The following is a 212,490-nucleotide window of genomic DNA, read 5'->3' on the forward strand; positions in this document are numbered from 1 at the left end:
CATGATCTCATTGAATGGTGGAGCAGATTCAACAGGCCAAATGGCCTATTTCTGCTCTTATGTCTTATGAAGATAGCAGTCAAGTGGGACTGACTTGAGCAGAATGGGGAGTAAATGAGGGGAGTTTGAAGAAAAGCTCCAGGTTGAATCAGAAGCTAAGGTTACAAAGCATTGGGTTCAGTGTGTGCAAGCAACTAGGGAAAGGAATGAAGTGGAGTCAAGGTATGGCTGCTGAAAAGAAAGCACAGCAATGTAGAGTCAGTAAAACCACTGTACGAGCTGTGCAAGATTACTTAACACACAGGAATAGAATCAAACTGGAGGCAGATGCTGTGAGAAATGGAGCAGATATACAGATTAGGTGGATTAGCTGTGCTAAATTGCCCCTTAGAGTCCAAAGATGCGTAGATTAGGTGAATTGGCCATTGTAAAAGTGCAGGGTTATGGGAACAAGGTGGGTCTGGGTAAGATGCACTTTCAGAGAGTCAGTGCAGGCTCAATGGGCCAAATAACCTCCTTCTTAAAGGTAGGGATTATATGGAACTTATTGGTTACCCATCTCAAATGTCAGACGAGTGCCCCATCACCAAGGTGATGGCTATTGATCTTACAGATCAGAGTGTCCTTGATGCTTTTGTGCAGACTCATCTAAGCCCACCTTGCTGTCTACCCTCCCAACCTCTAACACTCTCTCCAGTACAAATGATGCAGCAACTATGAAAAAATTAATTACACTAGAGGTTCCAGTATAAATCCCTCTATTCATATTCATGGCCGTTCTTTCCAATCTTGCCATCGCTCCTAGCTTCTGTACTACCAAGTTCTCAAACACAACATCATTTGGCCACTTTTCTTGTATCCCTCTCACTGCCCATATCTCACCCGCTCCATTTTCTCCTGAATCTACCCCTTCCAAACACTCTGCCCTATTGTTTATGTCAGTATCATTCACACAGGAAGTTGGTTAGCTCTGTGGGCTGAGTAGCTGGTTTGTGATGCAGAGCAACACCAACAGCGCGGGTTCAATTCCCGTACTCGCTGAGATTATTCATGAAAGGCCCTGCCTTCTCAACCTTGCCGCTCGCCTGAGGTGTGGTGAACCTCGGTTAAATCACCACCAGTCAGCTCTCCTCCTCAAAAGGGAGAGAGCAGCCTATGGTTGTCTGGGACTATGGTGACTTTACATTGACATCGTTTACAGGATATGGCCCTTGCTGGCCAGCACTTCATGCTCATCCATCATTGCCCTGAGAAGGTGGTGGGGGAAGCTCCTTCTTGAATGTAACTGAGTGACTTGCTAGGCCATTCCTGAAGGCAGGTAAGAATTAACCAAATTGCTGTGGGTCTGGAGTCACATGTAGGCCTGACCAGGCAAGGATGGCAGATTTCCTTCCATAAAAGTGCATTAATGAACCAGATGGGTTAGGGGGTGGGAACTATTTAGTTCAGCAACTATTGAACTTCTTAAACCAGTTATGTTAAAAGTCCTTTTGCATACAAGAGAGAGGTGTTCATCCTTTGCAAGTAGCTTTTACACACACACGGTAAATGCTAGAACCAAAAACTTGCACAACACGACCATCTACTGGGTAGCGAAGAGTTGACACTCTTGTCAAAGTTCAATTTTGCAAATACCCAACAGGATGGAGTTATCAGGGCAGCAATAAAAGCAACTAAATGTAATCTACCAGCTTTCAACCCAAATGAGTGGCGTTTTGCTGCAACTGGTAGGCTGGAAGGTTGGTCCAAAGAATGAAACAAGTTAGTTGCAGATCAATCTTCAGCAATGTTATTGAACAAGTTTCAGAATGGTACGAGTTGCCCTGATAAACAGCCAGAGGATGGTACTTGGCTTTCATAGTGTGCTCCATCCAATAGAGCCTCCTTCTGTGCTTCTTCCCGTGACGAATTAAATTAACCGCACAAGTGTCAATAATAATTTGTGTCGATCACCTCTCCATGAACTGCACACAAAGGATCTCATTCATAGACATTTAAAAAAATACCAAAGACTGGATATGCTTTATTTTAACAATTCATTTCAACTTTATTAAAGTTCACCAAAAACCTTCGTACATTATGTTTTAGGAGCTTGAGGAATGTCAAAAATTCCTTCATAGTATCTTGTTGCCCCACTTAGCCATCTTATTATTGAATGGGCCCTTCATAAAACGGTCAGATTTCGTGTATGCCGCAATCTTCTCTAGAGCCTGCAACATAAAAAAAAGACAAATATTTGAGAGCACAATCACAAGTTTCCTTCGGGTGCTCCGGTTTATCTCCTACAGTCCGAAAGACTTGCTGGTTAGGTGCATCGAGGGAGAATTTAGCACGGCCAATGTACCCGAACTAGGAGATTTTCACAGCAACTTCATTGCAGTGTTAATGTAAGCCAACCTGTGACTAAATAAACTTTAAAAGCATGTGTGGGCAACACGGTGGTTAGCACTGCTGCCTCACAGCGCCAAGGAGCCAGGTTCAATTCCGGCCTGGGGTGACCTTGTGTGTGGAGTTTGCACATTCTCCCTCCATCTGCATGGGTTTCCTTCAGGTGCCCCAGTTTCCTCCCACAGTCCAAAGGTGTGTAGGTTAGGGGGGGGGGGATTAGGGGGCTAAAATATGTGGAGTTGCAGGGATAGTGCAGGGGTAACATCAACTGTCAGGGAATCAGTGCATACTTGATGCACTGAATGCCCGCATTCTGCATTGTGGGAACTCTGTAGGATTCACAGTACATTTCATAAAATTCACCTTGCATTATTACCCGGATTATCGCAGATCAATAACCCTCTCAATGTTACCACATTTTCTGTGTACTTAAACATAGAAAGCTGCAGGAGAGAAATCTGCAGCTGCAAAATTAAAGCTAGTGTATATTAATCATTGCAATTATAGAATAATTGCTGAAAAGAAACATGTGGCAGAAACTTTTCCACTTGGAACTTGAAAACCAGTTTTGGTGAACTGATTTTAAAATTATTTTGCCCGGTGTTAAATACATCCATTTTTTAAAAATGTGTGACAGAACTGCGTATTAAAGTTTATTTATTAGTGTCACAAGTAGGCTTACATCAACACTGCAATGAAGTTACTGTGAAAATCCCCTAGTCACCACAATCCGCCACCTGTTCAGGTACACGGAGGGAGAATTTAGCATGGCCAATGCACCTCACCATACAAAACATGAAAAAAAAAAACCAGCCACCTGGCACTCATCAGGACAAACACAAGAATGCCAAATTTCAAGCGATTACAACCATTTTTACAGGAGAAAAGCATGCTAATTGGTTGGCAAATCAACTCTTGATTGGCCATGGAATTTACTGGAGAAAGCAACAGGGATCTATGTACTCCCCAAGCTCGCAGGTAATGGAAAATAAAAAGGCACAACACTTCCATTGCAGAGCAAGGGTCCCTGTGTATTGTTAAATCCCAGTTGCTGTTAATATTAGACAAGTCAGATCCTGACTTGATAGCTCCTAACTTTTTTTAAAAAAAAGAAACCATGGAGGAAAGTTACTGAACAAATTCACAGTAGTCTCTGCCAATAAACATTTAATACAAAGAATAGAATATTTATTGAAACAAGAAAATTGAACTATTTTTCACCAGACAAAAAAAGGTTGGAAAGATCTCAGTACAAGCACAAGATGCTTCAAATATCCACTCTTTCTTTATCCCAGCAATATCTTTGCAGACACACAAACCAGGGAAGTTACCACTAACTCGACACACAGACTTATCGCTTGGGACTGGCCAATTGCAAATGGTCTTCTGGTGAATTCTGAGCATTCACTTGATGCATTTCACCCAACTCGTATCCCGCCCTAAGGCATCCAAAAAAATGAATACTTGTCTCAACAACCGCAGAGCAAAAAAAAAATTAATTCCTTAAACTAAGTCTTCCAGTAGCACCTCCGCTAAACTGATCACTTAACCAAGTCCTATAACTGATTAACATGTTAACTACTGTCCCACCAGCCTCAGTTTTTCTCAAAAGTTTAAAATCCCTATCTTTTCTCTCTCTCTTTCAATTCATATGCTTTTGGTGTCTGTCTCAAGGCACAAGATACTGAAAGCTATGTGGCTACAGATTGAATTCAGTCAGCCAGTCCAACCTAGTTAGGCGATTAAATTCAGATCATCTTGCTGGGTATTTGTCGTAAGCTCTATTCACAGAATTTTAAATTACGTACCAATCAAGTCTTGCTTTAAAAGTCATATTTCTTACCTCAAAATGCTCGACAAAATCCTTCAGGTTTTTAAACTCATCCAGACACTTGGGTTCAAACACACGGTGCTCATCAAAGAGTTCATACATTTGAAAGTCTACAAAAGTGATCTGGTGGGAGAAGTTTAAATAAAAACATTTCATTTTTAAAAATTGCTCACTACAAAAGTTTCGGAATTAAAATCAGGTGGATGGGGATCACTCATCCTTGGTTAGAATCATAGGAGGTTTACAGCATGGAAAACAGGCTCTTCAGCCCAACTTGTCCATGCCGCCCAGTTTTGCATCAAGCTACCCAACATAAATTCATTGCATCCTCTAACTAATCAGGTGTACAACTCTGCCGATTTCCAGAATGCCCAAATTTGTTTCCTTATCCAAAGCTGCACTTGTTTTAATTCATCCGGGTCACAGAATATGGACAGGACCAGACTAGGTCACTTGACCCTTGACTGGACTTCACCCTGTTTTTTTTCCGTCCAGTTTGCTGAGGAATCTGTGTAATAATTTACCAAATGGGCTTGAACACTGCAGCTTGGATTTAAACTGAAGCTTGCCTGGCTTAAATTGATGGTCTTGAAGAAAGTATAATCTAGAATGTATCCTGAACCACCACAGACCTGTTTGCACAATGGACCTTATTTGTCTTGATTCCCAAATGAAAACAGTGAGTGCTTTAACAATTCTGTGACAACAAAGCGTTTGTCTTTTCGCTGGTTGTAGAATTGAACTGTAACAAAGAGGCTGGGTTATTCCCTATTCTCAATGGATGGTTTGATGGTCCTCTTTGCCTTGGGGAGGGGGGAAATACACCATAATAATAGGAGCAGAATTAGGCCATTCGGTCCATCAAGTCTGCTCTGCCTCAGAGTGAAGGGATGACCCTTTAGAACCAAGAGGAGGTGGAATTTCTTCAGCTACAGGGTGGTGAATCTATGGAATTCATTGCCACAATGATCTGGCCTCCGCAGCCTTCTAAGTGTATTTAAGACATCGGTCAGAACATCGAATACAGGAGCTGGGACGTGTTGTTGAAGTTGTGCAAGACATTGCTAAGGCCACACTTGGAATACTGTGTGCAGTTCTGGTCACCCTATTATAGAAAGGATATTATTAAACTAGAAAGAGTGCAGAAAAGATTTACTAGGATGCTACTGGGACTTGATGGATTGAGTTATAAGGAGAGGCTGAATAGACTGGGACTTTTTTCTCTGGAGCGTAGGAGGCCGAGGGGTGACCTTATAGAGGTCTATAAAATAATGAGGGGCATAGATCAGCTAGATAGTTAATATCTTTTCCCAAAGGTAGGGGAGTCTAAAACTAGAGGGCATAGGTTTAAGGTGAGAGGGGAGAGATACAAAAGTGTCCAGAGGGGCAATTTTTTCACACAGAGGGTGGTGAGTGTCTGGAACAAGCTGTCAGAGGTAGCAGTAGAGACGGGTACAATTTTATATTTTAAAAAGCATTTAGACAGTTACATGGCAGTTGGTGACTAGTGGCGTGCCGCAGGGATCAGTGCTGGGGCCTCAACTGTTTACCATATACATAGACGATCTGGAGGAGGGGACTGAGTGTAGGGTGACAAAGTTTGCGGATGACACAAAGATGAGTGGGAAAGTGAATTGCGTGGAGGATGCGGAAAGTCTGCAGAGAGATTTGGATAGGCTAAGTGAGTGGGCAAGGATCTGGCAGATGGAGTATAACATTGACAAGTGTGAGGTTATCCACGTTGGAAGGAATAATAGTAAAATGGACTTATTTAAATGGTGAAAAATTACAACATGCTACTGTGCAGAGGGACCTGGGGGTCCTTGTGCATGAAAATCGCAAAAACTCAGTTTGCAGGTGATCAAGAAGGCAAATGGAATGTTGGCCTTTATCGCAAAGGGGATGGAGTATAAAAGCAGGGAGGTCTTGCTGCAATTGTACAAGGTACTGGTGAGGCCGCAACTGGAGTACTGTGTGCAATTTTGGTCCCCTTGTTTGTGAAAGGATATATTGGCCTTGGAGGGAGTACAGAGAAGGTTCACCAGGTTTTTACCGAAGATGAGGGGGTTAGCTTATGAGGAGAGATTGAGTAGACTGGGCCTGTACTCGTTGGAATTTAGAAGGCTGAGGGGAGATCTTATTGAGACAAAGAAGATAATGAAGGGGCTAGAGAGGGTAGAGGCAGAGAGATTCTTTCCACTTCGAAAGGAAACAAGAACTAGAGGACACAACCTCAAAATAAGGGGGAGTCAGTTTAGGACAGAGTTGAGGAGGAACTTCTTCTCTCAGAGGGTAGTGAATCTCTGGAATTCTCTGCCCATTGAAGCAGTGGAGGCTACCTCGTTAAATATGTTTAAGTCACAGGTAGATAGATTTCTGATCAATAAGGGAATTAAGGGTTATGGGGAGCGGGCGGGTAAGTGGAACTAAACCACCATCAGATCAGCCATGATCTTATTGAATGGCGGAGCAGGCTCGAGGGGCTAGATGGCCTACTCCTGCTCCTATTTCTTATGTACTTATGGGTACAATGGGTATAGAGGGATATAGGCCAAATGGGATTAGTTTTGGGGTTTTTTTTTAAAAAAGGGCGGCATGGACAAGTTGGGCCGAAGGGCCTGTTTCCGTGCCGTAAACTCTATGGCTCTATGACAGAGATAGATAGGTTCGTGATTGGTAAGGGGATCAAAGGTTACGGGGAAAAGGTGGGAGAATCGGGTTGAGAAATTAGTCATGATCGAATGGCACAGCAGACTTGATGGACCGAATGGCCTAATTCTGCTCCTATTATTATGGTGTATTCCCCCCTCCCCAAGGCAAAGAGGACCATCAAACCAAGATTTATCCATTGAGAATAGGGAATAACCCAGCCTCTTTGTTACAGTTCAATTCTACAACTAGTGAAAAGACAAACACTTTTGTCACAGAATTGTAAAAGCACTCGCTGTTTTCATTTAGGAATCAAGGCAAATAAGGTCCATTGTGCAAACAGGTCTGTGGTGGTTCAGGATACATTCTAGATTATACTTTCTTCAAGACCATCAATTTAAGCCAGGCAAGCTTCAGTTTAAATCCAAGCTGCAGTGTTCAAGCCCTTTTGGTAAATTATTACACAGATTCCTCAGCAAACTGGATGAAAAAAAGGGTGCAGTTCAGTCAAGGGCCTGTAGGTGACAAGGATCTGTTCGTGGCTATTTCATTAGCCAGTATAATTTCACTGTCTTCCCTTAATAGTTTTACTGTAGGTGGGGGTAGTGAGCAGAATCATATAATCATGGAATCCCTCCAGTGCAGAAGAGGCCATTTGGCCCATCGAGTATGCACCCACTCTCTGGCAGAGCATCTTACACAGCCCCCCTACCCTACCCCCCGTAACCCTACACATTTCCCATGGCTAATCCATCTGACCTACACATCTTGGGACATTAAGGGGCAATTTAGCATGGCCAATCCACCCAACCTGCACATCTTTTGGACTGTGGGAGGAAATCCGCACAGACACGGGGAGAACATTCACCCGTGGCCAGAATCGAACTCGGGTCCCTTGCGCTGTGAGGCAGCAGTGCTAACCACTGAGCCACAAGCTCATAACCCTCTCTATTCTACACACAGCTATTGAATCCAATACTGTGAACTGCCCAGTTAGTCAACGTGCCAAGAAACATAAATGTTTCAGTTTAAATGTCGTTCAATTTTGGATGTCAGGTGGTGAAAGACAGAACTGGAACCAATACTTTACATACTTAAAACTTTTATTTAATGAACCACACACCTCAATATCCTCCTTCACACAGGAGCACAAGTGAATCCCCAGTTACTGCCCACCCCACCTGAATAAGCCTTCTCATACATTTTCATCTAACCCCAATAGTATATCCTAGTTAAACACAATTAAACACTCAATTAATCTGTGATTAATTCATCTATTCAATGTTTTCAGAGCCCTGAATAAAGGCTTTGTGCTCGAGCAAGCGAGGAACACTGGGGATTACAGAAGAGCTGTAAAGCCCAGAGACAAAATGGATTGTGTGTGGGGCGGGGGGGAGGGGGGGTGCGCGCAATAAGAAAAAAGGTGGCAAGATTTGCATAAGTCTATAGATGATGTTTTAACTGAGGTACACTAAACCCTTCTGTATTTTTCAACCTGGAACCCATGCTGTTGGATTATTCCACGGCATGTTGCCAACACATCGTGTGAGGTGGCAGTCTTTTAAAAATGTACTACACTGGAACCTCTCCAAGCTGAATGCTTAGGACCAAGTCATTTATAGACTTAGGAATTTTCTGGATTATAGAATGACTGACTGCACTGTAGATGCAAATATTTAGCTGAAACATAGAAAACAGTGATAAAACATTATAAAATCCAAATATTCTGCTCTCAAAATAATCCAATAGAATTTTGTCGATATCTGTACTGGATACCTTGGGAACTGCTGAATATATTACCGGATAACTGGTGTTTTTCCGCAAACATTAGTTTCCAGACTGGAGAGGGTGCGGTGCACCATATCTGCACTCGAACATTGCTTCTTAGTTTCGTGAGTGAAGAAGTTCCTCCTCAACTCAGTCCTAAATCTGCTCCCCCTTATTTTGAGGCCATGCCGCCTAGTTTCCGGTGGAAACAACTTCCCTGTTTCTATCTTATCTATTCCCTTCATAAACTATAAGATCTCCCCTCATTTTTCAGGAGTTAAAGGTTAAAAAGAGGTTTTTTTTAATTTAAAAGGTCTATTTTTGCGCATTGTCAAGATGTCATCTGCTTCATAAAAATCATTCTCCCCAAAAATCACAACTCATGAAGAATTTAATTAATTACTGCAAATTAATGCTCAATATATTACCGGATAACTGGTGTTTTTCTGCAAACATTAGTTTCCAGACTGGAGAGGGTGCGGTGCACCATATCTGCACTCGGACATCGCTTCTTAGTTTCGTTGTCAGTGGGACTTCATCTTTCCTCCTCAACACACCCTTCACGTTCCCAAGTGCGGCCATAACCCAACAATCATAAAAAGGACAAGCCAAAAAACACAGCTGGCCCCCACATAGTTAGTGCAACGGCCACCTGGAAACAAACTTACCTTGTCACCTGCAAACCAAGGTTTTTTACCCAGAAACTCGGAGAACTGCTTCAACAGACCCGGCAAGGTTTTCAGGTAGTCAGCCTTCAGCTTTTCCTGCAGCAAGTCAAGACAACGAACGGTTACACTCTCAAACCAGATTATATGATCAACGAATGCGCAGTTGCGCAAGATTCCTTGAAGCACTTTTAGACCAGAATTCTCCAATTTCACACACCCAGCTGCCGGTGGGAATGGAGAATTTGGCGCTCAGCCAAATTCCCATTCACAGCAGCAGGACTGGAGAATCCCAGCCACGGAGGAGGTCAGCGAATCCCAGCCCATAATCCTGCAATTACTGAAAGTTTTGGATAAATCACACTGTGGACAGGATCCAGTAAAGGCACAAAGCTTAAACTGAGCAGTGGCATTGATTCTCCTGGAATCGGGCACATTCGAGCTAAGTCAGTGTGTTAACATAACTAGGAGCAGGAGTAGGCCATCTGGCCCCTCGAGCCTGCTCTACCATTCAATAAGATCATGGCTGATCTTTTTGTGGACTCAGCTCCACTTACCCACCCGCTCACCATAGCCCTTAATTCCTTTACTGTTCAAAAATTTAATCTATCCTTGCCTTAAAAACATTCAAAGTAGCCTCAACTGCTTCACTGGGCAAGGAATTCCATAAATTTACAACCCTTTGAGTGAAGAAGTTCCTCCTCAACTCAGCCCTAAATCTGCTCCCCCTTATTTTGAGGTCATGCCGCCTAGTTTCCGGTGGAAACAACTTCCCTGTTTCTATCTCATCTATTCCCTTCATAAACTATAAGATCTCCCCTCATTTTTCAGGAGTTAAAAGGTTAAAAAGAGTTTTTTTTTAAAATTTAAAAGGTCTATTTTTGCGCATTGTCAAGATGTCATCTGCTTCATAAAAATCATTCTCCCCAAAATCACAACTCATGAAGAATTTGATTAATTATTGCAAATTAATCTGCAGCACCCTTCAACTCAAATATTCAAGCATCAAACACTCGAAATAAAATTTATTTTCATTACCGAACACAGTGGAGCTAATCACCTTGGACACATACGTAGCACAACTCCAAACTCAAGGACAAAAAATTAATTTAAAGCCCATTTGGGAACTGAATGGGGCAGCAGTGACTCACTGGTTAGCACTGCTGCCTCACAGCTCAGGGGCGTGGGTTCAATTTTGGCTTTGGGTGACTGTACAGAGTTCATATGTTCTTCCCCCAGGTGCTCCAGTTTCCGCCCACAGTCTAAAGATGTGCAGGTAGGTTGATTGGCTATGCTAAATTGCCCCCTAGTGTCAAGGGAATTAGCAGGGGAAATACATGGGGTTGCAGAGAGAGAGAGAGAGTGGGACTGTTGTTGGTGCAGACTCGATGGGCCGAATAGCCTCCTTCTGTAGGGATTCTATGATATTGGATTTGTCACATGTATTAGTATATAGTGAAAAGTATTGTTTCTTGCGTGTACGGACAAAGCATACCGTTTATAGAGAAGGAAACGAGAGTTTGCAGAATCTTAGAGAGTTTAAAAGAGTTGGAATGAAGTTTTAGAAGCATAGAACAAGAGTAAAAGATAGAATTAGATGAAGTTATGCTGGGCACAGCTTGCAAGTCGCCGCCTCGCTCCAGCGCCATCTGTGAACATATTGAACAAAGGCTGCATCACCAGGATAGGAACCATTAAAGAACTCAATCTGAGCAGCGCAGTCCACTTGTACGGAACTCTATTTCAACACACAGTCAGCGGTACCAGGTGTAGCAGCCTCGATCTTCAGTCTCAGTTCCACCTCAAATTTTCTTCATCAGTGTAATTAATCTTTTCCAAAAAAAAAATTCTCCAGTCTGCGTTTTTCTGATGAACAAAAATTCTCCAACACCGACATCTTGCCGGGGTTTTTGATCGACAAAAAGGAGAGTCAAGGGGCAGACAGGAAAGTGGAGTGAGGCCACAATCAAACCAGCCAGGATCTTACTGAATGGCAGGGAGCAGACTCAACGGGCCGAATGGCCTGCTCCTAATTCTTGTGAATTCAAATGGAGCTTAGACTTCAAAAGTTTATTCTCCAGATCAGAGTTAAAGCCGGCTGTTTAACAAACACAACTCTCCATCGATCTCAAATGGTTCATTTATTCCATTATCTAGTTTGTCAATTAATCAAAAATGCTGATTAACAGGAGAGTTCCATTCACTGATAGAATGCTTGTAGCATGAACTAAATGTTGTGTTATCCGATACTCGGCTAACTTTGGTTAGCACTGCTGCCTCACAGCGCCAGGGACCCGGGTTCAACTCTGGCCTCAGGTCACTGACTGTCTGTGTGGAGTTTGCACATTAGAAATCATAGAAATCATAGAAATCCTACAGTGCAGAAGGAGGCCATTCGGCCCATCGAGTCTGCACCGACCACAATCCCACCCAGGCCCTACCCCCACATATTTACCCGCTAATCCCTCTAACCTACGCATCCCAGGACACTAAGGGCAATTTTTAGCATGGCCAATCAACCTAACCCACACATCTTTGGACTGTGGGAGGAAACCGGAGCACCCGGAGGAAACCCACGCAGACACGAGGAGAATGTGCAAACTCCACACAGACAGTGACCCGAGCCGGGAATCGAACCTGGGACCCTGGAGCTGTGAAGCAGCAGTGCTAACCACTGTGCTACCGTGCGCCCATTCTCCTGGGTGTCTGCGTGGGTTTCCTCCGGGTGTTCCGGTTTCCTCCCACCCCACTCTCTGGTACTGCTGACTGCATGCTGAACTGTAAAGAACAGGATTCTTCTTCCTTCTGATCTTCAATGGTACATTAAAACGTAAAGTATTGAATCATATTGTATACCAGGTTCCGTCTCCAGAAAGATTTGTAGTTACCTCTGGATCACGAGGGGATAATTCATATCAGGGGACATCAGGAACTCTGGTTAGAATCAGAGAGAGAATCCCTACAGTGCAGAAAGGAGGAGGCCATTTGGCCCATTGAGCCTGCACCAACAACACTCCTACCTTATCCCCGTAACCCCACATATTTACCCTGCTAATCCCACTGACACCTTGGCCATGCTAAATTGGCCCCATCAGCCTAACCACATATCTTTGGAAAGTGGGGGGGGGGGGGGGGGGGGAGGGAGGAAGGAAACCGGAACAGCCGGAGGAAACCCATGCAGACAAGAGGAGAACGTGCAAACTCCACACAGACAGTGACCCAAGGCTGGAATTGAACCCAGGTCCCTGGCGCTGTGAGGCAGCAGTGCTAACCACTGTGCCAACCAAAGTTAGCCAAGCATTCTGTCTGTTAGAGTGTCAGATAACACAATGTTTACTGTAAGTAAGAATTTTTAAAAACAGGGATTCTGTACATTTGCAATAATGTTAACCAGTTTTATAATGATGACGTTTTAGAAAGAAGTCTGATGTATTCTTAATTCAGCTGTGGCAACTGAAAGGGACAACTTGTATATATATAATAAAATAGAGTGATTTGACTATGACATACTGGTCATTGTGGAGTTAGATGAACAAGGGAGATGTGTTACACCACAGTTTCAGATTCACGGAAATCTGAAAAATCTCCTACATCCCCTGTTAAAAGCACCAACTGGAGCGGTTTCAATCGCTACTGAATCTCAATTGCAATGCTCACAGCAAGTCAGTGAGTGGGCTGAACATTCTAGAGTGTAACCAATGCATAATTCTACTGCTAAAAGTACAGCAGTGTCCCTTTAAGAACATAAAAGCCGTAAACTTGTAAAACCAGTGGGCAAGTTCATGCAGTGCAACAAAAGGGAGTTGTGGATCCATTATCAGGTGTTGCTGTAGTCTTTTCCATACTAGGGAATTTTCATGCATCAAGCACAGCAACTGAAGAGTGACCACAAAAAGTGCGCAATGTACCTTCTTCCATCGGAAAAAAATACAAAAATCTGAGGTCACGTACCAACTGACACAAGAACAGCTTCTTCCCTGCTGCCATTAGACAACTTTAGAATGGACTTACCTCACATTAAGTTGATTTTTCTCTACATCCTAGCTATGACTGTAACACCACATTCTGCACTCTCTCCTTTCCTTCTCTATAAAACGGTATGCTTTGTCTGTATAGCGCACAAGAAACAATACTTTTCCCTGTATGCTAATATGCATGACAATATTAAATCAAATATCAAAGTTTAAATGCAAGCGAGTCCCCTGTGGGGCTCAAGGTTAATTATAGAATCTCTATAGTGCAGAAGGAGGCCATTCAGCCCATCGAGCCTGCACCAACAACAATCCCACCCAGGCCCTATCCCCGTAACCCCACGTATTTACCCTGCTAATCCCCCTGATATTAAGGGACAATTTAGCATGGCCAATCCACCAAACCCGCACATCTTTGGAGTGTGGGAGGAAACTGGAGCAACCGGAGGAAACCCACGCAGACACGGGGAGAACGTTCAAATTCCACAGACACTGACCCTTATCATCCTTTTAAATGGTGGTTCTGCAGCATTAGATAACCATCTGATAGAAGATCACCAGCCCAAATCAATGAGCAGTTTTTCTCTCTCTACAGAAGCTGCCAAACCTGCTGACCATTCCAGCATTTGCTGCTTTATTTAAGTTGCATCATCATCTGCAACAAGGGTTTTTTTCCCCCCCATTTATGGGATGTGGGCATCGCTGGCTGGGCCATCCCCACTTGCCCTTGCACTGAGGACATTTAAGGGTCAACCACATTGCTGTGGCTCTGGAGTCACATGTCGGCCCGACGAGGTAAGGACGACAGATTTCCTTCCCTAAAAGGACATTAGTGAACCAGATGGGCTTTTGCAATGATTTTACAATCATTAGACTTTTAAATTCAGATTTCACCATCTGCCATGGTGGGATTCGAATCCGGGTCCCTAGAGAATTACCCTGGATCATTGGATTACTATTCCAATGCCACTATGCCACGGCCACAAGACCACTGTTTGTGGTTAACAGCACCATCATGTGGTGGGACTGGCAATAGCAAGTGTTACCATTCCAGTATCACCTATTCGTTTTTCAAACACACAATGGCTTGTAAAACAGACACGAACATTTAGACAGCCGAAGGCACAGACCCACAGCACAGCAATGAACCTCAGGGACTTAAGAGTCCAGAATTGGAGGAGAGCAGGAATCGCAAAAGTTGTCAGGCTGAGGAAGTGCAAGAAATAAGGAAGAGAGAGGCCGTAGTGGGACTAAAGGTAGATAAGTCCCCTGGCCCTGATGGCTTGCATCCTATGATTCCAAAAGTAGTAACTACAGAGATAGTGGATGTATTGGTTATAATTTTCCAAAAATCTTTGGATTCTGGAGAAGTACCAGAGGATTGGGAAAACTGCCGATGTGAACCCCTATTAAAAAAAAGGAAGCAAAAAGCAGATAACTATCGGCCAATTAGCCTAACATTTATTGTTGGAAAAATGTTGAAATCAATTGTTAAGGAAGTAATAGCGGCACATCTGGAATATCATAATCTAATCAAGTTGTCAGCATGGCTTCGACTCATTTAGAGTTTTTTTTGAGGAAGTCTCAACCAAAGTGAATAGAGGGGAACCAGTAGATGTGCTGCATGTGGCTTCCAGAAGGTACTTGACAAGGTACCTCAAGTCATAAGTCAAGAGCCCATGGTGTTGGGAGTATATGGATGGAGAATTGGCTAATGGACAGGAAACAGTTAGTGGGAATAAGAGGTTCTTTTTCAGGCTGGCCAGTGGGGTTCCACAGGGATCAGTGCTGGGACCACAACTGTTTACAATATATAATCGATGACTTGGAGGAAGGAAGCAAATGTACTGTAGCCAAGATACAGACAACGCAAAAATAGGTGGAAAGAAAAGTTGCATGAGGGATAGAGAGATATTGATAGGTTAAGTAAATGGGCAAAAAGTTGGCAAATGGAGTATAATGTGGGAAAATGTGAAGTTGGTCATTCTGGAAGGGAGAACAAAAGAACAGAGTATTATTTAAATGGAGAAAAACTGCAATACAATGGAACTCGGGGAGTACCTGTGCATGAAGCACAGGAAACTAACACAGGTGCAGCAGGTAATCATGAAGACTAATGCAATATTGGCCTTTATTTCAAGGGGGTTGGAGTATAAGAGCAGGAAAGACTTGCTACAACTGTACAAGGTACTGGTGACACATCTGGAGTACTGTGGAACAGTTTTGGTCCCCTTGTTTAAGGAAAGATATCTCATTGGCAGCATTTCAGAGAAGGTTCACTAGGCTGATCCCCAATATGGAGGATTGGATTGGAATTTAGAAGAATGAAAGATGATCTAATTGAAACATATAGGATTTTTAAGGATTTGACATGCTGAGAGGATGTTTCCCTTCATGGGAGAGTCTAGGACCAGAGGGCATAGTCCCAGAATAAAGAGGTGCCAATTTAAAACTGAGATGAGGAGGAATTTCTTCTCAGAGGGTTGTGAGTCTTTGACACAGAGAGCTGCGGGAACAGAGTCCTTGTTTATACACAAGGCTGATAGATTTTTAATCAGTAAAGGAAAGAAGGGGAAAGGGCAGGAAAGTGGACATGAGGAATGTTGGATCTGCCATGATCCTAATGGTGGAGCAGGCTTGAAGGGCCGCATAGTGACACAGCAGCTAGCACTGCTGCCTCACAGCGCCAGGGACCCGGGTTCAATTCCCGGCTTAGGTCACTGTCTGTGTGGAGTTTGCACGTTCTCCCCGTGTCTGCGTGGGTTCCCTCTGGGTGCTCCGGTTTCCTCCCACAGTCCGAAAGACATGCTGGTTAGGTGCATTGGCCGTGCTAAATTCTCCCTCAGTGTGGCGGCTAGGGGACTTTCACAGTAACTTCATTGCCGTGTTAATGTAAGCCTACTTGTGACTCTAATAAATAAACTTTTAAACGGCCTACTCCTGTTCCCATTTCTTATGGTCTTATGACTATTAACCCATTTTGCGAAAGAACTACTCAATTAATCCCACACCTGTCCCCTTTCCCTATAGTCATACAATTTTTAAATTCAAATTAATAGCCTCCATATGGTAAAAATTACATTACTAATCCTGACTCACCACAAGCTGTTTTTGAATACATCTCCCAACGATACTTCCAAAATTAGGAGTCGGTTACAACCGTAGAGCCACCCAAGAATGCAGAGAAGTGATTGAACGAAACTGAAGATTAAACTTTTCTCTCTCCCATTTGCCAACTTAAGATGGGTGGCACAGTGGTCAGCACTGCTGCCTCAGAGCACCAGGGACCTGGGTTCGATTCCCGTCTTGGGTCACTGTCTGGTGTGGAATCTGCACGTTCTCCCCGTGTCTGTGTGGGTTTCCTCCCACACTCCAAAGATGTGCTGGTTAGGTGCATTGGCCATGCTAAATTCTCCCTCAGTGTACCCGAACAGGCGCCGGAGTGTGGCGACTAGGGGAATTTCACAGTAACTTCATTGCCGTGTTAATGTAAGCCTTACTTGTGACACTAATAAATAAACTTTAAACTTAAGAGGTCTTCAAGAGAGGTAATTCAGAGTTAATATACACCCAGAGACCACAGCACCCTCTGCTGGCAGAAAATAGCAGAGCTAAAACCTGGAATGATTTTTGACCAGTGATTTCTGTGGTGCTATAGGAGTGGTGGGCAACTAATGTAACTCCCATGTTTAGGAAGGGGAGGCAGATTACAGCCAGGGAATTTACAGACCAATCGGCTCCACATCTGTGGCAGGAAAAATATTGAAATCCTTACTAAAAAGGAGATAGGAAAGAAATATAATTATGGACAGGTATAGATTTCAAATTGGAAAATGCTATTTGACCGTCCTCACTGTTACCACCTCACAGAAAAATGAGAGAAAAGAGAGAGAAAGAAAAAAAAAGAGAAAAAATGGAGAGAGAAAAGGGGAGAGAGAGAAAGAGACACACATAATGGTAATGCAATAGATGTAATTTATCTGGATTTGCAAAAGACCTTTGATAAAGTGACCCATAAAACACCGATGAATAAGATCAGGGAATGCAGAGTCGGGGACAAGTGGCAGAGTGGATTGTGAATTGCAATAAAGACAGAAATCGGAGAGAGAGGAGGAGGAGGAGGAGGGAGTAAAGGATAGTTATCCAGAGTGGAACACAGTGGGATGTGGGCTTCTACACTGATCAGTGCTAGAACCACGACTGTTTGCGATTTACATTTCCGCAAATTGGACTGGAAATAAAACAAACGCAATTTCTACATTTGTGGATAGAATCTCTGCAATGCAGGAGGAGGCGGCCGTTTGGCCCATTGAGTCTGCAACAAATTGCCCAATTAGGAGGAGCAATCAACACGGAGGAGGATTACAACAAATTTTTTAAAAAGGAGGATATTAATAAACTTGCAGAATGGACAAAATAATTTGCCAGTGAAGATCAGCACAGATAAATCAGAGACAGCACACTCTGGTAGGAGAAAGAGGGAGTTCACGTTACTTGGAAGGTGCACATCTGGGTGGGGTAGAGGTACAAGAGGAACTCAGAGTACAAATACAGGGACTCGTAAAGTTGCAACCACAGCAAATCAAGCACTGGGTTCTTTTTTAAGCGGGTTAGAATTGAAAAGTAGGGAAGTGATGCTTAGCCTATATTGATCCTTGATCAGACCACACTAAGCGTGCAGTCCCGGCTGTCATATTACAAAGAGGGTCATTTTTCAAGAGAGAAGAGTCTCAGCCTCTCCATCCTTTCCTGATACGAATATCTAGGAATTTCCTCTCAAGGAGGATTGTAGAAATTTATAGATATTCACATCAGGAAAGGTTGGAGAGGAGGAGTCTCTTGAAAAATAAGGGTTATCTAATAAAAGATTTTTTAGAATAAGATTTAGATAGACTGGATATAGAGATAAGAGCTTAACTTAGAGGCCATTGATACAAGAGATAGTCACCAGGGAATCCAATAGGAAATTCAGAAGAAACTTCTTCACCCAAAGAGAGTGGTGAGAATGTGGAACTCGGGGTGGTTGAAGTGAATAGTGTCGATGTATTTGAAGGGAAAACTATAGAGGTTTTTGAGCGAGATAGGAAAAGCAGTTCTGATGATCAATTTAGAAGAGAAAAGATGGGAGGAAGCTCAAATGGAGGATGGGCTGATTACGCAGAATATACATTCGGCCCAATCAAGGCCCAGCTCAGCACAGCAGAAGCGGAGTTAAATACATTCAATAGAACAGTTCAACCTCCTTCCTCACCCTGTACCCCTAATAAAAACAATTAAAGTTTAGCGACCACATGTAGCCAGTTACAGAACTCACAAAATCAGGGTTGTATGAAAGCCGGACAAAGCCCATGCGGAAATCCATCGCCTGGTTCTCCAGCATATCGACCCGGATCTTTTCTTCCTCAGTCTCGCCCTCTACGGGGAGGAATTCAAATACAAAATTTACCCAAGTCAAGGCAGAAAACAACAGAACATAAACTGAACTGCATGCAGCAGGTGGTATGGCGCACGACCAAGTACTTTTCTGAACACAGTACTTCCCCACTCAGTCGGTGTTTGCTTTACATCAACATCACAACATTCATTATGTCATCTGTGCATGGGCATTGTTAGGGCAGCCCAGTGGCAAGCACTGCTGCCTCCCAGCGCCAGGGACCTGGGTTCGATTCTCAGCTTGGGTCATTGTGTGGAGTCTGCGTGTCCTCCCCATGTCTGCGTGGGTTTCTTCCGGGTGCTCCAGTTTCCTCCCACAGTCCAAAGACGTGCGAGTTAGATTGATTGGCCATTATAAATTGATCCTAGTGTCGGGGGGGGGGGGGGGGGGGGGGGGGATTAGCAAGGTAAATATGTAGGGTTACGGGAATTGGGTGGGATTGTGGTCAGTGCAGACTCAATGGGCCGAATGGCCTCCTTCTGCACTGTAGGGATTCTATGATCAAACTTCCAGATGCTCCATAGCGTCAGGATTTACATTTTCAGAGTGTGTTTGGGGTGCGGCGGGCGGGGACACACTCCCTATTACACAGAAGAAAGCATTCTACACAAAATTTAAAAATTGTGAAGAGAACATAAGCATTTTAATAAGAGGTCAAACTTGCTTTGATGGCAGATTATTTGTGCAGAATGCCTGCCATTTTATTTCAGGTGGTATCATCCATTCTAAGACTGAGCCACTTAGCCTGGAGTGACTACAGAATTATTTTCTTGTTTAAAACATGTTTTAGAAGCAAGCTGAAGTGAACAGTAAAGATACGTCACACCTCGAAGCTGGGGGATGTGGGGAAAATGGAGAAGACATTTGCATCTCTCTTACTGTAGTCCTCTTTCATTGCTCGACTTGGCAATATTAAAAAATAGACTGAATGAACAAATTTCTCTGTGAAAATCGCGACAGATTATTTTGAGGAAGGCTGAAAAAAAAAATCAAAAATTATGCAGAATTTATTTTCTATTTATTATTTCAGCTAGGGGTGCACAGTCGTCTGCAGTACTTCAACTAGTAACATGAGGTGAGAAATATCCAGAAGAACCCAATCCCAGCTTGAACACCGATTCCTACGAGAACTCGTGATTCTCTTAAAAGTTGTTTCACTTAATGTTGCAATTACAGCTAATGTAACTAGGACGTCAAGTGAGGAATTACTGCAGTCTTTGCATTGGGAGGGTTAAGAGAGAATTATTCATGAGTTTCTTGGGTCTGTACCAAAGTTATCCCCGGGTGATATTTGTTGAGAATACCATGCCAGCCTTTCTTTTTAAAAATAAACATGCAATTGTTAACAATTACACTGACACTCAGAGCCAAGTAGAAAGGAGTGAGGCCCAGCCAGGTGGAAGCTGCTGGTTGCAACACATGACATTATTGTCCGGGTCTTCAAACATTTTGCTTTTGATTAACTGCAGTGAGACAAAGTTAAGCACATTTGAGCTCGTGAAAGCGGAATTCTGGCCAAAACTTCTTCCACCTCCAATATGGATGCAACAAAATGTGTGTGGTCTGTGTGGTGGTTGGAATTGGGTTAGTTTCTGCAACATTCAACTAATTGTATTTTATTTTCCATGTATCCATAGGGTGTGGGCATTGCTGGCATGGCCAGCATTTATTGCCCATCCCTAGTTGCCCTTGAGAAGGTGATGGCAAGCTGCCTTCCTGAACCACTGCAATCCGCATGGTGTAGGTTCACCCACAGTGCTGTTAGGGAAGGAATTTTGTCCCATCAGCAGCAAAGAACGGCAAGTGGCTAGGTGGGGGATCCGCCAGGCGGTGGTGTTCTCAACTATCCGTTGCCCCTGTCCTTCCAAATGGTGGACGTCGTGGGTTTGGAAGGTGCTGCCCAAGGAACCTTGATGAGTTCCTGCAGTGCATCTTGTAGATGGTAGTGTTGCCACTGTGCGTCAGTAGTGGAGGGAGTAAATGTTTGTGGATGGGGTGCCAATGGAGCAGGTGGGTTGGAATTTTACAACTTTGTTCTGATGAGGCTCATAAAATCCCACCCGAGGCCAAGGGAGAATTCCATTCTGCGAGCCTTACCCGCCCTGGTTCCGGGTATGCATGCCAGTAAAAATCCGGCAGTGGTTTTGTCTTGGATGGTGGCACGCTTCTTGTGTTGTTGGGAGCTCATTCAGCCAAGCAAGTAGTATTCCATCGCACATGCCTTGTCGATGGTGGACAGGCTGGAGCTGGTGGGATAGGTGTGCGGTCCAGAAGGAGAGTTACTCATAGCAGGATTCCTAGCCTTTGACCTGCTCTCATAGCCACAGTATTTATATGGCCAGTCCAAATCTTGTTCAAGTCTTTGATAACCCCCAGAATTTTGATAGCGGGGGAATTCAGCGATGGTAATGCCATGATTCATTTTCTTTCCCTGTTAACTACTTGAGAACAAAAAAAGAGAAAGGAACAGGACAAAACCATACAGTCAATCAAGCCTGGTCCACCATTTGATGCGATCTGGCAGATCTTGGGGAGCAGGCGGAAAGTGGTGTTAAACCCATGTCCCTCGATTCCCGCGACACCAAAAACCTTGCAGTCTTAACTATATTCAATTTAATTTAATTAGTGAACACAAAAGGATCAATTGAGGGGAGGAGATATTTCTTCACCCAGAGTGTGAGGTGAACGTGTGGCATTCACTACCACAGAAAGTAGTTGAGGCCATCTTGGGGCTAAAGGGATGGGGGGAGGGGGGGTGGAAATCAATCAGGATATTTGAATTCGATGATCAATCATGATCAAAATGAATGCAGGAGTAGGCTCAAAAAAGGGCCGAATGGCCTACTCCTGCTTCTAGTTTCTAACCCAGAAAAGGAATTTGGCACCAACAGATGCATTTGCAAAGTAATGTAATGGAACTAATGCATGACTCATTAATGGTTGGTCAACCTGCACTAATTGCTAACTAATTAATAAGAGTGAGATTTTTTTTTTTTTTTAAAAGCTTCATTCAAATCAAAAAACTGTGCAGGTCAAATGAATTGGAAACAAATGGTACCAGCCACATTTTGAAGGAGGAACATACGTCTACACTCTGCAAGATTATTGGTATAAGACATTAAGCTGAATTTTGACCCGTCACTAAGGGAGAGACACATATTCTAGCGGTTGGGTAGAACAAACTTACCAAGTTTGTGCTTCCTCGCAATATAGCGCATTATAGCATTGCTCTGAGTAATTTTAACATCCCCATCAAGCAAGTAAGGAAGCTGAAAAATAAAAGTTTTCACATTATCATAATGTGGAACATGGGTGCAGATAGCTAGCCACAGAAACAGAAGGTCTACACTATTACAAATCAGCATTTTATATAGGGCGTACATTCTGGGATAATTTAGCAGATTTTGTTCATTTTCAAAAATCCATTGACTAATCCGCATTATCGTAACTCCAAAATTGGAAATCAGTTCATCTCAGTTGGTTGGACAGCTGGTTATCAATGCCAACAGCGCGGGTTCAATATCCGTACCAGCTGAGGCTGTTCTTGAAATACCCGCCTTTTCAACCTTGCCCCTTTTTCATAGATATATTCATAGAATCCCCACAGGGTGGGAGGCCATTCGGCCCATTGAGTTTGCACCGATCACCTAGCCCCTATCCCCACAACCCTAGCTAGTCCCCCCTGACACTAAGGGGCAATTTAGCACTGTCAATCCACCTAACCTGCACATCTTTGGAATGTGGGAGGAAGCTGGAGCACCCGGGGGAAATCCACGCAGACACTGGGAGAAGGTGCAAACTCCACATAGATAGTGACCCAAGCCAGGAATCGAACCTGGGTCCCTGACGCTGTGAGGCAGCAGTGCGAACCACAGTGCCACCGTGCCCCTTACCTGAGCTGTGGTGATCCTCAAGTTAAATCACCACCAGTGATCACCTGGGCCAATGGTCACCTGGGACTATCGTGACCTTATCTTAACCTCCAAAATCCAATGTGAAGTAGTATCAAACAACAATTATCCCTTTGACATACAAATACTGTCACTGGAAAGCTGCCCAAAATGTTAATTACCATAAAATTGGCAGGTTCAATAGAGTAGATCTCACTACGAATTAACACATTACTCAAAGGCATCACCTAGTCAGTTATGATGTTTCTGAAAATTTATCACCATCGTCTGCAGTTCACTCATTTGAGGTGAGCAAGATACTACCAACCAGCTGCTATATTACTTCCAATGCATACAGCATTCTCTGGCAGTTCAAGTCCTTGGTAGCAAGATTTGGTTAGTGCATTTTAAACACAAAACGCAGTCTGTAATCGATGATTCCTTGCCAAAAAAAAGCAGAGCATAGAAAAATCAGGTATTCTAAATCAAACAGAATGAGCCTGAGAACTGAATGATGTCCATTCCAGAAAGCTATAAACTTGCAATAGAGATTCAATGATCTTCAAAAGAATTGCCGTAACTTTATTCATAAAATCATAAGATATTAGGAGCAGAATTAGGCCATTCGGCCCATCGAGTCCGCTCCGCCATTCGATCATGGGTTGATATGCTCCTCATCCCCATAACCCTTCATCCCATTACCAATTAAAAATCTGTCTAACTCCTCCTTAAATTTACTCACTGTCCCAGCATCCACCGCACTTTGGGGTAGTGAATTCCACAGATTCACAAGTAGTTTCTCCTCAACTTTGTTTTAAATTTGCTATCCCTTATCCTAAGACTATGACCTCTTGCCCTAGAATGTCCCACCATCCGCTCCACATCTACTTTATCCACACTTTTTATCATCTTGAATACCTCAACTTGATCTCCCCTCATTCTTCTAAATTCCAGAGAATGTCAGCCTAAACTATTCAATCTCTCTTCATACGACAAACCCCCTCATCTCTGGAATCAATCTAGTGAACCTGCTCTGAACTGCCTCCAACACCACTACATCGTCCCTCAAATACAGGGGCCAAAACTGTGCGCAATATTTATTTATTTATTTTTAAATGACGGCATTACCAGTGGGGTTCACCCAAGATGTTAATGAAACAAAAAGGGTGTTCTGTGGAAACCAGCGACATAACAACTGGAACAAGCACAAAAAAAAAATCAAGAAAAATTTACAATTCCCCGCTTTTGTTTTTCCAATCACAATTCTCCCCCCCCCCCCCCCCCCCCGCCCCCCAGTAGGAGTAAAACCCTTTAACTTCTGGATTTGTGTCAATACTTACGTTTGGGAAATCCAGTTCAAGTTTCGGCTTCACATCAAACCAACAGCTTTTGTCGTAATTTGGAGCTTGAAAAAAAAAAGTTAACACATTCAGAAAGCGTCGAGATTTTGTTCATTTATTGCAATATCAAAGTTCCTGAACAAAATCAGCCGAATACCCTAAACCCAGAGAGAAACTAAAATTCTCAAACCAGTAACTCAAACTCGTGTTTAAACTGCATCCGAAAGCAAGAAATAGCATTTGAAAATATTCTCCAATGTCTCTTTTCTCTTCCCCCAGATGAGATAAGTTGGGCAAGAATACTAACTAGTAACATGCTGCACATTCGTTGTAGCAACATATTAACATTTTTATGGTATCAAAAAGTCATTTTAAAATGTCAAGTCAATCAGTTTCTATGTCAATGTTGCAACATTCAGTTCGGAAAGCCTTCGCCAAGACATTTCTGAATGTGTCAGCAAACTAACTAGTTCTGCTTTCTGATGGCAATTGCACAGCAGGGATTTGAAAACAGATACATGGGTGTCGCTGGTTAGGCCAGTATTTATTCCCCATCCCCAACTGCTGCTGAGAAGGTGGTGGTGAGCTGCCTTCTTGAATCATTAGGTGTACTTATAACACTACGTCAGCAAGCATTTAGAAGGCAAATGCCATATTGGCTTTTACTGCAAGGAGACTGGAGGACAAGAATGAGGAAAGCTTCATATAACTGCATTAGATCGCACCTGGGGTACTATGCTCAGTTTGGCTCTCCGTATATAAAAAAAAAGGAAGGAAATTCTTGCCTAGGAGGCTGTAGAATGAAGGTTCACTGGTTTGGTTCTTGGGATGAGAAGGTTGGCCTATGAGGAGAAGCTGACTAAATTGGGATCTATACTCTCTGGAGTGGAGAGCAATGAGATAATCTCACTGGTACGAGATTCCAAAGGGTCTGACAATAGAGGGATATCTAGACTGGGGGGGCAGTGGCAGCTAAGGGGTCGATCATTTAGGACTGAAATGGGGAGTCATTTCTTCACTCATAGAATCATAGAAACCAGACAGTGCAGGAAGAGGCCATTCGGCCCATCGAGTCTGCACCGACCACAATCCCACCCAGGCCCTACCCCCATATCCCTACATATTTTACCCGTTAATCCCTCTAACCTACACATCTCAGGACACTAAGGGGCAATTTTAGCATGGCCAATCAACCTAACCCACACTTCTTTGGACTGTGGGAGGAAACCGGAGCACCCGGAGGAAACCCACGCAGACACGAGGAGAATGTGCAAACTCCACACGGACAGTGACCCGAGCCGGGAATCGAACCCAGGTCCCTGGAGCTGTGAAGCAGCAGTGCTAACCACTGTGCTACCGTGCTGCCCCAAAAGGGGTTGCACACCTTTGGAATTCACTGCTCCATAGCCTTGTGGATACTCCATTGTTGAGTATACACGCAAGGCTGAAACAGACAGACTTTTGGTCTCTCAGGGAATCAGGAAATATGGAGAGCAGGTAAAGTGGAGCTGAAGCTTAAAAATCAGACATGATTGTACCAAGTGTCAGAGCAGTCGTGAGTGGCAATGCAAAGAGGTCATGTTAGACTCAAAACTCCGGCTCTTTCTCCACAGATGCTGCCAGATCTACTGAGTTTTTCCAGAACTCTTTGTTTGAATGGCACATGATCGACCCCTGGTCTTACGTTCTTTGTAAGGCACAGATGTTACTTGCCACTCATCAGCCCAAGGCCTGAAGGGGTTCAGGGCTGGGACATGGACATGTGGCCCCTCTTACAGTTTAAACCTGCAGGGGCAGTTAGCGTTTGCCAAATCATGGAAAAAGGAGAGCAAAGTTCACAAACAACTCAAGCAGGTTCAGTTGGAACATGTCAGGGACTGGCAACCAAGGAGGCATTGTGCAATCCCAAATCCCATCACAGCCCACTTTAATTCAGTGAAACTTGACATTAAACTTCACAGACAAGAGACACAATTACCTTCTCCACATGAATAGAGCTTCTCTTCATATTTTGTTCCAGAATATTCCAAAAGCAAGCGGATTGGCTGTGCCAACTACACAACAAAAATTCAAAATCAGATGGCGTGCAAGACTTGAATCTAAATAACATATACAAATTCAGCAAAAGAAATATTAGAGCTTCTGCCATTCATTTTTTAAACAGCGCTGCTGTCTAAACGTATTTCAGTTATTGGTAATGTGCCAAGACACATTGAGCAATCCAAACTAGTCTTCACATGCATCGCAAAGAACAGTGACAGTGAAGAGGTTTAGAATGGTTACACTGCAGCATTGGATACAGTTTCGAATCCAGTAGTTTCTTGCACCTGTATTTGTGACTGTCATGATTTAAGCAGATTATAATTGCCTCTCAGCTTCGTTAGATCAAGCCCAAGAGGGGATCCGCTTGGATCTTGTTTGTCTCTCTTGTGGGGACGGACCAAGAATTGGATTTTGAATTTGTTTTTTTGGAGCAAGCAAGGAATGGATTTGGGTTTGCCCGGTCCACTCTGGACATTGGCTTTGTAACCTTAAGGATGGAGTAAAAATTTAAGCAGACTATATTTGTGGCGTCAAATCACTTCTCGGCCTTTTGGCCAAGTTCAAGCCCGGAAATGGGGTGCAATGCCTCATCCTGTTTTCTCTCTTTTGGGGACCATAAAATGGATTTTCGATTTGGCTTTTAGGAGAAAGCAAGGAATGGGTTCGGATCCACCCGGTCTAATCTGAGCATTGGCTTTGCAGCTTTAAGAATGGACTAACAAAAAATGTTTTAAGTAGAACTATATTGATTGCGTCAAGTGAACTTATTACATTTCTGGAGCCTCTCCAGATCCATTTTAATAATAGGCACACGCAGTTCAAAACTCTGGGCTTTCCAATGGTGAGGGCAGCAGTGGTAAGAAAAGGGAGAATCAATCCCTTTCAGACAGCAGGTAGAATCTTTGAAAAGTCTCAGTTTACAAATCACACCTGGCGAGATACAAAGATCCCGAACCATATGGCAGAACTGTAGGACAAGTGAGTTCCAGACAAAGGCAGAATTAAGACAGCAAATATTTCTTTACAGGAGGACAAATCCATGCATGTTACTAGGACGAGAGCTGAGATTTTTTTTAAACACACAGAGAAAAAAAATGATTTTACAGAAAAGCCAGGGTTATTTTTTATTCATTTGTAGGACATGGGCATTGCTGGCTGGCCAGCATTTATTGCCCATCCCTAATTGCCAGAGGGCAGTTGAGAGTCAACCACATTGCTGTGGGTTCCGGAGTTACATGTAGGCCAGATCAGGCAAGGATGGCAGATTTCCTTCCCTTAAAAGGACATTAGTCGATTTGGAAAAGACAAAAAAAACAAACATTGCTGAATCAAAACCTACAGTGCTAGGGTGTTTATTTGGACCAGAGATGCCTCTTAACTCCGCAGTGTCTGTGGAGAATGTTTTGCGAGTTGAATACCACTCTTCTTAGTGAGTCACAGACAACTTGAAATGGTAATTCTGTTTTCTCTGTCCCCAGATGCTGCTTGGCCTACAGTGTATTTTTTTCTGGCACTTCCTGTTTTTTTTAAAAAATGCCTCCAAGCAGCATTGGCACAGTTTAAATCATGAATGGAAACTGTAAACTTAACTGTTGACCTACAGGATAAGAATCATGACAAGAGACAGAGGCCGTGTGTGGGGGTGGGGGGGTAAAATAGTCACTGAAGAATTGTCCCAGGGAAAAAGACATCCAATAATCTTTCAAATTTAAAAAAAATATTTTCTCCTTTCCTGTAATTACAACGGAAAGCAAACAAATACTTCCTCAGATTTAACAGCCATTATTACTAGGCTTGTAACCGTTTAGAAAGCGAATTCACAAAGCACACAGAAATAAAACTTTGGTTAGTGCACACATCCTGTTGGCGCTACTCAAGGTTTTTTATCTACATAAATTGCAAAGGTCAAAACATTGTAACAGCAAGCACACAGAGCGCTGCATCTCAATTCAAAAAAAGTTACACATTGAGATGTGTTGGCAATTATAACATTTTGCAGCAAAAGATAAGTCCTAGATCTGAAAGATGGAGAGGAAAATAAGCACGTACAGAACTTGGTCGTACATGAAGCATTAAAAACCACAAAAAGCTGATGCTGTGAACTTAAACAGGAAGCTAAAATATCACTCCAGCAGAGATGATACAGATATTTGGAAAGCTAAAAAGTATTCAATGCATCAAATCTGGAATTGAAAAGTGAAGAGTGGGGCAGGAGGGAAGTGTAAAGGATCCGGAAGAAAAGAAAAGACTTGGAATAAAATAGGGAAAAATAAGAACTTTAGCACGATCAATAAAGGTGAACTGATCTTGTAAAGTGCACATTTAAAATCATTCTTTTGGAATAATGCTTTTGTTGCTGTTAGTGTCGCAAGTAGGCTTACATTAACACTGCAATTAAGCTACTGTGAAAATTCCCTAGTCGCCACACTCCTGTTCAGGTACACTGGGGGAGAATTTAACATGGCCAATGCACCTAACCAGCACGTCTTTCACACTGTGGGTGAAAACCGGAGGAAACCCACACAGACCTGGGAAGAATATGCAGACTCTACACAGTGACCCAAGACTGGAATCGAACCCGGGTCCCTGGCGCTGTGAAGCAGCAGTGCTTACCACTGTGCCATCCATTCTTCTCATTTCAATGCCAACAACTGTTGGATAACTTAAAAATCATACAGCGCAGAGAGACAAGTCTGCACCAACACGTGGGAATCACCTGACCTACCTAATCCCATTTACCAGCATTTGGCCCACAGCCTTGAATATTACAAAGTGCCAATTACTCATCTGGGTTTTTTTTTGAAAAAAGGATGTGAAGCAACCCGCCAAAACCACCCTTCCAGGCACCACCCTCTGGGTAAAGAGATTTTCCTCACAATCCCCCTGAACCTCCTGCCCCTCATGTTGAACTTGTGTACCCTTGTGAGTGACCCTTCAATTAAGAGGAACAGCTGCTCTTTATCCATCCTGTCCATACCCCTCAATCTTGTACACCTCAATTGGATTGCCCCACAGTCTTCTCTGCTCCAATGAAAATAACCCAAGCCTCTTTATAAAACTTAAATGTCCCATCCCAGGCAGCATCCTGGTCAATCTCCTCTGCACCCCCTCCAGTGCGATCACATCCTTCCTATAATGTGGCGACCAGAACTGCACACAGTACTCTAGCTGCGGCCTCACCAAAGTTCCATGCAACTCCAACATGACCTCAACAAACAGAAAATGCTGGAGAAACTCAGCAGGTCTGACAGCATCTGTGGAGAGATAGGTTCTCGATTGATATGGGGGAAAGGCAGGAGAATGTGGATGAGAAAAAAAAACAGCCATGATTGAATGACGGAGCAGACTCGATGGGCTGAGTGGCCTAATTCTGCTCCTATGTCTTACGAGAGAGAATAGAGCCAATGTTTCAAATCTGGATGACCCTTTGTCTCAAAAACATTAGCTCTATTCTCTCTCCACAGATGCTGTCAGACCTGCTGAGATTTTCCTGCATTTTCTCCTTGCGTTTCAGATTCCAGCAACCGCGGTATTTTGCCTTTTTTTTTCATTTTACCAAAACTTTTTAATAAAAATGTCAAATATTACAATAAAAAGCAAACACAAATCTCAATCAGTTCGATGGTAATGCCAACCTACTTGTAAAAGTCCCAGAAGTTTCAGTGATTGCATTGCAACCACCAGCCATTACAAATGGCAAGATTTGGAAAGTCTCTGTTCAGGACACCATCCCCATCACAGCAGGGGTATTTTGCCTTTATCCAACATGGCCTCACTCCTTTTGTAATCCGTACCTCAATTGATAAAGGCAAGTGTTCCAGGTGCCTTTTTCCACCACTCTACTAACATTCTCTTACTTAAAATAAAATGAAATAAACTCATCTTCTGCCCTTCCTATTACAGGATGTGTATATATGGGAGTCTAGGAAATAGCTGAAGGGTTTTTTTTTTAATTCTTCAACGTCACAGATGCATTTTGAACCCAGATTAACAATGAATCTTGCTGGATTGGGCCCTGAGCTTTCTGGCAGCTTCGACAGGAGCTCCACAGGCAGAGAGAAAGTTCCAGAGAGCTGGGGATCTGCCAATTGAAGTTCATTCCCTTCAATTCCCAGGTAGAAACAAACCCCTCACAATGCACACACAATACAAATGGTACAGGGGGGGGGGGGGAGGAAAGAAGATAAATCCAGGAGGAACAGAAAGCAAACAGCCGCGCGCCAAAACTGAACAAAGGCCTCCGACAGGAAGAATCTGCCGGAAAATCTGCAGCAGTTTCCCGGGAATGAGGGAGTTGGGATGGGAATGAGGGAATTGGGTTGGGAATGAGGGAGCAACCTTTCCCCCGCGTCCCGCAAAGCTGCTGCTGCTGTGCTTACCCCGCGGATGTCCCAGTAACCCAGAACCAGCACCATGATTCACAGCAAAGCTTCTTCACCCTCACAGCCCAGCGACTCGGAGCAAACACCGCCCCCTCACAGCCTTATATACCCGCCCCTGCTCACCCAGCACCGCTTCATACACCCGCGCCGCCTCTTGTACTCGCGCTGCTTTGTGCGGCTGCCCCTCGCCCTGTTACACATCCGCCTCACACTGATACCCTGCCCTGGAGAGGACAGCTTTCGTCAGCAGCTTTTATTCAAGACGTGGAGATGTCGGCCTTGGACTGGGGTAGGCACCGTAAGAAGAAGTCTCACAACACCAGGTTAAAGTCCAACAGGTTTATTTGGTATCACGAGCTTTCGGAGCGCTGTCCCTTTATCTGGTGACTCACCAGGTTAAAGTCCAACAGGTTTATTTGGTATCACAAGCGCTGTCCCTTCATCTGGTGAATCACACTATCATTAACACATTCTGATGACCTGATTGAGCCCGATCAATGTTTCTTCTTCAACCATTGGATTAATTTCATCATCATTGAGGCAAATCAGAGTGGATAAATCCCCAGGACCGGACAGGGTATTCCCACGGACCTTGAGGGAAGCTAGTGTTGAACTTGCAGGGGCCCTGGCAGACATATTTAAAATGTCAGTATTCACGGGGGAGGTGCCGGATAATTGGAGGGTGGCTCATGTTGTTCCGGTGTTCAAAAAAGGTTCCAAAAGAAATCCGGGAAATTATAGGCCAGTAAGTTTGACGTCGGTGGTGGGCAAGTTATTGGAAGGTGTGATGAGGGATAGGATCTACAAATATTTGGATAGACAGGGACTTATTAGGGAGAGTCAACATGGCTTTGTGCGTGGTAGGTCATGTTTGACCAATCTATTAGAGTTTTTCGAGGAGGTTACCAGGAAAGTGGATGAAGGGAAGGCGGTGGATGTTGTCTACCTGGATTTCAGCAAGGCCTTTGACAAGGTCCCTCATGGGAGGTTAGTTAGGAAGGTTCAGTCGATAGGTATACATGGGGAGGTAGTAAATTGGATTAGACACTGGCTCAATGGAAGAAGCCAGAGAGTGGTTGTGGAGGATTGCTTCTCTGAGTGGAGGCCTGTGACTAGTGGTGTGCCGCAGGGATCGGCGTTGGGTCCATTGTTGTTTGTCATCTATATCAATGATCTGGATGATAATGTGGTAAATTGGATCAGCAAGTTTGCTGATGATACAAAGATTGGAGGTGTAGTGGACAGTGAGGAAGGTTTTCAAAGCTTGCAGAGGGATTTGGACCAACTAGAAAAATGGGCTAAAAAATGGCAAATGGAATTTAACGCAGACAAGTGTGAGATATTGCACATTGGAAGGACAAACCAAAGTAGAACGTACAGGGTAAATGGTAGGACTCTGAAGAGTGCAGTTGAACAGAGGGATCTGGGAATACAGGTACAGAATTCCCTAAAAGTGACGTCACAGGTGGATAGGGTCGTAAAGAGTGCCTTTGGTACATTGGCCTTTATAAATCGGAGTATCGAGTATAAAAGTTGGAGTGTTATGGTAAGGTTATATAAGGCATTGGTGAGGCCGAATTTGGAGTATTGTGTGCAGTTTTGGTCACCTAGTTACAGGAAGGATGTAAATAAGGTTGAAAGAGTGCAGAGAAGGTTCACAAGGATGTTGCCGGGACTTGAGAAGCTGAGTTACAGAGAGAGATTGAATAGGTTGGGACTTTATTCCCTGGAGCATAGAAGATTGAGGGGAGATTTGATAGAGGTATATAAGATTTTGATGGGTATAGATAGAGTGAATGCAAGCAGGCTTTTTCCGCTGAGGCTAGGGGAGAAAAAAGCCAGAGGGCATGGGTTAAGGGTGAAAGGAGAAAAGTTTAAAGGGAATATTAGGGGGGGCTTCTTCACGCACAGAGTGGTGGGAGTGTGGAATGAGCTGCCGGATAAAGTGGTAAATGCGGGGTCACTTTTAACATTTAAGAAAAACTTGGACGGGTTCATGGATGAGAGGGGTGTGGAGGGATATGGTCCAAGTGCAGGTCAGTGGGACTAGGCAAAAAATGGTTCGGCACAGACAAGAAGGGCCAAAAGGCTGTTTCTGAGCTGTAATTTTCTATGGTTCTATGGTTCATATTGTTATTTATGGGAGCTTGCTATGTGAGATAGGCTGCCAGTGGGAGGCATTGGCCTAGTGGTATTAGCACAAGACTATTAATCCAGAAACTCAGCTGATATTCCAGAAATTCAACCCAGTGATCTGGGGACAAGGATTAAAATCCTGCCACGGCAGGAATTTGAATTTAATTAAAAATATCTGGAATTAAGAATCTGCTGATGACCATAAAACCCATTGTCGATCTTCAGAAAAACCCATCTGGTTTACAAATGACCTTTCGGGAAGGAAATCTGCCGTCCTTACCCGGTCTGGCCTACATGTGACTCCAGAGCCACAGCAATATGGTTGTCTCTCAACTGCCCTCCAAGGGCAACTAGGGATGGGCAATAAATCATAGAATCCATATAGTGCAGGAGGAGGCCATTCAGCCCATTGAGCTGCACTGACAAAAATCCCATTCAGACATTATCCCCATAAGCCCATGTATTTACCCTGCTAGTGCCCCTAACACTAAGGGGCACGGTAGCACGGTAGCACAGTGGTTAGCACTGCTGCTTCACAGCTCCAGGGTCCCGGGTTCGATTCCCGGCTCGGGTCACTGTCTGTGTGGAGTTTGCACATTCTCCTCGTGTCTGCGTGGGTTTCCTCCGGGTGCTCCGGTTTCCTCCCACAGTCCAAAGATGTGCGGGCTAGGTTGATTGGCCAGGTTAAAAAAATTGCCCCTTAGAGTCCTGGGATGCGTAGATTAGCGGGTAAATTAGCGGGTAAAAAAAAAAAGGGGATTAGCGGGTAGGATTGTGGTCGGTGCAGACTCGATGGGCCGAATGGCCTCCTTCTGCACTGTAGGGTTTCTATGATAATTTAGCATGGCCAATCAACCTAACTTGCACATTTTTGGAGTGTGGGAGGAAACCAGAGCACCCGGAGGAAACCCATGCAAACACGGGGAGAACGTGCAAACTCCACACAGTCACCCAAGGCCATAATTGAATCTGGGTCCCTGGTGCTGTGAAGCAGCAGTGCTAACCACTATGCCACCGGGCCACCCTTGCTGGCCAACCAGAAATGCCCATGTCCCATAAATGAATAAAACAAAAATTCTTACATTACTGCTGTAACTACGCTCTAAATAGGCACTTCATTAGTTGTAAAGCACTCTGTAATTGTCTGAGATTGTGACAGGTGCTATCATTTTCAATTGAATTGATCAGATGGGAATTGTATTCATATTTTACTACAAGTTAAAACTTTAAACAGTGAGTTATTATGATGGAGAAGTATTGACTGCAAGCCAAACGTCACTTCATTATTCAACAGATAGAGTGGCTGCAAATTTCTCTGTATTTCATAGTAGACTGGCAACATAGAAACATAGAATATAGAAGCAGGATGAGGCCATTCAGCCTTTCGAGCCTGCTCTGCCATTCATTATGATCATGGCTGATCATCCAACTCAATATCCTGATCCAGTCTTCCCCCCGCATCCCCCCAATATCCTTTGATCCACTTTACCTCAAGCGCTATATTTAACTGCTTCTTGAAAACACTCAGGGTGGAATTTTCCCATCCCGTTCACCACAGGAATCCTAGCGGGCGGAACATGGACCATGCAAAGGTCCGTTGACCTCGGGCAGGATTTTCCAGTCTTGGGGCGAGCGTGGCCGGAAAATCCCACCCACAATGTTTTGGCCCCAACTACTTTCTGTGGTAGCAAATTCCATAGGCTGACCACTCTCTGTTTGAAGAAATTTCTCCTCATCTCTGTCCTGTATTCTTGGACTGTGACCCCTGGTTCTGGACAACTGCACCATCAGGAAACATCCTTCTTGTATCTACCGTGTCTCGTCCTGTTAGAATATTATGGGTTTCTGTGAGATCCCCCTTATTCTTCTGTACTCCAGCAAATACAACCCTAACCAATTCAATCTCTCCTCAGATGTCAGTCCTGCCATCCCAGGAATCAGCCTGGTAAACCTCTGCACAACCTCTAGAGTAAGAACATCCTTCCTCAGACAAGGAGATCAAAATTGCACACAATATTCCAAGTGTGGCCTCACCAAGGCCCTCTATAATTGCTTCTGTACTCAAATCCTCTTGCTATGAAGGCCAACATACCATTTGTCTTCTTTACCGTCTGCTGTACCTGCATGTTTGCCTTCAGTGACTGGTGTGCGAGGACACCCAGGTCTTGTTGCACATTCCCATCTCCTAATTTATGGCCATTCAAATAGTAATCTGCCTTCCCATTTTTGCTACCAAAGTGGATAACCTCACATTTTTCCAAATTATACTGCATCTGCCCACTCTCTCAACTTGTCCAGATCACACTGAAGAATCTCTGCATCTTTCTCACAGCTCACCTTCCCACCCAGCATTGTGTCACCTGCAAATTAAAAGATATTACATTTAGTTCCCTCATCTGAATCATTAATATATATATAGTGAATAGCTAGAACTAGCCACTGCCTCCCATTTGGAAAAATGCCCATTTTGTCCTACTCTTTGTTTCTTGTCTGCCAACCAGTTTTCTATCCATCTCAATACACTACCCCAAATCCCATGTCGCTTTAATTTTACACGCTGATCTCTTATGTGGGACCTTGTCGAAAGCCTTCTGAAAGTCTAAATAAACTACATCCACTGGTTCCCCCTCATCAACTCTACTAGTTACATCCTTGAAGAATTCCAATAGATCTGTCAAGCAACATTTCCCTTGTATAAATCCATGTTGACTCTGTCCAATCCTGCCACTGTTTTCCAAGCGTTTTGCTATAAAATCTTTGATAATGGATTCTAGAATTTTCCCCACTACCAACATCAGACTTACTGGTCTATAATTCCCTGTTTTCTCTCTACCTCCCTTTTCAAATAGTGGGGTTACATTAGATATCCTCCAATCTGTAGGAACTGTTTCAGAGTCTATAGAATCTTGGAAGATGACCAACAATGCATCTTGTATTTACAATGTAAATGATCAGGCCCTGGGGATTTATTGGCCTTCAATTCCATCAGTTTCCCTAACACCATTTCTCTAATAATACTAACCTCCTTCAGTTCCTCCCTCTCACTAAACCCTGTGTTCCCCAACATTTCTGGTATCTTATCTGTGTCCGCCTTTGTGAAGATGGAACCAAAGTTCCCGATTCAGTTGGTCTGCTATTTCTTTGTTCCCCATTATAACTGCCTGTTTCTGACTGAAAGGGACCTACATTTGTCTTCAATCTTTTTCTTCCCACACACCTATAAAAGTGCAATGGTAACTGCAGCACATACTGGGATAGAACCTGTTTTCTGAACCATGGAAATTCTCGGTGCCCTTCCACCACCACAAACCATCTGGGGAGATAGTAGCGTAGTGGTAATGTCACTGGACTAGTAATCCAGAGGCCCAGGCTAATGATCTCAGTGCATGTGTTCAAATCCCACCACATAAGCTAGTGGGATTTAAATTTGATTAATAAAATCTTGTGAATGATGAACGTGAAACTTACCATCGATTGTCATAAAAACCCATCTGGTTCACTCATGCCCCTTTAGAGAAGGAATCTATGGAATCTCTACAGTGCAGAAGGAAGTCATTTGGCCCATCAAGCCTGTGCCAACTACAATCCCACCCGGGTCCTATCCCTGTAACCCCACATACTTGCCATGGCTATTCCCCCTAACCTACACATCTTGGTACACGAAGGGGAAATTTAGCACAGCCAATCCACCTAACCTACACATCTTTGGACACAAAGGGGCAATTTACCATGGCCAACCCACCTAACCTACACATCTTTGGACACTAAGGAGCAATTTACCATGGCCAACCCACCTAACCTACACATCTTTGGACACAAAGGGGCAATTTACCATGGCCAACCCACCTAACCTACACATCTTTGGACACAAAGGGGCAATTTACCATGGCCAACCCACCTAACCTACACATCTTTGGACACTAAGGAGCAATTTACCATGCCAATCCTCTTAATCTGCACATCTTTGGACAGAAATGCATTCACTGCATGCCCGCGACTCGATGCAGGATCGCACTCAGATGATGCGGATTTGTTTCCTCAATCCCCTTCTTCCCTAAGCCGCCACCCTTACCCAGTCTGGCCTACATGTGACTCCAGACCCACAGCTATGTGGTTGCCTTTCAACTCTGAAATGGCCTAGCAAGCCACTCTGTTCAAGGGCAATTAGGGATGGGCAACAAATGTTGGCCTTGTCAGTGACTGCCACATCCCATGAAAAAATAAATTTTAAAGAGCCTTCAGTAATGTCGGGCATCTAATTGGAGGGCATTTAGGGGAACAACACCATAGTAGAAAATGGCTAACAGTGGAATTGTGCGCTAACAAGTGAACCTTAACTAGTACACACATCTTTCAGTGCTCAGAAAGAATTTCTGCTGACTTAGGAAGAGGCATCCTTCACACAGTTCAAGTTGGGCGAGATAAGATGGAAACCAACTTGGGCTAATTCCTTCTTCATGTTTTTAACAGGTTTGTAAAGCTGGAGACTGTAACAATTCTGAGAGTTTCTTTGCTTCAAAACTTTTATCGTTAAATATTTCATTGTATGCATTTAGCACGTTACCCAAAACTATCTGTGCAGGGAGCTTCCAGGGGGTAATTCGATAGAATGATTTACCCAGTTGGTAAAATTCCTCTGAGTCAAACAATGTATCTCTTTTGTTTGCACAGACGTGTACTTTCTGCTTGATATCACATTATTTAATGTTTTATAACATCGAATTCATTCTTGGAATGTGGATATCGCTGCCTAAGCCAGCATTCATTGCCCATCCTTGATCACCCTTGAACTTAGTGGCCTGCTCAACCATTTCAGAGTCAACCACATTGCTGTGACTCAGACCAGACATTGGCCACGGTGGGATTTGAACCGGATCATTACCCTGGGTCTCTGGATTACTATTCCAGTGGCAAAACCACTGTGTCACCACTTCCCCAAGCATATTTCCAGTTAGGGATTAGGGGCCTTGTGTCTTTTCAAACTTCCCATCATTGCCTTTGTGGAGCCATAGCTTTGTTCAGCAAACCTATGATATATCCTATGGCAACCTCTTGACTTTTTATAATACAGCAATCTCCTCTCCTCTCATACCAGGGAACCAGGGAAATTTGGCATGTCAGTTACGACTCTCACCAACTTTTACAGATGCACCATAGAAAACATTCTTTCTCGTTGTATCACAGCTTGGTATGGCTTCTGCTCTGCCCAAGACCGCAATAAACTACAAAAGTCGTGAATGTAGCCCAATCCATCACGCAAACCAGCCACTCATCCATTGACTCTGTCTACACTTCCTGCTACTTCGGCAAAGCAGCCAGCATAATCAAGGACCCCATGCACCCCGGACATTCTCTCTTCCACCTTCTTCCATCGGGCAAAAGATACAAAAGTCTGAGGTCACGTACCAACCGACTCAAGAACAGCTTCTTCGCTGCTGCTGTCAGATTTTTTAATGGACCTACCTTGCATTAAGTTGATCTTTCTCTATACCCAAGCTATGACTGTAACACTACATTCTGCACTCTCTCCTTTCCTTCTCTATGAACTGTATGCTTTGTCTGTATAGCACACAAGAAACAATACTTTTCACTGTATATTAATACATGTAACAATAATAAATCAAATCAAGTCAAATAAACAGATTTATGTTATTGGATTAATAAAACATAGAAATGGAAATGAAAATGTTGATACTGCAAATAAAGGAGGCCCACATCTAGCAACGTATTGTAATTATTTGTACGCCAAAATGTTCATGAATTTTTATTTATTCGTGGGACATGGGCGTCACTGGCTGGCCAGCATTTATTGCCCATCCCTAGTTGCCCTTGAGAAGGTGGTGGTGAGCTGCCTTCTTGAATCACTGCAGTCTATGTGCTGTGGGTTGACTCACAATGCTGTTAGGGAGGGAATTCCAAGATTTTGACCCAGCGACTGCGAAGGAACGGCGATATATTTCCAAGTCAGGATGGTGAGTGGCTTGGAGGGGAACTTGCAGGTGGTGGTGTCCCCATGTATCTGCTGCCCTGGTCTTTCTAGATGGAAGTGGTTGTGGGTTTGGAAGGTGTTGTCTAAGGATCTTTGGTGAATTGCTGCAGTGCATCTTGTAGATAGTACACACTGCTGCTACTGAGCGTCAGTGGTGGAGGGAGTGGGTGTTTGTAGATGTGGTCAAAGCAGCCAATCAAGTGAGCTGCTTTGTCCTGGATGGTGTCAAGCTTCTTGAGTGTTGTCGGAGCTGCACCCATCCAGGCAAGTGGGGAGAATTCCATCACACTTCTGACTTGTGCCTTGTAGATGGTGGCTAGCACTTTGGGGGAGTCAGGAGATGGATTACTCTCAGCAGTATTCCCAGCCTCTGACCTGCTCTTGTAGTCACTGTGTTAATGTGCTGAGTCCAGCTGTGCATCCCTTGTGTTATTTTATACTTAATTTTAATGATTGACTATAACAATTAAGAATATTTGCTTGTTTTTTTGGTATCAATATTACAACTCAGCACTTTCAGCCATGGTGATTTTTCAGTAAACTAATTGTCTGTCTGTCTGTCTATCACTCCAGAGACATAGGCCTGAATTTGTGGGATGTCTGGGTCTTGCTTGATTAGATAGATAGATTTAATAATATATATACATGTCTACTCTGCTCTGTGTAAAAGTCATGTAAAAACATACGACATTTTCACAAGCAGGAGTCTCAGGTTGCTCTGACAGGTTATAATTAATCCGAAATAAAGCTGAGGAAAGAGTGAAAACATGTAATTTTAATCATGTGTCAGAGCTAACACAATTAACAGAAAATGAAGATACTTCAGCGCAAATGATGATGGACCTTTCCATAACCTTGCTTCAGCCTCAGCTGGAGATTTGTGTTCACTTTGGAACACCGCACTTTATCAAGGATGTGAGGGTGTCACAGAGGGTGAATGAAGGATTTATGGAATGGTTCTAGGGATGAGGGATAGATTGGAGAGTCTGATGTTGTTCTCCTTAGAGAAAAAGGACATTCAGACGAGATTGAATAGAAATCATGGAGGGGGTCTAGACGGAGAGGGTAGAGAGAAACTGTTCCCATTGGGAGTGCAAACTGGAGGACACCAATTTAAAGTGATTGACAAAAGAAGCAAAAGAGAAATGATGGAACACCTTTTTAATGCAACGGGCAGCTAGGACCTTGAATGCACTTCCTGGAAGAATGGCGGAGGCAGATTTAATTGTGGCTTTCAAAAGTAAATCAGACAAGCACCTGTAGTGGATAAATTCTGAAGGGTTATGCTGGGGGAGGCAGGGGCAGAGACCGACTGGATAAATTGGCTAAGCATGAGCCTGACAGGCTGAGTGGCCTCCCACTGATCTACAATCAATGTCCGATTTCAATCTGGGGATCTCAGCTCAGCAGGATGCATTGCAGCCTCGAGAATCATAGATAAGATTGGAGCCATGGCAACTGCTTCATATTCACTCCTTCAACTAGTTGGTCATGAAAGCAGAGGCCTGATTGTTTGTTCATGAGAATCAAGGTTTAGGCATCCTAGTGTCTTATGGGTAGCTTGGACTAAACCCTCAAGTTCAAGGATCCAAGGGTCATCCAATGGACTTTATTGCTTGCAAGTTCACCACATAGGTGGCCATCACTTGCTTGCTTTCTATGATTGACCTCTATTTTTAAAAAAAGTTTATTTATTTAGTGTCACAAGTAGGCTTACATTAACACTGCAATGTAGTTACTGTGAAAATCCCCTAGTCACCACACTCCGGCACCTGTTCAGGTACACTGAGGGAGAATTTAGCATGGCTGGAGGAAACCGGAGCACCCGGAGGAAACTCACGCAGACATGGGGAGAATGTGCAAACTCTGCACAGACAGTGACTCAAGCCGGGAATCGAACCCAGATCTCTGAATCACATGTTCCCCAATAACGTATCGAAATTGTTGAAGCTAGACTCTCAAACCTATTAATTAATAAGATAAGGCAGAGGTGAAAATCTCACAATAGGATAGTCACTAATAAATCTAATAAGGAATTCAGGAGGAATTTCTTTACCTAGTGAGTTGGGTTTTTTTTAAAGTGCATCTTCCTGCATACTTTTTCCTCCCCTTTTGGGGAATAGTGGGAAGCTGGTGGAAGGATTCCTGAGTTGATTATCAGCCTGTTAAACTATGTCACCTTACATGACTAGCAAGTCCTGGCATGGGACTTGGACCCAGAACTTCTAGCCCTGAGTCAGCAACTCTACCACTGACCTCCATAGAACCTGGAACCTGCTATAAGGACCTGGGGTGACCAGGATAAGTGTATTTAAGTGGAAAAATACATGATTACATGAAAGAAAAAGCAATCGTCTTGAAGGAGTTAGATGAGGAAGAGTCCAGAGAGACATGTGGAGTATAAGCACTGACGTAGAATTTTGGGCTGAATGGCCTGCTTCTGTGCTGCAACAACAATGTAATAGAATGGTGTCATGTATCCTCTCCCCAATGCACTCACTAAGTTTCACCAATAAATGAATCTTGCTGATCCATGTGGTACTGTTTAATTTAAAATAACTCCTATAATGCATGTTTTGCATGACTTCTAAAATCAATGTGTTCATTTACTTTCAAGGGGAAGGTAATGGCCTAGTGTATTGTTGCTTGACTATTAATCCAGAAACTCAGCTAATGTTCTGGGGACCCGCATTCGAATCCCGCCACGGCAGATGGTGAAATTTGAATTCAATAACAAAAAATCTGGAATTAAGAATCTACTGGTGACCATGAAACCATTGTCGATTGTCGGAAAAACCCATCTGGTTCACTAATGTCCTTTAGGGAAGGAAATCTGCCATCCTTACTTGGTCTGGCCTACGCGTGACTCCAGAGCCACAGCAATGTGGTTGACTCTCAACTGCCCTCAGGCAACCAGGGATGGGCAATAAATGCTGGCCAGTCAGTGACACCCATGTCCCATGAATGAATTAGAGAAAAAATGTGGAGACTCGGGATTTTATTTACACTTTGGACAGCTCGACTGAATTTTCTCGTGGAAAAAACTGATTTTTTTGAGTCTCCAACTATCCTTTTTTTAACTGTTTTTGCACTGTAGGGATTCTATGATGCTTTAACTGGGTGAACATCCACTTGGCAGATTATGTACTGTGCAGTTGTTTTCTTCAGCTGTGTCTCGCTCGAAGTGACCAGTAATGCTAGCCATGTGTTTTGGTTGTTGCTGCGACCACGTTTGCTCAGTTGGACTCTACGTGTTTGAGTGAGGAATTCTGCCTTGGATTTATTCCACAAATAAAGACCTGTCTGAATTGAGGCTCTGGTCAAGTAGCGAAACAACTCTCTGTCATTGGCTCTCAGAATATTGCTCTCAATTTTTATGCCATTGGCTCATTCCAGATTGAATGGGGAATCCGTGTAACATCACTTAGGGTGCTGTCCTGTCCTGTATTGGCGACTGATCAGTTGTCGCGAGAGGTAGAGAGATCACGTTCTTCATTGTCATTATCTAATACTAAGGGAAACACTGATGTTGGAAATGTGAAATTAAAAAATGAAATTGCATTGACCGGAAACATTAACTCTTGCTCGGGCCACAGATGCTGCCAGATATGCTGAGTACTTATGGAATTTTCTGTTTATATATCAAAACCCTCCTCTTCCTCTCTTCATGACACCTATGATGTGATTGATTTGCAGAAGAGGAAATAAGCCTAGGTTAGATGCATAGAATCCAGCGAGCACAAGGTGCCTTTGTGCACCTTGGCTTTGTACTCACTCACCTGCAGCAGGTATTGCCCGGTTGCCATTGTTTTTACCCAAGATGGAGTTGCCTCCCCAGCAACGCTACTTCCTGCTTCTTATACAGGATCAGCTTCTTTGTTTCCAGGCGGACTGTGTCTCCTGGCCCGTTATTCCTGGAACGAGATTGTCATTAACGGCGAGCACCTGAATGATATCTCCCAAGATATCAGAAAACAGCTGGTGTGTGTAGGCAAGTGTTAAAAGGACCCTCCAACAGGAGGGGATGGAGTTGTATGGGAGAAATGCATGAAGGAGGAGTTCCAAACGCAAGTTGCAGGTTGAGGTGAAGCACGATGCATTATGCATGTTGATGTCATTGCATTTAAGAAGTCAGGGTGATTATTGGAGCAATTCCCAATGTGCCCAAGTGAACAAGGTTCCTTACCCACCCTCATCAGGGCAGCCACAATATCTTTCACTCCCCCCATGTACTTTTCCACTGTGTTCCTGATTTACCAACTGTTAAAGAAATAAGACGATTCTGTGAATTGCAGTGGGATCAGCAGCACATATCACCCACTGATGCCTACATGTATTAAAGGTCTTCTTTCAAACAAACAAAATCATATGTAGCTGAGTTAATTGGTTTCAACTGGAGCAGTAGATGCTGCAATTGGATTCAGTGTTTATGTACCAAGGAATGAAATAAATTCAGCAGGGATCATCATCCTTCAAGTCACCCCTGCTGCATTTGTGGATATTGGGTGCAGAAAAAGTCAGGCTCAACTATGATGCTTCCTCCTACTGTTTACTGGGCAGCCAGTGTTCACAGTTTAAGATTACTTTGAATAACTTGGGTTGTTGTAAAGGGGAAATAATAGCACAACACTGTAAGCAAGTGCTTGAAGGTCGAAGTGGCTCAAAGGGCCAAATGGCCTCCTCCTGCTCCTATCTTCCATGTTTCTAACAGTCCTCGCCATTTTCAGGCCCAAAATTACTGGGCCATTCTCTGGTGGCTCCATCCCAAATTCCTGGTCAAAGGAAGTGTGTGGGTGCCCATTTTGCATCCATTTTAAAATTTTCATCCGTTATTTTAAATCCATTAATGGCCTTGTCCCCTGCTCATCTCTGAACCCATCTCCACAACCCTCAGTCCTCTGTACTCCTCCTATTCTGATCCCCAGCTCCTCCCCGATTTTAATCGCTCTACCATTGGCAGCCGTGCATTTAGGTTTCTGGTCTCCAGTCTCAGGAATTCCTTTCTTAATCCTCACTTTCCACTTTTAGGAAAAAACGGTCTTTAGAACCCAACTCTTTGACCAAGCTTTTAGTCAACTGTCCTAATATCTACTTTGGCTCAGTGTCAAATTTTGATTGATAATGTCCCTGTGAAGCGTTTTTATCCACACCACTATGCTAAAGGCACGATATAAAGACAAGTCGCTGACAATAGTATGTTGGAGGTTCACCTTGACTCAATATTAAGTGAGCAGCTGTGCTAGCACAGATGTCCTCAAAACTGCCAGGACTTTTCCAGTTGACACATTGTACACTGATTAACCAATGTTTCTTCTAAAAGCAACACAGAATATGATAAAGTTCCATTGGATTGGATTTATTGAATAAGCAGAACTTTGACGTGCTACTTCAAATCAAGTGACATCTGTGGCTCATATTTTAGCTTGTCCACTAGTAGATACTGTTTCTAACATTGACTTATGAGTATATAATTGGAGGCTGAATGTATTTGCGTATGTACGCACACATGCACAGACTTTATGTTATCCCAATGTAGTTTTGCCAGTTCCTAAAAATTCTCAACTAAATGAAAAGCATCAACTGACACTGATGAAAGGTCACCAGCCAGAAATGTTAACTTTCTTTATCTGCAGATACAGCATGCTTCCAGCATTTTCACTTTTGTAATTATTATTCATTTGTGATTAATGCTGAAACTGTATGTGATAATAGGCTAGAGTCAAATGTTATTTTGCAAGTGCAAGATTGCCAATTCATTAGGGTTATGTAAATACATCTGTCATCCATACATGTGAGCGGACTATGTCAAACGCACTACCTTCACTTTTATGATGTTAGAAAGAATATTTACTATAGGATGAATGATGTAATGATGATGGACAGCACAGTGGTTAGCACTGCTGCCTCATAGCGCCAGGGACCCGGGTTCAATTCCAGAATTCAATTCCTTGGGTGGGTGACTGTGTGGAGTTTGCACATTCTCCCCGTGTCTGTGTGGGTTTCCTCCGGGTGCTACAGTTTCCTCCCAAAGTCCGAAGATATGCAGGTTATGTGGATTGGCCAGGTCAAGTTGCCTCTTCGTGGTTAATGATGTGTAGGTTAGGGGGATTGGCAGGGTAAATATGTGGGGTTACATGTAATGGGCAGATGTGGGCCTAGGTTAGATGCTCTGTCAGAGAGTCGGTGCAGACTCAATGGGCTGAATGACCTTCTGCACTATAGGGATTCTATGATTCTTCTATGATTGAGGACAAAAGTACTAAAATGTAAGGGATGGAAATAATTCACATTGTACTACCAAATGAATATTTGGATTACTTCAGAATTTTATTGAAAAAAGACAAATATGAACTAGGAGCAGAAGTAGACATTCTGTCAAAGCTTTTTATCTTGTACTCATCAGGACAACTGCAAGAATACTAATGTCAAGGGAGCGCAAGATAAAAAGCTTTGACAAAATGTCTTTTTTCAGCAATATTGAAGTAATTCCTCTGTGTCCTTTTCTCTTTAAATGATGTGTGTTAATTTCTGAATATACCATCAACCACCCAGAAAAGCAGCAGGAAATGCATTGACCCAGATTTAGTTTTTTGGTCACATAAAGAAACTTTACTCCCATTACGAAAAATGCACAAGAATAATGGAGTTGTAAAGTCACCCTTAATCGAATTTTTCCATAGAACAGTGGATTAAATTGGCAGTATTGAGATAACTTACAAATGTGTGTGTGTGTGTGTGTGTGTGTGCAATGAATCCAACTTTACAAAAACACAGAATAAAAAATGCAAACATTGGGATCTCTAAAGAGCCATTTGCCATGTCACAACGGCCCAAAGCGCTTCACAGTCGAAGAAGTTTTTTTAAAAAAAATGTGCAGTCACTATCGTAATGTAGGAAACGCAGTGGCCAGTTATCACTGCTCGTGAATTATTTCTCTTGTCATTTTAAAATAGAGTCAACCAATTAGAAATAAACAAAAAAGTGGCTTTGTGATAAATGCACAAAATCCAACGGATAGGAAACTCTCACTCTGTTGTACAATTATACTTCACACTGCATAACGCCAGAACTTTTAAACAATTCTTTAATGCAATACTTAAGCATAATTACATTTTCAGCAGTTTCAATTAACAGAATTAAGCGGTAGCAATACAGTACAAAACTGGCATAAACATACCCAGACAGATGGCATCCAGTAGATCAGACAAATTACAGAATCCTTATTTACCATATTGTTACAGAGCAGCCAAATACTGTCAAAATAAATACATATATTTTTTAAAAATTCATTCATGAATATGGACATTTCTGACAAAGCTGCCATTCTCTAGTGGCCACGAGAATATGATGGTTGTGGTTTTTCTTCGTGAATCACTGTGGTTTGATACAGAGTAGTCTGCTGAGCCAATCTCATCAGAGTTACATATAGGCCAGACAGGGTAAGGAAGGCAAATTTTCTTCCTAAAATGCATCAGCTAGTTGGATTTTTCTTTACATCATTTAAAAAAAAATAATTAAATTAGTTTTGGTATTTGAACTCAGCTCCTGGATTACTAATCCAGTAACAAAAGCACTACACTACTCGAATGTCCTAAAAAATCTTGCATTATCATCAGGCTAATAGTCTGACAGTCATTTGCTGGGATCTGCATCTGTGCAAAATGGTTACCAAAACTCAAATGTTCCAATTAGTGGTCAAGGCAGCTTTACCATTGTTTCAACTGCATCTGGTTTAAAAGTTGGTAATTGATGCATTTTTTTTGTTGTTGCAGAGATCGCAGTAACAACACATACTGTACAGGCATGCACATGTTAAACTTTAGGTCCATAACAGTGGATTTATGCTAGTTTCAAGTCACCATTTTCTGGCTGCAAGCTTGAAATTCTGAGTATGCAATGCACTGGTCAGTAAGGGGAAAATCTAGGCTTTTTTTGCACCTTTTTTGCAAGTCTATCACAATCTATTTCGTAATTGCAATTTTTGTGAACGGGTTTCAATGACCATCAAAAATTTTCTAGATGCATTCCTACTTTTTAGGTGAGATTGGCTTGATGATATGGTAAATCAGACTTTTATAAAATTTGCCTTTCATTCACATTTGGTCTGAACAGTTGATGTAAATCAGCATTTTTCGGCAGTCAAACTAATGGTCAACATCTAGGAACAAGAGGGGGGGATAAAAAAGCAAAATACACAATTGCCTTTAAACCAATTATAAAAAGTAGCAAAATACAGGCCAGAGCATATTGAGGTGGGTCTGTTATGGTTAAAACAGTTGATACACAGCATAATTCTTTCAGGTGTAAATTAGCACTCTCGTGCAGTGCTAATGTTGTGTGGAACAGTAAACAACGAGAAATAAAAATGAGGCCAGTACTTGGTAAATGTAAAAACTAACCATCAGTACTTAACAGAAAGTATTTAAATCAGCACGAGTGTTGGTATTTAACGAGTATTCAAGTCTCCCAACGGTATGACAGAATCTGAGTAAGTCTCTAGAAGTATTAAAAACTGCTGTCAGTACCTGTGACCCAAAAATCACAGCCACACCACAAATTACTTTTGGATTTAAAAAATCCAACAACTGCGATTTTAACAATTGGGTCACGGGCCACAGTGTTGTACCTGGGAAGCTGCATGGAACAACAGTGCAGCTAAAAACAACAAACAAAAACACTTCATCTCCCCTCTTAACCGTCAAGACTTCCATTGCAACCTACAGCAAATCTCATAATATTCAGTATCTAATCATTTACTGTAATGCTCCCAATAGTGGAGAAAGAAGCTGTGTGCAATTTAAACAATACTGCATTCTAAACACTTGATGTCTCTACCTCAGAGACTTCTCACTTCTGCCTCCACCATCATAGCTTCAAAAAAGAGAGATCAAAGACTTACAAACGGCAAATAATTTGATTCTGAATTTCTTTTAGCGTTCCACTGACCAAACAACGTCACACAGAAAGGCAAATCAGAAGTACAACACTCGCACATCTATCACGGCAACAGTGTAACTCCGTAGTGGTAATGTCATCACCGAGCTCATCTACTACAGGCAGCGCTCCACAGAAATTGTGACAACCTGCTGATATGCCCCATTCCTGTGGGCAGTTGCAATGCCTGCTCACATCACAATCACCAAGAGGAAATGTGATAAGGAATAGTGGAGACCCAAACTCGGCAAACCCGACAATAAAAGGCTTACGTAACAGCGGGAAACCAACTGCTTTCTTCTGTGCTGTAACCGTTTCAAGTTTAACATTTATCACAGACAGAAATAAAACCGTAAATCTGGCCTTAGTATACAGAACAGCATTTTGCTAGAATTGTGGCTCCCCTCCTTGCTAGACATAAGGTCACCAATCAAACTAGTTCAACTCACTATTGTAAAAACTAGGTAACAAAATCTGTAACGTTAAAAAAAAAACTTCAATGAATATCAGTTCTAGAAATAACAAGGGTAATTTTAACCTAACTGGTGTGGCAGGAAATTTATAAGATCGGGCAGAATGTAAATTTTACCAACAGCACAATAAACTAAGTAAAATTGGATGAAGTTTAAAACCACCATTACTTATAGATTTAATCGATGGGCGGGATGTGTTAAAATTGCCCGATTCAGGAACCAGGATTTAAAAAATAAATCAGACCCTAAATTCCAAATGGATCCAACTAATCACAATTTAGAGAAGAATTTTAAAAGCTATGGTTTATTTATTGAGTACAAATATATGAATAAGCTATAGTGGGAACAGTACAAGCCAGGCATGTTGTTCACCCGTGAATTGATCCAAGAGGTGGTTTATATTCTGATTTAGTGTTTGTAATAATAGCATTTTTCTACCCAAGAGTAATACTGTGCAAAATCGTCACTACTGCCTCTACGCAATTCACAGTGGAGTATAAATTATGGCTTATCTCCAGTGTAACTAGTCATGTTTACAAAAACATGTAGCAGCCATCTCGGATATTAAGCTGATCTTCAGGTAAACGGTAAAGCAACAAGATATTTACAAAGCAATAAAAACGCAGAAGCCCAATGTCAAACACAGCACAGCAGATAGAAAGACTAAATTAAAGTTAGTATTTATAAAAGTCTTGATAAAAATTCTAACCTCAAGTTAACCTACCAAATTAAACATAGCAACATTTAAAAAAAAGACTGACCATTGATTCCTTTTAAAAAACGTTTTAAAAAGCTACAGCTTCCCCTGCTCTGTGCCCTACCACAATAATTACACTATACTTCTTGCCATCATCTTTAAGCTAGGCATAATATATCATAAATAAGCAAGTTATTTCTCTTATTAGTTCTTTTTCAAGCCCTCAACATCTCGACGTGCTTCACAACCACCTTTAAATTGGAGTCGCTTGGTTTATAAGCAAATGCCACAGGCAATTTGTGAAGCGTTTACAGCAATTAAGATGTTTTTCATGAGGTTGAAATGTGTACAATTTCCTGCTCTCCTTTGAGTGTTTGTATGGGCTTTCACGATCACCCTAAGCAGGTGGGTGACCCTTGCTTTCATGTCTCATCTGGAAGGTGGCGCCTCCAATAATGCAGCACTCCAACGGCATTCAATAATGCAGCACTCTAACCCGCATTGAGCGGTTAGCCTAAGTTGTTGTACTTCTGGAATGGGACTTTCTGACTCAAGAGAGTTCTATTCAGCGAGTCAAGCTAAAATTATGATAATAGCAACATTTATCATTAAGCTTTGAGCCCTGAATTTCCTGAAGGGGTTTGATTACTGATAGAGGTGGTGATAGACAGTGGATTTACTCTGTAACTTTAGATCAACTGACATGAAAGAACCTAGCTGACAAATGTTAAAAAAAAAAAATTCCGAGCACAAATCCTGTCAAACAGGCCTTCTTTCCATCTCAACCAAAACCCCCAGTCTCCACCAGCATGCTGATGGTTCGCATCTCAAATAGGAGTGACACATGTAACTAAAATAACAATTTTAATGTCTAGATTTTTAAATAAGTCATATATTATGTATAACTCCAGAATTAAATTGTAGTTTTGCAGAAAAAAAAACTTAATTTTGAACTTCTAAAATTCTCAAGGCAAACTTGCAATCAATGCAAGTCTATTAATTTGGTTTGCTTGAAACATGTTAAACCGTCTTGAAGCATTAAATTATATTTATAGTGCCTGGATGACCGCCTCTACATTTTGATTGTACAACGGCAGTTAACAGGTACTCTGCATATACATTGCATATGTGCAGCAAAACAGAAATGCCACAATTAATCTGTATTAATTGCACGCAATGTTTTAATTTTTTTTTAAGTTCATGAGCAGGGCACGCACTCCTTGCCCATGAGCCTGTTGTCACAAACTTTGGTCACGCTTTGTTGTCAACATTTTGCTATGTTAAATATAGTTGCAAACTCTCATCACAAGGTAGTTTTGTGGAGATATCCGCCCTCTCTATCCCCATCTTCTGTTCTGACCACAGGAAAAACCATGGGTAATTAACTGGCTTGGATTATTTTATTTAACGAACAAAATGAATGTTTAAGGTATCCACCAATTTACCCAAACTTTTTAAAAGACTGGATTGAGAGATGTGCTGATCTGGGCCACCCAACTGTACATTTTCTAAGTTTTGCAAGTAAGAGGCATGATTCACCATCAAATTAATTACACGAATTTCACAAGGAGCATGGAACAATGCACAGTGAAGTTAAGTAAACTCTCCAAATTAACTATGTGAATGCACAGAACTGTGAAACACAACAGTATTATGTAAAACTGCACTGATTTCAATAAAATGATTCCCATTCCCTGCTAGTGCCACAGATTACTTCTGTTCTCTGACACTCACTCATCTCCCTTCTTTCCCCTCTGAAAGCATTGACTCTCTTACTGGACTTTCGTTCCCCAGGTAGCAGGTGTTCTGTTAGCCTTGGTTAAGTGGGTCATTAGTTATGCTTAATCATTGGGTGTTTGGGGCAATTTGATTGTGGCAGATGATTGGAGAGAATGGTTGGAGCAAAAATAACACTGCCAGGAGGGGTCACTGTATCGTCATCAGGAAAGAATAACTCCCTTTCTGAATCTAAGGGTGCTGCAGCTATAATGCTCATGTCGCTCCATCTCTCCACACTTGGGATTAAATTTGCAACACTTCTAGTCTGTACGGCTCATGAAGCGCTGCTCAGCTGTAGGATTTTTAAAAAAAATTCACAGGATGTCAGCATCACTGGCTAGGTCAGCATTTATTGCCCAATAATGAAATTAAACTTTTGATATAGAGCAATTTTTTTCCACCCTTTTTCTTCTGAACCAGTGAAGGCAATTTTCTTCAAAGCAATGTATTTGCTGTCCACACCTGATAATCTCATTATATGGGATTACCAGACAAATAAAATCAGTGTACAAATATCAGTTTTAATTTGCTCCCTATTCTATTGTGATATACAATATAGGCTTGAATTCAGTCAGAGCTGAAATTGTTCTGTCTGGACTCTGGATGGTAAGTACTGACTGAAACAGAAAGCCAGAGTGTTAGTTTCTTAGCATGGCTGTTTATACCTGCCTGCAGAAGGAACCCACCATTACATCAAAGTATAAGGCATGGGGTTACATGTCTCAGGCTATACACAACCAACTGCTCAACTGATAAGGTCTTGACCAAACAGGATCTGAACTAAATCACAGTGTACATTGACTGGAATATCTAGGAAAACTAGAGATAGGTATAGAACTAAATGCTGAAAATATGATATGCAAACCAAAAAAAAAGTACTGATAAAGGGTTACAGCCAAAATATTAGTCATTTCAAACGTTAATCGCTTTTGTCATGTATTAATTTGCTTTTAATCTAGAAAAGCTCATTTGACTAATCTGTTCTTAAAAACATGATGAGTGCTACGTTTAAAGCATTATTGTACAATATTAGTAATACAGTGAATGAGCTCTGCTAATTATTTCTACTTCTTCCATTTTATTGCCAAACAAGCAGACCTCCTGATGAACGCTCATCATTTTCTAACTAGAAAAGTCTTCTCAACAAAAGACAATGGGGAAGAGTAACACTTAAAGGAAGCACATACTAATCTTCAATATATTAGTAGATATGATTCCAGTGAAAATGACTATAAGGCCTGCATGATGACCTGCAGTACAATAGGCAGCACTTTTTAAAAAAAGAACTTGTAAATAATGTAAAATATATAAAAGAACTAAAATTCTAGTCAGTTGAGCAGTGATTGGAATACACCCTTAAAACTGAGCAGCATAGGCAGAATGAGTTCCAACTTAAAAGGACAGCATTGTCATCATAATGAAATGATGTGCAAACTGCTTCACCATGCCTTTTTCAAATGCGTGTAATTCAGGTTGAGAAAGTATCATTACACTGATCTTCAAAACCTGCAGATATTGAATCAAAGATGATTCAGGCTTTTACAAGAAATCACTCCCAGGATTTAAAACCGGGGCTAAAACCGGGGCTAAAACCGGGGCTAAAACCAAGACTAAAACCAGGATTAAAACCAGGATTAAAACCAGGATTAAAACCAGGATTAAAACCAGGATTAGGCTTGTTTGTTACTCATCAACAAGCCTGTTGGAGGCAGTGCTGAGGTAAGGCATACCCATGCAAGAAGGCAGTGAGAATAAAAGGGAAAGTAAAATCTCATGTAATTTAAGTCTTCCTTCCGTCTCACAGGTTGGTTATATGGCACCATCGCCCAAATTGGGGCTGGTCGACTGTTAATCAACAGTTGGGAATGGCATGGGGCACCTGAAGGGGGCAGTTAAGCTTTTACATTTTTTACAAATGCATCAAATTAGGTGCAGGACAAGTTAATCTTGCAACGTTCAGAAAAAATTCAAGGGCCCCATATAAATTCTGATTAGTGTAGAGCAATTGTTGACTTAGCTCAAATGCAGAAGAAGTGTTTTTTAATAGCTTAGAATCACAGAATATTAAAGATCAGTGGAGCCATCAAGTCCTTGCCAATGCTTTTCTTCTCCCTATCTAAACCACCTAATCTAATCCCACTCTTCTGCTAAACCAAAGCATGGTCATTGTCTATTGCACTGGAGTACAAGTTGCTCTGTGATAAATGCTAGGGGAGGTCTGCGACAATCTGTGAAGACTCTGTTTCTGACCTTTACTGACTTACAAAGATCCACAGTCATTAATCATAAACCAGTACTATAAAAGCATTGTGGGATAACTGATTGAATTGCTGATTGTACACGGAATAATGCTGGACCCACATTGTGTACTGTGCTTTCATCTTGTTGGCTGTCTTACAGTAATACTCAAAAATTTCTCACATCCCCAAACATAAATCTGACTATTGTGCTTTCAAGTAATAAGTCACGCTATAGATGTACTGATGTGAAACTGCTTATTCCCACTATTTACAACCAACAAGTAGAGTTAGCATTACAAGGCTGAAGCAGACAAGAGGTTTCGGCAATAATGTAAAGCACATCACTGAAGTTCAATTAGTTTATAAAATTCTGTTATCCTACACCAAAATAATCACAGTATCCTAACATCATTCACTTTTTTTTACAATAAATTACATTTGTAAAAACTAGTTTTATACCAACAAAAAAAAACAGTCCAAAGGTGTAAAACATTCCTCATGTGATAGCATTCAGACAAACATGCAAACACTAAGGCAACTATTTCATTGTCTGTTAGAGCAGTTTGAGGATATCTATTCAGGGTGCCTGTAATAGAGGCAATAAAAGATTTATGGCATAAGGATGTAACTAATATTGAAGGGTTCTGATACCCTGTACCACAAGAACAAAGCAAAGCATCCACCCACTAAGTATTCACGTAGGTATCGTGTCTTCCAACAGAAGCAATTGTCTTTCTGGCCCTAGCTATTTGTTGCATGCTGGGTTTCCCCCACTTATTTTTTGTCATAAGATCAGATTTTACTAGCAAACAAAACACAGCTTTGCGAAAGAATGGAGTTGTATGTCATACGAGATATGCACACATCGTATATATGCCATTTACGACAAAACTATAGGCCGATGCAAATGTTAAATAAGCTTTATGGTAACAGCTAGATTTTAAAGCAAGTTGCAATTGCACCAAGGTTAAGCCACTACTTTTTGCCACTTGGAAAAGCAGAATATTCCTCCCGAAAAAACTTCTGGCCGCAGACTTTAAGCAATTAGTCTTCCAACACCGGGGAGTTGAACAGCAGACATGAGCAGGGTGTCCATGCACAACTGCTGTCCGAGCTTCACTTTCGCAAGTAGCTGAACCAAAATTACCATCCAAACAAGGCCACAAACAACTTTTACAAAAGGTGTTATTTTGGCATCAGGGATGTAGCTTTCCACTGCCAAATGCAACATGGTCACGATATGCATTCTGGAGGTACTGTAAGTAGATTATAGGATCATTAAACATAATGCACACATCAGCATTTAACAGGAAATTACACAGAGGTGTGGTGGCAGTATTTTACCATGCAGCAATAAGACACTGATTCTCAGCCACTGTTTCACCATGCCAATAATTGTCAATTGCATGAGCAACAAAGATGTTAAGCTAACCTAGTTTAAATATACCTACATCTTCTGGAATTAAGTTGATAGCATTCTTGCCTTGGCAAGGCCATCAGGAAGCAGAACACTAGGCTCAAATGCTGAGTAAAGATACAAACAGCACTTTTTAATCAATGAAGCTTTTTCAGCAACACTAGGCAAATTTTTTCCAGCAGATTTAAAACGGCCTACAGATTGCTGGATCTAATATACAAATTAATGAATGAACATTTAAAATTGGGCTCTACTTTGTGTTACATGTAAGGTGCATTATTTAACAAAACACCGCAAATCAACTAATTCTGTGAACACTATCACATGCAATATGTGCAGGACAACTGATCTAGTACTTGGAAAACATTAAGGTAATGGATATACGAGGCCACAATTTGGCCCTGGATTAGTTACTGTTGTCCACACAGGATCCACAAATCAAATTTAGATTTTTTTTTTTAAATTGGTGAGCTGTGAAGGGGAGGGAGAGGATTCAAGAGGAGGCCAAATTCCAAGTACAATTTAAGAGTATTTCCAAGTCCTCAGGATGTCCCAAATACTTCATAGATTATTTCTGAAGTTTAATCCCTGTCATTTTGTAGGCAAACACCACAGTTAAATTGCTTTTTTCATGGATTCTTGCCATACTCAGAGATAAATTAGCAATTAATCTCATTTTGGTGACGTTGGGTGGGTGAGGATTAAACGCCGATCAAGACACAGGGGAGAACTACCCTGCCCTTCTTTCACGTCCATCTGCTGATGGACAGAAATTAAAATCGGTTTAACATCTCATCCGGAAAAATGGCACCTCTGACAATGCAGCATTCCTTCAATCCTGCATCAAAGGGCCATTCAAAATAATGTGCCCTTAAGCCCTGGAGCGTGATTGAACCCATAACCGTCTGGCTTAGACCCAAGGGCACTAACACTTAGCCTGAAATTATCATCAGGTTGCTGACGCAAAGTAGAAAATAAAAGGATTACTCAGAGTGCTCATGTGGACTCCCCATTCAACAAGAGCATATATAATTTGGATGTTCACTGAACTTGTTTCAGCTCATCAACCCTATTGTATTTCTAAATATCCTAGTCACATCATGCCTATGGGAGTACCTAACATGCTAACTGGCTGCTATGTCTTTTGTTGAATGCAAAATAATGGAAACATCGAAACAGTGCCTGAATTTGTAATGGTCACTAAGATGGGTGGCTGCTAAGGCAAGTTTTACTGTACAACCATAGCACCTCGTGGAATGCAGGGAGGTAGAACCTTTGAGAAAGAAGCCAAATGAATGGACACAGTCATGCGATAAGTAATACGGCATATATGTTACTTCCTCACTGTGGACAAAGCTGACGTTTGGGCTAAAATGTCAGCCAAACGGACAGGCAACTAGAGTTAAATAATTCCCACATGATTGTAAAACAAGTACAATGAAAGGTAGAGTCTGTTGTGCGCGCGCTAAAGGGTAAGGTTTTCAAATTGTTTCCATTTCAGATGCTCCTAGTAACAATAACGTGTATTAATGAGATATAGTGAGGGTAAACACTGCCAGATGCTCTAGCATGCTACAGGTGTCCAGTTTACAATGGTTTTAACAACTCTGGCCTTTCCTTTCATTCACTTAATGTAAAGGCGGCTTATCGTGATTCAGATACTGGCGTCATGTTTATGGAATTATTCTCCAATTGTTCCGCCGTGATCAATGCCTGCGTAATCAAGTTCAGCTCTTCACACAGCGTTTCGTAACGGTAACCAACCCGTATATCCGGAACATTAGTACGACGGATATCGTTGCCCTCAACGCTCTCCTTATGGTAGTGTGGTCCCAACCAGTAACCCTTCACCTGAAATGTGAACAAAAAAAAAGATATTCTTCTAAAGAAACGAATATGGTAAAAACAGCATTAAAACAAAAATGAAAACAGCCAATTTACACAATTTGGATCATTAATAAAACTGCTTTACTCTATCACAGACTGGATTAAGGTCACAGGCTTCGTCCTTGGTTTGGCCAGGATTATTTGGTCTCAGCTGGAACAGTAGTATATTGATTGTCATGTACCTTGGTTGGGAAGAAATATCACAGAAAAAATCCACTAGATTCTCATCCATGAAAATTATCCGGTGCACCCCGTCAATGTTCAACTGACAGTAAAATAGCTTGCCAACACTCATCAGATGGAATTTAAAGTTGAAAGTTTATTTATTAGTCACAAGTAAGGCTTACATCAACACTGCAATGAAGGTACTGTGAAATTTCCCTAGCGGCCACATTCCAGCGCCTGTTCGGGTCAATGCGCCTTACCAGCACGTCTTTCTGTGGGAGGAAACCCATGCAGACACGGGGAGAACGTGCAAACTCCACACAGACAGTGACCCAAGCCGGGAATCGAACCCAGGTCCCTTGCGCTGTGAGGCAGCAGTGCTAACCACTGTGCCACCCACCACCCTGCCATCAATGAGGTGAATTTAGAGTGGTGCAGGGAAGGGGGTCTTTGAACGGACAGGATGATGTGGAATGGGGACTCTGTCATTTTCCCGACTCCCCCCCCCGATCAATCTCAGAGCGGGAAGGGTGGAAGGGCACCTTCCTGCTTGGAGGTCAATTGAGGCCCTTAAGTAGCCACTTAAGGGCCTCATCTTATCATCACGAGCATTCAACCAGACGCAGGCAGGGTTCTTGCCATCTGAGAAGGCTGCCCAGTGAACCCTTATTGGGTTTGCCTACAGTATTCTACAAGTGGAGAATCCCTCATTCACAGGCAGTGTGTGTCCGATTAAGGAAGCTGACAATGGGAAGGGGGCACCCCTCAGAATGCCATTCCCTTGTCTTGCTAACAAACCTCACCCCACTCTGCCCATGCTCACCTCTGTCTGGGGATCCATGGCTGATTCCTCTTCAGGCCCGAACATAATACTGGTAGTGGCCACCGTTCTCTGGAGCAAAAATGGAATTTCTGCCCTGCTGAGACCCAACACTATTCAGGTTATATGCCTGATTACCTTATAATTGCATTGGGCCTCCTGCAAAGAAGCATGGGGTTCTCACCAGTTCTCTAACCGGTGGACAAAAACCCTGTTGCACTCATTAATTCCACCAATTATCTGGATTCACACAAGAACTATGGTCACTTGGGTTGAGCTGCTGTAGCCTTGTGGAACTGTATTTTGGTTGAGCCAGCTTCCACATGAGTAAAGAGCAAGGGCTCATCCTGTGGCTGACATTGGTAGGTTCCCAAAGGTGGGACAGAGTTGGTCCTGAGCACTGTAAAGAACCGCAAGCCTCCTTCTAAACATCGCTTCCCACCAAAAAATCCTTCGACAATGAAAACTACCCCGTACCAGTCATATTTTGGAGAATTTTTAATTGGCTAAAGAATTCCAAGGAGGTAAAGAAAATAATTCTTGAAACAGACATCACTATATAGTCTCATGTACCTTACTCAATGTCCCAAGATTTGACCTATCAAGTGCACATTGTTGTTATAGCTGTGATTATTATTTTAGTTTGTTCGAACAAAATTAAAAAAAACACAAATTTGAATGTTTGTGTCAATCAAAAACCATACTGGAACTAACCATGTAAATTTAGCCCTTGGGCAAATTCAGAGCTGGTCTTTTTAAAGCTGAAATTTCAGCCATAAATGTGATCAGCCAAAGTAGTCGACATGATCCACACTGTCATAATAAGTTCAAAACATTTTTTAAAAATCTGAAGGCATAAAAGTAATCATCTTTATCATTCCAAACCTTTTGTTCCTCCAACACTGAATCTTGCAGTCAAATATTTTTGGAAATCCTGCAATGTTTCCCAGTAATTATCAGTTCTTTACAAACCAAACAGCCACTGTTTGTCTGTAAATTTCAACAAGTCTGAGGAATGCAGAGTAAAAATTGCTGCAGCCAGTTTCGGAACAGTGAGAAAAAATGCAATCGCTTTACAGGAACAGAGTTTCCATGTTATAGAGTCTAACAACCACTTGGGCTCAATTCTTACACCTGCAACTTGGGTCAGATCCCATCAACTTCAAGAATCATAGAATCTACAGTTCAGAAGGAGTCCACTTGGCCCATCGAGCCTGCACCGACAACAATCACATCCAGGCCCTATTCCCGTAACCTCACGTATTTACCCTGCTAGTCCCCCCGACACCAAGGGGCAATTTGGTATGGCCAATCAACCTAAGCCGCACGTCTTTGGACTGTGGGAGGAAACAGGAGTACCCGGAGGAAACCCATGAAGACACAGGAAGAACGTGCAAACTCCATACAGTCACCCAAGGTCGGAGTCGAACCCGAGTCCCTGGCGCCATGAAGCAGCAGGACTAACCACTGGACAACCTTTTTCAGAAAATGATTATTTGGGAAAGCAGGAATCAAATAAATGCTCTGTGGAAATATTGAAAGTAAAACCAGGCACCAAAACTCAATTCTTTGCTTCATAAAAACCTGAAGTTCTATACCTTCCTCCTCCTGCCACTTCGTTGAGTCTCCTGAGCTGGAGACATGATTGAGGCTCTCAAATGAACTTTCCACTTTAAGAAAAACACCCATTGTTAAATGTGTGAGTGAGCTGCCTGATTGGACAGGTAGGAGTGTATGGAAATAAGAGTTCTCAGCTCCTGCCATCCATCTCATTCCTAACATAAAACAGGCCAGTTTTACAACAAGAGGTGGAGTATCTCACTGCCTACACCTTTTACCTAAAACGTCAGGGTGGGAACTGGAAAAACTCATCGACACACTTGTCTAGATTCCCTTACTTTGTGCATTATCAACCTGTGGAACTGTCATATACGGTTTGATGATCATTGGGGAAAATACCCAGGAAGAACTACTAGGGGCGTGACCCAATTACAGGGGTCCAGATGACACACAAGATAAGCTATTACAGCCCAATCTTAGTACAGTCCAATTTCATTGAAAAGTCAGTCGCATTGGGAAAGGACTGGGAGTTAACAGGTTATTTGAAAAACCAGCAGCTGCTTGGCGGATAACTACATATAGGATTTTATTTAAGGAAGTAACCCATTGGTTTGAAACCAAAAGCTGCATAAAGGAAATAAAATTGATACTATTTCAACTGTGTTGGCCCAGTATTTGGAGCAACCCATTCAGTCTGAGTCACAGACTTTAGGGGAGACTGGTGGAATTTAAATCTGATTAATACATCTGGAAATGAAAGGTGGTCTCAGTAGTGGTCACCATGAAACTACATTGATGAACCAGATGGGTTTTTACAACAATCAATGTCTTTTAGGGAAGGAAATCTGCCATCCTTACCTGGCCTACATGTTTATTTATTTTTTTTATTTATTAGTCACAAGTAGGTTTGCATTCACACTGCAATGAAGTTACTGTGAAAATCCCCTAGTCGCCATACTGTGACTCGCAGTAATGTGGTTGACTCTGAAGTGACCTAGCAAGCCACTCAGTTCAAGGGTAATTAGGGTCAGGCAACAAACGCTGGCCTTGCCAGTGACACCCACATCCCATGAAAGAATACAGAAAAAAAAACTAAATTATTTACCCCACAAGAGCTCCAAGCTACATGTAAAGCACTGAATAATAAAGCTTAGCAGTTAGCTACAAGACATTGACATATTTTGCCTCTGAACCCATCGACTGAAAACACTTTGGTCCAATAATATTTCTGCATTTTATGATCCTCACGTCACTTAATATGGCTAGGAATATTCAAAATGGATTAGTGTTGCAGTTGACTCTTTCCGGTTACTCTGCTTAACTTTAAAAAAAATCTGATGTAGGAAAGAAATATTAATTGCATTCAAGGATTTTCAAATGTGTATTTGACTTTCCAACGGGGCTGCACGGTGACACACAGCACCAGGGTTCGATTCCCGGCTTGGGTCACTGCCTGTGTGGAGCTTGCACATTCTCCCCGTGTCTGCGTGGGTTTCCTCTGGGTGCTCCGGTTTCCTCCCACAGTCAAAAGATGTGCGGGTTAGGTGGCTTGGCCATGCTAAATTGCGCCTTAGTGTCAAGGGTGCTAGCTAGGGTAAATGCATGGGGTTATGGGGCATAGGGCCTGGGTGGGATTGTGGTCGGTGCAGACTCAATGGGCCGAATGGCTTCCTTCTGCAATGTAGGATTCTATGATTCTAACTTAATGCATTTTTTCTCACCTTAAAAGGAAACATACTTGGTATAAACAAATGGGACTTGGAATTGAACAGTTTCCTGCAGGAAGCTATTCTCAATTGGGAGTTTCCGTGAACCATTTAATTACTTCCTGAGCAAATTATAAAGTGAATTCAGAAGACATCTGGCATTTAAAACACAGGTGAAGAAACTGAAGTTAGGAACAGCAATTAACAGATCCATGTTATCATAGACGCTAAATCAGTAGTATCTTAAAATGAATTTAACCCCCAATTATTCGGCTACACTGAGTACTGCACTAAAATAACAATTTCATTACAGCCACGTTGTAGGTGGATTACCAGACGCAAAAGATCAGCTGAAACAAATATATTGCAAAGTAAGCAGTTCTGAAATGGAGACAAATATAGAAACATAGAAAATAGGTGCAGGAGTAGGTCATTCAGCCCTTCGAGCCTGCACCACCATTCAATATGATCATGCACTTTCAGTATCCCACTCCTGCTTTCTCTCCATACCCCTTGATCCCTTTAGCCACAAGGGCCACGTCCAGCTCCCTCTTGAACATATCTGATGAACTGGCCCCAACAGTTTCCTATGGTAGAGAATTCCACAGGTTTGCAACTCTCTGAGTGAAGAAGTTCTCCCTCATCTCAGCCCCGAATGGCTTAAACCTTATTCTTAGATTGTGACGCCTAGTTCTGGACTTCCCAACATTGGGAACATTCTTACAGTGTGCCTATTTTCACTGCATAATCTAGTTAGACAGGAGTGTCCAAGACAATGGCGTGCTGTCTATATTTGGATTAGTTCTTTAGAACATGAAGATATATATATTGTATTTTAAAATAACCAGAGTTAGATTGAAGGGTGTCGTGGTGCATTTTCTCTCTATTATGACTCCCCATGAGCTTCATCTCACTTGCCTGTTTGAATGACAACCAGAAGTGACTGGCCTAGCTCAGAGGGACAGATGCTCCAGAAGTCCTCAAGCTCAACACTACAATAACAAACAATGTGGAAGTACTTCTCTCCATGTTCTTCTCGAATTCTGCCCCTCCCCAGTTCAAACAGGAAATGACTCACGTCAGAACCTGTAAATATTTAACATCGTCTGGGATATACTTCTAAACCTCTTGTGACATGGCAGTAATCATAAAATCACAGAATAAACACTTGAGGGAACTAGAGGATCATTGTTTAATTCAATGGTCTTCTTTATGGAACAAGCGACTGACTGCTGAGCCCCAGTTCTCTGTTTCCAGCATCTAATCACAGAATGGAGATTAATGGCTATTGAAAAGCAGTGTGTGCATATCTTTTATAATCAGGAAAGCCAGAAATGCAGAGCACTTTCACCAGCATCTGAATAAAAAGGTAGGTCCCTGTCAATAACCTTTATAGACAAAGACTAACATTGTGTTCTTATTTCAGGAAAATTGTGCATATTTGTCAGCATTAAGTCAGCCTATTGTCCTTTCAACAATTCCATCAATATTTGGTCAAATTTCAGAACTATACCATTCAGTCCTGCAATTAAATGCAGAGAATGACTTTTCCCAGAACAGCAAACCAAAAATGTGATTAGTTATTTCTATCCCCATCCCCTCATGTGTTGCTTAGGGTCTCCACACAATGCCATCCCCGACAGGTACGGAAGTTATCTTCTCCCAAGTCTCAGTCTCCAGCCAGCCATGAGGGTACCTTTGCCTTTTCTGTCTCCACAATTCTCTGTGGACTATCCAACAAGGCATTGTTGCACCAACAACCAGCGCCACCCACGGACTGCACCCCTATTCTCCCGCTGTGACTATAGTGGATTAAAGCACGTGCATTTAGTTAACTCCTTTCACAAGGAATAGGGCAGCACGGTGGCACAGTGATTGGCACTGTTGCCTCACACCTCCAGGGACCCGCGTTCAATTCCAGCCTTGACTGTCTGTGTGGAGTTTGCATATTCTCCCCGTCTCTGCAGGAGTTTCCTCTGGATACTCGGGTTTCCTCCCACAGTCCAAAGATGTGCAGGATAGGTTGATTGGCCATGATAAATTGCCCCTTTGTGTCAGGGTAAATACATGGGGTTACAGGGATAGGGTTTGGGTGGGATTGTTGTCGGTGCAGGCTCGATGACAAGCTTGCAACATCCCATGGAACTTTACAGCCACGTGGGAATCATGGCAGCCAATTTGTGACAATTTTCCACACAAAGTCATGTGATATTTGTTAGGAAAACAAAGTTAGTTTTAAGGGATTTATTTTGTATTGGTAAACAGTAGAAATTAGGTATAATTTTAAGAGGGTTTAACTTAATGTCTCTGTGCCTGCAAGTGTAAAACCTGTAGTTAGATTCATGCTATACAAAAGGTGTGTGCATCGTGCCTAAAGGTGGTTAGGGCATGAAGAGGAAATGAAGGCTGGCTGAAGTAACAGTGGTTGCTTAGCAACGGGGGGGGGGGGGGGGGGGGGGCTTTTAAGGTAGAAAGGTTTCTTTTGAATTTATTTTGCAGTTGGAGACATGACACTGGGGAGTGGACATCTCTCAACTCTGCCAGAAGAAATGGGATAGGACAAGGGAGCTGCAAAGAGGCAGACTCCCAAAGAACCAGATGCAGTCCAGATAACCAGGGAATTGGGACAGAAGCAATGTCTTAAGAAGGCTTAAGTTAAGAGAAGAGAGAGCAATGTACAGTTCATGAGAATTCAAGAAAAAAAACAAAAGTGTCGTGAGTGAAAGAGATGGCTATAGTAACCAGAGCTAAAGTGGGAATGCAAACTTCAAAGGTAAATCAAAAGTTTGATGCCATCAAAATAGAGTCTGGGAATTGATCATTGATACAATTGTGAACAATTTGTATAGCAGTCAAAACAAATAAATCCCAAAAAGTGTTAAAACCTGGGTATATTGTTAAAAGTGACATGGAAGCTTTGTCTAAAAAAGTCATTTGGAAAACCTAGACTGGATTTTGGAATGAAAACCACTCATGGAAATTATTGTGAAAGAAAATTTGAAAGTGTGTTTTTTGGAAGTGGAGTTTGGAAACTCTCATGTGACAATCATCTGGGGGGATTCTGAGGAGAAATCCACAGACATTCACTGGAGGTTCTGAGTGGAGCGTGTATTTGACCACAGCCATCTTGTGTGTTTAAAGGGACATTATGTTACTTAGACTGTTGTAGCTTAAGATATATTTTGCAATCCATGTGAATCTTAAAATCTTTAAAACCTTTTATGCATTTGTTAAGCTAAGGGAGAGGGGTAGTCAAGAAGTATTGTATCATAATCCAATCTTTTCATGTTGAATAAAATGTTTTTTTTTCTTTGGTGTTAAAACTAATTTAGCAGTCTGTTCCTCCTTGTTTTAGTAAAAAAGGGTAAAAGTTATGGCCTTTTGAGTTGGAGCTCCATTCTGCAATCTTCCCATCCAGTTATAACATCAACTGGGATCGTAACATACTGGTGAGTGATGTTGGCTGAGGGATAAATAGTGGGCCAGGGCACCAGGGAAGAATCCCCATGCTCGTCTTCACAAAGTGCCGTGTGATCTTTTACACCTTCCACCTCAGTACTGCATCCCATGTTAGCCTAGATTTTGTGTCCAAGTCTACGAGGTGGAATTTGAATGGACAAGCTTCTGACTTAAGAGGGGAGAGTGCTTAAGCCATGTCTGACACCTGATTCAGCATAACTAAGGTACCTCCACAAAATCCTAACGAGCCTGAATCCAGCAGACTATACCAGTTACCTTGTCAGAGAAGCCGCTCATTAATACACTGTTCCGGGCCAGTTCGCACATGTCACAGGAACTCAACTTCCATACTTGGGCAGCAATGCTATACTCTTCCATCAGTGGCTCCTGTGGAAAACATGAAAAGATTAAGATCATAAGGCGTGCAGCAAATTTCAAATCTACAAAATAGATCAACAATCACCAAAAAAGGCATGATATATCAGCCTTCTGTACTTGTCCTTCTAAAACTGACTAATGTATCCCCAGTGTCAGAACTGAAGACCAATAACAGAAGAGACAAATCCTTTATGTTCTACTTACATTACATCAGGGCAGGTTGCAGACTGGTTTGAGGTACAATCAATATGTATATGGACAAAACATTGCACTTGAGGATTTACATCAAGACTGATATTTATCTACAGTACTGAGCAATAGATTTTGGGTCACTCCATAGAATCTTACAGCGCAGGAGGCGGCCATTCAGCCCATCGAGTCTGCACCGGCCACAATCCCACCCAGGCCCTATCCACATAACCCCATGCATTTACCCTAGCCAGTCCCCCTGACACTAAAGGGCAATTTAGCATGGCCAATCCACCTAACCAGCACATCTTTGGACTGTGGGAGGAAACTGGAGCGCCCGGGGAAAACCCACGCAGACACGAGGAGGATGTACAAACTCCACACAGACAGTGACCCAAGCTGGGAATTGAACCCGGGTCCCTGGTGCTGTGAGGCAGCAGTGCTAACCACTGTGCCACCCAAACTTATACTGGATCAATTCATAGTGGATATAGATATTATACAAACCTTGAACCAAATACGAACAAAGCAATTTTCTAAAACTAGATTTAAACTAATTTGGTTTAATTCCAAATATTTACAGTGGAAATTAGATGAAACTAAATTGAAGTTTCTCAGTGACAATAATCTATAGTGTTAACATGGCTTTAAATCTGTAAATCTAAACTAAAAGCACTCAACAATTCCAGACTTATGCAACTCATGGGAGCTTAGAGCTTCTGATCATGAGTTGATGGAAACAACATGACAGGTCAGTCAGATCTCATTCATTTGGAGTAAATGCATGACCTATTTTCCCAGATCTCAGGCTTTTAAAAATAGACACACTTCCACGGCTTTAAAAGGCTTTGTGATCTATCTCACGCTTTTAATTCTAACTTTTAACCCTGACATTTCTTTAACGCCAATGACCATGGTTCTATTGGTTCGAGTCAATTTGTGGAGGCAGTGGCATAATGGTAATGTTGCTGGACTAGTCATCCTGAGGCCCAGGCTAATGCTCGAAGGATATGGGTTCAAATCCCACCGTGGCAGCTGGTGGAATTTAAATTCAATTAATAAAATCTGGAATTAAAGTTAGTCTCAATAATGGTATCCAAGACACCATTGTTGATTGTTTCATTCGTGAAATCTGGACATGTTCATGTCCCACTGGCAGATCAGAGCCACCAAAGGTGGAGGCACAATGGGATACAGTCAATCAGGAGGGAATTGCTCTGGAAGTCCCTAACACGGATTCTGGATCCCATGAAGTTGCATGGCGTCAGGTCAAACATGGGCAAGAAAAGCCCCTGCTGATTACCATGCCTGCATCACCCCTCCCCCTCAGCTAATCACGAAGCAACATGGATGGCAAGGGTCGGAATATACTAAGGGTGGCACAATGGTTAGCACTGCTGCCTCACAGCACCAGGGACCCGGGTTCAATTCCCGGCTTGGGTCACTGTCGGTGTGGAGTTTGCATGTTCTCTCCGTGTCTGCGTGGTTTTCTCAGGGTGCTCCGGTTTCCTCCCACAGTCCGAAAGACATGCTGGTTTGGTGCATTGTCCGTGCTAAATTCTCCCTCAATGTACCCAAACAGGCGCCGGAGTGTGGCGACCAGGGGATTTTTACAGTAACTTCATTGCAGTGTGAATGTAAGTCTACTTGTGACTAATAGATAAACTTTACTTTTACTTTACGACTCTCCATTAAGGCTGACTCGGTAGCACAACTACTGATTGAGCTGGTTGAGTCCTAAAAGACAGTCTGCTAGCCTGGGTCTGCAGCAGGTGGTGAGGGAACAAACAAGAGGGGAAAACCTACTTGACCTCGGCCACACTGATTATGCCTGTCACATATTCCATGACATTACTGGTGGGAGTGACCACCGCAACGTTCCTGTAGAGTGAGGAAACGCTCCATTGTGTTCTTTAGAACTATCACTACGCTAGATGGGATAGATTTCAAACATCCAGCAACTCAAAGTGGGGATCCATGAAGCGCTGTGGCCTATCAGCATCAGGAGAATTATATTCACTCCCATTCCCATCGACCTGGTATCAAACCTGCTTCAATGAAGAGTGCAGGAGGGCATGCCAGGAGCAACACCTGGCATATCTAAAAAAAAAGGGGTGTCAACTTGATGAAGCTACAACATAAAATTGTACAGTCTCTGTTTACGATTGATTGCCTTACCTTGGTAAAGTGAAATTGCAGAGGATCATCAGTAGAGAGAGACACCATTAGACCTCGGGAGAGATACTCTGGCAGTGGGTTTCTATGATAACTCAGAAAGAGACTATTATTGCTCAGGGGGGACATGGCAATTCCGATCTGATCCAGATAGTACAGATATTGCAGCACTGGAGCCTGCGAATTAGACACAAGCAATGAACATTTCCCAATTCACCAACATTGAGAGATCAAATTCACAGAAAGTTCAACTTTACATTTTCTAAGTGAACGCATTTCTTGAAGAATGCCAGCGCAGGAGAATTAAACTATTCCACTTTGATTATCCAACGTGCGCATCAAGCACAGGGAGGTTCCACAGTAGAGTTCCCCTAACTGTGCCTCAATGATAAAAAAAAAATCACTAATTGTTCCATTTCCCAACCATCCATTTGTCTGGTCTCACTGAAGAGGAATCAGTGGCAAACTGCAGTCAACTTTGGGCTGCAGACCTAAGCTAATGACCAAAAATACCATTTAACATCCAGAGAGTGGACGTGCTCATCCCCCATGTCTCAATTCAAATCTATATCCTGCATTATCCTAAACAACTGTCACCAGTTCCTTCGATCCACTTGTTTCAAATCAGAACAGTGGCAACTTGTGTATTTTTAGTTTTGCATACCGCAGAATCAAACAGAATCAAAATGGAGTTAAAATTAGGTTGCGTCATCTTAGCAATGAACAAGTTAAACACATTTTAGAAATTCATCTGTCCTTTATTTTGAAGAACATTTAAAATAAATAATTAAGGTATCAGATAAGGAATTGTTCATATTGCATTGTGCAAGATCAGCTTATGTTTTACTTTGCTAAATGACTGAAACATCATCGTTTCACCATAAGGGAGGAGAAGGTGAGCGGAGTCCCAGAGGAAATAAATCCAAGGCAAGTAGTCACCCAATTCTCTCCCCAGTCTTGCTCTCCTGGGGGTGTTGACTTCCTCACCATGGCTTTGACAAAGGGTCATCCGGACTCGAAACGTCAGCTCTTTTCTCTCCTCACAGATGCTGCCAGACCTGCTGAGATTTTCCAGCATTTTTTCTTTTGGTTTCAGATTCCAGCATCCGCAGTAATTTGCTTTTATCCTCACCATGGTGCCTTGCTAAAATGGCTGATTTAAAATCCCAAGAGCCCAGATTAATAACTAAGTTGAGACAGATTGTCAGACTAAAAGTGGACTTCACCTTGTACTTACCCAGGCACTGCCTGGTAGGATTTACAGTGCTGAGGCCAACAGGCCTTGGCTACTTTTGCCTTCCCTAATACAGAGGCAATATAACCAGCTATACAAATTTCTAATGCATGGAAAGGCCGAGGCAACAGAAGTTTATTTTCAAGTCTCGAACAGGTGAATGACATAGGGATGCTCCAACACTTTGCTATACACAATCAGGTGAGTTTCTGATCACATGTATACGAGAAGATGCTCAGCAGAGACTGAGGCACGTCACCATATGAAAAGGGGTTTCAGCTGTTAACCTAAGTTTGTAACTTCTATAATATGTCGATTAGCTGTACTTTAGAGTGTAAAACCAAATTTTCCAGTTTAGGTGTCATGGGGGTGATTCAGCCTGCTGTGGTCACATCAGCTGCAGACGTTTCGCGAGATTCACGCTGGGCGCCATGGACTCCCAAGGTAGGTTTTTCAGCATCATCAGCTCTATGCCAGAAATCGGTGCGGAGCTGATCATCATATGGAAATGTAATGGAAATTGGGGCTGGACCATGGAGGCCCGGGAGGCCAGCGATCCGGGGGTTTGCAGGGCTGGCCAGCGATCGCGAAGGCCAGCAATGAGCGGGGGGAGCTACTGCGCATGCGCTGATCTCCTCTCTGACAGATCGGCGTATGTGCAGTGGCCCACTCAGTGCTATGGCGCCAGCCTCTCGGGTGGGAATAGGCCCTGCCCACCGCTTTCCAGAGTGAATCCCGCTGAGGCACTCTGCAGTGCTCAGAATGTCGGAGATTCACTCTAGCAAGTACGCTAAAAAATAAAACGGCGGAAACCACTCCCGTTTTCCCACACATTGGGAACTTAAGAATTTTTTGGGGGGAGAATCCCGGCCCACGTCTTTTCAAAAGACCTTAGATAAATCTCAAGTGGTGCATTTGTTCATACCTTTCGGAGCAGAAGACCATGGGAAATATTCTGAGAAAGCATGAATCCAGATATGAGATGGTGAATAGGACCGGCTTCTCCACAATGTGGCCGTAAAACAAATGTATTGAATCCCCTCTTCCTGGAGAAGCAAATAGCGACAATGATCACAGCTTTGTTCCAACGTACTTCCAACATTCACACATCGAACACATCCCTCATTAAGACTTTGCATTCAATGGTTTCAGATTTGAACTCACAAGAGCATCCAAATTTACAGGGTGGGATTTTCCACGCAATCCGTTGCACGTTTTGCAGTGGTAGAGCCAGCCTGGCATTGGCCGGCGGCAGGATCTTCTGGTCCCGCCGTTGCCAACGGGGTTTCCAGTTGAATGTTGCCGTCATCACCGGAAAGCTGCAGCAGGGGTGCATTGTAGGTGGGGCTGGAAAATCCCGCTGGCATGAAAATTCCGGCCATAGAGTGAGAAAATGCAAGATTGGAGGGGTAGAAGTCACACGTCAGCTATATGAAGTCCTGATTAGAACATAGCTGAATATTGTCAGCAATTGTGGGCACCACACTTTGGGAAAGATACACTGGCCTTGTAGAGAATGCATTATAGATTTACCAGAAAGAAGCCTGGACTTTAAGGGTTGACCTACAAAGAACAACTACACAAACAAGGGAATTTAAAAAAACTAAACAATAGCTTGATTGAATTTTCAAAAGTATTCAAAAGAACAAAGAAAATTACAGCACAGGACAGGCCCTTCGACCCTCCAAGCCTGCACTGGCCATGCTACACGACTTAACTAAAACCCCCGACCCTTCCGGGGACCATATCCCTCTATTCTCATCCTATTCATGTATTTGTCAAGACACTCCTTAAAAGTCACTATCATGTCTGGTTCCACTACCTCCCCCGGCAGCAAGTTCCAGGCACTCACCACCCTCTGTGTAAAAAAACTTGCCTCGCACATCTCCTTTAAACCTTGCCCCTCGCACCTTAAACCTGTGCCCCCCTGGTAATTGACCCTTCCACCCTAGGAAAAAGCTTCTAACTATCCACTCTGTCCATGCCCCTCATAATCTTGTAGACTTCTGTCTGGCGGCCCCTCAACCTCTGTCGTTCCAGTGAGAACAAACCAAGTTTCTCCAACCTCTCCTTGGCAATCCCTTGGTATTCAGGACATCAGGTAGAGAGCAAACTATTCCTGGTGGCTGGGAAGTCTACGATTAGGGAGGCACAATATAAAAGTTGCAATCAAACCTTTTGGAAGTAATATTAGAAAACACTTCTACACATAAAGGGTGGTAAAAGTTTTGAACTCTTTCTGCAAACACAATGAATGCGAGATCAATAGTTAATTTTAAAACTGACATTTATAGTTTTTTGTTGTATTAAGTTATATGGAATTGGGTCGCAGAGCAGCCATGATCTAATTTGAATGGTAAAACAGGCTCAAGGGGCTAAATGGCCTACTCCTGTTCCTATGCTCGAGTCATTGGTATGGAGCAAAAACCACTGGCATTGATCTATTGGGCTGAAATGGCCCTTTTCAAATAATGTGGCCACCTTATTTTTGCCAATTTGCACAGAACACAGCTCCAACTCAAATTAATACTACCGGAACAGGTGACTGATAACTAAGAAACAAATAACATTTTTCCAATAAATTTGAAATGCACAACATGAATATCTACCTCTGAAAATTAAAAGTGCTTGTAAGATTTTTTTCCCCCAAGAAATGTCTATTGATTCACTAAATGGTTACATTTTGAATAATGAAACAGGGGCTCAAACTCTGCATTTTTAACAAATTGAGTATAGTGGAGGGCAACACGGTGGCACAATGGTCAGCACTGCTGCCTCACCAGGGACCCAGGTTCGACTCCAGCCTTGGGCGAGTGTCTGCGTGGAGTTTGCACATTCTCCCCGTGTTTGCATGGGTTTCCTCCGGGTGCTCCGGTTTCCCCCCCCACAGTCCAAAGATGTGCAGGTTAGGTGGACTGGCCATGTAAATTGCCCCCTAGTGTCAGAGGGATTAGCAGGGTAAATACATGGTGTTAAGAGATAGGTCTTGGCAGGATTGCTGTTGGTGTAGGCACAATGGGCCGAATGGCCTCCTTCTGCACTGTAGGATTTCTAGGATTCTAAGAGTCAAGTTTTGATTTCAAGTGAGAGTCTATCAAAAAACACAAGAAAAATCATGGGTAATATACGTCCAAAAAGGCTTCCCTTCCCCGCTACACAAATATCAAAGCATGTTGATTTATTCTTTGGGTGTGGGCTCCAAAGATGTATGGATAGGTTGATTGGCAGTGCAAAATTGCCCCTTAGTGTTAGTGGGATTAGCAGGGTAATACATGGGGTTACAGGAATAAGGCCTAGGTGGGATTGTTGTTGGTGAAGGCTCGATGGGCTGAATGGCCTCATTCGGCACTGAAGGAATTCTATGATTCTATCATGCAAAAAGAGGAAAGTCATTGGATCAGGAAGTGACTGTCAGAGCCAGAACAGTGATATCCATCACCAAGCTTATTTCTTCTGACCCAGAAACCTATTATAAACCGTATGGAGATGTTCTTTAAAGATAATTCCCTTTTACATTCTTGAGATACTTAAAGGTGGTAAGCTACAGAAATAATTTGGAATCAAGCCCATACTTGCGGAGATGATTCAGGACTGTCATGTTCGCATACATGTAGTAAAGGTAATAGGCATATGGTGGGTTATCATCTTCTGTCCAATTCACAGGTAATGGGCTATCTGATTTAAAGATGTGATGCTCTGGTTTGGACTCGTCATCAACACTATCAAAGCCTACAATCTGTAAAAGCAGACAATTTCATTCAGTACATACATTCTTGCAAGTCATTCTCCTTAAAAGCTATTAAAAGATTATGGTAGCATAGGGAGTTCTCCAGCACACAGCAAGACAGTTTTATGTCTGTGAATTTATTCCTTAATTTGCCGATCATAGGCACAGCCACAGGGGAATGCACCAAGCTAATGTCAGTGCTCCATGATGAGGGGAATTTAAAAATTGTAGTGTGTTGCTCTCAGCCACATTGAAACTGTTAATATAGCAGTAGTGAAAGAGTTTGATTCCTGTCCATCTGATAAGGAATAATATACAAGGATAGAGGAATTAAAAATCCAACACTGTAAATTATTTTTTAAAAATCCATTATAGCATCTACAGATGAAGGCGCATGATCCCTCCCAAAAACGGTTAATTCATTCTGCTAAGGGCGCATGTTAATTTCCCCATTAGCTGCTAAGTTCAGTTGAATATTTCCTGAACTTCCTTGAATATTTCTTCAATGTTATGGACAGCATGATGGCACAGTGGGTTAGCACTGCTGCCTCACAGCGCCAGGGACCCGGGTTCAATTCCAGCCTTGGGTGACCGTCCGTGGAGAGTTTGCACGTTCTCCCCGTGTCTGCGTGGATTTCCTCCGGGTGCTCCGGTTTCCTCCCACACTCCAAAGATTGTGTGGGTTAGGTTGATTGGCCATGCTAAATTGCCCCTTAGTGCTGGGTAAATATGTGGGGTTATGGGGCTAGGGCTTGGGTGGGATTGTTGTCGGTGCAGGCTTGATGGACCTCCTTCTGCACTGCTGGGATTCTATGATTCTTCAGAACATCCCATTTGAGTTGCATATTCAATATACTCACGTGTTGAAGGAACAGGTGAAGCTCTGGGTGACTGCGGGGATTAATTGTCGCTTCAAAGATGGGAATAAAAATGTTCTCCAACATGTCTTGGAAGTTGTTGAGCTGTTTCTTCGTGCGGAAGACATCACTGAAAGCAATTGAGTATGAAGTTGAATAACTCATTCCTATAGTTATTCTACAGCACCCATTATCTCAGCAGACCAGAGTGGATTTCCATCAATTCCTGAAAGGTTTACTGAAATGTTTTGCATAATCACATGTTCATTAGTGACTCTAAATTGATTAAAAACAGTCCTTTGTGGTGAAACATATACAGCAATTCTTAAAAGTGGATGATATCCTAGATTATGTTATGAATAGTTTATATAAATTATTAATTGTGGTTTTCTCAATAGGAAGTTGAAATTGATTTGCTCTTCAGGGTTCATCTGGGTTTGCTTTGCATCAAAGCATGCAGACTGTAGTAAGTCACTAAACCAATAAGTCCAAATAAAGACAAGTTTGTTCAACTGAGGACAGAGTTGAATATCAGGTGTGTCCTATAACACTGCTAAAATGTCTTGTTCCCTGCTCACATCCCATTTCACCCCCATCAAGTTTAAGCATTGGCTGAATCAAGATGAAAAATAAGCTGGAGCTTAGGTGACTTGTGACTTTACAGCGCACGATAATACTTACAAAAGCCTTGGCACCTGCACCAGCCAGCACACATTGTTGGAGTAGACTTTGTGTTTCATTGCCCACTTTGCCAGTCGATCCCATTCATCTCGGGAACGTCCATATATAGACAAGCGCAACTCAGCATTCTGGTATTTACTTTCTTCAAGATCTTCCATCACCTCCTGTGAAATACAAAAAAAGAACTGGCAACTGTCTTGTTTCAATGATGAATATTTTTCAAGGCAGGTGCTTTCTTTCTTTCCCTTTTTCCTCGAGTTTTGAGTACAACCCACCACCCCAGACAATCTACTCTCAGGCTGCACTGATACTCGTAAAAATGTTGGCCAAAGTCTTTGGGGTGTTCCCACACAGGTTCTCTAGCAGCGGAGGGCGTGAACAAGATGAAAACCCATTGACAGCGATAGAATCGGAAGAGAGTACTTTGTCATTCTTCATTTAGCACGCAAAATTGAAAAATCATTTTTGCAAAATTGTGTAATGAATAATATGCAAGAAATATTGGTGGATAAACAAGTTATCCCATCCACCTTTGTTTTTTTGTTTAAGCTACACATTTATCACTGTACATCACTGTCATTTCTGTTAAGCATATGCATTGAGGTTTGACACCTCTCTGTTCAGCGGGAATATGGAAAGTTTCCTCACCATCACTTGGAAAATTCATGTCATTTATGACATTAGAGCTGTGCTTTTTATTTCAAATGAAAACATAAGTGGTGGAAGCATTTTGCTGGAGTCAAGCACCTTACACCACAGAATGGCAAGGAAGTGGTTTGTCTTGTGACCATTCATACATTAATTTCTTGATCACAATCACTGTCACAATTGGCACAGTGGTTAGCACTGCTGCCTCACAGCGCCAGGGACCTGGGTTCAATTCCCGGCTTGGGTCACTGTCTGTGCGGAGACTGCACGTTCTCCCTATGTCTGTGTGGGTTTCCTCCGGGTGCTCTGGTTTCCTCCCACATCCAAAAGACGTGCTGGTCAGGTGCATTGGCCATGCTAAATTCTCCCTCAGTGTATCCGAACAGGGGCCGAAGTGTGGCGACTAGGGGGATTTTCACAGTAACTTCATTGCGATGTTAATGGAAGCCTACTTGAGAAGGAAAGTCAATGGTTTGCCCACATCCATCATAAATATCTTAGATGATGTGCACCAAACCAAGAAAGGAAAGCAGTTAATACTTTAATTAACAAGGGAGAAAATGTTAAATTAAACAAGGAAAAGAAAAGCACAATCCACAAAACTTGCACACTAGTCACTGTAACTCTAACCTTTATAATGTGACCAAAATATTTGCCTTCAATGCAATTATCAGTCTTGATGAAAATCTCACGAAGAATCGATTCACCAATTGGGTTGTACTTGGCATTGAACTTATCAAACCGATGAAAAGTGTTTCGATCCTAGAACAGAAAATCAATGTTTAGGAAGTCAAAACTCTGATCTGTTACCAAAAGCAGGACGTAGATATCAATCATCCCCATAACCCCTCCCCACCCGCCCATACAGTTTCCAACCTTAGTTGCATTAGTCAATGCAAATCAACATTTAATCCCATTGTGCCTCCATGGAATGAAAGAAGACAGATAATTAGCAATGGAATAATCATCACTGATTGTTTCCTGTTACTGCCTTGTGGGCAACCCAAAAGTGGCAAGTGAGCTGAAGAAGTGCACAGCTGGGTCAGAAAACAAAAGCAGATAACCAAGGAGTTCAGAAGCAGACAAACTGTGGAATTTAAGTCTGGGGTGTGTGTGTGGTATAGTCCAATGAAACTTCACCACCAGACTGAAGAACTGCCTTTGTATCTTGGGTTTAATTTCATGGCTCTTTGTGTTACGTTCAAAAGATACTGGGTGAGATTTTAACTCACTCAAAATATATTAACTTGCAGACTGGAAAGTACAATTTATTAGTAATATTGGTTGCTGCGCAGAATAAGATGAGCACCAGTAACTAAATAAAAGGTGTTCCAACAGATGACGGTGCTTCACCCAACACAGTTAAAAATGGAAAGTCATTAAAACAATACAAAATAGGTGCGGAGGACACTCACTACAGGTCCTGGGTTCTCGGGTGACACAGAGTACATTGGAAAATGGTGGCTTTAATACACCTGCAAACTTAGGAGGACAATTGGCAATCCTGGGGGGGCAACTTAATTTTCCCAAATTAGCAAAGGATGACCAAGAAGTGGAAAAGTGAGAAAATAAAATAGGAAAATAAATTAGCAAGAAAGATATAAACATTGTAAGCACTTCTACAAGTTTGTAAAAAGGAGGAAAAGAGCATCCATCCTGTCCAGCAGCGCTGAGCCACTCCCAGTATTTCACACTGGCTGCCTGTTAATTGGTTTTCCAGCGTCAAATCGAATTCTGGGGCTGACCACAGCCATAAGCACCTTTTGCACCCACTTCCAGGCCTGCCGAGTGCATGCGCCCAAAAACTTCAAGCCATAGAAATAATAATGTTGATATTTTTTGATGCATGTGTTCTGACGCTAAGGGTTTCTATTTAACGCTTGGAATCCATATTCAGTCACCTCTCCTATTTCTCTTCCAGCTTTTCCCATGTCTCTGTCTGCTTAAGATAGGCATGATGTGGAGATGCCGGTGTTGGACTGGGGTAAACACAGCGAGAGTTTTAACAACACCAGGTTAAAGTCCAACAGGTTTATTTGGTAGCAAATGCCATTAGCTTTCGGAGCCCTGCTCCTTCGTCAGATGGAGTGGATATCTCCGGACCTGCAGGGCTCCGAAAGCTAATGGCATTTGCTACCAAATAAACCTGTTGGACTTTAACCTGGTGTTGTTAAAACTCTTACTCTGCTTAAGATAGGAACATAGGAAATAGGAGCAAGAGTAGGCCATTCGGCCTGTCGAACCTGTCCTGCTCATCAAACGTACCATGACTGATCATCTACCTCTACACCACTTTTTCTTAGTCTCCCCACATCCCCTGAAGGTATTAGTCTCCAGAAATCTATCGATTTCTGTCTTGTACACACTCAATCATTGAGCTTCCACAGCCCTCTGGGGTGGAGAATTCCAATGATTCACCACCACAATGATAAAGAAATTCCTCCGCATCTCAGTCTTAAGTAGCCTGCCCCTTATTCTGAAACTGTGTCGCCCACTTTGTTCCAGACTCACCAGCCAGGGAAAACATCCTTTTTCTACATCTATAAGAATTATAGAATTCTATAAGAATTTCGTATGTTTCAATGAGGTCACCTCTCATAGAGAAGACAGGCCCAGTCTCCTTATTTTCACATAAGCCAATCTTGACATCCCAGGGATTACCCTGGTGAACCTCCACTCCTCTCTACGGCAAGTATATCCTTCCTTAGGTAAGGAGGCCAAGCCACAATCCAGGTGCAGTCTCACCAAGGCTCCATACAATTGCAGCAAGACACCTTTATTCCTGAAATATGGACAAGGCAGGATTTTTAAAAATCTCAACTGCACCCAAGAAATGTTATATTTGTGATTATTTTCTTCCCATTACCAGTGTTTAATATCCAGAAATAAAGGCTGAGAAATTACCAGACATTGTCTGGTAACTTCAGCCCCAACCTCAGTTACTAGTGGAATATACAGCATCTTAACATCTACTGTCAGTCAGGTCCATCTTGGCACCAAGAAAATCTACATATATTACTCTGGCAAAACCTTGCCCCCACAGATTTATTTTTTTTCAACAGTAGCATTTATTAACCTCATACTTTTCAGCAAAGGAGGAAATTCCTCAAATTTATAATGGGGGCATAAAATGGCTTCACCTCATATGTGGAGCTACGATAATAGCCGCCAACATTAGCTGTTGCTCGCTGTTAGCCCTAACAAAGGAGGAAGAATCTGACTGATAGCAGCTTTTACAATGTCAACAATCAGCAGACACTCCAGTAGAACCACTGATCATTCATGCACAAGCTAAACGGCGAGTCAGCCTGAGGTATTTACACAGCTCAATATTTTAGTACTAATTACTTCACAAACAGGGAAGGGAAGCATATCAAAACCGCGAGAGCTGTAGCACATCAATCCCACTGTATAGATTAACTTTTTTTTTTGTCTACACTGAACTTGTTTCATCTCAATTTCTTCACTGTTTTGTTAATTAGATTCCTCTTCCCTGATCCCTTGTACATTTCTTCATGGTTTATTAGTTCCCTCTCCTTTGATCCCTTGTGTTCCCCTGTGCAATCAATGTTCTCCAAATGGATGAGTGTCCCTGTTCCACTGCATTCCTCTTGGCGGCAGATATAATATACACAAGAGCCGTTACTTTTAGAATCCCCCTGAGTGCCCCTTAAAACTCTTCAGTTATAATTGGAATGACAACCCTGTGGGATTTTGTAGCAAAGAGTTTGACATTATGACGATGGGACGACAGCCTTGGGGGGGCAAAATTAGATAATCGCAAGTTAAGAAAAGAGGCAAAATTCACACAGTAGAGGAGATACTGGGATTGCTATCGAGTTCAGTTGAAATGTCATGTGTCTGGCATATTATACAAGACATATACTTTGCAGGACGGAGCATTTAACATGGTAGCACTTGGCATCAGTACTCCAACAAACTGAATCACTGAGCAGAAGTGGGGGTTTTTTGCCCATGTACCTCCACTTCAGAGAGTCTCCAATCTCAGCTGTGTTTACAGAGACAAGTGGAAAGAGAGCACCCACCATCCTCAAAAATCCATCCAAGGCCACCACTATCTCTGTTGCTTCACCGAGCCCCTTAGAAGTACATGAGGGTGTCACAGATTACTACCAAACCAGCTCAGCTGAGAGATGCAATTTTATTTCAGCTATTAGTGCGTTTCTAAGGGATGAAAGAAACACTAAAAATGTTGAATAGCTGGTGCATCATGTGCTTTTAGAAATGCACACCAGTTATCCAACCTGAACTTGAAGCCTTCAAGTTTAAACATTATAAGTAGAAGGGAAAGAATACATAATTTGCTGGTTCTGGGAGAAGGTGAGTTGGAGACAGAGCGAGATGACTCATTATTTCAAAATACTGTTAATTTGAGAAGGAAATGAGTGAGGAATGGCATGTTTGGAGCTCAAAGTGAATTATGTTCATTAACTAAATTGATATTCATAAACAAGTCAAAGGACAGATAGATTGCGAGAGAGATTCGAGGTTAGGTATCAGAGAAATATTTTTTTTCTTGAATTATGTCTACTGGAACAAGAGAAAAATGCCATAACATTAGAGAGCATGCTTAGACAGCCACGGGCATCAAATCACAAAGAACAGTACACAGCACAGGAACAGACCCTTCAGCCCACCAAGTCTGCACTGACATATGATGCCTTTCTAAACTAAAGACCTTTTGCCTCTGCATCTATTTCCTGCCTATTCATGTATCTGTCAAGATGCCTATTAAACTTTGCTATTGTATCTGCTTCTACCACCTCCTCTGGCAGCGCATTCCAAGCACTTACCACCCTCTGTGTAAAAAAACGCACATGAGATGCCTCTCACATCTCCTTTAAATTTTCTCTCTTTTACCTTAAACCTGTGGTCCTTAGCAATTGACATTTCTACACTGGGAAAAAGACTCCGACTATCCATGCCTCTCATAATTTTGTAAACTTCTCTCAGGTCACCTCTCAGCCTCTGACATTCAAATGAAAACAAAATGTCTGTCCAACCTCCCCTCATAGCTAATTCCCTCAAGCCAGGCAACATCCTGGTAAACCTTTTCTGTACCCTCTCCAAAGTCTCCACATCCTTCAGGTAGTGTGAATAGATCATGAGCTTTTAGGGGGAAAAAAATGCACATTGCCAGACCAAATCAAAGGTTTTTACAGATATCTAATGCAATGAGAAATTATACACCAAATAATTCAAGGGCAGAGTTCCAGAGCTAAGTAAATAACCAGCAGGATTATCAGTGCAGCATCCATGTTAAAAATCTATAACGTGGGGGGAAAGGATAATCTAAAGCAAACACCACATCTCTGTATTCACGTATCGACTCTAAATATTGCAGCAGCTTGCTTTACATTTTGTTTTTCTTGCTGTCCTGCTTTGGCCATTAGGGATAGCACCACAGCTGACTTCTGTTTGGTACCAATTATCTTCAGCCCAAAGGAGCATGACACACAAAGATTTGTTGGCACAACAGATTCCAAACTGATAACCAACAGTCAACCTCCTCCTTTCTTCCATGACCTTTCCTTTACAAACTCAATCACTGCGTGCCATTTTTCAACTGCATTACTCATGCTTATTCACTTCCCCAATCACTATGTGGCACTAAGTGAGTGTGCTTCAACATCTAAACTGACTTGTCCCATTGAGCCACAAATCAAGCAGCAATGAAGCAGAGTGGGATGAAGAGGAAAACAATTGGACAAAATAACAAAAAGCAAATGTGGTCAAGGGGCTGAAAATAAAAGGAATTCAAAAACCATTATAACAATGGGACAGGAAGCAGGGAGAAAGGGAGATAAAAATAGAACATGGAACATTACAGCACAGTACTATATAAGCTATATAAGACCCTTGTCAAACCCCACTTGGAGTACTGTGCTCAGTTCTGGTCGCCTCACTATAGGAAGGATGTGGAAAAGATTGAAAGGGTGCAGAGGAGATTTACAAGGATGTTGCCTGGATTGAGTGGCATGCCTTATGAGGATAGGCTGAGGGAGCTCGGTCTTTTCTCCTTGGAGAGACGAAGGATGAGAGGAGACCTAATAGAGGTGCATAAGATGTTGAGAGGCATAGGTCGGGTGGACTCTCAGAGGCTTTTCCCCAAGGGTGGAAATGTCTGCTACGAGAGGACACAGGTTTAAGGTGCTGGGGGGTAGATACAGGGGAGATGTTAGGGGTAAGTTTTTCACACAGAGGATAGTGGGCGAGTGGAATCGGCTGCCGTCAGGGGTGGTGGAGGCGAACTCAATAGGGTCTTTTAAGAGACTCCTGGATGAGTACATGGAGCTTAATAGGATGGAGGGTTATAGGTAGGTCTAGAAGGTAGGGATGTGTTCGGTACAACTTGTGGGCCGAAGGGCCTGTTTGTGCTGTAGATTTTCTATGTTTCTACAGGCCCTTCGGCCCTCGATGTTGCGCCGACCAGTGAAACCAATCTAAAGCTCATCTAACCTACACTATTCCAATATCATCCATATGTTCATCCAATGACCATTTAAATGCCCTTAATGTTGGCGAGTCCACTATTGTTGCAGGGAGGGCATTCCATGTCCTTACTACTCTCCGAGTAAAGAACCTACCTCTGACATCTGTCCTATATCTATCACCCCTCAATTTAAAGCTATGCCCCCTCGTGCTAGCTATCACCATCCGAGGAAAAAGGCTCTCACTATCCACCCTATCTAATCCTCTGATCATCTTGTATGCCTGTATTAAGTCACCTCTTAACTTTCTTCTCTCTAACGAAAACAACCTCAAGTCCCTCAGCCTTTCCTCATAAGACCTTCCCACCATACCAGGCAACATCCTGGTCGGTTAAAGTTTTTTATTCACACCCCATAGATCATAATTATATTGAAGAGAAGAGTTAACATATAGCAATTACTCACCCTCTACACTAACCAGCACAATCAGCTCAAAGATAAATCATGATTCATTACAACTCAAAGCGAACATTTAAGCTACCACTGCTACAGATAGGACGTCTGTTAAAAAACGTACTAAAGATTTTAAAATGCTGAACCATGCCTCGTATTTTAGTCCAGAAGTGGGTGAATATCCAAGATCTTATTGGAAATGTTTTACTCAATGAGGCAGTTAAACAAACAGGCAGTGGAAAAGGAGATAAATGATATTGATGTGTAATATCAGCAGATCATTTCAGTTAGGACAAAAGGGCAACACATATTTTGACAGTAAAATTGGAATTTTCATCTTTTAGCTTACAGGCAATGACATTTTGAACACTGAAATTTCGAAGGAGAAGCAAAGTCTAAGGGTCAATATTCTGAATGCCAAGTACTTACCCTTAGATGTGACATAGGTTTTTTTTGTGAATACTAATCGCACTGATCCATTAATTTGGCTTTTCCACCAAATCTTGTATTCATCACAAATAGAATGAACACACTAGGCTCTGTAGGCCAAAGAGATCCCATTACAGGAGGTCACCTACCTCTTGTATGATTACTCTTAGTATGATTAGCCTTAGTATGAATACTCTTTTCTGAGATCCGCCATGGATGCTCTTTCTTCCCTCCCAACCTCCCACAGTTCCAGCTGGAATTTTTTTCTCCTTGGAGGAGTCACTCCTCAGATAAATTTTAAATATGATTGAAGTAAAAAAAAAACCCAGGAACACATCTCGGGATATGTACTTACTATTCAAAGTACTGAGGCTCGAGTCCCCTCCACTTTTCACAGAGAATCCAAATCCTGCCAGAATTTAAAGAAAAGTATGCCATTTACAATCTAGATGGGGAATTAGCTTTAAACTGCTCATAAGAATTAAAGTTTATCTTAAAGGCTTAGGTGGGCAAATGGATGGTGTGAAGGTACAAAATGAACGTCCCAGGTTCACTCCATGGTCTGTGAGAAGTTAGTAATTTCAACTGGGAAATCTGTTTAATCATTAGTTACATTCCCCATGAGTTAGGGAAGATGAAAAGAAAACAGCCAAGGCTTCCGCTTTAGATGTCTAGCCAGTAAACCCTGTAACAAAGTCTACAGGTGTGAATGTTAACCGCAAGCAGGATCAGGCTTAGCCACGATGCATTTACTATCAAATCAAAGGAGACCATTTGTCATGTGTATGAGTAATTGGAGAACTGTTCCTAGCTTATTCCCCTCAGATGGTGGCTGATATGTTGATCTTGGAAAAGGTTAAGAAGAGAGCTACAAGAGAGATTTCCAGCTTAAAGAACCTTAATTATTCAGACAGGCATAAAGAGCTGGGTCTATTTACTTTACAGCATCACCAACTTAAGAATTGATCTGATAGAGGAGTACAAGATAAAGAAAGGATTGCTTTGCATACCTATAATAAAGCTATTTTGTTTGACAGGTTGTGGAGAACCAAGGATGTGAAGACTATGCAAACGTAAAAACAGGATAGATGTTAGATTCCCGAGAAGGAGCTGTCCCAGGTTTTGCCCAGACAGAGATAGCGTCACAGAGAAGGTCCCCAAGAGATTACATGATGGCAGGCTGAAGGCTCTGCCAAAGGAAGCATCTAGTGATATTCCAGGCATCATATGTGGGATAAGGCTTGACAGACCAGCTGGTCCTATCCTGTCCATTATTCCCAGATGCTTGTGTGTCATTTCACCACTTGGAATGGTACCACAGGGTGTCTGTGCAATCATTTGCCAGCAAGTGTCAGGATCTTTGGGGGAAGAAAATGACAAATGCTCTCCAAAAAACAAACCCTTTGTTTACAGTAACATTACTTAATTTTGGAGCAAAACCACAATCTGATAGGAATTGAAAGATAAAAGAAGGAACACTAACCAAATTAATTTTCTTATGTTCAGACAAAAGAGTTGCATCATACGCCAGAAAAATGCACTCTTCTTAATTGCAACATGCAGTTCAACTTCAGCTCCCCAAATACTTCATCTTGGCAACAAATAAAATAAAGTACTTGCACAGCTGCAGAAATTCAACACGTAATTTAGTTTTAAATGCCTTAGATGTTTTAAAAGTAAGAGTCAGTCATCTTCCTGTACTTGGACAACTGCAGATATTTTGTTTGTTGCTCATTGATTTTCCCTCCCCCTTTCCTTTCAATCCAAGTGGGGAATCACAGGGTGAACACAAGTTCCTATCAAGCCGTGGTACATGTTGGTTTACCAATTAAACCACAGAAGAAAACCTGACTGATCCAGACATGACTATGAACTATAAAAGTGGGACTTAGTATTATTTAAATCCCATTTAAATATATTACAGAAATATTGGGAGAATAAACTAGAAGCAGTGGGTTGTATGTGACCGGCGTGTTTTAGTGCCTCTTGCAAACTAAATTCTGTGCATACCGCGTGCACATCTAATGTGTCCACACTGAGATCGTACGCCGTGAGGTTCATGCTCTCAAAGACATCCTTCAGAGTCTGTCCTTTTCCGTTTTCTATATGAATAATTTCATCTGGGTTCTTCTTCATTGAACGCTTGATAAAACGAAGTAGATGTTTCTGGTTCATGCAGGATGATGCGTGAATGTGGGTATCAACCTGTTGGTTAAGGGAACAGGTTACAAACAAAGCCACAGAAATCCTCACAATTTGCAATTTTTAAAAAATCTAGCTGTTTAGAGCAGACATTTCCGTGACTGAGGAAACTGGAGTCTGGCTAATGCTAATTTTAAACTACAATAGCTGAAAACCTTTAGTTCAGAAAAACACTGCTGCATTTACTGCCAAGGGGAGAATATTGCGATGGTCTTTTTCACTCGTTATTTTGGAATAAGTTGATTCCATTCAAGAACCTTCCCCAATTTTCTATAAAAATGTTCAAATTAAATTGCACAATGGGTGGAATTTTCCCGTCCCACCCACCACGGGAATTGTAGTGGGCGGGGGGGAAAACCACCAGGCAAAGGTCCGTTGACCTCGGGCGGGATTTTCCAGTCTTGGGGCAAGCACAGCCAGAAAATCCCGCCCAATAAATCAAATCTAATAAAAACAAAAAGCCATGCTTATATTGACCAGCTAAATTTTGAAGACTTATCCCCTTCTGTTCTGCACAGATTTTCTATTTGCATATCAGGAACCACAAAAGTAGTCTCTTGAAATGAACTGGGTGAGAGTGATGGTTGTATTGAATCACTGGATTAGATAAAAGGAAAACAGAGACATAATCTGATATGTTATAATCTGATACTCAGCTTTGTGATCCACAGAACTTGGGCTCAGGTTTTTTTCCCTAAAAAGAAAATGGCCTGGATATTATAAATTTAAAATGTAACTAAATTTTAATTGTTCTGAAACCTCGTGTTGCCCCAACCCCAAGAGCACATTGGTGCACAATAAATACTAGGGTTTTTTTTCCAATATAGACAACAGTTCCATTGTTCCTTTATTTAGAACTCTGACACATCTCCCAAGATCCAGTCATTGTCCAGCTGACATTGTCCACAGACAGAGGCATTTTGTTGACCAACATTGCCAATTATTTTTTAAAATTGGGGTTTGGGGGAGGGAAAGCAGGCAATTAACAGCTACTTCAAATATTATTGGGTAGCACTGTGAATCAGGACTCGAAGCCCTCAGGTTTAAATCCAGTGCACACAGAAGTAATCAAAGTTCCTGTCAGCTCACTATGTTGGGTGTAGTGGTGGTAGTGACTAGTCATCCAAAGTCCAGACTAATGCTCTGCAGACATGGGTTTAAATTCCACTACGCTAGCTGGTGGAATTTAAATTCAATTAACTAATAAATCTGGAACTGAAACCATCATAGATTTTGTAAAAGCCCATCTGGTTCACTAATGCCCTTTAGGGAGAAAGTCTGCTGTCCTTACCTGGTCTGGCCTACATGCGATTCCAGACCCACTGTAATCTAGCCTCTGGGCTATTACAGATGAACAATAAATGCTGGCCTTGCCAGCAATGCCCACATCCCGTGAAAGAGTTTTAAAAAATCACTTTAAGTAACGAATGTTAAATGAGGTAAGAGAGAGCTTCAATTCATTTTCAACAAGTGTTGGGCAGCTCGGTGGTACAGTGGTTATCACTGCTGCCTCACAGTGCCAGGGGCCCGGGTTCGATTCCCGGCTTGGGTCACTACCTGTGTGGAGTTTGCACATTTTCTCCGTGTTTGCGTGGGTTTCCTCCGGGTGCTCCGGTTTCCTCCCACAGTCCAAATATGTGCAGGTTAGGTGAATTGGCCATGCTAAATTGTCCCTTAATATCAGGGGAACTAGCTAGGGCAAATGCATGGGGTTATGGGGATAGGGCCTGGGTGGGATTGTGGTCGGTGCAGACTCAATGGGCTGAATGGCCTCCTTCAGCACTGTAGGATTCTATGAAGTGTTGGCCTACAGTATATACTGAACACTAATTAGGTACGAGATGGTGGTTTCTTTTAAGGAAGAAAATCTGCTGTCTTATCTGGTCTGGCCAATATGGTTGACTCTTAACTAGCCTGTGAAATAGCCTAGCCTCTAAGTTCTATTCTTAAGATGTTGGGCCATCGACATCTTAAGGGCAATAAATTGGACACCCATGTGAATAAATTGTAACAAAGACTTGCTTCTCTACCCTTCATCTTCACCACCACCCCCAGTGGTTTAAATTTTTGGCACCGGGCTTTATACTGTCTTTTTCAGGCTACCATTTTGGAGTATTGTTGGTCAACAAAATGCCTCTGCTCATGGAGGAAGGCACAATGTTAGCTGACCGATGACCGAAATCCTGATAAATGTACCTGAGCTATGAATGTAAAAGCAATAAAACGAAATTTCTTATATTGCAGGGAAGAAACTTAATTCTTGAAAGTGTGGCAAATTACGATGATGACATCCTGGGATAGGAGGAACATTACAAAATTCCAGAGTAATAAAACCTCAATTTCATTTCTTTGCATTAGCTAGATTATACCTGATCTAAGAGTGATTCATGCACCTACTGAAATACAACGGCTGGATTTTCTGGCCGTTCTTGCCAGCGGGATCTTCCAATCTCACTGACAGCACAACCCCGCTGCAGGTTTCGCGGTTGCAAGGGAGTGCATAGAATGGGAAACCCCATTGGCAGTAGCATCGGAAGATCTCACCGTTGGCTAATGGTGGGCTGTCTCCGCCACTGCAGGGGGCACAGAAAATCCAGCTCAATGTGTTCCATTTCCCTGCGCAAACATTCTTATATGCATTATATTGGGGATCAAAGGTTATGGGGAGAAAGCAGGATTAAGCTATTGAGTTGGATGATCAGCCATGATCGTGATGAATGGCAGAGCAGGCTCGAAGGGCCAAATGGCCTCCTCCTATCTTCTTTGTTTCTATTAAGTACCAAAAAGAACCCAAGATATTTTTGAACAGTGTGCTATATATTGACCCTGTTTCCACACCACTTCTACAATGCTGCACAGAACACATTGTGAAATTGGATAGGGCAGCTGAGTGGTGGCGCATTTAACTGTTGAGTATTCTTCCCCATCAGTATAGAGTTCATGCTTATTAAGCGATGTTAAATTCAATTATTTTTCTTAATGGTCTACTCCTGATAATTCACTCACTTTTAGCAATAAAAAGTTACTTAACAATCTGAATAAATTATATATCATTAAATTTAGGAAATGTAAATGAAATCACATTGCATGAAGATTAGTTAGTACGAGGCCCAATATTGCTTAACTCATTCAATAATAAAAGAAAGAATGGCTTGCATTTATATACTGCCTTTCATGACTATCAGGCATCTCAAGTCACTTTACAGCTAATGAAGTACTTTTTGAAATGTAGTGGCTGTCATAATGTAGTAAACACAGCAACCAATTAGCGCAGAGAAAACTCCTGCAAACGGCCATGTGATAATAACTTGATCATCGTTTTTTTGCAGCATTGATGGAGAGATAAATATTGATCAGGAATGGAGATAACTCCCCTGCCCCTCTTCAAAAATGGTGTCATGGAATCTTTTACATTGATCCAAGCTGGCAGATAGGGTCACGGTTTAACATTTCATCTGATAGATGGCAACCCTCTGACAGTGCAGTGCTCCCTCTGTACTGCACTTGAGCGCCAGCCTTGATTTTTGGTGTTGTGCCCTGGAGTGGAATTGGAATCAGGCATATTGTGAATCAGAGGTGAGAGTGCTACCAACTGAGCCATGGCTTTCACGCGTTATGACTCAATGGGCCAAATGGCCTCTTTCTCCACTGTAGGAATTCTATGGTTATTCTTACCGCTTGTTTGCTAGATGTACTCCTAGCAACAGTGTGTTCATTTAAATTGCACTGGTGTCAATTATATCTGCACTACTTACAAAACATCCTTGCAAGCAGCAATAAATATAGTCCTAAAGAGATCTTTATTCATAACTAAAACCTCTCTTACAGAAATGACCCTAGATGCAGGTTTTCAGGACACTGCTTGCAGCGCATGACCAACATTGATAGATTATCATGACAGTCAGGCTTTGCTCAATGTCACATCCAGTTTATTTCACAAAGAAGCTGTTATAGTGATGATAAAAGATACCAAGAGGGAAGTCACAAATACTGGAGCGCAGTAGGTGTAAAATACGAGAGTGAGTGAGAGTAAAACGCACGTTCTCAGTCTTCCTACCTTGCGAATATTGTAGAAGTCTCGATGTGGTACTTTCTTCTGAGCAGCCAGCTCCTTCATTTCATTCAATAAAACATGCATCTGGAACTTAGAACTCAGAAACTGCAGCCGTCGATAGCAGAAGGATTTCCTGTTGAGTCAAAAAGAAAATAGTTCTGCTGACTGCTCATCTACTCACATAACCTACAAGAATAAAATCAGTCCTATTGAAGTAACGTACTTGAAATATTTGGTTCCCATTGTAAGTTTCTCATCAAAATAAAATTCTAACTTGTACTATAGAGGTAATGTCGCTCAGCTACACAGAAAAGAAGCAATTACAACAATCACACATTTAATAATTTTGTCAACAAAGCAACACAGTTCAACAGAGACAGTGGTGACGTACAGCTGGGTGTGGTACAACAGAGGCAGTGGTGAGCTAGAACTGAGTGTTGTCAAAAGTAAAGGTCAATGAATACTACAGCACTCAAATTAATTTGTACTTACACTGGTCCATTAATTATTAAGGCCATTAAAACGTTCATATCTGCAGTGAATTCCTGAAGATCTGGGCAAGGTAGGTCCAGTTCTGTTGACCTAAACAAACAGATCTAAGCTCAGACACCAGGTTCATTTACAAATTATTTTGCCATACACATATTTAAAAGTTAGGACACAATTAGCCAACTCCAAGCAGCTGGCTCAATAGGAACACTAGTAGATGCCTGTAGTGCAAACTTTGGCCCTCGTAACTATTGTGGTTTGGTGATGGGGACAAATTTCCCACCAAGGTGACCAACAAAGATAATATTTGTCGCTTTGTGCTTAGATTTGCGTTTCTCCAATCATTATTCCACTATAACTGAGAGGACACAGCTAAATGTTGCTATTGATGCAATCCTACCGTCAACTGATAGGGGAATTACTTGCATGTTACACAGGATCTTTGTGAATAACCTGCTCTTCCTGAGGATGAAATAAATGATAAGCTTTATGCAAATGAAGAAAACACATAGTTGGAACCATCTTGGGGATCTCCAAAATGAAAATATTGTATATTATGGCAAAATAGCAAATAATCCACCGGTCCACAATTATATTGATGCTTGCTGAAACCGGTTAATCTTGATATGGCCACAACCATGCATGAAAGCATGAAATAGTAAGATGTGGATTTTATGCCATTCATTTACCAAGTGTTTGGTTACCAATTTCAGTTAAACCACAAGTCTACAGATGGTGAGACAAAGGCCCCTTTTAATCCATTTTTTTACAGATTGGTTACAAAGGAGACAGGAAAGCAGCCTACTGAAATACCAACTTAGTCGAGGAAATATGTTGTTATGGGTGATATGATGCATCATTTTAATTCCTATTCTTGGTGCTTTGTCCTTCAGGGGTGTTGAGAGAAATTTAAAAGCCAGCCAGTATTTTAAAACATCTCCTCTGCCACACACCTGTTTATTGTCACATTTCAGGCCTGCAATCCAAATAAGTAATAGAGCTTTTACACTTGTGAGGTTGAGCGATAACATAGTCTCCACTTAATAGCCATCAGAAGATAACAGGACATTCATCTTCACTGTGTCTCTTCCACCGAGCACGCAGCACTTCATTTTTATTTGATGAAGCACTGAGGCACAAGGACAGCTTGTCTATTTTTAAAACTGTGGGGATGTGGGTGTCACCGGCAAGGCACCATTTGTGGCCCATCCATGTTAGCCACTGAGAAGGCAGTTGTGGTCCTGCTACTTGAACCACTGTAACTTAGCAATTTGACACAACTGACTTGCCTGCTACAGCACTTCAGAGCGAAAGAGCCATCCAATAGCAAAATCTGAAATATAAACAGAAAATGTTGCAAATGCTTAGCTGGTCAGGCAGCATCTGTGGAGAGAGAAACGGGGATAACTTTACAGGTCACTAACCTGTCACCATGAAAGTTTCTGACGAAATGTTAAGAACCTGAAATGTTAATTCTGTTTTCACTCCACAGACGTTACCTGATCTTCTGAATATTTCTAGCATTTTCTGTTTGTCAAGAACAGGAGTGGAGTCACGTATAGGGCAGGTTAAGTAAGGATAGCAGATTTAGTGGCAATTGGGTTTTTCCACAGTCAGTCAGCTTCAGTCCAGCAACATTGCCATGACACTATCACACTCTACATCATCCTAAAAGGGATGCAAACTCCAAATTAAAAAAATTATAAGTGTCACAATCTAATGAAATATGAAAATAACTCTAAAAGCATCCCACTTCCATAGAATCGTAGAATCCCTACAGGGCAGGGGGCAGCCATTCGGCCTATCGAGTCTGCACCGGCAACAGTCTCACCCAGGCCCTATCCCCATAACACCACACCACTAATCCCTCTAATCTGTACATCCCGGGACACTAAAGGGCAATTTAGCATGACCAATCAATCTAACCCGCATATCTTTGGACTGTGGGAGGAAACCAGAGCACCCAGAGAAAATCCACGTAGACACGGGGAGAATGTGCAAACTCCACACAGACAGTGACCGGTTTCCTCCCACAGTGACCCAAGCCGGGAATCGAACCCAGGTCCCTGAAGCTGTGAGGCAGCAGTGCTAACCACTGTGCCGTCCCTTAAAGTTATGGATCTGAAACATAGCCAATGAAATTTCTGGTCTTGGATGTCAGTAGTGATGGCGTATTACAGTTCACTCGAAGTCAGAATTGCTAGAGCAATATGCACTTTTACGTGCATGGTGTAGTTTGAAGCTATTGATAGTGATGATTAAGGCTCCAACATTGTTTTCATCACACGGTTGACTCCCACTCTCACTACCTGTTTGGCCGCATTATTCCTTGGTCATCAAGCCCCGAGGTAGGACTTGAACCTGGAGCTTCCGACTTAGCAGCATAAAACCTCCCTGGATGTCAGTAAGGGCATATTAATACCTGAAAATATTAGAACTGGCCCAGCAGCCGAAAATTATCCAAGGCATTCAGTATTTACAAAGATTGAAATGACAACAATAGTGCCCTTAACATAATGAAATGTCCCAAGATGCTTCACAGAACATTATAGGACAAAGTATGACATCGAGCCACATAAATAGATATTAGGTCAGATGATCAAAAGCTTAGTCAAAGCAGTAGGCTTCAAGGAGTGCCTTAAGGGAGGAAAATGAGGTGGAGGAGTGTAGGGATGATATTTCACAGCTTGCTGCCAGTGGTGCAGCAATTAAAACTTGGGAATTCACAAGAAGCCAGAACTAGAGGAGTATAGATATCTCAGAGGGTTGTGGCTTTGGAGATTTCAGAGATATGAAGAGGCAAAGCCATGGAGAGATTTGAAATGAATGGTACAAATGTTAAAATCAAGACATTACTTGACCAGCAGCCAATGCAGATGAGTGAGTAAAGGGGTGACTGGGGAGCAGGACTTGGTGCAAGTTAAGACAAAAGACAGCAGAATGATCAAGTTTACAGAGGGTAGAATGTGGGAGACCAGCCAGGAGTGTGTTGGAATATAGGAGTATAGAGGTAATGAAAGCATAAGTGAGAGTTTCAGCAGCAGATGAGCTGAGTAAGGGGTGAATTCAGGTGACGTACGTCAATGGAAACAGACAGTGTTAGAGATGGTACAAATAGGAATTCGGAAGCTCACTTCAGGAGCAAGCATGACACCAAGGTTATAAATGGACTGGTTTAATCTCAGACAGTTGTTCATGAGAGGGATGGAGTCGGTAACTAGGGAATGGAGTTTAAGAGTGAAAACCGAAAACAATGGTTTCAGTCTTCCCAACATTTAATTGGAGGAAATTTCTACTCATTTATTACTGGATAACCAATATAATTAATACTAAAGGAACTAATTAGCATATAACGATTGCAAGAGTTCTATACAATATTATAAGAGTTTTGATTACTTGTCCATAATATTTGATTTAGAGTACACATGGGTGACTCCATCAATCATTTTGCAGCCAAACCCAACATCCTCAGGCATTATACTTGGATCACAGTTTTCATATGGATGCTCCTCAGCAAATGGTGAATGGAAAGATGCATCTGTAAAATAAATCAAGAGATAGTTAAACTCTCAAAACAATTTCTACCTGCATGTGACACAATACAGCACTCTAGGTAACTCTGGACATTGTAAACACGCAAGCGGTGTGCAGATGCAGTTCGGCTACATGAACATGAAAGAGAGGGAGGGAACTTCTGTCTGTGCGCCAATTCCAGCAACTATACTTGTGTTTACGAATAAAGGATTTTTACAGAGCAAGTTGTCCACTCTCCACAATAGACAGCAAAACCAAAAAGCAAAGCAACCAACATATTTAAGAAATCTCCATCTATCAATGTCTCTCCTGACGGTTAACGGTTGCATCCAAAAGATAACTTAATGAACTAATTACTTGAATGGGGTGCCATTAGGAGGAGCATATGATGTGGTTGTATAGAAAACCGTTGTGTTTAATACCTAAAGGTTCTTTCTTCCTAAATATAATCCAATCTTCGGTAAGTCTCACAACAGTGTTAGAAAGGAAGGACTTTTGATCAGGCAGGAGGGGGCGGGTGGGGACCCTACTACTTCTCCTTGATTAAGCCCAAAGTGGGAAGGTTCTGGAACTGCCTTCCTGGATGTCAACTGAGGCTCTTAAATGGATACTAATGCCTGCTCAAGGGCCTCATCCTGCTGCTGCACATCTTCAATCAACGAGGGACTTGCCATACAGGGAAACCAACAACCAAAGCCATGTGGCTTGCATGCAGCCTACAGGGAGAGGGAAGGGCGTTCATTCACACAAAGGCACTCAGTGCCTGATCAAGGGACACAGCAGTGGGTAGTGGGGTGCTCAATAAGAACCATTCTTGCACATTCCCCTAAACCCCTACACCCAACTCTTGTCGGTGACCCCCTCACATGATCCCCCATCCCTCCCTCACTTGCCCTTCTCCAGGGATCAAGCGTGTTACTGGCAACAGCCCTAATGAGGGAAGCATTAAATATCCCCCATGCAACCAGTAGCCTGGCATAGGGGTCCTGTTGCCAATTAGAAATTTAATTCCCTCAAGGCTTCCTGAAATCGAGGCAGCAAAAGTGCCTCCAGTTTTGGTGGCAGATATTGGGCCCTCTGCCATCCTCATTAAATTTGACCCACAGTTTCTCTGCGTATTTAACCAGCAGTAGCAAGCAATGTGGTGTAATTTTTATAGAATAAAGGATGCCACTGGTATGTGGAATATATTCAGCTTGAAATTTATGTCTTGCATCAATCTGTTGAATCTAGAGGAACAGCGTGTGTACCAATTGGAATTTGTAACAATCCCCTTTATACGTTTTCTCCACAGCTGCAGAGATTAAAGGAGGTAAAATTGGCTCTATTGGAGCAATGCAAAACAGGCTCGTAGCGAATCAGCAGTTGATCTTTCACCATGCCCAGTCTTGATTTCCCTCCAAAACTAATTTTAACAATAGTTCAAATTAGAGTCATAGAGGTTTACAGCATAGAAACAGGCCCTTTGGCCCAACTTGTCCATGCCGCCCCTTTTTTTAAACCCCTAAGCTAGTCCCAATTGCCCACGTTTGGCCCATATGCCGCTATACCCATCTTACCCATGTAACTGTCTAAAACGCTTTTTAAAAGACAAAATTGTACCCGCCGCCACTACTACCTCTGGCAGCTTGTTCCAGACACTCACCACCCTCTGTGTGAAAAAATTGCCCCTCTGGACCTTTTTTTTTTAATCTCCCCCCTCTCACCTTAAACCTATGCCCTCTAGTTTTAGACTCCCCCCTACTTTTGGGAAAAGATATTGACTATCTAGCTGATCTATGCCCTCATTATTTTATAGACCTCTATAAGATCACCCCTAAGCCTCCTACACTCCAGAGAAAAAAGTCCCAGTCTATCCAGCCTCTCCTTATAACTCAAACCATCAAGTCCCGGTAGCATCCTAGTAAATCTTTTCTGCACTCTTTCTAGTTTTAATAATATCCTTTCTGTAATAGGGTGACCAGAACGGTACACAGTTGAAATTACTTCAAATTAGTTTTGAAGACTAAAGATGTGGAAACTTGGAAAGGGTCCAGAGGAGATTTACCAGGATGTTGCCTGGTATGGTGGGAAGATCGTATGAGGAAAGGCTGAGGGACTTGAGGTTGTTTTCGTTAGAGAGAAGAAGGTTAAGAGGTGACTTAATAGAGGCATACAAGATGATCAGAGGATTAGATAGGGTGGATAGTGAGAGCCTTTTTCCTTAGATGGTGATGGCTAACAGGAGGGGACGTAGCTTTAAATTGAGGGGTGAGAGATATAGGACAGATGTTAGAGGTAGGTTCTTTACTCAGAGAGTAGTAAGGGCGTGGAATGCCCTGCCTGCAGCAGTAGTGGACTCGTCAACATTAAGAGCATTCAAATGGTTATTGGATAAACATATGGATGATATTGGAATAGTGTAGATTAGAGGGGCTTTAGATTGGTTCCACTGGTCGGCGCAACATCGAGGGCCGAAGGGCCTGTACTGCGCTGTAATGTTCTATGCTAAGACTCATTTCATATTCTCACTGTTGCTTGTACGTGGTTGGAAATTTAAAATCTTGGCAATATTTTCTGAGTTAATGGAAAATAAAAACTGGCATGGTGACCCATTTTGTAGTGTTGGCACAGACCAATTCTACTGCTAAATCTTGGCCTTTCACAGCCTGACAAGTATTGGCACAACTCTTGATTCAACGGATAACATTTCTAAAAAAAAATACCCAGCTTGAACCAACATTCAATGTAATCTCATTAACACAGCACATCCCAGTTCCCTTTATATCAACAAAAAGCATTTCCAGTCTGCCAATCAGACTATTTTTATTTGATTGCCAACAACAATTGCCATCTGTCAGCCGAAGTTTCCAACATAACTGCCTGCTGCTGACAATTTTATGTCTGGTCTCACCTGGTGACATGGGCGCTTCCAGCATTTCTTCATGCAAGTTTGCTTGACACTGCCTGTCCCCCAGCTGCTCCAGAAACCTCTTTGTTGTCTTACAGAAGCTCTGCAAGGACAGAGCCATGTACTTCTCTCGAACAAACAGGCTTTTGATGACACATTTAGCAGCATCCAGAAGGTCTGTGAAAGGGACCTACAATGAATATGTTTAGAAATAATAGAATGTATTATTGTTGAGTGATGTTCGCATTAGAAATTACTAATGGCTTACAGATTCCTAGTAAGAAACGAGATATCAAGAAGACTCAACAGATCTACTTTGCCTTCAGTGCCGCAGTGGTTAGCACTGGTGCCCCACAGCACCAGGAACCTGGGTTCAATTCCGGCTTTGGATGGCTGTGTGGAGTTTCCTCCGGGTGCTCCGATTTCCTCCCAAAAATGTGCATGTTAGGTTGATTGGCCACGCTAAATTTGCCCTTACTGTCCCAAGATACATAGATTAGAGGGATTAGTGGGGTAAACGCGTGGAGTTACAGTGTATGTCTGGGTAAGAGTCAGTGCAGACTCGATGGGCCAAATGGCCTCTTTCTGCACTGCAGGGATTCTATTATTCCATGAAATTCATCTTTCTAAAAAGTTAGCGGGTTATCTAATCACAATGTAGAATCCCATTATCATGGTATTTCCCAGTTTTCTAAATTATTTTGCTTCAGAGCTTGCTTAAATGATTAACACAAAATGAAGGTATTTCCTTGATCATCAGTGTTTTCTGGTGTTCTAAAAGTATTTTCTCTTATTTTACATTTACTTCTGCCACTTTGTATTAGTTATAATCTCCTAAAAAAAACAGACAGAAAACTTGACATTGAAAGTTGCCTCCAAGAGCCATATATGAAAGGCACACAGCAATTTTGCCTTCAATTCTGTCTCCCCCTTGTGAAGGTAATGCCCCATAGTGGAATATGACCGATTACCTAGGGCAGAATACTGGGGCTTCAATGTGTAGCTTCTAGTAGATTGTTAAATATAAGATAGGATGACTTTATAATACATTGTGTTAATTATTTTACTCCTTTTTATTTCATTAAGTATCACGTACCGGCAGAGGATAGGCAAGTGGTCTTTTCCATCGCCTTTGCAATGGTATTCTGTAAACTAATCTCCAACATGTGACCCACACTAGTACACCATGAAATTCTTCCTTGTGGGAAATGCCAACTCCCACCTCCATCAGCCTCCCTAACAGAGCCCATTCCACACTGGGATTCAAGGACCTATGTAATTGTTTTACTGCTAGATGGAGCAGTGTGGTTACAAACCAACATGACTGTCTGACATGGGTATCAACAGTTAAGTGTGCTTGACAAACTTCAATCTGAAGAAGCAACCGAAAGTATATTAGATTGAGCAACAAGATGCCCAGTTTTGAAATATCTTTGAATCTCAGAATCCCTAAAGTGCAGAAGGTGGCCATCTGGTCCATCGCGTAATCATCGACTCTCCAAAACAGCATCTTACCCAGGCCCACCCCATGCCCTATTCCTGTAACTCCACACATTTATCCCGCTTATCCCCCTAACCTACAAATCTTAGGACACTGAGGGGCAATTTAGCATGACCAATTCACCAAACCTGCACATCTTTGGACTGTGGGAGGAGACCAGAGCATCCAGAGGAAACCCACGCAGATGCAAGGAGAACATGCATACTCCACACAGTCACCCAAGGCCGGAATTGAACCCGGGTCCCTGGCGTTGTGAGGCAGCAGTGCTAATCAGTGCCCGATATCCACCCCATTGCATTTTGAAAGACAGCAATCACACCAGGAAGTGCTATAGAATGGTAGGTCACAGGGTGACATCCATGCCTTGCACAAAGATTTACCAATCTCAACTAGTCTGTGAAGTAGAGGTAGAAATGGAGGTAGGCAACCCGCCATGTCCTCTGCAGGTAATGTATGGTGAAGGGAGAGCATTGAAGAACAAGGGGGGTGGAATACCTCAATTAAAATAGTTGTCGAAATTTTGAAAACTCCTCTTAACTGGTTGTGACTAATTAAAAGAAACCCACCATAAAGAACAAAGAAAATTACAGCACAGGAACAGGCCCTTTGGCCCTCCAAGCCTGTACTGACCATGCTGCCCAAATGAATTAAAACCCCCTACCCTTCCAGGGACCATATCCCTCTATTCCCATCCTATTCATGTATTTGTCCAGTCGCCCCTTAAAACTCACTATACCATGTTAAATAAAACGTAGCATGTGACAAACCCTTTCCACAAATCTTTTAATGTGCTGAATGAACAGTCAAGTGTATCTATTCCAGAAGCTATGCTCATCCATCTCCCAAATACCATACATCAGATCTGCCATACCCCACATTTCTCCTCTCCAGATATACGAACTCGCTGGAATTCCTGATCAAAATCGTTCTCCTGCTCCTCAGGATACTTCTCTGTTGTGGCATCAATTTGGTCCTTGTAGTATCTAAGGAAAGCATTCAAAAGGTAGGTCATAAAACACATCGATTATATTAAGTGTGTGGTTGGAACACTTGGGTTCACTGCATGGTTACACGTTGAAGTATTTGCATTCGTTAGAGAAGATTCTTTGTCAAATGTAATCAAACTAATGCAAATCGGGGACCACTTATGCTAAAGCTAGGAATTCACAATCTCTGGAATTTGAAGTGCGAAAGTAATTACAATAATATGGTAGAAGCTTATCAATACCCACACAAACTCCAATCTGAATACCAGCTTGGTGAAACTACTAACTCTCAAAGATCTGCCAATTGCTTAAAACTGCAAGCTTTAGTGTTAAAAGTCAAGGATCAGAATTTTCACAAATGAACATTTCACCAATTTATATTCCTAAGGACCTATAAAAACATTTCAAACCACCACTTCACATTGCCTGCATCTTGGTTTACCTGGCTGAAATATCCTCATATCAGGAATCAACTATGGTGAGCTTTCCCAAATGGCAAGTGGTCCATAGAATTACTACAGCTCATATTCATTAAAGCCCAACTTGCCTGTGTTGGTTATTATATTCCACTAGCTTCTTCCAATCATAATTACCTCTTCTACCCCTGACCCATCTACCTCTTTTTCCCTCCTCCTTCAACAAATGCATCAAGTCCACCCTTAAAATCAGTCGATGTTATCTGCCTCAACCATTCCAGATGACAGTGACTTCCACATTCTTATTACTCTCGATAAAGGAACTCCTTATAATTTCTAAATTTATAGTGTCAGTTAGCGGCTATCTTACATTTATGCTCCTTTGTTATGGACGATACCACAGTTTCACCATGGCTACCCTTTCAAAACTCCTTCATAATGTTGAAGGCCTCAGTAAAACTTCTCCTCTTAGTATCAATCTTTCCCAAACTTCACTTTGTCTATTTTTTCTGATTAAAGTTTCACTTTTTCATTCAACCATGATCTAATTAAGAGGCAGAATAGGCTAGAGGGCTGAAACGTCCTACTCCTTTCCTATTCTAAACATAGCTTCGCAGAATGGTAGACCTCCCAGTTATGAACTGATTAATCAGTACCTCAGAAAATCCAGCAACAGCTGTTCAGATCTGATTACCGTACAGATCCAACTGTGACTAATTGCTACCTGAGCTCATCTTCAAGGCTGAAGAATTTCTTCACATCGTCAGCCTAGAAGAATGCAGTGCTTTTCTACTGCTTTTGCTCTCACTCTCTCTTATACAATAACCAGTTTTGTCTCTATGGTACATTACTTTTACAAGGCAGAACTGAACAAAATTAAGACTAAACTCCCAGTTGTCACAAGACCAATATTTGCTATAATTATTTTTTAACGTTCTAATCTACATAGTTGAAGAACAAAGCTGAAGACCATGTCAAAATTCAAAACATAGTATTGAAAAATACTTGAAACCTCAGAAAAAAATTGGGCAAAGTAAAAAGAAAAATCCAAGGCAGGATATGGATGGTCATTAAAAACAAAATCTCTTGAAAAAATGTTTTAATTGTATCTGTCATTGAAGACTCTTGTTCAATAGATCCTGTATTAGGTCAATGATATGGAGACAGTGCTCAATGATCAGTCTGGTTGGTCACATAAGTGCACAAATAATCCACTTATCGAAACCTGTGAAAGAGCAAAAAAGAAACAGAAAGCAGAGACCATCCAAGACAGTTCTGTAGACACACGACTGGTACCATGCGGAAGAAACACTCCTTTGACGAGTGCAGGAAGACTCACTGTAGATCTGTAGCGCTGTCAATTTTCATGAAGTCCTGTTTGGCTCTGAGTAAAATTTCTGGTTCTAGTCTGAGGACGGCAGGCAGAAGCAAGGCAAAGATACAAGGAGAGAAAGGGGAAATGGAAGAGAGAGAGAGAGAGAAAACAAGCCAGTTAATCGAGATATTAGGAAACATGTTTTCTAACTGCAGTTTATAAGCTATGCCAAAATTCAAAGTATTGACTGCTCCCCCACCCCACCACCGAACCCCTGCAAACTTTTTAAAGTTTGCATGCTCAGTATTTCCAAAGTATCTGCACAACTGTTCTAATCATTTTACTTGTTTGTGTAGACGACAGTACAGATTAAAGTGGTTGCTGACAGATAGGGCAGTTTTTCATCATAGACAAAAATATAGACGGCTTTTCTTCAGATTATCAATTCTTAAACAGTTTGGCCGAGACTTAAAGGCAGCCATACAAAGAAACAAGTGATCAAAACACGATTTTGAACAAAAGTGGGACCTTCAGTTCCACGTCACTCATTACCAATGCTGTGAAAGCACCACCAGTACTGTGAAAACACTGGGGAGCCTTGCAGCAGGAATGCACAGCAACAAGAATACAACTGGCATGAGACAAGAAAACCCTGGTCCTAAATATAAACCCAAGCATTAAGTTCTCTTAAGACAGGAACTTGTATAGCTTAGATTTCAATGCACAAACACTGTTAAAATGTTGCCAGTCTCTGACATGCATTCAGAGCTTACTTCTTGCACCAACAGTAGTACTGGCCACATGCCTTAAGCCTAAATAATCAGAAGGAAACAGTACCCAAGTTACAAAAAAACAGGGTCACAAATGATGGTTCCATAAATATTGTGTTTTGATTAATGGCCAAGTGGTTTTAGGGTAAATTTCAATGACACAAAGATCAGTGCTTTTTCTAAACCATTCATAAGCAGAGCTTTATTTCAATCCTCCATCAACATATTTTCAAATTCTTTTCTCTCGTATCAAAACAGCTGCTCACTGTTATTTTTCCATGCCAATATCATTTATGCTGCTTTGAAGCGCAGCAATACAAGAACATTTGGCATCGTCAGTTTTGTCCTCGGGAGACAGAGCATCGTGATTTTCCTTCTGCTGTCAACCTAGCTTCCCCCCGCCCCCACCTACTGTGACCTGACAGAATCATCCAGCTGAGAGACATTTTTGAGCAACAGGCAGTCCTGAGACTTGAACCCATAACTCTGGCAGGAATACTCTAACTTAGCAATAGAGGGCCATCTGAAGAAGGTCACCTAAAAAGAAATCAAAAAGGTTCCTTCAGTGCTGAGGATACGGTTCCACCCATAGTGGCATTTTATTAGAAAAGGGAGCCTGAAAGATGAATACAAAAATTAAGGGAAAGCATGAAGAGATGGTATAGGTCTAGAGAAGAACCTTACTCCTCCAATTGCAGTTATCTTATTCTTTGTCCAAGGCTTGCTTTCAACCCACAAGGCATTTTTTTAAAAAATTGATTTGGATTTTCAATTTGTTACACTTGTTGTAGCTCATGTTTACCATCTTACTGAGCATGCATTTGGTAAGCAAACAAGCAGCAAGTAGGATGAGTAACATTAAAAAAAAATCAAGTTACTTTCAACACACATCAGCTTGTGCAATAAATATTGAAACAGCAAATGTGATTTTTACTTTCAGTGCTCTCAGCTGGGTATTATTTCCAGTCAAACCTCCACACAGTTTATCACACTGTAGATTTTTTCAACTAATATTCTTGTGCTGAAAAGTGCACAACTTCTATTTTAATCAGTCCGAAAAGTCCAAAAGTACAAGTAAACTAACTCGCTGGCTGTCAATGTGATAAGATAGGAGGTGGTCAGTTTTTGCTCTTCCATTTAATATTAGCATCTGACTGATAAAGGTGTACTTCACATTCACATGGGGCGGCATAGTAGCAAGTACTGCTGCTTCACAGTGCCAGGGACCCGGGTTCAATTCCCGGCTTGGGTCACTTTCTGTGTGGAGTTTGCACATTCTCACTGTGTCTGCATGGGTTTCCTCCGGGTGCTCCGGTTTCCTCCCACATTCTGAAAGGCGTGCTGGTTAGGTGCATTGACCCGAACAGGTGGCGGACTGTGGCGACTAGGGGAATTTCACAGTAACTTCATTGCAGTGTTAATGTAAGCCTTACTTGTGACTAATAAATAAATAAACTTTAAAAAAATTAATAGCCATTACTAAATGAGAACTTGGAAAAATATTCCAAAATCATTCCTTAATGGCTTGATTTTTTTCAAGAGGGAATATGTTAATAGGGTCGAAGTCAGTTGGTGAAGCCAGAACCTTTTTTGAGAGTTTACTGACTTGTTCAGTCTCACAGCTCTCTTCCCATACAACCCAGTGTCCCAGCTATCCCCTATTAAATATGCTCAAAGATGATTAATGCCAACCACCTGTTTCCCTTGACTGTAACAATGTAATTGACAAGACGTTTACACTTTGTGGAAATCCAGTGAAAAATCAAAGTCATTCCAGTGATCCATAAATAAAGGGAAAATGAAAAACAGAATTAATTAGTAGGGCTGTGCCAATTAACTCCAATGACTAACTGGTACAACATATAATGATCAACTAATAGGTGTCAAGCAAAGTGGAATTGGATTTTACACGTATTTCATGCAATTCTTTTGTACCTAATCCACTAACATGTAAGCAGTCATGAAACAACTAAAGAGCAGACGAAGGCACAGTGAAAGATTCCTTCCACTCTGCCCTGTGTTTTAATCCTGATGTCTGAACTATTAAAACATGTATATTTTCCACACCCATCTCCCGTATTATCCAGTTGGCACAAACTGCACAACACTCTTGTTGTTTGTGTTATCTGATGGAGCAAACTAATAAAAAAAAAAGCCTGAAGCCTCAGGTTTTGTACAGTAATTCAGCTTACCTCACATCCTGGCTGATTTGGCGTTCCAAACGTTGCCGTCTCTCCTCCAACTGTTCAATGGGACTCTCCTCTGGAAATTCATAAGGAGCAGTTCTCATGTCACTTTCCGTCAGAGATCGGGTAAACAGCTCCTAAGGCAATAAATATGGGATGGGAAAGAAATTAAAATAATTTTCCATCCACAAACAGGGCCTGTTTGTGAACAGAATTCCCACTCACCTGTAGAAGGGGCTTAAGGCTCCGAAAGCTTGTGGCTTTTGCTACCAAATAAACCTGTTGGACTTTAACCTGGTGTTGTTAAACTTCTTACTGTGTTTACCCCAGTCCAACGCCGGCATCTCCACATGGTGATTACAAAGACAGAGAGGGCCAGTACCATGGAGGATTTGATAACTAGAATGTCAATTTTAAAATTGAGGCACTGCTTAACCAGTTACCAATGTAGGACAGTAAGCACAGGGGAGATGATTTAACAAGGCATGGTACAAGTTAGGATCTAGAAACCCTACAGTGCAGAAGGAGGCCATTCGGCCCATTGAGTCTGCACCGACAACAATCCCACCCAGGCCCTATCCCCGCTTAGTTATTCTGCTAATCCCTCTAACCTATCACATCTTAGGAAACGAAGGATTAATTTAGCCTGTCCAATCAATCTAACCCACACATCTTTGGACTGTGGGAGGAAACCGGAGCACCCGGAGAAAACCCACGCAAACACGGGGAGAATGTGCAAACTCCACACAGACATTGACCCAAGTCGGGAATTGAATCCGGGTCCCTGGCGCTGTGAGGCAGCAGTGCTAACCACTGTGCCACCCATCCCATATGGCCAGCAGGGTTTTGGATGAGTTTAAGTTTATGGAGGATGGGGATTGGAGACCCATGAGTTCTTTGGAATCATCAAATCTGGAGGTAAACAAAGGCTTGGATGAGGATTTCAACAGCAGATGCGTTAGGTCAAGGGTGGAGTTATAGAAGTGGAAACAGGCAACCTTAATGATGTAATTGATACATGAATGGAAGCTCATCTCAGAGTGAAACACCAAGGTTGTGAACAGTCTGGTTCAACCTCAGGCAACTGATGGAAGGATAGAGTTGGTAACTAGGGAATGGAATTTGCGGTAAAGACCAAAGACAACAGCTGGATAAATTAAATTAAGATAAATTAGTTAGATAAATTTCAGCTCATTTATTAGTGGATGTTGGAAAAGTAGTCAGGCAATTACAGATAGTAGAGGGATTGAGAGAGGTAGTGGTGAAGTAGAGCTGGGTGTCATCGGCACGTGGAAACTCGCACTGAACTTTAAGAAGATGTCTCTGTAGCGAAGTATATGGTTGAGAAAAAGGAGGGGACGAAGAACAGATACCTGGGGACTCCAGAGAGAACAGCACAAGAGCAGGGAAAAAGGTCATTGCAGGAGATTCTCCGGCACAGATAAGAATGGAAGACAATGAGGTGCGACGATGCTAGAGAGCTTTCGAGACACGATTGGGTGATCAACTGAATAAAATAATATATTCAAGTAAAAAAGGACGAGAATAGATAATTTACCACTGTTACAATTGGACAGGTTGTGATTTGTGACTTTGATAAGAAACCTTCCAGTATTTTGACATAGGTCGAAACCTGACTGCAGGGATTCACACATGGAGGTTCAGAAAAGATGGGCACAAAACACAAATAGGACGGAGTACTTGGAAATTAAAATATATTTTAAAAACAGATCTAGCTTTTGCTATCGATGGAATAAAAGTCAATCAGAGCGTTAGTCCTGAAAATGTAAACAAAGAGGGCACTCAGTAGACTGCATATATCTGCCACCCTCTGTCAACTTATTTTAGACTTACAGCTCTTGAGGCTTTTCAACCAGGTCTGTAACAAAAAAGCTGAAAAAAACCTTCTCAAGAGCTTTCATCACACAGAGGAGGTTTTACATCCAACAATCTGCTCTGAAAACTGCACATATTTTGATAGCATTGTGAAAAGTTACCCACAGTGGCTGAGACAATTCACAACACTAAAACAACCCACAACATTCTTAAAACAGTCAAACTACTCCAGCTCACAATGCTAACAGATCCCTTAAAAAGATTCCAGGATCAAGATCCACATCTTTGGCAAAAATTAATGAGTTCCTCCTTGGTCTATACCCTGTGCACCAAGTTTTGTTGAAATCTTTCCATTTGCAGTAACATAAAAACATAAGAAATAGAAACAGGAGTAGGCCATCTAGCCACTCAAGCCTGCTCCGCCATTCAATAAGATCATGGCTGATCTGACAGTGGGTTCAGTTCCATTTACCCGCCCGCTCCACATAACCCTTAATTCCCTTAATGGTTAAAAATCTATCTATCTGTGACTTAAACACATTTAACGAGATAGCCTCTACTGTTTCATTGGGCAGAGAATTCCAAAGATTCACTACCCTCTGGGAGAAGAAGTTCCTCCTCAACTCTGTTCTAAATTGACTCCTCCGTATTTTGAGGCTATGCCCCCTAGTTCTTGTTTCCATTGTAAGTGGAAATAACCTCGCTGCTTCTACCCTGTCTAGCCCCTTCATTATATGCCTCCATAAGATATCCCCTCAACCTTCTAAACTCCAATGAGTACAGGCCCAGTCTACTCAATCTCTCCTCATAAGCTAACCCCTCATCTCCGGAATCAACCTGGTGAACCTTCTCTGTACCCCCTCCAAAGCTAATATATCCTTTCTTAAATAAGGGGACCAAAGTTGTACACAGTACTTGAGGTGCGGCCTCACCAGTTCCCTGTACAGTTGCAGCATGACCTCCCTGCTTTTATACTCCATCCCTCTCGCGATAAAGGCCAACATTCCATTTGCCTTCTTGATTACCTGCTGCACCTGCAAACTGAGTTTTTGTGATTCATGCACAAGGACCCCCAGGTCCCTCTGCACAGTAGCATGTTGTAATTTTTCACCATTTAAATAATAGTCCATAACACAAGGCGGCTCCTCGTCGCTATCTCTGTCTGTCACACAGGAGGCCAGGGCTCATTCCTGACAGGGAGCTACAAAGTTTGCCCGACCATAGGGACTTTTTAAGAGCAGCACGGTGACACAGTGGTTAGCACCGCTGCCTCACAGCACCAGGTTCAAATCCCGGCTTGGGTCCCTGCCTGTGTGGAGTTTGCACATTCTCCGTGTCTGCATGAGTTTCCCCCGGGTGCTCCGGTTTCCTCCCACAGTCCAAAGGTGTGCGGGTTGGGTTGATTGGCCATGCTAAATTGACCCTAGTGTCATGCAGATCAGCAGGGCAAGTACGTGAAGTTCTAGGGATAGGACCCGAGTGGGATTGTTGTTGGTGCAAGCTCGATGGGAAGAATGACCTTCTGCACTGTAGGGATTCTGTGATTAGGTTTTGAAATATATTGTTTACAGACAGATTGACAAGAGGTGAAAACATTACCTTTGGCCATCTTCAATGGTGGAGGCAAAAAGCAGCCTGCAATAAAATTAGAGAAGTTTTGGTTGCTGAACGGTATCACTCACCTCTGCGATCTCCTTATACTTTCCATCCATGGATGTGGGGAGATGAATAGGAAAAGATTTGAGTGAGAGTGGGGTTCCAGGAAGTGACTGAGAGCAATGGATTTGCTTCAGAGTCCCTGTCTTGTTGTGCACATCTGTGTAAGCAAGTAAAGAGATTTCGATCAAAGGTTTGAAGTTGTCTCTCACCTCCAAAAAAAATTAAAAGGATATAATTAGAATGAAATATGAATAAAACACAATACATCTCATCATTCATTCATCACATTCAAATTGTCTAGGTAACCACTTCCTCTAGCAGAGCTAATGAAGAATCATAAATTTTAGCGACTTAAAAATAGCCTCCAACAGTCAAATTTCATGTCAGTAGATGACAAATAATTACCATTTACAGATCTCTTTGGACAAAGTGGTGCATCTTTCAGTTGCAAGCTACCCTCTGAATCACAATGTTGTAGATTCAAATCCCACAGGGGTTGTGCACAAAAATCAAAGCTGACGCTCCAGTGCAGCACTGAGGGAGTTATGCATGGTCAGAGGTGCCAGCTTTTGGATGAAATGATAAAGAGAGTACTTGCTTGCCCTCTCAAATAGACTTAAAATGTCTCATAGCATAATTTTGCAGAAGAATTATTCTTGGTGTCTCAGCCAAAGTTTCTCTCTCAATCAACACCATGAAAACAGATGAGCTGATTATTATTGCATTGTTGTTTGTGGGAGCTTGCTGTTCCCAAATAGATTGTATTTCAGTACAACAGTAGTGTCTACGTTTCTTTACCTGTAAAGCACTTTGAGTCATCTGGTGGTCATAAAAGGCACTGTGTAAATAAAAGTCTTTCTTTTGAACATTAAGGTTGAAAAAGGTTCATGCATTATCAACTATTCTAAATGAAAAAGTGAAATATTTTTCATCAAACATGAGCTTAATGATTGACAGAGGTAAACTACTAAGACCAAAGTTCTGCTGAATTGATGTCAATAAATCTCTTAACAAAAAGGGCATCTTATCTTTCCCAGGAATGTTATCTCACTATTCCTCAGCTCACATACAATGGCCTGAATCTGATGCGTCTTATCACACTTTGTTGTCAGAATTTAGGAGCAGAAATGGCATTCGGATTGGAGGCAGGTTGCTAGCGGAGTGCCACAGGGATCAGTGCTTGGTCCTCTGCTCTTTGTGATTTTTATTAATGACTTAGAGGAGGGGGCTGAAGGGTGGATCAGTAAATTTGCTGATGACACCAAGATTGGTGGAGTAGTGGATGAGGTGGAAGGCTGTTGTAGGCTGCAAAGAGACATAGATAGGATGCAAAGCTGGGCTGAAAAATGGCAAATGGAGTTTAACCCTGATAAATGTGAGGTGATTCATTTTGGTAGGACTAATTTAAATGTGGATTACAGGGTCAAAGGTAGGGTTCTGAAGACTGTGGAGGAACAGAGAGATCTTGGGGTCCATATCCACAGATCTCTAAAGGTTGCCACTCAAGTGAATAGAGCTGTGAAGAAGGCCTATAGTGTGTTAGCTTTTATTAACAGGGGGTTGGAGTTTAAGAGCCGTGGGGTTATGCTGCAACTGTACAGGACCTTGGTGAGACCACATTTGGAATATTGTGTGCAGTTCTGGTCACCTCACTATAAGAAGGATGTGGAAGCGCTGGAAAGAGTGCAGAGGAGATTTACCAGGATGCTGCCTGGTTTGGAGGGTAGGTCTTATGAGGAAAGGTTGAGGGAGCTAGGGCTGTTCTCTCTGGAGCGGAGGAGGCTGAGGGGAGACTTAATAGAGGTTTATAAAATGATGACGGGGATAGATAGAGTGAACGTTCAAAGACTATTTCCTCGGGTGGATGGAGCTATTACAAGGGGGCATAACTATAGGGTTCGTGGTGGGAGATTTAGGAAGGATATCAGAGGTAGGTTCTTTATGCAGAGAGTGGTTGGGGTGTGGAATGGACTGCCTGCAGTGATAGTGGAGTCAGACACTTTAGGAACATTTAAGCGGTTATTGGATAGGCACATGGAGCACACCAGGATGATAGGGAGTGGGATAGCTGGATCTTGGTTTCAGATAAAGCTCGGCACATCGTGGGCCGAAGGGCCTGTTCTGTGCTGTACTGTTTTATGTTCTAAATAAACATTCAGGTTTTTAAATAAGATCAGTTGATGAATGCAATGAATAAGATGGGACTTCATGAAAAAATAGATCCATTCAATGTGACAGAAATAGTACCAAAACTGGCCTCATTGCCCCTGCGATAAATGAAGCAGGGAAAAGGTAATCTATTATATCTATTGAATTCTGCTGGTATGCACACATCTGTGGATATGAACACGATCTACCCCGATTTCCTGATCCCAGCACCATCATTATCATGCCAACATTCATTGTCTGGACTTATCCTTGTTAAAGGATGGCTAACTGTTCTACATACAGCACAAATAATCACTCTCTCTCTCTCACTCATCGTCTGGTGGTCATAAAAGGCACTATGTAAATAGATGTCTTTCTTTTGAACATGAAGGTTGAAAAAGATTCATGCATTATCAAGTATTCCAATTGAAAGGCATGGGACTTATTTTTAAAAGCATGACCCACATCTAAGTCCCCAGTGGAGGCAAGAAAACATCATTAGTGAATATTTTCCAAATAGGTTTTATTTATTTCACTGCCAATGTTAATTAATCTCCTGTACAGGAGCAGGGGCTGAAGCCCTGGATTAAAACCGTGATACTGTAAGTTGGTTTCTGATAATTCTTCCACGTCTTACATTCGATCATAACCATGACTAATCAAGAGTATTACAAGTGGAATTGGTGATCAGCTCACCAGCCTATTCATTCTGGTCACCATATGTAACCTCTCTCTCATGAACTTGATCCTACTTGTTGGCTGCAACTGCTGTCAGCAATATTTGCTACTAATTAAGTTAAATGTATTCTTTATGAAATTGCATGCTGCCTTAAGACATTAATTAATCAAAAGGGTTAATAACTGCATTAAAAGAGAGAGTACAGAGGAATTCATGCTGATATGTTCATCACATATCAAAGAGCAGCTTAAACTCTACTCTTTAACTTCACGCGGACTCAATGAATTCTGAGAAATGCATTTACTGATGCGATAAATACCAAACAAGCAATTAAAAATGCCTGTTTGTTTTTATATTACACCGAGTAGAGATCTTCAGCTGCTGTTTGTGATACATAAAAGCTAGAAAATAGTGACTGAAAACGTCTGAGCAAGTAGATATTTTTCTGCTGTTGAGCAACATTGGTGATGCAAATTGTCAAGCGTTTATTTAGTTAACCTTTATGAAAAGATAAAAATTACAAAGCATGCTAACATTTTGAAAATGTGTCATCTTTCCCCAAATATATCCTCCTGCTGCACTAATAGGATATCATGCATAGAGTCTTATAAAGTGGTAGTGGCAGCTTGGGTTCATGCCAGCCAAAGTCCAGACTCAAATTTTAACCACCTCCCTAAAGAATAGCATTCTGTCCAGATAAGTGATCAAGCTTCAGATCAAGCCCAAGATGAGGTGCAATGCCTTTCCTTAATCAGCTTGAATCTTGCATGTTTCTCTTGAGAGGACCATAATTAGGTTCAATTTAAATTGGTTTTTGAGCAAAAAGGGGATAGATTAAGGGCTTGTCCTGTCCACTCTGCACACTGGCTTTGTAACTTTAGGAAAATAATACATTTTTCATATAACTTTTAACACAATAAGAACTCGCCATTCGGAACCATTACAATGGAGGAGGTAGATCAGAATTACTCCTTGAAATGGCTTGATGTAGATTTGTCCATTACTTTAAGATGAATAGGCCAGTTGCCAAAAGAAAAACCCTGGGGACAAAAGTTTCCACATCATGACAAAAGTTTCAGCAGTTTCAGCCAAGGAAAAAACATTCTTCAATTCAATAGATTAAAATATCTGGATAATCAGATAAAAGTATGGTCACAAACATCCCTTGTGGATGCTGAAGCCAGGTCAAGGAGTAGGGAAAATAACATGACCACTGGTCACGACTTTGACATGAAAGTGCATTCACAGCATCCTGCGTTCCTTCAGTTTCAACTGATGGATAGATTACAGAATACTTTAATTTTGTGGAAGCACTCGAGGCTGAATAGAAACTCTCTACAAGGAGGTAAATATTTAAAGGGGGAAAAAAATTGCAGGGACCTGGAGAGAAGGCAGAAAGTGGGTCTAATTGGATAACTCTTTCAAAGAACTGGCACAGGGATGAAATGCTGAATGGCTTCTTTCCATGCTGCACGATAAGGGGTATTTGATGTGCCTGAAAACTTATGTTCAACATTCTCTGAAGCCAAGCCACTGAAAAATCTCCACCCAGATAACTTGTTTGCCCAGTAGTCTATTTACTCATCAGCATTTTGTCCTCCAACATAAATTTACTCTTCATGACCAAAACACATTCATGAAGAAAAATGATTCCCATCAACACTGCAGCCAACCTTTTGAATTGCATTTACACGTGGCTGCAACTGTGAGGAAAAGGTGCCGTGAGGGTAGGAGGGCTGCGAGCCAACAATAAAGACACAAACGTTGCTCTGCTTTCTCTCTCTGCAGACCATCTGCCATTATACTGCTGCAGTGGCACAATTCAGCAGCTGCAATCATTTATTATTGATCCGGCTGGCTATATTTAGCAAGAGAATTCTTGCAAGTCTTCAGCAAAGCTACGTGTCTGAGATCCTGGTGCCATCAAGACAAACTGTCAAGGCACATGAAGCTGAGTTGAGCTACAGCCATGTGTAAATGTCAAAGAAAGTTACAACTAGTACTTACCAGACTAAGTTAATGAACAATTAACCTGCAAAAGCAGCAATTTCATAAAACTCAGGGGGAGACCGAGGAAGAGCTGATGCTTTTGCATGTTTTCAGTAACTTGTGGTGATCCCCAATTCATGGGATATTCCTCGCCAGAAGTTGCTGGGTGATTGGCATCTTAATAATAATAGTGCTATTAAATTTGCCCTTATATTGACAAAATCTGGGCCATTAATTGGATAAGATTGTTCATAAAAGCTTCTGTCATAAATAGCACTGAAATAGATTTGTAAACAGCTGAGATACTTGCCGAAAAGGAACCAGGCTGTCTGACACAGTTTTTTGGAAGATATCTCTTGCAATACATTGTTGATTGTAAAAAAGCTGATGAGAAGTGACTGGACAAACCAAACGAATCAAAGGCACAGGCTGAGACTAGCTCATTCTTTGATAGGCAGACTAATTCTACGGTCTTGGTACAGAAAGACTTCTCATCGTTCAAGCAATATTCCACAGGCATTCAAAGTGCTTCCTACAGACCACCCAATATCATAACCACAAATCATCACCAAGGAGATTTTCAAATGGTTTCATCTGTGCAAATGGCTCAACTCCAAGTCTGCCAAATTCCCCACTTGGAGAAACTGTTCTATTAAAAAAGGAGAGGAAAATGGTTGAGTGACATTGTCAAATTTAGTTTTTGGTACTATTGCGACCATCGGGAAAACAGCACTGGCAAAGGCATGGGATAGGCAGAGCAACCCATTGTCTTGCCTGCACAAAGCGTGCCCACCAACAAGGGAATGAGAGTGATTCATACTTTCACAATCGACATCAAATACAGCATATGAAAAACGTAGCTTTTAAAATAGTTTCATCAAGTAAATTAAAACGAAAAGCCACTCAACCAACAAAATTCGTCCTATCATCTCAGATAAGCTCGCAGTACTTATTAGATTTTGGCTAGTACAACAACTAGATGTTTACTGTAATTATAGGAAAATTGAGAAAATACAATACATTGAATTAAACCAAACTAAACTGAAATGCAATGGGGGTGACGCAGAGTACAGTGAAAAGCCAGCAGCTGTGCCCATGATCTCTGATATATATTTAAACACAAAGCAAAGGGAAGCGAGAAGATACCGTAAGCACAAACTGACAATATGTCATAGATGTCAATTGACAATCCTGTTGGTTCCCTTGCCATTTTCCACATCAAAATGCCTTACTCCCTTATCTAATTGGGATTTCCAAAGTTTTGATTTATAACACTTGTTCCCATTAAATAACAGCTCCTTATTAATAAAATCCTGGTTTTCTGTGTTAAAATGTAGTTTTAAAATTGTGAATAAATTTTCACAATTACTTGGTTCTGGTCGGCGATGTTTGCAATCAACCAGGATGTGCACCATTAAGAAGTGGGGCTGGTGTCATTTTGTAGGGTGTGGAGTGTGTTCCAGTAGGGACTACCAGGATTTCAGGGGAGCATGTAGGGTTTATTCTGAGGGAGATCCATAAGTGACCCAAGCGGTGAAATCCCAGGTTTTAACCTTCCACGGAAAATCTGGATAACCTTCAAACCCTTGAGGATGGACCAGTGAAGATGTGGCCACTTGCTCCATTAGTGGAACAGATAAACTTGTGACTATAGCCACCCAAGTCAGACCATTGCCTACATATCAAATCTCTGGCAATATCACAACCATTCACACTGCATCAGCTGAAGCTGTTGAATGGATCATTAACCTTGGCATCAAATGAGAACTGCTTCCCCAGCCATATGAATAAAAAGAATAGCACAGTATCATACATTCAATCTCAGGGTAGCTAGGGTCTCCTCATTAGAAAATGAAGTCAGGAGTTCTCAAACTTTACATTAAGAACTTAGTCAATTCACTTATACAAGTCTACAATATACCTCTCAAAAATGCTGCACCTCCGAATTGTCTCAGCCTCAGAGATAATTCTGTGTAGTCCATGACAGGACTCTTTCGTGCTGTGACTGAAGCTGTGCACTTTCCCTCTACCCTCCCATTCCATACTCTGACTGGGTACACTCTAGCCTGTGCTCAACTCCTGTCAGTCTGTTCTGAGGGGGACCACATGGAGAGACACAATCTACCAATGTCCCAGTCCCCAATTCTACTACTCTAAAGTACCACCTCCTCAAACACTGCCAGAATCCTCAGAGTAATGCCAAATCCAAAACCCTGCTGATTGCTGCCAACAGATTCTATCCGAGTGTTGCTTATATCACAGGCCCCACCTCATTTCTTAACACTAGCCACAGACTATCTTCCTCCAATGCCTCAAAGTATCAGTTATTCAAATATCAGATATTATCTCAGATGCTACAAGATTCCAGGTACCCTCTCAAATGGCCTTGGATTACTGCTCCTACTAATGTAGTCCATACAACTTGCATGATTGGTGGCACTGAGAAGATCTACTCCTCTACCCGAGTGCAAGCAAACAACAGTCTGCTATCTTTCTATTGCTGTGCCTTAGCACACCAACTCCACTTGGCACCCACAACCTAGCCTTTACTAAGCTTAAAATATAAAATGACAGTATGACAGTCACAGGAAAGGTGGAAAAAAGAGGGTGTAGACAAGAAGAGCACAAGGAGGAAAGGCAGGTGAAAGACAGCATGCTTGTGTGTGAGAGAGAGGGGGAGAGAAAGAGGGAGAAGGGGGGAGAGAGAGGGAGAGAAAGGGGGAGAGAGAGAGAGAGAGAGACTGGGGGGGGGGGAGAGAGAGGGAGAAAAAGAGAACAGGCAATCGAGAAGCATTTGCAAACTTGTTTGAGTCATATCATAAAAATATTTATATATCCTATATTTGTGTTGGCAGGACTGAAACTGTGCATCAATAATTTACTGAAAATTCTCAGTTCAAAAGACTAAATTCCTTTAAGTTATCTCACAAATGTTTCCATGAGCATTGAAAACATTTTCAGCCTGCCTGCCCACAAAATGATCAGATTAATTGCTTTTTCATTATTGGCAACAAGACAGACTTCAGGCACCATCTTACGAGTGTCATCGTCAACCATGTCATACATATCTGGAACTTTCTCTAGCAATCAACCGCTGAATGGAAATCAGCTTTCATTTGGGTCAATATGTTTAATGTTTCGATATTTATCACTTCTACCCATATGAACAGCATCTTGTCTGATTCAGTGAGCAACGCCAGGGGAAATGAACCCACAAAAGGTAAAAGGTGGCAAGTAAGAATAGTACACATCTTGATATAGGCATCCAAACTGTGCAAAGCAAGGCACAGATATTTCTTCTTTGATGCTCGCAGAAGCAATTCCTGACCATAGGCCTACAAAAGTTTCCAGTCTTATTAAAAATAAACATCCAAACCATAAGATACTAAGGACAGCTGTGCTGCAGATAGTAATCCAATACCATATACAATGCTGGGTTTTCTCGAAGATTTCAAGGTCAATTTTACAAGATGATTTTTCCATTTTCAAAATGGAACCAGTAGTTCACTTCAATCGGTTAAGAAACAAGAGAAAAGATAAATCGATTTATTAATGTGGTACTGAAAATACAACACTCAATGCACTTCCTGAAAGAGCGGTGTAAGCAGTGTTAGGGACCAGCCCAGAAGCTCCAAGATATATTATGAGGTTAGCCTAGACCCCAACTTTTACTTTGGCATTGGGGTGAGCATGTCCAGATATGATTCATTCCAGGTACAATTCAACTGATCCACGAGGAAACTTTGTTCAAAACTTTATTTAAGAACAGTTAGAATACAACTTTTACCAATTAAAATACTTAAACAAAGTACAATTCTTAATAGCTATCCATCTCTATTGTTCCAATTTAGCAGTATCCCCCATAGACATAAATCCCTTCTTCAGAACCAGTTAGCACCAAAAGCAGATATGCATATGCGGATGCTAGATTTTCAGCCTTTTAACACCTCTGGACGGAGATCCAGACAACCACCTGTCTTCTGACCCTCACGCAGCAGAATTTCAGAGAAACAAACCTAGTCTCTGGCAGATCCCAGCCTTTAGACTTAAGAGGTACACATATTTCTGCTTTTTTCAAATCTAAACAGCAACTAAGCTTGAGTTCTCTGTGTAAGCCAATTCTACCCAGTCACCTGATATTACTGTCAACTAACACAATCAAGTTCTACTCTGCAAATCCCCAAGGGAAATCACTAAAATCATCAGAACAGCATTAGTTCAGATTAAAACAAACAAACATTCCAGGAGTAATTATGTTGCTGCAGTAACAATAGAGGATACTGATTATGGACCCAGCAGCACCGATAATAAAAAAAATTGCTAAAACAAATTCTGCACAAGAAACATGTCAAATACATTTCTTAAAAGGTACAATATCGTCACAGCAGATACAAAGGTAACTTTAAGAAAAAGGAACAAGATATGAATGAGAGGGAAAGATTTGTCAAGTTATAGGAAAAGAGCAGAGAAAGAAGCAGGATTAAGTCCTTCAAAGAGCCAGCACAAGCACAATAGGACAAATGTTCTTCCTGTGTGGTATCACTCTAGAAGTTGTGCCTGTGGGAAATTAAATATTTCCTTTTATCAAATTAACACACCAGAATATTTTTAACATTCTCAAAGTGGTCAGTCTCTTGCACCTTTTATATCCTCAAGGTATCCCAGGCAGCCCAGTGACAATTCACATCAAGGTTGCCAACTTCAGGAACTAGTATTTGAAGACTTGAGAGTTCAAATTACCTGCAATGAATTAGGCTGACAAATGGGTGTTGCAATTAATGAAACCTCTTCCTTCAATTCAAATTGGTTACTTTCCCGAGTTGAGTAAAAGTCCAGTGGTTTCTTAAATCACAAACAAGCTTTCTCGTATTTACCAAGCACTACAACCAATTGGGGATCACCTCTTCATGCAATCTTTCTATTAACTCTTTCTCACGCAGAGACTGCCAGATCTCCAGTGCACCTGGAAACAATGCCTCTACATGGCTTAATAGGTAAACCGACCACAGACAAATCAGCTTCCTTCTAAAAATGGGGATGTTCTGTCAATCTAGCCAATTTATCTGGGTTACCAAGCTACAGTTTCAGTCAGTACAGATAAAATTTCAAAACACAGGTATGCAGCAAATACTGTAACCAATACAGTCCAGTAACTTGATCACTTTCTGTGAAAATAGGTTATGTTGTCCTGTTAGCCTGGATGACAAATTATCACAAAGATTGGAAAGAAAAGCTTGCAACTATTGAATATTATTTCAGAATCTCCTGATACAGTATGCAATATTCAATAGTACTGTATTTATTCATAATTTCATGACTCATTTTATATAAAAGTGATATTTTCTAACTTTTCCCTCTTCTGATAAGATGGAGCTTCAAAATTAGGAGAATTGTATTCAGATTCTGAGACAGACTTGGATCGGTTCTAACACTGGATAAAAGCAAATTACTGCGGATGCTGAAATCTGAAATCAAAAGAGAAAACGCTGAAAAATCTCAGCAGGTCTGGCAGCACCTGTAAGAAGAGAAAAGAGCTGACGTTTCGAGTCCAGATTACTCTGATTGGATCTGTTATATCATAGAAAACTATTCCCATTACAAAGCGAGCAGTTTTGAAATATTACTCCAATCTCACCAGCAATCTGCTCAGTCTGACAGGATCACAATTTCATCATCATTTACTTAGCCCTGAGCCAATACCTTACGGGTTCCATGCAGCAAATCACTGTTTAGCATCGCAGATGTTCAACAGCCAACTTAAAACATAAACTACAATTTTAAAAGTGAATATTTCAAGCCACAATAATGAATCATAAACTTTGCGTCGGATTGCTAATTTTACGGATTAAATTCACAAATCATAAAAATACCGGGAATGTTGGTGGGCAGGGGAGATATAGCCCAAGGGTGGATGGAAGGGATGTGCAATTTTTAAAGTGGAATTGTTAAAATAATATAAAAAACATACAGGTTTTCAAACGATGTGCAGATGGAAATGATGCTTCATCAGGAAATCCTAATGTCTCCAGATATCCAAGCTAAATTGACAGCGGACTGTTATGTTTCATTTTTTGCCTATATTTTAGTTGTTAATGTGCTTTTTTTGTTGTCTTTGCACCCAAAAATGTTCATTTAGCAGCTGACATGAGTCACAATAAATTAGCTGTGCTCCATATGGATGGCTTGGCTGGAAATATTTTCTTTTCTCAAAACAGGTTACTTTATAAAGAATTAAATGTCAATATGTAAAAAACATATAAATTTACAGACTTAAGGACATTTTCATTCCTAATTCACAGTAGCTCTCATATCTGGACATGAAAATATATTGTGTGGATGTTAGTAATTTGACATGTCATCTGTTGTTTTATAAATTACTTATGTAAAATGAAATGTTAAAAATGTAATGATCAGATTGGAACTACAGACATTCTAAGTGACTGGTGGAATATTGTACTCCAGTCAAAAGTTTCATACAATTAAATGGGACACCCAAAAAAGTTGGCATAATTGTAGAACACTAGCAGAGTAGCTGTAATAAATATTGCTAGAGTGTTAAAGAAAACATAGATTTTCACATCCCCAATCTCAAAAGCAGTTATAAATATCAAGTTTGCTATACATTTTACTGCATGCATGTTATAGTCATTATCTAACAGAATGACCCACCATGAATCAAGTATATACCACATGGTAGCAAGGTGAAAACATTTAACAGTAATAAAATCAGAAACAAGATATTCTATTATATTTGACTGAATTTCAAGAAAGAAAAATAGCAATTTCAGTAAAACAAATTCTAAAAAAGGTATCACTAACTAAATTATATGAACTCTCCAACATTTTATCTTCCAATTATTCATCGAATTCTCCCTCTCTTACAAAGGCAGCAAACCAAGAGGTATTGTTCCTTGTGTAACAGTATCCCTTACCCCAAATACCCACCTATTACATATGGCCCCAGTGAATGTTGGAACATCGTTCAAATAGTAGGGCAGCAGGGGCGGGCGGGCAGGGGGGGGGGGTGAAGAGAGAGAGAGAGAGAGAGAGAGAAGAGAAGAAGCAGATGAGGAAGACCATTAGGACCACAGTAGTTCATCTATCCAGAATCATCTTACAATGTCCCCCAGGGGAGGTGGTGCATAGTCTTTGTCACTGGACACCAGTGATCCAGAGACCAAATTTGAAATTAGAAGTCTAATTGTCGCAAAAAAATCATCCGATTCACTATTGTCCTTCAGGGATGAAAATCTGCCATCCTCATCTGGTCTGGCGTGAGAGTCTAGATCCACAGCAATGTGGTTGATTCTTAAACACCCTGTAAATTGACTTTGGCGAGAGTAAATAAGGGATGGGCAATAAATGCTGGCCCAGCCAGCAACACCCACATCCCATGAATGAATATTAAAAATTGCAGTGTCTAAAATGTTTCCAAAATGCACTGCATTCGATCAAGAAGTCCATTCCAAATGTTGATCACTCTCCACATGAAGAACTACTTCCCAATATCAGTCCTAAAGTTACTTTTTAAGTTTGAACTTATGTTCTCAGTTCCCATTTAATTTAAAAAGTGAGATTTCACATTTTGCTTTTATACTGCTCTAAGTTCTCCTCCCAAATATCTCAATTAACTAAATTATCTCAAATACCTCAGTGGTTGGTAAGTTGATGGAGAGGATCCTGAGAGACAGGATTTATGATCATCTAGAGAAGTTTAGTATGATCAAAAGTAGTCAGCACGGCTTTGTCAAGGGCAGGTCGTGCCTTACGAGCCTGGTTGAGTTCTTTGAAAATGTGACCAAACACATTGATGAAGGAAGAGCGGTGGATGTGGTCTATATGGACTTCAGCAAGGCGTTCGATAAGGTCCCCCATGCAAGACTTCTTGAGAAAGTGAGAGGGCATGGGATCCAAGGGGCTGTTGCCTTGTGGATCCAGAACTGGCTTGCCTGCAGAAGGCAGAGAGTGGCTGTGGAGGGGTCTTTCTCTGCATGGAGGTCAGTGACCAGTGGTGTGCCCCAGGGATCTGTTCTGGGACCCTTGCTGTTTGTCATTTTCATAAATGACCTGGATGAGGAAGTGGAGGGATGGGTTGGTAAGTTTGCTGACGACACCAAGGTAGGTGGTGTTGTGGATAGTTTGGAGGGATGTCAGAAGTTGCAGCGAGACATAGATAGAATGCAAGACTGGGCGGAGAAGTGGCAGATGGACTTCAACCCGGATAAGTGTGTAGTGATCCATTTTGGCAGATCCAATGGGATGAAGCAGCAGTATAATATGAAGGGTACCATTCTTAGCAATGTAGAGGATCAGAAGGACCTTGGGGTCCGGGTCCATAGGACTCTTAAATCGGCCTCGCAGGTGGAGGATGCGGTCAAGAAGGCGTACGGCGTACTAGCCTTCATTAATCGAGGGATTGAGTTTAGGAGTCGGGAGATAATGCTGCAGCTTTATAGGACCCTGGTTAGACCCCACTTGGAGTACTGCGCGCAGTTCTGGTCACCTCATTACAGGAAAGATGTTGAAGCCATTGAAAGGATGCAGAGGAGATTTACAAGGATGTTGCCTGGATTGGGGGGGCATGTCTTATGAGGATAGGTTGAGGGAGCTTGGTCTCTTCTCCCTGGAGAGACGAAGGATGAGAGGTGACCTGATAGAGGTTTACAAGATGTTGAGAGGTCTGGATAGGGTAGACTCTCAGAGGCTATTTCCAAGGGCTGAAATGGTTGCTACGAGAGGACACAGGTTTAAGGTGCTGGGGGGTAGGTACAGAGGAGATGTCAGGGGTAAGTTTTTCACTCAGAGGGTGGTGGGTGAGTGGAATCGGCTGACGTCGGTGGTGGTGGAGGCAAACTCGTTGGGGTCTTTTAAGAGACTTCTGGATGAGTACATGGGATTTAATGGGATTGAGGGCTATAGATAGGCCTAGAGGTAGGGATATGATCAGCGCAACTTGTGGGCTGAAGGGCCTGTTTGTGCTGTGGCTTTCTATGTTCTATCTCACCTGCTTCCTAAATTCAAAAGTCTATCTTTTTCTCTTAAATCAGACATCAGAGGTCAACCTCTTGGCTCCTCCCTGCATTGATTGCAGCTTAAAGATCATGACGACTATTATGTCCCATGACTAGATTTGTCAGTGATTCAAAATATTTTAAAATGAGAAAGCAGACAGCTGCTTTTTTGTTTGCTATATAGGAGACAAAACATAACCAAGGTATCCCAGCATAATTTCAAGGCCCTTAGCTATAACAATTTTCCCCCATCTTATCAGGCTGCACCTACTTCTAGCTCTCCACCAGCACATCAGGAATGAACCATTTTGAGATGCAGATGAGCAGCCCAGTGATGAATCTCTTTGCATCAAGGTTGACAAGCAGGAACTTTAGTATTTGAGGAATTGAGAGTTAATCCGCAATTAAAAATTGTAGCTCAGCAATAGGGACTCAGTATTCAAAACGTGGTCCAATCAAGGCCTCCTTGGCAGTTGGATGGCTTGCTCTGGCTTCTGTTCTACCATGTCATTCAACATTCTACTGGCGTTGTTCATTGCCTCTCTGCATTTGTTGCTTAGCAGACTGTCAAGATTTGGATCTCTTTCTGCTTCATTCTTAGCTATGACAACACTATTCATGGGAGCAAGCAAAATGCTTCTTTTTCCATCCTTAGTGGAATGTTACTTGCCTTGAATATATTTTATTCTGCTGTTGATCTGCCTTGATCAATTTCTTTAGTGTCACAAATGGAGTTACATTAATACTGCAATGAAGTTACTATGAAATCCCCTAGTCGCCACACTTGGTGCCTGTTCGGGTATACTGAGGGAGAGTTTGGCATGGCAATACACCTAACCAGCAAGTCTTTCAGACTGAGAGATGAAACCAGAGCACCCGGAGGAAACCCACACAGATATGGGGAGAACATGTAGACTCTGCACAGACAATGACCCAAGCCGGGAATTGAATCCAGGTCCCTGGCGCTGTGAGGCAGCAGTGCTAACCACTGTGCCACACACTCCAGAATTTCTGAGCCACTTCTTCAGGTACACTGCCCTTTTAGTCAGTAAAACCGAAGGCAAATGTTCTGAAGACCGTTGTGGCTAATATGCCAACATGACGAGATTGGTTTGCGATTCAAAACATTTTAAAACAGCCCAGTGTGAAGAAAGCAGACAGCTGCTTTTTTTTAAATTTACTCACCAGGAGCAAAAACATAACAAAACATATCAGCCACCAGATTGCTGGGCAATATGTCCACAGTTATTTATTTTAATGGCCTAAAACTAATCACCCTGCGCTGAAGAGTAATCCCCAGGATCTGGACCGCTTCTATTTTTTTCCATAGATCAGTTACAGCCCAGAGTTTGTACAATATTGTCATGAGATTAAAAATATAGACCAGCGTTTGTAGGCTGGAAAAATAAAGATCAGCACAAGCCAAAACACAATAGCACCACACCAAATAACTTCCATTTTACGAACTAAAGAACAACAATAACTTCAAACTTATAAACATCATGTGATAAAAGTGTGTGTTCAGGATTGTGCAAATTCAGGTGTATTTTCAAGGAAGGAGGCACTAAGCTTTACAAAAGATAACAAAAATGACTCGCTGTTTTGTATTTTGTCTGTCACTTGAACTGATCACTGCATTCACACAAGAGCAGAAATATTACTAAGGTGAATTTAAAATGATAGCTGCTGCAATAAGACTATGTATGCTAAGGTTATCGCACTTACGTTACCTGGAACTGGTAGCCAGGTGCTCAAAGGGGAAGAGTTTTATCCCAATAGGTAGCACTATTTCACCAAAACCATTCATGCCAACCTTTTGAAGAACCAAATGTGATAAAACATTTGAACTTTTGCCACAAATAACCTTTAATTGAATGGAATATAACAAGAAAGATTGATAAGAGTTCCACAATGATTCAAGACAAGTGTCCCTAAACACAACTTGGTACAAGGGGAAAAAAAATTATATCTCTTCACACTTGTATGAAAACATGTCAACATTGAGTTGAATCCCCCCAGTAGAATCTCACATTGTGTAAATCAGGAATAGAACATGTAGGCCACAATCAATTTAAATCACTGTTTGCTGTTGATACCCCGATCCTCTACGTGGTTGAAGTGATTTCAAGATTTACTTTTAAACATTTGTACAAAGTACCACCCATCAGTTAACGTTTTGTACTATCTCCCAATAACCTAAAAAGATCAGCAAGCTACACAATTTCAAGTGTTATCGGTTCATTTGAATCCTGCCATTTTTCTACTTGCTCCTATCTACCCATTACGCTACTTTGTATGAATTATGATTCAATTACACAACATGCTGCTTGGAAAGTCAAAACCAAGTCCATATGAAGTGGGACGAGAGGTCAATGGATAATTGGGGTACGGCACGACAACATAATTAAATCCCCATTTTAAGATTTAAACTCTGTGTCTGTATTTTTATCTACCAGTTGGTTTTATATCTTATTTATTTGATATCACATGATATTGGATACAGGGAATTAAAACCAAGTATCATCTTCAGGTGAAGCACGATTATAAAATGGGAGATCATTTGCTAATGAGATGCAGAAATAATTCAGCCTACATTTTAAAGTCATACATTTGGGCCTTATTTTTATGTAAAGCTTCACTATGATAATACTTATAGCTAAATAGCATTGTTAAATCAATTTGAAGACAATATACTTGATTGGAGCATAATAGTTCCTCTCCAGTAGAAAAATGAGTGACTGTACATCAGCCACTTCAAAGAGGCTGTAATTATAAAGTGGCAGCTTTAGGTAGTTAGGTTTCATTGTGAATGTGGGCAAGGAATTTATAACTGAGAAAAATACAAGTGTGTTGCAACAGGAAATAAGGTTTTGTAGATGGGAAGATAACAGATCAAGTATTTTTAAATGCATTAACAAACATGTTCACTTTCAAACAGAAAAAAAGCATTTGGAATGAATTGAGGTGTTTCTGTTGTATCTTATTAAGATCACTTTTCACTCGACGCATCAAATGTTTTGGACTGGTACAATACTACAGTCAGTCAAAGCTTAAACTTACAAACGTTCTTCAATGATGAAACCTGTGAAAAACCTTCAATATAGTTCAATAATCAGAGTCTGTTTAACAGTTTAAAACAACCCATTGAAAACCATTGACAGCAGAATTCTCTCCATTTAAATGACTGTGAACCCATCAAAAGGGACCAATTTGTCCACGAAAATACACTGATTATATAAGTGTAGAAGGCAAAGAATACAGGCTCAAGTGTAATACTCTGATCCTCAGCTAGCCAAGAACACGGTTCAGAGCAAACAGAGGCCAGTGAAATGATGCACCTTCTCAGTTCAACGTCCTCCTCTGCAGCAAATGCAGCAGTGGCTACCATGTGGCACAGAGCTCCATTTGGACATCAGGCAATGCTCAATAGAGTAAGCCACGATGGCAAAAGCAATCATCTTATGAGGCAGAAGGCTGCCCAATTTAGTGAATGACTAACATCTTACTATCATAAGTAAAACATCCCACAAGGGTTGTTAATTTGGTAGAAATCAACAAGTTATGCAACCCCTCCATTGTGTATCCTGCACAGCAGCCCAAAGTTCGCCATCCTCAGTGAGCTTGTAGGGCTGAGTCATTGAGGATATTCAGGGGACGAGAGGGGCAAATTTATAATCTACTGGGTAGTCAAGGCAGATGATGGAAAGCTGACAAGAAAGTAGATTTGAGCCCACGATCTTATTGAATGGTGGGGCAGATTCAAGGGGCCATATGGCCTTTTCCTGCTCTGATTTGTTTGTATTCTTATGTTTCCAACCAATAGAATAGCAAAATACTTAAAATACTGAATGTTAAATTCCACTGTTTTCACACACTTTCATTTTGAGCTCGTCTGGAATTGTGCACCATTTTAGTTATGAAGCAAGGGAAAAAAGTCATCGGGTACAATTTTTCCTGCTCAATAAAAGTAACAGAGTTAATGGGAAGGGTTACCATTGACAAAGACTGTATAAATGAATTAAAGAAACAAGTAATGTGGTTTTATGTTGGAACTGTAATTTGGCTCCTAGAATTTTATGTTGCTAAATCTGGCTCCTTATTACAATGATCTTACGGGGCTCCAAAAGACCTGTACCTGCAAGTCTGCCACCAGGATAAGGAAGCAAATTCAGCAATGTTAAGCATAGAATCCCTACAGTGCAGAAAAGGGCCATTCAGTCCAAAGAGTCTGCATTGTCAACAATCCCACCCAGGCCCCATCCCTGTAACCCTTTAATTCCCCTGACACTAAGGAGCAATTTAGCACGGCCAATCCACCTAATGTGCACATCTTTGGAGTGCGGGAGGAAACCCAGGCAGACACGGGGAGAATGTGCAAACTCCACACGGTCACCCGAGACCAGAATTGAACCCGGGGTCCCTGGTGTTGTGAGGCAGCAGTTCTAACTACTGTGCTGCCCAAGGTCTGTGGAGATGCTGGGGTACTATCTCAAAAGTCTGCATTAATTTAACTAATCATAATAGAACTATAGAAAGCAGCTAGGATTGGGTTTCCAGTTAGGGAAGGAATATGATCATCGGGCACATAGGTAGAAAAGATCAATGAAAAAGGAACTGTTTGAGCCCTTTCCTGATCATGAACATTTTTATCCTAATAAAACCCATGGATTGATACCATTAACAGATGTCCCAGAACTACACAGTGTGCAAGACTCAGCTGGCTGCAGCCGCATAATGTGAAGCACCATTATAATGATTACAACATTGATTGTTGTCCTGTTAAATAATTATCCAATGGCGACCCTTGAACACCAATTTTCAAAAATAATACCGATGATGAAAGGTTGCACACCCAATTATTTAACCTACCTACTTGCAGAAACTGATCAACTGTGCACCTTCAACAGGTTATTTAATTTCCAACATTGACAACTTTTCTTCAGCTCCCTTGGCTTCTGAATTTTAATACATAGATTGCCTGGGGATGTACTGCAGACCAATGTTCTGCAAAGGTTTATCAAAGCCACATCATTGTATTTCATAATAAGACTTGTAAATTTATAGCAACTTTAATTTTTACGTTGGAATGTGCACCTGTGGTTAACACCATGTTGTGTCACTTGGGCTCACTGCTGTGGGCAAGTGTTGCAACGAGAAGATCCGCAAAGCAGTGTGCAACATTCAGGAATCACTTTTGAAAAGGAGATACGGGGAAAAGAAGAAATGTGCTGTTCCTCACAATGTGCAACATTTGCTAACCCAACCAAAAACTTAAACTAAGCTGCTTCTGCGATAATTAATGCACAAACTACACCTTTAGAAACCAACTCAGATGGACAAGCAGACGTTACTGATGGTCAAATGCATTTAAAATAGCACACAAAGAGTCACACGCATTTCCATTATCACAGTATTATTTAAATTTCAAATTAGCAACCACATTTCTAAACTCCAAGTCCAAAATCACACTGCAAAGCGAATGCTTCAACTGACAAAGGGACTCAAAAATGTCAATGCACCAATGTTAATTTCTACTCTGAATGTTTGACCGCAGATATACCTGTAAATATGGGCGATACATTTTTCTGTATACCTCTCAACAAATCCTAAATTGAAAGAGAAAAATGAAGGAGGAAAAAAGGTCAGCTCACTCCAATTATGCATTCACAACAATGTAAGGTTTGTATTGTTCACCAAAAACCATAAGCGGGCATGATTGCAAACTTAATCTCCTGTCAAGCTGGAGCTGGCTGTCTTAATTTCCATCCACGTGTTCTCACCAACAGCACAAAAAGTTAATTCGATGCAACTTCAGAAATTAGAACCTTAAGTCCTCTCTCTCTCCCCTCTGCCCTGCCCCGCCCCCCCCCCCCCCCCCCCCCCCCCCCCAAACTCCTCATTTTCCCCAGTATATATTTGAGAATTTCAGAGGTTGGTCTTCCTCTTTGCAGCATAGAGGAGACTAATCGATCCCCTGAGTTGTTATTGAGTGTCAAAGGGTGCTGTGCCATCTGATGCATAACACATCAGGGCAAATGACCTACTGTGACTGAATGAAAACAGTTCTGCACATCAAGTTAATATGGTGCACAATTCAAGACAAAATTAATCTTAATTTATGTAAAAAGAAAGCACTTTTAATTACTTTCACCAGATTATTCTAGGATGGAGGGGAACTAATACTCACTCAACATTTGCAATAATACATTTCTAAACATCTGTAACATTTTAGGAAAAGGGAGAATCAGAGCACTGTGAAATGGATGGTCCCTTATGCACATCCCATGCCTTCGGGACTATATATTCTTCCAGACTGAGATTCTGAGTTCAACAGTTTCAGATCATAACCAGGGTCCCATTTTGTGAGACAGGAGGTGCTAGGAATCTCTGGACTCACTTTTTGGTTTCTTTACTTGTCCCCTTTTTGTATTGTAGGATTATCCTCATCATTTAATCCATTTGATCACAGACGTGCCTCTTCCTCTCCTCCCACCCCTTTCTCTGCCCCTTATGTACTTGTGAAAAACCACTACCCCTCCAAATTTTAATTCTGACAAAAGGCCATTGTTCTGCAGCGTTAACTACCTCTCTCCCCATGAGTGCTGCTTGGCTGTTGGTGAGTATTTCTAGAAGATTCAGTTGCTATTTTTTCCCCCCACACTGAGTAGTGCAAAAAATAGTTTGGTTTGAATATGCTTGCTAACGAATACCTTGAAAAAATTAATACGCACACTTGAACTTCAAATTCTTTACAATGGCTTGTCTACCACATAATGACACTATGAGTAACACTGTGAGTTTATACATGAATTTGATACAAAGAACCACATATTCAAATGTGCTTTTTAACAGAAATACAGAAAACTAACCAAAAGAATTGCAAACCCACATTTGAAATGTGCTCAATTTTGTACCAATTTTGAGTCACGAGTGCTAATTTGGGAATCCTCCACAAATATCAGGGAGGCCCCTATTTAGCCATCAGTTACTGAAACTTTAGTCAACATAGGTATTAGGTAAAAATTCTTACGAGTGTCAGCAGTCCGTCATTTTCACAAAAGACTAGATCGATGCAGCATTTTGCATAGGTTACGCCAGCTGACTGCAGAAGAAATGACAGACTCTGCCCTTAGATGCCCGTTTAGAAGCCGTATCTTTGCAAAATGGACTGGCTTTCGGAGCTGAGTCACAAATTAGACTAAGAGAGAATGGAAGGCGCAACTACAGATCCTTCTTCAGACAAGCGGACAACTACAGCAAATGCAACCTTCAAAACAAATGCTGCAATCGCCGCTAACATCATTGCGTAACCTGGTCAAAAACGCTGGCAGCAGGAAATACGGGGGGAATTTAGTTACATTGCTACTTACCTTCATGGTTAATACATTGCAGCACGCGGAGAGGAAGTAGCAGTTTGACTAAAAGAGGATCCTGGTCCCTTTGAGGGGCAGGGTAAAATTACACTGAAATAACATGCCAGCTCAGCATTACCAGGCACTAAAACAAAAATCCTGAAATTATTAATTTTAATTAATTTCGGCCACAACAGAAAATTGCAACTTCCTAAAAAAAACATAACTGCGTCGAGCAATTGCTACTTACCAGGCAATTGAAAGCAGAGGAAGAGAGATGGGGGAGGGGGGAGATTTGCAAGGCTAGATTTTCAACTGACTCGCCTCGTCTACCCGGCTTGCCAAGAGCAAATACAGAGACAAGACAGGGCCGCAGAGATACATGGGGATGTCTGCCGCAGCCCAGAGGGAGAGCTCGGGCTTCTTTTCCCCCGGCTAAACCGAATGCGTTCTGTCCACTGCCAAGCTCATTCAATCGCCCGCAAGCCTCAGCGCCGAAACATCTTTAAATAGCCCCGTTTGACAGCCCCTGCCACCGCCAGCTGGAGGAGGAGGAGGAGGGGTTAACAAATGCAAATCCCTCTCAAGGCAAGTCCGAAGCACAGAACGGGACCCGGACCGGAACAGATCCGGTGACAAGTTAGGAAGTAATACCCTTAAACTTGACAGCACCTTCGGCCACCAACCATCTCTGTAGTGAGTGGTCAGAATAATAATCTCTTCCCTTTTCACCCCGGCTTCTCAAGCTAATGTTCTCCCCTTTCACTGCTGTGTCTGGCAGGAGTGCTGATTACATAGTTGAGTGTCAGTAGATCAAAGGCAGACGAGGATAAAACAAGGCACCTGGTGATGTGCTTCTCCAAGCCCCCCCGCCCCAAGTACTTTTCGATACATTCTCCATCCCCCGTCCTCCTCAATCTCCAACATCTTACACATTCTTAACCCTTGCCATCTCCAACTGCAATGCTGAGCTTTGCATCTACAATGCACCTTCTGCAGCAGCAGCCAGAGTTTCAGTGGCACACTTGAACAGAAATGAGCCGAGTTGCTCAACTCTCTAAGCATCCAGGGCCCAACTCTTCACAAGTGCCAACACGGCAGATCAGAAACATGAAAAGCATACATACGGCTGTCTACCGAGCTCACCAACAAAGAACTTGCGGCTACAGCACTGCTCACCACTATGGCCACCAAAAAAGAGAAAATGCTGGAAAATCTCAGCAGGCCTGGCAGCATCTGTAAGGAGAGGAAAGAGCTGACGTTTCGAGTCCAGATGACCCTATGGCCACCAATCTCGATGTGAAAGTAACGATTGCTCATCAGGACTTCATTCAGCCTGTTCTTTCTGATATAACCTACAATACTTTAAACCCCTGGAAGGATCTAACATCAGTATGTTTTTATTTGTTTCATCAGAGTTCCTACCATTCAAGCTATTGTCTTCCACCAGAGAACACTTAGCCCATCACCTAAGCATCTGAACAATAATCTATATTTTTCTTTGGTTATTTTAAAGCAGCAACTCCCTTCAGTTGCTGTGTCATATGTTTAAATTTATTTATTAGTGTCACAAGTAGGCTTACATTAACACTGCAATGAAGTTACTGTGAAAATCCTCTAGTTGCCACACTCTGGAGCCTGTTCGGGTACACTGAGGGAGAATTCAGTATGGCCGATGCACCTAACCAGCACGTCTTTTGGACTGTGGGAGGAAACCGGAGCACCCAGAGGAAACCCACGCAGTCATGGCGAGAACATGCAGACTCTGCACAGATAGTGACCCAGGCTGGGAATCGAACCCGGGTCCCTGGTGCTGTGAGGCAGCAATGTTAACCACTGTGCCACCCCTATGTTAAACTGCACAAAGATTTACATGGGAACAGGGGGAATCAACCTTCTGTTTTAAGTTTTGTAGCACCTTCACTTAATGTTACATTCTTCACAGAAGCATGGGCACCAATAGAGTTGACCAATTTTTATTCAGAAGCCATAACAAATTTGCACGTTGTATTTTAAAATCATGGTTTTCTTCAAAATACATCAACATAACATTTTCTGTGCCCTGAAGGTGGTGACTCCTTGGTGAATCCATGGGTGGAAGTGGCCTTCTGGCACTTAAAAGTGGTTATTCCTCAGGTATAAGACTCAACCATGAAATGGAGGCAGACGATCAAAGTTGAAGAGTAGTTCCAAAATGAAATTCTGATGAGGAGTGGGAACCCTGATCATTTTAGCCATTTGCTGAACTAGAACTCTAAGATCAGCTGATTCAGGGCCAGGAATAGAACCTCGTTCATATGATAAAGGAGCAGAATTAGGCCATTTGGCCCATCGAATCTGCTCCGCCATTCGATCGCGGCTGATATGCTCCTCATCCCCATTTTCCTGCCTTCTCCCCATAACCTTTCAACCCATTACCAATTTAAAAATCTGTTTAACTCCTCCTTAAATTTACTCACTGTCCCAGCATCCACTGCACTTTGGGGTAGCGAATTCCACAGATTCACAACCCTTTGGGAGAAGTAGTTTCTCCTCAGCTCTGTTTTAAATTTGCTATCCCTTATCCTAAGACTATGACCTCTTGTCCTAGAATGCTCTATAAGAGGAAGCATCCACTCCGTATCTACTTTATCCATACCGTTTATCATCTTATGTACCTCAATTTGATCTCCCCATAACCTGTAACTTTCTTGTCTGCATGCTTTAGCTATTCATGGGTTTAACCCATCTGGAAAAATGATGACTTTTAAAAAGCTAGGTGGAATATGGAGCTCGAAGCACATTTCACCCACATTCAAACTCAACACAGTTAGGAAGTTAAAGAAAATAGATCTATGGAACTCTACAAGTTCTGTTTTCAACCCAACAAACAAAGTTTTATTTTTGGCTCATTTCCTTTCACAGTTGTATGGAGTGTCTGATTAATTTTCCTGTGAAAATATTCCAGATAGTAGCTGCCTATCTGCACAGAAATAAGAGTTAATACTCTGCATACTGTATATTGCAACCTGTTTTTGGTAGTGGGATAAATAGAATAGTCTTGGTATGCTGAACAATGGAACCTTCACTGGCCCTTAGAAGTATTTTTCTGAAAGGATGCAATTATCCGTTCTATGGCTGCCTCCAATACATCCTAATCCTGATAATACCCTATTATATAAAATTAGCTATAGGGAAACTAATGTCAATGTTCACGCTTAAAAATACCATTTAGCCAAAATATGCAACCACACCAATATATAAATGTGTAACATTGCACATTAACAAAATTAATAAAATCACCTACGGTTATTTGACAAAAAAGTAGGCTTATGAAATATTTGAATGAGGTGGTGTAAAATCCTGCAACATTGTTACACCGAAAACAACACATTGCTGTTTGGTTGTTCAGGCAAATTTTAGCACTGCAATGTTAGTGTGAAAAATATTTTATTCTGGTGGAAAAATATTTCAGATCAGGGAATAAGGGTAGCTGATAAAAACCCAAAATAAATCACTGACGTTTTCTGGGAACTTTGGAACCATCAAACTCCCAACATAACTGGCCCTGGGAACTAGACTTTTACTTATCAATGTTGATGTTTCATTAAAATGGTTCTCTGCAAAATACTATGACAGAAGTCCATGGTTATCACTGTTGTTGAGCTTGGTAATACAAACTGTAAAATCAGAAATTTGTCCTCGGGGAGAATCGACCAAAATGCAATTCAGAATCATGTCTATAGGTTAGTATCCTACACATCAAATTGTAAAAAGTAACAATAGCTTATAGATATATAAAAACAAACATCAAGTAACATGGCGGCATAGTGGTAACATCACACTAGTAATCCTTAGTTCTGGAGACATGCATTTAAATCCTACCACGGCAGCCGGTGAAACTTTTATGAAATAAATTAGTGGAAACATAGAAAATAGGAGAAGTAGTCCATTTGGCCCTTCAAGTCTGCTTTTCATTATGATCATGGCTGATCATCCGATTCAATAGCCTGAGCCACCACCCAACCCCTCCCCATACCCTTTGATTTGTTTCACCCCAAGAGCTATATCTAATGCCTTATTGAAAACAATGTTTCAGCCTCACATTTATCCAAATTATACTGCAGCTGCTACAAACTGAACTAGTTCAAATCACATGGAGGATCACTGCATCCTTTTCACAGCTCACCCTGCCACGGAGTTTTGTGTCATCTGCAAATTTGGAGATATTACATTTAATTCCCTCATCTAAATCAATAATAGTGAATAGCTGGGGTCCCAGAAATAATCCCTGCGGTACAACATTAGTCACCGCCTGCCATTTGGAAAAAGACCCGTTTATTTCTACTCTTTTGTTTCCTGTCTGCCAACCAGTTTTCTACCAGATTTCAGTACACTACCCCCAATCCCATACGCTTTAATTTTACACGCTAATCACTTAAGTGGGACTTTGTCAAAAGCCTTCTGAAAGTCCAAATAAACCACATCCACTATCTCCCCCTCATCAACTCTACTGGTTACATCCTTGAAGAATTCCAGTAGATCTGTCAAGCAACATTTTCCTTTTATAAATCCATGCTGACTGTCCAATCATGCCACTGTTTTCCAAGTGTTTTGCCATAAAATCTTTGATAATGGATTCTTGAATTTTCCCCACTACCAACGTCAGGCTTACTGATCTACAATTCCCTGTTTTCTCTCCACCTCCCTTTTTAAATAGTGATGATACATTAGCTAGCCTCCAATCTGTAGGAACTGTTCCAGAGTCTATAGAATCTTGGAAGCTGACCACCAATGCATCCACTATTTCTCGGACCACTTCCTTAATTACTCTGGGATGTAGATGATCAGACCATGGAGATTTATCAGCCTTCAATCCCATCAGTTTCCCCAACACCATTTCTCTACTAATACTGATCTCCTTCACTTCTTCCCTCTCACTAGACCCTGTGTTCACCAACATTTCTGATATCTCATTTGTGAAGACAGAACCAAAGTATGTATTCAGTTGGTCAGCCATTTCTTTGTTCGCATTTATAAATTCCCCTGTTTCTGATCGTCAGGGACCTACATTTGTCTTCATCAATCTTTTTCTCCTCACATAACCTGTTGAGACCTTTGCAGTCAGTTTATGTTCCATGCAAACTTACTCTCATACTCTATTTTCCCATTCTTAATCAGTCCCGTGGTCCTCCTTTGCTGAATTCTAAACTGCTCCTTACCCTCAGGTCTGTTGCTTTTCTTGGCCCATTTGTATGCCTCTCCCTTGAATCTAATTTCCATCTCTAATTTCCCTTCTAAGGGACAAAGTGAAGTAAACCTTAGAGGGGGAGTTTTGGATAAGTTAAATGGGGAAACTCTTCTGTAGCTTAGTGGATACATTTCTACTGTAAATCAATGTTGCTTTTCGTTTATTGTAACAGTTAAAATCTTAAAACTTGAATTTTTTCCATATGATCATTTTACTCGGTCATTAGAAATTCAGATACCTTTTGGTCTCTATGGGGTTCATAACAACTGTAGAACAAAGTAGCACCACCAGGTTCCTAGTTAGCAGAGACTAGTGTGGAAATATTGTGCTGGATTGACCGGTGACTAAAATTTGCAGTGAACTGTAGGTGATAGGGTAAAGACTACACTCAATCTGAGTGTGGGTTCTTCTTGGGGAATGTTATTGATGAGGTAAATGGTAGTACAAGTTTGGATCTGTTTCATCACTTCAAAATGTTTCTGCTCTGGTTTCTGAGACTACAGTCCTAAATATGCACATCAGGGAGAAATAATCTTCTTGAGTTCTCTGCGCAATGGCAGGTCCAATCCACAGTGCCACGACCTCCACCATAGGTAGGGCAAGGAGGCAAGTTTCAAATCAACCCAGCCAGAATGGAGATCAAACCCTGTGTTGTTGGTACCAATTTTTTTTTGTGTATTTTTATTCCAATTCAATCAAATCAAGTCCAATTCAGAGCCTCAACCAGTTGAGACATTCCCGATCCAAGCTGACAAGACAGGGCTCTCACCTCCTGTCTTGGGCTTGATCTACATGATTCAAGCTGATTGGAGTAGGCATAGCTCCTCCTCCGGGGCTTGATCTCATTTGCACCTTAGCCAAAAGGCCGAGATGCCACTTTTAAAAATTGCTTCAAATGAAGCTAAAATGTAACCTAATAACTTCAACCAAGCACAGCATGTCAATACTACACTTGATCTTAGCCAAAAGGCCGAGAAGCGGAGCCAATCTAATTCATAAATGGATGCTCAGCCAACTGAGCCATGTGGCCCCTCAAGGAGTTTGGGTTGCTGTGCCAACATACATACACCTTTACATGCATGTTGTAGCCTAGCTATCCAATGCACCTTTTGACCTTTTGGAGAAATACGTGATTTTTATTCTCTTCTTTTGATTTTCAGATGTTTAGTCAAATTTGCTTTCTTGTTTTTCTGTTAAATTCAGTTGACCATCATTTGGCACAATTAGTCGTATTTTCAACTGCACTGCATCATTGCCATATTGTCAATTTGAACACAAACCACTCAATCATCCCTGATGCTTCCTTATGCGTGATTCAACACCAAGATCAGGCACTGTAATATCATTATTTTTATTTAGCATAGAATTATTAATTTATCCCATTTTCTCTCTGTAGTCTATTGGTGTCACCCAATTCCTGGACAACAATGGAAGTAGGAAAGAATCATTCTCTGTATAAAAAATGACTCAGTAAGGAGTCTAACAACACCAGGTTAAAGTCCAACAGGTTTATTTGGTAGCAAACGCCACTAGCTTTCGGAGCGCTGCTCCTTCATCAGATGGAGTGGAAATCTGCGATTTCCACATCATAAAAAATGACTGCCATAATATGTAGACCAGTTCCATACCATAGATGATTAATCCAAAATGTCAGCTTGACTAACTTGTAGAATTCTGGCCTCTGACAATAATAGGGCTAAAGCACAATTTAGCCTCGTATTTCAGTGTACTAAAAGAAGTTTCATCTACAAACACACCTTTCACAACCACCAGATCTCCCAAAGCGCTTTACAGCCATTGAAGTACTTTAGAAGTGTAGTCACTGGTGTAGGAAACATGGATACTAATTTGCACACGGCAAACTCCCACAAACCAAACAGCACTTTAACAATCTCCAGGTGATCATTTTTTGTGATGTTGATTGAGGGATAAGAAATGTTTTAAAGGAGAGAGATGTTGAGAGAGGAAATTCCAGAATTCAGAAGGTACTCGATCACTACTTTTCTCCTCACCCTCTTTTGGGAGCTCCGGAAGACCTCTCAGCCAGCACTGGGATGGGTGAAATGGGCAGAGTTCCCCAAAAATGTAACAGGCAGCCCTCCAAACTGCTGCTGGGGGATCTGGAAAATGTGGCTCCTTGATTATATGTTGGAATTTGAACAGATGAGGTAGAAACGACACACACACACACCACCCACACTGTGTCTCCTTGATTATATGTTGGAATTTGAACAGATGAGGTAGAAACCACACACGTACACACTAACACACACACTTTTAACTCTTTACTCATTGTTGTTGCACAATTGTTAAAAGTTTATTATTTCATGCGATGGGGGTGTTGCTGACAAGGCCAGCTTCCTTAAACTCAGTGGCTTGCCAGGCCATTTCAGAGAGCATTTAAGAGTCAACCACATTGCTGTGGATCTGGAGTTACATGTACGCCAGACCAGGTAGAAATGGACAATTTCTTTCCCTGAAGGGTCAATGATTATAAATTGAGAGAGGGGAATGCACAATGAGACCTGGGTGACCTCGTACACCAGACACTGAAGATAAACACGCAGGTGCAGCAGGTAGTAAAAAAGGCAAATGGTACGTTGGCATTCACAGTTAGAGGATTCAAGTGTATGAGCAGGGATGTCTTGCTGCAATTATACAGGGCCTTGGTAAGGCCAGACCCGGAATACTGTGTGCAGTTTTGGTCTCCCTCTCTGAGGAGGACGTTCTTGCTCTACAGGGACTGCAGAGAAGGTCTACCGGACTGATTCCTGGGATGGCAGGACTGACGTATGGGGAGAAATTGATTGGTTAGGATTGTATTCGCTGGAGTCCAGAAGAATGAAGGGGCGGGGGGCAGATTCTCGTAGAAACATATTAAAAGTGTAACAGAATTAGACAGCATAGATTCAAGGAGGATGTTCCTGATGGTGGGAGTGTCCAGAACCAGGGATCACAGTCTGATGATAAAGGGTTTAGGTCAGAGATGAGAAATTTCTTCACCCAGAGAGTGGTAAGCCTGTGGTATTCACTACCACAGAAAGTAGTTGAGGCCAAAACATATGTTAAGACTTGAGGAGCGGGGGCGGGGGGGGGGGGGGGGGGGCAAAGAGGATCAAAAGATATTGGGACGGGGTGGAGGTGGGATCAGGCTATTGAGGTGGATGATCAGTCATGATAATAATGAATGGCGGAGCAGGTTCAAACGGCGAAATGGCCTCCTCCTGCTATTTTCTACATTTCGATGTTTCTCAAGGGGTATTCTCCAAAGCTATGCTCCACTCCCAACGTCTTGGTTACTTTTACCTTTTCCAGCTGGACAACTTATAATCTCTGAAGTGATTTCCACAGTGTGAGTTACTCTTGAAGATTCCACTCTCGAGCCAAGGCTAGGCAAATCTTTTATTTCAATCCTTTTGAACTTGGTCTTTTTCATCCAAGCACAAGCTCCCCCCTGTGTTCTGCATGGTGAACAATAAAGATTGGCGGCCTCTAACTCTCAGCTCTCTCTCAGATCAATGCAGACTTAACCTGCAAGGTCTAATGATATTTAAAGAAATTGTAAGCCAATACAACAATGGCTTGCTATGGATTCTTCCATTCATAAAGCCCATCTCCATAGCAACATGAATCACCTGGACCTTGTATCCAAGTAGAAATGATAATTAGCTATCCTCCATTTTTAGGAAGCATCTGTGTAGTATTAAATACTAAAATTCCAGGTGACCCACATTTGTTATAGATTCATGGGCTGGAATTTTTTCGTCACGCCCACCCCAGGAATCAGAGCGTGCACGGGGTAGACCATGGAAAAGTCTGTTGACCTCTGGTGGGATTTTTCAGTTTCAAGATGAGGGAGGCCATAAAATCCCGCACATAGAGTTTTACAGCCCCTCCCCCCCTCCATTCCATCTTGTAATTAAATAGATCGTTTATAAAGATTTAAAGATCATTTAATGATCTATTTAATTACAAGATCAGCTATTATTAGTTAATAACTAATCTTGTAATTAAATAGATCATTTAAAGTATAACCACTCATAAAATCAGACATTCCTATCACCTTCCCAATAGTCTATCCACTGTCAGCACTGCTGCTCTGGTCATTGTTTACAGGTTTGATCATCTCACACCTTCTTTATAGTAAGACAACCGAGGCCCCCTTTAACAACCAAGCCAACCCAACCTTGTCGTCAGCCAGAATTGAGAACAGGTCAAATGGAGTTTACATGTTCTCCCCGTGTCTGTGTGGGTTTCCTCCGAGCACTCCGGTTTCCTCCCACAGTCCGAAGATGTGCGGGTTAGGTTGATTGGCCATGGTAAATTGCCCCCTTAGTGTCAGGGGAATTAGCAGGGTAAATACATGGGGTTATGGAGATAGGGCCTGGCTCGGATTGTTGTCGGGTGCAGGCTCGATGGGCCAAAATGGCTTCTTTCTGCACTGTAGGGATTCGATTCTATTCTATGACCTTCATTCCTCCATTTTATCGTAAATTAACGAGTCAGTCCCAAAACATAATCTTATAAATTTCATATCTATAGCAAATTATAAAAAACAGTGAATCTTGTGTGGCATTGCTCACAGAATTATTTAAAATTAATTTCCTGAAATCAACTGTGTTAATTCTCTGAATGATTTTTTTCATTAAATGTATCTGAAGAAGTTACTTTTAACCTGTTTGATACACAATACATCCAAAGTACTGAAACCAAAATCAACTTTCTGTACAATTTCTACAAATAACTAAAGAAAGTTACATTGCTTTTACAAGTTTTTAGGTGTCCAGATCATCAACAACCTGTCCTGGTCCCCCCATGCCGACACTAGAGTTACCAACGCCTCTACTTTCTCAGAAGATTAAGGAAATTTGGCATGTCAGCTGCGACTCTCACCAACGTTTACAGATGCACCATAGAAAACATTCTTTCTGGTTGTATCATAGCTTGGTATGGCTCCTGCTCTGCTCAAGACTGCAAGGAACTACAAAAGGTCATGAATGTAGCCCAATCCATCACGCAAACCAGCCTCCCATCCATTGACTCGGTCTACACTTCCCGCTGCCTCGGCAAAGCAGCCAGCATAATTAAGGACTCCACGCACCCCGGACATTTTCCCTTCCACCTTCTTCCTTCGGGAGAAAGGTACAAAAGTCTGAGGTCACGTACCAACCGACTCAAGAACAGCTTCTTCCCTGCTGCTGTATTGCTTCTTGCATTAAGTTGATCTTTCTCTACACCCTAGCTATGACTGTAACACTACATTCTGCACTCTCTCGTTTCCTTCTCTATGAACAATATGTTTTGTCTGTACAGCGCGCAAGAAACAATACTTTTCACTGTATGCTAATACATGTGACAATAATAAATCAAATCAAATTGCTAACACCCATTCCGAACACCCCAGTTAGCAAAGATTAATGTGAAATAATGACTGAGTGATTGTACTTGCAGTAATTATTATACATGTCATATGACCATGGCATACATACATGTGACCAGATAGCTGGCAAGTGACCTGTTGCCAGCTCTCTACCAATGCTGTCACTGAATACAAAACATTGGAGCAGCAATATGGAGTGTCATGGTATAGTACGACATTACAAGATTGGCTGTTCCACTACGAGAAGAAACCTGACATTATTGCTGGGCTGCTCTTACACAGACCCTTCAGAAAATTTCACATTTGCACTGTTAGTGATGCCTAGGAATAACTTATCCATCCATGAGCATGCACCAAGGATAATTTTTCATGCAGGGATTGGAGTGGAGCAGCAAATAAAATAAACCAGACTGTGCTTTAGAATGGTTTGAGACATCAGAGACATCTGTGAAATACAATTAAACATTCCTAATGTTTGCAAATAACAGAATTGCAGTACTTCCCTCAAAATGTACGAATACGTTATCAAGGTATACAAAATTATGAGGGATATAGATAGGGTAGACAGGAAGAATCTTTTCCCCTTAGTAGAGGGGTCAATAACCAGGGGGTGTAGACTTAAGGGGTCTTGAAGGAGATTTGAGGAAAAAAATTTTCATCCAGAGGGTGGTGGGAATCTGGAACTCACTGCCTGAAAGAGGCAGGAATCCTCACATTTCAGATGAGCACTTGAAACACCACTGCACACAAGGCTATGGACTAAGCGCTGGAAAATGGGATTAGAATAGATAGGTGTTTGTTGGCCGGCACAGACATGATGGGCCAAAGGGCTTCTTTCTGCGCTGTAAAACTCTCTGACTCTATAACAAGTGCGGTTCACCTGGAATTTTAATATTTTATACTGAACAGGTGCTTCCTAAAAATCTTACTTTAAGTGTGTGTGTCAAGCACGCCCAATGAACTAAACAAATTCAAGAAATTAAACGAATGTCCTGCAATTGTGCGATTTTTCCAGCACATCCATATCAGAAATAAGCTGACGCGCTCTCCAGCTGTACATAGGGCTCAGACTGCAAACTCTATTGAACTGACAGCTGGTTATAATTTTATGGCCCATTGAAAATCAATGCATTACTGGACCTTTAATAATCTCAGGTTGACATCATACAGTTTTCAATGGTCCTTGCATGAGCAACTCCACAAAATGTTTGTTTTATTTTAGTTAAGAGGAGCGGTTTTCAATCTACTCCTTGTCAAGACTGCTAATAAAAACTGTCAAGACCTTTGGATATTCTGACATACTCATGGACCTCCTCCTGTTCTAACTTCTGAACGTCATGTCAAACGCTCAAAGGAAATGAGTATCTTCACTGCAAAACGTTTCATCTTTTAGGATGAGTAGGCTGCTTGTGGCATCACTCATGGTAAATCACTGATGAATAGGGCAAGAGTGATATAGTAGAATAGAATCCATGAATACTTAATACAATGAGTGGTAAGTTATAAAGTTGAATGGATCCGTTACTAGAATTCATTGGTAGTTGCTAGTGGTAAGAGTATGCACAGAAAAGAAATATGGGCAGGCCAGGTTTCAAAGAATAAAGAAAGGAATAAGAAAAGGGTAGGAAGTAAAAAGGATGAACAGCGATGATATTGTTGGAAATAAAGATATTAGTTGGTTTGGAATAGTGTGAATAATAACAAAAGCATAACAGTACAATAATTATTGACTATGTAATAGGTTACGTAGGAGAAATGCAAGTAAGTAATTAAGTCAGTCTTGTAAATCTCTTGTGCAAGAATAGAACTCTTTCCACTGCAGTTATCTGCAACCCATCATCAGTAATGGACAACTGATGTTTTTTAATCTATTCTTCAGTAAAGATTTTGGCTTTAATGGTCGTGCACTTCAAACTATTTTATCTGGTTACTAAGCAGCAGCCTGTCAGTACAGCATCATGGAATTGTACCACACTCTGAGTAGCTTTCATCTTATCCAGACAGTTTTTATGTTATTGAATCAGCCGTGAGAAGATGAAAGGGAACATTTCCAGTGGACCGTTCATACAAAGAAATGATCTTTAGATTACAGATATTCAACTTGTAAACAAACAATTTTCAGCACATGCTTCATTGATAGACTGTCCTGTAGAATATTAATGCACGGGATCCTTCAGTTTGGCTCCCAATTGGCAAGGCTATTGACTTTCAGTGGATAAAATGGGCAAGTTGTAGAGTTTAGAGCTACAAAACAGAGTTGGGAAGACAAACAAAGTTCGTGCTTCTCTCAGCAAAAATGAAGTGTACATTTAAACCATGAATAAAATTCATTCAATGTGCCCAAGGTGGGGAATAGGACATATTACCAACTTTGTCCTTCAAGCACAGCCAGCTGTAGATCAAACCTCCCTATTCTGCTGGTGGCAAAGATTTTTCTGTATGGCTCTAAGAAAATTATCATTCACTATTGGTATTGTATCTCCAGCAGTGCAAATGCCCACTAGCTCAACAAACATAGAAACAATGACACTGTTGTAGCTCCAACTGCTGTAACATAGGCAACTATTGAAACTCACCTGCTGTTGTTATGCCCAACATTAACTTTCAATGGCTAAAAGCAGACGTGAAAGAGAACTACACTCCTAACCACTAGCCCCCCAACCCCCCCCCAACAATTCTGGGTGACATTTCTATTTCCAAAACTAGCGATCTTTATGATCTAGGTGACACTGCCAATTTACTGCAGTTTTGTTCTGCCTGCAACAAATGGGGCCATTACTTACCTCTACGTAAGCAGTAGTGAAGACATCTTCATTCCACCAATCTGCACTGGACTTGAACCCAGATTCCAGAGCTAAATGAACAAAGTACTGCTGCGCCAACTCTTTAAGAATTGCAATCACAGCCAACTTAAAACCCGAAGATGTCACGATTCCAAAAAATTGAATTGAGGAAGTCACAATTACAAGGAAGTTCTCCAAATAAACTGGAACAATTGGGATTTATGGAATTTAGTCTTGTGATGCATGCTCATTGTGGCATGTGACCTGCTCACTCAATGCGAACAGCTAATACTGATGATTGTAGACCTGTGGTAGACTGAAGAGACGAGGAAGAAAAAGTGTGGATAATTGTAAATTTTAGCCAGATTATTGATCAATGTGATGGCAGCTGATTGCTGCACATGTACAATTGTCAAAGCAAAGGCACAGCTTCGCTCCAATCACAGGAAAAAGGAGTATTGATATAACCATTTAAGCCGTCTAATCTAACATTTTCAGAACCCAGCAGTTGCTTCATAAAACATTAATGATGTTATCCAGTTCTCTGTACTTGCAGTTTTGAAGAAAAAGGGGTTACATGTAGGGGTTGGACTTGCTGGTGGCAAAGATTTTTCTGTGTGGCTCTAGGAAAATCATCATTCGCTATTGGTATTGCAACTCCAGCAGTGCAAATGCCCACTAGCTCAACAAACGTAGAAGCAATGACACTGTTGTCGCTCCAACTGCTGTAACATAGGCAACTATTGAAACTCATCTGCTGTTGTTATGCCCAACATTAACTTTCAAGCAAGGGTGAAGCAATGTTTTTCAGCAAGCGGTGAACAGACATGGGGAACTTATCTATCAAAGATAGCATTTGTGGAAAGAGGAGGATGGGTTTAATGTTGATGATTGATAATTTTTTTGTCAAACATGGGGATTTGCAGTGATGTAATTAGCTTCTGTTCATAATATCATCTTCTGAGGTCAATGATACATTTTTAGCTGCTGAAATAATTTATATAAAATTTTCTCGTCTTGGTAATGCAACCCCAGATCCAGCGTTTTCTGTTATTTTTCTATTCACAGACCTGCAAAATGATTGGCTAAAACATGTTTTAATGTATTAAAATAAAAGTATGCTGACTTTTTGAAATGGGAGAGTTGTTTAATAATTACCAATGTAACGATGAGGTATCTTTTCTAACAGGTAATGCTATACTGGTAGTACTATGTTTACTGGGGAAATGTTAGAAGAGAAATAGAAGGTTGGAAAGATGCACTTGTCAGTCTCAATCTTTGACCAGTTATTACCAAAAGGTGAATCATTGAATCCGTACAGTGCAGAAGGAGGCTATTCAGCCCATTGGGTCTGTACCGGCCACAGTCCCATCCAGGCCCTATCCCCTTAACCTCACATATTTACCCTGCTATTCCCCTTGACACTATGGGGCAATTTACCAGGGCCAATAAGCAGCTTGTGTTTTACCTTCAGCAAGTTTATTGTGCATCCAACTTAACAGAGATGCAAACTCCATATAAAATCCCCACCGCAATTGCTCTAGCTGAGTCTATTTACACTCTTTTGGAGGCTGAACCAATTACCATCACCTGTCTCTTACAAGGTAACTAGACAAAAATGCAAATTCCCAAAGCATGCACTTACTGATACATTGACAGATTCCCTTCTCTTTCTTTTAAATTAAATTAAAGGTTTAGAAAAAAATTCAAGAATGCATTTTACAATTCAAACAAACGGAAACAAAATTATGTGCTTTAACATTATAGATAACACAATTCTCTTTACCAAATTTATATACACAATTATGAAGCAAAGATTAATTTTCCATTTTTTTTGTTATAACACAAGACAATCCTCTTCAAATATATTCAACAATTTCTTGGAGCAGGCATTTCTTTTCCATCGTATATTAGAAATCTCCCTTCTCTCTCACAATTCTCTTATGCGACCTGGGTCTATTCTTAGCCTTTATTCAGTGACACATGTTGTTGAATGGAGATTATCCCGAAGGGGCTGGTCATCAACATAGCACTCTAGGTTCAGACTTTTCTCATCTTGTACAACCAATTCAAGGGTTTCTGCAGCTAAAATGCTTTTCACTACTCTTAATTTTCTTGGCCGCCCAACCCAAAGGGCAACATTTATCATTGTTTCCTACCAAAAAATATGACGACACTGCAATGTGTGAAAATTTATCTAGAGGAGGTTATTAATCTCATATCATCAGGTTCACCCAGAGCTGGGAACTTGACCGTGCATTTCTCCCAAGTTAAATTTCTTTAATGTTTTGTTTGCTCTCAAAACTTCCTCTACCATGGCATGCTCCAAAATGTTATAATCTGAGTACTTAACCAGTTCAACTGCCCTATTAAACTTCTCAATTGATTGGTTTCTTCCTTGGATGCTGGCTCCTCTTTTTGAGGAGATCTGATCCGATTTATTGGAATGCAACTAATATTTTCTAGATAGAATTGTTGGTTCAATGTCACTCCTGACTTGTTCTGCTTAATATTTAAACCTAAGTATTTAAAACTCCCGATACATGGCTTCCAACCTTGATTTTATCAATCACCCACTGTTCAAATGATACCAAACTTCTCCACAAAAAAAAAGGTCCCTATTCATAATAAAAATTCCTGCTGGTCTCTCCTTGTTATACTAACAGAACATCACAAGGGTCTGCCTTTAACGGAAAACAACCCACTTTCAACAAGATCGACCTCAAGGAAAAATACCATACTCTTGACACATCATTCAATCTGTAAGCATATTTGTTTAATTTCCACAATGCTCCCTCTATATTGGAGGCTTCTTAGGTGGTTCCAAAAATACTTCAACCACATGATCTTTTAAATCCTATTGAGGGATTTGACAGGGTCATGGATTAGCATCTTATCCAAAAGACAGAACTTTGAATAATGCGGGACACCCTATGTACTGCACTGAAGTGTCAGTTTAGCCCAAGTGCTGAAGTCATTTGACCGGGCCTGAATCCACTATCTTCTGAATCAGAAGAGTGTGTGTCACTACTGAGAGAAGGTTGGTGCCTTAGAAAAAGGAGAAGAGGAAGGGGGAGAGGTAGTGAGATTTAGGGAGGGAACACCACAGCATAGAGCTAGGGGACTGAAGGGATGGTTTCCAGTGGTGGTGCTATATTGTCTCCACCCTGGTGAAGGAGGGGAGAGGATGTTTAAGGAGGGGTATAATAACAGCCCAATATATTTTAAAATATCTAGGTTCCATTACAAAATATGAACAAGAATCTATAAATGAAAATGTTAACAGGATGTTCTCACAGATGCTATATTTTTAGTAAATTATATAAAGAACATCTCTAATTATGTCAAAATACTGAACTACACTCTGCAATGGTGTAACAGATGTCTGAAATACTGCAATATTCTAGGCAAAAGCAAATCAAATATCATCCAGAGAAGGCAACAGCTGATGTTCTGTGTAAGCAAATAAAAAATATTTCAAGTGTATTGCTGGTTTCAATGCAGACTGAATAGATTGTATTATATAAACTAATATGTATATTCAGGCAAATGCAGAGATATTATTACACAGTGTTAATTAGCAGGCTTCTGCAGAAACGGGCAGCCATTTTACAGTCTGTTAGGATCACGCAAGGTTGATAATGATTTGCTAAATTGACAAATTAACACTTCATAAATTAAGCACGGTACTCCTTAATTTGTGTAGTGTCAACTGTATTCAAGACTGACTACATTTTTCAAGTGACTGTCTATTACAAAACAGAAATTTGGCCACCCAACATTATAACTTGTACACAAACACTTGGAAAGGAAGTGGAGCAAAGATTGCAATAGAAGCTCCAGCAAGATTACAACTTCTATCCTTTCCCTTAAACACCATCAATTCCCTTCACTTCAAAAAGGAAAATGAGCACCTATGTGTTGGGACATGGCAAGGAATGGGGTAAGTTGAAAATAAGCAAAAAGGACATTTGGGATATACGTTTTTCGTGCATGATTAAGTCAGCAAAGGTCTTGGTTATAGATCATAGAAGAAATCATAGAAACCCTACAGTGCAGAAGGAGGCCATTCGGCCCATCGAGTCTGCACCGACCACAATCCCACCCCACATATTTACCCGCTAATCCCTCTAACCTATGCATCCCAGGACTCTAAGGGGCAATTTTTAACCTGGCCAATCAACCTAACCCGCACATCTTTGGACTGTGGGAGGAAACCGGAGCACCCGGAGGAAACCCACGCAGACACGAGGAGAATGTGCAAACTCCACACAGACAGTGACCCGAGCCGGGAATCGAACCCGGGACCCTGGAGCTGTGAAGCAGCAGTGCTAACCACTGTGCTACCGTGCCGCCCCACTCACAATTGATTAAATTAGCAGAGGACAAAGGGCCTGATCACTTTAACAGATTAAGTTAGCAGCTTGAAAACAAGTTTATCACAGGCCCAAAGCTGGGAGCGGCTGAGACCGCTGATTATTATGCCCCATACAGGCAATGCAGAATAATATAATTGATCACAGAATTAAGGGAATTAAACGAGATCTCAAATTTAACTCTGAGATTGGGGCACCCTTTTTAAAGATCTCAAAATCCTGGCTTTACTGGTGCGTTTAGGCCAAGTAACTTCATTGCAGTGTTAATGTAAGCCTTACTTGTGACTAATAAATAAACTTTAACTTTAAACCCCTCCAGCTGGCTGTGTGATCCTCGCCAGCTCTTTGAAATTGCACCGAGTGCTGTTATATCAGGCAAGAAAAGGCGTCTGTGAAGCCGCACCTGACACAACACTATCTTTATCAGACATTGCACTGAGACTCTATTTGCCCCCTTAGGTGGATGCAAAAGATACCAAGGCCACAGTTTTGAAAAGCATTGTGTTCGAGAGCAAAGTCCATCTACAGAATAATCACCTCTGGATTTCAGAGCACAATTAATTTCCTGATAGACATTCAAGTGTGAATCGCTAATACGCTGTTAGAATGGTGATTCATTGCAAGGTCTTCTAAAGGAGAGCTACCTTAACACTATCTAAAACAGTATCATGTTGTTTAATTGTGTTTCAACTTGTGAATCAACAGATAAGAGAAAATAAGATTTCCCATTTGCATGGCCAAATTTGGTGGTGCCACAATGGAAGCAGTGAAGAAATAGCTACTGTTTGTTGATAATTCTTGAGGAATGGTACATGGGTTTTTAACATAAAGCAACAAAATCTTGGCTATTCTTTGAATGTTGAATAGAGCTAAGCTATTTTCTCAGTGAAAGCGCAAGGCATTCCTTGTGTTGGCTGGCACTTTCCAGGAGCTTGCTCGAGGAGCTTTTCAGGGCCCTTAGGGACCAAAATGACAATGTGCGTGTGTGTGTGTGTGGAGCTAAAAGATGTAGGTGAGGTAGTGAATGAGGTTTTTGCATCTGTGTTTGCTATGGAGAAGGATGACACTGGTATAGAAAGCAGGGAGAGGACTGTGATAATAATTGAACAGAGGAGCATTGAGAGGAAGCTGGTTTTAGCCAATTTAACAGGCTTGAAAGGGAATAAATCCGCAGGCCCAGATGAGATGCATCCAAAGCTGCTGTAGGAGGCATTGTAGGAGGATTGCAGGGCCTCTGACGCCAATTTTCAAATCCTCTCTGGCCACAGGAAAGGTGCTAAAAGACTGGAGGACAGCTAAAGTGATACCTTTATTCAAGAAGGGAAGGAGGGGGGAAAAAAACAAACAGGTAATTACAGGTCAGTGAGTCTAATATCAGCGGTAGGGAAATTATTGGAAAAGTTCTGAGGGACAGAATTAATCAAGAATAGACAGCATGGCTTTGTCAGGGGGAGATTCTATCTAATAATTTTGATTGAATTTTTCAAGGAGGTGGCTAGTTGGTATGTAGATGAGAGCAGTGCAGCTATGTAGTCTACGTGGACTTCAGTAAGGATTTTGACAAGATCAGAGAGTCATATAGTAGAGACCCATTAAGTCTGCACCACATGGGCAACTGATCAAAACAGTAAGAGCCCATGGTGTCCAGAGCAATTTGGCTAATTGGATCCAAAATTGGCTAGTGGCAGGACTAATGAAGGTTGTTTTTGTGACAGGAAACCTGTGTCTCGTGGTGTACCATAGGGACTGGTGCTGGGTCCCTTGCTGTTTGTGTGTACATTAATGATCTAGATGTGAATGTAGGGGGGTATGATCGGTAAGTCTGCAGATGACATGAAAATTGGTGGTTTGGTAAACAGTGAGGAGGAAAGCTTTAGAGTACAGAATGATATACACTTGCTGGTCAAAGGGGCAGAACTGTGGCAAATGGAGTTTAACCCTGAAAAGTGTGAGGTAATACATTTTGAGAATATTTAACAAGGCAAGGGAATACACAATGGACTGCAGGACACTAGAAAGTATAGAAGTTCAGAGGGATCTTGAGGTGCATGTCCAAAGATCCCTGAAGGCAGCAGGACAGGTAAATAAGGTGGTTAAGGAATATGGATAACTTGCCTTTATTAGCCAAGGTAAAGAATACAAGAACAGAGAGGTTATGATGGAGCTCTGTAAAATGCTCGTTAGGTCACAACTAGAGTACTGTGGGCAGTTCTGATCGCCACACTATAGGAAGGATGGGATTGCACCAGAAAGGGTGCAGAGAAGATTCACCAGGATGTTGCCTGGGCTGGAGTGTTTCAGCTAGGAAGGGAGGCTGGTTAGGCTGGGTTATTTTCCTTGGAGCAGAGAAGGCCAAGGAGGACCTGATTGAGGTATACAAAATTATGACTGACATAGAGACGGTAGATAGGAAGAAGCCTTTCCCCTGAATAGAGGGATAAATAATAAGGGGGCATAAATTCAAGGGTAGGGGGGTAAGAGAGTCAGAGGGAATTTGAGGATGAACATTTTCACCCAGAGGATAGTGGGAATCTGGAACTTTGTCTGAAAGGGTGGTAGAGGCTGGAACCCTTGCAACATAAAAGAAGCATTTCGATGAGCACTTGAAATGCCATAGCATATCATAGAAACCCTACAGTGCAGAAGGAGGCCATTTGGCCCATCGAGTCTGCACCGACCACAATCCCACCCAGGCCCTACCCCCACATATTTACCCACTAATCCCTCTAACCTACACATCTCAGGACTCTAAGGGGCAATTTTTTTAATTTTTTTTTTTAACCTGGCCAATCAACCTAACCCGCACATCTTTGGACTGTGGGAGGAAACCGGAGCACCCGGAGGAAACCCATGCAGACACGAGGAGAATGTGCAAACTCCACACAGACAGTGACCCGAGCCGGGAATCGAACCCGGGACCCTGGAGCTGTGAAGCAGCAGTGCTAACCACTGTGCTACCGTGCCGCCCACCAACTGCTGGAAAATGGGATTAGAATAGATAGGTGTTTGATGGCCTGTGAAACACAATGGGCCAAAGGGCCTCTTTCTCTGCTGTATGACTCATGACTCTACAATCATTGAGGCAGAAGTCTGGGAGAAAGTCACTTCTTGAAAATAATCTTTTATGGGATTTGGGCTGGATGTGGCTGGGCCAGTATTACCCAGCCCTAATTGCCCTCAAACTTAATGACATGTTAGGCCATTTTAGAGGACAGTGAAGAGTCAACCACATTGCTGTGCATTTGGAGTCACACGTAGGCCAGATTGGGTAAGGGCAACAGATTTTCTTCTCTAAAGGACATTAATGAACCAGATGGGTTTTACAACATGGCTATCAATAGAATTTTAATTCCAAATTTTTACTGAATACAAACTTTACCATCTACCATGGCAGGATTTGAACCTTGGTCCCCAGAGCATTACCCTGGGACTCCGGATTACTAATCCAGTGAAAATTCACCATGCATCTCTTTCAAGGAATGGAAAGCTTGAGAAACAAAGCATTTTATTTAAGACTGAAGGTCAATGTTGTCCACTTACTTTAATCCTCATAAAATATTGTCAACATTCAAAAATCATACAATCACTTTCTTTTCATGTTGTCTTTTTCTTTGGCAAACAGTATTAACTGGGGTGGCACGGTGGTTAGCACTGCTGCCTCACAACGCCAGGGACCGGGTACGATTCTCCTCGCGTCTGCGTGGGTTTCCTCCCACAGTCCAAAGATGTGCACGTTAGGTTGATTGGCCATGGTAAATTGCCCCTTAGCTTCAGGGGGATTAGTAGGGTAAATATGTGGGGCTACAGGAATAGGGGCTGGGTGGGATGGTGGTCGGTGCAGACTCAATGGGCCGAGTGGCCTCCTTCTGCACTGTAGGGATTCTATGAACCTCAGACTGCAGAATTCCAATCAGTGAAAACGTAAACCAATTTGAACTCAGCATGATGGGACTAACAATCTGTTTGCAAGACAGAACATCCTACATCACAAATTGTCTGGAACACATGTGAACCACATTAAATAACTTTCAACTGATGTCACGACAAGTCCCTCCAAGCAATCATGCTGGGTCCATTAGCAATGAACACTGCCAGTTATTCACTTTTGCTTTTCCACAGGATCATAAATCTTAATACCTTACGTTGAAGCATTTCAAAATGCTTCACCAAATGGGTTATTTTTGAAGTGCAGACCTAGATGCAATTTTCAATTAAAATCCACGCCTTAATTACTAGGTTAAATACTGCAAAAGATACTCTATAACAAGTTAAAACTGAAATTGATTTTTCAAAAAGCAATAAATTGGATAGTAACAGTTGCTCTGAGTCTATACATTCCTTAATTCCTGCAATAATTACAATATTTTGGCGAATTGTAGTGCCCAGTGTGGCCTACATGTGACTCCAGAGCCACAGCATTATGGTTGACTCCTAACTGCCCTCTGGAATGGACGAGCAATTCACTCAGTTCAAGAGCAATTAGTTAACAGCTAAATTAGCTGGAGGAAGGAGCAGTTTCCTATTTTTGAGCACCTGGTGAGCATCAGCATCAAGTAGTGTGGCCTATCACGAATTCTTCTTCTTCATAGGTTGTCTCTCAGGGATCACGGATGATTTGCTTTCACTCCAGTTCAATGGGTTCGGAGGTGGCTGCTGGATCCAATACATGACCTGAAGACCCTGACACATGGGGAAGGCGGTTCTTGAATGGTCGGGCAGATGAGACATTTGGGGGTAAGTGCGCTCTGATGCTTTGACTTGACTTCTACATACTCTCCATAAAGTCTCCAGATGTGTTCAGTGCCTTCTTGAATAAACCTTTGTCATTTTGGTCGATCAGAAATCAGGGACTCTTGTGAGTTGGCAGAATGCGTGATCTCTTCAGGGATGCTTTGAGGTCAGGTACATGAATTGAATGCCCTGTCCTGCGGGAGCTGGTTTTGAGTGATCAATGTTCCAATGCTGGACACGTCAGCTTGAGAGTGATGCTGCTGTTGGATAGCCTTTGTTGCCAATAGATTTGGAGAATCTTGATTCTCCACCGCTGATGGTACTTCTCCAGTGCTTTGAGGCTGCTGCTTCAGTTGTCCGTCTTCGAAGCAATCGGAGCCCAGAAATCACTACTGCTCGGTAAATCATGACCGGAATCTCAAATTTGAGATCCTGGTCCTCAAATACTCTAATTCTCAGTCAGCCAAAGGCTAAACTGTCAGATTGAGGTTAGGTTGAAACTACATATTAAAAGCAATACTCAGTCCAACCTCAGAAAAACAGCTGCAAACACTAAATATTAGCACTTTCCTGTTGGGATCAGCTTGTCAGATTTCAAATTCATAGTCAAGTGTCAATTTCCTTCGCATACAATCTCAACTGGAGGTTGAGATTATCCCAGACTCGTTTCAAACAGGACTCATTCAGTAGTCGGAATGATAAGACTTTCACCCGATTATTCTGGACTGAGTTCACATCCATGTTCTGAGCGTGAAGGGACAACATGTTAATCCAGTGCATTATTTTTATTCCCCCACAACCCTCTCCTCTTTTTCCCCTCAGTTGCACTGTTCTCATCTTTACTGTAAGCTGCAGTTTGGTTTCAGAGATAAAACACCTACCAGCACAAGTTGCTGTCCTGCTTGAAAGAGCCCTTAAGTACTGTGAGACTCTTCAACATGCCAGGGAGGATGGAGGCAGACAACACAACCAAACTTGATCCTGTCCCTAACTAAAATGTTCATGTGCTCTTCCAGTAGCGGTTATTGAGAGAATGTGAAAAGCAAGTACTTTGGGTGATGCTGTCCTCCTTCACTGATAAGGAGTGTTGTGACTAACTTTAGCAACACGGAAAATGCCCTCTCAGAGATCAGCTGATTTTCACAGGCGATAGATCAAACTTCAAAGTGTCCTGCACTGTTCAGCTAATCTCTGAATAAGCTCACTGAAAAATTGTAGTGTAATTTTACAAACAAACCACAAAAGAAATTTCAAGTCACCCTGAGAGCCGTATCTAGGTATGATTTACCATTTACAAAAGCTCAATTCACATCAGTTTAACAGACACTAATATGAACAAACCATTAACAATGACAGATGGGAATGATTGGGTCTATCAAGACAGGCACTCGTGGTTATGAGACATGGCTAATTTTTATCATATTTCACTTTTGTTTTTCGTTCTGTGCTCTCAATTAGTGCAGTTCTAATTTCTGTACTAATTGAATGATGCACCTGTATGTTGGTCAATAACATGCTACCTCTTCTCTCCTTCACAGAATCCCTGCAAGTGCAGGAGGCCACCATTTGGCCCATCGAGTCTGCACCGACCACAATCCCACCCAGGCCCTATTCCCATAACTCCACATATTTACCTCGCTAATCCCCTGACACTAGAGTCAACTTAGTAAAGCCAATCAACCTAACCCGCATACCTTTGGACTGTGGGAGGAAACCGGAGCACCCGGAGGAAATTCACGCAGACACGGGGAGAACATGCAGGCTCCGCACAGACAGTGACCCGAGGCCGGAATCGAAACCGGGTCCCTGGTGCTGTGAGGCAGCAGTACTAACCGCTGTGCCACCGTGCTGCCCTCAGTGCATAGGTTAAAATAAAACCATCTCCTGCCATTCTTAAACTTAACAGGGACTATTCTGATAATGAGATTGGATTGATCTCGGCTTGAAGCAGACTGTTACAGAATTCCACAAACTGGTTTCTCTACCTTTAATGCCTGGTCCCATGAATAAGTAAGAAGTTTAACAACACCAGGTTAAAAGTACATTCTTCAATTTTCGTAGCTCCAGCTTGTGCCTTTGTGAACCAGTACAAAAATCACTTTTTTAAAATGTACAAACTCATTCCAAAATAATTTTAAAAGAGGGGGAGAAAAATCATGTAACCCAAAATGTAATACAGATTATCTGTGGACATCATAACAGAAGGTCAGTTCGCTACCATTTCAAAGCAATCATCATTATCGCTTGGACTCAGAACAATATTTCAGCAATTGTCACCCACTAGATTCATCCTTAACTAGGAGTTTTTGGCTTGAGAATATAGTGACTATATAGGACTATATTGAGCTGTAGTCCTTACTATTTAAAAGAGCCACCACATTTTATGAACAGTGATAAAAATGTTAAAGCAGAATATGTCAACATTCACCAAAAAAGATTCACCGAATGCTATTTGATAATAATGCCCTCAAGATTTTTTTAAAAAATCTCATGGCTGGTTAATATTTTGTGAATAAACATTTTAGCAACATTAACAAAAGAAAAATAAATTTATGAAGTAAAATAATACTGAGGGCTAAAAAAAAACTTCACAAAAACAGAATGAAGCTTTATTCAGAAAACATTTTCCCGATCAACATTTTTCCGTGATTGGGTTAAGTCTTCTCCGGGAGATTGCACTAACTGTCATGTTCAGACTGCTGGATCTTAAAAAAGCTGTGCTGCTTTTGTATTTACCAGATGGGATACCATTAAGCCATTATGCTGAGAAGAATAGCAAAAGAAGATAAAATTCACAGCTAGTATAAAATCACAACTGTGACTTTTCAATCAGGGTCAATAATGACGTTTTTTTTAAAAAGGTGGACAAGTGTTGAAAATTCTGGACGATGATGAGTCCATACTGTGGCTTTTCCCTTTTCTGATGAGAGGGTTGGCTTATGAGGAGAGACTGAGTAGACTGGGGCTATACTCATTGGAATTCAGAAGAATATGGGGGGATCTTATAAAAATGCCCTCATCCAGATCATTTTTATTAATGACCTGGATGAGGGCATAGAAGGATGGGTTAGTAAATTTGCGGATGACACTAAAGTCGGTGGAGTTGTAGAGAGTGCAGAGGGAAGTGGCAGGTTACAGAGGGACATAGATAAGCTGCAGAGCCGGGCTGAGAGGTGGCAAATGGAGTTTAATGCAGAAAAGTGCGAAGTGATTCACTTTGGAAGGAGTAACAGGAATACACAGTACTGGGCTAATGGTAAGATACTTGGTAGTGTGGATGAACAGAGGGATTTGGGTGTCCATGTGCATAGATCCCTGAAAGTTGGCACCCAGGTTGATAGGGTTGTTAAGGCGGCGTACGGTGTGTTAGCTTTTATTGGTAGAGGGATTGAGTTTCGGAGCCAGGAGGTCATGTAGCAACTGTACAAAACTCCGTTGCGGCCGCATTTGGAGTATTGCGTACAGTTCTGGTCGCCGTATTATAGGAAGGATGTGGAAGTGTTGGAAAGGGTGCAGAGGAGATTTACCAGGGTGTTGCCTGGTATGGTGGGAAAATCGTATGAGTAAAGGCTGAGGGATTGAGGTTGTTTTCGTTAGAGAGAAGAAGGTTAAGAGGTGACTTAATAGAGGCATACAAGATGATCAGAGGATTAGATAGGGTGGATAGTGAGAGCCTTTTTCCTCGGATGGTGATGGCTAACACTAGGGGACATAGCTTTAAATTGAGGGGTGATAGATATAGGACAGATGTTAGAGGTAGGTTCTTTACTCAGAGAGTAGTAAGGGTGTGGAATGCCCTGCCTGCAGCAGTAGTGGACTCGTCAACATTAAGAGCATTCAAATGGTTATTGGATAAACATATGGATGACATTGGAATAGTGTAGGTTAGATGGGCTTTAGATTGGTTTCACTGGTCGGCACAACATCGAGGGCCGAAGGGCCTGTACTGCGCTGTAATGTTCTATGATGGCTACAGACCTGCTGTGTTTTTCCACCATTTTCTGTTTTTATTTTCATCTTACCGCATTTACAATTCATCACCTTCGCCAAAACTGGAAGTTATCCCATGTCCCAATCAAATTCGTTCAAAATCAAGAGAATGCCATATCACGCTCTTCAATCATTACTTTTACTTGTTTAAAACTGCATAGAAACATGCTATTAATAAAGAACTTTGATATTGATAATGTCCTCTGGAGCAAAAAAACAAGAATTCAGAAGGGTGCGTCGCCTACTGGGTTTAGTACACTGGCTTGCAGAGGAACTTGGAAAGGAAAGGGGAAAATGTAGCTGTCACAGTTTATGTTGGAACAAATGATATAGCTAAAAACAAGGAGAAGGTCTTGCTGAAAGAGCATCAGGAGTTAGGCTCCAAATTAAAAAGTCGGTCCTCAAGGGTACTCATTTCTCAATTATTGCCCTTGTCATGTGCAAACTGGCATTGGGTTAGACAGACCAAGTGTGGGAAAGAGGAGTTTATTTTCATGGGAAATCGGCACTAATTCTGGAACAGGAAGGAGCTGTAGGATGGCTCCACCTGAACCAGGATGGGATCAATTTTCTGGTGTAAAGGGTAAATAGGGAAGTGGAAAAAGGTTTTAAACTAGCAACTGGGTGGGGGTGGGAAGTGATCTACAAAAAATGTAAGCAGCCTAAACGCAAACAGAACATATTAGGAAAACATAGGAAATAATAAAGTAAAAGTGGGTATTTTTGAATAGAATAGGGTTCTAAAACGATGGTTTAAGTGAATTGAGTAAAAAACAGAATAATGATCGTGGCAGTTTTAACTATTCTGATATTAATTGGACAGAACAGGTCAGTAAAGGAATAAAGTTCCTACAATCTTGCAGGACTCTTTACTAACTCAATATGAAAAATGCCCTACAAGGGCAGATCTTATTTCATAATGAGAATGAACCAGAACAGATAAGAGAAGTAAAAGTAGGAGATTATCCGGGCAATAATGACCATAACAAAATATGTTTTAAGATGATGATAGAGAGGACATAATAGTATGACTAAAATCAAGTGGGACTCCATGGATTAATAAAGGCATAAGGGATCATTTGATGATTAAGAAAGAGGTATGCATTAAGATAGCAGGGACTGCATGATAAGGGAAAGTACAAAGTAGTTAGGAGACATGTTGTGAAAATAATTAGGAAAGATAAAGAGGAACAATGAAATCAAATTATTAAAGAACATAAAACAAAACATTAAAATAGTTTACTGGTACATCAATGAAAACAGGGAGGCTGCGATGAGATTAGGAACATTGAGGGATAAACAGGTTAACAAAAATAACAATAGAGAGATGGCAAAAATATTAAACAATTATTTTACTTCATTATTTACCAGGAAGATAAAATAGGTAGTAGCCATGACATTGAATGACGAGATAAATAATGAGATATGTGCATTTGAAATAAAGGGAGTGTAATAAATAACCTAAATAGGATAAAGCTTCAAATTCAATGGATTGTATGCACATATTTTAAAAGCATCTAATGAAGAGATAGCAGAGGCATTACAACTCATTTTAATAATTTGATAGATAAAGCTGCTGTGCTCGAAGATTGGTGGACAGCGAATGCAATTCCTTAATTTAAAAAGGGAGACAGAACATGTCCAGGGAATTATAGACCACTCAGGTTAACACCAGTGGTTGGAAAAATAAAATCATTTTATTAAAGGAGCGACTAGAAGAACATCTAGAAATTAGAATAGTCAACGTGAATTTTAAAATGAAAAACCTTGACTGACTAATCTTAAAGAGCTTTATGAAGAGGTTTTGATTTGATATTATTGTCACATGTATTGGTATACAGTGAAAAATATTGGTTTTTGTGCGCAATACAGACAAAGCATACCGTTCATAGAGAAGGAAAGGAGAGAATGCAGAATGTAGTGTTACAGTCATAGCTAGGGTGTTGAGAAAGATGAACTTAATATGAGGTAGGTCCATTCAAAAGTCTGATGGCACCAGGGAAGAAGCTGTGCTTGAGTCGGTTGGTAGGTGACCTCAGACTTTTGTATCTTTTTCCCCCGACGGAAGAAGGTGGAAGAGAGTATGTCCGGGGTGCGTGGGGTCCTGAATTATGCTGGCTGTTTTTCCGAGGCCGTGGGAAGTGTAGACAGTGTCAATGGGTGGAAGGCTGGTTTGAGTAATGGACTGGGCTTCATTCACGACCCTTTGTAATTTATTGCGGTCTTGGGCAGAGCAGGAGCCATACCAAGCTGTGATACAAACAGAAAGAATGCTTTCTATGGTGCATCTGTAAAAATTGGAGAGAGTCGTAGTGGACATACTAAATTTCCTTCGTCTTTTGAGGAAGTAGAGGCATTGGTGGGGTTTCTTAACTATAGCGTTGGCATGGGGGGACCAGAATAGGTTGTTGGTGATCTGGACACCTAAAAACTTGAAGTTCTCAACCATTTCTTCTTCATCCCCATTGATGTAGACAGGGGCATGTCCTCCACTATGCTTCCTGAAGTCGATGACTCTCTCCTTCATTTTGTTGACATTGAGGAAGAGATTATTGTCATCACACCAGTTCACCAGATTTTCTATCTCTTTCCTGTACTCTGTCTCGTTATTGTTTGAGGTCCGACCCACTACGGTGGTGTCATCAGCAAACTTGAACAGAGTTAGAGGGGAATTTGGCTACACAGTGATAGGTATACAAGGAGTATAGTAAAGGGCTGAGGACACAGCCTTGTGAGGCACCGGTGTGGAGGATGATCGTGGAGGTGTTGTTGCCTGGTCTGTGGGTTAGGAAGTTCAGGATTCAGAGGGAGAAGTCGAGCCCCAGGCCACAGGATTGGGAGATGGTGCTGAAGGCTGAGTTATAGTCGATAAATGTGAATCTGACATAGATATCTTTGTTATCTAGGTGTTCCAGGGTTGAGTACAGGGCCAGCAAGAGGGCGTCTGCTGTGGACCTGTTGCGGCAGTAGGTGAACTGTAGTGGATCCAGGCAACTTGGATTGGACATTTGCCAGGAGTAAGCTAGGGAGGAGGGCCTTGGGACCAGGTAATAGAGAGTGTTGATAATGAAGCAGGAAATGTAATTTATCTGGATTTTCAAAAAGCCTTCAATAAGGTGCCCCATAACAGATTAATGAAGTCAGAGAAAGTGGAATAAGGGACAAGTGGTAGAATAGATTGCTAGCTGATTTCAAGGCAGAAAGCAGAGAGTGGGAAAAAAGGATTTAAAGTTTATTTGTGTCACAAGTAGGCTTACATTAACAAAGAAGTTACTGTGAAAATCCCCTAGGCATGACACTCCAGCATAAGTTTGGGTAGACTGAGGGAGAATTTGGCATGGCCAATGCACCTAACCAGACTGAAGGAAGAAACCCATGCAGTCACAGGGAGAACGTGCAGTCTCCACACAGACAGTGACCCAAGCCAGGAATCGAAGCCGGGTCCCTGTCACTGTGACGCTAACCACTGTGCACCAGATGAGGGATTGGTGGTGTGGAATCGAACATGAGATGGATTGCAACAAATCAGAGGACATTAATAAACTTGCAGAATGGACAAATAATTTACAAATAAAGTTGAGCTCATTCTGAGATGATACATTTTTGGAGGAGGAATAGGAAGATAACCGATTACGTGGAAGGTGCAAGTCTGGGTAGGGTAGAGGAACAAAAGGATCTCGGGCTACAAATACATCAATCAGTAAAAGTTGTTCCACTGGTTAGCAAGGCCATAAAAAGAGCAAGCCAAGCATAGACTTTATTTCTAGGGGATGGATTTGAAAAGTAGGGAAGTGATGCTAAACCTGTATTGAACCCTGGTTTAAAAGTGTACTGCATGCAGTCCAGGTCGCCATATTATAAAACTGATATGAAGGCATTGTCAGAATGCAGAGAAGATTTATAAGGTCGATCGATACAAGAAATGGATAAGTATTCATGTCAGGAAAGCACTGAAAGGCTGGTCTCTTTCTCCTTAAAGAACAGGCTGACTGGTGGTCTTTAAAATTACAAAGGATTTTGATACAATGGATACAGAGAGAATATTTTCTGTTGTGGGGAAGAGCATTACTGGAGACCACAGGGAGGGGTTGAAATGAACAGCATTGCTGCACTTAAGGAGAAGCTAGAAAAGCATTTGAGGGAGATGGAAATAGATGGTTACAGTGGAAGATTTTTAAAATTCATTTGCGGGACTTGGGCGTAGCTGGCTGGCCAGCATTTATTGCCCATCCCTAGTTGCCCGAGGGCATTTGAGAGTCAACCACATTGCTGTGGCTCTGCAGTCACATGTAGTCCAGACTGGGTATAGACGGCAGATTTCCTTCCCTAGAAGACATTAGTGAACCAGATGGGTTTTTCCAACAAATTGACAAATGGTCAAGAGTAGATTCTTAATTCCAGATGTTTTTTTTATTGAATTCAAACTTTGCCATCTGCCATGGTGTGATTCAAACTCAGGTCTCCAGAACATTAGCTGAGTTTCTGGATTAATAGTCTAGTGATAATACAACTAGGCCATCACCGCCCTTTTAGACGGGGAAAGAAGGAGAAGAAAAAAGGCTCGAGTGCAACATAAAGACTAATGTATACTGATTGGGCCAAATGGTCTGTTTTCATGCTGCATATCCTCTGTCATTTCAATCTAATAGTACATTTGAAACAATTTGCAGCATATCATTCACTTACATTCCTTTGCAGAATGTCATTTCGCAATAGCTAATCAATTGATGGATGCATAATTGAAAGCAATTTTTACACGAAGGTCGCTAAAGACAAGCTGCCATAAAACAACCCTTTTATTACATGCAATGACAATGATAAATCTGAAAAGCTGTCCTTCCAGAAAATAATTAGTACGGACACACAGGTACTTCATAGGAAGTAATGGTACTGTACATGAAAACCAGATCATCACAAGTTAACTTGGAAACCAGAATATTTACAAAGAAAGACTGAATTTATTTAAGTATGGTCACTGTTACATTATAGGAAACACAGCAGCCAATCTCCACTTTCTCTTCCTCGTCTTTGAAAATCATAGAATCCCTATAGTGCAGAAGGAGGCCATTCGGCCCATCGAGTCGGCACTGACCACAATCCCACCCAGGCCCCATGCCCGTAACCCCTCAATTTAGCGTGGCCAATCAACCTAACCCGCACATCTTTGGACTTTGGGAGGAAACCGGAGCACATGGAGGAAACCCACGCAGACACGGGGAGACTGGGCAAACTCCACACAGTCACCCGAGGCTGGAACTGAACCCAGGTCCCTGACGCTGAGAGGCAGCAATGCTAACCACTGTGCCACCGTGTCGCCATGGGATCTTTCAAATCCATCGAAAGGACAGACAGGGCCTCAGTTTAAGGCAACACCTCCAGTGGAGCAGCACTGCACTCCCTCATAAGCACAAACTGACTCTCCAGTGCAGTAAGTTTCTAAAGCGGGATTTAAATCCACAAGCTGAGAGTACTAAAATTTAGCCACAGCCGACATGTAATTTCCAATCCAAATGTCACACCACCAGGAAAGCTACAGGGAGAAAAATGTCATATGTATTTCACTGTTCCTTGCAAAAGTATCGAATGTTATACTGCTGAAGTGATCAGAGTCCATTATTTATCTACATGGAGATAGGAACCGATTGTCACAACCAGCAGGAAATTAACACAGTTCACATGTTATCGTTCAATTATTGTTTCCTCCGGGTGTTCCGGTTTCCTCCCACAGTCCGAAAGACGTGCTGGTTAGGTGCACTGGCCGTGCTAAATTCTCCCTCAGTGTACCCGAACAGGCACCGGAGTGTGGCGACTAGAGGATTTTCACAGTAACTTCATTTCACTGCAGTGTTTGGACCAAACTGATGGTTTATAAGGTCTGTTGCATGGCTGTGTAACATGGACGACTAACAGCTATCAAGAAAAGCTCAACAATTTTCATCTTCATTTTTATGGACAAAATCACAAATGCAGCAGTCCTCTCAAAGGAGGCAAAGCTCCCAAAGTTTGTCAGCACTCATCAAACAGAAGCAGATTCATTGACTTGAGTAGGTCAGCATATCCAAGGACTTTCTGGTGACAGTATCGTGGCAACTGATGCCAACATCAGTAACAACAAACCACAACAGCACCTGCGGCGGAAAGTTCCTCTCAAGGATTGGCAGCCCCTTCAGCCATCAGCAAAGGTGCGTCATATGAAGACACCCCATCTGAAATGGATTTGTTTACTGCATGTCTATCATCTTCTGTAGATGATGGACATACATCTAAATTTTTTAACTTTTTCAATTGCTCACAGGCCAGTATACTTTAACCTTTGAGAAGAAGCTTTTTGTTAAAAGTTACACACTTGCACTGTGGGAATAAACGTGATGTGGAGTTGCCGGCGTTGGACTGGGGTAAACACAGTAAGAAGTTTAACAAAACCAGGTTAAAGTCCAACAGGTTTATTTGGTAGCAAAAGCCACACAAGCTTTCGGAGCCTTAAGCCCCTTCAGCCACCTGAAGAAGGGGCATAAGGCTCCGAAAGCTTGTGTGGCTTTTGCTACCAAATAAACCTGTTGGACTTTAACCTGGTGTTGTTAAACTTCTTACGGAATAAACGTGAACAGGTTTACCACAAGTGAAATATTCCACCTTTCCTGCATTTTTAAGTTAAAGTGAGTGCAGAGATGGGGAAACTACTGCGTGGGTGAGAATGAACTGTTGAAAATTAAGCTCAAAGGGAGCTTATATTGCAAAAACCAAAATATGTAACAAGGGACACATTTAGTCATCAGTCTCGAACATCCTTTCTGCTCAACAGTGACTTCTAGTGGCAACACAAGTTTGGTATCAAAGTGAGCACATTCTCAGTAAAATGGAAACCTACAACCTAAACATTTTCAGTCTTCATTAAGCAAAGCGATGGACCTTGTTGCTCTCCTCGACATTCAAGGTGGTTAGGATTTAAAAACTCCTGTCTAGATGTGTAGAGTCCTTTAACCCTACTATTAAGAGCCATGAACAACAGAATAGCATGTTAAAAGGACATTAAAGGTTACCTTCCATTTTGTGCTTACTTCAAAGTTCCATGTTCATAGGCAGTGTAAGTTTTAAACCAGGAGAACATAATTCAGAATTTAACCTTCCTCCAACAAAAAAAAAGTCTTCAATAGCACAGATAGACAATTTAATTTCAGTCATGGCTCAGTTGGTAGCCCTCTTGCCTCAGAGTCGTAAGATTCCTTGTTCAAGTTCCACTCAAAAGCTTGAGCAACAAAAGTTAAGGCCGACATTCCACGTAGTAGTGAGGGAGTGCTGCAATGTCAGAAGTGAAGTCTTTCAAATGACATGTTAAACCGAGGTCCTATTTGCCCTATTCAGGTGGATATAAAAGATCCTTTGACACTACTTTGAAGAGGAGTAGCAAGTACTGGCAGTGTCCCGGCCAAAATGTATCCCTCAGTCAACGTCATAAAACACATTATCTGGTCCTTTTTTACATTGTTACTTGTTTGGAGTTAGCTCTGCAGAAATTTTCCAACAATCAACACTGACAACCCTTCAACAAGTACTTCATTGGCTTTAAAGCACCTTAAGATGTCCAGTCACAGAAAATGCTGGAAAATCTCAGCAGGTCTGACAGCACCTGTAGAGAGCCAACATTGAGTCTGGATGACCCCTCTCTCCACAGATGCTGTCAGACCAGCTGGGATTTTCTAGCATTTTCTGTTTTTGCTTCAGATTCCAGCATCCACAGTATTTTGCTTTTGTCATATATTGAGATATCCAGTGGTTGCAAAAGGTGCTAAACAAATGTAAGTTTTTTTTCCATTAGCCAGGGAGAGCATTTATATATGAAGAAAAGAATCAGGGGTTGTTAATAACTGTGACATTGATCTGGGCTCTGTTAAATGTAGTTGATGCTCAGTGCAAATATGTCAGCATACTACGGAAACAATCCTGTTCTGGAGCCTAACTTCAAACCTCCAGACCCTATTCATCACAAATGTCTTTAATTTTAATATTTTATTCCTGTGAGCTACATTGTAAGGCAATATTTTTATTTTTATAGACCAGATCAGATGAAGGATGTCAATAAACCTTTTGGTCCTTACAACAAAAACAGGAGCCCTCTTGGCTATTTTCTGGTGCCATCCCACAACACAGCCAGATATATCGAATTCAGTTTCACAACTTGCCATGGCAGGATTTGAAGCCTCTGGATCTAGGCTGCTAGTACCAGAACTATTAGACTAACATAGTAAATGGATTATTGCCAACTAAATATCAAACGTTTAACAGCTTCATGGCAAGGGGAAGCAGTGGTGTAGTGGTACTGTCACTGAGCTAGTAATCCAGAGACCAGGGTAATGCTCTGGGGACTCAGGTTTAGATCTCACCATGATAGATGGTGACATTTGAATTCAATTTTAAAAATCTGGAACTAATAGTCTGATGACGAACCGCCGAGTGTTGTAAAAACCCACCTGGTTCACTATTGTCCTTTAGGGAAGGAAATCTGTCATTCCTACCTGGTCTGGCCTACATGTGACTCCAGAGCCACAGCAACTTAGTTGACTCTCAAATGTCCTCAGGGATGGGCAACTATACACTGTAACCTTTACAGTTGCACCATAGAAAGCATTCATTCTGGTTGTATCACAGCTTGGTATGGGCTCCTGCTCTGCCCAAGACCACAAGGAACTACAAAAGGTCGTGGATGTAGCCCAATCCATCACACAAACCAGCCTCCCATCCATTGACTCCGTCTATACTTCCCACTGCCTCGGCAAAGCAGCCAGCATAATTAAGGACCCCACACACCCCGGACATTTTCTCTTTCACCTTCTTCCTTTGGGAAAAAGATATAAAAGTCTGAGGTCACGTACCAACTGACTCAAGAACAGCTTCTTCCCTGCTGCTTTCAGACTTTTGAATGGGCTTACCTTGCATTAAGTTGATCTTTCTCTACACTCTAGCTGTGACTATAACACTACATTCTGCACTCTTGTTTCCTTCTCTATGAACGGTATGTTTTGTCTGTATAGCGCGCAAGAAACAATACTTTTCACTGTATGTTAATACATGTGACAATAATAAATCAAATCAATAATGCTGGCTCCAGTGACACCCATGAATGAACATAAAAACAATTAAGGCAAGTGAGTTATTGCTGAAGTTAGCATTTTCCTTTTCTGCAAAATTGTGGTGTATAGTCAGCAAACCACACAACATATGTAAGCATAAAACTTTGCAGGATCACACGAGCCCAAATCACTTGAACTTAAATTTTATCAACTGCTTTAGATTCGCACAAACTGTTAGTATTTATGTTTCTTGTGACTAATACATAAGAACAAGAAGCAAGAGTACCAGTACTCCTCTCTTTCATTTGCCCCTCTTTAACAGTGAAGAACATAGAACAGTACAGCACAGAACAGGCCCTTCGGCCCACGATGTTTATCTGAAACCAAGATCAAGCTATCCCACTCCCTATCATCCTGGTGTGCTCCATGTGCCTATCCAATAACCGCTTAAATGTTCCTAAAGTGTCTGACTCCACTATCACTGCAGGCAGTCCATTCCACACCCCAACCACACTCTGCGTAAAGAACCTACCTCTGATATCCTTCCTATATCTCCCACCATGAACCCTATAGTTATGCCTACGTCTGCCTTTTTCCTCAACTGAGGTTGTGCACTTAACCAAGTCCAGCATTCTCAGGCCCACACCCCTTCCCTTCTCTCCCAGAACATAGAAACATAGAAGATAAGAGCAGGAGGAGGCCATTTGGCCCTTCGAGCCTGCTCCGCCATTTATTAAGACTGTGGCTGATCATCCAACTCAATAGCCTAATCCTGCTTTCTCCCCATAACCTTTGATCCCATTCACCCCAAATGCTATATCCAGCTGCCTCTTGAATACATTCAATGTTTTGGCATCAACTACTTCTTGTGGTAATAAATTTCACAGGCTCATCACTCTTTGGGTGAAGAAATGTCTCTGTCCTCACTTTTCACCCCACAAGCCTCCACAATTAAAGGATCATCCTCTGCCATTCCTGTCAACTCCAGCATGATGCCACCACGAAACACATCCTCTTCTCACGCCCCTCCCCACCCATCAGCATTCCGCAGAGACCACTCCCTTCGTGACACCATGGTCCGCTCCTCTAATCACCCCCAATCCTTCCTCCCTTTCCCACGCAATCGCAGGAAGTGTAACACCTTCTCGCTCCTCATTGTCCCAAGACCCAAACATTCCTTTCAGGTCATGCAGCATTCCACTTGCACTTTCTTCAATTTGGTCTCCTGTATTTGCTGCTCCCAATGCGGTCTCGTCCACATTGGGGAGATTAAATGTAGACTGGGTGATCATTTTGCAGAACACTTTGTTCACTCTGACCCCTAACCTTCTCGTCACTTGCCATTTCAACTCACCATCTCGCTCTCATGCCCACATATCTGCCCTTGGCCTACTGCAACATTCCAGTGAAATTCAACACAAACTGGAGGAACAACAGACCTTCCAATTAGGTATGCCACAGCCTTCTGGATTCAACATTTGAGTTCAACAACTGTAGACTGTGAACTTTCTCCTCCATCGTCACCCACTTATTCTTTAGTTTTGTTTTCACTGAGCACTGACATTTGCTCTCCAATCAACCCATTCTGCTATCTTACCTTTACACCACTATTAGCACCGTTAATCCATAATGCTACCACATGTCTTGTGTCCATGACAAATTTGTAAATCTCTCCTGAGTTCTGATCTACCCCTGACCTTCTATTCTGTTCCAAATACTCCAACCTCTCCAACTAGATAATCCATCACATTTTTACCCCTCTTCGGCTCTGAAGAATAATCACACAGACTTGAAATATTAACTCTGTTTCTCGCTCCACAGATGCTGCCAGATCCACTGCATTTATCCAGCATTTTCTGTTTTTATTTCAGATTTCCAGCATCCACAGTATACATTTAGATACTGTCCCATGGGTGTCATTTTCCCCACAATATCTTGCTAGAGTGGCCATCTATCACATGCATGAATTCAAGTGAGCACAGCTGGACTAACTGACCACAAACAATGATTGGGTTGGATCCTATCCCCACATACATGCACTTTCCAGTGAGGCTACTGATCAGTGATCTAAAGCTGGAACCTTTGCTAACCCAGTCACAACCATCTGGCCAGGACTAGAAAACTAATCCCAAATTAGCAATCAAGACTTGTTACTCCCTCTAAATATTGCTCAGTACCACATTTGGCAATACATTTATCTGCTGAAGCCCACTTTATTATAGCTAAGCAACTTCAGCATGTTCTCATTAATACTGAACAAAGAAACTTCTGGAGAGAGATTATTGTTCAAAAAGAGTGTAGATATTAAAGGCACGTAACCAGCTGATCCATCCCATGCAGCCATGCGACAATCAAGCAATATGACTTTTAAATGATCCCCACCCAACATCAGCCATTTAATACCCTGGAAGAGACATAAAAAAAACACTAACGCTCTGACCGTAGGTGTGAGCAAGAATTAACTCCAAGACAGATTGTCTGACATCCCATACGGTGTACACAGTACATGTGGACTCTTTCAGGAATTTTCCCAACTCTCTTTTGAACATTTGCAGCAAGTCTGCAGCCTCTACATGACCTGGAAAATTGTTCTAAAGGTCAATGACCCTCTGTAAAGAGGAAATCCTTTTGACATCTAACCTATAGTTTTTTATATGCTTACTAAGTAAATATGCCTCACATTATGCACAGAAGACAATGTACCAAAGCTTTACTGCCCACTGTCTGAATCCAAGGAACATTCAAACCACTAGGGCAATCACCCAATATTTTTGAGATCACTCTCCTGGCCAAATATATGTAAAAGCAAAATACTGCAGATGCTGGAAATCTGAAATAAAAACAGAAAATGCTGGTTAAATTCAGCAGGTCTGGCAGCAGATCTGTAGATGGATCCTTTATCTCCAAAACATTTTCTCCCTTTCTCTCCACAGATGCTGATAGGCCAAAAGTATGTGGTGCTCAGCATTGTGTAAAGGAAATGTCACAAAGTAGACACATTCTTTTCTTTCAAAGATCTGCTTACCGGCATCAAGTCTCCAAAAGGGTCTTGGATATATAATTGAAAAAAATGGGAAGAGTTGCAAGGCTATGGGGATTGCTCTTCCAAAGAGCTGGCACATTCATGATGGGCTGACTGGCCACCTTCTGCGCTGTATGATTTTCTTTCTCCCACCTTTAGACACAGTCAGTAGGACTAAAGAAAGAAGTTTGTGAAGTCAGTCAGTTGGAGTGGTCCTTCCAATTCTCAAGTACATGAAATTTGTAGGGTTTCACAGAAACATCATGTTCATCATACCATGGTACTTCAGTAAAAAGGGCATTTGCGGCCACATGGAACCTTTAAGAAAGTTAAAATTAACACCTTGATCTCTGCTATGTAGCATTCTACCACCAAAATATTTTATAATAATATATACAAGATCCCTATTCACCTGAAGAATGATATCACTGTAAACAACTTTGAGCAGCCTATTCAAAATGATTCATATGCTGGTAATTCAATCAACCAAGTCCTGCATTGTTAAATCTTTTTATATCCTTTGGCCTGGCTTATACAATATTGAAAATTTTATAGGAGAACCTCATATTAAAGGAAAAGCAGACGTGCTGGTTAGGTGCATTGGCCATGCTAAGTTCTCCCTCAGTGTACCTGAACAGGCATCAGGGCGTGGTCACTGGAGGATTTTCACAGTAGCTTCATTGCAGTGTTAATGTAAGCCTACTTGTGACACTAATAAATAAACTTGAAACTTAAATCTGAAATAGAAACAGAAATGTCTGGAAATACTCAGGCACCATCTGTGGAGAGAGAAACAGAATTAACGTTTCAGGTCAAAAACCTTTCTTCAGATCCCACTTTAAGAACAGGAAACCAAAATATTGTTTGAGTGAAGCGAGACTACAGAATGCTGAGATACAGAGGAATCTGGTGTCCTTGTATGTGAATGACAAAACAAGTGAGCATGCAGATACAAATAATTTGGGAGGCAAATAGAATGATGGCCTTTATTGCTCGATGGGAGTATAAAAGTAGGGGAGTCTTGCTTCATTTGCATAGGGTGAAACCACATCTAGAATTGTTATTTAGAGTGTGACATACTTGCATTGGTGGCAGTCCAAAGAAGGTTCACTGGGTTGATTAAAAAGTTCAGCCTACACTCATTAGCATTTAGGAGAATGAGAAATTATCTTATTGAAACGTACAAAATTCTGAGGGGGCTTGACAGGGTGGGTGCTGAGAGGAAGCTTCCCTTTGTGCAAGAGATCAGAATTGAAGGAGCACAGGAGGGCTGTGGGAGGTTAGTGATTTAAAGTATTTTAAAATTCATGTTTATCATTATGTTAATGATCTCACTCTCCATTTTTCCTGATTAATCAAACTTAAATTTTCAACAAAAATGGTTGCTGTATTTGTATTTATTTGTTCACAGGATATGAGCTTTGCTGGCTAGGGCAACATTTATTGACCATCCCTAATTACCCTCAAGAAGGTGGTGGTGATCCACATTCTTGAACTGTTGCAGTTCATGGTACATTCACAGTGCTATTAGGAAGGGAGCTCCTGGATTTTGATCTAGTGACAGTGAAGGAACGGTGATATAATTCCAAGTCAGGATGGTGTGTGGCTTGGAAAGGAACTTGCCGGTGGTGATCCAATGTCCCTGCCCTTGTCCCTCTAGGTGGTAGACTTTGTAGTGGTTTGGTACAACTGACTGGCTTGCTGTTTCAGAGGACATTTAAGAGTCAACCACATGTAGGGTAGACTGGATAAGGACTGCAGATTTCCTTCCCTAAAAGACATTAGTGAACCAGATGGGATTTTAGGACAATCGTTTCATGGTTATCATTATTAACGATGTGGAGATGCCAGCGTTGGACTGGGGTGGGCACAGTACGAAGTCTCACAACACCAGGTTAAAGTCCAACAGGTTTATTTGGAATCACGAGCTTTTGGAGCACTGCTCCTTCATCAGTTAAGTCATTATTGAGACTTACTTTCAATTCCAGATTATCAATCGAATTTAAATTCCGTCAGCTGCCATGTGGGATGTGAACACCTGTCCCCAGAGCATTAGCCTGGGCCTCTACAGAACTAGTCCAGTGACATTACCACTATGCCACTTAAATATTTGCTATAATATAATTACCAACATTTTGATCTATTTCTAGGTGTGTTCAGAAAACTAAATTACTAGCACTTTTTAAAAGTTGCATGCATATTGACCTTGTTTTAGATTACATAAATCATAATTCACTGTTGACCTGATGAGTTGTTTTCCCATGGATTAGTTAGATGTAGTCATGCAGCCATGACATTTGTAACCTTTTAACCCCCCTTTCTTTCCTTCCTAGATTGGTACATGTTGTGTTGCAATCACAGCATGCTGAAACCTTAGCCAAATAATCATTCCAAATACACCCCCGGATAAATGTCAGTAGGCTGTTCATTTCATTTGGTCTTCACAGCTGAGCCCAGTTCTTCCCACACATACACACTTTGCATCAAGGGTCACTGCATAGTCACCAAGATCAGGAACCCTGGGTAAAGGCTTGACACTTAACCCAGATATGGAAGGTGATTTCAGTACTTTTAACACTACCCTGTTAACTCAACACAGATTTGAAGATTAAACTTGTTTCTCATCTGAATTGTTATATATAATAATTACTATATACATCATAGTATTAGACGTTGAGCCCACTAATTAATACCTTTTTGGTGAATCACTTCTGATGAGAAGTCAAATTGCTAGGACAAACTGCAAAGCTACTTAGAACCATATTATCGGGTGTTGTGAAAAATTATAACTGTGTTAAGTCTGGAAGTACTTGGAGTTTTGTGTAAGGCCATATGCCACGTTGTATGGCAGCTGATTTAAATGTGGCACAGCAGAATCCTGCAGGCTGCTTATAGACAAATTTGCTAATATTCCCCTGTGCTGTAGGAGAACAAAACTGGCTTGATTGCAATTTGCACATATTAGAACATTGCCAAGATTTTGTTACCAGAATGGTACATTTAGATCCATGTATCCTTGTGCAAAATTTAAGTATTCGTGAAACTAAATTAAGCCAAAATAATAGTCATGATAGATCACAAGCCAGAAATTGCGAGGTGTTGGGATTAATTTTCACATGTCGCTTATTTAGGTCTAAAGAAACCGTTTGCATCTTGTAGAATGGAAAATATAAGGCATCTTTTGTGTGAACAAAAACTGTAGTTGGCAGATAAACAAAGATACCTTTTTGCATCAAATGTTATCTCAAATAGGCAGTATTGGTAACATTCATTGCAACTTGTAGCTGCGTGTAGCAAGCATTTGTTACAGATCGTTCTAGAAACTGTTTATAGAAAGTGATTATGGCAAAAGAATTGTGTGACGAGTGGTCAGTTCTATGCGTGATTGACCAAAGGAAACTCAACATAGTAGGAGCAGGCCATTCGGCCCCTCAAACCTGCTACTTCATTCAATAAAATTGTTGCTGACCCTATCATCTCCATTTTCCTGCCTGCCTCTCATAACCCTTGACCCTCTTGTTGATCAATAAGCTAATTCAACCTTGAATATATTCAATGACTGACTTAGCCACTAGGGGGGCGGGGGCAGGGGTAGAGAATTCTAAACAATGACAACCTTGAGAAAATAAATTACACCTCATCGCTGTCTTAATTTGGGGAGACCCTTAATGCTGAAACTGTGCCCCCTAGTTCTAAATTTCCTCACCAGGGAAACATTCTCTCAGCATCAACCACGTCAAGCCCTCCCAGAATCTTGTACATCTCAACAGGATCACATCCCATTCTACTAAATTCCAATGACTATAGGTCCAACCTGCTCAACCTTTCCTTGCATGACATGACGGGGAGGCGATGGCCTAGTGGTATAATCTTGACTATTAATCCAGAAATCCAGATAATGTTCTGGGGACCTGGATTTGAATCCTGCCATGGCAGGTGGTGAAATTTGAATTCAATAAAAAAAATCTGGAATTAAGAATCTACTCATGACCATGAAACCATTGTTGATTGTTGGAAAAACCCAACTGGTTCACTGATGTCATTTAGGGAACGAAATCTGCCACTCTTACCTGGTCTGGCCCACATGGTTCTCCAGAGCCGCAGCAATGTGGTTGACTCTCAACTGCCCTCTGAAATGGCCGAGTAAGCCACTCAGTTGTATCAACCTCGACAAAGTCTCAACAAAGAAATGAAACCGGATAGCAATCCACAGCACATGGACGGCAGCGATTCAAGAAGGCAGCTCACCACCACCTTCTCAAGGGCATTTAGGGATGGGCAATAAATGCTGGTCAGCCAGCGACGCCCATGTCCCACGAATGAATTAAAAACTCCATCCTAGAAATCAACCTAATGAACCTTCTCTGATTCCCTTGTAATTTTAACTGCTCCAGAATTGGTGGCAGTGCTTTCAGCTGCCTAGGCCCCAAGCTCTAAAATTCCCTCCTCACATCTCTCTTTTTCTCCTCTCTCCAACGCATGCCTCAAAACTATTTCTTTGACCAAACTTTTGGTCATCTGTCCTAATATCGCTTCAGCTGGCATAGTGTCAATTGTTTGATAATGCTCTTGTTGAAGATATTTTACAGTTTAAAAGTGCTGTATACATGTTGTCTAAATAAATATGATCTGGCATCCAGGAATACATTACACAATGCAAAATCATATAAAATAACCTGAAATGTTAACTGGTTTTCTCTCCACCTGAGCCGAGTGCTCCAGCACTTTATTTCAGATTTGCAGCATCAACACTATTTTGCTTTTGCATCCAATCTAGTGATAGATTTCCGATCATACAACTCTCATTGCCACAATTTTTTGAACATTTTAATTTTGTACTTCAATATTTATCATTAATACAGTATTCACAAGAAGTATTTTTACTTTGAACCGTAACAGATGTGTAACTTTAAAAATCTATTCATATCCCTATCATTATTTTTATTAATTGGCTAGATAGTGGTGCAATGTTAATTGAGATCATCTTTAATACATTTATTGATAAATCTATTCTACAATATTCACATTGAATTTCAAATTCCACTCACAATGTGCAGAGATGACAATGTCTAAGCCATGTCTGTTGCTCAACCCCACTCACAATGTGTAGAGATGACAATGTTTAAGCCATGTCCGCTGCTCAATCCTCAACTAAAACATATCGCAGTGTGGAAAAACCAAAACAGAAAAACAACGGATTCCACTAAAAAGGGCTAGAAACATACCAACCTATGACTAAAATCACCGAGCCTTCCCGCGCTGCCCATTTAATTGATATAAAATCACAATAACATAAACAAATGCATGAATAAGAAGAAGAACAGGAGCCAGTAGGCACCATGCATTAAATCGTGGACCAGTTGCTGCATTTTTGTGGGTACTGCATATTAACAGGCACCATCACCATTGAATTGAGATCTAGCAATAAAACAGGCTTGATTATGATTAAAATTAAATTGCTGGAATTATGCAGATAAAAAAAAAGAGTACATTTGAAAAGGAAAGAGTTGGCAATAAATACATATTCAGGGAATTTGAGAAGCACTTCATAAAATGCTGTCAGATCAACAAGCAAATAAAGACCGTTGATTTTTTTTTGCAAATGTTATATTTTTCTTTTGCCTCCCTCCTTGGGGACTCACCTGTGGTGGGCTCAGCGTTTTGGAGGCTGCTCCTGCCGTGCAGCCTGGGTCGCAGCTTCTTGGCTCTGATGGGGATGGGGTCGGACATGTTGTCTTCACCCGGGGAGTCGGACGACTGAGAGGAAGAGCGGCAGCAGCGGAAAGAGGAGGAGGAGGAAGACGACGCCGCCGCCGCCACCGCTCTTTGACGCGAATTAATCGACCAGACCGGAACGGAGCAACTTCCCCTCAGATTTCCGCCCAGAGCCGCCCGGGGTTGCGGGTCAACGGCCGGCCGAGCAGCGCGCTCCAGGCCCAGGCTCGGCCCCTGGCGGGAAGGCCGCCGGGCCGCTGCCCCTAGCAACGGGGCCCAGGTCCAGGCCCAGGCCCTCCTGGGCACACAGCTCATGCCCCAGCAGCTGGGAACCATTAAAAAGCTCATTATTTACTAAAACCACTGGCCTAAATCTAAAAAAAAACAAATATACATTCACAAACAAAAACAGAAAATGTTTTGTGTTTCAGATCCCAGCATCCGCAGTATTTTGCTTTTATATTAAACAATATACATTGTTGGAGGAGAGTCAAACTGTAATGAAAGACCAACTCTATTCTCCTGACTTTTATTTGCTGCTGTAAGTCTTCAAATACCATATTAAAAATAAACCCTCACTCAGTAAACATGGCGACAGGCATTCCTAGAGTGCTAACAACATGTTTTGGAAAGATAAAAACACTCCTATTTTGGCAAACGTTGCCCTTGCCAAAAATACTTTTCTGTATTGTGTTACCAATAAGTGTAAAAGGGAATGGGAAAGCAGTTGGTACTCAATTGCCCAGAAGACTGCTTTGAATGGAAGCTGGATCTAATAGTCCTGTCTTTCAACTCATTTATTTGGCTGTTTAATCTACCAGCTAAATGAGTGAGTTGATGCAGCTAATAATATTATTACTGGAGAGATTTCTGGAGACTGGTAGCCAAGTTGCCAGCAAAAAGGTCAATATTTATTTTGATGTGACTCAGAAATAGATGGGGGAAAATAGGATACTAGCTTCTTAAAATAGTTCACTGACAAGCTAAAAAGCTCTCTGGGCACGACAATCCAACGTGTAATATTACAGCTTTAATAATTGTTTAAAAAAAACAATGGCTAAAATTAAAATGCTAAAAAAAGTCCTGGCGGTAAATTCTCCAAAGTTGCAGTGTTGACATTTTCATTGAGATTATAGAAAGATGTGCACATCAATGAAGATCAAATAACAGATGGTTGAGTTAAAGACATGCCGATCCCTCCCAGTGTTGATCACTCATTTTTTACGATAAGCTTGAATTTTTATGATGGATTTCACATATTCAAGGTGCTTCACAATCAATAAACTACTTCTGAGTATTGTCCCTGTTGTTTTGGGATTAAAAAGTAACCATTTTGAGCACATCAACAGATGAAATAAATTACTACAGAATTTTTGTTCATTAGTTGAAAAATAAAATATAATGGAATTATCGATTTTTGTCTCAAAACAAAGAATGAAGGGCAATAATATAAAACTTCTAGAGTTAAGAAAACTCCAGCCTGTTTGACTTCGATAGGACTTAGATTAGCTTTGTCCTCAAAATGTTCACCTTGGGAGTGCAAGGCTGTAAATGTCAAACATTATGACTCAATGCCTATACAACAACCCCATGAGCATTTATTTGTACAAAACAGAAACTACCAGCACATAGAGAAAAAGGATATATTTACTATTTTATGTTGCCAGAACTCAATTATCTTATTGTAAAATGTTGACTTTTCTCTTTTCAGCTATTCATGGACCTGCTGCATACCTCAACCATTTTCTGTTTTTAGTTTAGATTTTCTGCACATGCAATTTTTGTATTATCTGTGCCTGTCAATATTACCTATTCATAAATATTTTTATTAGGAAACAAATATTACTTCAAAAGTCTGCTTCTGGTACCCAATTTCATTTTGTATTCAAAATAATTTCATTTCCATGCATTATAATATTGATTTAAAACTTGTGTTTTATTTCTAAAATGGTTGACTTTGAAATAACAGACTTGTGAGAATTTAATAATGGAATATACTTCCATGTTGGGACCAGGATTTCACTACAGCATAACATGCTGATCAAATTAAATTTTCATGTGGTCACATTATGGCTATAATCATGAAGATTTCAGAAAAGCACCATGGTAAGAAAGTGAAATTTGTATACTATGTTCACTTAGTGTATGAAAAATACATGGTGGCACAGCGGTTAGCACTGCTGCCTCACAGTGCCAGGGACCCGGGTTTGATTCCCAGCTTGGGTCACTGTGCGGAGTCTGCACATTCTCCCTGTGTCTGCATGGGTTCCCTCCCATAGTTCAAAAGACGTCCTGGTTAGCTGCATAAGCTATGCTAAATTCTCCCTCAGTGTACCCGAATAGGCACCGGAGTGTGGCAACTAGGGAATTTTCACAGTAACTTCATTGCAGTGTTAATGTAAGCCTACTTGTGACACTAATAAATAAACTTTAAAATAATCAGAGGTGTGTCAAGTGTAGAACATGTCCTTCCAATTTTTTTGTGGTGCTGCAAGTGTCTTTGAGTTGTATAATACTTAAGGTCAAATATTCACAGTACATCAGGTCTGTTACATGGTTTGAACAATTTGAGATAATTTGAGTGTAGCACATTAGGTCAAATGAGACTTTCCTGTTTGTCTCGCTGTAACAGATGACAGAGTTTCCTATATATCAGATCAAACAAAAAGGCTTTGTGTTGCATGATAGTGACTTGACACTATAGCACCACCCCTTCACTTTTTGCAAGTAGTGCTTGTCACTGGCAAGGTCCCACATCATCGGTGATATTAAACTGCCTCATGTGTGATATTGCAAGTGTGCTCCATTTCGAATAATGGACAAGGTGAAAGAATCATTAGGTAAAAGCTTTAAAAAGTGCACTGTTGCATTACCAATAAACCTTAGATCACAAAAGGTTGCAGAAAATGCAGTTCAACTATGATTTTCCCCAAGATAATGTTTGGTCAGAATTGGAAGTACAATTGTTCAAACAATTTTTGCAGGAAAGATAACCCTGGAAGTTTGCCAGCTGCACTAATTGATTTTTAGGTTCGTGCCAAGACTCCTCACACGAGACCTGTAACTGAAACTAGGGAAAACAGCGGCTTTTCCATTAGATCATCAAAGGTTAAGAGGAGATCCAACTGATGTTTTCAAAATTACAGAAAGTTTTGATAAATTCAGAAAAACAAGGGATGAAGGAGACATGAGGACTTCTAAAAACACAGCGGGGCATTGGGTAGAGTGGTGGCACAATGGTTAGCACTGCTGCCTCACAGGATCCGGTTCAATTCCGACCTCAGGTCACTGTGTGGAGTTTACACATTCTCCCCGTGTCTGCGTGGGTTTACTCCAGGTGCTCCGGTTTCCTCCCACAATCCAAAGATGTGCGGGTTAGGTTGATTGGCCATGCTCAATTGACCCTAGTGTCAGGGGGATTAGCAGGATAAATACAGTGGAACCCCAATTTTACGTGCCCCGATTTAGCGCGAAATCGGATATGACACGATCGCGCGACGGACCTTTTTTTTGCTATTTCCGATTTAGTGAATTAGCGCGACCCCGATTTAGCGTGACCGCGATAACATTCGCGATAACATTTTATGGACCCCAACCATCGCGTTAAAATGGGGCTCCATTATGTGGGGATGCGGGAATGGGGCCTGGGTGGAATTGTGGTCAGCACAGAGTTGAGTGGCCAAATGGCCTCTTTGTGCACTGTCAGGATTCTATGGTGGAAGCAGAATCAATCATAGCTTTTAAGAAAGAAGTTGATAAATGCTTGAAAATTAGATTTTAAAAATAAATTGGGGAAGGGCAAGGTTTTGGGACCCAGTGGACAGTTGATTTAGAGCTGTAGTGGCCTTCTACTGTGCTACAAAATGCTTTTGTTTTGAGTCATAGAACATAGAACAGTACAGCACAGAACAGGCCCTTCGGCCCACGATGTTGTGCCGAGCTTTATCTGAAACCAAGATCAAGCTATCCCACTCCCTATCATCCTGGTGTGCTCCATGTGCCTATCCAATAACCGCTTAAATGTTCCTAAAGTGTCTGACTCCACTATCACTGCAGTCAGTCCATTCCACATCCCAACCACTCTCTGCGTAAAGAACCTACCTCTGATATCCTTCCTATATCTCCCAGTCATCAGAAGGAACTTCCATTAATGTCTGCTTGGCTCAGCCATTACCTCCAAATTGGAAGACTAGCTTCAAGTCCTGTTTGCAGGACTTGACACCATTCTCAGACAGGATAAGGTGTGTTAATACAATTACTTTCCTTTTGCACAATTCTCGTGCAATGCTCCCATTTTACGATTCTGAAATCAGCCCGGTAAATGGTGCATGGAAGTGGAGGAGGCGGAGAAGAATAAAACATCTTGTAGAAAGACTGTAATTTAGAACTGTTAAAAAGTCTGTCACACACAAAAAATCCCTACACACACTTCTCTCTGCCTCTCTGAAGTAAATATAGAGCATTACATTGACATTGTTTCTATGGCAATAGATTGGCTCAGTCTAAGCAATTATCACAATCTTGCCGTGTCCCATTGTGCAATGAGTTAGCTTTCCGATGATTCATCCACTTTAACTGAAAGCAACACCATTTTCTTTTTAAAATATATTTTGCCATCCTCGCTATTTTTGCCAGCTCTACAAGCTAGAAAATATAAGATTGTATGTTCCCCCACCCCCCTGAACAACATTTTGTTTCATATACTAATTTTTCTAGAAGCCAACACAACCCGAGGGACATAGGAGAGGTGAATAAATAGCCAAGGTCTTTTCTCCAGGGTAAGTGAGTCCAAAACTACAAGTTTTAAGGCGAGAGGGGAAAGATTTAAAAGGGACCTGAGGGGCAACTTTTTCACACAGAGGAATGAACTGCCAGAGGAGGTGGTTGAGGTGGGTACAATTACAACATTTAAAAGACATTTGGACAGATACACGAATAGGAAAGGTTCAGAGGGATATGAGCCAAACGCAGGCAAATAGGACTAGTTCAGTTTAGGAAACCTGGTTGGCATGGACAAGTTGGGCGAAGGGCCTGTTTCCGTGCTGTATATCTCTACGGTACAATTCATGTGTTGCCCAATAGATGACAATACTTTAGTAATAACACCCCATGAAACATGAACAATAAAGATGTAGTAGATTAGAATTGCTGTGTACATCAGAGTTCCACACAATTAAGAGCATTGTTTTCAAAGTATTTTGTCCAGAACTAATTTCTGACTTTATCATTACATGTAGTTTTATTACTTTGCATTTCCCCAGAGAGCCAGATATGAATAATGCTATTTGCCATACTTGTTCATTACATAATTGACATTTAAACAATTACTGGACTCAAAATATAAATGCAAAGGCCTCTAATTGACTGATTAGTCACAAATTGGTTTTACAACTTGAGTTCACTGCTCAAAGTGTGAAGTGCTGTAAAAGAGTTTCTCTATCTAGAAATGACAGCGACTTGCTCCCACAAAAGTCACACATTTTGGTTTAAGTGTGTAACCTATTATGAATCAGGTTACTTCTAAAAATAAACATCTCCACTTGTCTGAATGAATCTGCAATCTGTCTCATTCAGCATCATCAATTTGCCTCTAGTGTTGACAGCCCTGCAACAATTCTGAGCTGCCCACTTAAATATTATCAATTTACAATGTTAACAACTGAATTAAGTGGTGTCCACTTGTAGTTACCTGGAAGATAATAATAAACATTGTAATTTCTCAATCTAATTATTATGTTATTGAATGACGCAGTATCTATAAAATTACTACCTGCCTATTGCGAAAATTTGGAGCATTAATCTTCCTTTGTTAATCCCATAAGGCGCATTGAATGTTTCTCAAAGGTCAATGCATAATAATGTTCGCAGTCATTAACAGTCACAACCCCACTTATATTCCAGATCACTACCATTGAAGACAGGGCGGCACAGTGGTTAGCACTGCTGCTTCACAGCTCCAGGGACCTGGGTTTGATTCCCAGCTTGGGTCACTATCTGTGTGGAGTTTGCACATTCTCCTCGTGTCTGCGTGGGTTTCCTCCGGGTGCTCCAGTTTCCTCCCACAGTCCAAAGATGTGCGGGTTAGGTTGATTGGCCATGCTAAAAAAAAAATTGCCCTTAGTGTCCTGGGATGCATAGGTTAGAGGGATTAGTGGGTAAATATCTAGAGATATGGGGGTAGGGCCTGGGTGGGATTGTGGTCGGTGCAGACTCGATGGGCCGAATGGCCTCTTTCTGTGCTGTAGGGTTTCTAAGATTCTAAGTTTTGCATTTCAATCCATGTGCGATTGCTCCAAAGTTGAAAATGCAACTTTAAAGCCATTGCGGCCATAAGGATGGTAGAAAGTCACATTTGTGACATTGCTAGTCCGACTGAAATCTTTCATAACGCTGTGTTGCTGAAATTTACTGGTAGGTTGAACTTGGCCAAACCTAAAATGGTGGAAAATGGCTCACATTTTAAGAAAGACTTCCATTTACATTGCTCTTTTCGTAACCTCAGGGTGTCAATAAGTGCTTTACAATGAAGCACTTCTCAAGTCTAGTCAATTGCAATGTAGGGAAAGGAAGCCAATTTGTTCACAGCAAGGTCGCCAAACTGCACTAACATAAATAACTAGAAAGGAGATAAATATTAGCTAGGACAATCGGGAAAACTCTGACACTGTACAATATTCTACATCTACTTGAGAGAATAAATGGGGCTTCTGTTACAAAAATAGCACATTCAAAAATGCAACTCTCCCTTCAGCCCTCTGTTACATACTAAAGCATACCAGAAAAAAACCATAATTCAAAAAAAATCTTTCAACGGCACTGGTATTATTTTATTTTGCTTTTATATATTCCTTCTTCCAAGAGAGAACCTACCGCAATAAATAGGATTTAACCAACACTTCATCATTGACCCAATCAAAGTTCTTGACTTTTAAACTTAAATAAGGGAAATTATGAAGGCATGAAAGCAGAATTGCTAAAGTGAACTGACAAATTAGATTATGGCATAGGTCAATAGGGATGCAGTGGCAGATATTGAAGGGGTATTTCAGAATACACAGAATAAATACATTCCAACAAGAAGGAAAATTGCCAAAGGGAGGATCCACCATCTATAGTTAATCTAAAAAGTTGAAGATAGCAAACTTTTGAAAAATGCATATAATTGCACAATGATAAACATTGGACAAAATATAAAAACAGCAAACAATGACTAGATTGATAAGGAAGAAAAATCAGTGTGAGAGAAAGTTAGCTATAAAGGACTATAAAGACAGATAGTGAGAATTTCTATAAATATTTTTAAAAGAGTTAAAGTGAGCATTGGTCCTATAGAAAGTGAGTCTGGGGAATTAATAATGGAAAATAAAGAGATGACAAATGAATTGAACAGGCATTTTGCATCAGTCTTAACATCCCGGAAAAGACTGTAAATCAGGAAATGGAAGGAACTCAAGAAAATCACAATCACCAGGAAAGTGGTACTGAACAAATTGTTGGAGCTGTGGGCTGACAAGACCCTGGGTACTAGTGGACTTCATAATTGAAATGGTTAGTTGATGCATTGGTTTTAATTTTGCCAAATTCCTTAAGATTTGGGAAGGTTCAATTAGATTAGTAAATAGTGAATGTAACTCCATTATTCAAAAAGGCAGAGAGACAGAAAGCAGGAAGCTACAGGCCAGTTAGCTTAACATCTGTGAAATGGAACATGTTAGAAGCTATTACTATAGCAGAGCACTTGGATAAATTCAAGGTAATCGGGCAGAGTCAACATGGTTTGGGTGAGTGGGAAATCATGTTTAATCCATATATTGGAGTTCTTTGATGAACTAACATATGCTGTGGATAAAGGTGGGTGTACTGTAGTCATATTTCCAGAAGGCATTTGATAAGGTGCCACATAAGGGGCATCTTAACAAATACATGAAGAGGATGGGAATAGAGGGATATGGTCCCTGGAAGGGTAAAGGGTTTTAGTTCAGGCAGGCAGCATGATTGGTGCAGGTTTTGAGGGCTGAAGGGCCTGTTCCTGTGCTGTAATTTTCTTTGTTCCTTTTTATAAAAGGTTATTGCAGAAAATAATGGTGTAGGTGGTAACATATTGGCATTGATACAAGATTGGCTAGCTAACAGGAAACAGATTTGAAATAAATGGGTCTTTTTCTGGTTGGCAAAATGTGACAAGTGGTATGCTACAGGGATTAGTGCCAGAGCCTAAACATTTTACAATTTATGCAAATTAATTGGATGAAGGGACTGGTGGCATGGTTGCTAAATTTGCTGTTGACACAAGTACAAGTAGAAAAGTAAGTTGTAAAGAGGACATAAGGAAGCTACAAAGGGATAAATTTGGGCATCATGAGATGGTAGGATGCTATTAAAATGACTTTGTTTGCACAAGTAAATCAACTACCATGTAATTTGTAAACTGGAACAGTCATAAGCTAGAAAGTAAAGTTGTTTCCTTTCATTTTTAAATATTGTTCAAGTGTAAATAGTTAAGTTGCTTCATTTGTTTTTAAACTGTGTTATTAAATAAAGTTTGTTTTACTACAAAAGATCCATACTTCTCAGTGGAATTATTCCTGGGAGGAAGCATCTTTCATCACATTTATGCTAAAATAGAAAAAACAGTTGCGGTCTAGTCTGGCTTCATAATATAGCTTGGGGTTCAGGTCCAGGACCCTAACAGTAATCACTGGCTAAATCTGACCAATAGGTTTATGGTCGCTGTTTGGCAAAGGAGAGTCTCAGCAAAGCTGAGGGGTCAAGGAGGCTGAGAATGGACAGACTCTGACCTGCACAATCACAGTGCTACAGGTCGAGTGGAATTTGGATTGGCAGATCTTGCATTGTGGAGAGTTGTCGCATTGTTGCATGACAGCAATTCATCATGGAAAAGATAAGTCAGAGATTAAGGGGCGAATTTTCCCATTCCACCTGCCATGGGAATCAGAGCGGGCAAGGGGCGGACCTTGGGCGGGCTGTTCCAGTTTTGGGCCGAGGGCGGCCAGAAAATCCTGCCCCATGTGTCTTTTGGAGAAAATGGAGGGACTAAGACTGGACTTCTTGAGGTTAGGTGCAAAGAACAGCAACATTGTGAGGGAGGGGATTGATTAAGTGCAACTCGCAGAGCAGGAGAGAGAGTGGGTGGTTGGATTCATGGAGTGATGTGTAGAGAAGATCAGGGAAAAGTGACAGGAGAAAGAGCTATGAAGTGAGCAAGGCAGAGCAATCTGTCACACGCAAGTGTGCACACAGGCCTGATACCAAATACAAAGTCCATGAGCTTTTCGCACTTGCAATACACTCCAGACCTCCATGGCTCAGTGGCTAGCACTCTCATCTCCGAGTCAGAAAGTCATGCGTTCAAGTCCCATTCCAGAAACTCGATCAAAATAATCGAGGCTCATACTCTTGTTTAGTACTTGTGGGGGTGTTGCACTGTCAGAGGTGCGGTCTAAACTTTACGGTTAAAAGATCCAATTGCATTATTTCAAAGACCTTAAGTGTTATCCACCTTATCCTGGCCAACATTTATCCAGTAAGAAGTTTAACAACACCAGGTTAAAGTCCAACAGGTTTATTTGGTAGCAAAAGCCACACAAGCTTTCGAGGCTCTGAGCCCCTTCTTCAGGTGAGTGGGAATTCTGTTCACAAACAGAACTTATAAAAACACAGACTCAATTTACATGAATAATGGTTGAATGCGAATACTTACAACTAATCCAGTCTTTAAGAAACAAAACAATGGGAGTGGAGAGAGCATCAAGACAGGCTAAAAAGATGTGTATTGTCTCCAGACAAGACAGCCAGTGAAACTCTGCAGGTCCACGCAACTGTGGGAGTTACAAATAGTGTGACATAAACCCAATATCCCGGTTGAGGCCGTCCTTGTGTGTGCGGAACTTGGCTATCAGTTTCTGCTCAGCGACTTTGCGCTGTCGTGTGTCGCGAAGGCCGCCTTGGAGAACGCTTACCCGAATATCAGAGGCCGAATGCCCCATTTATCCCCCAGTCAGATCACTAGTTTATTGCTGTTTGTGGGATCTTGCTGTGCATTCATTCAATGTTACGTATCCTACATTACAACAGCAACAGATCTTCAAAAGGTGCTTAAGTAGCGGCCAAAACACTCTGGATGTCCCAAGATTGTGAAAGGCACCGTGCAAACGCAAGTCTTCTCGTTCTCCGCACTTCAGCGTAACAACATTGAGAGTCTCTAACTTCGGATGGTTCTGCCAATTTTACCCTGATAGTTACTGAAAGAATTAAAGCACTCCTAACTTCAGCCTAACTGTTCTAAAGACCCAGACTGAGCCTCGCATGGGATACCTGCTCACGATCCCATAATGCACCCCCCAATCCCCCTGGAGACCCCCTACGCCACCCCTTCCTTAACCTTCCAAGGGGCATCCACAACCTTCGCCTGACCGACACCCCGCTGTAACCCACCCGATCCCCTAACCCCCCCCCCCCCAACTCTAATTCAGGAAGCTCAGTCGAGATAGACTGGCAATCTGCTGCCGATAGCCTCTCTGAAGAAGTTACAGGCCAAATGATATATTTTATCAAATTACCAATGACTCCATCTAGTGTCCAGTATCCTGCGCACTTTTCTTGTTTCAACAGGACATTAACCTACAGTCTGATCATACTCGCCATGTGAGACCTTGCCATTCGAATTGGCAGTTGATCAGTGTGGCGAGCTGGGAAGATAGCGTGTGTGGCTAAAAATCCGATTTGGGTTGCTACCTTCCCAGCCTTGCTTTGCTGACGAGAATGGCTTCACACCCAAATGTAAGTACCGGATTTGACACGGCTGCTTCCGTCCTCCAGAATGCTACCCCTCTCATCGGTGAGACATCACGCCGGCGAGAATCACTACTGCTCTGCAATAGCGGGAACCTGGCATCGTGGCCACACCGGGGGGTATCAGAAGGCATTGAAGCCCCTGGTTGGTCGGGGAATGGTTGGGCAGTGACCATAAAGTTTATTTATTAGTGTCATAAGTAGGCTTACATTAACACTGCAATGAAGTTACTGTGAAAATCCCCTAGTCGCCACACTCTGGGCGCCTGTTCGGGTACACTGAGGGAGAATTTAGCACGGCCAATGCACCTAACTCGGACTGTGGGAGGAAACCGGAGCACCCGGAGGAAACCCACGCAGACACGGGGAGAACGTGCAAACTCCATACAGACAGTGACCCAAGCCAGGAATTGAAACCGGGTCCCTGGCGCTGTGAGGCAGCAACGCTAACCACTGTGCCATCCTGCTGCCCTAGCGAGCCAGGAGCGATACCAAGGGTGTGGGGCCTGAGTTGGGGTGTGCTTGAGTGTTGGTGGGGCGATGACAGAGGGGGTTTTGCACGATTTCAGGGGGTTTATGCAGTGGGGGCCTACGCAAAGGGGTTTGGTCATGCAAGGAGGGGATCTCCTAGAGGGGGCTGGTCAAACAAGGGGGACATGCAGGGGGCGGGGTCATGCAGGGGAGCCATGCAGGGGTCATGACAGGGTGTGGAATCTCAGGGATCCGCCAGGGGACTCATTGGCAGGGTCCTGATGCTGGCGTCCCGAGTTGGTGTGAGCGGGGAGGGGGGGAGGGGGAGGGGGGGGGAGGGGGAGGGGGAGGGGGAGGGGGGGGGGAAAGGGGGAGGGGGGAGGGGGGGAGGGGGAGGGGGAGAGGGAGGGAGTGACAATGCTGCCGATGATGGTGGGGGAAGTCCGAAGTCCATGGGGGAGGAGCTGGACAGAGATCTCCCGATTTACCAGCAGATCAGGACACCCTGCGCAATGGTGCTCGGGTTCTATGCAGCCAACTTCCCTGGCATACTTGGGCTCCGCATCCCCTGCCCTGCCAACGCAAAGCTCCCAGCTGTTAGAAAAACAGAATGTGGGAAGATTGCAGTACCGAACTCGCCCGAAAGACTTGCATTGAGGATCTTGTTTCCACACTGCCATGACACTTAGAAACATTTTGGGAAAATTCCACCTGTCCATTCCAAACGGGGCGCACAGTGCGAGGTTAGCACTGCTGCCTCGCAGTGTCAGAGACCCGGGTTCAATTCCTGGCTTGGGTCACTGTCTGTGCAGAGTCTGAACATTCTCCCCGTGTCTGCATGGATTTCCTCCAGTTTCCTCCCACAGTCTGAAAGATGTACTGGTTAGGTGCATTGGCCATGCTAAATTCTCCCTCAGTTTACCCGAACAGGCGCTGGAGTGTGGCGACTAGGGGATTTTCACAGTAATCTCATTGCAGTGTTAATGTAAGCCTACTTGTGACACAAATAAACTCAATAAAATTTAATCTCTTTACAGGAAAGAATGGCCATTTGGATTTGGAACAATGGTGACTGGCACTAAGAATTGAATCAGTCCTTCCTGGAGAAGGAACAGCGCTCCGAAAGCTCGTGATTCCAAATAAACCTGTTGGACTTTAACCTGGTTGTTGAGAGACTTCTTACTGTGCCCACCCCAGTCCAACGCTGGCAACTCCGCATCATGGCTTATGGAGAAAATCATTTAAAAACAAACTTTGCCACAGGAGGTGAAAGAAAGCCCATTGTGATGATGTAAGCATTTTTGGGAGAGTGCTGACTTTGATCCAAGACTTGCCTCAAACATTCTGGAAATGAGTTGGAGCACTACCTTGCGAAATCCCTCTGGAAATACTTGGGACTCAGAAACTTTCACGTCTCTTCCTCGCCCATTAAAACAGCAGAACTTCTTTCTGGCACCGGTCCACTTCTCTTCGGTGCTGTTAAGTTTACAAATCTCAACAAAAGAAGCGAGTACAAACGCGGAGCTGCTCCTAACCGAGTGGACAGGTACCCGAGCAGCCTTCCGGGGCTCTGGAAGTTTCACTCACCTGTAGACATCGTGGAAGCTTCAGCCACTAGCAAACCAGCTGCCAACAAAACAAAACCAAACTCCAGGGAGTTCCCCACGATTATCTTGCAGCCTTCAAAACGTTAAAATACTAAAACTTCGCACTTAATGCAGGAAAGGTAATAAAGCAGGGCGCTGAACAGGGACAATAAAACACCAGCAGCTATTTAAACAACTCCTACAATCTGTATAGCGGTCAGAGGGGGAGACTGACGAAAACTGTTCACTTTTCCCTCTTCCGTTTCCTTGAACAACATGCTTCTGACGTAGAGAGAAATACATCCATTAAACAGTTCACAAATCAGTTCACGCATGCCATTGTGATCCTGAGGAGAAAAGCTACCAGCATGTTATGAAAGAATTGGAAACATTACTACTGAATCAGCAAGTTGTGAACTGGAACACAGTCTGTCCCCCAACTTCCTGGCTTCCCCAGCCTCAGATCTTGGGTGGGGTGACCACAAAGATGCGCTGGGGAATCCCCCTGGGAAGTTCCCAGCTTTGGGATTAGGGGGAATTTACCCAGGAGCGCTAACTTCCCCTGGATAATTGCACACTCTGGGAATCCTCCGATATAAAAGTTTAAAGTTTTTTTAAAGTTTATTTATTAGTGTCACAAGTAGGCTTACATTAACACTGCAATGAAGTTACTGTGAAAATCCCCTAGCAGCCACACTCCACCGCACTGAGGGAGAATTTAGCATGGCCGATGCATTGAACCTGCACATCTTTTTGGACTGTGGGAGGAAACTGGAGCACCCGGAGGAAACCCACGCAGACATGGGGAGAACGTGCAGACTCCGCACAGACAGTGACCCAAACCAGGAATCAAACCCAGATCCCTGGTGCTGTGGGGCAACAGTGCTGACCACTGTGCCACCGTGCCGCCCCGTAGAGATTTAATTCACTAATTTTGGATGGTTCCGCCAGTGTTAAGTTAATAGTTACTCTGATTGAGTTAGGGAAGAAATAAAACCACTCTTAACTTCAGTGTAACTATTTTAAACACCCAGACCGAGACCCGGAGGGACACCACTGACCATCTCTTCCCCCAGGGCTCTCCCAACCCTCCCAGGGACCTCCGATCCTTCCCAGGGACCTCCCTCAACCCCCACACCCCCTACAACTAAAAACCCCAACCTCCACAGGACTCCCCAGCCCCATTGGATTCTCCACAATCCCTAAACTTGTCCCTCCAACCCACATTCCCCCCTCCCCCATGTCCAGCTCCCTTCACCCCAATTTCTGATTCCTCGCCCATCCTCGAATGTCTGACTCCCCCCACCCCCCCGATGAACAGTTCCCCCTGTCCTAATGTCTGGCTCTCAGGACCCTTTCCCCTCCCCCCATGTGTAACTCCCGATGCACGGCCGAACACCCACCCTTCAAATCCTATTCGCTCATCTTAGACACTTACTTTCTTCCTCCCGGGCCTGTTATTTTCAATGGGACGTTTAAACTCACCACCTTGACAGCAGATAGTGTGCTGTAAAAAAAACAAGGCATGTCCACCTTCGCTGTGATTCTTTTGGACATTGACACTGGAGCCAGTAGCTGCTGTGCTGTTTGAATCTCACTCAGTCTAAGTCAGGCGCTTTAGAATTGTAGCGTAGGTAAGTTGTACCAAAGGTGATTGTCACTCTGAGGAAGTTGTGGCCCATTTATTGTCAGATTGTTTGTAATGAGTTAGAACTGTCACGTCATGTTCACTGTTGCACTGCATATGCTGAATAATAATATATCAATCTATCTGCCCATCAGACACATGGACAGCAGCAGGAAATATACTCGTGGAATCACATATAGGCCTGACCTGGTCTGGCCTACATGTGACTCCAGAGCCATAGCAATGTGGTTGACTTTTAACTGCTCTCTTAAATGGCTTAGTAAGCCTCTCCGTTCCAGGGCAACTAGGGATGGGCAATAAATGCTGGCCAGCCAGCGACACCCATGTCCCACAAATGAATAAAAAGCAGAATTTTCAGTCTGCTGCTCCTGTTCGTAGCTACCCCTACCAAGAGATCAAAATTCGCAGATGACACTACGATGGGTGGAAGAGCAAAGTGTGCAGAGGACGCTGAAAGTCTGCAAAGGGATATAGATAATCTAAGTGAGTGAGCGAGTGTTTGGCAGACGGAGTACAATGTTGGTAAATGTGAGGTCATCCATTTTGGTCGGAATAACAGCAAAATGGACTGTTATTTAAATGGTAAAAAATTGCAGCATGCTGCTGTGCAGAGGGACCTGGGTGTCCTTGTGCAGGAATCTCAAGGAGTTGGTTTGCAGGTGCAGCAAGTAATGAAGAAGGCAAATGGAATTTTGTCCTTCATTGCTAGAGGGATGGAATTAAAAACAGCGAGGTTATGTTGCAGCTGTATAAGGTGCTGGTGAGGCCACACCTGGAGTACTGTGTACAGTTTTGGTCTCCTTACTTGAGAAAGGATATACTGGCACTGGAGGGGGTGCAGAGGAGATTCACTAGGCTGATTCCAGAGTCGAGAGGGTTGGCTTATGAGGAGAGACTGAGTAGACTGGGGCTATACTCAATGGAATTCAGAAGAATGAGGGGAGATCTTATTAGAAACATATACGATTATGAAGGGAATAGATAAGATAGAAGCAGGGAAGTTGTTTCCACTGGCGGGTGAAACCCATCTACGCAACCCTTTAAGCACCACCCAAATCAACGATTGGATTTATCAGCCATCTCAGCACCCACAAAACCAGAGTGGAAGCAAATCTTCCTCGATCCTGAGGAACTGCTTCAGAACATTTTAAAGCAGAATTAGGATAATTGCCCCAAAATATAAACACACCTTCTGTTGCGAATTAGACTCTGGACATTGTGTACTGACAACAATTCCTTAGTATAAGGGGAAGGCTTTACACAAAGGAATTCCAAATTGCTGTAGCAGCGTGCTGGGCTGTTTTCTTGACTAGCCAATGTCTTGTTTCAATCTTGCTACCACTGGGTGGAGCTAAACAAAGAACAAATATGTACATACGTGGAAAAATCAGGAGGGAGAATCTCAAAGCAGTTGGCATTTCTGCAAATCATAGAATCCTACAGTGCAGAAGGAGGCCATTCAGCCCATTGAGTCTGCACCAACCACAATCCCACCCAGGCCCTATCCCCATAACCCCATGCATTTACCCTAGCTAGCCCCCCTGGCACTAAGGGGCAATTTAGCATGGCCAAGCCACCTAATTTATTAGTGTCACAAGTAGCTTACATTAACACTGCAATTAAGTTAATGTGAAAATCCCCTAGTCGCCAAACTCGGGCGCCTGTTCTGGTACACTGAAGGAGAATTTAGCATGGCCAATGCACCTAACCAGCACATCTTTCGGACTGTGTGAGGAAACCGGAGCATCTGGAGGAAACTCACGCAGACACCGGGAGAACGTGCAAACTCTACACAGACAGTGACCCAAGCCGGAATCGAACCCGGGTCCCTGACTCTGTGAGGCAGCAGTGCTAACCACTGTGCCACCGTGCCTCCCTTATGCGGAGATATTATTCTGCATTGGCTTAAAAGAGCTGATTTTAGTAATGTTAATGTGGAGTGCTGGCACGTGATGTCAATTCCCACGCATTCGATGTAAATGAGCTCCATGACTTTCCCTCTGATTTCGACAACTAGTTGCTGTCACACAACTCCCCAAGCAGCCAACTGCAGAACAGCACTGCGTGCGATCCACCAGCAGTATTCTGTTCTGGCCTGATAAGTGCAGGAAGTTTTGGGACAGATGCTACCATTGTAAATCTTGTCCCAGCACCCAATTCAAAGCGCATCCCCAAATTCAACAGTAACAGCATGTACCCTCTTGCAATAGATACACTTACAATCATTCAACATCCTACCTGCATCATAACATAACCAGAAAATGCTGGGTAAACTCATCTGGCAGCATCTGTGGCGACAGAAACTGAGTTAACGTTTTGAGTCCATATGGCCCTTCCATAGAACCTGTGTAGAAGTTTCTATTAATCAAAATATCCAAACCACATATGTTCCACATGCCAGTTGAAGTTAACCACAGTGGTTAGCACTGCTGCATCACAGCGTCAGGGACCCAGGTTTGATTCCAGGCTTGCGTCACTGTCTGTGTGGAGTTTGCACGTGACTGCATGGGTTTTCTCCGGATGCTCGGTTTCCTCCCAACAGTGTGTGGGTTAGGTGGATTGGCCATGCTAAATCGAACCTTAGTGTCAGGGGGACTAGCTAGGGCAAACGCATGGGGTTATGGGGATAGGGCCTGGGTAGGATTGTGGTCAATGCAGACTCAATGGGCTGAATGGCCTCCTTCTGCACTGTAGGGATGTGATGATTCTATGGTTCCCGTGGAGCTATGTAGAATTCTATTCTATTCTATGAAGCAAATTGCAAAAAAAAGGTCATTTCCATTCATCAACATGCAGATATAAATTTATTTGAAATTACATTGTCAATAATCAGTCAATTAAACCAAATAAACATTCAGAGTCATGGGGTGAATTTAATGCCCACCCCCATGGCGACTTTGTTTTGTGGGGGGGGGCGGGTACCTAATCAGGTGGGAGGGTGACAGGTGGTAGCCCTGCTGCTTTCCTGCCCCCACTCCGATTAAGTCCACAATGGAAAGGCCAGTGGACAACCTGCCACAGTTGAGGCCCTTCAAGTGGGTAATTATTGCCCATTTAATGGCTTCATTCCACCACCACTGGTATTAATCCAGCAGCAGGGCAAGCAAACCAGTGTGGGGTTGCTTGCAGGTTTCTGGGGTGGTGGGGGGGGGGGGGAAGTGGTGGGGTCGGAAGAGGAATGGGGTTCCCTGTTCAAAGGCACTCGGTGCCTGATCACTGGACTCGCCATCAGAAGTGGAGTGGGAGGGGGGTGAGTGTTGAGTGCCACCACCCCCCCTGAACTTGTTGGCAGGCCCCGCTTTTGCGATCCCACTCTATGAGTTCGCTCTCTCCAATGTTCAGGTGTGGTCTGAGATCCAGTGACGATACTCAGCCTCAGGTGTGTGTTATACCAGCAGCAGCCACTGCATTCCCAGTGGCACTGCCATTCGACAGAGCTGCTGGCATCTGATTGACTGGCAACTCTTGGGGGAATGGGCCTTCTAAAAATCAATCATTTACCACAACTCGCTGTCTTCTGTCCCTTTACTGATTTAAAAAAAAATCCCAGCTGACAGTGACTGTCCTACCCCATGAGGCTGAACTTTGTTAACTAGCCTTTTACGTAGCACTTTTTCAAATCGCTTTATCCATGTAGATAAGATGCATTATGTTCCCTTTTTAATCAACCTTCCCTGTTACTTCATTAAAAAAGTCAATTAGATCAATTAACCATCATTTGCCATTTACAAATCTGTGCTGGTTCTCCTTAAATAATTTAAACCTCTCCAAGGGCAGCACGGTGGCACAGTGGTTAGCACTGCTGCCTCACGTTGTCAGGGACCTGGGTTCGATCCCCGGCTTGGGTCACTGCCTGTGCTGAGTTTGCACATTCTCCCCATGTCTGCATGGGTTTCCTCCGAGTGTTCTGGTTTCCTCCCATTGGCCATGCTAAATTCTCCCTCAGTGTACCCAAACAGGTGCCGGAGTGTGGCGACTAGGGGATTTTCACAGTAACTTCATTGCCCTGTTAATGTAAGCCTACTTGTGACACTAATAAATACATTTTAAACTTTAACAACCTGGGATGCAAGCCATCATGACCAGGCAATTTATCTAGTCTGCACATTGGCAGCCCTTTCAGCATAGTGTGCCTAGCAATTTTCACCCCATCCATTATCTCTACCATCTTTGCTTCCACTGCCACCTTGACAGCACTCACTTCCTTAGTGCACACCCATGCAAAGTACTCATTAAGTCTTGCCCTGTGCCTCTTTATCCCCAATAGAACCCACCTATCTCTTGCTACCAGTGTACTATTTACATGCTGGTAGAAGGTTTTAGGTTCCCTTTTATATTAACTGAAGATTTGTTCTCATATTCTCTGTTTTCTCCTCTCTCTCTCAGGCTTTGTAGACCAATAGATGACCTCCTATAGCATGATCATATATTTTTTGCTTTACAGCTCTAATCAAAAAGATTCTATCCTTGCCCCTTCTCAGGCATCCTAACTTTCCAACACCTCAATATCTTCCCTAATCAGAGCTGCCCACCCCACCCACCTTTTTCCATTCCCTATCTTTTCTGAGGGATGTCTTATGGTGGCATCCCAATGTCTGGGCCATATGCTCCAGGTTCAAGACCAGTTTTAGGACTTGACAGCCATGGAAGTACCAGGAGCGGTGCTTTGTGAGATCCATCCAATCTGGTGGCAAGAAAAGCAGTCCAATAGCAGTGACATCTTCCAAGCCTCCTTGCCCAACATCGAGGCACTCAATCACTCAAAACCAGCTCTACAAGGTGGGACACGTAGTTTGTATGCCTGACACCCAGACTCTTGAAGCAACTGCTCTCCTACGAACTTGGTCTCAGTAGGAGACTCCCAGATGGACAGCAGAAATGCTCTGGTGATGTCCTCAAAGCATCCCTGAAGAGGTCAAACATCCTCACCAACTTGTGAGAATCCCTCACTTGTCATTGAACGAAAAAGAGAAGGCTTATCCAGGAAGGCACTGAACACATCAAAACACTTTGTCAGGACCATGCAGAGGCAAATGCTGAGTGTCAGTTCAAGACCGACACTGTGAGGAATCATGCACTTCCCATCTCTTCCCACTCTTTCACAAGACCATCCATCTACTATCATGAACCCTTACTGCCTGTGGGGTGATCATCTCCTGAAACATAAATTCTCAGAAACATCGACACTACCTCATTCTCCGCAGTGACTTCAGCTTCCCGGCAAGCTCAGACATCATCAACTCGAGCTTTGACAATCTGCCAAAGACACAAGGTTTCCTGAAATACCGACATGGAGTAGGAATTGCAAGCAACAAGTCTAAGCTGTCTGTCCATGATCTAAATAACCTCGATTCTCTCTTAGAATCTAGTTAATAAATATGGTTTAAGTAAGATTCTAACTATTCATTTTAATTAATGCTTCTAGACTTGGTCTATGCTAATTGTATTATTAATTCACATTATTATACTCACCCTGTCAGGCTGATGATAGTGTGTCTTTATCTTGCTCCCTGAAACATACACACTCCACCCTGCAGGTCTGTCCCCAAATTCCTTCAGCTGCAAACATTCATTTATACATAAGAAATTATATCAATGAAAATACTTGCCCAGATGAGTGCAGCCCCAACAACAATCTTGCTCAACACAATCCAGGATAAAGCCACCCGCTTGATTGGTACCCTCTCTACCATTTCCTCCACCACCGACAAACAGTGGCAGCAGTGTGTACCATCTACAAGATGCACTGCAGCAACTCACTATGCCTCGTTAGACAGCACCTTCCAAACCCACAACCTCTACCATCGAGAACAAGAGCAGCAGATCATTGGAAAACCACATCCTGCAAATTCCCCCTCCAAGCCACTCACCATCCTGACTAGGAAATATATCGTTGGGTCAAAATCCTGGAATTCCCTCCCTAACCGCACCTACCTACACCATACGGACTGCAGCAGCGGTTCAAGAAGGTAGCTCACCACCATCTTCTCAAGGGTGATCACGGATGGACAATAAAAAGGAAAATAAAAATGCAGGAAAGGATGTCCCGAGGCATGGTACATTGGGGAGACCATGCAGACGCTATGATGACGGATGAATGAACATTGCTCGACAATCACCAGGCAAGAGTGTTCTCTTCCTGTTGGGGAACACTTCAGCGGTCACGGGCATTCGGCCTCTGAACTTCGGGTAAGCGTTCTCCAAGGCGGCCTTCACGACACACGACAACACAGAGTCGCTGAGCAGAGACTGATAGCCAAGTTCCGCACACATGAGGACGGCCTCAACCGGGATCTTGGGTTCATGTCACACTATCTGTAACCCCCACGACTTGCCTGGGCTTGCAAAATCTCACTAACTGTTCTGTCCGGAGACATTACACATCTCTTTAACCTGTGCTTAACGCTCTCTCCACTCACATTGTCTGTACCTTTAAGACTTGATTACCTGTAAAGACTCACATTCCAACCATTATTTTGTAAATTGAGTTTGTGGCTTTATATGCCCTGTTTGTGAACACAACTCCCACTCACCTGACGAAGGAGCAGCGCTCCGAAAGCTAGTGGCTTTTGCTACCAAATAAACCTGTTGGACTTTAACCTGGTGTTGTGAGACTTCTTACAATAAAAAGAAGCCAGCCTAGTTAGCCACTCCCATGTCCCGTGGAAGAATTAAAAACAATCAGGAGGTTTGAAATTCTTAATGCAGAATCAAATCAAAGGCAGGTGAGAAAACCAGGGTGATGTCAATTTCATCATTCTGTGGAATGCAGTACAACAGCAACAATAGCTGATCGTTTGAACTGAGCTGTGGTTACGGAGTACAGCTTGCATCATACAGGCACAGGTACATGTTCATTAATGTTTTAAAATAGATTGCAGTCCCCAGACTGAGAAACCACTAAAGACACAAAGACAAACAGGAATGATGTTTCTGCACAAACGAGATATTTTGATTTATTCACAGGATATGTTGGCAAGATCATCATTCAAAGTTTTTAAATTTTAAAGTTTATTTATTAGTGTTACAAGTGGTTTACATTAACACTGCAATGTTAATGTAACTGTTAAAATCCCCTAGTCACCATGCTCCGGCGCCTGTTCGGGTGCACTGAGGGAGAATTTAGCATGGCCAATGCACCTGAACAGCACGTCTTTCGGACCGTGGGAGGAAACGGGAGCACCCGGGGGCAACTCATGTAGATACGGGGAGAACATGCAAACTCCACTCAGTGATCCAAGCCGGGAATTGAACCTGGGTCCCTGATGCTGTGAGGCAGCAGTGCTAACCACTGTACCACCCCTACCCACCCCTGTGCAACTGGCCACACCATTACAGAAAGCAGTTTAAGAGTCAACGTCGGTGGGTCTGGAGTCACAGATAGGCCAGTCTGGCTAAGAGTGGCAGATAACCTTCCCTAAAGGACATTAATGAAGCTGATAATTTCATGGTTACCATTAGTGTTTTAGTTCAATTAATTCATGAAGGTCCACATTCGCAACCTTGCCCCTCATCTGAGGTGTGGTGATCCTCAGGTTAAATCACTACCAGTCAGTACCTACGGTCACCTGGGACTATGGCAAATTTACCTTTACCCATTTATTTGATTAAATTAAAATTTCCCAGCTGCTGTGGTGAAATTTGAAGACAAATCTCCTGATAATATATATTTTTTAATTTTTTAAAATACTTTTCCAATTCAATCAAATCAAGTCCAATTCAGAGTCTCAACAAGTTGAGACATTTCCGATCCAGGCTGGCAAGACAGGGCAAGCGACCAAATTACCCTGTCCTGGGCTTGATCTACATGAGCCAAGCTGATTGGAGGAAGGAAAGCAATTCCTCCTCCAAGACTTGATCTCATTTGCATCTTAGCCAAAAGGCCGAGATACCGCTTTTAAAAATTGCTTCATATGAAACATATGAAGCTTCAATGTAACCTAATGACCTCAACCAAGTGCAGCATCCAATCCATACTACACTTGATCTTAGCCTATCTCCTGATAATATTTCTCCGGTCACATCTGCACAAAGTTGCTGTATTTTCTGTTGTGCCTCTGGGTACCTCAGAGTGGTTATGTACTGTTACATCTTCAGGTGCATATGGGCCACCCCGGCCACATGAGGTATCTTTTCCCTGGGATTGGGAACATGGCATACAGCTTGGGAATTGGACAGACAAGGTCGACACGCTGCCTCAGTGATGTGAACAGCAGATCCTGAGGAATTTCTTGGCCATCACACACATTCCTTATTGCAACACACACCTGCCAATCATTGGCTCACAAGTAAATTTAGAACTTCTGATTGGGCAGCAGGGTGGCACAGCAGTTAGCACTGCTGCCTCGCAGCGCCAGGGACCCGGGTTCAATTCCAGCTTTGGGGTCACTGTCTGTGTGGAGTTTGCACATTCTTCCCATGTCTGCGTGGGTTTCCTCCAGGTGTTCTGGTTTCCTCCCACAGTCCAAAGATATGCGGGTTAGGTGGATTGGCCACGCTAAACTGCCCTTTAGTGCTCCAAGATGTGTTGGTTAGATGGATTAGCCATGGTAAAATGTGTGGAGTTACAGGTATCGGGCAGGGGAGAGTAGGTGCCGAATTGATGGGCCGAATAGCCTCTTCAGTTGGGATTCTATGATTCATCCATTGCTCTTCAGCACCGTCTTATGCTGATTTATTATTCAACTCAGAGAGGCGTAAAACTAGAAATAACATTCCAGTAAATAAAACATTTATGCAGAAATTCTGCACCCTGTAAAAAGTACAGAGTACCAGCAGCTTGCATCCAGCAGTAATTTTCCATTACTATTCAGAACCAGCTATAAATCCTCAAACCAATTGGCTTTGGCAGAGCACATTCAGTGGGGCAACTCATTTGAGAATCGTGGATAAAAGCTGGTAAACAATGAAGTATTTAATGTCAAGCTGATAAAAGGATACGGGGAGAGGCGAAGGAAAGGCATTTAAAAATTGTGTATCCTTCATTCCCTTCCTCCATTTCAAACTGAGTGTGTGGAGAATCAACAATGACCTCCATTATGAAACAGCATGCCACATCACAGAAAATGCTCACCCATAAAGCTGTGGAGCCTGGGTAGGTCTGTCAGTTATTATAACGCTGACAGTACGAGAGGAAGCTTTAAATTATTCAGCAATTTTTCCAAACAAAAAAATGCATTGTGCTTTCAAATAAAAAAAAAAGGATATCTATCATGCCTGATCACGGGTTACCTGTTCAAAATTACAAGGTTCTTTTAATGACATTACAACACAACACTTATATGCTTGGGCTGGGGGTTACATTATCACCTTTCTTGCTCTAGCTCATAGGAACACTGCATCGGAATTGCACAAGGTATGTTGCAGGCTGCTAGTAGCAGAAGATTTACAGCCGGGTTCATGTTAGAAATAGTACACAATGAAAATGCATCGAGGGAAGAAGAAGCACTTGAAAGAGAAACAGAAGGGGTTCCGGGAGGTTGGTCACTGTTGGAAAGGTACAAGATTTCACTGAAAAATGCAACCACAGCATAACATAGAACATAGAACATTACAGCACAGTACAGGCCCTTCGGCCCTCGATGTTGCGCCGACCAGTGGTACCAATCTAAAGCCCCTCTAATCTACACTATTCCAATATCATCCATATGTTTATCCAATAATCATTTGAATGCTCTTAATGTTGACGAGTCCACTACTGCTGCAGGCAGGGCATTCCACGTCCTTACTACTCTCTGAGTAAAGAACCGACCTCTAACATCTGTCCTATATCTCTCACCCCTCAATTTAAAGCTATGCCCCCTCGTGCTAGCCATCACCATCCGAGGAAAAAGGCTCTCACGATCCACCCTATCTAATCCTCTGATCATCTTGTATGCCTCTATTAAGTCACCTCTTAACCTTTTTCTCTCTAACGAAAACAACCTCAAGCCCCTCAGCCTTTCCTCATACGATTTTCCCACCATACCAGGCAACATCCTGGTAAATCTCCTCTGCACCCTTTCCAACACTTCCACATCTTTCCTATAATACGGCGACCAGAACTGTACGCAATACTCCAAATGCGGCCGCACCAGAGTTTTGTACAGTTGCAGCATGACCTCCTGGCTCCGAAACTCAATCCCTCTACCAATAAAAGCTAACACACCGTATGCCTTCTTAACAACCCTATCAACCTGGGTGCCAACTTTCAGGGATCTATGCACATGGACACCCAGATCCCTCTGTTCATCCACACTACCAAGTATCTTACCATTAGCCCAGTACTCTGTATTCCTGTTACTCCTTCCAAAGTGAATCATCTCACACTTTTCCGCATTAAACTCTATTTGCCACCTCTCAGCCCAGCTCTGCAGCTTATCTATGTAAATATCTATTGGATGAATACATTTTTAAAAATTCATTCATGGGACATGGGTATTGCTGGCTGGCCAGTATTTATTGCCCATCCCTAGTTGCCTTTGGAGGGCAGTTGAGAGCCAACCACATTGCTGTGGCTCTGGAGTCACATGTAGGCCAGACCAGGTAAATATTACCTTATTAAGGGAAAGCGATGGCCTAGTGATATTATTGGTAAACTATTAATCCAGAAACTCAGCTAATGTTCTGGGGACCCAGGTTTGAATCCTGCCACAGCAGATGGTGGAATTTGAATTCAATTAAAAAACAATCTGGAATTAAGAATCTACTGATGACCATGAAACCGTTGTTGATTGTCAGGAAAAAAAATTCTGGTTCATTAATGTCCTTTAGGGAAGGAAATCTATTGTCCTTACCTGGTCTGGCCTACATGTGACTCCAGAGCCGCAGCAATGTTGTTGACTCTCCACTGCCCTCTGAAATGGCCTAGCAAGCCATTCAGTTCAAGGGGATCAGGGATAGGCAATAAATGTTGGCCAACCAGTGAAGCCCATGTTCCATGAATGAATAAAAGAAAACTTATCCAGCAAACCTGCAGTTTATAGCACATAGAATCAGAGGTTAACACAGCCACAAAGCACAGGTCAGGGAGTCTTTCACATTTGCTCTTGCCTACATAACAATGACTACACTTCAAACTAGCTCCTTCAATAAGCCGTTTAAACATTTCCAGGGTGTAAACCTGTTTGGTCGAGCACAGATGCCTGGTTAAATTTATATTATGTTTCTGAGAGCCAGGATCAAGTTACAAAGGGTTAATTATATGGTTCAAGCATACTTTCTGACTCCATAGCAAAAAGCCTGTAGATGCTAAACAAAGGATGCTTAAGAGTTTTGACCCACCCTCGCTAGAAGAAAATGAGTCAGGCATTAAAATCATTATCCATATGGGGTGAGGGAGAGTGGGGTGGGGGTGGGAGGTAGGCACGTCATTACATATTTCAGAAATAAATATTGGAAACTATATTGCAAAAGTGGCTTGCCATGCATTGCATACCATAAAAGGTTTAGCTAAACTGACAACGTGAGTGTCCTAACTCCTACACCAAGGGAAAGGGGATTGAAGGCAATGACTTTGATCGACAGCTTGGCAAGTAGGACCTCAACACAGAGATCTGAAAAAGAGATCAGAGATCAAAACTGTGTCTTCTTTTATTCAATTAGTTAGTTTGAGTATCGAGGAGTCTGGGTGAGAGATGTTGGTTTACTTTGCTACGGTTAGTTCCAGCCACTTGAGAGATTGCTAATGGCCTAGAGTTTTCTGTCCTACCCGCCATGGGAATCACAGCAGGCGGGACGGATAATCTGACAGGTCCACTGGCTTTGGACAGGAATTTTAGCTCCGACAGCGAATTAGGTCCATGTGGAAGAGTGAAGAAATGTAATTTTATTGGTTTATGAATATCACAAGGAGTGACTGAAGATTGATTGCATCATTTTGACAACCAGACTTTGCTCATTCATACATTTCACATGAAATAAGCCAATTGATCGGATTCCAGTTAACCTTTCCTGGAAGGTGCTCATCAATCCGCACTGTGAAAACGAGGATATTCCTGGGTGCAGCGAGTACCCACAATGAGGGTTCTTACTTTTATGATCTCCAGCCCAATCTACTGTTTAACTAAAGGTTGGAGAAATGTATCTGAAAGTTTATAGGGATAACTGGTGCAGTTACTGAAGTGACCAATGGTAGTAGACTCAACGTAATATCTAATGCAGACCCAAAATCTGCACCTGTGATATATGAGGGGAGGCAACGGCCCAGTGGTATTATCGCTAGTCTATTAATCCAGGAAACTCAGCTCATGTTTCTGGGCACTTAAGTTCAAATCCTGCCACGGCAGATGGTAAAATTTGAATTTGATAAAAATAAGTCTGGAATTAAGAATCTACTGATGACCATGAAACCATTTTTGATTGTCGGTTCACTAATGTCCTTTCAGGAAGGAGATCTGCTGGCCTACATGTGACTCCAGATCCACAGCAATGTGGTTGACTCTCAACCACTCTCTGAAATAGCCTAGCAAGCCACTCAGTTCAAGGGTGACGAGGGATGGGCAATAAATACTGGCCAGGCAGTGACGCCCTTTGTCCCACAAATGAATTAAAAAAGGCCCAATTTTCCTATATTAATGAATAAAGGTTCATTTATTTACAGTGACTGCATTGGATTCTGTTATTAACAGATTGTAGCAAAGTTTTAGGGATAACATTCCAAGATTACATTGTTTTTCCCATAAAATCCGCCAGTCTGTGGCCTTGACTCATTTTAAGGACAACAAAAGATGATCTAGCTATGACTCAGAAATATAACTGTTTCTGGAACAAGGAAGTCTTGTCAACTGATATGATGGACATGAATACATAGTGTATATTACTTTGGGTTTCTTGGCTATACAACCAGGGATTGTCAAGTTGTGGATGATGACGCTGCTCTGATATGCCTTAGGACATCTTGCGACGATAAAGGAGCTATTATCGATGCAAGTAATTCCTGTTCTTGATTATCATTCTGGTAAAAGCCGTGCTATGGATAATGGCGAGGAGAAAGTTAAAAGTACTTAACCGAGGAGGGCTAATCTTGGTGAATTGAGGAGAGTTCTGGTCCAGGCAAATTGGAGCCAAAGATCAGCAGACGGAAATGCAAAGGAGCAGTTTGCAAACTTTAAAAAAATCACTAATTCTGGTGCAGCCTAAACACATTCCCACAGGTGAAAAGAGAGGGCAGCAAAAGCCCAAGCTCCAGGGATGACACTGCACTTATGGATGATCTTTAATCCAATAACCATGTTGCTTTTGTATGTTGTCAGCTGCATTAAAGCAGCTTATGTGGTATGATTTTGTGTTGCTACCTATTTCTTCATTTATCATCAGAGGGCAGCATGGTGGCGCAGTGGTTAGCACTGCTGCCTCACAGTGCCGGGGACCGAGGTTTGATTCCAGTCCTGGGTGATTGTGTGGAGTTTGCACATTCTCCCAGTGTCTGCATGGGTGTCCACCGGGCGCTCCAGTTTCCTCCCACACTCCAAAGATGTTCAGGGTAGGTTGATTAGCTATGCTAAATTGCCCCTTAGTGTGCAAAGATGTGTAGGTTAGGGTGATTAGCGGGATAAGTGAGTAGGGTTACAGGGAAAGGGCCTGGGTGTGATGATCTGTCAGACAGTCAGCGCAGACTCGATGGGACAAGTGCTCTCCTTCTGCACTGTAGGTATTTTATGATTCAAAAGTTTTTTTAAAGTTTATTTATTCGTGTCACAAGTAGGCTCACATCAACAGCGCAATGAAGTTACTGTGAAAATCCCCCAGTTGCCACACTCTGGCGCCTGTTCAGGTACACTGAGGGCGAATTTAGCATGGCCAATGCAGCTAACCAGCACGTCTTTTGGACGGTGGGAGGAAACCCATGCAGACATGGGGAGAACGTGCACACTCCGCACAGTGACCCAAGCTGGGAATTGAACCTGGGTCCCTGGTGCTGTGAGGCAGCAGTGCTAACCACTGTGAAGGTAAATGGTCTGCAGAAATGACAATTTACATTGGTTTTATTTTATGTTAAACCTAAATGGTATAAACCAAGGACATGTTCAAATGAAGACAGGAAATTATTGGAAGAACTGATGTGCCCCTCCCAGCTGAGTCAGGAGTCCCACAACCACTGTTGTGGGATCTTGTTGTTAACAAATTGACATATCTTTGCCCCACATTTCTGAATTTGCTGTCAAATGCTTTGGGTTTGGTAACAGTGGTTTTGCTAATGGATTAAGGCGGCAAAGAAAGGCAGTGAGAATGTCACCATCCCAGATTGAAAAGCTGGATTCAGTTTTTAAAAAAGCATCAGTAAAGCAACCATAATGCTATCAATTTCCATGAAGAAACAAGGTTATTCAGGAAAATAAACCTACCATCCTCACTCAGGCCTACGTGACGCCAGTCTCATCACCACCACGTCAACTCTTAACTGACTTCTAAAGTGGCCTATCTGGACGCTGAAGGATGGAAAACAAAGGCTGGCTCTGCATACCCATTTCCTGATAATGTGTTGGCCAGTTGTGGCTCGTGGGGTACCACAAGGATCAACACTTGAGCCTCATCTGTTCACAATATACATCAATGATTTGGATGTGGGGACCAAATGTAATATTTCCAAGTTCCACGGATAATACAAAGCTAGGCGGGAACGTGTGTTGTGAGGAAGATGCAAAGCAGTCACAGTAGGATTTGGAAAAGACAGACTTAGTGATTGGGCAAGAACAAGGCAGATGAAATATAATGTGGAAAAATGTGAGGTAATTCATTGTGGTGTAAGGAACAGATGTGCAGAGTATTTCCTAAATGGTAAGAAATTAGGAAGTGTGGATTCACAAAGGGACCTGGTTGTTCTTGTCCATAAGTCACTGAAGACTAGCACGCAAGTGCAGCAAGCCATTAGGAAGGCTAGTGAGATGTTAGCCTTTACTGCAAGAGGATATTAATGGAGGAGTAATGAGGTCTTGCTTCAATAGTATCGGAGCTTGGTTAGGCTGCACCCAGTGTACTGTGCACAGCTTTGGTCCCCTGACCTCAGAAAGGACATTATTACCTTGGGGGGAGTGCAACAAAGGTTCACCAGACCTGTTCTGGGGATGGTGGGACTGTCTTACAAAGATATAATGGGCAGACTGGGCCTGTACTCTCAGTGATCTCATTGAAACTTACAAAATACTTAAAGGAATAGGTAAAATGCTTCCCTTGGCTGGGGAGTCTAGAACCAAAGAGGACAATTTCAAAATAAGGACCGGGATGAGGAGAAATTTCTTTACACAGAGGGTTGTGAATCTTTGGAATTCTCCACCCCAGGGGGCTGTGGAAGCTCAGTGTGTGTATGTTTAAAACAGAGATTGATGGATTTCTGATTAATAATAATGTAGAGGATGATGAGGATAGTGGGTGTAAAGGAAGTGAGTCATGGTCATATTAAATGGCGGAGCAGGATGGACAGGCTGAATGGCCGACTCCTGTTCCTATGAATTATCAAAGTAAAATCTTTTGCATTTACACCTCACAACTGGTACAATAATTGCCCAATAGATGATGTGACCTCGAGCCAGGTTACGCCAGGATCCATTAAAGTCTTAAATTCCCATTTAAATTTGTGATATTTAACCAAGAAGCCCATCTACCAGTTCAGGATGGCAATATTCTGACAAACAGCAGGAGTGTTGTCCCCGGTGTCCCTAGCCCATATTTATCCCTCATTCAACAGCACAGGAATGGATTACTTGACCGCCAGGTTTCCTTCATTACAAAAGTGACTACACTTCAAAAGTACATCACAAAATGTTCTGAGACATCTGGTGGTCCTGGAAATCACTGCACGAACACAAGTTCTCTTTTTCATTTATTCTGAAGTAGCCCAGCATGTTGTTTAATGATGCAAGGACAACCAGGAACGGGGAAATAAATCCCAGTCCTGCCGACAAGATCCTGAGAACAAATATTTAAAACACTCAGGTGATCATATTTAAAATTTTGAGTATGAAAAAATCTACTTTCAATTATCAGGAGATAGAAATAATCGAAACCCTACAGTGCAGAAGGAGGCTATTTGGCCCATCGAGTCTGCACCGACCACAATCCCACCCAGGCCCTACCCCCACATATTTTACCCGCTAATCCCTCTAACCTACGCATCTCAGGACTCTAAGGGGCAATTTTTAACCTGGCCAATCAACCTAACCCGCACATCTTTGGACTGTGGGAGGAAACCAGAGCACCTGGAGGAAACCCACACAGACACAAGGAGAATGTGCAAACTCCACACAGTGACCCAAGCCGGGAATCAAACCCAGGTCCCTGGAGCTGTGAAGCAGCAGTGCTAACCACTGTGCTACCGTCCCGACCATCTAACAAGTGGAGTCAAAATACTAACACACTGTGAAATCACAGTAAGAAGTCTCACAACACCAGGTTGAAGTCCAACAGGTTTATTTGGTAGCACGAGCTTTCGGAGCGTTGCTCCTTCTTCAGGTGAGTGAAGACTTGTGTTCACAAACAGGGCATACATAGACACAGATTCAATTTACAAGATAATGGTTGGAATGCAAGTCTTTACAGGTAATCAAGTCTTTACAGGTACAGACAATGCGAGTGGAGAGAGGGTTAAGCACAGGTTAAAGAGGTATGAATTGTCTCAAGCCAGGACATACAGAGAGATTTTGCAAGGCCAGGCAGGTCGTGGGGGTTACAAATAGTGTGACATGAACCCAAGATCCCGGTTGAGGCCACCCTCATGTGTGCGGAACTTGACTATCAGTTTCTGCTCGGCGATTCTGCGTTGTCGGGTGTCGTGAAGGCCGCCTTGGAGAACGCTTACCCGAAGATCAGAGGCCGAATGCCCTTGACCGCTGAAATGTTCCCCAACAGGAAGAGAACAGTCTTGCCTGATGATTATCGAGCGGTGTCCATTCATCCGTTGTTGTAGTGTCTGCATGTTGTGAAATCACAACAGCTAGTACAGTTTTCCAGTGTGTTTTTAAGCACACACATTCCCATTTTGATCCAAAGTTAAAATCTGGTCAATCCTGTGGTGCTGAGCCCAAAATAAAATTGGACATTTGAATTTAAAGAATTGGGCACTCTAAATTAAACTACAATCAGCTCCAGAAAATTGGACCTGACCAAAGTTCGAATATACAGAACTCATACAGGCTGCCGGGGCATGTCTTGATCCGCCTTATCGATAACCCATCGAGTAATCATCGCGCCTATTTGACGTGCACCGGCCTATTGTCCGCAGCCTAGACGGGACCAGACTCCAAGGCGGCCGGGGCAAGCTCAGGTGTCCTATCGGCACTGAGACCTCCCCCCCCCTCCCCTCCACCCACCCCACCCCAAGACCCCATTGGCAGAAGGCAAAGGGCAGGTGGAAAAAGTGCAAGGCCACAGCGGGATAAAATAGGCATTCCGGACACCTCGGGAGCGAAGATTTGAGGCTGGAGGTGACCGAGGCCGGACCAGACCAGAGGAGGAAGGAAAGAAGCAAGCAAGGAAGGAAGGAAGGAAGCAATCAAGGAAGAAACAACCAGCAAGAATCACCTTTGCAAAGGCAAACCAGAGGGACTCAGACTGGATCTGTAGCCTACCAAGCCATCTTTACGGTTAGTGTAGCTGAATCCTGGGTGTTTCTTGTATACTTAGTGAGTAATTAACGGGTTAACTATGTTTAATAAAGTTTGTTGCATTATATAACTGTGTCCATGCTTCGTTCTTCTCATAAATAAAGGCACCTGGGTAAAATTTTGAATAAGAAGCTGGTTGAGGTATCTGAATTGGACAGATACAACAATCCAACATTTGGTATCTAAATGGTTGATAAGCAGTCCAGACATCTCATCACCCTCAGCCTCAATGGATCCACCGATCTATTTAAATAAATACATACATGTAAACACATTGCTACAATGCAACTTTCTCTTCATTCCAGACCAAAGCAAACATCGAGATGCAAAGATGTTTAACGGGAAGAAGCTCGCAATGACTGCAGCAGGATCTCCTCCGGCACAAACGCTCCATCAAACATTCAGCAGCAAAGTCAGTGGCTGGGAAAACGATTTTCAAGAGAAGTTGTTTCATTCAAGAGAAGTTGTTTCATTCAAGTGAACTCCTACTGTGCAAGGCAACTCTTTCTGGCAATGTTGGCTTTGATGGCCGATCAGAGGACATTTCTGAAGGTCATTACCTTCACTGTGAAAAATTTAAACAGCAAGAAAAAAAAAAGAGAGAGACTATACCAGCACTATTCACACTATTTATCAGACTTTTGTTTTACAATATTTTAACAGTATACCATTACTTCGTTCAATGCTGCAGGGTTAAAATCATTTGCTTATTCATTAAACATTATACAGACTCTTTAATAATAAAATTTGGACTAAATCCATATATCCAATGACTAATCTGTACAATTAAATGCATCTCTCCCACATTATAGGACACTGGGTGAGATGAGCCACAAGGGATTCAGATTCAACACGGAGCACCATTTCAGGGCAATGATTGTAACAGAATCTTGATCAGGGGAATTCAAACATGGAAAGATGGGCATCGGTTTCAGTATCGAAGATGCTCAAGGGTAGACACAGAGCGAATGTTTCCCCTTACTAGACATTCTAGAATGAAAGGCCATAGATTTAGGCTAAGGGATGGCAGATTTAAAATAGAAATGAGGAGGAATTACTTCACTCAAAGGGTTGTGATTCTGTGGAACTCTCTACCCCAGAGTGCAGTGAGCGCCGGAACACTAAGCAAATTTGAGGAGATGGATAGGGTTTTTAATTAGTAGCAGGATCAAGGGTAATGGGGAATGGGCAAGAAGGTGAAGATGAGGCTGATATAAGATCAGCCATGTTCGTATTGAATAGTGGAGCAAGCTCGAGGGGCTGAATTGCCTGCTCCTTGTTCTTCTGTTGTGTTAAAAGAGGCAAGTTCAAGTGCTTTGGAGAGGAACGAGGTTGGAGATGGTGGTTTGCAATTAATGGACGGGTGACGAGATTGTTTTTGCGGTGAAGAGGTGATGATGACAGTTTTGAAGGGGAGGATACAGTATCTCAGCAGAGACAGCACCATTAGTAATATCAGCTAACGAGAGGTTAGGAAGTGAAGTTGCATGGTCAGAACTCGTGGGACTAGGGTTTAGGGAACTGGAGGTGGATCTCATGGACAAGATGAGCTTGGAGAGAACATGGGGAGGGATAGGAGAGAGACCAGAGAAAGACTAGAGGTTAGGATTGGGGGAAGATGATACTAAGCTAAACGTGTATAAAAATAATTAGTATTTTCAGTAGCACTGTGGGTAAATGTTTATCCCAGTATGGTATTGAGAAGTATGGGGCAGGATCTTCCAGTCCTGCCAACATCTACGGCATTAGGGTGGCAATCCCATCCCCCATCGGCGGGTGGGAAGATCTGGAAAATCCCACCCTTAAGACTACAAATGCCCTAGGGTTCATCCCTGATTTTTGCCGTGTTAGAGGAGCTTATGCAGGGAAGACCTTGGGTCAATGCATTTGGCTTCAAAGCTCCTTGGCCAAGGAGGAACAAATAAATCAGGTTACACTCCTGATCATCATCCAGTAACATGTTTGGAAAATTACACAAAATCAAGGTGACTGGCAAAATAACCAGAGGCAACATGAAGGTGGCAAATTGCAACATCCTGGGATGGTACGTCCATCATATGAGGAGAGACTAAGTCGGTTAGAATTATATTCATTGGAAATTAGAAGAGTGAGAGGGGATCTCATAGAAATTTATAAAATTCTAACAGGATTAGATCATGTGGATTTAGAAACAATGTCCCAATGGTGGGGGAGTCTAAAACGTGGGGTCATAGTTTGAGGATCAGGGGTAAATCTTTTAGGACTGAGGCGAGGAGAAATTTCTTCACCCAGAGAGTGGTGAATCTGTGGAATTCACTACCACAGAACGTAGTTGAGGCCAAAACGTTGTGATTTCAAGAAATTAGATATAGCTCTTGGGGCTAAAGGGATCAAGTGATTTTGGGGATGGCGGGGAAAGGCGGAATCTGGATATTGAATCAACCATGGCGGAGCAGGCTCAAAGGGCCGGATCGTCTACTCCTGCCTCTATTTTCTATATTTTGAAAAACTTTTTTTTAATGCAGTATGGTTAGGATTTGGAATGCATTGGCTGAGAGGATGATGAATTCAGATTTAACAGTAGTCTTCAAAGGGGAATTCGATGAATACCTGAAGAAAAGTGGGCGAGTGGGAATAATCGGATTGCTCTTTGAAAGAGCCATTGCAGACTCAATGGGCCAAATGGCCTCTTGTACTGCAACTATATTGTGCTCAATGAAGTATATGCTACAAAAGTAAACTTACTTTATTAGCTTCCATATTACAAAACCTTTCACTTTATACCAATCTGAGCGCCTATCTACATTGAGAATCTGTTATTTCAATGTGTTTATATAAAGTTGTTGCCTCAGTAGCCGGTATATTGTCCAACACTTTGTAACACAGCCGTACATTGGAACCTTAATTCTGGAGAAGATTGTCTCCATTTACTAGACTTGTAGTGAAACTGTAGATGTGTTTACAACATCACCACTAATAACGTGAAGAGGAAGCTTCCCTCCAGTATGGATTTTACCAAAATCTATGTTAGTAATTTTGGTGTATTATTGCAAAATGGGGTTGTGATTGATGGGAATCATATCAAAATATGCAAGAATGACTTGAATAATTTCCAAGTTGAGTTCTCAATTTTTAAGGTTTTATGACTTAGCTAAAGGTGAACAAATCAGTATCCTGCCTCAAACCTACACGTGATTTCACTTCAAGGCTTTGCTCATTACTGGTTTTCTGTGGGTTGCAGCACTTTTATTAAGGTTCACGTTGACTTCTACCTAAAACTTATCCCAACCAAATGTTCGGTTTCCCTTGTGGACCTTTCCACAGTCACTGTCGGCCCTCTGATATCTTATGTGTGCGCAAGTATGTGGTTACTGACAGACTATTAACTATTTGGGAGCCATCCTATCAACTGCTACAGAATAGAGTTCACACATTTTTCAGGGAGCTCTTGGTTTGGAGCGGGTGGTGGTTGGCGGGGGTAGGGGGGGTGGATTTGCAGTGGGTAGGAGGGCTTCTTTATAATTTAAATTTGTGTTTCCATTAATTTTGGAGTTGGCTCAAACGAATCATGTTCTGATTTAGAAATCATCCCGTCGATGATGCAGTGGGCTGAGAATGACCTTTTTTCAGAGATTAAAGGAGCAGGGACAAGGGCGGCATGGTGGCACAGTGCTTAGCACTGCTGCCTCACGGCGCCAGGGACCCAGGTTCGATTCCCGGCTTGGGTCACTGTATGTGTGGAGTCTGCATGTTCTCCCCATGTCTGCATGTGTTTCCTCCGGGTGCTCCGGTTTCCTTCCACAGTCCAAAAATGTGCAGATTAGGTGGATTGGCTATGCTAAATTGTCCCCGAGTGTCAGGGGCACTAGCTTGGGTAAATGCATGGGGTTTTGGGGATAGGGCCAGAGTGGGATTGTGATCGGTGCACAGTTGATGGGCTGAACAGCCTCCTTCTGCACTGCAGAATTCTATGGTTCTATGAATTTTTTGTTGCTAGTATTATACTTGGAATTTTTCTCCCTGACACAAACGGATATGATGTGGCCTGCAGTTTCAAGTTATACCCATGATGTAATTTATCTTCCCCCAGGAACAATGCACTCGAATACACTCCATGCCCTTTTCTGCAGTTTACATATTTCTACACTAGACTATGAAAGAAAAACTTCAATCCATCCCAGGTCTGCAATTGCATCCTCAGTGAGTTTCACTTATACCACACAATACAATTAGTAAAAAGCCTAACTAAAACCCCACAGTTCAGGATAGCACCAGAACTTAAAGCAACAGGGGATAGGACAACATAAATCAGGCAACTTTCAGGGCTTCTTCAGAATAGAATATTAAGGTGTAATCTATAGAATAGAATCCTACAGTGCAGAAAGAGGCCATTCGGCCCATCGAGTCTGCACCAACCACAATCCCACCCAGGCCCTATCCACATATCCCTACATATTTACCCACTAACCCCTCTAACCTATGCATCCCGGGACACTAAGGGGCAATTTAGAATGGCCAATCAACCTAAACCGCATATCTTTGGACTGTGGGAGGAAACCGGAGCACCCGGAGGAAACCCACGCAGACACGAGGAGAATGTGCAAACTCCACACAGACAGCGACCCGAGCCGGGATTCGAACCCAGGTCCCTGGAGCTGTGAAGCAGCAGTGCTAACCACTGTGCTACCGTGCCGCCCCTAATTGAGATGTTTAGGATTAAAGGATTTGATAGGTTTAAAAGAAATCAAAGGCCGTAACCTTAAAATTAAGAGTTAAGCTATTCAGGGACGATGTTGGGAAGCACTTCACATCAAATGATGTGCAAATCTAGAACTCTCTACTCCACCCCAACAAAAGGGTTCGATCAATGGAAATTTTCAAAACTGATTGATTGATTTTCTTTTAGCCCAGGGCATGGAGAAGTCTGGAACCAAGGTGGGTAAGTAGAGTCACGGTACAGATCAGCCAATATGTAATTGAATTGTGGAACATGCTTGAGAGGCTTAATAAACTGGTTTATAAGCGCTTGAAGGCTGTAGGAAAATTGAAAGACTGAAATGGGGAGTTCCACAGTTTTGAAAAGAGTGAGTAACTGCTGAAGAAACAGTACAATCGTAGAATCCCGACAGTGCAAAAGGAGGCCATTTGACCCTTTGAGGCTGCACCGACCACAATCCCACCCAGGCCCTATTCCCGTAACCCCACATATTTGCCCTGCTAATCCCCTTGACACTGGGGTCAATTTAGCATGGCCAATCAGGCTAACCCACACGTCATTGGACTGTGGGAGGAAACCAGAGCACCCGAAGGAAACCCACGCAGACACGGTGAGAATGTACAAACTGCACACAGACAGTGACCTGAGGTTGGAATTGAACTCAGGTCCCTGGCGCTGTGAAGCAGCAGTGCTAGCCACTGCGCCGTCCAATATAAGAAGTAAAGGAAATAATACCCACATTGTATGCATTCAGAGAAGTGGATGAGCCTGTATAAGATACACAAAAACAATTATTTTTCAGAACCTGGTGAATGACTACAGGTTGCCTTTGAGAAGTTTCTCTCAGGTTGGGGTTAAGATGCGGCACGGTAGCGCAGTGGTTAGCACTGCTGTTTCACAGCTCCAAGGACCTGGGTTCGATTCCCGGCTTGGGTCACTGTCTGTGTGGAGTTTGCACATTCTCCTCGTGTCTGCGTGGGTTTCCTCCGGGTGCTCCGGTTTCCTCCCACAGTCCAAAGATGTGCAGGTTAGGTTGATTGGCCATGCTAAAATTGCCCCTTAGTGATCCTGAGATGCGTAGGTTAGGGGGATTAGTGGGTAAAATATGTAGGGATATGAGGGTGGGGCCTGGGTGGGATTGTGGTCGGTGCAGACTCGATGGGCCGAATGGCCTCTTTCTGTACTGTAGGGTTTCTATGATTCTATGCACATTTTTCGTTCGAGGGAAGTGACTGGGGATTTGAGAATGAAATAAATAGATTTTGGCACGGTAGCTGCAGAACTTTTATTTATTGGTAGAAAAGGCAAATTATTTCCATGGTTAAGACCAAGTGGCAAAATTACATAAATAAAAGGTGAACTGAAAATAAAATGAGAGTCTGGTGGTGCAACGGGCAGCATTGCTGTCCCCGGGCCAGAGGCTCTAGGGTTCGAGTCCTAACCCAGGACTTGATAGCCAAGGAAGGTGTTCATAACGCAGCCAAACAGGTTGAGTATTAACCTGAAAATCTTTCCAACACATGCCCATGGTAGGCAGTAAGAACAGACAAGACTGCCGGCCAGCCATGTGACAGCAAGAAAATTGGAACCTCTACCATCACTATCCATAGCTCCAGAGTACAACACGCATGTGAGAGTGCTCGTTGCCACAACAATTTGAACGGCTGAATGAATTTGCAATACACCGCCACCAAATAGAAAATGCACATTAGAAAGAATACTTCTTTTTAAAACAATGAACACGTAGATAACCTTCCATCTGGGGGTTGTAATAGCAAAATCATCACATCATTCAGATTTTAACCAGATGGCAATAAAGAGAAGGTTCCGTGGAGAAGAGCTTTAACAAACCAAATTAGTTTTTCCTTGGCATTGGAAACAGCACTGGAGTTGGGAAGCTGGAAGCAGAACTGGATTAGACAGCTGTTACATGACATCTGGCATCAGACTATTCCCCTTTGTCAGGAAAAGGAATGTAGAATCTCAGAATCCCTACAGTGCAGAGAGAGATAATTCAGCCCATCGAGTCCGTACCGACAACAATCCCACCCAGGCCCTATCCCCGTAACCCCACGTATTTATCCTGCTAATCGCCCTGACACCGAGGGGCAATTTATCATGGCCAATCAACCCAACCCGCACATCTTTGGACTGTGGGAGGAAACCAGAGCACCCGGTGGAAACCCACGCAGGCACGGGGAGAATGTGCAAACTCCACACAGACAGTCACCCGAGCTAGGAATCGAACCCAGGTCCCTGGCGTTGTGAGACAGTAGTGCTAACCACTGTAGAAACTCTACCACAATTCTGAATGGACTCACATCCATGACAAAAATCAAGAGGAGCTCACAGAGTGACTGGCATAAGATAGCAACACCCCTGCAAGATGGGCACTTTAAAAAAAAAGTTGCAGCTTAAATCAGATGTATGCGGAAGCCTTACTCTGCGGCCTTTTAAAAAATATTCTCAGCACATTGGTCATGTTGGCAAGGCCACATTTATTGCTCAATCTTAGCTGCCCTGTGACTGACATTAACCAATCGAGGCTATGCTACTTTAAAGGCCATTAAAAATCAACCACAAATTGTGAAACCAGAATCATGTGTAGACTGGAATGCTCGCTGTTTTTAGATTTTTAGCCACAGATTAACCAGCAGAGCTAATTTAATTTCACAACTTGTTATCCTCTCCAATAGTGTGAATTTGTGTTGGGGTTTCAACTCTAACCTATCGGGGGAGTTGCTAGCAGTAATCAGACATAGGGGCGGTATCTTAAAGCCTGAGAGTGGGCTATGTGGTATCTTCACGATTGCCACACAGCTGTGTCCAGGTTGGTTCCTATAACCAGTAAACTATTGAACCTATTATGGAACCTTGCAGCACAGGAGGGAGCCATTCAGATTGTTATGCCTTTGCCATCTCTTTGCAAGGGTTATTCAAATTATTCTCGCTCACCTACTCTTTTGCCATGAATATTTCCTCTTCAGGTAACTTATCCTATTCCCTTCTGAAAGCTACTAGTGAATCTGCATTCACTACAAATTCAGGAATTCTGGATCGTAAACAACTTACTGGATTAAAAACGTTCTCACGTCCTCCCTCTGCTTCTTTTATCTATCGTGTTAGATTTGCACGGACATTTCTTTTCCCTGACAAAAGCACAACAAACCGACCAAAGATCCAAATAGGGTCTATATTACAATGATAAATGTGAACCAACCAACCTTCCTGTAGTCATAAAAGTGAGGATGAATAAAGTATACATTAGAAATGCAATAGATTTTATCACTTAGAGAAATAACTTTTCAAACTAAGAGCTGTTAAAACCCATTCCCACCCATGTCCAAAGATTACAGACACACATTAATACATTTTGATGTATTTTGTACATTCCATTTACAAGTTCGACGGCCCTGGTACGCCTTTGCTATAAAAGGAGAAGGGCAGCCGAGTGTTAACTGGCTGTTCTGGTTATTCTGCCGTTTCTTAGTCCCCGGTGCACTTTCACATGCTTGGACAAATGATCGCTGCGGGCAAATTTCTTCTCACAGATGTGACACTGGTATGGCTTCACTCCTGAGTGGGAGCGTTTGTGCCTGGACAACTCATCTGAACGAGAAAACCTGGAGGATTTCAAAAAGATACAAATTACCACAGAGATCACGGGGGGGGGGGGGGGGGGGGGGGGGGGGGGGTAGTTCCACGGCACAAGGGCGCACACCTAGCCATGCAGAAGTGCGTGCATGAGTTAAAAAAAAAAATCCAGCAGCATTACAGCGTCCTGTTACTGAACCTTATGCAACAAGAGGAACCATTTACCAGTGAATGGGAGACCGTTATATCCCTGCAGTCCCGCGAAATGAGACCTGGCAGAATGATTTCCAAGCCCTACTCAGAAGAAGTGGACTGTGATTGCTGTGCGTCTGGAGATTATTCTGTTACAAAGCGCTTGTTGTCTTTCTAAAAAGGTCCATTCATTGGGACAACAGGAGCAACAAACACTCAAAACATATAAATGCGTGCTGCTGTTAATATTAGCCTTGGAATAGGACAGATTTTTTCAACAGTGCCCTGGTGCTCGACTGCCAATTACAGTGACATAAAACTATCTGACTTTTATATATACATATGCAGCACAACCTATTAGTGCGTGGAGATTAAGGTATTTGTTGAAGTGCCAGATGACACGCTTTTCCCTGGCTCTGTACTTGCTGTCAGATGGTTAAATATCTAATGTCTTACAGTTCTGATGAAAGGTTAACTGTTTCCCTCTCCACAGATCCATCCTGACCTGCTGTATGATCCCAGCATTTTCTGTTATTATAAGAATATATATTTGGCCTTTTGAACTGTTGCCGCAGTGTATGCGAGTGGGGAAACCAAAAGCTTGTATTGAGGGTGTTCCTAATCATACTGCATCTTCCACATGGAGAGAATAGGAAGCTGCCAAAGAGTCTGATAAATACTTAACTTAATAATGCAAGCTTTTAACATCCCTTTTGACAGTTTTGCCCTCTTTGCTGTCAGTGGGAAGTGCTGGGGAGCAACCAGGAACATTAACCAATCTTCCCCACCCCCATCCATTACTATAAAAAAACCTGAATTGTCAAGATCATAGAACTCATAGAATCCCTACAGTGCAAAAGGCCATTCGGCCCATTGAGCCTGCACTTACAACAATCCCACTCAGGTCATATCCCTGTACTTACCCTGCTAATCCCTCCTGACACTAAAGGGGCAATTTGGCATGGCCAATCAACCTAACCTGCGCATCTTTGGAGGTCAACTGCAGGACCGCCACACTCACCCCAACTGAGTTGAGTCAACTGACTAGAAGTGAGCATGAAATCAATGTGTATTCAGAAGTCACAACAACGTGCTCTCTGAAACATCTCAAATAACAGCTTGCAAGGTAGCAAAATGTCCCACAAAGCCCTTCACAAAAGCGTCAGACCAAATTTGACACCAAACCAAAGACAGGTCACACGAGCAGGTTCTGAGGAGAGAGAGAGAGGATTGGGGGGATTCAGGGAGGGAATTGCAGAGCTTGGCATCTGGGCAACAGAAAGTATGGCCATCAGTGGTGGGAGGGTGTAGGGAGTGAATGTTGCACAAGAGGCAGGCCAGAGTTGGAGGAGTGCAAAGCTCTTATAGATTAGATAGAGGCCGGGAGGTTGTTTCCACTGGCAGGAGAAACTAGAACTAAGGGGCATGGCCTCAAAATGAGGGGGGAGTAGATTTAGGACTGAGTTGAGGAGGAATTACTTCACCATGTGGAATTCCCTGCCCAGAGAAGCAATTGAGGCGACCTCATTGAATGTTTTTAAGGCAAGGTTAGATAAATTTTTGAACAGTAAAGGAATTAGGGGTTATGGTGAGTGGGCAGTTAAGTGGAGCTCGAGTCCACGAAAAGATCAGCCATGTTCTTACTGAATGGCGGAGCAGGCTCGAGGGGCCAGGTGGCCTACTCCTACTCCTAGTTCTTATGTTCTTATGAGATCATATGGCTGGAGCTTCAGACAGCAGAAGGACTGAGGCAGG

The 212,490-nt window shown here is 42.2% G+C and overlaps 3 protein-coding genes and 1 non-coding gene across 7 annotated transcripts in view; all 4 read right to left on the minus strand.

The window, feature by feature from the left end:
* Window positions 1-2,019: 2,019 nt before the first annotated feature.
* On the minus strand, window positions 2,020-30,532 carry LOC144479235 (glutathione S-transferase Mu 3-like). Its single transcript, XM_078197903.1, has 8 exons — window positions 30,358-30,532; window positions 25,914-25,989; window positions 23,936-24,000; window positions 21,893-21,974; window positions 18,586-18,686; window positions 9,304-9,399; window positions 4,232-4,342; window positions 2,020-2,210 (listed from the first exon to the last, which is right to left on the minus strand). Exons 1-8 carry the CDS (start codon window positions 30,391-30,393, stop codon window positions 2,115-2,117), a joined length of 663 nt encoding a protein of 220 aa, XP_078054029.1. The 5' UTR covers window positions 30,394-30,532; the 3' UTR covers window positions 2,020-2,114.
* A 23,953-nt stretch (window positions 30,533-54,485) lies between these two features.
* LOC144511804 (AMP deaminase 2-like) lies at window positions 54,486-183,425 on the minus strand. 4 transcript variants are annotated; one of them, XM_078242144.1, is made up of 18 exons: window positions 183,028-183,425; window positions 104,707-104,840; window positions 101,195-101,325; window positions 98,257-98,325; window positions 96,387-96,498; window positions 94,018-94,204; window positions 90,987-91,128; window positions 87,594-87,683; window positions 87,105-87,234; window positions 82,856-83,050; window positions 74,142-74,273; window positions 72,864-73,027; window positions 72,186-72,312; window positions 71,171-71,334; window positions 68,524-68,644; window positions 66,368-66,541; window positions 63,899-64,009; window positions 54,486-55,876 (listed from the first exon to the last, which is right to left on the minus strand). In XM_078242144.1, exons 1-18 carry the CDS (start codon window positions 183,035-183,037, stop codon window positions 55,670-55,672), a joined length of 2,400 nt encoding a protein of 799 aa, XP_078098270.1. In that variant the 5' UTR covers window positions 183,038-183,425; the 3' UTR covers window positions 54,486-55,669. The 4 variants fall into 4 exon arrangements, with proteins under 4 accessions (XP_078098270.1, XP_078098269.1, XP_078098271.1 ...); XM_078242143.1 differs by lacking the exon at window positions 183,028-183,425 and adding an exon at window positions 170,085-170,681; XM_078242145.1 differs by lacking the exon at window positions 183,028-183,425 and adding an exon at window positions 159,393-159,502.
* Window positions 131,876-132,074, minus strand: LOC144479329 (U2 spliceosomal RNA). Its single transcript, XR_013495515.1, has one exon. It is a non-coding gene; the product is annotated as a U2 spliceosomal RNA (small nuclear RNA).
* Window positions 183,426-206,933: 23,508 nt separating the features above from the next.
* LOC144511805 (Krueppel-like factor 15) overlaps window positions 206,934-212,490 on the minus strand; it is a 30,680-nt gene continuing 25,123 nt past the window's right edge. The window contains exon 3 of the mRNA XM_078242148.1: window positions 206,934-210,572. Within this exon, the coding sequence (XP_078098274.1) occupies window positions 210,404-210,572 (169 nt within the window). The 3' untranslated portion in view covers window positions 206,934-210,403. The remainder of the gene's footprint in view (window positions 210,573-212,490) is intronic.

This window comes from Mustelus asterias, chromosome 25 (genome assembly GCF_964213995.1).
Source record: "Mustelus asterias chromosome 25, sMusAst1.hap1.1, whole genome shotgun sequence".
NCBI classification, from domain to species: domain Eukaryota; kingdom Metazoa; phylum Chordata; class Chondrichthyes; order Carcharhiniformes; family Triakidae; genus Mustelus; species Mustelus asterias.

What these genes read in the sequence shown, in the direction of transcription:
- LOC144479235 (XM_078197903.1), bottom strand. Translation starts at nt 30,393, where the DNA reads ATGGTGCTGGTTCTGGGTTACTGGGACATCCGCGGG. An exon ending in GCTCTATTCATGTGGAGAAG is followed by an intron (nt 24,001 to 25,913) that starts GTAATTGTGTCT and finishes TTTTTTTTCAAG; the next exon opens with CTCCAAATTACGACAAAAGC. An exon ending in TTTCATACAACCCTGATTTT is followed by an intron (nt 9,400 to 18,585) that starts GTGAGTTCTGTA and finishes GACTTGCTGCAG; the next exon opens with GAAAAGCTGAAGGCTGACTA.
- LOC144511804 (XM_078242143.1), bottom strand. Translation starts at nt 170,505, where the DNA reads ATGAGCTTTTTAATGGTTCCCAGCTGCTGGGGCATGAGCTGTGTGCCC. An exon ending in CTGGAGAGGAGAAATGTGGG is followed by an intron (nt 94,205 to 96,386) that starts GTATGGCAGATC and finishes TATTCATTGTAG; the next exon opens with GTCCCTTTCACAGACCTTCT. An exon ending in TGCAATTTCACTTTACCAAG is followed by an intron (nt 64,010 to 66,367) that starts GTAAGGCAATCA and finishes TGTTTTCCACAG; the next exon opens with GAGCCACTGATGGAAGAGTA.